Here is a 288,358-nt window from a genome sequence, read left to right as displayed (position 1 = left end):
CGTCATTCGAAATTGGATGGCTCTAGGTACCGTTGTTGTATCACAATGCGAGAAACATACATACATACATTTAATGCAGACTCTTCATTATTTAATTTTTTTAAATATAATACAGGGCGATAATATTTGGTGGCAACAATTTTAAAAGTGAAACAACGCTAGTAGTGAATCAACGCAAAATTCCAAAACGAAATTAATAGTCCTTCTGGGCAAATTGACCCTTTGGACTAATAAAAAATCTGAAAGGGTTTAGATTTTAGTGGTCGCCCGAAAGAGCTCTTGCAAAGTTTAATATGGTGTATCAGAAGATATTATCGATAAAAATGGCTTAAGTGGAATAGCGACACCTTTTTTAAGATTCCAAAGGAATATATATTTAAACTAGCATAGAAACGTTTTATATGTCTTCTGTATATTTGAAAAGTGAAAAAGTATGTTACATAAATATAGCAACTGTAACTTAGCATTTACAAAGTATAACTTAGCATTAAAAGTACTTATTGTTTGTAATTAGAAAAAAAAGTGTCACAGTACCCTATATTTCCCGTTCTATATATCCCTGGACCGATTGACGAAATTCAACTTGCGTTTTTCATATCTCGAAAGCGCGACTCAGGATATGTATTAGATTTATATATCATTTTTCTAATATAGGTATTTTGACACAAAATCGGTCTTTTTCTGAAATGGCATGCCAATGTTTTCCCATATTTAGATTCTAAAATTCAAATTATGCCAAACTGCTTCAAAAAAACTTAAAAAAAAACAAAAAGTTTTGTAAATATCGCAAGAGTGTTTTTAAAAAAATTAGCTCTCAAAATTTTAGCTCCTCAATGCTAATAGAATTTTATATATATTTATTAACATCTCCTTTTTTATTAAACTTATTCGATTCTTCTTTTCATATTTCGAAATTTAGGTTCATTCCAAATAAAACTCGCCTATTTTAATGATTTATTTTTAAAATTTGTATTTTAAAATAATTTTTATAAATTTTTCGAAAAATAACATTGAATTAAACCTATAAAAGTTTTGCCATCATCTTAAAGTTATGTATTTCTAAGCATACCTGCAAATCCAAAATTTCCTAAGAAATACGTGAATTTACATTTTGGTGCGTTTTGAAATTTGGCGTATTTACTATAAGCGATAGTAACGAAAATGTGGTTTACGCACTTTGTTAAAATTATTTGAAAGTAAGAACGATGACATTTTTTCCGCTCAATGACAATGAAGAAAAAGGGAAAGTAAAATTAGGTTGCTATAAATTAAGAAGTTCGCCAAGTGAATTATTCTTGGTGCAAACTGAAAAAAAAAAAATTTCCCAAGATAAATTTTTTAATTTATCCATAAATTTCTCACTAAAAATTACAAAATTTAATATTTAGGCATAAATTGAGTCGTAGATTCGAAACATGAAAAAAAAAAAAAAATGGTATGTTATTTCAGTAAAAAGTCTGATTTTGTGTCAAAATATCTATGTTAAGACAATGCTATATAAAAATCTAATACATATCCTAAGTCGCGCTTTCGAGACATAGAAAACACAATTTGAATTCCGTCAATCGCCACAGTAGAACGAGAGATATAGAACTGTCCCCCCCCCCCTTTTTTTTTTTTTTTTTTTTTTTTGCGCAGTGTACTGACATCTTTTCAAAGTTATACTTCGTTCGCCGAGACGCAAGGATTCCGTGCCGTCCAGTGCTAAAAATGACCAGTACTTCTGAGGACCATGAACGCCCTTACTAAACATCTTCACTCTAAGAAGACCATTTGGCAAGATGGCCATATCTGTGACCCGTACTTCTGAGAACATAAATGAAAACATGCTTGTTGAACATCTTCTGCTTAAGAAGACCATTTCGTCAGATGACCATATCTGAAAAGACCCGTACTTCTGAAAACATGAATAAATATCGTTACTGAACATCTTCCTTATAAGAAGACAATTTCGTAAGATGACCTTATTTGAAAATGAGAATTATTTGAAAATGAGAACCTTATTTGAAAAGAACTGTGGGTCAGATGTTTAGAGAACATACTGCCCCATTCACAAAGCAATCCCGGCATTTTACTGTGTAAACTTGATCTTACCCAAATAACACAACATGTGATAGATCCTGCTTTTTTCTTACCTTGGTATTATGCCATTTTTTTTCTTTCTTTCCTTTCAGTTTTATTACTTTTCTTCTTTATAAATTAAAAGGCGAAAAGGAAAGGTTAAAAAAGAAACAAAGATCAATGTTTATTACTGCATAAAAAATGCTCGAACCGTGAAAAAACTTGCTCAGCAACTTTTTACTTCTTAAGTTTTAAAAGGTATTATTATTTACTTCTCTAGTCTCTATTAATACCCATTGTGATAATCAATAAAAGTAATGATGATCATTATCTTAATAATAATACAGGAAATCATTTAAAACTATTTAGTAGAGCAGAAAAAAAAATTAAGTACTCTACGGGTGCGCTTTAGTAGTTACTCTACGGGTTATAGATGTGACTGAGAATTTGAACAGATGTATCTGAAAATAATTAATGTAATGCCGTGAAGTAGTAACATAATATTGCTTTATTTAGTACTTTTGCAAAATAAATAAATGCTAATAACTTATTTTGTTGAAATAACCAGTAAATTAATGTTTACATCCTGCCATTATCTGAGAAATTAGGCGGCAGACCATCCTCAAAAGGTAAAAACTCCAGAAATGTTTGGATCATATATGAAAATGCTTGAGACAATAGATTGTCGAAAGGTGAGAGAGATCTGCGTTCCATTTATATATTTTACTGTAAATCTCAGTACAGGCATCTTTGGAAAATTACAAACAAAACCTTAAAAATGACAATCTACAGTAAAACCTCTCGTGGCGACCACCTATGAAAATGACCAGTAATTCTGAGAATCTAAATACACATTAGTTTTGAACTTGCACAAAAGGCGTTCATTTCTTTAAGACGGTCATCTCTGAAAGCGACCAGTATTTCTAGGAAAATCAATATCACCTCTCTAAGGCGACCATCTTCAGAGAAGATGAAAATCAACAAGAGCGTTCTCCTTAGCGAAAGTTTGTTATAGTCTTATTTTAGCTTCCAATCGTAATTTCTTTTCAGTGAAACGCATAAATAACATCCTGACTGACACACCGAATCTCTCCAAAACGAATAACTTTTCTTATAGGCTATATCCCATAAATGATAACTTCAGAAGCTGTATTAAATGGACATCAGTATTGAACATCATTTTCTAACACGGCTGCCACCACGGAGAATCATCGTGTTCTAATTCTGGAACCATGTATAATTGTTTAACTGGCAAAGTTTTTGAACTTCTCGAAGACAGACGGGCATGAAAATTTCAGAAATAATGAAGCAAGCATGTGAATAAAATAACAGGTATAAAGTGAATCTTTTGCAATCGCTCCTAATCCCCCATAACATGGCATATAAGATGTCGCGCGCGATCGCAAATAGTTTGGCAAACGTAACATTGTACAGACATTAGGTTATTTAGAAGCAAGGAGACATGAAAAATAAGCAGTGCCCTCACCGGTACTCGAACCAGGACTTCTCGAATACGCGTCGAGCGTGCTGACCACTAAACCACAAAGGCAAGCTAAGAAAGCGGGAGAAATACCTTATAACATATCTGAAGTTTTATCGTCAGTCAGTCTCATGTCATATACCTTCCGGAGAATGATGTACATATGATGGTGAATTCAAGCTACTTCGTGTTCTCAAGGGCCGTGAGTATTTGCCATACTTTATTTCGTGCTGCCTTGCATTTTCGAACAATCACTGCTAAGAAAAATTTGTCACTTCCATGGAATAAGCAACTCCAGCTCAAATTTCTTGTCAATAAACTCTGGAAACATGTTTCTGTCGGGTACATCTATTTCACTTCCGTCCCCATGGACGGATGGGGATGATTTGACAGGCGCTGCAATTTACATAAAAGTGCTGGCACTTTCTTCAAATTCACCTTCAAATCACAAAGGTGTTTCAGCATCAAGACACAAAAAGTGCCCGGCTCCTTTTTGAAGTTCATTACTTACCATGAAGAGTAAACGCTTCACCAGGATTCCAGGACATAACTGAGTAGTCTTCAACTTCCAGAAAAGTACCGGTACCTTTCGCAAGTTGGTAACTGTTCATCAAGACATAAATAAGAGGTTCCGGCTCGCTCATGAAGTTCAGGTTACATTATGAAGAATGAAACCATCATCAAGATACCAGAACGCCCATGGCCGAATTTCTGTTTTAGTTAATAGTCGCCGACGTGGATAAAGATGCCAGGAACCTTATGAATAGTTTAGAACTTGAAAAAAAGCAACTTCCATCAAAACCAACGTCCGTGCAATACCTTTATGAGGGTTTCTATCTTGGCAAAATTTTCATAATAAAGGTACTGACACCTTTATACGCGTGGGCCTATATTCGCCCAACATGCCAATGCACAGAGATACTCGCGCCCTTATAAAGCAAGCAGTCATTAAGTCAGTTTATGACTTAAAGAAAGCATCTTGAGTCGATGTGTTGGTATCTTTACACAGAATTTCTTGCACAGAACAGAAGGAAGTATTGCCAAATTCCCTCATAAATGTACCGGCACCACTATAGAATTAGTTGAATTTATAATGCGGAAAAAGCACTTTTCGTGGATGTGCAGGTATCTTTATGCTGTCTTCTGTCTTCACCGAGTTGCATAAAGGTGCCAGCATCTTTAGTAACCAGGCGGACCTATAACCATCGCTAATTCTGAAAATGCTCCCAAATCTGGAATTTTTCGCCTCTCTCCATCACTAATATTTGTGCTACTACATGAGGGTTACAAACCATTTCGCTAAATGTGCAACATACTTAGTATTTCTGAACACTAATTTGTTAGGGTCAAACACGCTCATGTTGTTTCATCCACGTGCTAAGCCTCTGGAAATTTCTTAGTGACTGTCATGAAGAATCTCCCTTGTTAAAGAAGAAGTATTTATTAAACACATTGCCAGAGTGACATAAACGTAAAGTATGCCAAAGAAGGTATCTCTTTTGTTTGAGATGCAAATAAATAATTATCGCAGCTAAAGTTCCAGCTCACATACATTCATAAAACTAATGAGACTCTAACATGATTACAATTAAGGAAATATATTCGGAAATTCTAATAATAAATATTAAAATTTAATGAATACAATTAAAAACTATCATAATATGCTCATTTTAGTACCCATACTAGAAAATACGAGGCGAATTTTAATTTTCTAAATAAAATTATTCATTTTATATTCATCAGTTCCTTCATTAACTTGCAAATGAATAATATAAACGATCATTCTAAAGCAGCGGAGTGCAGATAGTAATCCGAATATGAGTCACGACAAATATATTTAAAGAAGACAAAAATTCTTAATATTTATCAGAAGTATTCAAATTCGCACTCATACATGCATCTTGAAGAATGTAAGCATACAGGAAATGACCACGCCTGTCTTTATGGCCATTACGTTCTAGTCTGTTGGTATTGCCAACATAAAGGAAATTATTTTATTTTTCTTCTTTCTATACTCGAAGCTCAACGGCTTTTTCTTAAACATGCGTTATACTATTTTTTTTTTGCCTCTAAAAGCTCTTAATTACTACAGATTTTCCGTTGTACTTTTCGTGTTAAGGCCTAATAAGGAAACACTATTATTTTTATGAAACTGAATTTAAATTTTTTTAATGAAATTTGTAAACCATCCAGGGTTACTCCAGACTATGTGATTAATTATTTACTGCTGCGAAGAATTAAAGAACAGCGGAGGATGAGGGTGATCTGACCAGCGTTGCCAATTTGCATCAGTGTGCCGGTACGTTTATCCAAGTTGGCTATTGTTAACCAAAGTATAGAGGTGCCTTAGAATTAAGACACAGACCTTCCAAGCAAGGTACTGAACTTGTAGAACTTTCAGTAGTACTGAAACTTAAATAATTTCTGTACTTATAGTACTGAAACTTCAGTACATACCATAAACAAAGCAACCTCCATCAAGACTCCGGAATGTTCCTTGACGCCGGAAACATCAAGACGCCGAGAAGATCTTGCCGTAGTCGAGTTTTCGCCGACTCCAATAAACATCCCGGCACCTTTTGCAAGTTCAGGAACACATAAGCTGTGCCTTTATGAAGTTCAGTTTGCACTACGAAGAATGCAACCGTCATCAAAATATCCCGACGCCCATGATGGGGTCTTTATTTTATCGAATAGGCACTAACGAGGCATGACCCCCTATGAATTTCAACTCATAAGGGCCACCCTCATGAACCCTTTCAATTAATAAGGCTCCACTTCATGAATTTCAATTTGGAACTTGAAGAAGAAAACCACTTCCATCAAAATATCATACTTTTATGATGGTTTCTATCTTGGCAAAATTTTCACCATAAAACTTCCACCTTTATACACATGGGTGGCTATTTAGTGAGGATGCTCTGGCATAATCTTAAGCTTATAAAGAACCGAAACTTTATAAAGGCGGCACTATTATTAAGTTCAGTTTTATGACTTAAAAAAGCGACTTTTTCCGAGGCCCTGCTACATTTATATCACAGCATCTTTATAAGAAGTCTGCAATTTATAAGTGGATTTTGCCAATATTTAAGACCCCGATTCTAAAAGGGATTTAAATAGTAACGGCACCATTGTAAAGTTCAGTTTACAGTAGGGGAAAGCATATTTCGTCGAGGTGTCGACAGTATTATGCTGCCTTGCGAACAATCGCTGAATAGTATAAAGGTGCTTGTATTTTTAGTAAACAGGCGAAACTATAGCCATCGGCGCATCGGAAGTTTTCCCAGATTCCCGAAAGCTCCATCCGCCTCTGTTGCAGAGGTCTCACTTTCATTCTTCAACTAGTATCTTTTAGCTAAACAAAAATTTTAGTGTTTCATGGAATGAAAAATGTATAACATTGCTTTGAGATTGAAATAAAAAGTATTAAACAATGCCATGGCATAATGCCGGATAAAACATACAGTGCACTAGATTTGCTTAAGATAAGATACTACAGAGCATTAATAAACTCATTTTTATACTTATTTCATTATTTTTATTATTGTTTACTTTAAAAACTAAAAAGTGATAGAGAATTGACCTTTAGATATAAACAGATATAATATGCATCTTATAAATTTACGGAAACTGATATACTCTTACAGACTCTTCAAGATGGCCTTCATGTTAGTGCTCTGTGATAAATGTGTCGCCACTTTTATTACAAGTTGACCGTTATTCAGAAAAACACACCCTTTGAAAGCAGGGCAGAAGGGGATATCGGAAATTCAGGAAATTTCCCGAGGCACCGATGGTTTGTGCCAGCACCTAGACGAAGGGTGCTTTCTTCCGGTTATAAATGGAATTTCATCATGGCACTGCAAACAGCGGCATACGGAATGCCGAAGTTCATATGCCGAAGTTCATATGCGTTCTCTTTGAAGTTTGGGCCCGTTTGTTTCTTGAAGCTGAGGCAGCCTTGTACCTTGGCGAACAATGCTCAACTTGCATGAAGGTGTCGAAAGAAATATGCAAATTGGTCATGCCGATCAGATTACAGGGACCAACTCTTATTCATAAGAGTGCATTTCCTTTGTAATTGCAAAATTATTTTCCACTTAACCTTTTTCGTTTGCAAAAATTTTAGGCGTTATTAAAGGCTTAAAATTAAAGAGGCGTTAGCCCAGAAGGGCTATTAGTCTCGAAAACGGCATTAAATAACTTAAATAATGAAGAATCTGCTTGAATGTATGTATATTTCTCGCATTGTGAAAAAACATCGATACCTGGAGCTATCAAGTTTTGAATAACGTAGTCTTCCACCCGAATACGGGCACCTGAAAGCCCGAATTTTGAATTTTGAATTTGTTTTGTTATCTATTTCATATTTTTGAAGCTTTAATGAATTTTTGATTTAAAAAAAAAAAAAAAAAAAAACTCAACGATTTTGAAGCGACCATTGGCAACACAGTGTACGGAATAAACCATTTTTAATCCAGCGCGCGGGGCTGTCTATCGGAAATTCTAAAGATATGATGCTGTTTTTAAATATTTTATAAGGTATTTCTCCAGCCTTCCTAGCGTGCCTTCGTGGTGTAGTGGTTCTACACGCTGGGTCGGTATTTCAGATGTCCGTGGTTCGATTCCCAGCGAAGGCGTTTGCTCATTTTTTATCTTTCCTGCTTCCAAAAGGCCTAATGTCTCTACAATTTTGAGCTCAAATGCTCTCGAAGCGTGTATGTATGTATGTGTAAATGAAAAACAAAGGGGAAAAATATTGCTCCTTTTTGTGTAATATATAATCTGAACTATTGGGCGTAATATAAAAGCATTCAAATTTTTTTTTAGATTGCTTTTACGAGTAAAAAACGTTTACAGGCATATTTAAAAAGAAGGGAGGGGAAAGAAATGAAAATAAAATTCAACAGAAGTTAAAAAAAAAAAAAAAAAAAAAAAAAAAAAAGGTCAAAAATCAAATAAAATTTAAAACAGAACTATTGTTCGCTTGAAAATTAATACCCTAAGTTTCTTCGTATCCACTTAACTTGCTTCAAAGTCATCGCACAGCTACCATTCAGTTTAAATTTTACCAGTTTATTGTGAATTCGTGTAACTTCGCAAGAGCGTCGTAACGCTAAAGAGTTTATTCCCGCCTTTTTCGTCATTGCTATTTTTGCAATTGATTTTTTTAACTAGAACAGAGATGTACATTATTCACTTTGATCGAAATGCTCTTAAAACATTCTAATGTAGATAGAAACATACCGGATATTTTTATACTTTAGGGTTTTGTAACAAGTTTGTATATTTCTATAATTTTTATTCAGTTATTCATTTATTATGAATTCTAATATTTTGGCTTGAAATATTTTGAAAATCAATTTATTCTCTAAAATATTTGTTCAATTTATATCTCATACTGTTAAGATCCATAAAATGCTTCAAGATTGTATAATAAGTACAAGATGTAGAAATTGCTGATTTTTTTTTTTTTTTTTTTTTTTTTTTTTTTAGTCCAAAGGGGCTTTGTCCCTGAAGGACTATTGTTTTCGTTTTGCGATTTTGCGTCGGACTCATAAACGTCGGTTCACTTTTCAAACTGTTGCCACAAAATGTTAGAGTCCTGCATTATATTTGAAGAAATTAAATAATGAAAAATCTGCATAAATGATTGTCTATTTCTCGCATTGTGATAAAACAATGGTACATAGAGCCATCGAATTTTGAATGACGAAATCCTACTGCGAATATGGGCATCTGAAATCCCAAATTTGGAATTTGTTTTATTATAGATTTTATATTTTGTAAAACATTAACGAATTTTTGATTTACAAACTCAATGCTTTAAAAGCGAGAAATGGCAACGTTATATAGAAAAAAAATACTTTTATCTCCAGCTCGCGAGACTGTGTATATCGGAAATTCTAAAGATATGCTTAATTTAACATTATTTTGCGATATTGCTCTTGAACTGAATTTTATGGTTTAAGTGCAAAGAACATGATATTTAATAAATAAAGGTAACACTCAAAACGTTAAAAAAACGCCCCTTTGGACGTAATTTAAAATCTGAAACATTTCAGTTTTTTTTTTTTTTTTTGAAAGCTTTAAACTAGCCGAATAGGCTTTTGGAAGAGGAAAGTTGCCTTTAATATTACGTTTCGCACCTGCGAATTCACAGTCTGACTATAAGCAATTTAAAGCATATTTTTACAGGTGATCGCTTTTGTAGTATTTATAGGCAAGGTACACGCTAAAACCGGAATTTTTAAAGTAAACACATAATGCAGCTATACATTTAAAATTAAATTCGTGTAAAATCGAAAACAGTTCTTGCCTTTTAATCTTCAATTAACATACAATACTTGATTCCTTCATCTAATTGATCTTTTGGAAGAGTGATAAGTCTTCCGAAGTCTGGTCGTGGTCTTCTGACTCTCTTCAGTCATGCTGAAATAATAATCTTTGAAGTCACACTTCACTTGGGAAACAGATAATAGTCTGCAGATGGTAAATTTGATGAATAAAGGTATACAGTCATTAGGTTCTTTTTAAGCAGAAGACGTGGAAAACGCGCAGTTCCCTCACCGGGCCCCGAGCTCTGACCTCTAATACACGCGAAGTGTGCTACCGTTACACCACGAAGGCAGGCTAGAAGGAGGGATAAAATACCTTATATACTCTTCCTTCAAGGGGCGACAGTGCATTAGGGGACCCAGTCGCTAAATCCTAGTGGTGATAAATTATTATTCACCACCTTTTAGTTCGGGCGCCAATTGTAGAGTCATTAAGTTGTTTTAATGTTGGAGACGTGAAAAATGTGCAATGCCCTCGCCTGAAGACTCGAACCTTGGACCTGTCGAGCATGCTTCCAATTACACTACGAAGGCATGCGGATAGAAGGGAGAAAATACCCTATATAAATTTCTCCTTTTAAAGGGAGACTGGGGATGATGGGACCCAACTGCCAAAACCCGGCGGTGACAAATTACGGTCTATAACCGTTTTTTTTTTTTTTTTTTTTTTTTTTTTTAGTTCGGGCGCCATTGTAGAGTCATTACTGTAGAGTTTTTTTTAAGCAAAAGAGGCAAAAAATGTGCAATGCGACACCAGGACTCGAACCCTGGACGTCTCGAATACGCGTCGAGTATGCTTCCAATTACACCACGAAGGCATGCAGAAAGGAGGGGGAAACACCTTATATACTGCCCCTTTTAAGCGGCATTGTAAAGTCGTTAAGTTTCTTTTAAAGCAGGAGACTTGAAAAATGGGCATTGTCCTCGTCGGAACTCGAACCTGGACCTCTCGAGTGTAACGGTAGTGGACTTTTGTGGTGTCACGGTAGCACACTCGGCGGGTGTGCTACCGTTACACCACGAAGGCATGCCAGAAGGAGGGAGAAAATGCCTTATATTGTTATATATTAATGAAGTGTCATACGCATGCATTACAAATAAGGTCACCTGAGAAATGAACATGGCGCTTTTTTAAATGTAAAACGGAAGACGCGCAAAGAATGCATCCGCCACTAAAAGAAAGTTCTATGGAGAAAATAACAAACAAGTTGCCTGCTTGTTTCCTGTACATGAAATTAGGCAAAAAGGGAATATGCAAAAAAATTATAACTTTTCAAGCAAACTTTCAGCACAGAAGCAAATTCAATCAACGCATTAGTTATTTACTGCAAATATGCACAAGCATACATAGCAAGCATGCAATATGAGAATGCAACAAGGATTTGTTATATTGGATTGAAACATAAGTATTGACCTTTTTTTTTAATTTAAAATTTTTTATCTGAACAAAACAAAAAACAATAAATTAGTCAATCATATCCGAGTTTTTGGACTTTACCCATAGACCCAAGATGTCGAACTATAGTCATTTGGCTACAAACTGAATTTGGCAAAGCAATTTCTTGCAGTTCGTTTAGGCATTGCACTTTCTTCATACACTTCACGAATCTCTCGGGCAGCAGCATAGGCGCCGCGATTAAACGCAAAAAGTAGAAGGTGTCGAAAATGCTTATTTTTGTCGACTTGGCACTCCATTTTAATGATCTGAAAAATCACAAAAATTAGCTCAGAAAAACAATCAAATACGCCGTCTTGTAAAAGAAAAGCTTCTCTTTGGAATAACACAAAACATTATGCCAATACATTTTATTTTTACCATGCAATTTTAAACACAACATTAACGGCCATTACTTACTATGTTTCATGCGCTCAAAAACTTTTCCGTAAGCATTTTAAAACACACCTTTTATATTTTACTTTAAGAATATGTATTTATCAGAATAAAGGCCTCGACATTGGAAGGTGGTAAGAGGGTGATGCCTACGTAGAACAGGTTGGTGCAATATCGCTTCGCAAAAGATAGTTAGTTAGCTGTCCATTTGTATTTATAGTTGCTTGTTGGATAAAGCTCGCGGCATCCTAGAGGAAGTTTTAGATGAACTTTTCACCTTTCGTTAACCAGTTACAGCTTTTGCAGCTCTTTTGATGAGGAATTTATACAGTAGAATTCCAACAAACTTACTTCGTGATTCTTCTAGCAAAAGGTCAGTAATCTTCTCTGATTCATAATCTGCCCTACAGGCACTGAATTAAAACCGTCAGTGTTAAGAATAGTACATATATTCTGGAATGCACAGCACTCCTGGAGGGAGGGGATACGATGGATAAAATTTCCTCAGTAGGTGCCGACACACTGTGGGATCTATAAAAATGTGAGAACTGACATTTCAACAAAAACTGATGTCATGATCTCTAGAAAAACGTCAAGAAAGGGTTTCAAACTCCTCCAGAAACCGTCAAGGCCAGCGGTTCTCAACCTTTTGACTAAGGCGTACTATCTAAACAAAACTTGAAAAACTTTAGTACCACCAAAGCATTTTACAATGATTATTTTTCAATTTGTTAATAGAAATATTTAAAAAAATATACTTTGCCATTTGCACAACCCGTTGGCTCTTTGTATTAAATATGCACATATTAAAAATATTAGATTAAAAATGGGTAACCATTTTAATTATGAAGTTTGAAGTTATAATATTTTAATTCTAAAATTTAATGCAAAATTTGGGCCTGTTTAAGAGAGATCAATTTCTTTTACGTCTGGTCTTATTTCGCTTAGCTTTAAATTAGGATCCACTTTTAATTTTATTCTGCATTTATTTTTCAATATGACACGGAAGAAAATCCTTGTTCACGCAAATAGGTTGTGCAGAAAAGTAACAAAATATAATAACTTTATTTGAAATGCCTTTATATTCTTTTTTTCGGTTCAGCCAAAAGTTAACAAGTGTTTTATTTTTGAAATCTTCAGTTAGAGTTGGATCACAGGAAATTTCTATCAATCGTTCTTTTCCTTCACGAGGTTTTTGAATTTAATTGTTAAAAATACTTTGCTTCTTTGCGTACCACGTACCACTGGTTGAGAATCCCTGATCAAGGCCAATGTCCGCTCATTCAAGTTTAGGGTAATAAGGATACCAAAGAAAATTTAGGGGCTGATAGAGGTACCGGAAATTCAGAAAATTTCCCAAGAAGTCCATGGCTACAGGCACACATTTTCACTAAAGATGTAAGCACGCTTGTGCAGATACCATAATTCTTATAACATTTCTAATCATAACTCTTGTAAGGATTATGTTAATTTTATGAACAGTTAAATTTTAAGTTAATCATCCTTTTCTATCGCTTCTTAATTTCAACTTACCACTTCCGGTCAGAACGTAGTTTTAGAATCCCGTCTGTATGCTAATGGGGAAGAGGGGTATTTAACCGCGAAGTTCCACTGTCTTAGGCAGAGAGATACTAGATATTCTGGCTAGCACGCGTCCACCTTTTTAGGCTACTCTCTCTTAAGCTATTGTTACGCTCGGCCGTACTTTAGGTCCTTGATAGCTTCGCAATCAGTTAGCGTTAAGAGACCAACATTGTTAGAATCTTGATAGCTTCGACTATATATTAAGATTAGTTTAGTTTGATTATTAGTCTCTTAAGCTCAAGCCCAAGTGTCGGCTTTATTGTACGACTCCAAGACGGAATTCTGTTAAATATTATTTGAATAATAAAGGTTTTTTTAACTCTTTCTAAGTTTATTTATTATCTCACGAACTCAGCGGTTATTCGCTTACTAATTCTTAAGATTCTTCACTTTCAACTGTAACTTAGAATTACACAGTGGGGAATCCTACACCCTTATAATATTTTCAGTCATAAAGTTGTGCGTTTAGAAAGATAATACACATTGTAATTTATCAATTTTAAATGATAGCCCTAAAGTACTTCTTAGATAAATAACAAACAACACTAAAATGATAATATAGTACCATAATTAGCACAAAAAGGCTTACATTTATACTCAAGATTATTTTGCAATATTTTTCAGTTTAAATTTTCTTGTTTTTAATGAAATGAAATACATAAAAAGGGAGGGGGGAGTCTGAAAGCTTTCAGATTTTATATTACGCCCAAAGGAGCTTTTGTTTAACGGTTTGTGTGTTACCTTTATTTATTAAATAGCATATTCTTCGCTCTTAAACAACATACAATTCAACAGAAATACCATAAAATATTTATAAACCGCATATCTCTAGAATTTCCTATGGACAGTAGTCTCGCCCGCTGAAGAAAAAAATGTTCTTTTTTTTTTTTTTTTTTTTTTTTTTTTTTTTTACAGTGTTGCCATTGCTCACTTTGAAATCCTTGACTTTGTTAATCAGAAAGTTTTTCAAAATATGAAATAGTTAATAAAACAAATTCGAATTTCAAAATTCTGGCTTAGGTGCCCATATTCGAGTGGAGAACTACGTAATTCAAAATTGGATGTTTATAGGTACCGTTATTTTTACACAGTGTGAGAAACATGCATAGTTTCATGCAGATTCTTCATTATTTATTTTTTTAATATAATGCAGGGCTCTAATATTTGATGGCAACAATTTGAAAAGTGTGAAGAGACATTAGGTATTTTTTGGAAGCAGAAGAGATGAAAAATTAGCAACGCCTTCGCCGGGAATCGAACCGCGGACCTCTGGAATACGCGCCCAGCGTGCAGACCACCACACCACGAAGACATGCCAAGAAGAAATACCTTATAAGTGAAACGTCGTTTATAGTGAACTAACGCAAAATGCCAAAACGAAATTAATAGCCCTTCTGGGCAAATTGCTCCTTTGGGGGAATAATCTTTACATTTCAAGTATTAATTAAACGGCCCCGAAATCATCCTACGTATCTAAGATGAAATGTTTTTTGAAGGGAAATAACGCACATTTTTTAAGTCACATCCGATGGAAAACAAAATGCCCATCTTTACAGTAAGCACGCCATAAACATCAAGCTCATCTTTGCGCGAAGATTACAATAATGGCGAGCAAAGAAGAAACAGAGAACGAGCCACAAAACCACAGCATTCTCAGACAACATTCTTGAAATAAAAATAACAGAAGAAAGGTAACTGAAGTTTAATAAATATGTTTGACAGAAACTAGATGAAATAATTTTAAACCTCTACTATCAAAAAGAACATAATTACACCATGAAAAATTAATTAAAAAAAAACGGTACTATACTACAAACCAGAAAAATAGATAAAGAAACCACTAGGAACTAATAGCAACAGCTGTTTTCATCTTTTCTTTGTCCTTTCCTCCCCCCCCCCAATTGCCCCTTTTCATTCAAGTCTTTCAACTTCACTCGAAACGTTGCCGCTTGATTGCATATTACGACATCTTTATGACAGTTTTACGGCGGGTGTAAGCTGCAAAAAGCAATTTAAAAAAAATTACATCTGCAAATCCTTCATTCATTCTCGCATCTCACCAGAAGCTCGTTTAACCCCTCCCTCTGAAGCTGATTTCTTTCTTTTCTAGACCAGGATGGGAATATGAATCTTTTGCGGTTTTTGTTTCGTCTGCAGCTTAATTTCCGCACATCTTTGTAAGCTGGGGAAGAGTAGAGTTGAGTTGAGTTGCGGAATGTGGTGAAATCACGACCGACACCCGCGTGCTTACGTTCTGGTGTATTTAATTATGGCAAAGCACACTAGTGCTATCTGCCTAAAGGGGAGGGATGCCTTCGTGGAGGACTTTCTAAGTGTGTTTACGTTCTATCTCTGTGAGATGATTGAATGCCGGTGTATGTTTTCTTATTCATCATTGATGAATGGGCGTTTGCCTCTTGATGTGTAACATGCTTGTCGATGAATGCGTCATGGTAATTAACGCTAATTGGAAAATAATTTATAAGTTGATGATTCGTGAGCAAAAGCCCAATCATAGATTGGTAAGTAACTTCTGTTATGAATTAATGTTTCCAGCCGTCAGATGGCGCTTCTAGTATAACTGATTTCTTGAAATACCTCTTGATTTTTGCACTCAGGCAGGTAGGCGCTCAGCAACATGCGGCCCCGAAGCAATTTTATGCGGCCGGCGAAAACATTCCATTTACGTAGCTTGTAAAAACGATGCTGCAAAGATTTGAAGATTTTAGCTATTTTAAGTCTGATTTTTACATTATTTTACATTTAACCATTAGAAACGAACATGACAATGCGCCAGGAAGTCTATAACTGAAGCTAATTAATTTGCAATGTGATATAAATCTTATTCAAAGATTTGAAGATACAGATTTTACCAATTTCTAAACGTACTTGTTAAAAAATAAATAAATTCGGTTACGAAGTTTTTCACTAATAACAACTGTTTTGCTTGGGAACACATTTATATGTAATAGCCAATTTTTCAATGGTTTAAAATTAATTTAAAAAAATTAAAGAACCCGCGGCTGACAGATAGATGAGCATCTACAATCCGTTATGAATATAATTTCTAGTAATTCAGTTCCAAGGCTAAAAACATTATCCAAATCGAAACGTCATCAATTGTCAAGCGGTACTAATAAATAAAGAAGTATTGTTGACACCAAATATTAGAGCCGTGTGTTATGTTTAAAGAAATTAAATAATGAAGAATCTGCATAAATGTATGTATGTTTCTCGCATTGTGATAAAGCAACGGTACCTAGAGACATCCAATTTTGAATAACGTAGTCCTCCACTCTAATATGGGCATCTGGAAGCCCAAAATGTGGAATTTGTTTTATTACCTATTTCAAATTTTGTAAAACTTTAACGAATTTTTGATTAAAAAAGCTCGAGAATTTCAAAGCGAGCAGTGGCAACCCTGTACAAAAAAAAAAAAAAAAAATTATCTGCAGCGCGCGAGACTGCGTATCCGAAATTCTAAAGATATGCTCTTTTTAAATGATTTTGTGATATTGCTGTTGAACCGAATTTTAAGATTTAATTGTTAAGAACATGATATTCAATAAATAAAAGTAACAAACAAAAGGAAAAAATAAAAAAAATGCCCTTTTGGGCGTAATATAATTTGAAAACTTTCATTCCCTCGCCTCTCAAGTTTTCTTTTCGAATTTTTATATTGACTCACGGAACCCTGAAGTTTGACTCTTTGAACCTTGAGATTCTGAGGAACACGGTTTGAAGACCACTCCCCTAAAATATAAATTTCATAACTCGGAATTTCAAAATCCCGGTAAAAATCATAGCCGCAAAACTTCCAACTCGTCATAAAAGTGTAGCAAGGACTTTTACAACTGTTTGTTATCTGTTACGGATAAATGTTGATATAAATCTGAAGTGATAAAGTCGCTGCAAAATGCACCGGAAATGGGTGGAGGAAGTGCAACAGGAAACCGCATTTAATTTGGAAAGATTGTGGCGGCGCCAGCGCATCGAAAATATCTCCCAATTCTTAACATCCTGATAATAAAAACCGTTAATTTTGCGGCATTTGAAGTAGCAGTTAACAAATGATAAATAAATGCTTAATTATCCGTATTATCTTCTATTGGAAACATTCTTCCATAATAAAAGACACATTTTAGCAATTCGTAAAAAAAGTAAATTGCAGCTGAAGCTAACAATCTTTTATTCTGCTTTTCAAATAAATAGAAATTACTATCATCTTCGGAAAAAAAATGATTTGCAAATCACAGTTCATTAAATGTAGTTCAAAAAAAGTGGAAGGAAAAATAAAAATAAAGGGAGGTAGGAAAAAGGGGAATTAAGAAAGGAAATCTGAAAGGCTTCAGATTTTAATGCTGCACCACAGGAGTAGTTAAGGTTTTTTATGCTCTTGCTAAGTACCAATTTCCTGTTGCACTCATTCCTTTTAACGCAATTTTTTGTCTTCTTTTTGGCTCTATTATTAAGCATCTCTTGCTTCGCATTTATCCCGCATAAAATTCAATCACAAAATATTTAAAAACAGCATATCTTTAGCATTCCTGATAGAGTGTTAGGGACTGCCATACATTTCTCTTAAAGTTGAGGCACGTTTGTACCCTGGCGAACAATGATAACTTAAACAAAGGTGCCGGAACACTTACCCGAATTGGCAGCACTGATGAGATCCCCACATCCCCCCAATCACGTAATTTACATTAGTTTATCATCACCTGCACATAGAAAATGATATTTTCATTATACAGTAAAAAGAATTTCATCATAAATTTTTCTTTAGCTTAATTACACTCGGGGCATGGGGGGGTTAAAATTTCAACGGAGCCATATATCACACGGAATAGTGAGTTTTAACTGTCATTCAATGAGCATAACTCTATGAATCAAGAATTTCTGTAGTGATTCAGCTGAAGCAGATTCCTGTTATATATAGTTTGAAAAAATTTCTGATTTAAAATTTGGAAGCATACGTAGTGTTATGAATTTTGCATGTATGTAAACACTTTTAGTGAAGTTTGCTTCAAATTGTAGTAGCTCTTGTATAATGTAACATGAAAGGCCTCAACATTGAAGATTCCCGTATAAAAATAATGTTGCAGGTTTCAAGTTTATTTAACATCGAGGTAAATGAGTATTATGCCAAATTTGCGAGATAACGCAAAGCTGGCCTTGGTTTTGGCGACTAATTTTTGTTGGCAGGCTTGGCGACCATCTGATAACATTTTGGTTCAGTCCTTGTGTAACTGTAATTGCTCCCTATATGTTACTGTAACCGTAACCTCGCAATCATATGTATATGTCTTCCAGTTATTTCGAGAAATGGAAGGTCCTGGAAATTTCTCGGTGGCCGAAGAAAACTATATAAGACCGGAGAGAGTATCAGTTCTCAGTTTTTAGTTCAGAGTTTAAAGGTATTTCTCCTACCTTCTTGGCATGGCTTCGTGGTGTGGTGGTCTGCACGCTCGGCGCGTATTCCAGATGTCCGTGGTTCAGTTCTTGACGAAGGCATGGCTCATTTTTCATCTTGCCTGCTTTCAAATATACCTAATGTCCCTACAACTGGCGCCCGAACTAAAAAAAAAAAAAAAGTGGTGAATGATAATTCTTCCCAGCCAGTATTTGGCGATTGGGTCCTCTAAAAACACCAGTTGTCCTTTAAAAGGGGAAGTATATAAGGTATTTCTCCCAACTTCGTGGCATGTCTTCGAGGTGAAGTGGTCTGCACGCTGAGCGCGTATTCCAGAATTCCGTGGTTCGATTCCCGGCGAAGGCATTGCTAATTTTTCATCTCTCCTGCTTCCAAAAAAATAACCTAATGTCCCTCCCTACACGTTGTCTTCGGCGTATTGAGAGATCTCAATGCGAGCTTCGCTCTTAGCTGCGTTTGCGTTATGTTTAACATTACTTTGAAGTGGTAACTACTGTCTGTCTATGAGAAGAACAGCATCCACCACAATGTCTGGCGGGTGGCGGTCGCTATAGCAACAGGGATAGTATATTTCAGATAGGGCCGAATCAAGGGTTGCTTTATTGTTATTTTGTTTTTCGCGAATGTTTGCAGAGGTTAGAGTTTATCATTCGTCTTCAAGACACGTCTAAGGAAAATGGGTCAAGACTCTACGTCAAGTTCTACAGCAACAGACAGCTGCAGTCTAACTGGCTAGAGCTTTTCTTATGATAGACAAACTCTGTACTGATTGTGCTGTATTATACTCAGCTGTACGAGTATTTTTCTGAAAAGTTCCTGAACTGTAAAAGGTTTCTTTAGGGAAAATAAGTTTTATCAAGCTATGAGCGGTTCTGTGTGTATTCAGTGTATTACCCGTAAGCACGCAACGATAGATTGTGACCAAGTTTGAAGGCTACATTTCCTGCTCGTTGATCTGGCGATTTTTAAATGGACTGTAACTCTCAATTAAACTAATTAACAAACTACTCTGTAACATATCTTTATCTTTATTATACTAATTTTTGGAAGACGCTCAGGCTCCCACAATCACTCTCTGCTTCGCCATTGAAGCCAACTCTAAAGTAATTAACATTCTTTTTGTAAACAGTAACGATGGCAGCGCCATCTGGCTTCAGAGGGACTTAACACTCCCCCGGATTGAAATTACAAAATTTCAAGAAATTATACAAACATTCTTAACAAAGTTAATATACTTATAAACAACATAATATACTATTACTATAACTACAGCTATTACAATACTATAACAATACAATACATATGCAAAAATATCATTTCAGTTTTCTATTTCAGTTCAGGAAGAACGGCGATCTTTGTTATCGCTCTTTTTAATTCTCCTGATTTTGTTTTGATTTTAACCGTTCTTACTTTATTGTCAGATCCATGATAGACTTTAATAACCCGACCTAATATCCATTTGCAAATTGGTAGATAATCCTCCTTGACGAGTACCATAGTACCAACAGAAATATTGTCCTTCTCTATCATCCACTTGTTTCTCTGCTGCAGTGTTCCTAAATAGTCATTTGACCATTTCTTCCAAATAATTTGAACTACTTTCGTTGTTCTCTGCCACCGGCTTAACCGATTTTCATTTACGTCTATTATCATTGGCTCCGGAATCGTCTGTATTGATCTCCCTATTAAAAAATGACCTGGGGTCAAAACGTCATAACAATCAAAATCATTGGAAATAGGTGTCAGAGGTCTCGAATTTAGTATTCCTTCTACCTGCACAATTATGGTTTCAAACTCCTCATATGTAAAACGCAAATTTCCTATCGTTCTCTTTAAATGATACTTTACGGACTTTACACCGGCTTCCCATAGCCCTCCGAAATGAGGGGACTTGGGAGGTATAAAGTTCCAGTCTATTCTTTCGGACGCGAAATATGAGGCCAAAGTTTTATCAGGAAAATTAATTACATTGTAAAATTTCTTCAACAGAGAATTTGCTCCTACAAAATTAGAGGCATTATCAGTGAATATTTTCGCACATTTGCCACATCTGGCCATGAAACGCTTAAGAGTGGCAATTAAAGCACTAGAAGTTAAATCTGACAAAGGCTCAAGATGAATAGCTCGTGTCACAAAACATATACATACACAAATGTAAATTTTATTTAGCACGCCCTTTCTCTGATGCTTGTAAGTCACATAAAAGGGACCGCATAGATCCAAACCTGAAACACTAAATGGGGGTGATCTATTAACTCTCTCGTATGGCAAATTGCCCATAATCTGTGAAGACAAAATCGGTTTGCATTTAAAGCATGTCACACAAAGATGTACTGTTTTTCGCGCCAAATCTCTACCACCTAATGGCCAAAATTTTAAACGTACTGCATTCAATAATCCTTGGGGGCCAACATGCAATAATCTTCTGTGCACACTAGAAAAATAAATCTTACTTAGCTTAGAATTTTTTGGTAGGATTGCAGGATATTTCTGAGAAAAGGTAAAGAAGCTTTTTCAAGACGGCCACCAACGCGAATTATTCCTTTACGATCAACAAAGGGATGTAAATTTTTTAAGTTACCTGTTATGTCCTTTTTACAAAATAGAACTTTCTGCTCATGCTTAATAAGCATTTCCTCAGCTATTCTTACCTCCTCTAGTTGAAGAGGGCCTACCTTTCTTGATTCACCTTTCCTGCAATTACAAATAAACCTAAAAATATAAGAAAGAACATTAATTATTCTATAATAATTGTTACTAATATTCAAGAGTTCGTCTAAAACGTTAGAGTTCATGTCAATCAACATAGTTCTCTCAGAAATGTCATTAATGTCACTAGAACTTTTGCTTTCTTGCACAAAGGACTCCCTTTCATTTGGTGTTAGGTTCTCAACCTCTGGAACTATTGGTTGTAAGCACTTGTAGGGAGGATGCGGCTCTGTAAAAAATTCTGCACAAGTCCACCACTTAGAATTGTTCACTAGAGAATAGGCACTAACTCCACGCGTTAGAAGATTGGCTGGATTGTCTTTGGTTGAACAATAAAACCATGAATCTGGATTAGTCAACTTCTGAATCTCGTCGACGCGATTTTGAACGAAAGACTTCCATCTCCTGCTTGATCCTTTGATCCAATACAGTGTAACTTTAGAATCACTCCAAAAAAAGATATTAGATGAACCTTTACGATCTAGAACTTTTTTAACTTCCGTTCCCAATCTTGCAGCAATCAGTGCACCCAGCAATTCAAGTCGAGGCAAGGAAACTTTTTTGACAGGTGAAACTCTGCTCTTGGAAGCCAGCAAATTCACAGAAATTTTTTCTTGATTCTGTACCTTTACGTAAACGGCTGCACCATACAACTTTTGACTTGCGTCAGAAAAAACATGGATCTCTATATTTTCATGACATGAATCCAAAGCAAATCTTGGAACACTAATGTTACTAAGTTCTGAAAGCTCGCTACACCACTCAGACCACTCGACGTTCAAATCAGAAGGAAGCTCTTCATCCCATGGTAATTTACGTAACCATAGCTTTTGTAGTAAAAGTTTTATTCTAACAGTGAATGGTGTGATGTGTCCAAGAGGATCATATATTTTTCCAGCTGTTTGGAGGATGAAGCGTTTGGTACTTTTCTTTCTCCTCGAAATTTTCGTCAAACAAGAAGTCTCTATACTCAAACTATCTTCCTGAATGTTCCATTGAATTTCTAATACCTTCAGTATCCTTTCATTTGAGCTTAGGGGATGAATATCAAAATTTTCTTCTTCCCATTTTTTAGCTAAATGATAATCATTCGTCACCCATTTGCGTAGATTCATCCCAGCTCCACGCATAATTTCCTTTGCTTCACTTGAAGTTTTTAAGGCTTCTGATACATCATCTGCTCCTGTAACAAGATCATCAACATACATACATGTATCAAGAATTTGAAAGGTATCGGGATACACATTTCTGTACTTTTGGATATGCAGCTTTATAGTTGCCGCTAACAAAAAAGGACTGGAATTAACACCAAAGAGCACACGCTTAAATCTATACACTTCTAGCTGATCGTCGGTATTCTGCAAAGGTGTATCAATATTCTTAACAAATAAAAATCTAACTGCATCTCGATCTTTCTCAGCTATCTGTAAAAATGCCTTTTCGATATCTCCTAAGATTGCAACTCTATTAAGTCTAAAATATATCAGCAAGTGAAATATATTTTCATTCAGATTAATACCTGGCCACAAACAATCATTCAGGGACAGACTACCTATTTCATGTGAGCTCGCATCAAATATTACGCATTTTTGTTGTAATGCTTTCTTCTCTATAAACTGCCTGATGCGGCATATAAAAAACTGGCTTGTTTACTGGTTTTGTAGAATCTAATACTCTTTCTATTATCCCTTGATTTAGGTACACTTCTAAAGTTTCTCTATATTTCAGGTATAATGTATTATCATGCTGCATTTTTCTCATCAGGATTTTTATTCTTTTTTCTGCGACACCAAAATTGTCGCCTAAATGTTCCCAACGTTTCTTCCAAGGCAAACTAACAATATAACGACCATCTTTGAAACTAACAGTTTTGTTGAATATCTCTAATGCTTTATCTTCATCGTAAGAATTGGAATCATCTCTGATACCAATTGATTCCAAATCAAAAAACTTCTTCAACTGTGCTTCGACATTGTCATAAATTAACCCACAATGCATTAATTGTTTCTCATGTGGTAAATCTTCAATGCTACCGCTTACCAAATACCCAAATGCTGAGTTTTGTAACACTAAATTTGTATTTGGTACATAAACTTGCCCGGATCTTATCAAATCGAAAAATATTTCAGATCCTAAAAGTAACTGAATTTTACCCGGTTTGTGAAAGTCTGGATCAGCTAACGTAACTCCTTGTGGAATCTCAATATTACAGACATCAATTTGTCTAGAAGGCATCAAATGAGTAATTCTCGGAATTACGAAAAAATCTAGTTTACGACTGTATGTGTTTCCTTTATTTAAAATAACCGCACTTATTTTTGATTTCACCGTTGTTGAAATCCCAGATAAACATCCTACTGATAGGTTTACATTTTCTCTTTGCAAATGAAGCTTCTCAGCTAATTCCGATGAACAAAGATGAATCATACTTCCACTGTCAAGCAAAGTTCTGGCTGGAAATATTTCTCCTCCATTTCCCTTAATATAAACAATCGCTGTCGATAGTAGGACTCTATTAACTGCATTACAATTTTTATTTACATTAGCTGTCATAAAACACTCGCTATCCTTACTTATAAATGGCTTTGCGTGAGCGTTCAGTTTCGCTACTTCTGTAGACGAACTGGCGTCTGACTTTTGATCCGACAGAGAGGCGATTTCGCAACTCTCTCTATTTTGGGAAATAAGAAATTTTTTCTCGCTGATAACACAGTAACGAATTGTGCTTTTTTCTGCATAGCCTACAAGAGTAATTTGAAGGGCAATTTCTCACTCCATGATTTCCAAAACAGCAGAAACATAAGTTGTGCTTTTTAACATACTCGACACTATCCTTTAAGCTGAATTTTTGAAATTTAGGGCATTTAAATAATTTATGTTCCACATTACACAGTTTACAAATTAAAGCACGTTTTTCAGTCACACATGAAACCATTGAAGAAACCTTTGATTGACTTACTGAAGCTTTTGATTTAGACATTACTGGAATTCTAGAAGCGTTTAATGTCCTCGCGTGATCCTTTAGAAATTCTAATAACTCTGTAATGTTCGGTATTTTTTCTTTCTTTAAATTCCTTTCCCACCATAACTTAGTATTCTGATCAAGTTTCTGGCTAAGAATAAAGGCAAATATAGCGGATGAAACCCCATCTAACTTTTGTTCTAAACATTCTAACGATCTTACAACTTCACTTGTAACATCAATTAAATTTAGAATCTCAGAAGCTGACTCGTTTTGAATAACGGGGATACTCGTACATCTTTTAAGATGAGCATACACTTGTTCTCTAGGATTCGAGTATCTTTCTTCAAGAAGAGACCACGCTAACTTATAATTATTATCCGTTATAGCTATCGTTTGGATAATTCTAAAAGCATCTCCTTTCAGTGCTGATTTCAAATATTGCAATTTTACAGCATCTGATAAATTTGGGTTTTGATCAATACTCGCTTTAAAAATGTCCTTAAAGGAAAGCCAAGAATGCATTTCTCCTGAAAATGTCGGTAACGAAATCTTAGGTAAACGCACAACAGTATTTTCAGAAATTACTGCATTTTCTACTTTATTTCCTTTAACAACGTTCGACAATCTATTATTTATTTCAAATTCTATATCAATAATACTACTATTGATTTCATCTTGCTCAAGATTTTTTCGATATTTTCTTCACTAGTTAAATTGATAATAGAATCAAAAATATTATCGAATTCATTTTGCAGATTGTTAAATTTAGTTTTTAACAATTCTAAATCACTAACACTTAAATCTGGCTCACAAAGTTTCTTTTGCAACTTCGATAAGATAGTTTTTTGAGTTCTCTTTTTAGTGAGAACATCTTTCAGTTTCGTAGCCATTTTCGCTTCACTTATCAATAACAAATTATCACACAAACTTAATTCAGAATTTACTAAATGCAACAGTTAATAATGAATAGAGTGTCAAGGGTTTTTTACTTACCCCTTTCTTTCAGCAACTGGCTATAATCCACAAACACGAATTCCATTGAAACAAAATGGCAAACTCACTGTTTTACACTAGATTGATTATTTATTTAGCTGATATCTCTGCGGCTCTACTGGACCACTCAAATGGTCCGGCGATTTTTAAATGGACAGTAACTCTCAATTAAACTAATTAACAAACTACTCTGTAACATACCTTTATCTTTATTATACTAATTTTTGGAAGACGCTCAGGCTCCCACAATCACTCTCTGCTTCGCCATTGAAGCCAACTCTAAAGTAATTAACATTCTTTTTGTAAACAGTAACGATGGCAGCGCCATCTGGCTTCAGAGGGACTTAACACTCGTAGAAAATTACATAACAGAAAAATAAGTGGTTGTACCAGGAAAGGGGACTACTTCAATTTAGACTGTCAACATCAGTCACTGCAGAGGAAGAATACCAACCTTCCACACAGGATTACAGACAATAAATAATATATATATTAAAAAAATGAATGTAAAAATTTGAAAGCTTTCAGATTTTACATTACTTCCAATGTTGTTTTTTTTTTTTTTTTTTTCGTTTTGTGCATTACCTTTATTTATTAAATATCATGTTCTTCGCACTTAAATCATAAAATTCAATTCAACAGCAATATTGCAAAATAATTTTTAAATGAGCATATTTTTAGAATTTCCGATACGCAGTCTCGCCCGCTGCAGATAAAAATTATTTTTTTTTTTTCGTACAGTATTGCCATTGGTCGCTTTGAAATCGTTGAATTTGTTAATCAAAAATTCGTTAAATATTTACAAAATAGGGAATAGATAATAAAGCAGATTCCAAATTTGGATTTCCAGATGCCCATATTCGAGTGGAGGATTATGTTATTCAAAATTGGATGTGTCTAGGTACTGTTGTTTTTCCACAGTGCAAGAAACATGCATACATTCATGCAGATTCTTCATTATTTCATTTCTTTAACTATAATACAGAGAGATAATATTTGGTGGCAACAATTTGAAAAGTGAAACGCCGTTTTTAGTGAATCAACGCAAATGCGAAAACGAAACTAATAGCCTTTCTAGGCAAATTCCCTCTTTCGGCTAACAATAATGACCAAAGTGTTTTAAATTGTAGTCTTTAAGGTTTATAGACATTAGACTCTTCTAAGTTAAAGATACGAGTGATCTAACTGTTCTGAAGAACTTGAACGATGATAAAATGTTAATAATGTCCTATGTTTGTGTTCTTGTCTTATGTATGTATTATCAGCTTCTGAATGCTTTGTCACTTTATGTAATTTTTATCACATTACGCCATTACATCACAGGCTATTACTTCATTTTAGTTTACGTAAGTTTTTTAAGAATCTTTTATGTTTTCATAGCGGGAAAAAAAACTTACATAAAGTGAGAAAAGTAAGGACTATTCTGCCGTAAAAAGCATTTTTACATTTATAAGTTAAGCCGAAGAAGATAAAAGTATTTTTTTCGGAAACGAAAGAAGGAACAATGTATTCTGAGACAACTTAAAATCTAAAACAGTAGATTGTATTCTAAGACATGCATTCTAAAACATTTGTTCTCTACATGAAAAAATCATCTAGAACAGGAAGAGAAAATCTTAGAATTTGCTGTAATTACATAAATTCCAATAAAAATGAAGATTTATTGCTGAAGTTACTTTTCCTTTCTCAACATATCACTATTATTAGATTGTGAAGAATATGTATGTATGTATGATTCTGTATGTATGAAAGTATGTATATTCCTCACATTGTGGCAAAGCAAACGCATCTAAAGCCACCAAATTTTCAAAAAATAGCCCTCCGGAACATGTGCCTCCTAAATTTTCTAATGTTTTGTGAAAATTTAATCAAATTTGGATTAGGAAGTTCAACGACTTAAAAGCAGTCCCTCTCCACTAAGCATATAGAGTCATTAGGTTATTTCGAAGCAGGTGACGTGAAAAATGTACAATGCCCTCGCTGGGAATCGAACCACGACCTCTCGAATATGCGCCGAGTTTGCTGACCACTACACTACGAAGGCATGCAAAGAAGGTGGGAGAAATACCTAATTACTTCCCCTTTTAAAGGGCAACTGGGTTTTTAGGAGAAACAATCGCCAAGTCCTAGTGTTGAAGAATCGTCATTCACCACCTTTTAGTTCGGGCGCCACTGTAGAGTCATTATGTTATTTCGAAACAGGAGACGTGAAAAATGAGCAATGCTCTCACCAAGAATCAAACCACGGACCTCTTGAATACGCGTCGAGCGTGCTGACCACTACACTACGAAGGCACGTTAAGAAGGCGAGAGAAATATCTTATAAGCAAAGCTATGAGCTATATTTATATATCTTTCAAATTTAAACAATAAAAACGGCTATATTGCAGCTGTCCTGAATAAAATATTTTTATTTACCACGCGGCAGTGTTTTGCCATTCGGCAAATAGCAAAATTTAGTTTTACTTTGAAATTTAAACGGTCTGATATTGATTAACAAGAAAAGCGATTTAAAAGCAGTAAACATAGGTCTTTATCTAAATTATAATTAATTGCTAGCAGGACATTGTAAAGTTATTACATACCTATTTTCTTTTATAATTCTACGAGCATTTTAGGCGCTGGCCACGCAAGTGACAAAGTTTTAAAAAATTTAGTCTACTACTAAGCAACTGTTTCGAGCAATACAGAGTATGTCTAGGATTTATTGAACTTAAATATTTAATATGTCTTCGAAAACGCACGCAGTGAAAAAGCAAGAGTTCCTTTCAAACTTTGATAGTTACTGCTTTATGTGTAAATACGAAAGAAACAATATATTTCATCATGAATAAAATATATAAGAAAACAATCGTAATAAAATAATAATAGATTGACGTGCAACTGGTTAGAAGTTATTTCGAAAGCAGGAAAAAGCGGTTTAAAATGTCCATTTAGTTTCCATTTTTCTTCTACAAATCTAGAACAGAAAGAGATACGATTGCATATGAAAACGATTTGAGGAATTTTTTTTTTTTTTTTTTATTCGTCCAATATCGTTGCCAGCAATACGGAATTTAAATAATCATTCTGAAAAAAGTATACGGAAATGATAGCACCAGAAACATCATAAAACTGAATATTTTTGAAATGTTAACTTCTGAACCTTTCGGACATTTACCGTATGTCTTCGAATATTTTCTCATTTTTTTTGGCCCAAAGCAGCGTTAGGCCAGAAGAGCGATTAATCTCATAGCGGGGTTTTCCGTTGAGTCACTATAAAAGTCCGAATCACTTTTCAAATTGTTGCCACCAAATATTATCTCCCTGTATTATATTTAAAGAAATTAAATAATGAAGAATTTCGCATTGTGAAAAAGAAAGGTACCTAGAGTCATCAAATTTTGAATTCAACAGTCTTCCACCCAAAAACGAGCAACTGGAACCCCGAATTTTTAATTTCGAATTTGTTTTATTACATATTTCATATTTTGTGAAACTTTGACGAGTTTTTGATTAACAAACTCAACGATTTCGAAGCGAGCAGTGGCTATACCGTACGGAATGGAACATTTTTATTTTTACCCCCCCCCCCCGAGACCGTCTATAAGATATCCTAAAGGTTTGCTGTTCTTAAATATTTTATGATTTTGTGGTTCAATCGAATTTTACGTTGCGCAAACGCCAAGAATGTGATATTTAATAGATAAAGAAAACACAAACGTTTATAATAAAAAGACGCAAAAATGTTTTGTAATGTCATTTTAGTAAGAAAACTGAACATTGATGTGATAAACTAAAAATAAAACAAAATTAAATAAATAAATAAATAATAAATCAGATTTTAAATTACGTCCAAAGAAGGCGTTTTTTTAACATTTTGTCTGTTACCTTTATTTATTAAATATCAAGTTCTTCGCACTAAAACCATAAAATTCAGTTCAACGGCAATATCGCAAAATAGTTTTAAAATGAACATATCTTTAAATTTCCGATACATAGACTCACGCGTTGGAGATTAAAATGTTTTTTCTGTACAATGCTGCCATGGCTGGCTTTGAAATCCTTGAGTATGTTAATCAAAAATTCGTTTAAGTTTTACAAAAGAAAAAAAAAATCAAAAAAATCAAAAATTTTTCAGATTTTAAATTACGTCCAAAGGGGCGTTTTTTTAACGTTTTGAGTGTTACCTTTATTTATTAAATAACATGTTCTTTGCACTTAAACCATAAAATTCAGTTCAAGAGCAATATCGCAAAATAATGTTAAATTAAGCATATCTTTAGAATTTCCGATATACACAGTCTCGCGAGCTGGAGATAAAAGTATTTTTTTTTTTTTTTTTTCTATATAACGTTGCCATTTCTCGCTTTTAAAGCATTGAGTTTGTAAATCAAAAATTCGTTAAAGTTTTACAAAATATAAAATCTATAATAAAACAAATTCCAAATTTGGGATTTCAGATGCCCATATTCGCAGTAGGATTTCGTCATTCAAAATTCGATGGCTCTATGTACCATTGTTTTATCACAATGCGAGAAATAGACAATCATTTATGCAGATTTTTCATTATTTAATTTCTTCAAATATAATGCAGGACTCTAACATTTTGTGGCAACAGTTTGAAAAGTGAACCGACGTTTATGAGTCCGACGCAAAATGCCAAAACGAAAGCAATAGTCCTTCGGGACTGAAATCCCTTTGGACTAAAAAAAAAGAAACCGATAATAAAACAAATTTCAAATTTCAAATTTGGGCTTCCACATGCCCATATTCATAAGAGGATTACGTCATTCAAAATTCGATAGCTCTAGGTACCTAATATTGTTTTATCACAATGCGAGAAATAGACATACATTTATGCAGATTTTCCATTATTTAATATCTTCAAATATAATGCAGGACTTTAACATTCAGTGGCAACAGTTGGAAAAGTGAAACGTACATTTATAGTGAACCAACGCAAATCGCAAAGCGAAAACAATAGTCCTTCAGGAACAAAGCCGCTTTGGACTAAAAAAAAAAAAAAAAGTATGCTAATGCTTAGCGCTGCATCAGAAATTCTAAACGCATGCTGCTATGCTGCTTTTAAAATTTTTGTAATTTTCCTGCTGAACTGCGAAAAAAATGATGCTTGATAATAAAGCTAAAAGACAAAAAAGTAATGGAGTAGTTAGAGTGAGTGTAATAGCAGACTGGTAAACTGCAAGGTCAGCGAGAACGTAAAAAAACCTTAACAAACTTCTTTTGGGTTACCGTTTATGTCTGAAACTCTTCAGAGTTTTTTTTTAATGGCGGGCACTAGCTATTTTAGGCTTGGGCCACTACAAAGGCCACCGTTGCCTCCTACGAAGGAACAGAATGGAAACCTAAATACTGTTATTGAGCTGTAAATCATCTGGAGCCGTAGATGGTCGTCTTAGAGAGCGTTCGCGGTATTCACTTTTAAGTTATGATATGTGAAGTAACAGAATTCATAAGGAGTCGAAATTCTAGGTAATCTGAAGTCTTTTGAGATTGCTATTTTTTTCCTTCCGTCTTTTTCTTCTTTATGAAGTTCTTAATCTACAATTCGGGCAATTCTATTCTATTTCTTTCTAACGAACCACTCCTTTCTTCCTTCCTGGAGTGCTTTGCCTATCTTCGTGTCTCTTTGTTCGAGTATTCGGATCAGTTCTACGACAGTTCCTGTTGCCAAGCGCAAAATGAAATACCAAACTTTGCTTTCCAAAAAAAATTAATAGTAGCTTGTGCTCCTTTTCTCGCTATCTCCACTTTAAAAGGTCGTGTAATCGAATGTTGACAAATAAATATCTGATAAAAAAGTTACAAAATTACTCTTTTATTATTTTTTTTCTTTGTTCCTGTAAACAAGCAATAAATTTGATTTGAGGAGTGATACTTATTTTTACGACGAACATTTTGCAATTTTCACCTTTATCAGGCAACTAGCTCCAGCTTTCTTTTTTTTTTTTTTTTTTTTTTTTTTTTTTAACTTCGTTGTTTCTCGCTTGCCATTTTTTCAGTATCCATCGCAATTATTCCCTACATAATATTCTGATCCTAGTCCTACAAATCGATCCTTATGATTTATCATATTAGCAGAACATTTCCAGAGCCAAAAGATTATCTTCTTCGCGTAGAAAACCTATTAAAAAGAAATGCTTATTAAGAATTAGAGACAAATGGTAAGTAACATAAAAATCACTAAAAGGATCAAGAAGAAAACTTTTAAATCTTTGCGATTTTCTACAACTCAAACTGCATGCGAAATCATTAAATGCACAATCTGAAAACAGCGTATGGGCCAGAATTTTTTTTTTAACATAATGAAAGTTTTTATTAACAAAATAAAATTTATTTGTCATAAATTTTCAGTTTCGTTTACTAAATAATACACAAACAACAATAATAATATTGCAAAGGAAAAAATTATAATTTATGTTTATAATTCTGTTTGAAATCTTAAATTTGATACCTATGAGAAATTTTCGTTGGTTACACTTTTTAATTCTTAGGTAACTTACTTTAATTTAAACCAAAAATAAACATATTATGAAAACTTTTTCAGTTTTTGAAGGAAATTTAAAAAAGGGGGATTAAACTTGAGAATAAGTAATAATAGCTTAGTATCTTTCTTTTATTCATTAAATTTTTCTTCGATGCACAAGTAAAAACATATATGTTTGTATTTAAATAAATATAAGCTTCTTTAATTGTTTACTACATCTTGAAACTTGATTTCATTTCGATTCTGATAAAGTTTACAGGACTTACTTGTAGAAAAATTAATAGCCCAAAGGAGCGTTAGCTCAGAAGGGCTATTAGTCTCGAAACTCTCGCCGGTTCACTATAAATGGCGTATCATTTTTTTTTAATTGTTTCCATCAAATATTATCGCCCTGTATTACGTTTAAAGAAATTAAATAATGAAGAATCTGCATTTAATGTGTGTATATTTCCCGCATTGTGAAAAAAACGACGGTACCTAGACCAACAAATTTTGAATAACGCAATCCTCCACTTTAACATGGTCACCTGCGGAAAGCCCGAATTTTGAATTTTCGGATTTTCCCATAGAACGGGACAAAAAGAAAGCATGCATGTGAATCCTGTAATTACTTAATTTTTATATATTAAATTTACAGTGAAACTACAGTTATCCAAGTTCCTATAGATGTTCTATGCGTGTCCCTTCGGTGACACGGCAAATGTCTATGTGGTATTCCAGTTCCTGTCCCCCTCCTGATGGAATATCCTTTGTTAATGATTCGAGCACTATTATTCGCTGCTTCAGTTGCTGTAAGTTCTGGTCAAATGCAAGCACGAACACTTTGTCCTTAACGAAGCCCAAACAAAAAAAATCTCAAGGTGTTAAATCTGGGGACCTCGGTGGCCAACAAAGCAATTTGACTCAGAACGGTCAATCCAGCGATGCGGTAGAGTATCGTTTAGGTACTGGTCCATACTTTTTTTATGCCAATGCACCGTTCTGCAGAATGAAACCGGGAACCACTTCCTCCAGCAGAGGGTATAACCATTCAGATAGCCTATTTTTGGTAAATGCACTCGTTAATCGATTTTTTCCAAAACAATAAAAGGACCCAAAACACAACTGTTGGAAATAGCGCAGAAAGCATTTATCTTTCGACAATCACCTCACGAAACCATATGCCTCCAGCTTATCTGATAAATTCTAACAAAAAACTTTTCGCAACGGTTTGTCGGAAGGTTTAACGCCTGCCCCATTTGAAAGGTGTATTGCCGGAATTGTAAATGTTTCCGTAACACACGCCACACCGTTACGTGAGACATAGCGAGTTCGGAACTCGTACGACTCGCACGTTTTGTGGACTTCGTTAAACCATTTCACGAATTTCTTCGACCACTTCGGACTTCGGTTAGCGTACTGGGCTGGAGTAGCAAGTCCGTGTTCTGAAAACTGCTTCACACAGCATTCGAAGTTGTGACGATGCGGTCGGTGGTTCTTTACCAAATTTCTCGCAAAAATGTCTTTGATCGACGATAAACGGTGATGTTTTGCCGTATTCCAAAAACACAATGCGCTTTCTCCTACATGGATGGAGCCATTTTGGTTAACTTTGCCTCTAACGGCTATTTAGTAATCGAAAGATTTTCCTTTGTTTCCAGCTAAATCTTGCATAATTGTAGTTCCAGAATTAAGTTTCGGCTTAATAAGTCAATAATAGAATTCGTACTATGCTATTCCTCTCGTCCCATTCAATTTGAAACAACTTTCCCATGTTTCACGTCGTGAAATAAAAAGCAAGATCAGAAATATTTCCGTTTGGACATTTGTCCAAAAATTACGAAATTTCAAGTAAAGTAAGGTTAAGAGACTTTTTTTATTCCAATTTTCACTTCAGTATTTTTCATGGTAACAGAAATTATATAACAAACAACAGACAGTAGGAAAAGATCTATTAAATTTATTGAAGTCTGAGTCTAGTCTAGTCTGTACGGCTATTGCCGAAATGTCGCGCTACTGCACAACTTATCCGGCTCTTGAAAATAAGCCCGAAGGGCGCATGACGTTGATCATTCATGACAATTTGGAGAGGTCAAAGGTGGTTACAGGGGGCGACCATGAGTCGCAAAGCCATTGAGAGGCGAGCGCAGCGAGAAATTCACGAAACAGGAGCCGTGAGGAATCTGTGTGACATGTTTGTGTTGTATCATAAAAGAAGACACAGACAAAATCCGACAATTTCTATCATGACATGTGAAGTAATACATAACATAATAAAATAAACATAATCGTGCAATATTGTCAATAATACTACAAAAAAACTAAAATTAAAAGATACAAAATATTGATGCAAAAACAATTGAGAACCTAAAATAAAATTATATACACTATATACACTATGTACAAGAACTGTGCATAATTTTCATGAAAGATTACGTGGGGAAATTTAAGTCACGGGCGAGGTGGGCCGCGAGTGGTCGTAACGATGCATCCTCCTCAAGAATTCCATAGTTCAAAACTTTAAGATCAGACATAGGATTACATTCTTGAGCCTTTTCAAAGAATTTAACATTGGCCTTATGCAGATACGTTTCAATGGACTCCATTTTAAGGTCACGATGCAGGGTCTGATTGGAGACATAATAATGCGCGTTAGTAATCATTCTTAAAACTTTATTTTGAATAATTTGAAGCTTGCATAACTCCTTTTTCTGAACTGCAGCCCAGGCGGGAGATGCGTACGCAAAAATAGTGAAGTCTCAGAGATACTCATATTTAGTCTTATGCATGATCACGCGAGAACATTAATGTGCTATCTGATGTCTGAATCATTTGTCTGAAACTGAATCAAAGCTATCTGAAACAAAGCACAAAAGTAATATTGAATTGAAAGCTAAACTCGCAGCTGATTCTCAGTGGGAAATTTTTTACTCTTTTCTCATTGCAGATGTTTTAACTTAAATAAGCAATTAAATTTGACTGCACGTTTAGGGCGTTGGCATTTGACATTTATTGAAGAAATTTTAGTCATGTTGTTAAGCGATTCTGGTAAACTGTCATTTTCTTCGAAAAAATTACACATGGAATATTCCAATCCTGAACATTCGTGATTCATTAATTCGAATTTTCACTCTTTTTTACGGCATCTAAATCAAGGTTTGATTATTAAAATTTGAAGTACCTCTGGAAGGCTGTTAAGAAGGATGAAGAATTGTATTTAATCACATACTTCACTTGCTAAATTTTATTTTCATATTCTTAATCTTTTTAATAATAAAGATGCATTTCAAAAAGCTGTTCTTAAATTTGTTTTACATGAAACTCAGATTTCAAATTTTGCTCTGTTTAAAAGTTACGTGAAAGTTGGGCTGTTTTTTAATCGATTGCAGTGCCTCACATAATGGTATCTGCCAATGGGAGGATGTCTCGTGCAAGGGAACTGTCTCGTATACAAATAACACACGGCGTTCTACAGCTACTCGATTTTGAGTTATGCGAGATATATGTATACATACATGTATGTACGTACGTACCGACGTAGGAAAAAAAAATCTCTTCTGAATCCATTTTAAAGCCCTTATATATATATATATATATTATTTTTTTAAAAAAAAAGAATCCTTATTCTATGCGTCACGCAAAATAATTGTTCAAATGTAATCGAAAGCGGTCAAAATGGGTATTTTCGTTCAAATATGATATCCGAAACTTTTCGCAATTACAATACTTGACTTCGCACAATGAAGTAAAATGTGTGTATTAAAACACAATATTGTCAATTGAAGATGGCCGATAAAGAACTGGAAGTATTGCCGACTAGAAGTATTGCCAACCGGAGGTTTGTGTTCACAGCGTTCCAGACTGAACTTTCAGTAGAATCGGAGGGCCTAACAGAATAATGGAAGTCGACGAAAACGTTTTTGTGATGCGCTTAAAAGTAGTAAATACTAATTATTAAACATCCTTCAGAATCCCGCACGAAACATTGGTGCAACTTTGGTGGTAACTCCACCATCTTTCTTGGTTCGATGGTAGCCAGCTTTCATGCTTACGAGATAGCACGCAAGTACGCATCATTTTTTTCCCTTCTATAAAAAATTGCCAGCCCAGCAACGGCCCAGGCGTAAAGTCGATGAACACTGGTAGTTCGGTCTGATGTTCGAATCCCACCGAATGGTTTCGCTGCATGGGCGTTTTCGTGGCTTTCCCCATGTGTAACGTGTATACGAGCCAGTTTGCCTTAGAAAGTCCTCCCCGAAGGCCTCCATCACCTTAGGCAGATAGCCCTCGAGGCTTTGCCGCAATCACATAAACCTAACCAAACCTAGTTCTAGAATATCTAGAATCTAGAGCTAGAATATCTGCGGGGTACGGACACATTTATTCTTTTAATTATAGGTTGATATATTTAATAATATACATAACATGCAAAAAATTATTCTAAATATACTATTTGAAGATATAAATTTAGTGATGGTATTCTTAGGTAAAATAAATAATTTCTAAATAGTACAGATAAAAGTTTACAAAATCTTTGGTTTATAATTCGTTCGTAAAATATTTGTTTATAAAACTATAACGCGTGAAGTCAATGTGATATTTGCCATTGCATTTCATAGGCCATTGCTTCATACGTAATTAGACGAGTATGATGATATTCTGTTCGTAAGCAAACATCAAGATATTCATCTGTAAATCGAGAACTGTTCTTTGATTTTGTGATATACATTCTTGAGAACAAAGTTATTTGCCTTTTTTTAATTTTTAAAAATAATCGGGTCAAAATGACAAACTAGCCGGGATGCCAATATTATACCTTCAGACTGAGGCAATCCCGATCAAACCAGGATGTCTGGTCAACCCATTTAAAATTATAAAGAAAAGAAATTTTTTAAACCAAAAAAAAAAAAAAAAAAAAAAAAAAAAAAAAAAAAAGAGAAAATTTCAAAGCTTTTTCGGATATGCTATTACAAAAAGCGCCTTTTTTTAACGTTTTCTGTGTTACCTTTATTAAATATCATGTTCTTCTCACTTCAACAGCAATATTACAAAATAATTTTAAAATGAGCGTATCTTTAGAATTTCCGGTACGCAGTCTCGCGCGCTGGAGATAAAAAAGTTTTTTCTTCGTACAGTTTTGCCGTTGCTCGCTTTGAAATCGTTGAGTTTGTTAATCAAAAATTAGTTAATTACAAAATTTGAAATAGGTAATAAAAAGAATTCGAAATTCAAAATTCGGGCTTCCAAGTGCCCATGTTTGCTTGGAGGACTACGTTATTCAAAATTGGATGGCTCTAGGTACCGTTGTTTTTTCACAATGCGAGAAACATACACTATTTATGCAGATTCTTCATTATTTAATTTCTTTAAATATAACACAGGGCGATAATATTGGATGACAACAATTTGAAAAGTGAAACGAATATTTAAAGTTTTCGACACAAAATGCGAAAACGAAATTGCTAACGTCCTTTGGGAACATTCATGCGTTCATTCTTTACTATTCAGTTTCTTTAAATATAATACATGGCGATAATACTGTTTGGTGGCAACAGTTTGAAAGGTGAATCAACGCAGAAAGTGAAACGACGCAAAATGCTGTTTTGGACTAATAGTCCTTTGGGGTTAACGCCCTTTGTTTTAATACATACGCCTATGTTTCTCTAATTATTTACTAACTGTTATAAACTTTAAATATCATATTATTGAAATTTTTTATAATTTTTCATCGTTGTTGCACAGCAGCGAGCTTACGTTAAACAGTTGCAGGCACAGATTTTTCCCCCCACTTATTACTTAAGAATTACATGGAAAGGAAGGGATGTCCCCAGGAGGTCTTTTTTAGGGAAACTAGTTCGTATCCACGTTAAACATGAGGAAAACCACGAAAACGCCCATGCCCGCCAGACCGTTCGCCGGAACTCGAACCCCGAAACGAACTACCAATGTTCAGCGACTTTTACCGCTCGTTCACTGGTGGGAGGGAGCATAAGATTCGGAACTGCTCTAATGCGTAAGCAACCAGTAAAAAATACACTTCGTTTATTAACAATAAATCTTGATTCGGACTGTAAATATTTCTTGTCTAATACCTTTGATTGCATGCTTTGAGTACAGTAATTTTCTCATAGCTAAGTTCTTCACGATAATTAAAGATTTAGGTGGGAATTGTTTCAAATAATGAAGAGGAAGAAAATTAAGAAATCCACGAAACTGAAACTGAATTGCGTAGCATTTCACCGAATTTAACAAACAAAAAAAAAAAAAAAAAAAAGCAAAGAAATTTTGCTAATATTTCCTCATTCGACGCCAAAATGTCTGACGCAGGTTTTCAGTTTTCAGTAATTTTGCAAGTGGATGTTCTAAACTGGCGACATCTTTCTTTGTAATTAGTTTGTCTAAGCAAAGTAAACTGTCTTCCTTTTATTTCGAAGAGCAGAATATGAAAGAAGGAATTAAGTAAAGCTACAGTTGAAAAATAAATTCACTTCCTGATAACTTTCATGAAGCTATAAACAAATTTCGCAATATTTTTATGATTCGGCTTCGCGTTTTTTGGTACAGCAAGCGAAATAATTAAGGAACAATTGCCACGGTAAATATTCTGAGCTTGGAGATTTAAGTATTTATAAATAATGAAAATAATTCGTAATCTTGTGTTGTTATGGCTAATCTCATTTGCCTAACCTAATCAGAAGAATTGTCTAATCTAAGCAGCCCACGAATTTTATCGTGACAAGGAATACAAGACTACATCTGTCCCTGGCATGAGCCTTGAGGACCATGTAGGTGACAATAAACGACTTTCCCCAGTCCCGCTTCGGTTATAAAGAAGAGCACCTTGGGGAATACGTCCGATGGTCTCTCAATCCTCTTTCCACCAAACAGCTCGAGAGGAGCTTCGGCTCGCGCCACATATTTTGGATATTCCCTTGCCGCACAGACACTATACAAACATCACTACTACATCTATACACTACACTTACAAAAATCTAGGCCTTCTCCAAAATTCGAACCCGCGCCTTTCAGCACGGTAATCAGCGTCAGTAACCATTATCCATCTGAGCGGCTGAAAATAGTTTTCTGCTTTTATTGGATCATTCTATGAATAATGCGGTTTCTTTAACACTAATATTAAAAATCGAAGAGGGATGTGCTAAATTACCTGCATCACCGTACAATAAAAGCAGCATTTTCTCTTACTTTTGTTTTTAATGCAAGTTTTGAAGAGCGCAGTTTAGTATGAAAGTGATTTTTTCCAACGCTAAATGGAAGTGACAAAGAAGCATATTTGGCACATTTTGCTTTATAAATTCAGAAATATAAATAAATAGTGTTACGAATTTTGTATTCAGACAGATAATTTTAGTGGAATTATAAGTAAAATTGTTGTATTTCTTTTGTATAATGTAGTATGAAAAATAAAGAGACGAACTATTCCGGAATACTAAGAATACAGAGGCAAGTCCATTTAACATAGACTAAATGGGTATCTCGGTAATTTAACGAGATATCGCCAAGCTGGCAACGGTTTTGGCGACTTATTTTGCCACCAAACTTAAAGAAAAATCGCCAAAAGTCACCAAACTTGGCAACCATTTGATGGCATTGAATAAAGGCAATTCATCACTATATTAGCTGTAACCGTAACTCGACCCTCATATTGCCTTGCAGTATTTTCGAGAAGCAAAAAGTACTAGAAATATCTCGGCGGCCGGGTGAAAACTATATAAAGCCAGAGAGAGCATCTGCTTTCAGCTGTTGTTGTTATTGTTGCGAGTTGTTAGTTCAACGGGAGATTGGATTACTGAGATATCTCTGTGTTAGCTTTCTCTTTAGATGCCCTTTGCATTGTGTTGTGTTTAACATTCTTAGTAGTTTGAAGTGTAACTACTGATTGCATTCTGTGAAACTGTGAACACTAATATTTCTGTGAAAAATTCCAGAACTCTGAACTATTTCTTTCGATAAAAATAAATTTTATTAATCTGAAATCGGACCTGTGCGCATTCAGTCTATTACGCACGCAATATTATTAACAGAGATATGGATTGATAACTGGATCTAAAAAAAATAACAAGACTTGTTATCCTGTTCAGAAGGAAACCTTACGAAAATGGCTTATATAATTTTATAAAAAAATCCAATGTTAAATTTCTTTAGACTCCTTTAAAATCATGGCTGAATTTTCTATCAATTAGGTCAGAATAGTATTATTAAATTCTGTAGAATTTTAGATTCCGTTTCTATGATGTTATATGTAGAAATTCTGGAGAAATATGTGTCTATGGAGATTGCTGTAGAGGTTCCATAATAATTTGTATTCTAAAAGTCTCAAGGATGGAATCATATCTAATGAGTACAGAATCAACTAACTGAATTCTACTGAAAATGTAATAGATCAAATTTAAGATAAATTGGGCTTAATTCTAAAGAATTCTAAACAAGTTTCTTTGCTTTAATTTTCTATAAAAGATGCTGTACATTATTATGAATATTTAAAGGCATTATAAAATCAACAAAATTTTCTTTTCAGATTAAAAAGAATGAATTAAATTTTCATTTTTAATAGAATTTTTCAATCTAAATTTTGATATGATCTTTGAAATGGATAGGATGTGGAATAAAGGTGATGCAGGTACTTTTAGAACAGATGTGAATTTTTTCCCCAGAAAAATTTTATTATCGCTTTGATTTAAAAAAAATAAATACATTTTAAAAAATAGGTAATGGTAATATTAAAATTTTAAAACTAAAAAAACAATTTCTGTTATCCTACATATATATAAAATAATTAAAAACATGTGAATTAAACTTTGTTGTAAACATTTTGAGTTGTGAATTTAACTCACTTTATGATTTAAATTGATGTTATGCTTTTACAAAGTTTACAAAGTACTTTGCAAAAATTGCTTTTACAAAGTACTTTGCAAAAATTGTTGCATACAATTTAATATACAAGCTAATCTAGATAGAGAAAGGCAAAAAATTCCATTCGAAAATGCTTCAGCACTTCCGAATATAGCGTGTATATTCTTACTCTTCTATATCTCGTATAGTATATAAGAAACTAAAAATGTGTCTTTATTACACACTGCACACTTTGCAGATTTGTATGGAATCCTATTCTATGAATGCTGTATAAAATTTCTATACCATGTGGAAAGCAACATTTTTAAAGAATTTCTGCAGTAAAAGCTTTATAAAATTTCTATAGAATTTTATAAAGAAGCATCTGCGAATCTAGAATTTTATAGAAATTTACAGGGTTACCTGTAAATTTCTATAAAAGTCTCTATACGGTTTTATCCCACTCTGCAAAAAAATCTTTTGCAAGGTTTGCAATTAATTTGCAATTAACAGAGGCTAATGGGCTATCCGGCACTCAGGAAATTTCCCGAGGCGCCGATGGCTGTAGGTTCGCTTTGTCACTAAAGATGCCAACACCTTTATGCAATTCGGGAATTGTTCGCCAAGATAGAAGTCACCACAAAGTTACCTGCACCTCGACGAAACATGCTTACTTCATGTTATAAATTGAACTCCGTAATAGTGCCGGGAATTTTATGAGAGAAATTTGTCAAGACTTTTAATAATGATGTTCTGATATAAAGGTACCAGTACCTCCACGAAAGTTGCTTTCTTCAAGTCATAAATCGTACTTAATAACAGTACCGGATTCATAAGGAAGCTGGCACTTTTCTGTCAGATCATTCTTGGCAAACAGAGTTTGCGTGTGTAAAGGTGGCGTTTCCTTTACGATGAAAATTTCGCCGACAGAAATCATGATAAAGGTACGTCCTTTTAATGCAAGTTCCTTTCTCCCCGCTCTAAACTGAACTTCATAAGGGTACCGCAACTTTTATGCGAGTATTCGCTGACGTCTTCTATAGTTTCCCATGGGTTTCCTGGAATTTGATGAAGGCTGCATGCTTCATGGTGGGAACTGATCTTCATAAAAGTGCTTACATCTCTATGTTTAATGCCGAGTCATTCTTGTACCTTGGTGAAAAATGCTCAGCTTCCACAAAGGTGCCGGAAAATTTGAGCAAACTTGGCCGCGAAGATCGCATCTGCACCTCGCTATTAAGTTAGCTAAAGGAAAGAAGAATGCTGCAACAAATATACAAGGTACATGCATTTTGTATATTTGGTATCTACGTATGTGAACTACAACTCTTTAATCGGTGGGGGGGGGAGTTAAGCGCTTATTCCTTTTCTAATGAGCGAAACGGAGATGTTTACTCTCGAATGGAGCACCTGCTGGGATCCGAAATCTTTGACGCGGCATCCTTGGGCGATGAAAATTAATGGCAGAAATTTATGTTTGCTAACACCTAGGAATGTTCTTTCTTCTCTCGGTAGCGGAGCTTTAAATTTACGCATCGCTTTCCTTTACTACGGATCTCAAGGACAAGACAACAACTTCTCATATTATCCACCTCCAGCAGGTTTCGGTAATTTTTCAGAACATAAAGCCTCTTGAAGGGCGAGATTTTACCATGGGTGTTCTTGGTGTTCGCTTTGCAGGCACATTAATTTATCTCTTTTAAAATTGAAGCTGAACTTCACTAAGTTACACCCTTGCAACAAAATATCGCAATGTATGAAAAAAAAGCTGAGAAAGTAAAACGACAAAATTACCTTTTAATTCCACAATGCACTCATCTCAATCTCATATTTACGAAGGTGAACTGGCAGACATCTTCACCAGGTCCCTAAGGTCGAACTAAGCTTTGAACAATAAATTATTTGCACATTTGGAAATACACATAGCAAGATTTATAGGCTAATTAAAAATTCTGCTTGTAACAAATTTTCAATTTTCGGCGAACTTCTGCAGCAAAATCTTACCTTTCTTATTTTCCCCCTTTTTTTACTAATTTTATCGCCTGAAAAATCGATAGGGAAAAATTATGCGACTCATTTATTTTCCGAAGGACAGAGTCGTAGCTAGGGTTTTCAGCGCCCAGGGACAACTGAAGATTTCGCGCCCCCTACTGCTTGCCAAGGATGGAAAACATTTAATTCTAAAATGTCGTAACATCAGTTTGGCGCCCCTTGGATTCTGCGCCCGGGGACAGATACCCCTCTTGCTACGCCCCTGCCGAAGGATGCAGTTACAGTAAGATTGGTTTGGTTTGGTTTAATAGCAAAACACTTGGGCTATCTGCCTATGCGGAGGGATGTCTTCGTGGAGAACTTTTCAAGGGAAAGTGGCTCATATACTCGTTACACACGGGGAAAACCACGAAAACGCGCATGCAGCTAGCCCGTTTGCCGGGATTCAAACTTTGAACCAAACTACCAGTGTTTAGCGATTTTACCGCTAGGCCACTGATCAGCCACGATTGCAGTAAGCACATAACAAATTAAAGCCACTCATGGATAAATTAGAGGTCAGAATCATAATATTATTTCTTTAAAAGAAACCTAAATTCCAATAACAATAGATAGTATGTAATATTAACATTACAGTATCTAATAAGATGTCGCATTTTCATTTCTGCTTCCCTTTAAGTTGAATCTCGTCCTTCTTATTGTTATCTCTGCTATTCCTTAGGCCTTAAGCCATCAATAAATAATTAGAGATGGTGAATATGTAAGTTGACGAAATCGTAGACTGAATGTTAGTTCGTATTTGCTTGTGATGGGTTGGATCTTGTATTAGGCTAGCATCAAGTTCAAACAGTTAGAAGGGAAACGTTCGCTGTGACCTTCGCAGGTACTTTGGGAGGATTTGTCTTTGTTAATCAAATGAAAATAATCATTACGTGAACGAATCCATTTTAAAATTTAAGGGAGCTGGTTCTCTAAGCGCATCGAGGAAGGAGGAAAATTATGTGAATATTTTTAAGATTTTTCAGAACGTGGCGCTAAAACGATAGGGGGGAATGCACGAGGAAATAAGGTGTACCTGAATCAGCTTATATTTGGAAATAATCAGTACTTTAATTTCAACGTTTTGTTCAAAACTTATCCTATCTGTCTTCTATGGAAGACAGGGATAAAATTTGAATCATTAAGGGGGGAATAAAGGTGATCTGTACAATGCGGCCAGTTAGCAGAGTGTACCGGAACTTTATACAAGTTGGCCAGCCTTCGCTAAGTTGGCCATTGTTCCAAGTTGACCACTATGACCAAGTTCACTATTGTTCAAGAATGCCTCAGCATTAAGACATGCTTGTTATCTATATCTTATTAAATTCAGCATATACCATGAAAAATGTAATCTTCGTCAAGATTCCTGGACGTTCCCTTGAAGATCTAAGTGAGTAGTCACCGGCTTCAAGAAAGGTTCTGCCACCTTTTGCAAGTTATCTGTTGTTCGTCAAGACATAGAAAGTGCTTTGCACGCTTACGAAGTTAAGTTTACAACGTAAAGAGTGCATTCTTCATAGAGATGTTGGAACGCTCCCCAGTCAAATCTTTATTTTCGTGAATAATCATCGACATAAAAAAATGATGCCTGCACTCTTACGAACTTCAGTATAGAACTTAGAGAAAGCAAACTTCCATCAAAGTGCCGTACCTTTATGATGACTTCTGTCCTGACGAAATCTTCATCAGGGGTGCCAGAACATTTATGCGCGTGTTTGCCGAGATGGCCAGGTCGGCCTGCACCCTTGTAAATCTGGGATTATTATTAAATTCAGTTTGTCACTTAAAGAAAGTGCATTTCATGAAGGTGCTGGTACTTTTATATCCGAGCATCTTTATTAGGAGTTTGGTAAAATCCCACCGTAAAAGTATTAGCGCCAATATGAAGCTCAATTTATAACGCGGAGAAAACACCTTTCATCTAGATGCCGGCATCTTTGTGGTAGCTTCTGTCCTGTGAATAATCGCCGAATTGCATAAAGGTGCTGGCATCTTTAATCATATTGCCATGACTCGCCTCGGGAAATTTCCCGAATTGCTAATAGTCCCATTCGCTCCTGCCCACAATAAGTTCAATACATTTATTGTCCTTAAACCTGGATGTAGCCATAACATAAAGTACTCTAATGCCATGTAGATCTTTCGATTTTTTACTCATAAATTTTCATTACTTCTATCTGCTAACTCGTATAAACTTTAGATCAGATTTCTTGCTTTATGGCGTTCAAGATCTTTTGTGTCCATGCGCTGAGGCAATAAGTATTTCGTAACATCTCTTTGGGGTATCACGGATGGTTGATCTGAAATAACAAACTCGGGTTAAATGATGCACGTCACGGCAGCTCACGCCGCTCAAAGAGGGTCTGGTCTGTCCAGTCATCCCATGAGAACTATGCCTCACTTGAGTGCTCTGTATCAGTTGGTCTACTGAAGTAACTGTTGCAGAAAAAAGTTTCTGGGGGAATCTGTATCAGACGGTGAAACTTTTTTTTGTTCACATACTAATCATTTGAAGATGGTTAAACCTGTTTTTCCGTTTTAGAAGTATGTGAAATTTGTTGGTAAGAAGTGAAGAGTTTTTTCGTGCGATACGCCAAATATTTAGATCCGGAATTCCACATGTCATGGTAATTTGCAAAGTTACAAAAGAAATGTATTCTTTAGGGATGTTTCGAACAAAAAAACTATTTGATTAAAACATCGCGATGGGGCTTTAATTATCCGTAACAACTGGAGGTGTAACTAGTCTTAATAACCTGAATAGAAAGAAAATTCTGAAAGGGCTTAGATTTTAACACTAGTCCAAAAGGGTTTGTTAAGGTTTTTTTTACGCCCTCGACTAATCATTATACAATTAATCGCCCTATACAATTCAACAACAAAATTACAAACATTTTAAAAGCTGCATAAATGCATATGTTTAGAATTCCCGATGCAGCATTAAGTGTTGGCTACACATTTATATATTTTTTTCAGTCTTTACTCAGTTCATCACACCAATCTCAGTTTTCTTATTAAGCTAGCTTGCAAAAAAAATTTTTTTTTATTCTTGCTGGAAATAAAAATGTTTTATTCCATACAATATTGTCACTACTCCCTTTCAGATATCTTATCTGAGTATCTTAATCAAAAATTCATTAAAATTTTACAAAAGATGAAATTTAAAATTCGGGCTTCCAGGTGCCCATGTTCGGGTAAAGGACTACGTTATTCAAAATTTGATCGCCCTATGTACCGTCGTTTTTTTGACAGTGTGAGAGACATGCATACATACATACAGATTTTTCATTATTTAATTTCTTTAAGCGGTAAAAATTCTGATTAAGTGCATATTTTCTTATTAATAAAATATAATTTAATAAGTTTTTATATAATATGCTTTATTTAAAATGGGTTTGATAATTAATGCACTAAATCGCGAAAAATAATTTATCATATAGTTGAATGCGAATAATAAGTAAGTCTCTTTACAAAATTCATCTACAATTTTATATTGGAAATAATAAAAACCTGAAGCGCCTAGATAATAAAATCTATAAATTTAGTTGTAATGTCAAATGCATAAGTCATAATCTTTTTTAATTTATCATGGAAGCTCCCGCTTTCATTATTCGCGATATAAAATTGTAGATGAATTCTGTAAATATGTTTATTAATGTATTATTCCCATTAAATTATATATTAAATTATTTTCCCCCTTTTAGTGCATCATTAATTATCATATCCATTTTAGAAAAAGCTCATTGAAAGAGGAAAAGCTTATTGTATAAAAACGTTTTTCAACTATATTCTATTTTCTGTTTCCTAGTTTCAGTTATACTTTCTCAATGATGAAATTTTTCGTCATTATTAAAAGACAAGCAATAAATTAAAAGGAAATTGTGAAATAAAGAAAAATAACCGAAGGCCGTTCAGGGAATGAAGAAATCGCTTTAAATATTCAGTTTGGGAAATCGGATGTAATAACAAAAAGCATTTTACTTGGAGTTAAAATGTAAAGAAGAATATCAATACTTTGTCATTAAGCGAGCCACGATGGCAAACTTCGTCATTAGGTGCACCAAAAGATGGCAAACAGAAAACGCTTTTTCCTACTTCTGCTTCAAATTGCAACACATTATGTGGAAAATCGCTCAGATAAAAAAATATAAAAAATCACTCAAAATATATGTTTTCTCATCCATGTTTTAAAAGAGAACGAAAAGTTTGTTTTATGATCTTCGAAAATTTCAGTTTTATATCCATTACATTTTTAGATGTTGAAAGTTTAAGTCCTAAATATCAAACAGTCTAAAAAAAATCAAGCAATATTAAAAAAATTGCCAAAAGTACAGGAATTGAGCTATAACTTTCGTACAAGTTTCAATGATTTTTTTTTCCTCTTATTCGACGATACAAACAGTAAAATTCTCATATGCATAGTTACGTTTATAAGGTATCCTTCTTAGCATGCCTTCGTGGTGTAGTGGTTAGCACGCTCGACGCGTATTCGAGAGGTCCGTGGCTCGAGTTCTGGCGAGGGCGTTGCTCATTTTTCACCTCTCCTCCTTCAAAATAACCTAGTGACTCTACAGTGACGCCCGAACTAGAAAGGTGGCGAATGATGATTCTTCACCACCAGGATTTGATGATTGGGTCCCCTAATTCCCATTCGCCCTTCAAAAGTATATAAGGAGTATATAAGGTGCCTTCTTAGAATGCATTCGGTTTGTAGTGGTCAGCACTCTCGCTGCGTATTCGAGAGGTCAGTGGTTCGAGTCCCGGCGAAGGCATTGCTCATTTTTCACCTCTCCTGCTTCGAAATAACCTAATGACTCTACACGTCCATTAAACGAAGGTACGTGCTAATTTTTTTTTTTAAATTAATTCTAATTTGAATTTTGAAATAATCGCTTCACTACATTGCAATGTCGTCGATCAAAAGTGTATGTACAAAATTTGAACTCGATAGTTCAAATAGTTTATCAGGAAAGAAGTTAAAAATATAGTTTATTTTTAACAGGAAGATAGTTAGGAAAGAACTTTAACACGAAAGAAGATAAAAATAGGTGACAAAATTCCACTCAGTGAAACACCCTGCGTGTACTAAATAAAATTTTATAAATTTAGTTGAATGTATGCATAATCTTATGCTAGTTATTAATGTAATGCAATTGCAATTAAGTAATATCACAAACATTTGAAATATTGCATTTTGAACTAAATGAAAAAAGTCACACTTTAACCTCAGACCTGATTATAACTTTCATTGGCATCCAGTAATAATCCGATGTTAAAGCGATAAGCGTATAAGCGATGTTAAAGGAAGGTAGAGGTGAATCAGGTTCTCGCACAAAATCGTCTGACATGCTGCAAAAAGCTGTCAAGGACAACACTTTATAAATTAGAAAAGTTGTTTTTGATGTTGTAGAGACATTAGGTATTTTTTGGAAGCAGGAGAAGTGAAAAATGAGAAACGCCTTTGCCGGGAATCGAACCACGGACCTCCGAAATACGCGCCCAGCATGCAGACCACTACACCACGAAGGCACGCTAAGAAGGTGGGAGAAATACCTTATAATGTGACTAATCTCGCTTGTCTGACATCAGAACATGACTTTTCGCCAGTGATACAAGCTTCCGACATAAGGTAATTGTGAGAATTGCCAAACGGAATTAGTGCCTGGTCAATGGAAATATTCAACCTCTCCATCAGCGTACCCCACTTACCAGCGGCATTTAAATTCAAAATTCAAGAGTTATAGAGTCACAACAACTTGAAGTACACATAATCATCTGTGCCAATAGTTACGAATACATTCATTAATTGTATACATTAAATATAATAGCATATTGTATCCACACAAGATTCACATCAACTTCAACCATCTTTGCAAAGAGTATATAATGTGAAGGCGTAATAGGAATGAAAGGCAGGCGGGGTCTCTTTAAAATAATAACAAGATGATATAATAGTTTAAGTACAGAAAAATAGTTTGATCTAATATTTTTACATGACGAAAGGTACTGTGTTATTTACAGTTTATAGATCATTCATATTTAGTGTGCAAGATATATACATTAACAAAAATAAGTATAACCAATAGATTTTAAACAGTAATGGAAGGAAATTGCAATAGAGATGCAGCAAGTACAATAAAGTAAGGACATAACAGGACGTACCTAGGCAAAGATAGATCACAAATATGACAGTGATTTACAAATTGCCGTCACAGTATACATTGATTTGCTTACTGGGGTAGTAAAATAAGAACTATATATTGTATTATCAGAATAGTCAAGGGATACAAAACTATATATTAGACTGTCAAGATCATCAGAGAATACTAAACAATCTTTAATCGAATTTGATTTAACTGGTCATACTTATAAATGTGCTTACCTAGTTACTACAGAGATTTATCGTGCAATAAAACATGGTAATATTAAGTGTGCGAGAGTCGTTAATGCATAACACCCCCATACCTCAAGATATCATAAGTAAGACAGCATAAGAAGTTTAGTACAATATAAATATACACATTTTAAGTATTATAAGGATATCAATACAAAATTAATAAAAAATATAATGTAATAAAGTTAAGTAAAAACAATAAAGCAATTGAGCTGCAGTGTTATCCTAGATTATTTACAATTAGGCTACATAAATAGTTACGCAATTCAAAGAATTGGGAGATGATTACAAATACTGCAGTGCAGTGTAAGACAAATAATGAAACTGCATTTAAATAAGTCGGCCCCTAATGTAGTTCTGTGCCTCCAGAGAGCTTAAATGAAGCGTGTGGTCTGAGCACCACTGTAAAATGTTATTAAACGTATTTAAGTTACCAGAGTGTCCCATCAGGCGTTTGAACCAGGCAGTTCTGTGAGCATCTGCAGGTCTTGCAAGGTGGAGCTGAGCTGTCATGGGACGAGAGTGTACATAATGATCAGGTGAACCAAGTTCACCACATTCACATGTATCGTTTTCAATTCTAGCGAATCTCTTGAGATAAGTTCGAAAGGGCCCATGGCCAGTCAAGAAGGTAGTCAGTACTGGTACTGGTAGGCTACGTGAAAGATTAATTGCTTTCCGGATTGCTATAAGTCATGACACATGTCAGAACATAACTCGAAATTCATCGCGCCAAGGAGTACGCGATTACGTATGTCGTTGGCAACACCCTATGGCAGCATATAGGTGATAGTATGATTTTGCTTAGCTCAACCGCAATTTTAAGGAAGAGCATGCCGGAGCGGAGGTCCGAGAGTCTCCCACCAGTCCACACGAGATCTTTTCCCCTGCCACGAATCCACACGAGAGGACTTTCGGTTAGTCATACATATGGAGTGCCCTCATGCCGCAAAAGACACTATACATTTATGGTATCCATGCCTCCTCCGCGATTCGAAGCCAAGCCTAACTTTATTGATAACCAACAGTTAAAACACTGTAAAAAATCATGCGGCGCATTGAGGTGAATATAAAAATTTATTACTTCTTCCCTACTTTGTAATATGTTCTATAAATTTAACAATTTCATTTGAAGTTTCAGCTGCCTTACATCATGTTACCTTCCTCCTCCTCACTCTTCTCTTTTGACACTTGTGGAGTTTTTCTATAACTGGGACTAATTACTAGTTATCTAATTTCGTTTCGAAAATTTCGTCTCCAGAGAGGTATGGCTAGAAAACTTTTCAAAGAAACCCTTTGATCTGAGTTCAGTAGTTTAGAATAATTAATCTCAGGACTATCCATATTTAGTTTTCTACAACAGAATCTTGCTGTTTCAATAAGCGCCGATGGCTATAGGTAGGACTTGCAATTCGCCGCACCTTTATAAAATTCGTGCGATTCGGTGTTTGTTTGCCAAAACACCATGAAAGTGCTTTCCCTACGCCATAAATTGAACCTCATAATGGTGCCGGTATCTTTGCGACGGGATTTTGCCGAGATTCCTAATAAATGTGCTTTGATTTAAAGGTACCAGCACCTCCCCAAAAGTTACTTCCTTCAAGTCATAAACTGAATAACAGTGGCTGTGTCACAAGAGTGCTGACACCTTTATGCCAGGGTATCATCGATAAAGATCAACTCACATGTGTAAACGTGCCAGCACCTTCTTGATGAAGAATGCGCCAAGACAGAAACCATCATAAAGGTACGGCACTGGAAAGCTGGAAATTGCTTTCTCTAAGTTTTACGTTGAACTTTATAAGGGTACATGCATCTTTATTTACATCGGCGACATTGATGACTGTTCATTAAAATACACTAAAATACGTACATCATACACCGGTGAATATTCACTAAAATATAAACTCGAGCACGACAGTCGCGGCATTTTTATAAAGGTGCCGGCACACTTGTGCAAATTAGCAGCACTTGGCTATGGCCCCTAGTTCTGCCCCAAAGCAAATGCTGAAAGCTTCCGATTATTTCCGAATGACACATTCGTAGCCTCTTGTTTCGGATACACGTGCGTCGTTTATTGAACTCATACTACATTAAAAGTTAAGATTATTAATAAATATGCTTATTTCACATATTTAATGAATACCAAACTGTTATCTACACAGTTGAAGAAAAAAATTGCTTTACAATTTGTATAACACTAAACGTGTTTTACTTTCAGAATTACTATTTAAATTTATTCATCTGCGAATAGCAATAGAAACACTGGAAAGCGTAAATAAAACTGTAAAATATTTTTAAATTTTTATTTCTTCTTCATTTTTACCATTGTTTTGGTGGCTATTTCAAAGTTTATTTAAATGGGGTATTCATTTTTGCCTCCATTGTGTTTCCATTTTATATTAATTTAAAGTGATTACTTAGCCTTGGTACTTCAGCCTTTTTATCCAAAAGGAAAATATATGAAATCTGCTTCATAATTTTTGATTTGTGCTCATGAGGAAAAATGATTGTCAAGAAAATTTTATTAAGGAAAAAAGTTTTTTCTTAGTATAGATTTTTATGTTTTTAATATCTTCTTTCTTATGTTCAATATATGCACCACTGAGGAAGAATTACTATTTTTGTCAGTGTATGTTTTTTCTTTTCTTGATATATTTTGAAAGCTTGCTTCGTCCATGACCCTTGACGATTTCATTTCGGTTAAGGTTACAGAAAAGTAAGCAGAAATTTTTTCTTACATAAATGATATTAAATTATTGAGAAAAATGGTTACCTTTATTGCCCATTCAAATAAGAAAGACAATAAATTTCAAAATATTTGTATATTTAGAATAAGTCAAGATTGATATTCCTTAATCTTAAGCTTTTTACTGTTTGTGGGCCTTGAAAGATTTTAGCTTTGCTGTTAGTATACTTCTTCCACATATTTGTTGAGTATTTTGTAAACTATTTTATTTATTAAGCTTTATAAATTTAACTTTGTATCTTTGTAAATTTCAATTACAAATAGAATTTTCATGCAGAGTCTTTCGGATTGCAGCCAGGGGCAGATAAGGCTGGTCTGCTCGGTGCGGCTGGCTTGCATAAAAGTGCTTGCAACTTTTTGCAAGTTGGCTATTGTTCTTCAAGACACAAGGTATACCAGGCAAACTTGCGAAGTTCAGTTGATACCATATAGAATGCAGCCTCCGTGAAGATACCGGGACGCCCATTTCAAGAGGTAAGTGAACAGTGGGAACTTGCATAAAAGTGCCGGAACCCTTTTGCTAGTTTGCCGTTGTTCGCCAAAACACAAGGGATGCTTGGCAGCCTTATGAAGTTCAGTTTATACAATAAAGACTGCAACTTTGATCAAGATGTCTGGCTCCCATGTTAAGATCTAGGTGCATTCCATAAAGACTTCCATAAAGGTGCCGGCATCGTTATGAAATCATCGGGATAGAGTCATATGAAAATTCTCCACTTTTATGCTATGGAATAAAGAATGATATCCATTAGTTGTGAATCTGAGACGAGCTTGGGTTAAGGCGACGAGGTTAATACGTTTACCATTAACTTATCTTTAAAATTTTTCATTTATCTTAGTTCATAGCATTTTTAATGGCATTAAATTATTTTATTCCATGAGTTTATTGGTTTTTGTGGAATGAATCCTGTCTTTTGAACAAATCCATTTGTTTTTCAGAATTCTCCAGGACATGATGACTCTTTAAACCCGTAATGGTACTTGTTCAATTTTTAGCTATGCTTTCTCTGAATCATTTCATTTTTCTTAACGATGATGTGGAGGTATTGCTTATTTAAGCAAAGGTACTCCATAAGCCAACGCCTTGGTCTTTGGTCCAGGACATGGTGCTCCTGCAAGCTTCAGACTTGCGGTCTATCTATGACGATAGACCGCAAATCTGATGACGGCCATCACTGGCTATAGGTTTTCTTCACCAGTTTAAACTCGTCGATTCGAAGAGTGCTGGCTGCTAATGGTTCGTTCTGAGTTCGAGTCTGGGTGAACGGGTTAGGTGCTGTAAGAACAGAAGCCAAGAAAGAGAACTTTGAGAACTGTGGGCTCAGGCGGGGAGGTTCCAGTGGAGATCTTCGCCAAAAAGAACAGCTGAATCGGTGCGGATATATGCACATCATTGCCGATAGATTATTCTGCCCATATTCTAATACATTAAAAACAATTGTAATACTTTTGTGGGTGTGTGTATATACAATAAAAATACGTTATCGTCAAGCTAGTATTTTCATTGATCGACCCTTATTTTACGAACTAACTATTCAGCTTTCTGCATGGCCAACGTAGTCGGCAAAACCGAAAGTGAACGTTAACGCATGGTTCTTCAAAATATATAGTAAGCATCATCACGTCCCTACCCTTATTGCTGCATAAGTGGTTGTCTTCATGTGTAACGCCAATACGAGCCAATTTCTCTTAGAAAGTTCTTCACGAAGGCACCCATCCTCTTACGTAGGTTACATTTTCTTGGCAGAACATAACTATGATGTCGAAAACTACCGCGTAGCCAGAAGTTTAATGATCTAGCATTTCAAATGACTGGTATTTGTAAAATGAAAACTAACAATTAAAAAATTATCTTCGTGAAACAATTTAAAAATTATCTTCGTATCAGTTTAATTAGCAGGATTTAATGTTAATTAACCAATTATTATGATCCGAATGTTATATTAACTTCTTCTTTCTGTAGTCTTCAAAAGAATATAAATGAGTTGTTGTGCGCTTAAGCCGAGGGTTCGAATCTTTTGAGTTAAAGCTTCTGACAGTTTGGCCTTGTTGTTACATATTATCGACAGCTTTGACAAAATTATCCCGCCTTTAGCATTTAGCCGACGTTTTAAATAGGCGTCGTTAAGTATTTTGAGCCAGCTTAGTAGTCTATTGTGCGTGTGTAGTCTTGCACTACGTTACCTACATTTGAATTTAATAAATTTTTCATATTAATTTAAATACCCGCAAGTAGCGGAGGCTCAGTTATAGCACAAGCAAAGTGTCTTCTTTCCTTTAAGACTTAAATACAAAGTTTATTTTAATTTTTTATAAGACTTCTAGCCTGGCTTGGGCTTTTGTTTGTGTTTTTACGTTTTCTTTTTCATTCGCAATCAAACAGATTTAAATTATTCATTAAGAACTATTCATTCAGATTAAATGATTAAAAAATTAATGAAATGTAATTAAGGCACACATTTGTAGAATGTACATTAATTGTATCTGTGGTCTGCATCGATCTTGTTATGCAACTACATAGTGTTTCTTTCCTAACCAGGCTAGATATCTACAGTTTAATCTTAGAGTGTTTTATTTTATTTTATTTTTTTTTAGCAGTTATTAGGCTGGAATCCAATATCTACGTTTCGCAATCTGATTGGGCGTTTACTATCCTTGCAGCTGAATACACGTTACCTAAGTAAAGCGTATTAAGCATCCGTACAGCCACCCATTGAGTTATCATTAGCACCACTTTTGATTTTTTATATAATTAACTGCTTAAAATAGTTATTATGGAAAAACAAAGGAATCTGATAGGTTTCAGATTTTACCGGTCGCCTAAAATAGTTTGTTAAGTTTTTTACTCTCTCGCTGAGCTCTACCAGTGTGCTGTTATACTCACTCTTACTAACCCATTTTGTTATTGTTGTTGTTTTTTTAGCTTTATTATTAAGCATCATTTTCTTCGCACTTACACCACAAACAGCAAAATTACAAATATTTTAAAAGCAGCATAGCAGTATATACGTTTAGAACTGCTGATGTAGCGTCAAATGTTAGCATACTTTTTTTTTTTTTTTTTTTCTTTTCAATCTTTTTTCAGTTTATCATATCTATGTTCAGTTTTATTACTAAGACGGCTTTACAAAACATTTTGCGTCTTTTTATTGTTATCGTTTTGTGTTTTTACTTTATTTTATAAATATCACGGTCTTGGCGCTTACGCTGCACAAAATTTGATTCAACAGCAAAATCACAAAATATTTAAAAACAACATATCTTTAAAATTTCCGATAAACAGTCTCGCGCGCTGGAGATAAAACATGTTTTATTCCGTACAGAATTGCCACGGTTCGCTTTGAAATCGTTGAGTTTGTTCATAAAAAATTAGTTAAAGTTTTAGAAAATATGAAATAGACAACAAAAAAAAAAAAAGTTCCATCGACAGCGTATGGGATGTTATCAGGATCTGAAGTTCTACTTACCACATTCTCAAAACATTCCAGAATATCCCACTAACCTCCTAAACATATCCCATTATATCCTCAGAACATCCTATCTAGGTCCCATCGACAGCGTATCGGATGTCATTAGGATTTAAAGTCCTACTTATATATATATATGTATATTTATTTATCTCCAATATGCAACATACAACGTAATCATAATGTAAATAATTGCATATAAATAACTTTAAGATAACCATTAGACTTAGAACGTGACTGAAAGATTTGAAAAAAATGGTATACTGGATTTGTTGTATTATTATTATTATTATTAATTTTATTAATATAAAACAGTTTGCAGAAACAAAAATCACAGATTCTAATTGCACAAAAGTTCGATTTTGATTAACGTAATAGTTGCGCTTAAAATGATGCAATATTTTTTAATATTTGGCTTAAAACTGCTTAACTTAATTCTTAAAATCATCTTGTTCAAAAATATTCAACCTGTTTCTTGTTTTCGGTATTAAATTATTGATTTGAATAAAATCTCTTTCCACTAGAGTAAGAAGAGATAAAAGTCAATAATGCTGGTTCGGTAACAAATTTTATTTTGGGATAATTCCCTCGGATGACTTAAATTCTAAAACTTAGCGTATCAATGCGTCTTAAATAAGACTCATGCTTGAAATCTTTTTCAGCGACTCCAGCCTGTTAATTATATACTAGACTCACGTTTAAAATGTTTCAATAGTTCTAATGGCATTATAGTATCAAGATTAGATATATCACATTTCAGCAATTTTGTTAACCTATCTAGAAAATTCAGATTTTCAGTGTTATGGAGGTGAACATTAAATTCTTCTTTTATATTTTGCAAGTGGCTTGTATATAATAATATATCTTCTGGGGAAGTTTTACGTTTTCCGTATCTTTTTCGCCGTGTTTTGTATTTCTGCGTTTTGCTTTTCTTATGTTGCATTTTTATTGCATAAAAAGGGAATATATATATATTTTTAAATATTACTGGTATTAAAAATCTAACAACTTTTGTAAATTTTCCATTATGTTTATTTTATATGTTTTCCTATTTCGTACAGCTTTATGGCAATAAACAATTAAATGCCAATTTTATTAATAATTCTATTTAGTAATTATTAGGACCTTGATTATGCCAATCATTTACCGTGCTATCGACCCCTTGATCATCATTCACCCACTGAAGTCAGGAATCGGTGGGGTTGTTGGGTATTCTGGAAATTTCCCGAGGCGTCGATGGATGTAGGTGTCCTTTATCAATAAAGATGCTGGCACCTTTATGAAATTCGGCTATTATTCCCCAAAGGTAGAACCTCCACCAAAGCTTCTTCACCAGATCATAAATTAAGCTTCATAAAGGTACCGGTACCTTTAAGAGGGGATTTTGCCAAGACTTTTAATAAAAATACTCTGATATAAAGGTACCGTCACCAGGGTCGTAGCTAGAAGGGGGCAAGGGGGCATTTGTCCCCGGGCGCAGAATCCAAGGGGCGCCAAACTGATGTTACGACATTTTAGAATTAAATGTTTTCCATCCTTGGCAAGCAGTAGGGGGCGCGAAATCTTCAGTTGTCCCTGGACTCTGAAAACCCAAGCTACGACTCTGACCGTCACCTGTATGAAAGCTGCTTTCTTCGAGTCATAAACTAAAATTGATAATAAATTCAATTCCTTAGGTGTACCGGTACTTTTACGAAGTTCGGCTATTATTTGCCTAGGTAGAAGCCACCGTGCAGATGCCGGCACCTTGACGAAAACTTCTTCACCACATCATAAATTAAACTTTGTAATGGTATCGGTACTTTTAAGAGGGGATTTTGCCTAGAGTTTTAATAAAGATACTCTGATATAAAGGTGCCGTAACTGTATGAAGGCTGCTTTCTTCGAGTCATAAACTGAAATTGATAATAAATCCAATTTCATAAGTGTGCCGGCACCCTTATGAAGAACATTCAGAATAGAAACCATCATAAAGGCGAGGCACTTTCATGGAAGTTGCTTGCTCCGAGTTCTAAACTGAACTTCGGTAAGCGTGCAGACACATTTATGCACGTCGGTGTCTATTCAGGAAAATAAAGAGCCCACCAACAGCGTTCCGGCATCTCGACAAAAGTTGCATTCTTCGTGATGTAAACTGCAAACGAAGTCTGTCACTGATCGCTTAGATCTTCAGAGGAGCATCCTAAAATCTTGATGAAGGACAGAACTTCACAACTTGATACTGAAACACACTTGTACCTTGGCAAACAAATTGCAGTTAGTGCGGGCACACTTGTGCAAATTGGCCGCTTCGGTGAAATCACGTCCATCCGTCCTTGCAGTTGGGAAGTCCTGCCCTATACGATAAGCAATATTTTGTATGTTTTTAGTTCAGTATTTCTTTAATATAGTCCGAAATGATTTCTTTAATAAGATCTTTCTCGGTACTTTAGAAATGGCTGGACGATGGCTTTCCTTTCATGAGCCAAGGATAGTTCTTTCTGAGAAAAAGTTATTCTCATCAACGTATAACCTCGCCCCGCCTTTATAATAACGGAAAAAGGTTCTAGGTACTCGGAAGCGGAAATGAATAAAAGAGGCCATCTTTTACTCATTGTCATGCCACGAGATAAAACTGAAAGAAAAAAGGCAGCAGATAAAAAGGAAGTAAAATTTACATGTTAGACTACTTGCAAGGGGCTGCTGAGTTAGTTCTTCGTGAACTTCACCCACGAATTGTTTTCTTTTTTCCAGTTAACCTTAATTACCGGTTTTTGCTTTCCCCTTCCTCCTCCCCAGACATAACGTCATTGAATTATGCGGCTTTTCCGGACACACCGCTTTTGATATTTCAGATATAAATTTCACGTTCTACGTAAAAAAAGGCTGCCGTAACTGTCTGGATCATAGTATATACTTAACAGGCTGGAGTCGCTGAAAAAGATTTTTTCTTCTTTCTTTCTCTTTTTAAATCTAGACCAAGGGTAGCAAAACTTCATGACAGCACGAATCGCACTTTAGAATTCACGAAATCAACTGAGTCGCTGCTAGATTTACCAAGAACTGCAACTAGATATTTGTAGTATCATTTGAAGGCAATGAAACAGTTTTCGAATAGAAGAAAAAGTTTCGTGTTATTTAAAAATTGTTAGTGTAGGTACTTAGCGTAAATATAAACAAATTATTCTCGTTTTTCGTGCACTACATGCGAAAATTTCGTACAATCCCCAAATTTTAAATTTATGTGCGAGGTACTGACATAAATTAAAAAATTTTCTCTTTTCAGTCACAAAACCAAATTTTTTCTTCTTGTTTCAAAAAATGTTTTCTTTCTAATTATAATTGGCAGTAGAAGCCGCACATACAGTATCGTTAGGGTTATTTACCTCCATAATAAAATGATCACCACTTCTGGCCTTAGTAGTGCTAAAAGCCAAAAAATGGCTAGTGCCCGTAATAAAATTTAAAAAAAAAAAAAAACAAAATTTGGCAGTAGCCAATTGGTTAAGACCGTGCTGGCGAACGTGCTGGGTGCAGGGTTCGTTTTAGTGTTTTTCCGCATGAGTGGCATGAATACTAGCGAATTTCCCTTAGAAGGTCCTACATGAAGGCATCCTTTTCCTTAAGCAGATAGCCTTTGTGTGCTTTGCCATATTCGAATAACCTAAACCTAATTATAACTGTTAACTGATTTTAATCGGGTTAGCAAGGAATAAATAGTAAATAATAAAAATAAAACAAAATATAAATAAATATGTAAATAAAAAATTCATAAATAAAAAGGTCTTTACAATAATGTGAAAAACATTTAATTCGAATGAAGAATGACATAGTAATTTGAGAAACAGATTCAGTTTAGATAAATTTTTCTTATTTTTGAAATGCGTGAGAAAGAATAAATAATTGTGCAAAGAAACTGGAAGCCGATATATGAAGGTTATTTCAAATGAGCGACTAATTTAGCAGGTTTTTTTCGTAAAATTTAATAAATAAAAAAGCAATATATCGACGAATTGAAATAACGGGAATTTCTTGGTTTTACTTATGTGTGACTCTTATACGAGTTAATTTTTCTTAGAAAGTGCCTCATAAAGGCATTCCTCCTCTTAGGTGTGCTTTACCTTCATAGTAAATCACAGAAGGTAATTAATGAAGTCTCTTAATCAATTGCTTTAACGATTAATTAAAGAAAAGCAATTTGTTTATTAAATAATTCATTTAATTGGTCAATTAATTAATTCATTTTTAGAGTTTAGAGAATTTTTAGAATTTAGAGCAGCAATACTGAAGGAGGGCAAAATTTTTAGACTTTAAAGAAACAGAGCAACAATACTGAAAGACTGCAAAATTTTTCGAATTTAGAGAAACAGTACCATGAGATGGCAAAATATTTGTAACATGCGAAAGGCACTGGGGAGCAGAATCAAGGGGCGGAATTTTTTTTAATTTAGAAAAATTACCGAACAACAAAATTTACGGGTGACAGTTTTTCTAATTTGGAAAAAGGACTGGGCTAGAAAATAAAACAAAATCTTTTTAGAGATGGTAAAATGTTTAGAACTTAGGAGGCAGAGGACAAACAGAATTTAGGACTTGCAGAAATTGCACTATAAAATGTTTTCACTACAATGAAAAGTCAATGGAGAAAAAATGTTTCTTTTCAATAACGGCAAGGTATCTTCATAAGCAAATGGAAACTAACCTCCCACTGGGCAAATGTTATCAAGAAGTTGGGAAAACCGGAAAATGGTACTAAGATGATAAAACAGTCAATAATGTTAACGGGTGTATACCAATTCCACTTCCCTAAAATTAGTCGGGAAATCTTATCACCATCCTAACTTATCGGGACTGAGAGGAGTGCCGGCATGTTATCCTCTTCTACTAACAGATGGAAGTTATCTTCAAGCGCTTAAAATATTTACAAATCTACTAGCTGTATAGCTTTACTCACTTTTTTCCTCTTTCCGAAATTTATTTCCTAAATGACATAAGCTGTTCAAGCCAGAAATTTCGAGTCTTTTTCTTATAAAAGAATCTTTAGAAAGATTTACGGTCAGGGGTCGATGAGACTATCGAAATTTCGGAAAATTTTCCGATGCGCCAATGCCTGTACGTCGACATTATCGTTAAAGATAACAGTACATTTATGCAATTCGGCGATTCTTCGCTGAGATAGAAGACACCATAGCGGTGCCAGCACCTCCACGAAAGATGCTTCCTCAACATTATAGGCCCACCAATGGCGAGGGGTAAAGTCGCTGAACACTGGTCGAATCCCGGGAATGGGCTGGCTGTATGGGCGTTTTCCTGATTTTTCCCTATGTGTAACATGTATACGAGTCAGTTTGCCTTAGAACCTCCTCCACGATGGCACACCTCCCATTAGACAGATAGATAGCCCTCGAGGCTTTGCCTGTACTTAACCAAGCCCCAAAAAATCCTCCACGTTATAAATGGAACTTCATAATGATGCCAGTATCTTCATCAGGGATTTTGCCCAGACTCTTGAAAAAAATGCTATGTTATAGATTTTGTTAAAGATACCGGCACCTCCACGTAAGCTGTTTTCTTCAAATCGTAAAATGAACTTAATTACAGCTCCAGCTCCGTACGGTGCTGGCACCTTTTCTGCCATGTTTTCACCAGCGGATAGCTACCCTTATATTTAAAGGTGCCGACAATTTTATAATGGAGAATTTCCCAAGACAAAAATCATCATAAATGTACGCCACTTTGATGGAAGTTGCTTTCTCCAATTTGTAAACTAAACGTTATAAGAAGGTGCAGGTACCTTTATTTACGTCGGTAACTATTCACTAAAGTAAAGACTGAACCATGGATCTATATTCTTCCTGGTGTAAATTGGACTTCATAAGAGTTCACCCCTTATGTCTTGTTGAACAATGGCTAATTTACAAAAGGTACCGGCACCTTTTTTGAAGTCAGCAACTACTCATTTAAATCTTCAAAAGAACGTCCCGGAATCTTGATAAAGGTTACATTCTTCACACTGAACTTCTTAAGGGTGCCGGACACCTTTCTGTCTTAATGCTGAAGCATCTTTATTCCTTGGTGAATAACGATCAACTCGCATAAAAGTGTGCCGGCACATTTATGCGAATTGGCCCCACCGGTCAGATCATCCCTACTTTTATTATTTACGGTTAACTCCTAATAAAACTTTACGCGGAACTCATAACAACACCGTCGTTCACAGTTATCTCAAAACGGAAGACAGAAGAGGAATCTGAATAATATAAGACTTTAACGGTCGCACAGAAAGATTTGTTACTTTTTTTTTTTTCCTCTTTTTTTGGGTTCACAGTTTACCAGTTACACTCACGCCCATTCAGAACCCCCCCCCCTTTTTTTTTTTTTTTTTTTCTTTTTAGCTTTATTTTTAACCATCATTTTCTTCACACTTACGCCATAGAAAATTCAACAACAAAATTACAAAGATTTTAAAAGCAGCAGAGCAGTATACATTTAGAATTCCCGATGCAACGTTAAGTGTTTGCAGGCATTTTCTGTTATTTTGTCTTTTCTCACTTCATCATATTAATGTTCCTTTTTATTACTAAGATGGCTTACAGAAAATTTTTTCTCTTTTTCTTACTAACGTTTTGTGTGTTTATTTTATTTATTAAATATCACATTCCTGCCGTTTATGCCACATAAAATTAAATTCAATAGCAAAATCATAAAATATTTAAAAACAGCATACGCTTAGAATTTCCGATAGACAGTCTATGTAAGACAAAAAAAAAAAGGTGCAAATCAAAATTATAATATTTTTTTTTTTTTTTTCCGTACAGTTTTGCCACATCTAGTTTGTTGATCGTTGAGTTTGTTGATCAAAATTCGTTAAAGTGTTCCAAAATATGAAAAAGTTAATAAAACAAATTCGAAATTAAGTTTCGAGTTTCCGTGTGCCAATATTTGGGTGGAAGACTACGTTACTCAAAATTGGATAGCTCTAGGTCCCGTTTATTTTTACACGAGAAAAATGCATACATTCATATAGATTCTTCATTATTTAATTTCTTTACATATAATACAGGGCGACAGTATTTCGTGTCAACAACTAACACGCCGTTTATACTGATTCAACGCAAAATGCCCTCTGGAGACTAATATCCCATTTGGGACTATCCCTTTTGAGCTAAAAAGAAAGAATAAAAAAGAAAAGGTAACCATAAAGAGAATTAATGGGAAAACATTGTTAATATAAAACTGAAAAAAAACATTGCTAACAATTTATCCGTATTTCCAGATAGAATCAGGATCATAACATTGCCATTCTGGTAGACAACTACGATTAGCCAGATCGGTTTAAGTTTGCCAAATACCTTTTGCGTATGTGAAGAAAAGAAGGTGCTCATTTGCGCCTAACGCCCGCAAGTGAGAAAAAGTTCATGACCGAAGTCAATAGTTTGATGGTCGGGAAAAAGGTAAGTCAAAGAAAGCGTCCAAACACAAGCCGCAGTTAGTGAATGAACCAGTATTTGGTAACTGGGCCCCCTCATCCCCAGTCGCTCTTTAAAAGGAGGAGTGTATAAGGTATGTTCACAAATGTGGACATACACAGAGCCTTAAACGTTGAAGATTTAAAAACCTATATAGGGAGGATCAATAACAACTTTTACTGCAAGGCAATTAATACTGATATCGTAAACTAAGCAGATTATTCAAAATTTGGGTTTTTAGAAACGGATTTCAACTATATCCGATGATAGGCATCTAATGACTTACGATATTTAATACTTAATTTTTGCTTCTCTCCAATACGGAGCTGCCTTTATCAAGCAGCACTCACGGCGATCAGGACTTGGGTGGGTGACACCCACATGACTGACGCCGGCGAATAAACAGTCGCTGTCCTCTCTGCTTCCCGATTCGTTGGCCGGAGTTTTCCATTTGTAGTTTGATCTCAAAGACCACAAGCACATTTTGTCGCACTGATGACATGAATCACACCATTTTACATTAAAGTGTGTAATTTACTGTACATTATTTCTCATAAGCTACGGCCTTTTCGTTATATATCTGCAAGTCACGCACTAGCGGTTTTACTTCAGGTTGTACATGTGAGGTTTCCTCTAACCGGGGTCACCTGAGGTGCTGGTAATAGCGTGATCTAATTCTCGCTAACACCAGCCGAAAGATCAATATAAAAGTATTAAAGTACTTTTCACCTTCCTTTCCGCGGGCCTTCGTGATGTAACGGGAAGCACTTCCGGCGCGTAATCGGGAGGTTCGGAGTTCGAATCCCGGCAAGATCATTGCCCATTTTTCACTTTCTTGCACCGAATGAAGCTAATGACTCTCCAGTGGCTCTTTAATTTATCACTTCACATAAGCAAAAAGAAATTGACAATTTATTATAAAATTTAATGACAAACAGCAAAATAAATAACTCAAAGGTAAGTGACAATTAAGAGTTCTTCCTTAGAGAGAAATATCGTCATTTCTCCAGATCGCTTCTCGACTTCTAATTACAATAACTGTAAATATCGCAGCTGATTAAGAGTCTTTTTCGTATAATGCAGCACCAGCTTCTAGGAGCTTCGAGAAAAATCGGTCGTATGACTTTGAAAATGAATTTTTCTGAATCTCGCAGAAAGTCGCATAAAGTTGGCGAGAAATCGCCAAACGTTGCTAGCTTAGCTATCAAAATCGTCGCTAAGGTTTGTCATGAGCGTATTTGCTCTATCTCGCATTCTAATTGGACTGTTTTTAGAATTTAAGCGTTGTTGGACTTCGAATTCGTAGATATCAGTCCATATAAGAAATCAATATTTACATGTAAAACATGTTACTATCAATTCCCTCAAAATAAACCCCAAAAACTATCATCCTAAAAACAACAAATAAATAAATAAAATAACACACACTATTACAACAGTATAAAAAAACAACAATGTTATCATTTTTATATAAATATTTAATGGCAACTGCTAACATTCTATCGAGAATTCTAAAGATATGCTGTTTCTAAAAATTTTGTGATTTTGCACTTGAATTTTATGCGGCGTAAGTGCAAAGACAGCGATGCTTAAGAATAAAGCTAAATGGGGAAAAAAAAAATGTGGGAACAGGAGTGTGTCTAAGAGCAGATTGGTAATCCGAGATGCCCTGCGAGAGCATAAAAAGACCTTAGCAAATTCTCTGGTACAACATTAAAAACTCAATTTTTTTAAATTTTTTTTTTTTTTTTTTTTTTTTTTTTTATGTTTTTAAAAATACTGGTCAGTTAAAGAGAGAGTCTCATTGGAGAGATAATTTCCGTGTATTTTCGTTCTTTTATAATTTTACGTATATATGCTAAAACGCACTTGCTTTCAGTGCATATTAGTCCAAAGGGCCAATTTGCCATGAAGGACTATTAATTTCATTTTGGCATTTTGGGTTGAAAACTATAAACGACGAATCACTTTTCAAATTGTTGCTACCAAATATTATGGCCTTGTATTATACTTAAAGAAATTAAATAATGAAGAAGCTGCATGAATGTATGTAAGTTTCTAACATTGTGATAAAACAACGGTACCTAGAGCCATCAAAATTTCAATAACGTAATCTTTCATAGTAGGGGGTTCTCAACCGGTGGTACGCGTACCGCTGGTGGTACGCAAGTAGGTGGTACGCAAAGAAAAAGTATTTTTAACTATTAAATTTAAAAGTCTCGTAAAGAAAATGCAAAATTGATAGAAATTTCCTGTGATCGAACTCGAACTGAAGATTTCAAAAATTATACACTAACTTTTGTCTGAACCGAAAAATAACTTAAAAGGCATTTCAAATAAAGCTATTAAATTTTATTGCCTTTTCGCACAACCTATTTGAGTGAGCAAGGATTTTCTTCCATGTTATGTTTAAAAATTAAATGCAGAACAAAATTAAAAGTGGATCCTAATTTCCTGTTAAAACTAAGTGAGATAAGACCAGACACAAAGAAATTTTGTCTCTCTTAAACGGGCTCAAATTTCGCACTAAATTTTAGAATTAAAGTATTATAACTTAAATTTTGATAATAAAAATGGCAACCCATTTTTAATCTTAAATATTTTTTATGTATGCATATTTAATACAAATAGCCAGTAGGTTGTGCAAATGGCAAAATATATTTATTTTTAATATTTCTATTGAGGAATTGAAAAATAATCATTGTAAAGTGTAGCGGTGGTACTTTTCAGTTTTTATTTAGATAGTACGCGTTAGTCGAAAAATTGAGAACCTCTGTTCCATAGAATATGGGCATGTGGAAGCCCTAATTTGAATTTGAAATTTGTTTTATTATGGATTTCATGTTTTGTAACACTTCAATGAATTTTTGATTAAAAAATTAAACGATTCCCAATCTATTAATGGCAATGCTGTACCCCCCCCAAAAAAACATTTTCATCTCTATCGCTCGAAACTCTGTATCGGAAATTCTAAAGCTATATGCTCATTTTAAAATTATTTTGCGATATTGCTGTTGAATTGAATTTTATGGTTTGAGTACGAAGAACATGATATTTAATAAATAAAGATAACACACAAAACGTTAAAAAAAAAACTTGATTGGACGTCCTTTTGGAAATTAAACGTCCCTTTGGACGTAATTTAAAATCTGAAACATTTCAGATTTTTTTTTTTAATTTTAATTTTGAAATAGCTTGATTTGTTAACTCTGCAATCTGAAATTCCCATATTGCAAGCTTTTTTTTTTTTTTTTTTTTTCTCCTATCAATTAAACACGCTTGTGAAAAATATTTAAACAGGATGATTTTATACATTAAACCTTATAATTAAGCGAATAATATTTTTATATATATTTTCTTTTGCTGGCTCTTGCAGCTGAACTGCATATGACAGTTAGACTATTCGTTGATGCTACTATTTAAATGCATTACGTAACTAAAAATGATTTTCAAGACATTTCTATGCAAGTCATCATGTATGTTTTATGAATAATTCATTCTTGTAATGGTATGAAACATAAAGATTAAAAAATATTTCACACATACTTCGTAATTTCCCTTCGTATATGAGAAGCGGAAAAAAAAAAGTCATTGTTGAATCAAGACGCATCCGAGTCTTGTTGTAAGCAATATATTATGTACACAATCTCACCATCGAACGAAGCAGAAATACATATGTAGTAGTATTGCAACATTTTTAAAGCAGAGTTAATCGGCATAGTTTTCGTTATTTGTATTCCTTTAATATAATCTTTTTAAAGTTTTTTTTTTTTTTTTTTTTTTTTCCATATTCTGTACCCGTTGATTCAGGTCAACTGAAGTATCATGGATTGTCATGAATGTTTTTTATGCAGATGTCCTTCAGTCTGATGTGTGTGCGGAAAGTAAATGCAGCGGCACAAATTAATGCGCTACCAGACATAGGGATAGCGTAGGAAAAATGTTGGTTATAATCAGCTTCCGATTAACCGCTGTAATACCACGGACGACGGTCGCGGTTAATTCGAAATTACGGTTAATCCGAAGATGGTATAAAAAACATAGGAAAGAGGAATAACACATATTATAATCAGCAGCGAATGAGACTATCCGGAATTCGGGTAATTTCTCAGGTGCCGATGGCCTCTTCACCAAAGACGCTGGCAATTTTGAGCAATTTGGCAATTGTTCGACAAGACAGAAGCCACCATTCCCGGCTTCTAGTCAAAAAGGTGTTTTCTCTACGTCGTAAATTAAATTTCATGACGGTGCCGGTACATTTATGAGGGGTCTTACCGAGACTCCCAAGAAAGGTAACGTGATATAAATGTGCCAGCACCTCGATGAAAGATACTTTCTTCAAGTCATAAACTGAACTTAATAACAGTGCCCGCACTGTTATGCAAGGCAGCCTTGGGAAACAGATATCCACTTGTATAAAGGTATTTGTATAAAGGTATTGTATGACGGAGAATTCGCCAAGACAGAAACCGTTATAAAGGTACGGTACTCTGATGGAAGTTTCTTTCTATATGTTCTAAAGTGAGCTTCATAAGTGTGCTGGCACCGTTTTGAATGTCAGTGACTATTCACTAAAATAAAAACCTGACCATGGGCGTCTCGGTGTTTTGATGTAGTCTGCATTCTTCATGATGCAGATTGAACTTCATAAGGGTTCCGGCATCTCTTATGTCTTGAAGAACAATAGCTAACTTGCAAAAAGTGACGGCATATTTGCTGAATTGGGCGACTATTCACTTAGGTCTTCAAAGGAACGTTCCGAAATGTTGATGAAGGTTATATTTTTCATATTATGTACTGCACTTCATAAAGGTACCGAACACATCTTTGTCTTAATGCTGAGGCACTCTTGTACCTCGGAGAATAATAGTTAACTTGCATCAAGGTGCCAACACTCCCAATTACGCGAACTGGCCGCTCCGGTCGGATCTTCCCCATCTGCCTCTATGACCAATTTTTACATTATTAGTACATATAATGAGGTAACAGTACTCCCTTTCTTATGCTGGATCACTATGTTTATTCTAAGAAATGAAAGGACGAAAATTCTGAGCACTTCACAGTTGATGAGATGTTTAAAGAGATGTAAACAAACAGCTTTAGCTGTGCTTCACTCTCTTTGATGCTCATCACAAGTAGGTGACCCGTTTTTGTACATATGGAAGGACAGTTCAAGATGTGAGCTAGCTTTGGAAGGTAGCACAATATGCTTTGTTTTGCCAATATTTAAGAGATTTTTTTTTTTTTTTTTTTTTTTTTTTAAGATAGTTATTTTGGAGCATCTAACATTGTATGTACTTCAAATTAACTTTGCCTCACCAGTAGCCGAGTGGTTTGAATGTAGGGAGTTCGACCTGGGTTTGATTCCAGGGAAACGGGCTGGTTGGTTTTCGTGGCTTCTCCCCATGGAGGTAGGAAAGGGAGGATGGCCATTCCGTGCTAGAAGTGAAGTACTGCTTTGAAGCTTGGGTCACCAGACGGGGTGTTCTTTCTTTACATTCAGAAGCTCGCTTGACAAGATTCTGATAGTATTTCGACACATGACAGTTCCATAGAAATCGAAAAAGGGACACTCTCGCATGAAAGAAACATTCATAGTGTGATGGATAATAGCAATTTGTATAGTTTACTGACATTTACGCAAAAATCACGTCTTGGTTATTTTTCGATAACTAACAACAGCGATTTTGATTATGAATTTGTTTCATAAAATTCTAAGCAGTTGCACTACAAAAATATAGATTTTAAGAAAATTGCTAAAAGAGATCTGCCAAAATTTATTTTCTAGAAGATTTGAAAAGTTTGAAGCTTGATGGCTAAATGTAAATATAATATTATGTATGTTAAAATATTTGTAATTAGGCACATAGGTCAGATAAAGTTTTTATTAAATAGAGTAACGCATGCAAGGGCTATCTGCCTAAAGACAGAGATGCCATCGTGGAGGAATTTTAAAGAAAAACTGACCTTTGAGTGGGTATTAAAAATAATACTTATAATTTTCATTCAAATTATATTCATATATATTATGTAAAACTTTCGGGTGTATGCTAAATTAGTGTAAATTACTTTACACGAAAAATATAGTGAATGCACAGAAATTAAAGATTTGCACATGCCGGAAATGATAAATAGGAAATATGTATGGGTATTTATGCATGTGCTTGCAAAAAGCATTTGACAAAATACTTAAATATTCATAAAATTATTTATAAATGTATTTGAAATGAAGAATTTATTCACTTATAAACAACTGTGAAAGTACTGTGAAGAAATCTAATGATTAAATGTATCTAATTTATAATGATTATAAATGTTATCTAAATATATAATAACCTTAATATTGAATTGTAAACATAAATTGAAATCCTGTTGACAAATACGTTATAAAACTATTTAAGCAAGAATTGTTCGTATTGGAAAGCAATCTGTTAAAAGGTATTGTAAAGCAAATGCTATGAGATGCGCACTTAAGAACGTAATAAAGAGTTTTGGAATATGTATTGTTGAAATGAAGGGTAAAAAAAAAAAATCTGATAAGTATAATTAAAAGAATTATTCCCTTTACATTTTATAATAACTCAGTTACAAGTTTTAAATAATACTTAAAAAAAAAAAAAAAAAAAAAAAAAAAAAACACTTTTTTTATTCTCTTTCAGAAATGTTCAGAGAAAGTCAAATACAATTTAATACCTATTTAATTATTAGGAATTAGCGAAATACTTATTTAAAGTATTTCGCTAATTCCTAATAATTCTCTAATTTAAAATGAACCGAATAGAGCATTAATTATAAATTGACTTACATTTTTAGATTTAAAAGAAGCCAAAAAATCATGTCATATTTAAGAAAGTATTTTAGGAAGAAGCTCTATAAATTGAAAAGAAATAATGCATAATTTTAATATTAATAATACAATAAACTTTGATCTTAATTTTTGTACCTTAACCGAATAAAATCGAATTACCTTAATTTTTTTTCTAATGTAATTAACGAAAACTTGTGAAAATATTTCATTCAAATTAAACCATTCTGAGAAAACTGTCCTGTGAAAAGAATAGCATTTAATTCCGTTCAGAATGAAATGTTGTTTAAAAATATGTTGTTTTCACATACTTAGGACTCTGAAGTGTTGTAGAAAAGAAAATATATACATTTATATGCATATTTGCGACGTAATTACAAAATATTTACACCCGAACGCGTCAAATCCCATAGAACTCAATGGTAAATGACCCAATGTTTTGGTCACCACGTAGAGATCGCCGGTGCTTCAGAGCAGGGTACGGAGAAACTTGTTTAGGGCGACTCCATCTTACTTCCTACCTCCATGCTTCTCCCGGTGTAACATGAAAACGAGACAGATCCCTTAGAAAGTTCTCAACGAGGGCAGTCATCCTTCTAGGCAGATAGCTGTCTTGTACTTTGCCATATTCAAATAACCTAACCTAACCTAACCTTTAAATTATCTTCAGAACTATTTTGCAACTATAACAACACCATGATCAAATGTAAGATTACACACCAAAGAAATTGAATTCGTTTTCCTTTTGAAAGCATTTCCCTGTAAAATATTATTGTTCTAAAATTTCAAATAACAAAAATGTAATATGAGTTAAGGATACCGTCATCCGTACTCATATAAAGTAAAGAATTGACCGAAAATTTCAGCTCCATACCTGATATGAAATCGTCCCTTGCACAAGCTCACCAGCTGGCGAGTGGTAAAATAAGTGAACATTGGTAGTTGTATCCGAATTCGCATGGCAGCGAATCTGCTAGCTGTATGGGAGTTTTCGCGGTGTTGCGCAAGCGTAACGTAAATACGAGCCAGTTTCCCTTGCAACGTCCTCCACGAAGGCATCCCTCTCTATTCTCAAGAAGTCCTCTAGTCGTTTTGCTTTAATTAATTAACCTTCTATCTTTTTAATACTCTAGCTATACCCCACATTGGTTTGCTTGTTTTAATCAAATTAAAGCGCGCAGGGACTGCCTAAATGAAGGAGTATGCATTCGTGCAGAAACTGACTGTTATTCAAGTTACATAAGAGCAAAACCACGGAAACTGTTATTTAAGTTATATAAGGGCAAAACCACGAAATGCATGTAGCCAGATGACGATCAGTTTTTAGTACCACCTGCTCAAAAACAGAGACACTTTAAGTTATAACAAACTTTATGGCCAGAGTGAGATTTTGTCATCTCACCAAAAGGTATTAGGAGATAACAAATTAGAGAGGACTCAACCAGCTTCCGCAGTGGTCGTTACCATGAGCACGGGGCAAGTCAAAAAGATGAAATGGCCTTGACGTGCCTATTCTAACGGGTTTAACCGCTTGGAAACTAGTTTCGCGCTGTGGATTGGACATAATCAAATGAAAGCGTGCCTATATCAGGAAGCGTGTAATCAATAATATTTTGAATCATTTTCTCTACGGAGCAACATGAAGCAAACAATTTTCTGCAGAAATGGATAAACCCTGACGTTGCCTACTGGCTACTGTTAAATTAAATACCATGTTTTCTTATAACGATATAGTTAAATTAAATGTCTTCTATAACACCCTGATATATATTTTAGAAAAATCTTACTATAGTCAAGACGAAGTTTTGAAAGACGTATATTTCCTCTACGTATATTGCAAATATTCAGTTGGCGAATGCAACTTCCAGGAGAAAATTCTTCGTTGTTCCGTGCTGTCCAATAACGGGAAAGATCGAACATTGCAAAGGCTTTCGACCGTGTACGGCTGAATGCTCTCATATACAAATTACACAACCTGGCTGTCCTGGTTACATCACTAACTTAATTAAATCCTACCTAACAGGTAGATACTTCGTTGTTCAGGTTTCTGGTACACATTCTACCCGCCGAGCTATATTAGCATGCGTCTTCCACTTAATTGCTCGAAACAATGTTCTTTCTATAGACAACACGTTACTCATTTATAAATCCATATTGCGTTTGTTTGTGTGGTGCTTGACCGTTTTAGGCTTACTCATGCCGTTTCAGTCGTAACAAATTACAAACTGCACAGAACTGGGTTTTGAGGCAAATAAGGAACTCACCTTGGTACGTGAGGAACAGCAGAATTCACAAAGAGTTGCATATAGAACAGCTGAGAACATATTACTGTAGCTTGACTAGGAAATTTTTTGAAAAACAAAAACTCTCTGACAACACGGCAATTATCAATTGACTCACTGACAATTATCAATATTTTTAATTACGATGTAAATGATCCCAGTTATTGTCAAAGACCTATGCCCATTTTAAATGAACAAATAGATTAGATCTTGTAGTCCCAGTATATTGTTGTGTTTTACGGTTTCGTGGATTTGGAGTCATTGACGACAACTCTTGATGAAGAATCAAAACACAATTTATTCGTCAGTATTTCACAGGACAGTTCCGAAGAAGCGTTACAGTAGTCGAAAAACTATCCTAAACACGCTGAAAACATCAGCGACACAGCCTTCAGGCTATAACGGTGAAGACAGCTTCATAACAAAGCATTAAAGTTACAGTTCCCGCCTCTGCTCGGTCGCTCCCACTGCTACTGAACTGAACACACTCAAGATACTCTTCACGATAAAATTCAGGATACACTGCTACTCCGCGTACTAGCAAGGTTTATATAGCTTTTGACCTGCCTTCGAGAATATTCTGGGAAAAACCGGTAAGAATTGTTCTAGAATGTTCTTGCTCCGTCTGTTCACTTCCACACCTATCGAATTAATTTCCACCTTTTCGTTGCCCTGCGTTGGCAACACGCTTTTGAGATTTGTCGTTCGTAGAATTCGGTCGCTGAAAGCGTAGCTGCTTGTAACTGTTGTAATTCTTATTTTAAAGCTTATCTGTATCGCTGAATTATTACTAAATGTTTACGTATAATGTTTTATTACTAAATGTATTCAGTTTGGTTTAAATAGACCGAGAATGGCTGAATTTATTATAGGATATTTAAAATCGAAACTACATCATCCATTTTTATATGCATATTCTGCATTTATGTATCTATTTTTGTAATTGTATCTATAGCCGTAATGCACCAAAAATTCGCACTTCATTATTAGCTCTTTACTTACCAGTGTTTTCAGAACCGTCACCAATTCGATTAGGTTCTTTGGCATTTTCTGCTGTCTGAAATGAATCAGTAAACAGTTACGCAGAAATATTCATTTTTTGTTGATAATAGACAATTATTTAAACAGAGTTTTGAATCACCTAAAATAATTTTGCATAAGATTTAATCAATCGTGTTTAAACAAAATATATATATATATATATATATATAATAGCTATAATACCATAAATTTACCAAATTATTTTATTACCATATTTTGTCTGGTCATTTTGGCAGTATTTATTCGAAATTCATACTTCATTCGACTGGGGGTAAGGTCTTTGACCTACTCAACTCGCGCTGCCTGGAAAGATCCAGCAACTGCAATAATAAATGTTATTAACTTTACTAAGGTCTACGAAAAAGCTCCGGTAATGACATTAATAAATGCTATTAACTTTACGAAGGGTCACAGAGCAGCTGCTTTAGAAATTATTCCATAAGGCATGATTTTTCAAAAAGAAAAATAAATAACAATTGTTTTTTGCTTCCGCAAAATGTAAACAACCGCTTACATAACAAAAGACAATTCATTTCCTCTAATATTTGTAGAGTCATACACTTCAAAAGACCGCTCTCTGAGTGTCATCCTACTTCCTTTCATTCCTCTGAACCTTCGAAAAGAAACTACATTCACAGGCGGCTGATACTGTTGTCAGACTTCAAACAGAAAGTAAAACTAAAACACCAAAAAAAGAAAACACCTGCTTTACAATTTATGCAGTGGTGCTGAGGGGGTGAATTTCCCCTAAAAAATACCTTCTGGCAACCTTGTCTTGAATTCGCCCATAAAGGGCCCTAGGCGTCTTGCCCCCACACGATGCGTTCCTCACCAGCTAACCACCTGCAGATATCTACAGGGTTGCTCTTAGGTCTATGTCTTCGCCGCAAGTGTTAGGCCCTGGCGAAGAAAATACTTTTACCACAATCATTTTTATTGGCGTTATATTTCTTTCGCTATCTTGCAAGTTCCAACAGGTGCAGGGGAAATTCGCGCTCAGCATCTATCTTTATTTGCTTTGAGAGAAATTGATGGTTTAAGCGTCATCATAAGCTCACTTATCCGAAGAGAGAAATATCCGTCATTATCTCACCGATACTGGAAATATCCGTCATAATCTCACGAGTATTATCCGAAGATAGAAATATCTTTGACTACGATAGAGTAGGCATGATATTTTTTGATGACGTCTTATTGTGGACTTTAGTGGGGGATAGATATACATAATACGTCAACAAAGTTTTCCGACTTCAGCTCGTATAAAAATAATCTACGCAACAAGTGGCATGTGTCATGCAGCTGTTCGTTTCTTTTGTAGAACTCATCTTCTGAAATTCTGTATTAATTTCTGGTTACTTTCCTGAATCTGAATCATTACTGAAATCATTCAAACTTGAAGGTATCAGTAGTTGAATTCCAAAAAAGTCCTAAAGCTTTAGAACTCAAATTAGGAGATATCTGGAAATCGGAATTCAGTGAACAATGTTCCTTAAATGCGGTTAAGAATTCTACAGAATTGGAATTCCCCTCCCTCAAATCAAAACCACGTGCATGTAAAATTGAAGATACTTTCTTACAGACTGATTATCGCATCATTTACCCCTGCATCATCACTGTATATATGTCATGTACACGACAATATGTCGTCCTTGCAATATACGTGATACATCTGATTCCTCCTTAGAATCTCCTCAGGCTCTTTTCCGTTCCTTATTTTTCGGTGCCCTTCTTTCCGTTTCCTTTTTTTGCAGGTGACTTTTTATCCGCGTACCAAAGGTGAGGGAAGATAATGTGGTTTACGTTTGCCAAATCTGGCGTTTAACAGTGTTGAGTGAATAACATTTTTCTTTGGTTGACGATAATGTAGTTGTTTGACTGCGCACGGCAGTAAAAAACAGTTATTTGACTGAGCTTTTTCAAGCATATCGTGCGACATTCTCTTCAGAAGTCTGTAAGTCACTGTCATACAACTACTCGATAGACGTGTGAAAATGGTCCATTTCCACGACGAATTTTGACGACCTCATAAAGCACGAAGAAGGTTTCCCTTCAACTTCATACTTTCTAAAAGAGATATCTAAGCAAATTCCCCCTTTAAAAAAAAGGCAGAGGTTGCTACCAAATTCAACTTTTTGAAATTAATTAATAGCCCAACTACATAACAGGAAAAGAAAAACACAGACAGAGAATTATAAAATAAAGCACAATAACTAGAAAGCTGCTAGTAGACCAAAAAGTTTGGATTAGAAATATCTTTCATTAATTACAATAATAAGGTAAGTGTTTATGGTAGAGTACCAAGTTTAAAATCTGGACTTCCAACAACCAGAATTCTGATTTATAATTCTTTTAGCTATTTTAGAAGTAAAACATAAGCGTTAATGTAATTAATTTTTACTTTTTAGCGCATACGAAATTTCTATTACTTCTTTAAAAGTTTCTGACTAATTGTTATGGCGACTAATTTTTGTCCCCAAATTTGGCGACCATTTTGACAAGATTCTGGTCTAGTCCCTGTATAACTATAATGGGTAATGAATAACCACATCAACTTAAAAGATCCTCTATGTAACTGTAACTGTATTCGACCCTCATATGCCTTCTAGTAATTTCGAGAAGTGAAAGGTACTGGAGATTTTACGGCGGACGAGGGAAATCAATATAAAACCCGAGAGCAGTTTTTGAGCAGTATAGTTCAACGTGAATTCGGATATACATAATACGTCAACAAAGTTTTCCGACTTCAGCTCGTACATGATAGATCTCCGTAGGAGCGTCGCCCTTTTTAGGTGCGCTTTGCATTACGCTGTGTTTAACGTTCTTAGTAGTCTGAAGTGTAACTACTGATTGCATTCTGTGTTACTGAGAAGAGCTCTACGAGTATTCCTGCGGAAAGTTCCAAGACTGTAAAGGACTGTTTCAACATTAAATTTAAAAAATATATATATAAAACATTAAATTTGAAACAATCGCTTCACCACATTGTACTGTTATCCAAAAACAGTGTGTGTACAAAATCTGAACTCAGTCACTTATAAGAAAGTAGCTTAAAAATCGATGACAAACTTTTGATTGTAGCGACAAACACCAAGAGTTAAATAAATAAAAGGGTATAATAAAAACGGAAGACAAACTTTGCATTTTTATAAGGGCTGGGAAACGAAGGCTGAGTTGTGATTGAATTGGATTATGACAAAACACGAAAGGTGTATATCTATCAGCCTAGGGTAGTTTGGATTATTGCTAAGCACACGAAGGTTATTTGTCTAAGGGAAGGTATACTTTCATGGAAAAGGTTTTAAGAAAAACTGGCTCCCATTCACGTTACGCCTGCGCAAAATTGCGATGCGGCACAAGCATCCAGGCTGCTTTTCCAGAATTTGAATTTGGGTCGAAATACCCGTGTTCAGCGATTTTACCGCAATAGGCAAGGTTGATTTGGAAGTGATAATTAAAATATATTTCTGATTTATATTTTAGGTGATGAATATTATCTTTTGAATATTTTCTACGTATTCTGACACGTTGAAAAATCAGCTGCAAAGTTTTTAAACATATCTGCAGCAACAATAAATAAAATAATAAACGAATATTTACAATTTAAAATAGTTAAAAAATAAAATGCTCACCAACTTTTGCCAAAACTTGTGGCTTAAACACTTGTAACTTACGACACTTGTCGCTTAACGCAGAAGAATTTGCCCGGTATGAAAACTATTGAGATTAGTGTGGGAAATGTTATGTCATGATATTCCCTAATCCCCTACTGTGTGACGTATGCATTGCGTCAGCATGTGTTTCCCGCCTTCGGGAGAAGACGAGGATTAGCTGGCGACGGAGCAGACGTCGCTCGATCACTCGTATACCATTTTCATTAATTGTAATATAGTTGAAGACGGTAAACTTTTTCCTTCCCCTTCGAAAACAAAATCTGTAATTAACTACCCCGAACCTAAGAGTACGAAAGACGTCCAACGCTTTCTCGGTCTCACGGGATATTTTAGGAGATTCATTCCCTCATATTCTACCATTGCAAAACCCCTTAGTGATCTCCTTCGTAAGGACACCCCCTTTCAATTTCATGCTGATCAGAAAGTCGCATTTCACAGATTAAAATATTTGCTTTCTCAACAACCAGTTTTAAGTATTTTTAATCAAAAGAGTCCTATCGAAATTCATACCGACGCATCCATTAATGGCTTGGGGGCAGTCCTACTACAAAAATCTATGAACGATAACAGCTTTCACCCTGTCTACTACATGTCAAAGAAAACATCTTACAACGAGCGTAAATACACCAGTTATGAACTCGAAGTCCTTGCAATTGTTGAAGCTTTAAAAAAGTTCCGTATTTACGTCCTTGGTTCACATTTTAAAATTACCACTGACTGCAACGCTTTTGTGCAAACTTTAAATAAAAAGGAACTGAATTCGAGAATAGCCCGATGGGTTTTATACTTCCAAGATTTTGACTACGAAATTGAGCACCATACCGGCTCAAAGATGGCTCACGTGGATGCTCTCAGTCGCAGTCCATGTTGCATGACTATCCAAGACAGTGGCCTTCTCCAATTTCGCAAAGCACAAGAAACCGACGAGCATATTACGGCTATTAAAGCACTCCTTCAAACAACGCCTTCGTATGATAACTTTCTCGTTAAGAACAATCTCATGTACAAAAACGTCAATGGCATTGAATTACTTGTGGTGCCTGAGGATATGCAGGCAAATGTCGTTAAAACAGTTCACGAACGAGGCCACTTCGCCGTAATCCGCACTCAAGAACTTTTAAACAACGAATATTTTATCCCAAATCTGAAAGAAAAAATTGAGCGGTGTATCCATAACTGCATCCCATGCATCCTCAATAATCGAAAGCGTGGCAAACGAAAGCGTGGACTTCTGCACCCCATTGACAAAGACGACGCACCCTTGCACACGTACCATATCGACCACTTAGGTTCCCTTGCCACCACATCAAAGAAATACAAACATATTTTGGCAGTTATAGACTCGTTTACTAAATTCGTGTGGCTTTATCCGACAAAGTCTACAGACGCAGATGAAGTTATCAGTCGGCTGGAATCTCAAAGATCAGTCTTCGGAAATCCTTCACGGATTATCTCTGATCGAGGCTCTGCATTCAAATCCACTGCATTTGCAAACTATTGTGACACACAGAGAATAAAGCACGTTCTTATTACAGCTGGCCTCCCACGATCGAACGGTCAAGTTGAGCGTTTGAACTCCATTATTATTGCTGTCCTTTCTAAACTCTCCATAACCAACCCTGAGCAATGGTACCGCCATGTTCCCGCCGTGCAACAAATTATTAATTCAACTTTTCAACGTAGCATCAATTCCACTTCCTTTGAACTTCTCTTTGGGACTAAAATGAAATCGCTAAACGACATAAACATCGCTGCTCTAATCGACGAGGAGATCAAATCTGCATTCATTCAGCAACGTGACGATCTCCGTAAGGACGCAAAACAGCAAATCTTTAAAGTGCAAGACGAAAATCGCCGTACTTATAATTTGCGACGAAAACAGGCACAAAAATTTCAACTTCATGACCTCGCGGCTATCAAACGAACTCAGTTTGGCCTTGGTCTAAAACTCAAACAGAAATTTCTCGGACCTTATAAAGTCACCAGGCTCAAACAAAATGACACATATGATGTGGAAAAGTGTGCATTTTTCGACGGACCATCCAAAACATCCACTTGTGCTAAATACATGAAGCCCTGGTCCAACATATCACTTGATTTTTATACAACTATCAGCATTATAGGTCCTCCTGAGTTTGGACAGATGACACCTGAGAACTTTCTAATATTTTTTTCTACCTCATATCAACTTTTTAATTCATTTTGTTATACTAATGTTCTTTTTATTTTTAGTTAACTGCTGTGGTGTGTTTAATCTATTTTTTTGCTCCATTTGTGTAAGTATCCTCAGCTTTGTATCTACAGATTATTTTTTTCATACCTATGTTACTATATTTATAATAATTTTTTTTAATTTGATGATATACTATGTTGCTTCAGGCGAGGTCGCCTGTCCGGTCATGATGGCCGAATGTGGGAAATGTTATGTCATGATATTCCCTAATCCCCTACTGTGTGACGTATGCATTGTGTCAGCATGTGTTTCCCGCCTTCGGGAGAAGACGAGGATTAGCTGGAGAGCGGAGCAGACGTCGCTCGATCGCTCGTATACCATTTTCATTAATTGTAATCCTAATGTAATCTATATTTGTAAATAGTAATAAATGTGTGTTATCAACTATGGTTGTTGCCTTTCTCCACATTAGTAATAAGAAGAGCAGGAAAAAGCGTTAAAATCAACTCAGCAAGGGAAAGTTATGCGACACTTACAGAAGAAGTGCATTTCTATATCCCAATGACTTTAAAGACTGAAACTTCATCGAGACAAAACAATAAGTCATACCTCGAAAAGCACCACCGCATTTCTTGAAAAAAATGAAGACTGATACAGGTATTGCATATTTACTTCTTCAACATATTCCTGCAACTTTCCCTGACGTTTCACATATGAACTATTGTGTCTTTGGTCTTTTGAAAACAGCTCTTTCTAAGCGCAAACTCACAACGGTGGATGGACACTGGAAAGTAGTTGAAGAGCAATGGAAATCAGTACTGCTGGAAATTTTACGAAAAGCTCTTCTATCGTGGAAATGATGATGCAGACTTATAGTTCAGAAAAAAGGCTATCATATCAAATATATAAAAAATACTCTTTACATTTTTAACATTATAAAAATGGTTCCGAAAACGTTCTAAAAATGTGTAAACTTTCTGTAGCATATTGAAAGTAATTTTTTTATAATGACAAAATCTTGAATATATTGAAGATGATAGATAGTAAGCATCTGTAATTTCTCTATACGGCTATTTATTTATTTTCCGTAAAATATTACAGTATCATTATGCATAATAACATTTAAACTGGTCTGTTCTAACATGGAATTAGACCTCTCAATTTGAGCGGCCGTTTAAGCACAAAAGCGAAAATTAAACTACATCCATCAGTTTAAAAAATCACATTAATTATAGCAATCTCTTAACAAAGAACGTGGTTTAGAAGCTCAAGGCAATTTAGGTCTACTCGAGCCTCGAATGGATTAAGGAAGGCGCAGCAAGCGTGGCACGAAAGGCATAAATACCAATTAAAACAAGAAATAGAAAACTAAAATAGCAGAGGGAAGAAAAAAGAGATAACGACAAATTAACTTCCGATTTTTTTAACTTTAAAATTATACAAAATTTCTCAGGTTAATTACGTTTTGGCATTGAAATGTCCAGGGGCTGATGTTGAACGGTGCGGCCAATTTGAGTAAGTGTGTCGGCACCTTTGCGAAATTGTTTTCCAAAGGGTACATCAGCATAAAACACAAAGCTGCCGGCACCTTTTTGAAATGCAGCATCTAATGTGAAGAATGCAACCTTCATTAAGACTCCGGGACGTCTCTTTAAAGATCTAAGTGAGTAGTCGCCCACTTCAGTAAAGGTGCTGGCACTTTTTGCATTGTGCCAGCACCTTTATTGTTCAATTTATTGTAAAATTGAGCTTTATTGCTCAGTTCCTGCACTGAACAATGGTATCAAGATATAAAAGAATGAAGCACTGGCACTCTAATGAAGCTCTGTTTACACCACGAAAAATGCAATCTTCATCAAAATGCCGGAACGTCCATGGTCGGGTCTTTGTTGTCCTGAATAGTCACTGACGTGAAAAAGCTTAACTGCTTTAATGGTGGGCGATGGAGGCTTTTGTCCATCCGATGATGAAAGTCCGTTCGTCCGCGCACAGCTCTTTCCTGTTTCCATATATTTTAATAAGACTTTGCCACTTCTGTTAGGTGTTGCTCTGTGATTCTAAAGCGCATAATCGGATTATCACATCTTTAAGAAAGTGTGAGGCTAGCATACATTTTTCCAAGCAAAGAACTTCTCTTTTTCCTACCACTGAAGGTTTCCTAGTCGAAACAGTTTCGCTGGAACTGATGTCCCGGCTAGCTACGGGAGACATAAATTTTCTGTCTCTTACAAATACAAGAAATTTTTTTTTAAAAAAAGGATAAATTTAGCTATATATATTTGTACTGAGTCTCCACTCAAAAAATTACTTTGCATTTATGCTAAACTAAGTTATTGCGAAACCGATGGGCGGTAAGGTAATTTTACTACCAGCAGAGTGGGCGGTAGGTATAAAATGGTTAACTACCCCTGGTTTAGAACTTCTAGAAAGCAGCTTCCGCCAAAGTGCTGTACTTTTATTATGGTTTCTGTCTAGGGTAAATCTTCATTGTAAAGGTGCCGGCACCTTTATACGCGTGGGCCGCGTTCTGCCAAGGCTACTCTGGCATAAATGAACCCGCCCCTTATGAAGTCGACATATTTATTCAGTTTATGACTTAATGAAAGCAACTTTTGTGGCAGTGCTTATTAGAGCACTTTTATTAGGAATTTTGGCAAAAATCCCCTTATAAGGATATCCGCACCAGGCTGGGGGTTTGACGTTTAATTTATAAAGCTACAATAATTAACTATTGATGAGCTTCAGTTTATATGGTGGTGAAAGCATCTTTCGACGAGGTGCCATCATCTTTTTGGTGACTTTTGTAATAGCGAACAGTCGCAGAATTGTATAAAGATGCCGGCATATTTAGTGACAAGGCAGACTTATGGCCGCCTCGCAAAATTTCTCGAATTCTAGGTAGCCGACCTGTGGCCCAACTTCGACATTTTTATGAGCGTTGTCTTTGTCGTTTTCGAAGTGAAAGTAGTTTTCATAAACAAATCGTGATATTTTTTCTGCCTTAAATGAAATTTTAAAATATGCGCTTGTAGAATTTACCTAGAGTGAAAGAAACTACAGCAACATTTCTGCGGGAATACACAGCATCGTTCAAGCGAACAACTGCTACGAATTCTCAAAGCGATCATCACGATTTTTCCCACAAAGGAAAAGCTCATAATTAGATTTACTGAATAATTTTCGGAATAAATAAGTACCCAATTAAAACATAAAACATACTTCACACAGATAAAAATGCTTGTAATAACATAAATGTATGTAACAAAGACATTTTGCTGTTTTAAGTTGTCATTTCTTTTTTAATTTTCCCTCCGAGAAATCGTCAAATGGGATTATAAATTCTTTGGTTCGGTATTATGTTGTCAGGTATTGTAGTCATTTTAAGAGAAGCGATTGCCCAATTCCAATTTAAAAGATAGTAGAAGCTACAATGGCCAGCAGGCCAGTAGATAAGGCTGTAATGAGCTGGAACGTAAATAACAGAAGTAAGGTGAAGGCATATGTTTGGAAAATTTCTTTGTGTAATTACACTAGCCGCATCAAGGTAGCTTAACGAAGAATCTGCACAAAAGTTTCAAATAATAGTGCAAGAGAAAATAAAATGGATGAAATGCTTATACAAAATTGCAAATACAAATTGAATAAAATCAATAAAAATAAAAATAATCAAGGAAATAAATGCAATTAACCAATAAACTAGCCCTCGGAGAGAAAAACTATGTTGTTGTTGTTGTTGTTGTTGTTACAAATCTCACTTGTCTGACAAATGTCAGAATAACCCACGACATTCATCGTGGCAACGGATAAAATTCGTCTGCCGTTGGCGAAAGCCTTGAGTAACATATTGGGAATAGCCGGACTTTAGCTCATCCCCCCCCCCGATTTTGAGAGACAGCACCCCGAGGGAACGAATCCGAGGGTCTCCCATTCCCTCTTCCCCTACCACCAACCTGTCGAGAATTTTCGGTTAGCCCCATATTTAAAGTGCTTCCACCCCGCACAAACACTAAACATTTACGAACATCCATGTCTTCTTCGTGATTCGAACCCGGCTCCTTCGGTACGGCAGTCAGCGTCGCTAACCACAGTATCTTAGAGATTCTTTGCTATAGTCTCGGTTGGGCGGCGAAAAACTAGGTACAACAGAAGAAGGGAAGAATTATAGGAATATTTTTTAAAATTTCAAAACTAACTGAAAAGCTAGAGAGAGGAAAAAAAAAAAAAAAAAAAAACGCGAGGAAATACGGTTGTACAGTCGTTAGGTTATTTTGAAGCAGGAGACGTGAAAAATGAGCAATGCTCTCCCCGGGACTCGAACCTCGACCTCTCGAATACGCGCCGAGTGTGCTACCATTACACCACGAAGGCATGCAGAGAGCACGGAGAAAATACCTTATACGGTATCTCCAGTAGCATCCCAAAAGTTATTTCTTCTGTTATACGCTTCCTGTTATATTTCGCCTAATGAAACTTCAAGAGGTCTTTAAATAGTATTAAATGTAATAAAAAAGTTTGACAGGTTATGTAGAGCAGTAGGTTAGGTTGAAAACCTTTGATTAAACCCTGTCACCATCTGAAGAACAAGCAAAGAAACAGAATTCGAAACTAGTCTACTTCGATGACGACAGCAAATACGTCCTTCCGTCTTTATCGAAAAAGAATAAATATCAAACAAAACAAAACAATTTCATGGCCGGATAAAAGCATTTTGGTGAAAGCAGACTTCTTTCAATTTCGCCATAAATTCAATTTTCTGGTGTTCGAAAACAAAAGAAAAAAAAAAAAATATTATTTTAGATGTAAACAATGATTACAGACAAGAAAGTTTTGTTCTTATTATTTTTAGGCGGTGATAACATAGCTATGAATGTAAGCGCAATTAAAGATTTCCCATGCTTTTTTAACGTGGAAAAAAATTGATAACGCACGGGCAAAGTTTGTGTGATTTATTAATGACGGCCTTTTCAACATTATCACCAAACTTTCTATTTAATCTGCGTTATCTTGCTTGTGTAGTATACTCGTGTCATATCTGTGCTTTGGGAGCACGTAATAGACAAGGAAGCAGATAAAATACATTCTCAGTGACACGATTCTGGATGAGTACCTCAAAATAATCCCTTTATTACATAACTGGCACGGATATAACATCTTGTTTTTCTTGTAAAATGCATTACTTGTCTAAGTCTTGTCTATTAATGTTACAAAGTGCATCTGCAAAAATTTCGGATTACTTATTTTTTTTAAAAAAACAAATTCCAGTAAACCTACCAAACGACAGTCGACAGCATACGACATCTCAACTTGCTTTTCCTACAGTATCGTCTGCTTTGAATGATTCTTCCCGATTCAGGCTTTCTTAAGTTGGCTATATCATGCCATTTCAGGCTTTTTTCTCTCCTTCTATAAGTGGGAGATGAAAACATCAAAAATCGTACCATTTCAGCCTGCCTATTTTTAACCTTTCATTATAGTTGTTTAGAGATTAAGCTGCATAAAAGATACTTATTTCAGCTGAAAAGGAAGGTACATTTTTTGACTGGATAGTGTTCTAGATGAGAATATCAAAAATTATGTCATCTCAGGCTTTCTGTTTTTTACTTTTCATTATAGTTATGGAAAGATTAAACAACACATATTTCAGCCGAAAAGGAAAATGTATTATTTGATTGAATTGCGGTCTGGATGACATAACTTCATACATATCACCCTCACGTGATCTATCGCGCTTTCGGATTTGACTTGACGTTAAATGAAAAGGCTGAAATGGGAATAATTTTTACCCATATCATCTGGAGAAGGATCCTCAAACCCACCAAACGATAATCAACAGCAAATGAAAGGGAGTGAGAAACGAAGCCTGAATGGGAATAATGTTCAAGGAACATTTCCGGTTCGGACCGAAGTAGGAATAAAATAATCATATCTGTTTTGGGATGATGACCAACCGAGGCATCAGTTCTTTGCCATAGGAAAATAAACGAACTTTCTACAGAAACTGCTTGCTGCCTATTTCCCTATAACCGAAAAGATCCAACACCTCTCTTCATCAAAAAGATGTATATCTTAAAGAATTAAAAATCCTTCGCAAAGCGGTGACAGATTCTATGCCACCTCAATGGTAGAAAATAGTGTCAAAATCTCTTTACCAAATACCACTCCAAAATTTCTGTCAGCAGCATGACACATAAATACCTAACAAATAAAGCAAAGAAGGATTCTGAGAATTGTTAGAACTACGTTTTGAGTCAACATGTCCGTTTCTTCCTTCCCACATAGCCTCTGGTTATTTAAATCCGAACAAAAAAACAAACAACCTGCAGTTTTCGGGCGGTTCAGGAATCAAAAGGTTCCGCAACCCCAGGTGACGGGGGGTGGCAATTTGAGTTCATACATCAATCCTGGTACCGGGAGGAGGGGTGTGTTGAGTTCTTTGTTACCCTGCCCTCAGCAGGGAAAAGCCAATTCTACCTTTCATTGCCGATGCCCATTTTGTGGATCGAAATGGAAAAGAGAGTGTGTTTTGCCTTGAATTCCAAATACACAGGTGTAAAATTAAACTCAGCTTCTTGTTCACACTCTTTATTGTTGCACGCTGAGAGTCAACAAACAATAAGTGGAATGAGTTAAGAGTATTACGGTAATGGTTGTATCCTTTATGATACTGAAGAACTTGTAAAGATATCTGACATTCTTCAGTAAGTCTTCTATTAAGCATGCGTAAGCGTACAGTGAAACTAATTTTTATTGCATATGCACTGGCAAATTAGTTAATATCCCTGTGAGACAAATATTGACGATCAATATAATGGCATTGTGCATATCGAGGAACATAAAAACGTATTATAATAAGACAAGTTAATAAATCGTTGAACTTTGTCATTTTAAACTAGGGGGTCGCGTGAAAATTTCTCAATTTCGCAGATGCATTTTGAAATTTTGAATTTGATGAATAATTTAGATCAGGGATGGGCAATCTGCGGCACGGTGTGGCACGCGAAGATTTATTGAAAAATTAAAAGATTTGAGATGAGCTAATATCATCTGTATCAACTTCATATTCTCTCTGACTATATAAAAATTTTGCTGACCATTCATTAATTAATTCTAGGCAATAGTTGTCAAAATTCTAAGTTTCATCCTGATTTCATTGGTTTATTTTTATTTTATATATTTAAAAAAATCTTTTGATGTCTAAATTCTTACACTTTTAACTACATTTATCTGTATAATTTTTTAAATGTCTTTGTACACATTCTCTAATGTAAAACTGTAAATCATTATTCATGCAAAAACTTACGTAAAAATCTCAATAAATGCCCGCTGACCACCAAGCCACCTCCTTGCTTTATGTAGCAGATAGTAGATAGTATCCATCGATGGAGGATCTGTTGGCCGAAAGTTGTAATGATGGTGCGGCTGCTCCATTGATGGTCTTCTGTCTTCTGTATCAACCTCGTCGATAGATACACACATAAGCACATTAGAATAAATATAATAATTCGATTTCTCTGCAAGACATTCATTGTTACCCAACTGAAATCCAAATCGAAAGTATTGACCTACAGCAGCATACTACACTGAAAAGCAAATATAAAGAACTATTTCAACTACAAGTGATCCAAATTATGTTGAATGTTGAAAATTTGTATGAACAAGCAATTTTCCAAATTTTCATGATTTAGCTGTCAGATACTGTTGTAGGTTTGGATGAACATACGTTTGTGAACAAATATTTTCTATTTTGAACATAATAAAATCAAAATATCGTTCAAGATTAACTGATATGCAACTAAAACACCTAATTTTGTTAGCATCTTCAAGAAGTAATCCTAATATAGATGACTTAGTAAAAAAAACTGCATATTCAAAAACCACGTTAGTTAAGTCCTGTCTGTTAAATAGCTATTTTAAATTAAATGTTTCAAATTATTCATTTTTTATTTTGTAAGTAACTTAACTGACTGACCCTTTAAAAATGTTTTATCAACAATAAAACCCTAGTTTGTATGTTTGTTTTATTTATTATATTATTTTTTAAGTACCTACTACTCAGATCTACATCAAAAAATGTACTGTTTGTTAAAAAATCCCATAATCAGGCCTATAAAAAACATTTCTTTCGCCTTTGGTATTTTTTAGTGTGTTGGAAGAATTCGAAGTGGCACGCATGACTTTATTTTCCAGATAGTGGCACTCTTTCCCGAAAGGTTGGCCGCCCCTGATTTAGATATGTAGAACTCTGCTTAAATAACTGGTACTTACGTATTAACGCAACCAACTTAGTAGAAATCGCCAAATTTTCGGAATGGGCCAAACTCTGGCAACCAAGCATATAACCTTCTTATATCATTCCATCAAGCATCCTCATAACAGTCAAGTGCCCACCAGCGGCCAAGCGGTAAAGTCGCTGAACACTGGTAGTTCGGTCCGAGGTTCGAATCCCGCGAACGGGCTGGCTGCATGGGCGTTTTCGTGGTTTTCCCCATGTGTACCGTGTATACGAGCCAGTTTCCCTTAGAAAGTCCTCCACGAAGGCATCCCTCCTCTTAGGCAGATAGCCCTCGAGGCTTTGCCATAATCACACACACACATAACAGTCAAGTAACGCCGCCATTTTCGTATATGTTCTTTTTTGTTGTATTCCAAGTTCCAGCGGGTTTTATAAACAAATCGTAATATTTTTTGCGTAAAACTTAGTTTTAAAATTTGAAATAAATTACAGAATTTGCCAGCAAAGGCTAATCACAAAGGCTAATTTTTATGTTTCAGAAAGTTTTTTTAGACTACGGCGTTTCTCAAAGAATATTAAATACCGATTAACCCTTTGCGGCACAGTGTGTCCGGTCTGGACGCACCTAAAAATTTCCTTCTGTACGCACAGAAAAATTGAATGAAAAAGGATTTATAGGTTACTAATAGGTTACTCTGAAACTTCTTTATTTATAGTAGATGGCAGCTCAACAAAAACCAGTCCATATATTTTAACCATGTTTTTTAGTTTTTTAAGACCCTCATTTTTCAACGAAATCTTCCAGATTTTTTTTTAGGGTATAAAAAGAAATTGTTTGAAAAGAAATTTCTATGTTATTTTTTTGGCTGTATGCTAATCTCCTTATTCTATATTAGTTTTAATTTTTTACCTTGAAATCTTTCCTAAAATCAAACGGCGAACCCTAGGTGTGCCCAGACCGGGCTCACCGATAATCTAGGACAACTGAGAGTCTGTATTCTTTGTTTCTCCGCATCTCATCAGTCAGCTCATTGACAACAAGGCTCGTTTCAACTCTTTTCGAAGCTCTATTCAATCAGTGTGCCATGTGCCACTTTGGGCACACGCATAGAATTAAAACGATAAGTGCTATCTTCACAACATTTTACTCATGTATCGTGTACTCCTCTAGGCCTAATTAGATTGCCTACCTCTTTTTTTTTTTTTTAATCAAAACTCCAACTTTAAAAAGTAGCGTGCCGGAAAGGGTTAAAGGAAAAATCTTTTGTTTCGTCAAAATTCGGACATGTGAATTTATCTTTGTCCACCGAGACAATTTGAGAAAAAATTTTAAATTGAGACATTTGGGACTGATAACTTGTTTGCATTTAAAATTTTGGTAAAATTAATAAATCTATGAGGTATTTTCTCCCACCTTTCTGCATGTTTATGTGGTGCAACGGCAACACGCTCTGCATGTATTCGAGAGCTCTATGTTCGAGTCCCGAAAAGGGCATTGCACAGTTTTCATATCTCCTGCTTTAAACAAAAAAAACCTAATGACTGCAAATTATTTGCGTAAAAATAAAAAACACCATTAAAACATTATTCATAAAACATTAAAATTACTTCACTTTTTGAATAAACTTAAAAAAAGGATGATCACACTGAAAACAACTAGTTGATGCTTTTCAACTTACTTAGGCGGAGTACATAACTTCTTTCACTTTTTATTACTGAATGAACTTTCATTTCTCAAATTAATATACGGAACAACAACGAAACAGATCGCTTTTAGCAGACACACTTCAGTTTTGCAACAGTTTTGCAACGCACATCTGAAAACTTTCGCGCACCGACCTTGACCCAGTTTCCTTTTGAAACACTAACTCAAAATCGCTGATAATGCACTGAAATTAACCCAACTTTGGATGACAAACTTTCGAGATAACTCTCTACTCGTTTACTTGTAAACTTGCGGATACTTTTTCAGTGGAGTCAGCCTTTATAGGTTTTATCCTACCAGCTCTCTGTGAAGCTGTGGTTTATCCGGAAGATGAAACCAATTCTCTCTTTAGTCGTGGCCCAGAAAACTGTAGCTTACATGCCCACTGATGCAAAAATCATAACTGGCTTAATGGTTAAAACATTTTTTTTTTCACATGAACAATCATTTAGAAATAATACATTGTTGCTTAAAACTGGTACAATACTAGGGGTGTTAAACGCGCACCACAATTTCCATATACAGTGATCCCTCGTTTTTCGCGGTTAATGGGGACCAGAACCTTCCGCGAAAGCTGAAAAACCGCGAAGTAGGATTTGCCTTTAGGAATTTTCGTGTATGCGGGTATGAGAATGTTTTAAATATGTAAGCAGTATTTATACTTTACGCATTTAAGACAAAAATTACAACAGTATATGTATTTGCTTAAACGTGTCAGTGCTAAATAATAAGGTTAATTACAAAACCTTATACAGTAATAAACATTAATCAACATTGCTTTCTGAGAGAGGCGAAGAGTCTTGTGTTGGTAGCGAAGGAGAGGCTCTCATTTCATCGTAGAAGCTTTAAGCGCCGTTTCCACTGGGGTTTATCTGAGCTAACGGGGACAACTAACATAGCCGATCCATCTCCAAAACCAGTTTTTTACCGTAGGGCAGCAAGTTGAAAAATCTGAACTGCAGGCATAGCGGAGCTAAGCGACACATGGAACTGACTCCGTCAGCTCAAATAAACCCCAGAGGGAACAGCCCTTTACGCTCACTCGGAGACTGTTCTACTGGAGGCGCTGACGGTAGAGCCGGGAGCTATATCTTCGAGAGAAACATGGTGACGGGTAGTTATTGTCTTTGATGTTTTCTTTTCCTTCAAAATTTCCCTGTACAAGGACATAACCCCGTTAACGCGATTACTGAACTCGACAGCTCCAACCATATTGTCGTTAATGTCGTGTGGAAATTGTTGTATTGCTCTTGCCATGTCGCACAATTGTTGCAGATTCTCCAGGGTTAAGGCCACGCTTTTCAGTTTCTTCTTCGTCTTCGTCTTCTTTTTTTTTTCCTCACTTGCAGACTTTGTCATCTCAAGGAGGTCTTCATCGGTCTTTGGGTCCGAGGGGCAATCGATAAGGGCGCTGATGTCTTCTTTTGTCATGTCGACAAATCTTCATTCTTTATGATGTGAGCCAACCTCACTGCCATCTCCACCGCTGAGTGATGAACTGCTTCAGAAGTGAAGCCTGGATAGTCGTGCATCACGTTCGGACATAATTTCTTCCAGCTAGAATTTATGGTCCCACTCTTCATGTCCTTTAATGCTCGCTGAATATTAGACAAACTTGAGGTAATGTAGTAACTGCGCCAGTATGCTTTCAAGATGAATTCGTCATTGACATTGTCAACTGCCGAGATTAGACCCTCCATCGTGGAGCGAGTGTTGAGTGCCTTAAAGATACGAATGACACCTTCATCCATCGGCTGAATTAGAGATATAGTGTTCGGGAGTAGAAACTATCTACACACCATCATATTGCAGGTCCCTTGCATGGCCTCCTGCACAGTCCATCAGGAGGACCTTAAAAGGGAGGCCCTTCTCAGCCAGATACAGCTTCACCTGGGGAATGATACAATGGAGGAACAATTCAAGGGTCAGAGCTTTCGTTATCCAGGCCTTGGAGTTATGCACGGGCAAGAGAACCGTATTTTTGTTTTTTGCTTTTATAAATAAGGCCTGGCTTAAGCATAGAACCTGCAGCATTGACAGCCATGATGACAGTCACACGGTCTTTGTGAGCCTTGAAGCCTGGCCTCTTCACTTCGTCCTTGAAGAGAAATGTACTCGAAGGCATCCTCTTCCGAAAAAGGCATGTTTCATCCATGTTGAAAACGTGTACAGAGAGGTAGCCTCCCTTACTGATGAGGTTAGGAAACTCTTCCTCCACGTAACGACAAGCAGCATCGTTATCAGCAGAGGAAGTCTCACAATACTGAAGCACGTTTCTGAGGCCGTATCTTTTTGAAATTTTTCGAACCAGCCTTTGCTGGCTGAAAAGCCTCGCCCTCGAGGAGGCGAATCACTCCTGGCAGCGCCATTACTGGCTTGGAAGTTCATCAGCACCTTCTTCAGCCGCTTCATTGACGTCATCGGGCAAGATTTGGTCGTAGAGAGCTTTGGCCTTTGTCCTGATCATAGTAGCGTCTAAACTTACTGTCTTTTTCCACAATGCCAGTGCAGCTTCCATTTTCACAATTCTGTTATTACGCGGAGTTACCACACGTTTCGCTTCTTTATTGAAGGTTTTTTAAGGGGGCTCATACACCTTAAGCCCCTCATGAACTTCAAATATGTGACTTTTGCAAGAATTGGGATATTTTATTTATTTTAAAAGCACTTACTTCCAACCTTTTACAACTGACTACATAATATAGCTTCGTTGGAAACTAGTAACCAGAAAGTTTGTGTTGCCACAAATATTTTTGTAATTTAATTTTCTTTGTGACAAAATATTTCGCCATGTTTCCACCTTGCGCGCATGATATTTTAAAAATGGCTAATGGTACATACTTGAAATTGGATGGAATTCTTTATATGGGCACTATGTTCTAACTGAACCAAAAGTATGATAAATATTTTAATACTGAAAAATTTTATGGACGAAAACATTACAAATTTTTTTAATAAAATACATTTTATAACAACTCCAAATAAAATAAAAATTTAACAAGACATTTATAGAATTTTAGGTTCACAGTAGTTTCCAAATGTTATAAAAGCTATATATTAAATATGGAATTAAATTATGCAACAGAATATTTTAAACTGTGCGCGCAAGGTGGAAACATGACGAAAAATGTTGTCACAAAGCGGATTAAATTATAAAAATATTTGTGGCAACACAAACTTTCTGATGACTATTTCAGAAATCAGCTATATTATGTAGTCAGCTGTAAAAAGTTGGAAGTAATTGCTTTTAAAATAAATAAGTTATTCCAATTCTTGCAACAGTCACCTATTCGAAGATCTTATGGGTTTTAAGGTGTATGAGTCCCCTTAAGCAGTTTTGCGGATGTTTGCTTCCTCTTTCTTGATGTACCGCACTGTAGATTCCTTCACCCCGTAATGGCGTGCCACAGATGCATAACTTCTGCCCTCTTTGATCATATCTAAAAGTTTCACTTTTTCGCTGATGGTCATCATTGTCTTTCTCTTGGGCGCCCCGGAGAAAGCTTTCGCAGGGGCGCAGCGCTTAGGCGGCATTATAAGGGCTTAATTAATAAAAAAAGTTAACGCTTGAACAAAAACGCTATCGCCAACACAGCACTAAAATACAGTATGTGAGACACTCAACATCATGGACAAGACTGGCGAGATACAACAAGAGAATATGCTAGCTGAGGCTGCGAAGATGCGCAGGGATAAATCCACTCGTACTCGTATTGGTCCATGTCGCACAGGAAACCAATCACGCGCCTTTATGAGAGCCCGTGGTATGTACTCTGAGTCAACTCATCTCTTTGTTTGGTTTATGTTTTCATTTTTATTTTTTGATGAATATTTTGGGAAAACCCGCGAAGCACTGAAGCCGCAAAACATGAAGCACGAAGTGGCGAGGGAACACTGTACGACGTTTACATTCCAGATGATATGGAAAGAAGGATAAACCAGAAACGCGGTTCATTCAAGCAGCAGCAGGAGAGAAAAAGCAGTGCGCATTAAATTCGGTGGTATTTATAGCCGGAAGGTCTTTTTGTTAATCCTGAGCAGCGACTGAGCTAAAGATTTCGCAGTGCAGAAAAATTGCAGGGAAAGAGTGATGTAACATGTTGAAGAGTAAACTTGTGCTTAGTGTATCCGTTAAAGAGGGAATGTGCTTTATTAAAATTTCTGAATTTGATGGTCTATTGCCAGTTGGTTCTAATTAAGTTTAATAATTTTGTTTCATATTTTACATTTTACAATTATATACAATATATCACGTAATTAAAAGCTCTTTATATATAGCTTTAAATTACATGTATTGCATTTACTTTTAAAATGCGCTTAAATGCTTAATAGTAGCTAAGTCTCATTCAAAATGCGCACTAAGTTTTTAATTGAGTCAAACATTTTTCTAAAAATTTTCTTCCATTTGGAAAACATGTAAAAAAACTGTAAGTAGGCCATTACGAGATGTTACTTTCAATTATTCTTTTCGAGTCATTTTGTTAATCACATACAGGGATATCTGGCATGGTCTGGGTAAAGTTACGTTAGCTTTCTGCCTGCGGAAAGAGATGCCTTCGTGGAAGGCCTTTCTAAGGGGAAATGGCTAGTATTTACGAGTATGTTAGACATGGGGAAAACTACGAAAACCAACATACAACCAGCCTGTTCACCTAGCATCAAACTCAAGTCGAACTCGCAGTATTTAGCATTCGGCCTAAGCACTCGGCCACAGTGGAAAGCCTGAAATTGAAGGAATTAAATACCGGCAAAAAAATAATTATTTAAAAAAAAATCCCCCTTTCCTAATAAATAAAGTGCAGTCAACAAATCCAAGTGTCTTTCTTGAAACAGTTTTTAAAAATGCACGTTTTTCGTAAAATTTAAAAAAAAAAAAAAAAAAAAAAAAAAATCTAAAAAATGCTGTATGTCTGCACATTTTCTCTCTTCAGCTTTTTTTTTTTTTTTTTTTTTCCCCCTTCACACCATTCTTCGTAGCAATAAATTGCGATAGTTATTGCAATCAACTTCTATAACATACAGTAACAAAATTTCAAAGATTCTGATAGTTTTTAATTGTTGTTGGGCAGTTTATTCTGGTGCAGACACTTCAGAAGAATCTTCGTCATTAGTGTTGTTCTGCAACTTTTTATAAGCCCCTGGTTCACCAAAATTAGTACATGTTCACCTATATTTAGTTCATCTGTGCTAGGTATGATTGCAGAGCGAAAATTTGATATTTGAATGAAAATTTGAGCGAATTTTTGATAAAGACCGGTTCCTGTACTTATATTTGGGAAAGTCTTATACTCGTTATGAGAAAATACGATTAGAAGTTTCATTCCCGTACGACAAAAATTGACCGGGATATTTAATGTCAAAATTTGCAATTTTTTATATCATTTTCAACTTACTTTGAGGGACTGGTAAATTAAATTATAATGATTCGAAGAAATAAATTTGAATGAAATTAAGCAAAACGTATATAATTTAATACGTTGTACAAGGAAGACATGAAGTGTTTGTTCACATCAGATTTAAAAAAATAAAATTAGATGCGGTCTTAAAAAGGCTTAAGTTCATGAACCTTAGACTACAATTGTACTTGGATATACATCATTAATCCGTTCCAAATCCTTGGACGGATAACCAAACGAACTTTTCCAATAAGAAATTATAAGGTATTTCTCCTGCCTTCGTGGTGTGGTGATCTGCACGCTGGGCTCGTATTCTAGAGGTCTGCGGTTCGATTCCCGGCGAAGGCATTGCTAATTTTTCAATCTCTCTTGCTTTAAAAAATATCCTAATGTCTCTGCAAGATAAAGAGTAACCAATTCATATAAAAAAATTCTTATGCCTTTTATAACACTGTTTAATACCAAAATACAGGTGCAAGTAGAGAAATGTATGCTGCACAGAAATGTTTTTCTGATATCCAGATTAAAATCATCATCATCAGTTTGGTCATCAGTTTTACCATCTTCGCAAAGTTAGCGTCTTTGTTCTTCACAGTCGTAGACACCATCATATTCGACATACGTCATGCAATAGATAAGTCTCCGATACACAAGCAATTATCATGCTTTTCCACGATCTCTTTTTTCACTTCCATTGTGATCCTAACAATATTCTTCGTTGCTCGTTTCTTCTGATTAACATTCTTAAAAAGATTGTTAATGAATTTACAAAAAATAACTACGCGAAAAACACAAGTTTACTTGAAATTCAAATATACAACGCGGGCTATTTACCGAAGAGTCGCAACAGGCGTACTGACGCTTATAAGCAGTCTTATCAATGTCTAGAAATAGGTGAACACGTTGTAAAGTCATTAGGCTGTTTCTTAAGCAGGAGATGTGCAAAATGAACAACGCCTTCCCGGGACTCGAACCTGGATCTCTCGAGTACGCGCCGAGTGTGCTAACCGTTGCACCACGAAGGCATGCTGGAAGGAGGGAGAGAATGCCTTACAAAGTATAATGAGTGCAGTCGTGACTCATTGAACTCGATGTGTATTCTAAACAAATGTTTTTTGTCAAACAAAATTTTCATTTCCAGACAGGGCGGATACCAAGTTTTACATATTTCAAAACGGATGTATACTGTACCACTGTATCTCCTTGTAAGGTTTATCTTAATTTTTCTAACAGTTAATTTTTAGTTAAAAGCTACTTTCTTGTCTTTCCTGAATTTCAGCTTACAACTTCCGGCCAGAACGTATTTTCAGAATCGTGGTTGAATGCAAATGAGGAGAAGCAGTATTTAACGGTGAAGTTCTACTGGCTTCGTTAGAGAACCAGCAACTCTGATCAGCACGCGTTAGCCTTTTGGCGATACTCTCTCGCAAGCTATTATTACACTCGACCGTACTTTAGACCCTTGATAGCTTCGCCCTCAGTTAGCGTTAAGGGGCCAACTCTGTTAGAATCTTCATAGCTTCGGCTATATCTTTTTAGTTAAGATTATTTAAGTTTTATTTTTTAGTTTCCTGAGTTCAAGCCGGAGTGGAGGGTTTATTTTAAAACTGCAAGAAGGAGTCGTTTGTGAACTTTATTTGGAATAATAAAGGGTTTTTAACCCTTCTCGAGTTCTGTTCTCTGTCTACTGAAATAAAGAGATTATTCGCTTTCCTGTTCTTAAGATTCCCCAACTTTAGCTGTAAATTAAAAGACAGGAATCTTACATACTTTAATGTTAATTCGTATTTGCATTATTTTTGCAAATTTACTAAGTGAAATCTTATGACAATATTTTTGCTGTAAAGGCTCATTTCCTTTCTTCAAGCAGTGCCTGAATATCTCGGAAAATACTTCAATATTAATACGATTTTCATTTTTTCATGTATTTATTAACTCTTCGTTAAAATAAAGGGAAGTCAAACTCACGGATTGGATATTTTACCTTGCTAATAATAACGATTTGCTCTTAACTTCTCTAAAAAATGCTTCGTTATATAAAAATTATATAGCAGATGAAAAGTTCACCAATTCCCAGTAAGACTCACACATACAGCTAAGCCTGTACGTAAATTTCATTGGATTAAAAGCAGTTTACAGCATTCTCGCATGTTACATCAAACAACATTCCATTGTCGCTATTTAGTAACACTTCTGCTACGCTGGTAAATTATAAGAATTCGGTTCCTTGTGAACCGGTTGGCTGCAAGCAGGTTTTTTTCCATTTGTGACTTGAATGAGAAACAGTTTCTTTTAAAAGAACAATCGTGAAAGTATCCTTGCTTGCTTTTCCATAATTAGACAAACCAGATTTTCTGAGTGGTTTTATAAAGCATTTGAATGCATGGTAAATAATGTCTAGATTATTTACCCCGAAATCTGAATTCCAAAAATTTCATTTTGAGTTATAACGTATTTTCTTCCCTTTTTCCGCATACCTTCCGTTGTGTAACTGCATGGTACTCTAGGTCTGAGTTCAGTATATATACCTAGAATATGTTCAGTATGTGTATGGTGTAATATGTGTGTATAGTGTAATATGGAGGCTATGTGTATGGTGAGCAAGAATTATTTTCCATTGAAGAAGTTCCAAATAAGGAAACAACGCTTCGATTTGTTGTAACAGCTCAAAGTTGTGGTACTGGAAAAGGATCTAAAAGATGATCGTGCAGTGATGCTGTGTGATAATAAAAAGTGTGAAATGTTTCAGAAATGATATTTAATGAAATTCCAAGTGTCATTACAGCTATCTTTGGTCTAATAAACAATGAGAAATAAAGTGAAGGTCTTTCATAAACTTGAAGTTAATATGCTCTGTCATTCTTATTTTGAAAAAAGTTAATGCAATGTTTTTATTAGGCAGCATAATTTTCCCCCCAAATGTAATTGCTTAATAATATTTAGAATTATATATATATTTCCAATGGCAGATTGTCAACAATTACACATGTAACCTAGTTCATTAATCTATACAAGGCCAGATGTGGTGGTCTCTTTATTATGGAGGCACCTAATAGGTGGATAACTCTCACCTTTCCTATGAAGGGACGGGCAGTTGCAACCATGCCTTCTCCGGGACTCGAACCCAGGCCCTTCGGTATCGCAGTCAGCTTCCCTGACTACTATATCAACTACGCGGCATTATTATTATTATATTATTTGTATTATAAGCAATATTTACATATTTTGCGTTTTGGATTAAATTTTTATAATACCTTTTTAAACGGTGTACATTTCCCCCCCCCCAACAAGACTAAGCAGCCTAATGCATCAATTGTAAAAATTTAAATATAACTATTCCTCCACTATATCCTGTTATTTTTTTCTTTTTTTTTTTTTACTGTATAGAAACATTAGGTTATTTTTTAAGCAGAAGAAGTGAAAAATGAATAATGTCCTCGCCGGGGCTCGAACCTGGATCTCTCGAATACCGTTACACCACTAAGGCATACTAGAAGAAGGGATAAAATTCCCCCCCCCTTGAAGGGCAACTGGGGATTAGGGGACTCAAACGCCAAATTCTGGTGATGAGGAATCATCATGCACCACCTTTTAATTCGGGCGCCACTGCAGCGTCATTAGGTTATTTTGAAGCAGGAGACATGAAAATTGAGCAATGCCTTCGCCGGGGCTGGAACTTTGACCTCTCGAGTACGCGCCGAGTGTGCTAACCGTTACACCACGAAGGCATGCAAAAAGGAGGGAGAAAATACATTAATCTAGCAATAATATTGTATTACATATTCTGTTACGACTAATCTCGCTTGTCTGACTTCACCAGAACAAGCGCACGAAATTTTGGCAAGGAGTACAAGATTATGCTTGTCGTTCGCAAGATTATGCCTGTCATTACAAGATTATGCCTGTCGTTTGTGCCTTATTGTGGCAAGGAGTACAATATTATGCCTTGGGCATTATATAGGGGACAGTACGAGTTCGCCCAGTTCCGCCCAATTTTAACAAGTGACAAGTGACGGTGGACGTGGGCACTGTCCCTTTACCGTAGCGGTTAATCAATACAGCACCACGTCCACCCTTATCTAGAGCGTACCCTTATCTAGAGCGTCCGTATCATTCCCGCTGCGTGTGTACGCGCTGTTTTACATACTGATATATACTCTATTGGTTTCCATTTGACTTTGCATACGATTGTATAGGTATTACTTACTACGTTACATTTTCAACGTTACGGCTACTGCGTTACATTTTCAAATATGAAGCCTATACAGATACATATAAATGCTTATTCTTGACATTATTTTGCTTACATAGTATGCTGTAGGGCGTATAGTGGCATGCATGCAATAACATACCTGAGCTATACCACGTAGGCCCATACAATTACGAGACATTTACTGCGTTATACGAACAATTATATAAAGTGCATACAAAACGTACATAGCATTGCACATACTGATATATTACAAAAATCAGCATTAGGGAAACAACTCTGGCCGGGGGTGGATCCAAGGGTTTTCTATCCCTTTTCCCTTACCATCAAACCACACAAGAGGACTTTCGGCTTGCCATATATTTGGAGTGCCCCTATGCGGCGAAGACACTATACATTTACAATCCTTCTCCGAGATTCGAGCGAGCCTGGGCTTTTCAGTACGGTAGTCAGAGTCACTAACCACTATCCCCATTGGACGGCTATATATGTTCTGTTCTTTTATTACTTATCGATTAATCTACCCGCAATATGAAATACATTTTTCGAAAGGCGAACAAATTAGCATCACTTAATTTATTAAACATTCGACTTATTTCAATATAAAATTGTTTATTTTTCACTTTAATTGTCTATCATCAGTTAATTTATAGAATAACTAAGTAAAGCGCGAAATTATTAATTTATTACACACTTCAAGCGACTTGACCAGTTCTTTCATGAATCGCCACGTCATTCTATGAAATAACGGAATTATTCGCTGTAACGGTAATACGTACATGAAAATAACTGTAAAATCTCGTTTTAGAATGGAGCTCGAACATGGAGCATTTTTATCTGTGGATGGACGAATTCGCTGCACCATCCAATCCCGTAGCCAGTTTGTGACCATTTTATGTTAGATACCAAAACACGACTTCATCTTGATTTGACATTTCTACAGGGCTGTCTTATCGGCATTGTGGGCCACCAGAGAAACCACTGTGCTTCAGGCCCTATCACAACCACTCATAAAAATGAAATGTAAGTGAAATATAAATGGATTATCATGCGGCCCCTATGCTATTCCCTGTTGGCCCATGCGTTGAGAAGCTCCTGCCCTTCTGATCGCATTTCGGTATTCACAAATTAAAAAAATATATTAAATCAATCCTGAATAATTCTTAAAGAATAAATTGTTCAGGAAAGTTCATTTAAATATATTACTGTTGAAATTTTAAACGACTGCTTCAAATAAAACTGAATGTTTAGCAGACAGCCCCTTAGGATTTCCACACATTCTTCAATGAACGCCTTACGTCTTTTTCAAAAATCCGGAACTGTAGTATTTATTGTATTCGTTCTTGGAAAAAAAAAAGCGTTACCGCGGGAAGTCCAGTTCCTAAAATCGCCTTAAAAGGGGGGGGGGGAATTATGTGAATTTTTCTGGGGACTGGAGAAAAGTATGCAGGGATGCCTCTCTCCCTTCGTTTTTCTCAAGGTCATACCTCACGAGGAATATGCTTCAAAGAACGTGTTGGCGCCAGAGAATACAGAGCTATGTACTTAGATGAAAGGGTTTTTTTTTTTTTTTTTTCCCTGTCATCTTGTACGGTATTATTCAAAAGTGATCTCAAAATAGCGGCCGTGAATACAGTTGATCAGAATGATCAGAATTTAAGATTATCAGAATAGTATGATCAGAATTTAAGATTTTAATTATTTCGAGACCTATTTTATATTATTTTCATTACCCCCCCCCCAAAAAAAAAAATGAACGTGAATCACACCGCCAAAGAATCTACAAATACGGCTGATTCATTTACACTGTGATATAAATTTTATTCGAAGATTTGAAGATACAGATTTGATTAGACCTTTCAGAGCTTAAATTGCGCCGGAGCCCGGCTACTTCTCAGTTTGTGGGATAAATCGTAATTCTAGCCGGAGCCGTAAATAGACGACTCCACTTATTTTATGTAATTACGGAACAACAATTTCAGTAGAAATTTGATCTCAAAAATTTTATTTTTAGCAGCAATAAAACTATATTAAAAATCGCTTATTAAAATTTAATTTACCTCTTTACATTTTATTTCATTTTAATCACTTTAATTATTTAATTAATTTAATAAATAATAACCAGTCATTAATTAATTAATGATTATATAATAGTTAATAAATATTAATTTTTAATAATAATTAAAAATTATTTATTAATTTGATAATAATTAACTATTTAATTTTTAAATTATTAATAATTCTAATAGTAATTTTTATTTATTTATTTACTCTTGCTCCTCTTTCCTGACGATCTTCCGTAGGGCTCCGGCACTTCTAATTTTAGAAATTAAGCCCTGGCACCTTTTTCGTACCTATTGTGACTTTTTTCCCGCACCTTCAATTACGAATTTTTGGAATGTGAATATTCACTACGTTTGGGAATACATTTACATGTGAACAGTTTTTCCCGTCGATTAAAACTGAGCTAAGAAAAGAAGCAGATTGTCGATGAATATTTAGAGCAGGTATGGCCGACCCGTAGCACGCGTGCCACACTGTGGCACGGCGGAAATTTAACTGTGGTACGCGAAGACTTACTGAATTAAAAGATTTGAAATTATAATAATATCGTCTGCATCAACTCCATCGATAGAAGCACACATAATCACATTAGAATAAATATAATAATTCAGTTTTTCTGCAGGACGTTAATTATTACCCAACTGAAATCCAAATCAAAAGTATTGACCTACAGCAACCTATTACACTGAAAAACAAATATAAAAAACTTATTTCAACTGCAAAATGATGTACCAACAAGCAAATTTCCAAATTTTTACGATATGGCTATCAGATATTGTTATAGGTTTGGATCGACATATTTTTATGAACAAATGCTTTCTTTTATGAACGTAATAAAATCAAATATTGTTCAAGATTAATTGAAATGCTCTCAAAACACTTAATTTTGTTAGCATCATTAAGAATTAATCCTAATATAAAAGAATTGGTAAAAGAATTGCATATTAAAAAAAACCGCATTAATTAGTAACAGTTATTTAGAATTAAATGTTTCAAATTATTCATTTTTGTTTTGTACATAATATGACTGAACCTTTAAAAATGTTTATTATCAAAAAAACTCTAGATTGTACGTTTGTTTTATTTATTATATTATCTTTTAAAGGTCCACTACTCAGACTTACATAAAAAAATGTGCTATTTGGGTAAAAAGGGGGGGGATTCAGTAATTTAACTCCCATTTAAGTCCTATTCTACGGTGCATTCCTTTTCCCGCGATTTCTGTTTCCGCGGTTGTCAAAATCATTCCTGTTTCCGCGAAATCATCAGTCTTCATTACGTCCTTCCCAAAGGGGTTAAGCCCACCAGCGGCCGAGCGGTAAAGACACTGAACACTGGTAGTTCGGTCCGAGGTTCGAATCCCGCGAACGGGCTGGCTACATGGGCGTTTTCGTGGTTTTCTCCATGTGTAACGTGCATACTAGCCACTTTCGCTTAGAAAGTCCTCCACGAAGACATCCCTCCCTTTAGGCAGATAGCCCTCGTGTGCTTTGCCATAAATGAATAATCCAATCCAATCCCAAAGGGGTTACATAGATGGGGGGGGCAAGAGGAACTTGGCCTCTCCCGAAAGGTAGGAAAAAAAAATTTAATTTAAAAAAAGAATTTAAAAAAAAAATAATCGATAAATATTTACGATCTCATATCTTTGCATGAATGAAGATAATACTGCATTTAAAAGGAGAGAGAGGTGTTCAAACTCTGCGATGATTTTGGTAATGAACTAAAAGATTGTTTCCTAGAGTAAAAAACAGTATTCTTCCAAAACTCTGCATAAAGGTGAGTTATAATAAAATCTTTCAGAATAAATATTCGTTCTAAAACGACGTTCTTTTTCTAAAACAACAACTTTGGTATTAGTTGCGCTTTTGCAGCTTTTAATTCTTTCATTTATGCAAATCCAATAAACAACATTTTCATTATTTTTATTCTGAATTCAATAATGATAACCTTCATAAAAGGCTAAAGGCTTTTTCCTTTTAGTTCTAATAATGTCTAAAACATCCATATTGATTAACATAAGATGTGAAAAAAATTACAACTAATAGTGTAGCAGAATTACAAATGGAATGAAACTTAAGATTTCAAGAAAAGCCTAAACTAAGAAGAAGTCAGAAAGAGTCAGAAAGTCAGTAAGAATTTATTCACAAACTGCCCAGCTCTTCTTAATGACTCATCATGACATCTCCTGAGGAGCTGTGGGAGGGGTACTGTACTTTCCGATTTCGCGGGAACAGGAAGAATTTTGAAAAACGCGGAAAGAGGAATCGTGAAAACAAAACTAATTCCTATTCTACTTCCTTTCTATAAATAAAAGAACATTTAAGTCAGTGTTTTCCATGGTATAACACTTCTTTATTTTGTATCATTTTAGGAAAACATTTTAACTACGTTTTATACATTTCTAAGATATGCCACAAGGAAGCTAGCTATCGTTTCTTGGTAAGTCTAAGATTTGATAACTTTCATTCTTACTTGTCAAAAAATAAATACGCTCAGTTATTAAATTTTGCACCAAGTATAATTATATTATCTCGGTGGAAACACAGATATATATGAACAGCCTCTTTTTCCCCCCTCACAGCTTAATATGAACAAGAGAACCCAACTGACCGACGAGCATCTACAATCTGTGAAGAAGATCATTTCTTGTCATTTTTCTCGAAGGCCACAAGTTTTATCAAAACCGAAACGCCATCAAACGTCAAATGGTAGCAAGAAGCAAAGAAGCTTATTATTACTTCTAAGCATATGTATTTTTATTTATGTGCCCAAGAAAATTTTAATAAATAAGAGAAAGACACTAAGTTGCCATTATTTATTCTCACGTTTTGCCCCATTTTTGACGTTTTCTCCGAAAACTAAAAGCTTCTGTAATTTGTTATTTTAAGTTTAAATTAAAATAGGTTATTTAATGTTTATTTAAGCATATTAGAATTATTTTATGCAAATTCCAGTCCGAAAATTTAATATTTGTCTGTCAGTATGTTTAAATAACACGTATAATCAACACAAACGTCAAATAGAAAATAAATATTAATTTGAATTGTTTCTTTTGCGTTATTATTATCGTTTGGCAAATATTTAGTAATCGAAATTTAAAACTCAATTAAAATATTTTTAATTTTGTCAGGGAGAAAAATTTCCTTTTGTAAAAAAAAAAAAAAAAAAAAAAAAAAATCTGAAAGTTTTCAGATTTTATATTGCAATCAAAGGGACTTTTTTTAAAATTTATTGTGCGTTTCTTTTATTTATTAAATGTCATGTTTTTCGCAACTAAACCGTAACATTCAATTCAGCAGCAATATAACAAAATAATATAAAAAGATCGTATCTTTAGAATTTCCCATACACAGTTTATACACAGTTATTTTCCCATACGCTGGAGATAAGAATGTTTTTTCTTCCGTGCAGTGTTGCCATTACACGCTTTAAAATCGTTGAATTCGTTAATCAAAAATTCGTTAAAGTTTTATAAAATATGAAATAGATAATAAAACAAATTCCAAATTTGGGCTTTCAGATTCCCTTATTCGAGTGGAGGACTACGTTATTCAGAATTTGATGTCTCTAGGTGCCGTTGTTTTTTCACAGTGCTGGAAACATACACGCATTTATGCAGATTCTTCATTATTTAATTTTTTAACTATAACGCAGGGCTCTAATATTTGGTGGCAATAATATGTAACGTGATTCAGACTTTTATAGTGAACCAACGCAAAATGCCAAAACGAAATTAATAGTCCTTCCAGCCAAATTGCTTTTTTGGGCTAAAATTATGGCCCGTCAGTTGTTTTCAGATTGTGCATTCGATTCACATGCTATCTGAGTTGGAGACGGCTGCCATGTATAATAAATGTAATGAGATAAATAACCAAACAGTAGTCAAACACCTTAAAAAAAAAAAAAAAAAAAAAAAAAAAAAAAACATTTAAATTAAAAAAAAAAAAAAATTGTCCTCATCCAGAAACAGGTGCAGCTATATTACATTTATTTACATAGTGAAACCGCAGGTGCCATAGAGAAAGAATTCACTTTCATTGAAGAGGGCAGCTGCAATAGCGTTATTTATTTCCTGACCTCTGAACTGACGCTAGTAACATTTCACGTCTTATATCGCCTTTTTCGCTTTTGAATGAAATCGATAAAACGTCTTTAAGAGCGAAACTACTCTTAAATCGGAATTCTTATCATCTGATTCCGCCAGTTGTAACGCAAATAAGATAAGGAACAGACCTCGCGAGGGAAGCTCAGTTCCGCTGAGGTAAGCGAAGTAGGGGCGCATTGTCACTGGCGAGTGTGTACCTAACGTCTTGGATGAATATCTGCCTCTTCAACCAACAAGGTCAAAGTCGTATTTAACAGGAAAGTTTTATCTTTGAAGAGACTCACCGGCGTCAAATGAGGTACGTTGCTGCCCCTCCCAAAATTCTACCCCCCTTTGAGGAATGACGTTTTATCATACCTTAAGGAGGAGGGTGGTTATCTATAATTGCCCTTTAAATCTACAAGAAGTCAGCCAGTCCATACACGATCGGATTTCCTTCCTGCTGGAAATAGGCATTCCAAATTCAAACATTTGCAGTCTTGCTGTGAAGTTCCGTCAAACTGATCTTGCAGGGATTAATTTCATATCGGGCTAACCGAATAGGAGCCACTGGACGAAAGCGCGCAAGACGATAAAAATAACCCCCAGGTGATATTTGTCCTCGCGAAAAATACTCATATGGATGCACCTGGATAAAAAAAAAAACCCGCACAGAAAAAAGCCCCTATTGATAAAAACCTTCACCGATATAAGCATATATTGTTAAAAGCCCATTGACCAAAGCCGATACGAATATATATGTCACGCAGAAAATAATAATTTTCCCATTATTTTCAGTTGATATAAAGCAAATTCACGAAAAATGTAAACAAAAAAATAAATGAATTAAATATCTAACGAATTATTTAATAATAAATTAAAAGACCGGAACACATTTCAGTGCAAAGTAGCAAATAATAAATAGTTATAAAGCAAAGTCATGAAAAAAATAAATGAATTAAATATCTTACGAATTATTCAGTAATAAATTAAAAGACCGGAAAACATTTTAAAGCAAAATAGCAAATAATAAATAGTTATAAAGCAAATTAAAGAAAAAGATCAACAAAAACAAAAATACATGAATTAAATATCTAAGGAATTAAACTAAAGACCGGAACACATTTTATTTTGGGCTTCGGCTGAATTTAAACCCTGTGTTTATAACCTCAGTATATATCTTTAAACCGTTCCAGATCCTTGGACTTTACCAGACTGGACGCAAACAAAATAACTTTTCCAATAAGAAATAAAGGAAAAATAATTAATTGGTTCTTAGAAAAATGCTATTTTTATCATTACAACACTCTTTAATACTAAGACAAAAATGCAGCGGGTAAAATATAACACTGCGCATAAATGGAGCACTGCACCTGACACTGTACATATAAATGCTTTTATACTATTCATATGAAAAGCAATTTTTCAATACTTTCTAACACCTCTGACCTTTGTTTGGTCATCGATTTCATCCTCCCCGCAACGTTAACCGATTTAATTCAGTCTTTGTTTTTCACAATCGCAGACACCATCGTACTCCGCATATGCATGAACCAAGTCCCGGATACGCATGCCATCTTCATACTTTCCAATCACCTCTTTTTTTCACCTGCATGGTGATCCTAACAATTTTCTTCGTTTGTGACTGTTCTCATTAACGTTTCTAAAACTAAATATTAATAAATTTACAAAGAAATTACACGAAAAAAAAAAAAAAAAAACACAAAATCAGTTGAAAACTCAAAGTTATAGCGCGGGTAGTTTACTGAGTAGTAAGTAGCAACAGACATCCTGACATTTGAGGGTAGTCGTAACATTATTTCGAAAGAGGCGAACAAGAAAGAGGGAGCGCAGTCGTATTCTAAACAAATCCGGTACGCAAAGCAAAAATTTTCGCGCCCATACAGGACGCATACCAAGTTGGACGTATTTCAAAGCAGTTGTATGATAATACAAAAATAAATGTTATAAGCCTTATTAGGCCAAAACGGCATTTTGCATTGAATCACTTCAAATTTTTTAATCACTTTTTAGATAGTTGCCACCAAATAATTATCCTCCTGTATTATATTGTTGCATGCGTACGGGTTCGTAGTAAATTGTATGCACAAGTCCGATGAAAAGTGAATCAAATTTATTCTTTCACAACAAATAAAAACAAAATGCTTAAATTTCCTTAGAGATATTCGTACAATATCGCAAAATCTCGCAGTAGTTATCTTTTAAACTACTAAAACGTTCAATGGAAAATTCAAAACATAGAAAGCTAATCCGATTTGACCACTACGGTAAACGACAGAAGTTTTCTAAACAAACTGAATTGAGAGGTTTTGATCCATTAAAAGTTGATCAAAATAAAAATTTTTTAAATGCAGGAGAAGCTTTTCTTAATTTCCCGAGCTTTCTGGAAACCAATTTCAAAAAAACCTTTAGAATTTCCGATACGCAATTCCGCGCGCTGAAGATAAAAAGTCCCCCCCCCCCCGCAGAGTGTTGCTATTGGTCACTTTGAAATCGTTGCGTTTGTTACTCAAAAATTCGTAAAAAGTTTTATAAAGTATGAAATAGATCATAAAACAAATTTCAAATATGGACTGGACTTCCCAGATGCCCATATTCATAGGAGGATTACGTCATTCAAAATTCCATGGCTCTACCGTTGTTTTATCACAATATACGAGAAGTATACATACCTTTATGCAGATTTTTCATTATTTAATTTCTTCAAATACTATAATACAGGACTCAAACATTTGGTGGCAACAGTTTGAAATGTGATTCGTCGTTTATAGTGATTCAACGCAAAATCGCAAAAACAATAGTGCTTCAGGAACCAAGCCTCTTTGGACTAAAAAAAAAAAAAAAAAAAAAAAAAAAAAGGCGCAATATAAAAATCTGATTATAAATATAAAATTTATTATTATTATTATTTATTTTGATATAATTTTATGATTTCTATTCTACGAACTGTTTTACTATTAGTTTAAAGTTGAGATAATTAGCTTTAAAGCATGATTACTCCAGTGAGATCATTTATTATTGTTAGTTATTGGTAGGTTAGTTATTATCATTCACTACATTTTAATTCTGTCATTCTCATTTCCATCCAATTCTTACCGTAGTTTATTCGATTCGTAAGAGTATTGGAAGCTTACTAACATACACTAAATCGAAAGCACAAAAAATATATATAGTTATGAAAAATAAGAATAATAAAAATAAATAGAAACTAAATCTGAAATCCATCCTGAAAATAGAGTTTTACAAATAATATTAAAATTTAAAAAAATCATAGCGAAATGCTATGAAAAATATGAGAATTCATAATGAATGAAATATGTTACTCATTTATATGAGGTCACTAATGCTTTACTTTTATAGTATTAAATTTATGGAAATGTGTATGTACTTGGCACGGAGAAATACCCCGGCTGACTGGGTTAATGATACATTTACCATTTTAGGAAGAAGAGGTGGAGCTAATATAAACCGAAATTGGGTTAATTATTTTCTACACGAATAGACTACGTTAAGGGATTTTTAGGTCAGATATTGCTTTTATTATATTTTATTTTTACTTTTGTTTTTAGTTTAGTCTTTAACAGTCCACCTGTTCTAGTAAATTTTCAGTTTTTACGTTAATAATATGTGATAAAAAATACTCAAAGAATTTATATTTTACAGCAAACGACGCTCAGTATTATTATTCGGATATTACTATCAAATTGCTGAAGTTATCTTCGTTTGTATACGGGAAAGATGGAAAATGCATCGTTTGTTGTGATCAACATTTCAGTTAAAAGGATCAAAATATTAAAGAATGCATTTTTACTTCTATAAGGTATTTTCTCGATCCTTTCTGCATGCTTTCGTGATATAACGGTAGCACCGAATTCCGGCAAGGGCACTGCTCATTTTTCCTGTCTCTTGCTTCAAAATATTCTAATAACTCTACAGTGGCGACCGAACTAAAAGATGGTGGATTTTGATTCTTCACCACTAGGATTTGGCGATCAGTCGCCCTTTAAAAGGGGGAGTATATAAGGTATTTTCTCCCTCTTTTCTGTATGCCTTTGTGGTGTAACTCTAACACACTCGGCACGTATTCGAGAGGTCCAGGTTCGAGTCCCAGCGAGGGCATTGCTCGTTTTTCATGTCTTCCGCTTTAAAAAATCCTAATGACTCTACACTTCCTTGTGCGAAATAAAAGAAGTATTGCAATTACGAAAAATTCCGGGTATCATATTTCAATGAAAATATCCATTTTGACCGCTATCGAATGCAATTTAATGAGGTTTTTGCGTGACATCTGTAGGTAAGCACAGAATAAAGGACTCCTTTTCTCCAAACGGATTTTAAATTGACTTAAAATGGTTTCAGGAGGAATTTTTTTTTTTTTTTTGTGATGTCTGTGCGTACGAACCTCGCATAACTCAAAACGAGTAGCCTCAGAACGTTGAAATAATAAGTAGTTGTGCACCTCCCTTTTGGGTTGCAATCGGTCACACCAAATATTTATATAACTAAAATTTTATATAAAGTTTTATATAAAGACACCAAATATATTTATATAATACACCAAATATTTATATAAAGTTGAAAATAAATTGGAATCAAAGCAAGGCAATTCCTCAACAATATTAATAATTGCAACCGGGGGTAAGAGGCTGAACACTGTATCTAAACATATCAAAATTCAAATAAAAAAAAAGAATTCATCAGTAGAACAAACTCAGAAAATAAAAAATGCAAAAAGGAAATCAACTTTCTTTTCCAAGGAACACAGTTTGGAAAAAGATCATCGTCTTAAGAATTCAGTAAGTTTACGTTTTGTTCAATTTTTGTTTCAAATAGGTTTTCAGTTCAAGGCTCAGATTAGATTTTATATTACTTACAGAAATCTCTACTGAAAAGTTTTTCGTTTTCTTGGCATTAAAAGCTTAGGATCGCACAATCGGGGACCACCCAATTTGTGAGTGTTGTTTAAATGACAATTAAATTTAAAGTATATTTGTTTTGTTCTGTAATTTGTAATTGTTTTTGAATGCCGGATTTGCATATAATGTTATTTGACCAATTTGTTCTTCTGAATGGTCAATTTGCATAATGGTATATATATATGTAGTAGGGGAGTTGAAAATGCTAAATAACAGTTCCAACTTTGTTTTCCACACCACAGAACATTTAATAAAGATAATCAGAAAAGGTACAAATTAGATTAAATACAAGTGCCGTTTGATACAAAGAGGATTATGATAGCTTTTACCAGTCTTATCACATAACCGATTAGTGCCTACTCGCATTTGCTGATGTATTAAACAGTACAGTCCAATTTACCACCTTCGCGTGGAAAACTACAGTTCCTTATTCTACACCTTCACGTGCAGCTCACCACCTTCGCGTGGGATAGCACAAGAGTCTCTCTGTCTATGTCATACTCATCTTTCACCTCGCTGCTGGCGCATCGGTGAGGCCCTCTGGTGGTTGTGTCGCACTTACGGATACTACATATATATATATATATATATATATATATATATATTTTTTTTTAGTAGTTAGTTTCGCACAATGCAATGATTTATTCTTTTTTTCCAAATGTTTCGGAAACGTGTAGGGAAAATTCTGGATACATTTGAGATTCAATTTTTCGTTTTTAAATGAATTTGAATGAGTTTTGATTTTTTTTAACAGAACGTGGGTAATTCACGTAGAATTTATATCTCAAGGACAGACGGTGACCTCTGTTTTAGTATAAAGACGTAATACAGAGATTTTCGAACAGAGACTTCATCACGTTAGACACGAGAAAACTTAATCGAATAATTAGTTTCTGCTATACGATAATGCGCTGATTTAAAGTTGATCAAAATAAAAAAAAAACATGATGTTTATCACCTAACGCCGAAACATGTTTCTCGGCGAAGACTATCTGCAGACTGCTGCATGAAAATTATTTGGCAGGTTAAGAATGGAAATATATAGTTACAATTGATGAGGCTTGGATATACTTATCTGATTGCAATAGAAAAAATCGATTTACTACCCAAAAATTAGAGAAAAATACTTAATATGTCGGTTCAGAGGAAAAAAGGAAAGTTTTTCTAGAGGTTTTTATGATTATTACTGGATTTTCTTACAACGGAAAAAATAAGGAAAGTAGAAAAAAATGTCAAAATTAATTCGGATTACTATCAGAAATATGTTTTCAAAGAAGAAATTCCCTCTCCTCATCCAAACAATCTTCACAGTGTTAAGTTCCATCAGGATAAGGCTCCAAACCATAGCTCTAAATCTACTGCTCTGTTTTTTGAAAGAAAAATGAGAAATGAAACCGGAATTGAAGCTATTCCTTTTAAATGTATCCCACCCAAGTCTCCTAATGCGCCTTCTATGGCTTACTGTGCATCTGGACTTTTAAAACAAGCTCTTTAATGCGGCATCCCAAAACATTGGATGGACTCTGGAAGATTGTGAAGGAGGAGTGGAATAAAATCAACATTGATGTTTTAGGAAAAGGACTTTTATTTTGGAAATCAAAAAACAATAGGATAGTTCAACAAAAGGGCTTACAAATTGAACATATTAGAAAATAAAACTCTAAGGTTTGCTTATATATAAATGTCTGCAAAACCGTCTCAAAAATACGTGAACACCCTCCGCATATCTTCTATATATTAAAAAGTGAAAAAATATAGAACGTAATTCTGTAAAAATACTAAATATTTATAAGGTATTTCTCCCGCCTTCTTAGCATGCCTTCGTAGTGTGGTGGTCTGCACGCTGTGTGCGTATTGCAGAGGTCCGTGGTTCAATTCCCGGCGAAGGCGTTTCTCATTTTTCAAGTCTCCTGCTTCCAAAAAATACCTACTGTCTTTACAGTGGCGCCCGAACCAAAAGACTAGTGGATGATGATTCTCCACACTCAGGATTTGGCGATTGGGTGCCTTAAAATCCCAGTCGTCCTTTAAAAGGGGGAGTATATAAGGTATTTCTCTCGCCTTCTTAGCATGCCTTCTTCCAGTAGAACGGTGCTTCGGTGCACCAGGGTACCTGGGCCAAAGGCCCTACCCCTTGTAGAACAATTTAGGAAGTTCTAAAGTTGATGCAAAAAGAACCTGGTGATGGTCTTGAATGAGATTTGAAGAGTAGAGTAATAACATGTGACACATTAAGCATCGAAGATGGATTATGGAATGGGAAAGCTGTATATGACACAAATTTAAGATAGGCAATAAACAGTAACTGCAGGTCAGTAAACCAACGAGCTGGTGAGCAATAATAATAAACAACAGGCGACAGTTGGAAAAATCATGAAAGTAAGGAAGAATGTGACTTACTCAGAACGCTGTTCAATTTTCTTCCTCCGCAATTCTCATAAGGTACGTAACAGCTTTAAAACCTGAAGAAAGTTTATCAGCAACAGTCCTAGTTTTGCGGATTCTTTCAATAAGCATGATAATGATTTTCAGAAAATCGTGCGCCTTATCATCAAATAATAGCATGCCTTCCTAGTGTGATGGTCTGCACGCTGGGCGCGTATTCCAGAGGTCAGTGGTTCGATTCCCGGCGAAGGCGTTGCTCATTTTTCACCTCTCCTGCTTCCAAAAAATAACCTAAATTCTCTACATGTTTTTTTAAGAAATAGTGTTAATCGCTTTTAAATAGTTAATATTTAAAATCAATTACTTTTAAAAAGTTTATTTTGTTAATTAATAAGGACTAATAACTTATACTTTTGTCGAATGGCAATAGACTCGAATAAAAAGTGAAACAAAAATTCACAGTGAGCCACGCGAAACAGCACATCAAGACTAGAAAATGTGCAACGTAATTCATTAAAAATATTGAAAATTTTAATTAGGTGTCTTCTGAATTAAATGTATTTTTATTAACAATCAATCAGATTAAAAAAAATAATAATATTCTTAAGAACTGTATCTATTTCTTTTAAATAATTTAGTTTATTAATTAATAACAGACAGATTAAATATGAAAGAACATATCTCAGTTTTTCCGAATGGCAATAGACTCGAACGAAAAGTGAATATATGCAAAATCACATTTTGAGATTAATAGCCCTTTTGGGCTGAAAACTAATATAAACTCGTGCTTCAAATATCTAAAATCTTGAAATCTTTGCAACAGCGTATTTACAGCAAATGCAGAACTGAAATGCATTCGCGGTCCGCATAAAATTGATTCGAAGGCCGTATGCGGCTCGTGGGCTGCCAGTTTAAGGCCCCTAACATATATTACGAATTTTGATTTATATTTTCAGAAACACTATCCACTTTTAAAGGCGGTTGTCTTAAGGATGTGGTCGCCACGATACGTTTCAGTATAGTAAGTACATCATGATTAAATAATATAATTCCAGCAAATCCGTTATTTCTTAAAATTCAATTCATTATACAGTGCTATTGTGTCTGCAAGGCGCACCTTCCATTCTTTCGCTTTTGAGTTGGCATGTAACCTAATTATCAGTTTCGACCCAATTTATTTTTCTTTTCTCACAATGCAAAGTGTTTATTATGCAGACATATTCTTAATTAAAACTAGAATTATCATTAGATACGCTTTAGGGATTTTGTTTGATACGACTGTAAGTTATCGTTAATTGAAACCTTGACAATTTTTCAGCTTTGCCAATTGCGAACTAGAAATATTTCTGTTAGTGTCATGAAACACAAAATAGTGAAAGGAGTCAATAAGTTTACAAATCAGGTTACACAAGTGTTTTATTTGCCTCAAACTCAAGCTTAAATTCAGTATCGATAAGACAAAAATGATCACCTTTCCAAAGGGTAATAAACTTGTAAATAGCCCACCCCGTATTAAATGGCAGGGCCGTGCACTAAAAAATGAAGTTACTTTAAAATACCTAGGATTCTTACTTGATAGTGAAACGAAAGGTTCTAGCTCAAAGTCGAATCACTCATAATCCAAAAATGAGATGCATGGCCTGGAGGGTTTTCCATAAATTTTAATTAAACTTAATATTTACATATATACAATGTAGGCTAAAATGCCTGAATCGAATATTTAAGGCTCAAAAGGCAAGAACTGAATAGTTCCATCTAAGAATGTAAATCGAATTTTATTGCGTAGTGCATCGAAATCTACCTTCAAGAAGAAGAATATTTTTTCAAGTCACGTGTTCAGAAGGGGAAAGGTTAAGTAAGCCAATAGATGGACTCCTAACGCCATCTCTTGGCGATATCAAAGAATATTCCTTAACACACTCCCCACCTGAACTCTGACAAGAGTTCATCTAACTCAGTTATACATACAATCAAGTACATAAATCACTATTCTATAAAAATATTTAAAAATACTAAGTAGTCAAGCACTTCAATTCCAAAAAAGGTTATACACTTCATGTATCAAATAATAAATGTCATAACTAATAAATGAACTAAATTTTAAAATATTTTCCGCTTAACTGAACAAACTTAACTAACGATATTCAATTTAATCATTAATAGGCAAAAAAGAAAAAATGCATAACTAAATCGTTAAAGTTCAAAATATCTAAAGTTCAAGAGGATATAGATGTTGAACAGTACGTTTTAAAGTCCCATTATCAGTTTTTAATTCGAATGATCGGACTTTACCATCACGTCCAGGAATAGTTTTTATGATTCTACCAAGTTTCCACGATAGTTTATTTTTTATTATCTCCTTCAACTAAAACAACATCTCCTACTTTTAGTTCTGGTTGAAGTTTCAGATTCTTCAAGAAATGGGCAGTTCTAAGATCTAATAAATATTGTTGCTTTCATTTCCACCACAACGGTTTTAACAGCAATTCTTGATAACGCTTTCTTTTTAACAGCGTTTTTCTTGTCGTTTCGCTACCGATGATTCTAGCAAAAGTCAAAGGATACTTCAAATCAGTTTGTCCAATGTTTAGGAAGTGCATTGGATGCAGCGGTTGTGGCTCGTCATTGTCGTTGTAAACGTAACTTAGAGGTCGTGAATTAAGAACTGACTCCACTTCGACAAGTAGTGTAGACATTTCTTCGAAAGTCAACAAAGCTTTTCCTACGATTTTTCTTAAACATTCTTTAACAGATCGAACAAGTCTCTCATAAAACCCTCCCCACCATGGGGCTCGCTCGATTATAAATTTCCAATGGATTCTTCCTTTGGCAAAGAAATTCTTGAATTTGTCATCTTTTAAAACTTTTGAAAATTTCTCAAGTTCTTTCTTTGTCCTCTTAAAGGTCTTGGCGTTGTCAGAGTAGATGATTACGCAGTTTCCTCTTCTGCTCAAAAATCTACGAAATGCAAGTAAAAAGGATTCTGTTGACATATCTGATACAAGTTCTAAGTGTACAACTCGTTTCACTGCACAAATGAACAAAACAATGTAGGATTTTCGAGTGTCTTTAGAATTCTTTACGTAAACTGGTCGGGCGAAATCAATTCCACAGACTGCAAATGGAGGCGATTCTTGGATTCTATCCTTTGGTAAGGGTGCTGTCATCTGGTCTGCTGGTTTAGCTAAATATTTTTGGCAAATCATACAACCTTTTAATGCTTTTTTGACTAACTGTCGTCCTTTAGGAATCCAGAAGCGTGATCTGACTTTAGCTATTGCAGCAATTCCTCCATGCATTATCTTCTCATGTTCTTTGCATACAATTAGAATCGTTAGTCCAGAATTTTTAGGTAAGATTATTGGATGTTTATTATCTAGTGAGAAGTCAGAAAATTCCAGTCTTCCTCTCAACCTCATGATTTCCTTTTCATCAATGTAAGGAAGAAAATTGTACAAAGGAGAATTTTTTCCAACCGAATTACCTTCTTTGAGGGATTTATATTCTTCGGCAAAAAACTTCTTTTGCTCTGATCTTATCTAGAAATTTTCTGCTTCTTGTAACTCTTCAGCTGTGAGAGTTCCTTGAATGTCGCTAGTTTTTCCTAATTTTTTAATGAAACGTGTTGTTCAAGCAGTGACTCTCAACACCTTCTCTAATTTGCTATATTTTGATACGTCAAAAAGATCATCTGAACTTTTTTCGATTGTACATTCAAGTTGATGTAGTATATTACCGGATCCCTTTCGGTATTCCAATTTGTTTTCATCTATTGTTTCTTTAATATCTAATCTTAGCCAAAGTTCGTGAGGGAGTTGAAGCCACTGGGGACCTTGCGTCCAAATGGTCTCGTTATTAACTTGGAAATCTTCGTTCCCCGAGATACGAGATCTGCAGGATTGTCGACACCTGGGCAATAATGCCAATTTTGAGATGAACTCAATTTTTGTATTTCTTCGACACGATTCCTGACAAAGGGTTTGAAGGCTTCAGGTTGTTTTTGGGTCCAAAAATAAGTAATTGTTGAATCTGTCCAAAAATAGCACGGAATTTTCAATTTCAGTGCTTTCAGAATATTGCTGACTAACTTAACTGATAACAATGCCCCCATTAATTCTAACCTCGGTAAAGTAAGGGATTTTAGTGAGGCTACCCTATTTTTAGAAGAGACAAAGGCCGTTTTGATTTCTTTATTTTCTGTCGTGAAACGTAAATATGCGACTGTACCATAGGCTTTGACACTTGCATCTGAAAAGCAATGTAGTTCGAGATTTTCGACATTAATGTTTGAGGGCATGAAAAAGTAACGAGAGATGGAGAATTCAGTCATTTGAGGTAGCTCTTAACACCACTTTCTCCATTCAGAGGAAAAATCTTTAGGCAACGGTTCATTCCAATCTATTTGTGACAACCAAATCTTCTGTATTAAGCACTTTATTCTAACAGTGAAAGGTCCTAAAATTCCAATCGGATCGAATATCCGACCCAACACTTGTAAAAGAAATCGTTTTGTTTCTATTGGTTTGAAAGACAATAAGTTCCAAACATCAAAATAGAGTAAGTCCTTTGAATTATTCCACGCCATACCTAAGACCTTAAATGGGAAATTTTCTCTATTAAAATCTTCAGGATTTTCATCTGGAACGATACCCTGTTTTACCCACAATTCATGTAATTGTCTTGAGCTACTATGCCAATTGTGAAGCTGCATGCTTGCTTCCTTAAATATTTGGACCGATTCTAGACTCGTAGTTAATGCTTCATTGATCGTTGGTTGGCTTCCAATCACATCATCTACATATACGTTCTCATTCAAAAAGTCAACCGTTGTAGGATAAAGTTTATTATATTTTTTCAGATGATGTTTAACGGTAGCGGCTAATAGAAATGGACTACTATTTATTCCGAATAAAACTCTAGTGAACCTATATATGTCAGGAGAAATGGTTTCATCATTAGGGAATTCGGAAAACAGAAACCTGGTTGCGTCTCGATCTTTTTCATGTATGAGAATCCGTAAAAAGGGTTGTTTTATATCTGCGGTAAAGGCTATTGGATTATACCGAAATCTTAACAATATTTCGAATATTTCAGCGTGCAAATCTGGCCCAACATGTAGACAGTCATTTAAAGAAATGGATCCTGGGGCATGCGATGATGCATCATAAACAATACGTAATTTACTTGTAGCTCGATCCTCGCGTATAACTTCCCTATGTGGTAAGTAAAACACGACAACCTCTCCATTTGAAATTTCTGTAACTGGTTCGATAATACTTTGTTTTAACTGATCTCTTAATACGTTCCTGTATTCGGAAAATAGATTAGGATTTTTTTAAAATCATCTTCTAAGTAGATAAGATCTTTGTTCTCCGATTTCCCTATTATTGTTTTGATTTGATGTGTCATGTTTCCAAGGTAATCTAACTTTATAGCGAGAATTTTCATATGTTATATTTGATTCGAAATATTCGACGACTTCATTTTCAGTTGAATCGAAGTTTTCCCTCTTATCAATAAGTCCTGGGTTTTCCAAGTCCCAAAATTTTGTTATTTGTTTGGAAATCAAATCTTCTCCTACAACTACATTGAAAGCTAAAGAGACATCATCATCACCTTTTCGTCCATGTAGGCACCAGCCGAAAATAGTTTCCACTGCAACAAGATTTTTGCTTAAGTATTTAACGTGTCCCATTACTATGTTGTAATAATAATCTGCACCAATTAGAATGGCAATGGGTTTTTTACAATCTGGAAAATCTGCAAGCATCAAATTTTTTAATTGTCTGTTTTGCTTAATTTCTTCTGATTTAGGAGGAGGAATATCTGTACCTGATATATGATTAGTTACTAATAATTCAACTTCTATTCTAGAATCGGGAGAACTTCTATGTTCTAAAGTTAATTTAACTACGTCATAATTTTTTTGGATGGGTGAGGTATTCCCAAAAGTGTAGACAGACAATTTTTACATACTTCCACTATCCAAGAGAAGTCTGGCAAACACCTTTTCCTTAGCTGTTTTAACGTTTATCGTGCAAGTCTGTAAAAGAATTGTGTTATTTGCACTATGTGAAACGGCCAAAACAATTTCTTCTTTCTGTTCCTTAGTTTGTGTATCATTATACTATCCTTTTTATCACTTGGTGTATTTTTAACTATCGAACTGGATTTAAAACATATGGCTTCCGAATGTTTACTTTTGCAAATTTTACAAACTTTAGTTTGACGTTGCCAGCATTGTGAGATTTTGTGCTTAGGGGCCAGGCAAAGAAAACTACGCGCTTGGTTCTTCAAAATATCTCTCTTCTCATTAACAGTAAGGCTTAAACAAGACTCTGAGTCATGGTTTTGAAAACAAAAAATGCAGTTTCGATCATGGACCTTATAAGAAATAGACTAACCCAAACGAATTTTCTCCCTCGTCTGAGGCGTTGCCGGCTGTCACCTTGATCACATCCGGAGGAGTAGGGACAACTTTCAGAAATTTAACATTGGTTGCCTATTGCAGCGTGTATAATTGTCAAGAAAAAGTTGGTTGTAGCGCCTCATTTCACAAATTAGAATTTCTACATACTTTTATTTTTGAAATTGAGATTGATTTTTAAAAATTTAGCATATTTATCAAGCATAATTAACGTTCCAAATAATTATGAAGCTATTGCATGCTTTCAGGGCAGGATATTTTTTTAGCTTTTCCTATGCCGTAAGGAAATTTGTAACTACTTCTTTTAGAAAATAATATTTTAAATCTGAACTAATAGAAAATTTCAATGCGCGAAATGCAATGCGCAAAAATGCGCGAAAATGCAGTAAAAAGTGCTTTAATGAGATATATTAAATTCTATTTGGAAAAAACTGTGGCTTTCATAATCTCATCACTATACAATGTATCACATTTAATAATTAAAAAGATTTATGTGATACAAACGCCATAGGTTTCAGTGTTAAAGTAAACCAGATCGTCCCTACTCTTTCTTGCCGACATGTCGGTGACGCGCGCCCCGCCCACTGGGTTAGTCTATCTCTGATAAGGTCCATGGTTTCGATTTGATGACGCGGCTGCCATAAATTCATGTGTGGTGATAGTTTGTTTATGTTTCGGCGTCGGTGGATATCTGTTAATACCTTTCATTTCTGGTTTTAACTTGCGTGGACTTGCGTAGTTATTTCGTCTAATTTTTTTTTAAATGAACCGGTCAGTCAATGCTTTTATTTATTTATTTATTTATTTTTATACCCTGCATCGAGCTTGAAAGATATAAGAACGGAATTTTCATTTGGTAGATTCACTCATGTGTGAAAGTCTCTGTTAGTTTTTCTTCATGCCATTTATTCAGAAGGGAAATAATAAAAAAGAGAAATAATCTTCAGACTATAAGACAATAAAAGACATTGTGATCTCTGATTATTTCTAAATATTTATTTGAACTCAAGTTCAAAATTATAGAACTAAAACGCATAATAAAATTAATTTCCGTTATTTATGGCTTGAATATACAAACTTACAAATGATATATAACTGATACACCAGGTGATCCAGAAGCCCGTTAACATTTGAAAATTCAATAATTCACTGAATAATGTAGGTATAGAGGTGGAATACTGGCACACATGCTTGAAATGTCATGGTTTTTTTTAAAGCCAAAAAGTGCTTAAAGCGGCCAACAGATGGCGCTTCATATGATAACAAAAGCAATAATTAGCATAACAATTGATTTTTAGCAAAGACTCTGTTCTTTAAAACAAATGTTCAACATGTCCGCTGTTATTCATCAACAATACATGTTGTCGAAGGACAATGTTGTGGACAGCACTGTGCAGCATATCTGTAGGTATGGTGAGAAATTGCTGTCCGGTGTTGTCTTTTAACGTCCCTAATGAGGTCGGAAGATCGTGGTAGACTTGCGATTTAATGTAACCCCACAACCAATAAGCACACGGATTGAGATCTGGGGACCCGAGAGGCGAAACATAAAGGAAGATGCACGCGATCCTCACCAAACGATGTGTGCAAGAGATCTTTCACACGTGTAAGCAATATGGGGTAGAGCACCATCCTGCAATAAAGTCGTACCTTCCAACGGGTGAGCCAGACTAGGGATGATGCGATTCTGTAACATATCAGCCTACCTCGCACCCATCACACTGACAGACTGAATATCAGAATCTCGCACTTCCTCTAAGGAAAAGTGTCCGATCACGATTAACGTTATAAATCCGCATCACAATGTGACTACCGCCCGGAGGCAAAGCTAGACAAGCGACAAAGTCATGAAGGGATTAATTCCCTCTCTCATCACAGATAATTTCCTGCAGGATTCTCAGGCGGCGTCACTAACATTTTGCTGCCTAGCACCATACGGTTTTTTTTTTTTTCCTTTGCTTTGCTTTCCTGAAAACCTCACGTCATTTCAAGCATGTGTATCAATTTTTACGTCCCTACATACATTATTCCGTGAATCATTGAATTTTCAAATGTTAATAGACTTTTGGGTCATCCGGTACAACAATATATAAATAGCGTTTGAAGCTTGTCGCAGTGATAGCGCCATTTTGAAATCTCCGTTGGTTAGGGTAAAATGTGAGTAAAATCTTAAATTAATTTTGGCCTATTAATATGTAAAAATTTAATGTTTATTTGTTTATTTCTTTCATTTAATTTGCATCTTGATTTTATTTCTTTTTTTCCTATATTTTTCATTTCTTCTTGCTTTTTAATTTAAGTATTGTTGTATATGAATATTATATTTAATTTTTTAAATAATTATAATTAATTGTCTATCCGCTTGTCGGGGAATTATTTCCCATTTCTGAATTTCTTGTACATTTAAACTCGAATTTTATAAAATTTCAGTAGAAACTACAAAAAATGGAATTGAAATTTTGTTCAGAAATGCGAACTGACGAAACGCGTTCTTAATGAATTGGTCGTAGTATTTGTATGGAGAGGTTCCATTTCCTCTATTAAGAGGATATGGAACCTCTTGATATTTAACAAATAAAAATGATATTTAATAAACCTCTTGATATTTAACACATAAAAAGGGTATTTAATAAACATCTTGATGTTTAATAAATAAGGTAAACACACGAAACTTTAAGAATAAAAAGAAAAAAGTTTTGTAAAGTAAGAAAGCTGAACATTGAATAGGCTGAACTGAGAAAAGACTGAAAAAAGCAGAAAAATGTTATGCCAACACTTAACGCTGCATTGGGAATTCTTAAACGTGTACTGCTATGCTGCTTTTGAAATTCTTGTAATTTTGCTGTTAAATTGTATATCGCGTAAGTGGAAAGAAAATTATGCTTAGTAATAAAGCTTTTTTTTAAAAAAAAAAAAAGTTAGTAGGTGTGAGTGTAACAGCAGACTGGTAGACTGTGAACTAAACGAGAGCGTAAAAAACCTTAACAAACCCTTTTGGGAGACCGTTAAAATCTGAAAACTTTCAGATTGATTTTTTTTAATTACACTATTTAAATAATTAATAGATCATATTTTTATATAGAACTTTATGTGCATTCTTTTTCATATTTATTTTCTGTACATGCAATTGATGGTTTACTTTATTTATTTATTTTTTGAATCTTGCGTCGAATGGCACGTAGTAGGAAGGACTTACGAAGAAATTTCATTTTTAAGATTACCCGATGTAATAGTAAAAGATCATTATTATTATTTATCCTTAACATTTTTGACTCTTTTTTATAAAAACTATAGAGAAGGATGTATTAATAGCAAGAAATGGCAAAATGCCATGTTACGAGCTATGCATGTTTTCCTTTTAAAACCCATTTATATTTGGTATTAATAAAATATTAAATTTAAATATTATAAAATAAAATAAATCTCTTACAGAAGTAATTGCGCTATCAGAGAAATTTTAAAAAGTAAAGGTTCCACCGAGATTTGAACTCGGATCGCTGGATTCAGAGTCCAGAGTACTAACCGTTACACCATGGAACCTCCAACTTTCCACGCCGGGAAACGAACCCGGGAAACTAACCACTAGGTTTTAAGAGGACTCGCTTTTAAGAGGACGGTGGACTTTAAAATATCCAAGAAACAACGAAAATATTGATTTTTTTCCCCTCTCGTATTATTCCATATATGTAACTACATCGTATGTAAAAAAAAACGAGTTCAAATATTCTAATTTTTAAAGAAGTTACAAGCATTTAAAATGTGTAAACAACGCAAACTTTGCCCTTCAAATTTTGGAAAAAATGTAAAAAAAAAAAAAAAAAAATGTATTTCAGCAGTTATTTACTCATGTTATAATTTATATATTTTTCCAAAAGAAGTGTTTATTTCTAAAAAAAAGGCTAGAAATGTCGGTATCGACAACTATTAGTGCATTTAACTTCGGTTCTACAAATGCTACACGCGTAGAAGAGGAGGAAACAAACTCGTTTTCCCTACTTGTTTGCAAAAACGCGTGAACAATGTCGCTTGAGCCAAAGCAAAAAGAGAAGTTTACCTGCTTGGAAAAAAACAGAAGTAGTAAAATATATTTTAAAGCATTAAAAGATAATGTAAATGTAACAAAGGAAGGTAAAAAGGGTACTATTCGGTTTTGAGGGTCGTAAAAAATTGCAGCTAATATGTATGCGCAAAAGCGCCAAATCTAGCAAACGCGCCCATTTAAACAGCGCGCCAAATCTAGCGTACGCGTTGATTTCTGATTGCGTAAGTTTATATAGTTCTATATTTCTTAAGACGCCATTGACATACTAGATTAATTTTTAAATCCTTTTTTGATTTTAAATCCTTTTTTGATATCCTATGGATTTAACAATTTGGGAATTGCCCATGACGAAAATTCGGCAATAGAATTTTGGGTTAAGTGCAGAATCACCCACTGCTTAACGCATTTTTAAGATTGCGCATACTCGGTATCCATGTGCACATCGACCTATTTTCACTTAATAAAAAATCATAGAATTGCACAAAAATGGCACTGCGCCCACCCTTGACTTTATCTACGTACACATCGACCTATTTTCACTTAAAAAGTAAAAGAAAATTGACAAAAATTCAGTTGTTTTTACCCTTGTAAAAAGCGGCAAACAAATACGTGAGCGAATCTGCACTTTACCGAGAATATTTTCCAAAAAAAAAAAAAAAGAGGCATCATTCATTATAGAAAATTACGTTTGAACAACCAACGAGATGAAAATATGCTTTAGCGATAAGTCGGTAGCGAAATAGCGATGCAGGCATCCATTCAGTTATGTTTAGCAATTTTTATATAAATTATAATAATGATCTGAAATAATTATTCACTCTTATGCTTCCATTCAGTCATGTTTAGCCTTTTTCATATAAATTATAATAATAAAAAAGTATTATATAAAATTAACCTTTCATCTAAATAAAAACATCAATCTTAGATAGTTATTTACTATTATACTTCCTTTCTTGCCGCAATTATTAAGGTTGCCGCAATTATTTTTGGCAGCATTGGCATCAACAATAGTTTGGCGATTTTTTACGGCCCTCGAAACCGAATAGTATCGATAAAACATATGATGCGAGTAAATTTTAAAAGTTTCTTTGGACATAATGCATAAATTGTTTCTACCACTAACTTCAAATCACATACCAAGTTGCGATATGTTGATTTTTCTCGTATTTAATATTATGAGATTAAAAATAGTTAAATGGTACGAAAATGTTATCTAGTGTCTATATATTCATATTTAAAGTTAATTTTCTGTTTCACATGACCATGTTTTAAAGGTAAGTTTGAAGAAAAACTTTAAATTCGGTTTTCTCAAAACAAATTTGTTCGCAGTTCGTTATGTCTTGAAAATGCTCCATGCGTCTCATTTTTAGTTAAACATGAATGATATTTGGAAGAAACCATCTTGTTAGATGTTACAGTAGATCTGTGTATGCATTTTTGGATATGAGGTTATTAAGAAGTTTAAACTTGTGATAATGTTTAACAAAAGGTGACATTTTTCCGAAAAATTGGGTTTAAGTTCATAAAATTATTTTTAAAATTTTATGATCCATCATATTCAATAGCGGATACTTAAAATCTTTTGTCAAGTCTTTAAAATTAACTTAAAGGAAAAATTAGGAAAAAATATTGAAAATTATCGCGCAAGGAGCATTTTAAATCTTTAATTAAAATAATTAATTATTTGTTTAAAAAAATTTAATTTAAAATAAATTGAAATTTTGAGCATATATTTTATAAACTGATGTTATAATACGTATATGTATAAAATTTCTTGTTGAAAACACTAACTTAAAAAACTCATTTTTAAAGTTCCACCGTCCCCTTAACTAGAGATAATAAACTACAGCTTAAAAAATCTGTATAATTTGGAAATATGGATTCCTTCCGCCCCCTTCCCTGTAAAGAGGGCCGGATTATGACATCTAGAGACCCTAAGCACTACATATATATAGTTACCCTCCTCCCAAATTCCTTCACTCTCAGTCTTGTTTACTGCACTGTACATTCCATGATAAAGCCCGCAAAGAGACATTTTCGTGGCCCTTTCCTGATACGCTTTTTTTCTTGATGCCCTAAGCGTGTGATTATTTTGCTTAATTGTTCATCCCGATCTGCCTGTAAATCAAAGTCGGTTTTTTTTTTTTTTTTTTTTTTTTTTTTTGACCTAGGCAGAGTGCTTTAAATTCTCTTACTCTTCAGATTTGCCTCATTTAGAGAAACGTTCTTTCCGAATATTATATATGTATATGTAAGGCTTTAAAAAATGGGATTCTCCACAAAACTGGTAGGGGTAAATTATCACTTGCTGAAAGCCAGTCTACGTGAAAGGTATGAAAGTATCAAAGCCTGTAAACCAAATGTTTTTTTTTTTCCTCTTATTACGTGCTCCGGAAGGGGTGGAATGCCCCGCGGAGGTCTTTTTAAGGGAAGCTGGCTCGTATCCACGTTACACACAGGGAAAACCACGAAAATGGCCATGGAGCCAGCCCGTCAGCCAGGACTCGAACCCCGGACCGAACTACCAGTGTTTAGCGGCTTTTAACGCTCGGCCGCTTGTGGGCCAACCAAATGGGTTAGAGTTGACTTTAGGGTACCCCCTTGTATTACCGCGAAGTTGTTGTTTCATTTATCGCCAAGCTAACCTGAGTAGCTGGAAAAAAATGGAAACCCTATTATGACGTAATTGGTTGCGGTGAATTTGAATCACGGGAAAAAATTTGGAAAGTGTGTATCGGATTTTGGGTAAGGACTTGTGTGTATTGGATAAGTACGTTGTTATTTTGTGGTTTACACGGTAAATTGGCTGAATGTGGTAAGATGAATTTGAAGTTTCTGTAGGATTTGGAATGAAAGGGAAAAAAAGCATTAATTGACTGGTAAGTAAATGAAGGTTTACTTAGCCATTATAAAGTGTCCTGTTTGGAGGAAGGAAATGAGTATGGTTGAACATCAGATATTTTCGAACGGAGGATATTTTTTACTCTTATTTTTGTGAATTTATGTAGCGACACAAGGATACAGATTCTAGTTCAGATAATTTTAGGAAATGTTTGGATGCTGTTAAGAAATTTTGTTTGACTGAAGACGCGTAAATAAGGTAAGTGGATGTTTCCTTCGTGTAGTGCTAAGATGAATTTCCTTTTTTTTATCTTATTTCATTGTTTGACTTAAAATGTAGTTTATTTCGATTATATATTTTTTGTTGGGAATGCGCAAATCCATTTTTGTGCAATTCTGGGAATTTTTTTTTATGTGAAAATAGGTCGGTGTGTACACGAATAAAGTCAAGGGAGTGCGCAATGCCATTTTTGTGAAATTCTGGGATTTTGTTTAAGTGAAAATAGGTCGATGTGTACATGGATACCGAGTTTGTGCAATTCTTTCTCTAGTTATCTTGGCTTTGTAGAGCGGCGATTTTTTACACAAGCTAAAATAACAAGTCAAAGAATTGCACAAACTCGGTACCCATGTACCGCCAAAAATCGCCAAGGGGTACGCTAAAATATACTTTTACCACCAAATGCTCATGACCAACCACATATTCACCAAAGCCTACATACCTTTTCGTCTACTCTTGCTCTCACTGTATGAAACATCTATTCGGCGGTCATGCCAAGGAAATATTGTCGTGACATTCAACTCAAAATTACAAATAAAATATTAATCATGTATAGGGGTGTTTTTATATATTTTCCTGCAGAAGGCAGCAGTGTTATGAAATTACGAGATACTTTATTAACCAATTATTAATTTTATTAACCAATTATTATGATTTAAACCTTGTCTACAGCTTCTCCTTTCCGTAGTCTGCGACAGAATACAAAATAGATGTTTCAATATTTAAGTCGAGAGTTTTTAATGTTTTAGTGTCACAGCTTTTGGCAGCCTTACTTACAGTTTACGTCCTGTCTCCATCTCTGTGAGAGATTATTCCGACTTTAGCCATTTTGCTAGCCGATGTTTAAAATGTGCCATTAAAATATTTGGGTCCGCTTAAATAGACCATTGCGTAATCTCCGACTGTATCACTCGAACTGGAATTTCAACCTACGTTATTTTAAATATCTGCAAGTGGCGTGAGTTTTGTAAACACAAGTGGTTCCTTCTGTTAAATTTAAAGAGTTAGTAGAAAGTTTATTTAACTTTCTTCATATTAAGGGAAACTAGAGTGACAATTCAGTTGTCTATCTAGCGAGGTCTGAAGGACATTGATTCTACACAACGGAAGGTAGACAACACAATATTCTTCTGCATTCTGAAGACATCCTTCTACATTTTGATGCAACATACTTCTGGATTCTGAATGACTTCTACGCAACAAAGTCACTACAGATTTAATTTGGGCATTTCTTTCGACGCTAAATTTTTTTGTTTGTCTAAAATTTTTATGTTTGCTAAATTCTTCTGTTTGGTGCTGTAAATTTTTAATTGAATCCTTATTGATTGTTGATCGGTGATCACGGCGGTTACAAAGCCTGTAAAAACATGAATATAGAACTATAACTTGCCATTCTATGTATGAGCACGAAAGATACGTTACATCCACTCAGAGCAAATCGCAGGAAGAAAAAAAAAAAAAAAAGTTTATAGGCTTTGTGAATATGCGGCCGGCAATGATGTAGTTTGTAATGCCGTTTCAAGGTCAAATATTCTCTTTCTGATGCTCAAGACAGTGACGTCACTTGACTTAGAAAAAATCTTGCTTTGGTGCAGGACGTTGGTTGACCTTGGTCAAGAAGAATAAACTTTGTAGTATACTAACCTCGCGCGAAATAAATACGTTATCCAAATTATCGAGATATTTCGAGCTGTACTGTACTTTTCTAGCTGTATTTTACGCCACTAACCAGGCTTTCGTCAGTCATACACAACAGGAATAATGCCTGATTAGCGGAAAGAAATTCTACAACCAGCAACTACTACAATCAGAGTAGACTGCCATATTATCTTCAGTTATGACTGCCATATTATCGGTTATGACTGCCATATTATCCGAGTCGAGTCCCATGTGGTCTAGTGGTTAGGATACATGGCTTCGATTCCCGGCATGGAAAGTTGGAGGTTCCATGGTGTAACGGTTAGCACTCTGGACTCTGAATCCAGCGATCCGAGTTCAAATCTCGGTGGAACCTTTTCTTTTTGCTTTCTCTCTGATAACGCATTTACTTTTGAAAGAGCTATTTTGATTAAAAAAATTGATTAAAAAGAAATTGAACGGGTTTGAAAAGCACATGTTATGGAATGATTCCTTTTCATACTAATCCAGCTTATAAAACTGAATTTATAGCAATTACTTACAGTTAGTTTTATTTATAGTAATTATTTACATTTAAGGGAGAAAAATAGAAAATTTAAGGGAGAAAAATAGAAAAATAGAAGGATAATAAAAAAGTTTTAATTGGCCAAAAGCACAAACATAAGCGACCTTATCCTTCAATATTTAAACGAAAAAAAAAAAAAAAGCCTTAAGTAGAATGCTTAACAAATAAAAATGAAAAGAAAATACCGGGAAAGACCTACATAAAAATGTAATTTATTAATTATGTAAACAGCATAATTTAAAATATAATACAGAATTTTAAACTGAGTGCCAGAATAAAGTAATTGAAAACATTTTTGTTAAAAAAAGTTTTTAAATTTGCTTAAATCTGGTCTTTCGTTCAGCAATTATTTTTTTATATAAGTTTTAAAATAATAATTTTGTAATTTTTGTAAATTAAGGTTTTAAAAAAATGTGAAAGGTTTTAAGATTTTAACGGTGGCCCAAAAGATTTTTTACGCTTTCACAGAGCTCGCAGTCTACCAGTCTCATGTTACACTCACTTCTACTTTTTTTTTTTTTTTTTTTGTCTTTTCAGCTTTATTCTCAATCATCATTTTCTTCGCACTTACGTCGTACACAGTTCAACAGCAAAATTACAAAAATTTCAAAAGCAGCGTAGCAGTATGCGCTTAGAATTCCCGATACAGCGTTAAGTGTTCGCATACATTTTTATCTTCTTTTCAGTCTTTTCTCAATTCACCATATCACTGTTCGTTTTTTTAGTAAGATGGCTTTACAAAACTTTTTTTTTTGTCTTTTTATTATTAACGTTTTGTGTGTGTACTTTATTTATTAAATATCACACTCTAGGCACTTACACCACATAAAACTCGATTCAACAATAAAATCATAAAATATTTAAAAATAGCTTATCTTCAGAATATCCTATGGGCAGTCTCGTGCGCTAGAGATAAAGATGTTTAATTCCATACAGTGTTGCCACTGCTAGCGTTCAAATCGTTGAGTTTATTAATGAAAAATTCGTTAAAATTTCACAAAATATGAACTATAAAATTCGAAATTCAAAATTCAGACTTCCAGGTGCCTATGTTCGGATGGAGGGCTACGTTATTCGGAATTTGATGGCTATAAGTACCGTTGTTTTTTCACATCGCGAGAAACATACGTACATTTATGCAAATTCTGCAATATATAATTTCTTTAAATATAGTACAGGGCGCTAATAATATATAATTTCTTTAAATATAGTACAGGGCGATAATAATATATAATTTCTTTAAATATAGTACAGGGCGATAATTTTGGAAGCAACAATTTGAAATGTAATAAAACGCCTTTAAGTGCTTCAACACAAAATGCCGTTTCCAAACTAATATCCTATCTTGGCCTTTTGTGCTAAAATTCTATTCCTTCGCTTCCTTTTACAAAACTAAATGAAAGCAAGATACAATAATTGTATGTATAGGTCAATTTTGCCACGCTGTATGAATATATGGGTTACACAGTCGGTACAGCCGGCAGTACAAATACGTATACTGCAATGAAAATGGGGGAATTCCATTTTATTTCGTGTATCATGTTTTATTTGAATAAATTTATACAGTTAAAAAACGTAAAGTTTTTGGTCCCGTAAAATATTTAGCATAATTAAGTAATGAAGTTTTCTGAAACCCACAACATCTCTACTCGAGTTAAAATAAAAACAATGAAATTAATTTTTATTTGAGCTGATTCTAAAGCAATGCGAGTATATTTATTTATTTTAGCAGAGGTACTCTCAGTCTGAATCCTCACTTTTTCCTCCGTACCGTTTTTCAAATAAAAGGAAATTGCCACCAAATGTCTTTGCCATGTATTTTTTTAAAGAAATAATGCGGCAAACACAAAGAAATGGCAACACTTAACATTGTATTGAAAATTCTAAATATATGCTGCTTTTGAAAATTTTGTGATTTCACCGTTGAATTTAATGTGGCGTAAGTGTAAAGAATGTTAATGTTTAATAAGAAAGTTAAAAAGGGGGGAAGTTACGTAGATCGTCTTGTTAACAAAACTGAGTATTGGTGCGATGAACTGGGAAAAAAAAAAAAAAAAAAAAAAAAAGAAGAAGAAAATTGTATGGCAACATTTTAACTCTCGATCTTGAATTCTAAATATATGCTGCTTTTTAAAAAAATTATGATTTCACTTATTCACAAATTATGATTTTAAAAAAAACTATGATTTCACTGTTGAATTTAATGGGGCGTAAGTGGGAAGAAAACGAATTCTATTAATTACATTAAAAAGAATAAAAAAAGTTTTGTTAGCAGGAGTGAGTCCAAGAGCAAAGTGGTAAACTGCAAGTTCAGAAAAAGCATAAAAGCCTTTAAAAAACCCTCTGGTGAAAAGTTAAAATGTGACTCCTTTTTTTTTTTTTTAACACAAAAATTAAAAAAAAAAAAAGGAATTACTATTTATCAGCGCAAAATAAAATGCTTAACTTATTTTGGTATTTGTGCATTAACCAGCATAATCATTTTTTTCATGGTGTACGAAATCAAAAATGTTTGGAGATTGCTGACTTAGAAGGATGAAACAAAACGATCCGCTTAAATCCAACAGCACACGTCTTGAGCGTGGATAATATGTGTTTTACTGTACGTCCAACAGACATTATTTCTCTGAATTGAGGTCTCAAATTGAGGTCAGGGTTTCCTTTAGTCTGCATAATAAAGTATTTTAAGTTGTAGAGACATTGGGTTAATTGGAATCAGGAAGGATGAAAAATTAGCTAACACCTTCGCCGAGAATCGAACTGCGGACCTCTGGAATACGCGCCCATCGTGCAGACCACCACACCACGAAAGCGAGCCAAGAAGGTGAGAGAAATACCTTAAATACTCCCCCTTTTAAAGGGCAAATGGGGTTTCTAGGGGACTCAATCCCCAAATCCTGGGTTTGGAGAGTCATCATCCACCACTCTTTTAGTTCGGGCGCCATTTGTAGAGACATTAGGTTGATTAAAAGCAGGAAGTATGAAAAATTAGCAAACGCCTTCGCCGGGAATCTAACCGTGGGCTTCTGGAATACGCGCCCAGCGTGCACCACATCACGAAGGCACGCAAAGAAGGTGGGAGAAATACCTTATAAAGTTTGATATCTTTTCTCAACCTCTTAATTTTTCCCTCGCATTTCCTCGCCAGGATGCAAATTTAAAGTTATGTGAAGGGAATATAAAAACAGACAAAGCTAGTAGTTTATTCAGAGCGCTATTTCGCTGACCAGCGCACGTTACTATTTTGTCCCTGCTGTTGTTACGCAGAGTTGCTGATACGCCTTGTGGCCATAAGTATATCGCCAGGTAAGTTGTTAAGACAGCCTATTTAGCCTTAAACTAAATTGTTAGTCCAGCCCTACTATTTATCTTTGAATTTATAGTTAAATTATTCTGAAGTTCCACCGCAAGTCGTTGGTGTTATTGTGAGCACGAAGTACGTGCATTTGTTTAAGAGTTTGACGAATAAGAAAGGGTTTATTTTACTCTTCTTCTGTGCTGGTGTTATTCATGCCTGTGCGAGAAGTCGAAAGGTTTTCTAGTAAGATCATTTTACTTTGACATTGAAGAGAACAAGATCTTACAGGCCGAGCCGGTTGGATCATTCCTATTTGCCCTGCCCTGCCTGCATGACAGTTAGTTACGCCAAGTTAACGAGAACTAGATTAAACCCACAAAGTTTTAACTAATTGCTCTGTTTTTGAGATGAAGTTTATCTTTCAGATATACCTTTATGTCTATTAAATTTCGCTTGTGCACCGTTCCAAGTGCAATTATGTTATTGATCACCAATAAGATCTCATATCGATAGTTCACTTAGCTCTTGCTTAATCTCTAAATGGAAACTTTTATGATTGAAACTTTTCATAGTAACCGTTTCTTGTAGCAGGCATCTCTTAAAGTAAGCAGTATTTTTGAGTGCACAAATAAGCACTAGTGTTGAACATCATTGATAGTTGTGTTCTACAAACCGATAATGTCCACAAATTGCATCTCTTGGTGGCCAACTTCATAGATTATCTCTTCTGAAAGTGGACTTGTTACGAAGAACATAAACCTTATATCGATTTTGAACATTACCTATATTCATGTTTTCTAAAGCTCCATCTACAAAAAGAAACATATTTCCGAACAAGTTTCTCCTGAATGTCTACGACGCCTGCACCAGTCCTTCCGGCGTCTGCTGGCAACTTAATTGACAACAGCCAGTGAATTTACGTATATAGTAAATCACAAGATAAACAAGCTTCATTATGGCCCGAGCTTCATTTTGCACTTCTATTTATTTTATTATTTCATTTAATTTTCGTATTTTAATTTTTTATATCATTAAGTAATCTTGATTCATTAACTGCTGCATGTTGTTCATCAGATGAATCTCTTCCGATACTCTGATATTTTATACTCACAGATCGCGTCGATTTCACCGCACCAGTATTTCGTGGTAAATAATAATTCAGTGTAGTTGACGTGGCATACTCTTTTAGTTCTGAATTGTGTGTTATTTTTGTGCAGATAAATATATATATTTTTTTCGAATTATGTCGAACTATTCTTATTCGAAATTGTGCATAATTCTTCGTTGTAGTCTCCATTTATACTACTTTTGTGAGGAAACGATAATTACTACTTCCTATGCATTCTGTTAGGAATCCAGCTAAAGTATTTCTTTCCTTCACTAGATGGTGCTAGGGCCTCGAGAAATGAAAGGAGTTTTTTTTTAGCCCAAAGGGGCAATTTGCACAGAAGGGGTATTAGTTTCGTTTTGGCATTTTGCAACGTCCGCTATAAAACGGCGTTTCACTTTTCAAATGCTTATCACTAAACGTTAAGAGTCCTGCATTGTATTTAAAGAAATTAACTAATGAAGAATCTGCATGAATGTATGTATGTTTCGCGCATTGTGGGAAAACGACGTACCTAAAGACATCAAATTTTGAATAACGTAGTCCTTCACTAGAATATGGGCATCCAGGGCTAAAGAAAGAGAAGGGCTGGGTCATCCGTTTGAGAATAACGATGCCGACACGAACCCTCTTGGGGGAGCATACCCGATGTTATGTGACGTCACTGGGTTCGTCCGTGGCCTTCGAGATAACATGGCCTGGTTAGCTACGAATGACGTCACGAAAGGCGTCCGATTCTTCCGTGACTTTCTTTGCTTCAGATTTGAATGCGAGCGTTTCGTTCGATGTTTAGAGTGTTTTGTTTTTAATAATGCATAATAATTAAATTTCCAGAGACTTGAAAACGTATATAAAAGGTCGTATATTCATTTGCAGTTAAGATTAATAACTTAATAAATATTATTTTTTAAGAAATATTCACGAAATATTCTATGCCATGTTTTAGGTTATCTTGTGCATTTTTTTTTTACAATGTATTGTAATAATTTGTTAGAATACACTCAAAAAAGAAAGTATTGAAATAAGTAAATAAAAAGGCTGTTATTTATTAACATAAAAATGTCTTTACAGTTTGAGAAGGAGAGGAATGAAAGGAATGAAAAGATTTAGAAATATAAATAATTCACTAACAAAAGTAAATATAATTTAGCAAATTAAAAGACATAAAAAATAATTTTTCCTTAAAACTATAAATATTTCAGAGCTTCCAAACATTATGCAAATGTATTTTTAATTCATTTAAATTACTATCTAATAAAATGAACAGAAAAGCCACAGAAAAAATTTAAATCTCAAACCTTTGTAAATTAAATAAATTACAATTTTGCTGCAACATTACAGAAAACGAATAATTTTCACATATTTATGTTATTTATAGCAATAATTATAAGGATATTTACATCATTTAATAATATTTACATTATTAGTTATATGTAGATGCATAATAAATAATATATTTACAAATAAAAGCCATCCATATAATGTTTCACAGCGTAAAATCAATAAATTTGCCAACGAAAACCTCAAAACAACTATACATAGAACAAACCATGATTTCTGTCTAATTAGGAAATACTGTGCAAGTTGTACTAGTATACTGAAGCAATAATTAATCGCGATTGATAATTTATTTTGAAAAATTATGAAGTATTATCAAATAATAAGGAAACAGCAAAAGGATTAATAAATTTAAATTTAAAAGATACATTATTGAAAATATATTTGAACTGCATCATATTTAGTACACTATTTTTAAAAAATAAAACAATGTCATTTACATACTCATATCTTTTCATCACGTATTCTTGATTCTTTTAAGTTTCCTTTCATCGATTTTTGTATGCATATTATTTTGAAGAACTTTAGTATAATTGTTTAAACAAATATTTGAAACGGTGCTCATTATTTTTTTTTAATCTGCTAAAAAAGGGAATTCCACACATTAAACAAGTTTCATGAACATCAAACATGTTAATGTTTTGAACATATATCTCGGTAAGTTTGACCAGTAAAGAATGCTGTTCAACTTCTTTACTGGTTCTTTACTTTCAACTGGAACAACTTTATCTCCTAGATAAACTGCTATATCTATATGAAGCGATACAAAGATACTTTTTCAATTTTAGGATATGGATGAAAACTGAGCAATAAAATATAAATACCAGCAACAGATTTGTGTAAAATAATATTTGAAGTATCTGAAATATTTAATTTATTTGGTAACATAGAAGAAAAATCCTCAAATGATGCTATTTTGTTCTTTCTCAAAAATTCATTAAAAATATGCTTCTCCATCTTAGCTCTTTTTTCCTCCCTGCTCATCCTCTGAGGGGTTGGACTTTCAAATAAGTATTTTGGACAACGAGAAAAAATGCATGGGTAAGAATCGTTATTTAATTTAGGATGCCCTCTACACATCTGAATAAAAGTACCTTCGTTTGCTGGTAAATAATCATAGCGAATAATATCATCTTTTCGAAATGTTTTTCACATTGAATAATGTTTTTCACTTGAATTCATCTGCGATCACTTGAAATAAAATTTTTCCTTGGAATTTTTTTGATCCATAAATCCCGTTTTTACTGTATCTTTTGGAAATTTGAATACTGATACATATTCATTAGTGCCATCGTAATTGGATTTGCATGTTGGAACGCAACATCGTGCAGGCACGATGAAGACAGCTCTACCTAGAACGTCGATCGTCATTCTTGTTAATAAATAAGTTAACTAGTAATCTCAATTTAAAAACGAAAATACCCTTAACAACATTACTTAAATTTAGCAATAAAAAAGACATGAATAATAAAAATATACAGCACGCAATCAACGTAATAAGAAGTCTTCGCTTGCAGTGCGAAGGGTGAAAGTTCAGACGCCTTACGTGACGTCAAATCACGTGATTCTGCAGCTGACCAGGCCATCTAATCTCGAAGGCCACGGTTCGTCCCGTCGTCGACTGACCAGAGCATCAAGTGCGAAAGATTGAATCTTTAGTTCTTAGATTCTCTTTCTTTAGCCCTGTTAGTTTCAGAGAAAGAGGTGGTTTTTTTATTTATTTTTTTATTTTTTTATTTTATTTTACTTATTATTATTATTATTATTATTTTTTACTTGAAAGTTATAACTGATGATACTTTTAAAGGGATTTTGTATTTAGAAAGTTCTTGTAATGAGAAATCATTGAAAAAATAGTATCGTGTGCCGTTGCTACCTGTAGTAATATATATCATAATACGAAAGAAACTAACGTGGTATTTCATAGATTTTCGTACAAAAATATTCGGTTAACGAAAGAATGGTTGCATAGTTGTCGAAGAGCGAATATTGTCAACACAAAGAGTGCTCGAACATGCAGCAATCACTTCACTGAATCTGATTATGAGGATGATATGAACAATAGCTGGGATTGCTGACAAAAAAGTTACTGAAGTCAACTGCTATTCCAACTGTTTGTATTCTTGACTTGGTTATTTATCAGAATACACCAAGGCAGCAAAGGCAACAAAAAAGAAAAAATTTACAAAGTGCATTTGAAAGAAAGAATTTAAGTCCTAAAAAGGCATGTCTGGAATTTCAAAACTATAACAATAATAGCTATGAGAAGCTCACTGAAAATAATATTACTCAGCAATGTTGCAACTGTTCCAACCTCCAGAAAAATGTGAATAATTTAATCACAAAACTATTTTACAGACTGAGAGAAAGCAGCATTTAAAAGCTATCTTCCAGCAAAGAAAAAGATTTAAAAGGAACAGAAAACTAATATTAGAAAAAGTTCAGAAACTGAGGAAAGAAATTAAAAAAGTGAATCAATAAAATGAAAAACTAAGAAAAATGAAAACATATGTTCAAAACATATTTACCGAAACTCAAAAATAAATGCATTAATGAAAAAATGAGCGAATTAAATGGTCTCCAGACGACATTTCAAAAAGCATAGCAATCAGGTCATTATCCTTAAAGTCTTATGACTTCTAGAAAGAAAAAATGGGTATTCCGCTTTCAAGTGCAAGTACACTGAAAAGATGGTGCTCAAGGTTCAATTGCATTCCTGGCATTTTAAATTATGTACTGTTATTAATAAAAAAATTTGCCAAAATGCAACTGACGAAGAAAGATTATGCGTATTAAGTTTCGATGAAATTCATATAGATTCAAGATTCTGTTATGATTCAAAATTAGATCAGATATTAGGTCCTTTTAAAAAGACTCAATTTGTATTGGTTCGAGGACTCATTTTGCAATGGAAACAGCCCATTTATTTTGATTTTGATCGTCAAATGAAGGAAAATCTTCTGTCTTCCATTTTGTTTGCACTTGTATCGTCTGGGCTTCGAGTCAAAGCAAGTGTATCTGACATGGGAGGTAGTCAGACCCTTTGGAAAGAATTACAAATTTCAACAGTTCAATCTTTCTTTTACATTCCCAAGTTCAGTACCAAAATATGGGTTTTCGCTGATATGCCGCATTGCATAAAACTTTTGAGAAACCATTTTCTTGATAAAGGTTTTATTCTCGGAAATGGTACAATTATAAATAAAGACGTTATATATGAAGTACTAATAAAAATATCGGAGAAATTAAACTGTGCTATAAACTGAAACCTCAATTTTTATCTGTAAAAGGAAACGAGAGACAGAAAGTAGCACCAGCAAAAGCATTATTTTCCTCCACAACGGCTAAAGCAATTATGCATTTGACTGGTAATGCTGCAACAAGTAATTTTTTTTTTTCAGTAGTTGATGGTATTTTTTGATATTATGAATTGTAGTGTACCATTACCCCTAGCAATAAGCCTTTAAAAGCTGTTTTCTGCCTAGAAAGCTATTATGAAGTACAAAAAGAAAAAGTAAATGCGATCAAGCAAATGATTTTTGATCTCAGAGTATGCGGAAAGAAGACAATTTCCAGAAAAGTATTATCATATCGATAAATTCGCTTTTCGGTTTATTTGATGACGTAAAATCTATAAATGTGAAATATATTTTAAGATATTTTAAGACTGACTCAAGATGTATTAGAAAGCTTGTTTAGCCAGATACGGTGTCTAGGGCGTTTTAATGACCATCCGTCTCCACCAGACGTAATAATTCGCCTGAAAAGGTTGCTATTGGGAAAACAAATTGTCTAAATTGACTGTGAAGATGTGAAGAAAGTTGAAGCATATTTGACAAAAGAGCTGTTAGAAATAGCTTTTTCTTCAAATGAAAAAACACAAATGTTTGAGTCTTCCTTATACGAAGATTATTTAATTAATTACGAAGATATCTATGATGAATGTACGTCACTTCCTTGGGAAACCGAAATTTATGATTCAACGAGAGATATATCTGCATATGAACAAGAATCGCTCACTTATTTGGCAGGTTATATTGCATCTTACTTTGGGTGAAATATCAAAAAAATTCGTAGATATTCCTAACGATTCAAATTGGATATTTTTATTATCTAAAGGAGAATTAACTGTACCATCACCAGTTTGGATGGAAACGATGATGAAAATAGAAAATGTTTTCCGTTCTTTTCATGGCAGTTCTTTCTGAAAAGGTAGAGGTGTAATTCAGAATCTTATTTCTGAACTTGAGAAACGTTTTCCCTCCATGAATAAGAGTGCAATTCGTTTATTTTGCCGTTTACGAACATTTATAAGGGTTCGGCACTTGAATAGGAATGCAACCCGTGTATCGGCAAGAAAAGCTGACCAGAAAGCAAATAAATGGATGAAAACTAACAGAGGATTATCGAACTAAACTATATAGGAAAACAAAATCATGTAAGTTGATTCATATTATTCCTATCAAAAATAATAATTTGAATCATTACTTGGTTTATTATTCATTTAATTTGTCACCTAATTTATGCACGTTTCAGCTAATTATTTGGACTACTATATAAAATATTATATATTATTATATACTAATTTAAACTGCTAAATTTTACTATATAAAATAAACCATGAAATTCTGCATAAACATAAATTAGTATCAGAGCATATACTTTTAAAATGTAAGAATATATGCTATTATTACAAAATATATAAATACTACTTAAAAATATTTAAATTATTTTTTGAGTAATTGACGTTAAATAATAATGCTGATGTTCCATAATTATGCTTTCATAATAGTCATTGCAAAAGCTTACAAAATTCTACTTCTCATTATCAACGTTAATTGATAATCAAAAATGAAAGAAGTGAAATTTGTTTCGTTTTAATGTGTTATGAAATCTATTATTAGCATTAAGTAATTTTTAATCAGATAGATGTGTAAAGTCTTTAGCATGTATTCTCATTTGAGACTAACTGATATTTTAACGCAAAAAAAAATTCTTCGTAAATGTAGAAATTTACGTGTTATCGGTGGGTTACTATTTACATATATTTAAAAATATGATTACGAAAAAGAGTTACTATATTTAGGGTATACTCGACCTAAAAATTAGTTATTTTACGCATATGCGTTAATTAAAAAATTAGTTATGTTTATGCATGTTTTACTTATGTTTTACGCATATTAGAGTTTAATTTAGTATGACGTAAATACATTACTAGTTCATAAATAGATGCATGTGTATATTGCAATTTCATGAGCTAAAATCTCGGCTCATATTGGTTATTAAACTATTCTTCAAAGCGTTTTGACTCTCGTGCAATTGCTTAAGAAACTGAACAGCAGAACTGAGCAAGCGAACCCAACTACGTCATCAGTCTCTTCTTTCGGTTTCAGCCGCGAGAAGCTGATGAACTAGCCCTTTAGCCCTGATGGGCATCTGGAAGCCCAAATTTCGAATTTGGAATTTCTTTTATTATCAGTTTCGTATTTTAACGAATTTTTCATTAACAAACTCAACGATTTTAAAGCGAGCAATGGCAACACTGCACGGGAAAAAAAAAAAATTATCTCCAGCACGCGAGACTTTGTATCCGAAATTCTAAAGATGTGCTCTTTTTAAATATCTTGTGATATTACTGTTGATTTGACTTTTATGGTTTATGTGCAAAGAACATGATATTTAAGAAATAAAGGTGATACACAAAACGTTAAAAAAAACTCTCCTTTGAATCTAAAAATCTGAAACAAATAAAATCTGAAAACTTTCGGAATGTTTTTTTAACTCCGCCCCCCCGTACTTACCTAGAGGTGTGTTTTTAGTTGTAGGGTTATTGTTTTAAATTAACCAGTTATTATGATTTCAGTATTTACCATACCTTCTCCTTTCCGTATTCTATACCAGAATGCAAATGAGTAGCCAGTGAGCAATACATCTCTAATGAATTTTGAGGAAAAAAGTTTAAATGAAATGCTGCAAAAAATGCATATAATTTATTATTCCTTACAAGGAAGTCATGTAGTGTCCGCATCGGATTTGTTTTAATTATGAAATTGCTAATTTTTTTCGCAATTTTACCCTATTATAATGTTTTACGCTTCTTAAATTATGTCAAGAAAGTATTTGTCGCCATTTTGTTAGCCATCTTGTACTTTCTCATTGCTTTATTGTAAATATCAGGTTGTCCGGAAAATAATGCAGGTTTTTGCAATTCTTTACCTTTCCTGTACATTTTTAGCAATAAAAATATTTTGGATTACATTGGTTTATATATCTTTTTGAAGCTGTATTTTCGCTCTATATATCTATACTAATCATTTTGTTCCAAAACTACTTTCAAAAATATTTACTACGTGTTTTTGTTTAGATGTCAAAACGAGATTTTCTGCAAATTTACTTTCACGAGTACAAGCTAGGCCACAGCGCAGCACAAACGGCCCGAAATGTCAACGAAGTATGGAGTGAGAAACGTGTTAATGAATCTACAGTTCAGCGGTGATAGCAAAAGTTTCGTCGTGGAGAATTTGACCTGGAAGATCAAGAGCATAGTGGACGCTCTTCAGCTGTTGATGACGATGATTTGAAGACTTTAGTTGAAACAAACCCGTGCATAACTGTTCGAGAGCTTGGCGTAAGCAAAACAATGATTTCTGATCACTTGAATCGCGTAGGAAAGTCAAAGAAGCTCGATAAGTGGGTGCCTCACGAACTGAAGCGAAAACGAAAAAAATCGCCGTTTTGAAGTGTCGTCTGCTCTTCTTCTTCGCAACAAAAACGACCTTTTTCTTGATCCAATTGTTACGTGCGATGAAAAGTGGATTCTCTCCAACAACTGGCGACATTCAGTTCAGTGGTTGGACAGCGGATTATGGCGACTATTTGGTGGTCTGCGGACGGTCTCCTCCACCACAAATCCATCATCCTAAATCTGGGCGAAACGATTACGGCAGATAAATACAGTCGCAAATCAACGAAATGCACCACAAATTGCAACGCATGTGTTCGGCATCGGTCAACAGAAAGCGACCAGTTCTTCTCCATGACGAAGGTCGGCCGCACGTCGTGCAATTGACCCTACAGAAATTGAACAAATTGGGATACGAGACTCTTCCTCTTCCCCCATATTCGCCTGACCTCTCGCCGACCGATTATCATTTTTTTTTTTTTTTTTTTTTTTTTTTTTTTTTTTTTTTTTTTTTTTTTTACCCCAAATATCTGGATAACATTCTGCAGAAGAAATGCTTCAGAAACCCAGACGACGTCAAAAACTCATTTGACAACTTTATCGAGTCCAGAACTCCAGAATTTTATTCTACCGGCATAAATAAACTTCTATCTCGTTGGCAAAAATTCGTTGATTCGGCTGGTGCTTATTTTGATTAATAAAATTGTTTTTAACTGAGTTATGATATTTTAAAGATATAAGTTTAAAACCTGCATTATTTTCCGGACAACCTAATATTAAGATGCATGTTTTGCTTCATTACGCTTGCCCTACAGTTGTGTTACCATACTATATAAGATGAAATATGCATATAGCAATGTTCAAACAAATGTTTATAATCTTATTCTAATGTATGGATGTTGCGCCTTCGCTTCTGTTTCAGTATGATCAGTGTGATGGAAAAATTGATTTCTTAATAATTGAAATTAATTTTTCCTTAACTTTTTTTTATTTGCAATTATTTCATTAAATTTTGCATAGATTGCTTTTTAATTTCAATTTCCTTTACCCCTCCCTTTTTAAATTTCCTTTTATTTCAGATCTTACTTAATAGAAACTCTACTTCTGGCCCTACCCTTCCTAAATTTTTAGCCCCCTCCGAATTTAATCTTCTTCCAAATAATTTTTCCCTTTTTCAAATATTAAATATTCATTTATTGTATAATAATTATGAATTAAAATTAATTATTGTATAATGAAAATTCATTAATTGTTTAATGATTTTTGCAGCAAAGCTTACATCATTGCAGTGAAACCGAAATGCAGTGATCTTAAAATTTTCACCATATTTCTGTAAATCTGTTGAAAAGAGAAAAGAAGCAGTTAACGAGGTAAGAAGTAAGTACGATTGTACTAAAAGTAAAAAAATTAGCGCAAATTGCTACTAAATTTAAATGAAGTTCAAAGGTAATGTGTGCTCCAACTCATCAGTAAGAAGACATGAATTCTACCAATCTTCTACCAATCAATAGTCTTAACTTCTAGACTGCCGGACAAATTCTCGTCTCGCTTTTACCTTTCAATTAAAGGAAACATTAAGTTAGTACGACAATGTAAAATAATTAAATAATTTCTTAGAATTTCAGCTCAACGTCGCAGAAATAAAACAATGAACAAAAGTTACTTCAGATTTTTGCATTGTTGGACAGCTAACAATGTTTCAAATACATTGGTGTACAAAAATTAAGGACGAAGTCGAAAAATTAGCATATCAGCTGAACGAAGAGGCAGAGCGGACAGAAACACCAATCAGGAGATTAAGTAAGGTGATGTACGGTAGCACATGCGCAGATATGCAGGTAGAGGTAATGGGGGAGTGTCTGAGTAGTATAAAGCATGTTGTCGGTGTAAGATCAGTATTTCTGGCAAAGAGATTGCACGCCGTATAGCAGTTAAAATCACACCGAGTTGCTGCCTCAGCGAGAAATGGCGAATAATCAATCTGTTAGACGACATCTGGATGCTTTTACCCGAGGTCGAATCATTGGGAAGTTGGAGGAAGGCCGCAGTGTGACAAGTGTGGTTGCAGAGTTCGGAATTGCTCACAGCATCGTTTCACGACTTTGGAGACAATTTCAAACTATAGGAACAGCTATCCGGGGGTTTAGTAGTGGTCGTCCACGAGGAACCACACCCGCAGATGACCGGTATATTGCCTTACAGGCCAGAAGAAACAGGCGGCAGACAGCGGGAGAAATCGCTAGACACACGACACAGGCGACTGGACGACCAATGTCGCGTTTTACCGTGGACAGAAGACTGCACGGTGGTGGTCTGTTTGCACGACGCCCTGTACGGTGTGTACCTCTAAAGGCCCGTCCACACGAGGACGCTCCCGACGCAGTTGACATAACTTTTTTGACGCCGGCGTAAATTCGCGTGACGCAGAAGACGTAAAACTGAGAACGCTCCTGTTCAGCTTTTTCGCCCGCGACGCGCGCGTATAGCCAATAGCCGACCGAGTTCTTATCACTGTTGTTTCTGTCATAATCAGAAAATCTTCTCGCTTACCCGTTTCAATATGGCGTCAGGATCACACAAAGATGAGTTTTTGCTTAGAAATATCATAACTATATATAGCAATAAAATAATCAGCATTGTTCACGCCATCTTCAGATTTCTCAAACCGTACATATTGGTATACATTTAAAATTCTCATTAAAGGGAAAAACTACATTTATAAAGCAATGATCCGACCAGTATATCCATATGCTTCACCTATTTATAACACCGTAAGTAATAAGAACCTAAATAAATTACAGTTTCTACGAAATCAAAGTTTCTGCCTTACAAAATTCTCCTTAATTATTATAAATATTGGCTATATCATGTGTAATAAAAAGCTCTATAAATATCTCAATATTAAATACACCAAAAACTAACTTCAGCAATATAACAACTTCTAAAATAAAGCAGTTGACTGTGAAAGAGTATTCAATAAAATAAAATTACGAAATTTTGGAGGAAAGTTACAACTTGTGTCATACAGCAATCATTTATTGAAATTTAATTAAATTACCTTTGCAGCGACTTCTACTTGTTACATTATTTTTCACAAGCACTTCTATCACAGATAGCTGAGTGGTCAGCGCGCTGCTTTGGTGGCGGAGGAATTGAAAGGTGGCGAGTTCGATTCTCACCCGTAAACGGATATATAATACAGTTAGCTATTCTCATTTTTAAACGTGTTTCTTATATTTAATCATGAATCATTATATTCTTATTTTACCTATTATTATTGTTTTCATTTCTTATTTTATTCATTATTATTATTGTTTTTAATTTAGTTTAAAAATGTGCAGTGCAAATAAAAATCCTTATGTTATAATATATCTGCATCTCTTTATCATATATCATCTATAAATTCTCTCTTTATTTTTACTTTATTGCATATTTTATCATGCACATAATTTCTCATAAACTGTCCAAAGTTTGAACCTCATTCTAAATTCAAAAATAAATAAAAAGAAAAATAAAAGGCCAAGGGAGGGGGAGTTAAAAAAATATGAAGTTGGTTTTATTATATGGTGGATGGTGTATATAAAGAGAAATAAGTAATTTAATTCTCTTTATATACTGTATTCCAAACCAATTTTATAAATCCTAATTTTCATACAATATAGAATCTGCAAGTCTGTCAAACCGGTCGATACTCATCATGAAGTAATTAAAAAACAAGTAATATACCAAAAAAAAAAAAAAAAAAAAAAAAATAAGTCAATTCCTACTTAGGTCCACAAAGAAAAATTTAAAAAATACAAAAATAAATAAATAAATAAATAAAAATTCAAACAGAATATTTTTTAAATTAAAAATTTAAAAAAATTAATATGTGAAAAAGCTGTATTAACATTAAGTGTCATTCACTACAAGTTTAAAAAATTGTATTTGAACTTGAGTGGATGAATAAAAAGCATTTTATGTACTGAAAATTTCAACAAGATATAGGGAGAGTGTGAGCTAATAGTAGGAATTTAATAATTCCGGATATTCTTTTCGCAAACAAGGCAGTAAAAAAAAAAAAAAAATCTCTTTGAACAGGTCGCTCTAAATAAATCTTTCGGACCCATTCTTGCCATTTTTTGCGGTTTTGCCTCTGCTTAATAATATCACTTAATAGTTAAGTTTCAGCTATTAAAAAAAAAAAAAAAAAAAAAAAAAAAATCATCTGATTCGGACAACTTGCCGCAAAAAACATACAGAAGCACAGCGAAGTAATAAGATACAGCTCTGTTGACGCTATATTACAGCTTCACGTGATTTTTGCGCAAAATAATTCTATTGGTTAAACGCACTCTTCGCAAGCGTACTCGTTTGGACGCTTTTACGCTGGTAACGTAAAAGCGCGTTCGTCAGCTATCTTTTGAGCGTACTCGTGTGGACGGGCCTTAACGCCTGCCCATCGGAGAAGGCGTTCACTGTGGTGCCGGGAACACCGGAATTTGAGAGACAATGAAGGGGGACGAGTACTCTTTACAGATGAGAGCAGATTCAGTCTGAGTAGCGATTCTCATTACATACTCATCTGGAGAGAGCGGGGAAGCCGCAATCATCCCTCGAACATCATTGAAAGAGACAGGTATGGAGGTGGCGGTGTTCTCGTTTGGGGAAGCATCATGCTTGGTAGTCGTACAGACCTTCACATCTTCGACGCAGCTTCAGTCAACGGGACCCGTTATTGTAACGAGATTCTTCTTCCATATGTGCGTCTTTTTAGAGGCGCTATGGGTCCGCAGTTCCTTTTCATGGACGACAATGCATCATGTCATCGCACAGTAGCTGCCGAACAGCTCTTAGAGAGTGAGGATATGAACGTATGGATTGGCCGGCCCGATCTCCCGATCTTAATCCCATCGAGCATGTATGGGATTTTCTAGGCAGACGCTTGGCAGCTCGTACCTTACCACCAGTAACGATTCCGGATCTTCGATTGGCGCTGCAAAACGAATGGGCAGCAATGCCTCAACAACTCATTGACACCCTCATTCTCAGCATGGGCAGACGCTGTGAAACCTGCCTAGCAGTCAGGGGAGATCATATCCCCTATTAAAGACCGGATGTTTCTTGCTGGACACCCATCACAGGGATGTTTCGGCCTTCAGTCGCATTGCGCTCCATGCTACTTTTTCAATAAAGCTTCCTTTTATCCTTCTGATTTCTCTTTTAGTAAGTGTTGCTTACATTACTAATGTTCTTACGTATTGGGGATCTTACGGTATTAAATGTGTTAATTTGGAAACCTTTTGTACAAAGTTATATTGAAAAAACCGTTTCGTTCTTAATTTTTGCACACCAGTGTAACTTACAGATAAAAAATAAAATAAAGAATTTTAATGTGAAGCCTAACAACCTGGTTCAGCTATTTCACGTCTAACGCAGTTTCATTCATAATCACTAAGCAAGCTTTAGCAGTGGCACTTAAAAGCAGATAATAAGAGAGGAGTTTCACCACATCGGGAACCCACCCGGATTCCCAACCATCTTCCTAACTTAAAATTCAAGCTTTGATTTATAGCTGTTTTTATTTACATCTCCGGTGGAGTAAGCAAAACAATAGAAGTACACGAAAAAACCTTATTATTATAATATAACATAACTCTTCCCTTAATTATTCTTTCAAAGACAAATTTTATTCGTCCAGTTTGAGTTTTGTATCGGTAATCTTTAATTTTCACTCTGTTATTTCACATCTTATTTCCTCCTAGATGAACGTGTAAATTTACATATGTAAAGAAGAAGATAAGAAAGAATACAGCAGGCTTCCATTTCTACGAACTTCCCACTTACAAACTGTTCATTCTTAAGAACGACAGCATAGGTCTTGGTTATGTCAAGTGATTTGAATATGGCAAATCTATGAGGGCTATCTGCTTAAGAAGACTGATACCTTCATGAAGGACTTTCCAGGGAAATTGGCTCTTATTCACGTTGCAAATGGGAAAAACTAACCATACAGGTAGCCCGTTAGCCTGTGTTCGAGCCCAAAGCAGGTCAAACTACCAGTTTTCAGAGGTCTTAACTACTCGGCCATTCGTGTGGCACTTTGTTCTTGAAACGTAGCATACAGAACTTGTCGTGTTTCATATCGCTGGACTCTTCTCTTCACCGAGAACGTTGCCAAGATGTACCACAGCAGGCGACTGGTTTTACATCCGCGAGAACGAGGAATTTTTGTCCCAGGTTTTATTGAAAACACCCAGGACACAGATCCAAAATTCGGTCCCAGTTTTTTTTTTTAAAACGTTCTGGAGACAGATCCATGCAGATCCAAGGATCTACCTCTCTCTGGCTGCACAACAACACCACTCGAGAAGACTTTCGGCTCGCCTTGTGTATTAAGTGCCTCCACACCACACATATCTACAGATATCCTTTTTTCGCGATTCGAACCTTTTTCAGTATTAGCAGTACTAACTATTATAGTGATCAGAGAGGTTACAAGTGACGTTAATTTTTGATGTGATTTACGAATTTGAAATTGCACCTTCATCCTTTTTAATGAACGCAAGTTCTTTATCTTTCCGTTCATTATTTCCCTTCTAAAATGTAAAATTTGGACAGAAAGTTTCAAATTTTCCGGAACTGACTGGAAAATAACGAAATATTTCACCATTCACTCTCCCAAGTTTATAAGAAAGGGTGCTTTGTCGTCTGCGGAAGAAATTTTCCTCTGCAGTCATAACTAATGAGGTGCTTTGTAGATATCGAGGTAGTTGCAACAGACAGAGGTACCCATAACAATGAAACAAAGGAAGAGAATGCGTTTGTCTGCGAGCGATAGTACAAATACTTCAAAGAACGTTCGTGTCTTGATTAGCAACGTAGGGTATAACCTCGAACTCACCGATTTCACACAAATCGCGTATAATTACTATTAAAAGTAAAGTGAATAACTTAGCCGAAGCTTAGATCGCTCTGTCTGGACATTAGCGAGAAAATCGGGCCTAAATTTTTTTAAACAATATTCATATTACAAAGGGTATTTCTACATTTTACAACGATTTCGATAAAGAAGAAAAAGCAAATGCTTTGGAATAAAAATTTGAGGCAACAGCTTATTATCTGAAATCAGAAATTTCTTTTGCTACTTTTAAATTCATTCTTCTTTCAAAATATCGCAACTACACAAGCTGTGAATGAAGGATAGGATTTTCCACTTTCCGAAGAGATTGGTTACTTTAATTTAATTTAATTATAGCAACACTCGAAGGCTATCTGACTAAGGGAAGGGATACCTTCGTGGAGAACTTTCTAAGCGAAACCGGCTTGTATACACGTTACATATGGGGAAAGCAAACCAAAAAGCCCAATGAGCGGGATTCCCAGAACGAATTACCAGTGTTTAGCGACTTTACTGCTCGGCCGCTGAAGGGTCGATGACTGAAGAACGGAGGATATTACAACATCAGCTGACAGTGAAAGTTTAAGATCTAACATTTATAGCTATCATGCAATGGGTTAAATTTCAGTGTCTAACCTGGCGACTTGTTGCACAGGCATGAAGATGAACACAACAAGGTGTAGTATCATGTGGCCCCAACTTGTCAGCAACTGTGGTAGTGACTGCTACGAAGTGTAAATTTACACAGACACGTAAGAAGTGTTTAAAGTCCTTTTTATTCAACTTTAAAAATAACAGTTGCGTCCACTTGACACTCACAAACTGCGCTGACCCGGCGGTTTAACAGAAACAGAATGTAAAACTGAAAAATAATGACTGGATGAATAAATAGCTAGATCACTCACTACACACGAGGCTCTGAGATCTTAACTAACCTAACCGCGTTCTAAAATACAGCTGAGATTCAGCGAGCTTACTAATTAAGCAGTTGAAGGATTCAGCAAAAACTGCCGAGATAGGCACACAGGCCGAAACGCGCGGGCGCGGTTCTTAAATTTCTACCTAGCATCCTTCACGTTCGCGATTCAAGAAGCACACGTACAAACTCGTTTTCCTTCTATTTAAACTCAACTTACTTCTGCTAAATTTGAATATACTGTGCGCTCTACTACAATTTACATACTCTAGCATTGGCAATTCTAGGGGCAAGTAAAGGCTTGACCGGAAAAATAGCTTAAACTTAAAATAAATGTTAGTTAAAACCCTAAAGGGAAAGGGTGTAAAAGACACTTTTTATTAGTCGCAACTGTTTAACAGAAAGGCACGGACTTCTTGCTTACTATAGCACCGAATACTTGCGGTGAGAACTTAATAATTAAGATAATTTAATAGTAAATTCAAAAGTTAAGAAGTAGGGCTAGATTACACTATTTAATTTAATCTAACAGGATGACTCAGAAACCTACACCGGCGATGTACTAAGTAGACAGCCAGAATGCGTAGTCGCTACAAAGATTAACAGCTGGAGGCAAAGATAGCAAACGTGCGTTACACTAGCGAAATCACGCTCTCTCTAACCTTCTCGTTTCAGCCGATTAAATACTCTCGCTCACCTACTTAATTTGTATCTTGGCAAGAAAATGCGAGGGGAAATTCAGAAAATACACCTAAATTCAGAAAATACATCTAAATACTAACTGTTTAATGAAGTAAGATTGTAGAGACATTACGTTAATTGGAAGCAGGAGTGATGAAAAATGAGCAACGCCTTCGCCGGGAATCCAACCACGGACCTCTGGAATACGCGCCCAGCGTGCAGACCACTACACTACGAAGGCATGCTAAGAAGGCGGGAGAAATACCTTATAAGATAAAACCTACAAAAGCAGTAATAATAAAGAAGAAGGAAAGGTCTTTTTACTTACAATAAGTTAAACCAATTACTGAAAAAAAAATGCAGGTTTTAAGAGATTCATCCAAATAAAGCAAAAGAGGAGGAGAGACAATAAAAACTTTTTACTGCGAAACGTTTAATGAGTTGGATCAGATCACCGAGCAAAAATCACCAGCTATTTAAAAAAATAATTGTATCATGTACCTCCTTATGAAGAAATAATAGAAATCCTTTCAACTAACATTTTTTTTTTTTTTTTTTCGTTTTTTTCTTATAATTACAACAACATTTAGGTTTCTTTAAATAATAAATATTTCTTAATTTCAATTATACCTAAAACACTTTTTCCATGGAATATTAACCTTGTCAAACGTCGTTTTGCTGCACGCCCAGTGTATTAATAATATAAAACCCATTTTTTTAATCCAAAGGAGAAACAGCCCAGAAGGACTATTAATTTCGTTTTGGCATTTTGCGTTGATTCACTACAAGTGTTGTTTCACCTGCCTAATACTTCAAATTGTTGCCACTTAATACTTCAAATTGTTGCCACTTAATGCTTCAAATTGTTGCCACCAAATATTATCGTCCGAAATTTATCTAAAGATATTCAATAATGAAGAATCTGCATAAATGTATGTATGTTTCTCGCATTGTGATAAAACAACGGTACCAAGAGCCATCCAATTTTGAATAACGTAATCCTCCTGCGAATATGGGCATCTGGAAGCCGTAATTTGGAATTTGTTTTATTATCGATTTCATATATTGTAAAATTCAACGAATTTTCGTTTAACAAGCTCATCGGTTTCTAAATGAGAAATGGCAACACTATGCGGAATAAAACATTTTTATCTCCCTCTGCCTATCGCAAATTCTAAAGATTTGCTGCTTTTAATTGTTTCGCGATTTTACTGATGAATTTAATTTTATGTGGCGTAACTGCAAAGAAAAGCCATCTTAGTTAAAAAAAAAAAAAAAAAAAAAAAATGATGAACTAAGAAAAAAACTGAAGAAAAAAAAAAATATAAAAATAAATGCCAACACTGAACGCTGCATCAGGAATTCTAAACGTACACTGCTATGCTCCTTTTAGAATTTTGGTAATTTTTTTCTGTTGACCTATACCTGGCGTTCAATTAACTAAAAGTTCGGGGAAAAAAAAAAAAAAAATTTCTGAAAACTTTCAGATTTTATATTACGCGCAAAGGCGCATTTCTTTCATTTACATATACCTACACGTTTCGAGAAGATTTGGGCTAACGCCCCTTCTGGGTAAACATATTTGGAAACAGCATATCTTTAGAATTTCCGATAAACAGTCTCGCGCGGAAGATAAAAATATTTTATTCCGCACAGTGTGATGCCATTGCTCGTTTTGAAATCGTTGAGTGTGTTAATCAAAAATTCGTTAAAGTTTAAAAAATATGAAGTACATTATGAAAAAAATTCGAAATTCCACATTCGGGCTCCCAGGTGCCCATGTTCGGGTGGAGGAATACGTTATTCAGAATTTGATAACTCCATGTATCGTTATTTTTCACAACGCGAGAAACATATATGCATTCATGCAACTTCTTTATTATTTAATTTCTTTAAAATATAATACAGGGCGATAATATTTGGTGGCAAGAATCTGAAAAGTGATGTAGCCGTTTATAGTGATTCCATGCAAAATGCCGTTTATTATTTCAAATATATATGAGAAAATGCTTATAAATTTATGTGCTGTATCTTACAGTATATTTTACACATACGCAGATTGCTCAAACCTAATATTTTGAAAGCATGTTTACTGTTATTTTAATGTATAAAAATAAATAAATAAATAAATAAATAAAAATTAAAATTAAAAAAAGAAAAAAAAGAAAAGGGAAAAATTGTGTATTAGAAATCTTGGGCATATTTTTAGTTTGCATTCTGTTCGAACTAGCATATTTTTGATTAGGTGTAGGGTCCTTTGACCCAGCCACCACGGTGGTACGCCATCACTCGTTGTGTACTTGTTATTTTAAGGATACTCTCAGATAAGAACAAGGACAACAAAAGAATGAATTCCGAGAATTTTTACCTCTTTATTCAGGGCTGCTTTGATAAAATATGGGTTCTGATACTCTTCTTGTGTTGATTTGAGTTACGTAAGCAAGGAGAACAATTCAAAATTTGTGGGCAAAGCGGACATTGACCTTTTACAGACCGTTTCCTCACCTTCGTTCTTAACAAAGCATTTCAATAGGAATTCCCAATGAAATTCTTTGCTTGTTTAATACTAGGAAGTATAAAAGATTAGGAATCACAAACCACTGCTCAAAACCATTGTCACGATTAGTGAGTCATTCAGGGCAATCAAATCAAATTCTGAAGACAGATGAACTTACATTTAATACACTTTTTTTTAATTTGAAAGTGATTTAAATCATAGCTGCCTTTTCGCTTAATGCAAGCTCTCCGTAACTCATGAGGAAACCTGCTGAACTGTTATAAGCTATAAATCGAAAACAGTTTAATAATTGACATTTTATATGATCAGTAAGGGGGAAAAATGGAATGTGAAGAGGAATTTGCAGTGTAAAATCATGAGTAAACCTTTCCTTTGTACTCAATATTGCAGACTAGGCTGGCTGCGTGTAACAAGTACACGAGCCAATTTTTCTTAGGAAAGCCTTCCACAAAGGCCGCCTTCCTTTGGACAGATAGCCATCGAGATCTTTGCGATAATAAAATACACCCGTACACCAGCAGTTTGACCTGGCTTCAAGTTCAGGCTAACCCACTGGCAGCTTGTTGGTTTTCGTGGTTTGTCCCATATGTAACTTAAATACAGCCAGTTGCCTTAGAAAGCCCTCCAGGAAGACATCCCTGCATCCATATTTTCCTTGTGTGCTTTGCCATATTCATTACCTTAACCTAACTTGTCTCATTATAAATCCTATTTATTTTAATAACCTATGATTTTAACTTTATTTGAAGATTTATTTTAACGATTATTTTTTTTATTTCTCAGAAATTATATAACCAAAAGAAAAATTATTCTTGTAAAATCACTGATTTATTTTTATTGTAAATATATTAAATAAAAATAAATTCATAAAAAATATTAAAATAATTCAAATAAAAATTCTCCAGTCGAAAAAATTCAATTTCAATATCTTATTCCTGCTTTTAATAATATATTTTTTTAAATAAAATTCTTTACAAAAAATGCCTAAAATTTTATTTTTTAAATACTCTATCGAGATTAGAAACCTTCTTGAAAATATGGCATGTGCCCGATTTGCACTCGTCGAAATAGTGCACTCGTCGCACTTTGTAGAAGAATAAGTTCATTCGGTTACATAAGTTAAATCAGCATTCAAAACAAGAGCAAACAAATTTTAGAAAGGAGGAACTTTATTTTATATTGCTCTTTTACGGCCCACACGTTACACATCGGCAAAACCATGAAAACGACCACAAAGCCAGCCCGTTCGACTGGAATCGAACACCGAACAGAAATAACAGTGCTCGGCGGTTTTACCGCTCGGCCGCTGGTGAACCAAAAATTTGGTAGGAATCAACGAGATAAGGGTTTTACGATTAGCAATTTATTAATAAAAGATGATTTAACATTATTTATATATTATTGTTCTAGAGTTAAGCTACGTGCCGTTGGGAACAAATAAATATATTTAAACATATATATATATATATATATAAATACAGCAGTCTTCTATGGTGACCGCTTCCATAGAACTCCAAAATCATCATAAACCGCAAATACATAAAGCATATAATAATTATAAAACAAAGACTGAAAGAAACCTTTAGTTATTAAATGTCATGTTCTTCACACGTAAACGATAAAATTCAGTTCAACAACAATATCACAAAATATTTAAAAACAGCATAGCTTTAGAATTTCCAATACATAGTCTCGCGCGCTGGAAGTAAAAATGTTTGCTTGTCCCTTTTTTTCCCTTTCGTACAGTGTTGCCCTATTCGTTTTGAAATTGTTGAGTTTCTTAACAAAGAATTCGTTAAATTTTACAAAATTGAAATAGATAAAAAAAAAATATTCCAAATTAAGGCTTCTAGATGCCCATATTCGGGTAGAGGTTTACGTTATTCAGAATTTGATGGTTCTAAGTAGCTTTGATTTATCCCACTGCGAGAAACATGCATGTATTTCCTTAAGCAACTCTTTAAATTAGCACAAGGCGATAATATTTGGTGGCAACAATTTGAAAAGCGATACAACCTTTTAAAGTTTTCAGCGCAAAATGCCCAAAGCGAAATTAATAGCCCTTCTGAGTTAACGCCCTTTTGAACTAAAAAAAAATAAATAAATAAATAAATAAATGAAAAATGCTCATGCATAGGGTGAACCTTCTCTAACCTAAACAAATAATTGCCATTTCTGTGTCAGTTACTAAAGTTCATTCTCTAGTCTCAATTTGTTTAAAAAATCAGGATTAATGCCTACCATTTGGATCAAATCAAAACAGGCAGGAATTTCATATTATGCGCAAAGACGCATTTTTTTAACTCTTTTGTGTTACCATTATTTCTTAAATATGTTCTTCGTATCGTGCTCTTATCAACTTAAACCATGAAATTCAATTCAACAGTAATATATAGGATTTAAGATCATACAACATTTATATATATATATATATATATATATATATATATATATATATATATAATAATTTATTTCCTAAACAATATTGATTAATTGATTATATTATCTCCTAAGTTTAATTAAAGTAGAATTATTTTAAAAGAGTGAATCCATACTGGTAAGTTATATTTTGAAAGATGTTTTGAAGTAATTCGAAAGCAAAATGTTAATAATGTTTTAACGGGGACTGGAGTTAAATCATCATGAAGAACAAAATTTCAATTGTAAAAGGAAAAATTAAAAACATGTAATCATTGTCATTGATCGGAAATTAGTTGACTTTTCAAGGAACCAATTCCCGTTCAATGAACAATAATTGATAAAAATACGCAAATACGAAGGTGTTTCGTCTTTACTCGAGTTATAAGGTAAAGCCAAACCAGCAGTTCTAGTCAGGCCAAATATTTCCGCGAATAGAAGGGATTACGAAACAATGCTGATACTCAAAGAACTTATTCTTATGAAGCATTTTAATCAATTCAATTTGGAGTAAAAAGCAATTTCTGTAGAGAAATCCGAAAAAACTCGAGTAATCGTCCCCGACACCTTCATGTTTATGCATTTGAGTTCTATATTATTTGTAAAAATTAAACATTGGAAATTGTCATTATGAAATAGTATTCAAAGTAAAGTTGAAATAAACATATAAGATTATAAAAAAGATAAATAATGCAAACTTTGTAAAAACAAATCAAAGAGAACATAAAAATAATATAAAAATAAAATAGAAAATAATATAAATAAGATCAGTGAATGTACATGAAGATATAAAGGCCAGAAAGGTATTAAGTAATTTACATTCTTTCTAGTGGGAAGTTGGCAAAGTGTTCTCTTCGTGTCTGACTCATAAGTGTAGGGTGTCCGAAAATTCTTAGCGGCAGTGGGGTCTTTGAATAATATCAGTCGGTAAGACTTAGGTGAAGTAATTTATGGTAGTGGGTGGGACTCGGAATTCTTGAGGGATGTATTATGTGGAGTTCTTATTTGAGTGAAACTGTCTGTTAAGATTTTTTTTTTTTAAATACTAGTGAATGGAAATTAATTAATTTCTGGCTAATTGTTGTGTTGCAATTATTAAGAATTTAAGAAAGGAAAAAAGGAATTTTCACTGTCCAAGAGCTATTAGACAGACTAAAGTCATGAAATAGGCCCATTTTTTCAGTAACAGCATAAGTCTGAAGACAATTAGCTTTTTACAATATGTACAACTGAGTAATTACACTATATACAAATCCTTCAACTGATAGTCATCCAACTTATACCGCCTTCTCAGATTTAGGAACAAATTATCATATCCCTATCAGTTAAATGATTTAGAGTGAGTATTTAACGCCTGCTCTTTTAAGGCAATGGTTGATAAATTGAAAGGGAATTAGATTATTTTTGAGAATTTTAATAAGGAGCAAAATTTCGCGTTGTAAATGTATTGTATCTGTGCATATAATTTTAATTCGTTGTATTTGATTAATTATTGTATTGTTAATTACTTTTTTGGATATGTTGGAGTTCCAATTTATTAATTTGTTAGTATTGAAATTGAAGTTTCTTGTTTTGTCAAAAAGTAAAATTTTTTTGTAGTTAATGATTTGAAGATCTAGAAAGTCTATGCTATTTTGTGAATTATTAGTTTTATTAAGTGTAAGACAATTCGGATAAATCTCGGAGTGTTCAATTTTACCAAAATTATTAAGTGTAATAAAGTCATCAATATATCTGTAGGTGTGTTTGTAGTAATTTAACTCTTGTGGTTGTAGATGTTTTTGGAAGTTAAATTCTTTGACAAATAAAAAGATATTACAGATCGAGGAGCTGGAATGTAAGCCCATTGGCAATACTCTGACTTGTTTAAAAAGTTGATTTTGAAACTTGATGTAGTTATGAAAAACTGTGCATTTTTCCATTTGTCAAAAGTCATGATATTGAGCATATCAGGGAAGAGTTTAGGCAGATCAAGTAGACTGGTATAGATTTCTTCTAGAGGAAGTGAGGTATATAAGTTTTTAAAGTAATAGCAGTTAATGTTTTGGATGTTAATTGTTTGAATGGTATTAATGACAGGAGTGTTATTATGGATGATCTAGCAATAGTTATGATTAGTGTTACAATCATTGAAAATAAATTTACAGATTTCATTAAGTTGAATTGTAAAATAATAGCCTACATTTTTCTTGTAATTATTAGTTCCATTAGCTATAAATCTGAATTTTAATGGTCTAAACTCTTCCCTGATATGCTCAATATCATGACTCTTGACAAATGGAAAACCTACCTTGTGGTTTCTTTTAAACTTACCACAATGAATTTTTATCACTGAGGCATGAGATCAAGTCTAATTATAATGTGTAAATTTCTAAAATAATAATCAATGAATAAATTAAAAATGAAAATAAAGTTTTTTATTTTAATTTATCCAAATATGACTAAGATTTTATACCTTAATTCTGAATATTAAATATAGCCAATTCTATCTAACAAAGCCTCCCCCCCCCCGGGTTCGAAACGGCATTCATTCGTGAAGGTTTTTTTTTTTTTTTTTTTTTTTTTCCCCTTTCTTTTGATGTTAATGCTATTAAAGGAAAAAAATTAAAGAAAAGGTGTCTTTTATTAATAAATTTATGCTACGAATTTAAAAAAAATGTACAAATTTTTGTAAATGACAGGTAGACTAATAACCGACACGTGTATATCTTGCGCGATACTTGTTTTGAACTTTTCCGACTCCCCTACTCACAACAACTTTTACGTCATCGCCTTCGGCGAACACAGCGCCACCTATGTTACACTGTGAAAATGCCTTCGATGTCTCTCCTGTGGTCCGACACGTGCAGAATCTCTCTATGGATTATTATTTTCAAAATATGAAAGAAGTATTTATACGGAATCATTTCGATCTCCTCGAAAAATACCAGAAATCGGATATGCTTTTAACCAAGTAAGTAATTATTTATGTTCTTATTAAGGAAAAAAAACGAAATGGAAAGGAAAACTAACATTTCTGGGTGTTTTCTCATTAGTGTTCGCAGTCAACACGTGGTGACAGAAAATGAAAAGTTTTAATATGATTTTTAATAATTATGTTTAGTTACGTGTTGCAAAGAGTTATAGATCTTCATTGATTCCTATTTAATGAATTTTAGATAATTTTTGAGAAATTAAATTTTTGACAAATTAATTATCATTGATATGTTTCTCATACCGATTTCGATTCCCACTTTTTAAGAAATTTTTATGAACCTGCGTATTTTATTTATTTTTTTTCTTATACAGCTTTCCCTGTTTTGCATTTCTGACGTATATATAGTTTTTAAAAGCTTTAACGATTTTGAAAAAAAAAAAAAAAATATAAAAATACCCATCGGAGAGCATATGGACCTCGTAGATCTGTTTTTCATATTTCCTCCAACCTATCAGTTCTTTGGTTTTTCTCTACAGCAATTATATATGCCCTCGTTTTATATTAAAGGGAAAAAAGAATAAAGAACATTGCTATATTGTTGGGTGTTTTCTTATTAGGGTTGACTTAGCACGTGGTGAGAGAAAAATGTATATAAATCTTTTTTTAATAACTGCGTTTAACAAATTATCATTGATCTCTGATTTTACAGTCCAGTTCCCATTTTTTGAATTCACATTTTTTATATATTTTTATTAACACCCAGGGCCGGCTTCAGAAATTGTGCGACCGCACCGGGCGGCGAAATTTACAGGCGACAAAATTTTTAAAATTTAAACAACCGGGTAGCAGAATTTTGAGTTTGCACTTGAGTTACAATAAAGACTAGCGCCGCCCCCGTTAGTACCTCGCATTTTGTTATTCTCATCCTTAGTGAGTTTTTTTTTTTTTTTTTCCTCATTTGTAATATATATGTAGAGAGAGTATCAAAAAAATTTTTTTTTTATTCTTTAGCAAAATTATCCAAATATTATATCTGCGCAATATGCTGCTGAAAATTAATCAATTATAGATAAGAAATTTAGAATCAGATCCACAACAGTATTATATTTCGTTCATATTATAATTCATAATGCACAAAATTTATATCATTTAAAGAATAGAATTATCTAATCGTTGCCACATGTTCTAATCAAATACTATAATAAAGCTAGAATGATGGATGAAAAAAATTAAGCAAACAAAACAAAAAAGAAACAGTTTTTCACAGACGACTGAGTATTTCTCATTCAATTAATTCAGTTCTCACTTCGCGAGAAGACAAAAATACATAAAAACTCAAAATACCTGTATTAAAAATTACGAAGTAAATCTTAAACACTTATTTCCTCGAAAAAATTCCAGAAAGGATTAAACATGATTTAATTCGCTATAATAAATGAAGGCGTTATTTTTGTTAAAGCTAAGTTCCTCTAGATTGGCAACAAATTCACTATCCTGCTGTTTCAAATGTAAACGAGCAATGGCCGCCATCAAAAACATTATTAGGCTTAGCGGCACTTAAACAACTTTAAAATTGTTGATAATTCTAAAAATATTGCATACAGATTTACTAAAGGCATGAAAACCTTAACCGGAAGATAAGAACAACATAATTCAGTCATTTTTAAAGCAAAAAATGTACAATTTACAAACATATAAGAGTAAAGAACCTGAGATTACTGAGCCGGGTAACAGAGTGGATATATATATATAAATATATTTATATATGTTTGTTGCGGCCGATTGCAACCAAAATACGAGGTGCACATCTACATGTTATAGCAGTCTTATATACAAAATTTCAACGTTCTGAGGCTACTCGTTTTTGAGTTATGCGAGATACATACGTTCGTACAGACGTCACGAAATATTCTCTTCAGAATTCATTTTAAAGCAGTTTTATAATTTTTTTGGAGGAAAAGAGTCTTTTATTCTGTCCTTACGTACAGATATCACGCAAAAACATCGTTAAATTGCATTCGATAGCGGTCAAAATGGATATTTTCGTTGGAATGTGCTGCCTGAAACTTTTCGCGATTACAATACATGCTTTTTTCGTACAAGGAAGTAAAAAGGGGGTTACTTTCGAATAAATATGTAAAACATTTTCACATTACATCAGCATATTTTAGAAATAATTAGCAACATATTGTGTAGTTTATATCACATCGAATTCTGTTAAATTATTAATAAGGGTAGATGTAACATCTTTGGTAAGAGAATTTATTTACAGTCGTAACATTAAACAATTTTATTATTAAGAGTGCACCATTCAAATCTTCAAATGTTTCTGATTTTGATAAAGATCTGAAAACTCGGAATTTTCAAGCTTTTTTCATCATTGGAATCTTTCTAAATCAGAACCTAAAAAAATTGTAACTCAAAACTTTAGGTAAGTTACATTCATTGAAATTTGACAAAAGCCTTTATAAAAAAAAATGTGCAATATTTCAGTGAGACATGCAATACTAATCAATTTTATAGTCATCCTAGAGCTTATGCCTTTTATTTTATTACACCAAATAATGGTTTTTGGATGTGTATGTATATACTGCGTGGTTGCGCAGTAAATACATACACATCCAAAAACCATTATTGCAGTTTTAATGATATATATATAACCAGTATCACCTTGTGGCTTGAAAGGTATGCTGTTTTGAAATTTTAAAATAAATAAGTTTTTGATTTTTCTTAATTTAATTTAACTCTCATGATTTCCTGGAGGGAATTCAGCAGTTTATATGTAGTGTTTATTTGCACTCATACTTGAAATAGCCTTGTTCTTTCCTTACTTTCTTAAAATTTGCAGAGGGGGGAGGAAAAAAACATTAAAAAGAGAATTGAAAATCCGGGAAAAAAATGAGCTGTTAGTCATTCCCCAAAGTTATATATATATATATATATATATATATGTGATTCTTGCAATTTTAGTGATAGCATCAGTATCAGTTTAAAAGTATTCAGCATCAGTGGTTTTCATCAATTCTTAAAATAAGCAAGTTTTGATTTTTTTTCCCCCTATTTCATGGAAAGAATTTAGTGTTTCCTGTGTAGTATTTATCTATATTGGTTCTTGAAATAATCCTTTTCTATATTTCCTTTGATTAAAAAAAATTGCTGCATTTCATTTAAATTTAATTCCTTAAATTTCATTAGAGATATATTTCTCATTGAATCAATTCAATTCTCATTTCCCGGCAAGGAAAAAATACATAAAAACTCAAAACATCTAAAATTCTAAAACATAGAAAAACCTAAAACACCAAGTCAGTCAAAACCGTTAAAAAATTGATAGTTAAAATTTAAGTTTAAATTAATTAAAATGAGGCAGAAAGACAGATTTTTCTGTGCACAAAACTTTTGGCCCCCACTCGGCAAAAAGACTCTGCGCTTAGTGCAGAAACTGACTTAAATCAGCATGCTGTTGAGTTTCAAACGTAAACAAATGGCCGCGTCGTTAGGCTTAGTGGAACTTAAAAATTTTTAAATTATTGATAATTCTATTGCATGCAGATTAACTAAAGGCATAAAAATCTTAACCGGAACATAACCATATAATTCAAACAATTTACTAATATTTTAAGAATAAAAAACTTAGGTCACCGACCGGGTAACAGAGTGGGTATATATAAACATATATTTATATACCCTTATATACCTTACAAACTTTATCAGCGTCTAAAAGCCATAAGTCTCACGTTATATAAAAAAAAAAGAAGTTTTGCATACTAAAAATACAGAATAAAGTTGTTATTTATTCTCATGTGTTTTTTTTTTCCCCCCGATTTGGTCAATGTTTTCTGAAGATTTAGGATGTTTTCATAATTTGTTTATATTTAGTTTAAGTTAAAGTAATTATTGAATAATTAATTAAATATGTTGGAAATCTTAAGAAATGTCATTTGAGAAATTTAATGTTTAGTTGTGAATATACTTGAATTGCAAAGTTTAACCAATAGACAACTTATTGATACTAAACTTTTCAGATTTCAGCCAGAAAATATATTTAAATTTGAATTTTTTCCCCTTAGCTTTATTATTATTGTTTATGTTTTTTATTTATTTTTAAAGCTTTGATACATGTCGAGTTGGCTGGAGAGTAATTTCGATTTTTTAGTGTGAAATAAAAGTCAATTTTTTTTTTCTGTACAAAAAATTAACTCTAATCAGTCAAATCTTATCTTCCATTCTGTTCGATGACCTTTTGCCATCTTTCTGGTAACTTAATGATTCCACGCTCATAAAACTTCTTGCCTTTATCAACAAAAAACTCAACCAAATGCGATCTGAGGTCATCACTATTACGGAAAGTTTTACCATTTAAGACCTGATGGTACAAAATCGGGGCTATACGGGGGATGCGACATCACATCCAACCCAGCTCCAGTAATTTTGTATGTGTTGCTAAATATATGTGAGGCCTGTCCTTAACGTGGGGAAACACGATTCCTTTGCGATTTGCCAAATCTGGATTTTTTTCTTTGATTGCTTCCTCTAGTTCCGTAAGTTATTGCCAATAAATATCTCAGTTGATCGTTTGGTTGCTTGGAAGCAGCTCAAAATACGTAACCATTTTGTAACCCAACAAATTGATAGCATAATCTTTTTCTGATGCAAGTTAATTTTCGATGTTTTCTGCTGATTTATCATGCTTGGACCATGATCTCGTTCGATTAATGTTATTGTAGGTGATCATTTTTTGATTGAAAGTCATACTTCGCCTCAAAAAAGGGTCGATTGCATTACGTTTGAAATGCGTACGGCAAATACTGATTCGTTAAGTGAATTTTTTTCAGTTCATGCGGAACACAAATATCGAGCTTGTTAAGGAGTGACATCTTATGTGATTTTCAGTTATTGTGTGTGATTGATTACATTTATCCTTTTGGAATCTTTCGCGTAATTAGGTGAGAATTTGATTCAGTTGTGACTTAATTTTTGTCATCATCAACTTAGGAGGTCGGCAAAAACGTTGGCCATCTTCAAGTGAAAAATCTCCGGAGCGAAATTTGTTAAACCAATTGTGACACATGCGCTGTGTTAAATAATGAACACCCTAATCAGGGCTTAATTTCTAAAAGTAGAAGTGCCGGAGCCCTATGATAGACCATCACGAAAGAGGAACAAGAGTAAATAAATAAACAAAATGACTATTAAAATCATTAATAATTTAAAAATTAAATAGTTAATGAGTATCAAATTAATCAATTATTATTTAATTTGTAATTATTGTTGAACTAATTCACAATTTATTATTAATTTATTATTTATTAAATATAATTATTAATTAAATAATTAAAATTAAATAAAATGTAAAGAGATAAATAAAAATGTAATAAGTGATTTTTTATATAATTTTATTGCTAAAAATAAAATTTTCTAGATCAAATTTCTACTAAAATAATTGTTCTGTTACATAGAAAAGTGCCGGAGCCTTCTTATTTAGGGCTCTGATGTGCTCCGACTAGAATTAGAATATATCCCCAAAACTAAGAAGTACCGGAGCCGCACTCCGGTGGGCTCCGGCGCAATTTTATTCTCTAACCGTAATATTTACATATCTCTTTGTAAGCCTCACCTTTCTTGCCTTTATGAAAAAAAAAAAAAAGTAAAATATATAAAAAATGTTAATTTTTTCACCCCATGTAAAAACTGACCGTTGACTAAGAGTTATAAATAAAAATACACGAAATTTCTTTCTATTGCGACCTAAAAATGTCAGCTACCATATCTCAAAAATAAATAAATAAATAAATAAAATAAAATAAAAAATAAAATAAGGTTGACAGATGAAGAACAAAACAAGCATAACGCTAACTATTTGAGCAAACTTGAAGTTACTTCTTGCCGACCCAATATTTAGTAAGAGAAAAGTAAAATTTATTTTAAATATTTTTCATTTTATTAATTAAATCTTTAATTTTGTTGAGAAAAGTTTGCTCATTAGTCTTTTTTTTCCCCCTCCTCGATTGTGCATTACACATTTCTTTATATATCTTCCAAATGTGGTTTGATTCTTAACCATATTTTCAGTTTTGTTTATCAATATTCAGGAGTTCTTTCCGTTCCTATCTATGTGCAGAAAAGCGCCCGGATTGAACTTTTCAGGGGCTCCTCAGCTACTGCAGGAATTTAAAGTAAACAGAAACTAAATATAAGTGAAGAAACAAAAAAGTACAAAGTAGAGTAAAAACACAAAAATCTAAAAGCTTTCAGATTTTATATTACGCCCAAACGGACTTTTTTTTTTTTTTTTTTCATTTACACACACATACACGTATTGCGAGCATTTGGGCTAACGACACGTTCGGCTAAAAATATTTAAAAATGGCATATCTTTAGAATTTTTGGTAGACAGTCTAGCGGGCTAGACATAAAAATGCGCTGTAGGGATATGTAGGGAATAGATAATTATTCCCTACAGTGTTGCCACAGTGCTCGCTTTGAAATCGTTGAGTAGTTTTATTAAAAAATTCGTTAAAGTTTTGCAAAATATGAAATAGATAATACAACAAATTCTGTCTTACAGGTGCGCATGTTCAGGTGGAGGACTATGTTATTCAAAATTTGATGACGCTAGTTACCGCCGTTTTTTCACAGTGCGAGGAACATACATGGAGATTCTTCATCATTTAGTTTCTTTAAATATAATACAGGGTGATAATATTTGGGAGAGAACCGACGCAAAATGCCGTTTAGAGACTGGGCTAACGTCCATTTGGGTAAAGGAATAATGCAGGAACTTAATTTGGCTTAAATTAAGAATAAAACTCTATATTTGATCATAAAAGTTGATAATTTTGCAAATTTGATAATGCATGCAGCTAAAAATTCATAAAAATATGCAGCTGTATTAAATAACTTTTATAAATGTTGCCATGTGTAGTTTAAAGAAAACATTTTTACTGCTATTTATTCCGCATTCAGCTGCAAAATACTGAAAAACCCGGCCTTAGTAACATTTTTCTCTCTATAACTTTGGGGATTGTTCACATCACAAGATATTTTTGTTGATTGCACTTTGTAATTCAAACATGTTTGATAGCTAAATTATATCTGCATGATTATAAATTCATGAAATAGATAAAAAAATGTAAAAAAGTGCGTTAATTATTATAATCTTTACTTCTTACTACAACTTTCAGCTACAAAAACCTGACGCCGTTTCGATTTTGGTAACCCTGAAGAAAAATTTCGACAAACTATGTTCATCACAAGGGGTGCAATGTAGGTCTATCTACCTGCTAGGGTTGCAGCCGGTAACGTAGAAATACCGTTAAGTAATCTGCCAACTCGGCGTGTGTCGCCTGCAGACTTCTTCTCTACGGGTTTTCCAGTGGAATGCAGGTGGTTTTTTTTTCAGGGCTGTGGAGTTGGTAGAGAAAATGACCGACTCCTACTCCCTCACATGTGTAAACATTCACACATATACATATATGTAAACATATACACATGGGTTACAGCTTATTTTTTAATATAAAAGAAGTAATAGATGCTACAGAAAAAAATTGATGTCATAGCAAATTATTTATATTAATTACCATTTATTGTGAAATGGAAAAACTGGCATTAGTTATTTCTAAGAAACTTTGGCAAGATCTTTGCTGGTGAGCCATAGATTCAATTTGATAAACTTCAGAGCTGAGAAGAGTCTTTCCACACTAACTTGAGTAGGAGGAAGAGCTCTTACTGTTAGGGCTACTTCTTTTAACTTTTCAGGGTAGATTTTTTATAAGTTCTAAAAGAGGTCTTGCAAGCGCAATCATTTCTCTATTTCTTCAAAGGCCGTGTAGAAATCTTGTTTGTATTTTTTCATTTTTATATCTAAAGGCTCTTGGTTCTTTAATTTAATTCGCTTAGCCTTTTCAATATTATCGAAAAATATTTCTAAGAATCTAATTCATCTTTGGAAGAGGATGGTAGAGGCTCAATTGCAATCCCTGCAGTTTGACTGTCCTGATTCGAACTCTCCAATTGTTCTGAGAATAATTTAATTCTTAATGAAAGTTCATAGATGTCTTTCTTTGTCTTTTTAATTTGTTCGTCATCCAAGAAAATTCGGTGTTTCGGATCTACATTTATTGAACCCTGCAAGATCTCATTGTCTAGCAAACAATTTTTCTTCATTGAAGAAATGATTCCTTCAGCAAGAAACCCTCCATTTCAGAAGGAACAAACATCTCATTCATCCATTCTCGCCTCCTGTCAATTCTTCAGATTGCAGCTTTTTTATGGCTATGTACGGTGTAGAAAGAAGTTTACAATTCTGCAAGATCATTCCACAGTCTTTCTGTTAATGAAATATTAGGGTTATCTACATCTTCTTAAAAGAAGTTCTTAATTCTAACAACATCTTTATCTCTTCCTTATCGCGTTTCTTGATCAATAACTGCTCCTTTTCTTGCTCGCTTCCTAAGAATGGCATCAATTTTGGGAGTTCTTTGCTGCTATTGCTGCTTACCTAAATTTACCAGTGAGATTCATAACTAAATGAATCAGTTTCATCACTAACAGCAAATATTACATCCATCCTCCTCCCTTATATTTATTTATTAATGTGTCAATAAAATAGAAAATAACTATTTATTTATTAATGAATATAGTCCATTAATAAAAATAATAACTCAGTTTGTCATTAATATTTTTTTTAATTCATTTAAATTTCATTTCAAGTTCAAACTGACCAACAAAAACTGGAGTCGGAGTCGACCTGTTTTTTAGCGACTCCTCTTTTTACCCCAAAATCTGTCCGACTCCGACTCGAACTCCACAGCCCTGATTTTTTTCAGAGTAAGAGGAATAATGCTGGATCACTCTGGAAGAGATATTAGGAGGCGAGAGACAAATTAGATTTGTAGATTATACTGTGGACTCTGTTTAGTTTTGATGTTTTTTCTTTGCTTGTTTTGTCTGCATCTGTTTAGTTTTGATGTTTTTTCTTTGCTTGTTTTGTCTGCATCTGTCTTTATAATCTGTTATTAGAAATTAAAAATAATAAGAAAAACATTCATCACAATTTGTAAATGTCCGTCGGTCTAGCTAGTTCTTTTCTTAGAAATGTTAATTTTCAACCGCAGGAAACTCTGTTCACATGTCAATGTGAATGCAAAACTATTGCTTTTATTGGAAAAATTTGTAACGGAGGGTATTTATCTTTTGACAAGTACAAGAAAAAGCTAATTAAATCTGCATCTTTAAATCTTTTAATAGCATTTGTATCACAGTATAAATTAACTATCTTTATACATTTGAGACGTTACTTATATTCGTTGTTGTATTGTCTATGTATTTCATGGAAGAATGGTTACCAGAGTCTGAAGGAGGTTGGTTTTGAGAGAAAGCACCCCGGAAAGCGTAATGGCAAACCGCACATTTAGTTGATCAATGTTACCGAATTTTGCTTACTGCGCATGCTCAATAGTATACCGCTGGCGTGGGAGGAAATCCTGGCGATTAAGCATAAGCAACCCTACAGAAGGCTGTTTGTTAGCTTTGTTGGAGGGGGTACCTTTTTTTTACAATTGCATTACTATAGAAATTTGTTATCAGCTTATTGATGTGCTTCTGTTTCATTTAATTTTGGCTTATTTTGTTCAGAAATATTACAATTAATATCAGCTATTTGACTTTAATTCGGCAATTTGAACTGAATTTATTCCTTAAATTAATAACGTATATACGAATGGAAAATATGGTAAATACTCAATTGCTTTTATTCCTCAGAAGTATAATCAATAAGCATTCAGCTAATATATCTTGTAATGTTTCCCGTTTTGTTATCCTTCTTAAACGAAAATTTGCGTAGTTTACAATCGATAGTTACAATCTAAATAATGAAGAAACTTACAGCCTAACAAGTTTTTAAAACCCTGAACGGTTTACGCCCAGATAACACAATATCAATCATATATCGTATTTATCTTCTTTTAAAATAGTTGTCGTTGCGCCAAATTCTATTCTGAGCATGCGCAGTAAGCGAAATTCATATAACATTGATCAACTCAATGTGCGGTTTTCCATTACGCCCCCGGGGTCTCCCACCTCTCTCCCCTACCATCAAAGCACACAAGAAGACTTTCGGCTCGCCATATATTTAGTGTACCCATGCTGCAAAGACTATACATTTACAACATCCATGCCTTCTCCGGGATTCGAACCCGGGCCTTCGGTACCGCAGTAAGCTCCCCTAACAATTGTACTGTCTGAGCGGCACTTAATTCGTTTTAAATGGTAATGAAAATAAAGCAAAATTAGACTCCAAATCATAAGCCCACCAGCGGCCGAGCGGTAAAGACGCTGAACACTGGTAGTTCGGTCCGAGGGTCGAATCCCGCGAACGGGCTGGCTGCATGGGTATTTTTGGGGGTTTTCCCCATTCATAACGTGTATACGAGCCAGTTTCCCTTAGAAAGTCCTCCACGAAAGCCATCCCTACCTTTAGGCAAAAAGCACTCGTGTGCTTTGCCATAACTGATAATCAATCCAATCCAATTCATCCAAATCATTAAAATTTTAAAGATTTTCCTCAAATCCATGTCTTACTGGAAATGTATTCGTGGACCGCGCAAAATTACTTCAGAGGCCGCGGGCCATCACCTTGAAACCACCGTATATTACACATACTGCACATAAGCAAAAATAAAAAAATGTGTATCGCGAATTCATCATTAAATGCGCCAAGATGGCCAAGTTAAATATATTTCTTCTGAAAGTCATACGAAAAATGGCTTAGAGTTCGTTTCTATGGCAACAGACGCCTGCAGGTTTTCTGTAGGGAGGTGTGCTTATGGTAAGGTAGACAATAGGGAAATTTTTTTTTTAAGTGGGCTAGACAAGTTCGAGACGGTGTCTTCTCCCGTCGCGAAAGTATCTTCATGGAGACATTCCTATGGAGCATCATCTCCTAGCTTTCTGCTGAATTATTTCACGCTGTCAGCATAAAAAAATCACGGAAATGACCATTCGATGTTACACAATGCGTAATTGTTGATTCTTCCGGTTTTTAAAATTTTTAGCCTTTGCTAAGGAAAATATTTCCGAAATTTATTGCTGGGAAATAAAGAAATAAAAATGAATTAAAACAACTAATTTTCCATACTCAAACCTCGGGGGATTTTCAGAATAATTTTTTCTTATTAAATTCGATTTAATCTGTATTGAATTTTTTATTACCTTTTATTTAGCGTATTAAATAGTTGATCTGAAATGTCGTGATCTACTGCAGACATTTGTAGATTTTTATATGAAAATTCAAGCAATGGTTAATCGGTTAATATATTTATTTAATATTATTTTGCTTCAGTATCATTAGCCTTCATTATTTACCTTAACCACACGAAAACCTATGCAATTACTATTTTTCCTTGCGTATTTTCCATCTAGGGTTTTAGTACTAGACACTGAAAAATTAAAAAAAAATATTCGCATTATTATCTCTTTCCTCAATGCGTTCAGAGAATGAACACCCTTAGATTTTAAAATGGATTCGTCTATGTAGCGATTGTTTTCGTCTTACTCACAAAGGCAAATCCACACAGACTGCCAGCGAAGATCACGCCGAACCTTTCCCTTCTAACTGTTAAACTTTACGCCGGCAAGAAGACATGAAAGTAAAACTGAGAACGATAAGATAACTGAATTACTTAATTATAAAAGCTTATAGTATCATGTGACTTCGTAGTTTCTTTCTTCTTTTCAGCTTTTCGATTATTATTATCTATACTATTAAAATATGTGCGCGTGTGTCTGTCTGTTTGGGCATTAGTTTCTTTCTTCTTTTCAACTTTTCGATTAGTATTATCTATACTAATAAAATATGTACGCATCTGTCTGTTTCTTTGTGTCATTATCTCCTCCAGAACGGCGGAAAGTGCAGTTTCGAGAGATGTACCCCCCCCCCCCCGCCTGGGATTCCAAAAATTCGTAGGAAGCCATTTCGACCCGTCTCATCCTCGTACGACTTTAATCAGCCGAGATATTAATTAAAAACTCCGAAAACCCTAATTTTTGCACTCATTTTTCCGAGTGGTAGCAATCTCGGTAGTCGCAGAAGATAAAAATGCTTTATTTCGAAAAGTGTTGCCACTGTTCGCTTCCAAACGTAGAGTTTCTTAACGAAAAATATCTTAAGTTTTACAAAATATGAATACAAATAGCATTGCCAAACATTAAATATGTTATTATTATATAAGATCATGCTCTGACATTGAAGAAAGCACGCATTTCATGTGACGTCATTGTATGTTCAAAATGTTTCGTTAATGTCAGCATCTTAAATAAATAACTGCTGTTTGACACTTTTTTTGTTTCAGGTTAAGATATTTGACACGATATATTATTGCCACTTCAATTTTTTAGTACTGATATTGAGAAAAGTTATTAGATTAAATTTAAATCACGACGCCATACATATTAACCGGAAGTGTCAAAAGTTTGTTTCCTTGTTGGATAGCAAAATATTATTTATGAATTCATTGGTGCTTGGAAAGAATGAACTCATTTCATTCTTAACGAAATGATTTTATGCATTTTCTTTTCAGGTGTACATAGAACTTATAAATTTCATTTTGGCTGCAGCCCTCTAGTAACAATATAAAATTTCATAAGAATTTTGATAAGGCAATATCGTAGGCATCAAGTGAAGTAAAAACTATGCATCAGAAAAATCATAATTTCAAAAGCATTTTTTTGGCTTGGCTTAATTTTCAATAATTGTATAAAAGTCTATAAATGACTTACATACAATTATTATAATACGTTTATTTAAAATAAAAATGCACTTGTATCTTTTATCAAAAAACGAAGAAAATGCATTTAAATTAAAACGGGAAAAGTGTAATCCTTTATTTTTTTGACGTGTTGTTGACTTTATTGGTTAGTATGAGCGAATATCTGCATCGATGTATTATTAATAAAGTGCTTCATATTCTAAAATGCTAGGCAAATTCGATGTCAAGTGTGATATGTGCCAAAATTAATACTGGGATAACAAATAAGTCTCCACCGTTTGACAAAAAATGACGTCACAAGTAAGTTATAATAAAAAATATCTGATGTACGAGCAAAATGTCATATCATAAGAAACATCTCTTTATGTCATATCTGTTAACTATATAACCGGGAAATAAGGGTTTTGTGTCAGCATCATATACTTTTTCGTGCGAAATATTTATTTCTTTAATTTGAAGAAAGGCGCACCAATTGCTTGAAGAAGCATATAGTAAGGTTGTCGTGAGTGGTTTCAAAAGTTTAAGAATGGTGAATTTGACATCCAAGGCAACGTAAAGGAAAGACGAAAGTGTACGGGAAGCATTATTGGATGAAGATTCGTGCGAGACGTTATTGAACTTGCACAATGGATCCACTACGTTTTTTTATCCTGAGAAGAAATCATAGGGACCACCTGGTCGTGCTTCAACATCGACAGCCAAGCCGAGCGAATCCGTTCCTGGGGCTTTCTACCGAACAGTACTGATGAGAGAAAAATACACCCACAACTACTCCAGTTATGACAAAAGTATTCTTCTGGCATGATAAGCGCTTAGTTTATCCACATGTTGCGGCGCCGGTCAAAATTTACTCGGAAACACTCAGACGAGAAGTTTTTCCTCCCACCCCTTGTATTCACGAACATTGTTTCTTCTGATTATTACTTGTTCCGACTGATAACGCATGGTCTGTCTAAGCAGCGTTTCTCATCATATGAAAATACCAAAAATTGGGTTGATTGTGGATTGCCTCGAAAGATGAAGCGTTTCTCTGACGCGGGCTGTCAGAAATATTGGAAAAAGTAATCGCTACAGAGGACAGTATTTTGAATAAAACATAACGTATCGTTTTTTCACACTGAATGGCCAAGTTTTTATAAAGTAACGGCGGAAACTTATTTGTACTTCCGATATGTCTGAATTATTACGAATTGTTTACATATGTGAATTAGTAAACATTTTTATTACATTATTGCATATCTAATTTTGATTATTAATAATAATTTGATTATAAAATTTCGTTATCAGTGATCCTCCTGCTTCTCCAGATCCTTCTGCTTCTTCAAACTTCGTGCTTTGCTTGACCTTCCGCCCTCCCACGACTCATAACGCGCTTGGGAAAATGTGTGCACGTCAACACCAGATAATTGTGTGACTTTTTTTGTACCTTCGGCACCTGGGAAAAAGTACTGTGGATAATCAATTCAGCCGGTGGCTCCTCGAGACAACCATCTTCTTCAATCTGCAGCAGAAAAGACTCATGGTGGCTTCCCATAGCTTTTCGTATTAGTGAACAGCCTGCTCATAGGTCGAGAATTAATGCACAGATGGTGTTTACACATTTTTAAAACGAATTCGGGGCTGTTTAATTAATGTTCTGAAAATTTAAAAAATATTCATGTAATTTTCCCCTTTCTGAATGCGTTTAGATAAAATGATTTGTCCACGTAGTGTTTATTTTCGCCTTACTAACAAAGACACCTCTCTCAAACTATCTTCTAAGACCAAGCCGAACCTTTTCCTTCTAATTTTTGCATTCTATTCTGTCAGAGCAAACACGAACTAATATTCAGTAATAATAATTCTACGATATCGCATAGTCGCACATTCGCCTTCTCTAATTATTTATGGATAATTTTGAGACCTTACAGATTACGTACTGTGTGTCTACGAGAAGAACACGTCCCGCCACGGTCGCTATAGCAACACGGCTAGTACATTTCAAATGGAGGCCAACCAAGGGTTGCCAATTCATCTTTAAATGCGCCAAGATGGCAAAGTGAAAAGTAAATCTTCAAAACACCCCTATGGAAAATGGGTCCAGGCTCGTTTCCATGGCAACAGACAGCTGCAGACTAACTGGCGAGAGTTTTTCTTATGATAGACAGACTGTAAACGTTACTGAACACCGAAATTAAGTACTTTTAAAGATCATCAACGAAAAAAATTAAGGACCTATGAGCGCTTTTGTAATACCATCCTAAAAATAAAATAGATCCATAAGTAGGCTGTATTATTATTAAACATAAATTAATTAACGTAATTATTAATAAGTTTGAGAATAAATAAACTTATGAAATGTATCAAATAGATTTACATGTTTTACACTTATGTTGGAAATATTTGAAAGAAGATAAGTGACATTTTATTTTCGTTTTACTAACAGCTTTATGTTAATTTTATTTTATGTCTCATTTTGTCACATACTTTCTCAGTCTAGAGATTTAATAAATAACAGGTAGATTTTATGTCAAGCGGCATAGTTTAAAATGAGATATAAAATCAAAATGAGCATGATTCTTAACAAAAGACTGGCTACTGTCACCACTGCTGCTTGCCTAGAGATCTGAAAGGCTACTTCAGGCCTTTCAGAACAAATCTGAAAGGCCTGAAGTAGGTTGGGAAGTTTTGAAAGTTAGTTGGGGTTTGTCTGACGCAGTTAGTGTCGTAGCTTTGTGTAAAGTTCCAGGGCTTGTAATCCAGTTAATAAACTTTAAGGTTACAATAAGCAACTAAAGCATCGGAGGTGATGAAATGTTTTGCATTATTTTAAGTCTCACTAAATAAGAATAAGTTTTACATGAATTCTTACAATTATGTGTTTTATCTTGTGACCACGATAAGGATTAATGAAAGGCAATAACTCGCTTTAATATGCATAGATGATTTTTAAGGGTAAGTAGTTAGTTATAAGTAATTAAATTAGGTAGTTAGATAATCTTAGTCATTATGGATTTACATATTATCCACTATTAAGTTTTATTTATTTTTTAAGAATGTTTGTTAAAAAAGCACTATTAAAATCACTAGCTAATAAAATTTCGCAGTTTAAAATACATGTAATTTATGATATTGATTCCTAAACGATATTAGGATAATTACACATTTTAAAAGCTACAAACATTTATGTTTTCTAACAACAACACTTGACAAAATATTTCGCGTCTTTTTAATTTGAAGCCTTCTCAGACATTTTGTCTTATTTATATCTATTTCCTTTCCTTTAAGCACCTATTCTAACAATTAGATATTGGTCTCAATATGCAAACCAATATTCTCACTAGTTTCTGCGTGCTTTATCTCCTAACTTGTCGATCTCTCCACAATGTACTTACTTGACTTTGAGGGTTTACTTGATCTGGTAAAAGTCCAAAACTCCCCGACAGACGCGAAGCAAATTATCGCATGCCTGAAAGTAACTACAAAATCTAAGATTTAAATAAATTTATTTAAAAAGAACTTAGAATATAAAGGCATGTTCCGATGCTAACAAAATCAATTACAGTTCGTGGTGATGTAATATTAAATAAGAACAGTCAAATTCAAACTAAAAATGTAGACTATTGGTCAAAGACTGTACAATTTAATTTTAATTTAAGCTGGTTTAGTAACTATCGTCATAACAAATTCTAATGTCGGCATCGAATAATTATAAATTATCAGAGCTGGCAGGAACTAACGCAGCGAGCAAGCGAAGGTCAGAAACACACTCTGTCTTACACTCCAAAAACCTCGGTTTAAAAACTGTTTAAGTGATTTGCATTCTGGTGAGGAAGTAGAAATGGGAAACTATAGTAAAGGCTGAAATTATAAACAACTGCGTAATTTACATAATAATAACTGTTCGTATCTTTGAAGAATAATTTTGTTTCTCTTCACAAATTTAGTTTCTTTCTTCAACACGTTTTCATTTTAGAATTTTCGTATTTAATTAAAGATTTCTGTTATTTTAAAAAATTAGTAATTCTAATAAATAAGTAGCCAAATGCCTTTAAACTGCATAGAAAAAGCTGCTAATTTTATTTCTTTAGTCATATGAACATGCAGAAGAAATATGAAATATAGATGGTAAGGGCCGGTTACAGAGCTTGTGTTGCAGAATTTTTTTAATTTAGTCACACATTGAGTAACAAAATCGAGAATTGGGAAAACCTTTAGAATTTTGAGCAGGCATTGGAAGCAGAATTTAGAATCCACACAGATTGCATCCTTTTGTAAAATGTTAGGCTCCTATGTATGATGCATTAAAACATATTAGATAAATCTTTTAAATTGTGAGTTTTCAATTTCTTTATTAATAAAAAAATTCCTTTCTATAAAATTCCTGTCCATGTGATAAGTTTAGAAGCATTCTTGACATTTTCCATGCTTGTGTCTGGTGAAAAGTAGAGAAAATAAAGGGAAGATAAGCATGTTAAAAAGAAGATTCTAGTATCAGAACATTCAAATATTATGTTCTCATTATTCTTCCAGGCGTTCTCCAAAAAGTAAGAAATTCATCACAAACTTTCTGTAAAATACATCCATTACATGTTAATATCATGGAGACATTTTTTTATTTTGTCACATTTTTCTGGAATCTTCTAGAATTGTGGGTCTATAAATCTTGCCTTCAAATTCTACTAAACTTTCCAAGCTGCAATGCCTAAAATCCTAAAGAAAAATTACCCCTACCAATTCTGTAAGAGCAAAAAGATAGAAATATTTTGCAGGAAAAAACAGAGGGGAAAAGTAAAATTAATTTTACAGAGAAAAATTATGCATATTCTCAGAATTCTGAATATTCTGAGACAATTACATGGGAAAAACTCTTACTTTGAATAAATTTAAAAAAAGACATTTTAAATTAATTACGTACCTATTTTCTATTTGCTAAGAACTGTTTCGTAAATTGTGCATAGCATTATACCTTGTTTATTTGCGGATTCAAAATATTATATAATAAGTGGCCAAAATGGAACTTTATAGTAAGAGCGAAAAATAAAAATGTTTTATTTTGATCGGATTTTTTAAATATAATTTCAATATATTACCATTATTTTAAAGAAATTTATCAAAGCTACAATGTTTAAAAAAAATCGTCGAAAAATTCCCAGATCTCGGAATTAAAATTTTTCTATAGAAACTGATCTTAAAATCGCCAAAATGTTCATAAGTCATTAAATTTAGAACCGTTTAATAAAGGAATTCACATCCCTAAAAGTTGTTTAAGAGCTCTCATTAGAAAAAATGAAATAATTTCGAAATGCTTTATGTTTTACTTCTTGCTCAGAAACTCGAGTACCCCACCATTTATATTAGAAATAGGAACAAATAAAAGGGGGGCTAATGCGGTCAGCCTCTTTTTTACCTGCTAAGAATTTAATTTATTAATATAAAAAATACCTTTATTTACGTTTTGATATTTATCAACATTTTCTACACTTTTTCTTGTTTAATTTATATAAAAAAATGTTAAAAATCATCTAAATATAGATAAATATCTCGGGCTAATGCTGAAAAACGCGAATAATCCATACTATTAGTTTTTATGCATATTAGATGAGTTTATTTCTTTTACAAAAAAATCTGATATGGACATCAAATGACTTCCTTATATGACCTATTATATTTTAACCAGTGTTCAGCGACTTTACCACTAGGCCAATGATGAGCCCGGTAAAAAAGGATTCTGTACTGGACACTGAGTTATTTCACGTAATTTATGAAACTCATTTAGCTGTTGCACTCTGAGGCCATGACAGAATGTTGAAAGAACTGTCAACCAAATACAAACACTTTACAAATTGAACTGTACATTGCATTACTATACTATGGAACTGTACATCCACTTTTGTGAGCCCTACCAGAAAAAAAGGTACCTATAAATTTTTCTGACTTTAATTCCCGTGGTTAAATCTTATTGATTTCCAGTCTGAGCCAGAGAGAGAGAGAATACACATGTATTATGGTGTACCAAGAGCATATAATTTTTTAACGCATTTTGAATAAAAGTTTTTTAATGACAGTCTTTCATTATTTTTCCAAAATAACGTTTGCAGTTTTGAGGCATGAACTACGCTTATCATGACCTTTTTTTCACCTTTGCCGGTGTTTCATAGTTTACCAGTAACATACAGCCTTACATGGTGAAATTTCCCACTCGTACTTGGTCACCAGATCTGTCATAACAGATCTGTCCATCTCTAAGGAAGTCAGGTGGCTTTGGGATCTTTTTTTGACTCAGTTTTTGGCAACCACCGGCAATAATATGCTTCTGTCACACTTTTTCATCCTGGATGTCATATCTTTGATTCCTTGGTAATTCTAATCAGGCATTATTTACTTCATATACGAGTTCGTTAAAAAAAAAGACCAAGGAGGTTATTGACCAATGGCCAACAGTAGATCGGCCAAGTAAGTTCTGGCATAACGTCACTAGCTCCGTCAGAACTCGACCCTTCCATCCGGACGCTCGAACTTTGTAGCGTAAAACTGCCTTCTTACTTAACATTTAAACAGCTTTATATAGATCCTAATGTGTGGTAAAGTTATCAGGACTTGTATTCCTCTTTACTTGCTTTGGAAACATGAACTGTCCTGACTCGGAACAGGGAGCTTACTCAAGCTATGTTCAATAAATTGTGAAGTAGACAATACACACAGGAAGGGTATACAAAACCCTTTATTTTTCTATCTTTACAGCGATTTCCGGAACTTCGGAATACAGAGACCAACCACTTGTGGTCTGAACGTAAGAATATAAAAATACTAACTAAAACTAACTTTGGATTAATATACAAGTGCCTAACTTCAAGATTGGCCGTTATTTAACAAAATCCGTATGTAGTGCAGAGAGCTGCTAAAACTACGATACGTTTGAAATTATCAAGAGGACTAAACCTCTGGCCTTGAAGGCAACCAGCAACCGAGTAAAACTACTATGGCAAGCGGCCTGCTTCTAATAACTCCTTCCTCTCTCTTGCTTGGCAAAAAGCCACAACTTAAGTACTTGGCGTTAGCAAGACAAATTTGCATAAATAAGTTAAAGCTTTTAATTCTGGCCGGAAGTAGAAAATAAGAAGTGATAGTAAAGATTTAAAACAAAATAAACGTAAGTAAAACTTAGGATCCTTACAAAGTACATGTTTATTGACTTTCTTTAACATATTGTCATTAAGTATCAAACACTCCTTTTTATGCTTTCATCACCCATAAATGTATTTTCGAAACTTTAAATATCTAAAAGTTGGTTAAAAACTGTTTATAACAAGATGTTCTTGAATGATTTTTGCAAAACTTACTGAGAAATATTCCTTTCATAAAGTAAGAAAATTAAACAAATTTATAAAACACAAATCAAAAACAAATTTTAAATGTTCACTAAAAAACAATTATTTGAAGGAAAATTTTATATAGTAATTTATCAGTTAAAAAATAAGCAGATAAAAGAACTGAGAAACAAGTTTTAATTTAGTAATAAAGGAAAATGTATAATAAATTACAGGAGAGTGAAAAAAGTTATCTTGCTGTTTCATATGCATGGATTTTATCAGAATATGTTTTTTACTTGATTTTTCAGTTACAACACACTATTATTACATTAGTAATAACTAGATCTTCATGGTAACAAATAAACAAGCAATCAATTTCCTAGTTTCATTTTTGAATAAACTGATTTAAACCAAACATCTGAATGTTAGACACATAGTTTGAAAAGATTCTCATGCCTCTAACATGTAACCATAACTTTATTTTTTAACGTTACCAAAGCACAAAATATAAATATCATAACTAGTTATAAATTTCATCTATATAATAAGTCAAATATTTCAATGCTAAACTGAGGTTTACAGCGTTCTTATAATTTACACGAGTAACACCAAAATTGTTTTTAAAGTTTTAAATTGTTTCAAAGCAAAAGCTTCAACATCTAACTTTTACCATAAACATTCATTTTTTCATGTCATTTTCAGGCGTTTATTTTCAATTTGAGATTACATTCACATAAATATTTCATCTGAACATGGCACTTACAATTTGAAAAGAACCTTACTGATTTGAAAGAACCTTACCAATTTGAAAATAACCACAGCATTGTTTGAAACACTGTAAGGGCCTTTATTCAGATTTTACCAGAATCATAAAACATTTTTTTAAAAATAATTCTATTTACATCCCCCCCCCAGGAGCCGAGCGGTAGTGCTCAGCGGTTCAAAAATTTCAGTTTGAGGTTCGAATTCCGCGATCGGGCTGGCTGCATGGGCGCTTTCGTGGTTTTTCCTATTTGTAACGTGTGTACGAGCCAGTTTCGATTAGAAAGTCCTCCACGAAGGTATCCCTTCCCATAGGTAGACAGCTCTGGAGGCTTTGCCGTAATCAAATAAACAAACAAAATGTATATACGTCGGAAGTTTATATCTAATTTATTAGAAACTACTAGATACTACTGTAAAATATATCATTATCATAAGAAGGATATTAGTTTTTTCATTTCATTTTCTGAAACATAATGTGCATGAAAGGTTTTAGATAGTTTTAAAGCAAAAGCTTCAAACATCCAACTTTTACCACAAACGCTAAAGCACTTTTTACATTAGCTCTTCATACATTTATAACATAATATAATTATATAGGTTAGATATATACCTTCATGAAAATAAATTAGCAGGTATTTCATTTTCTTATGTCATTTTCGTAAATCATACATTGGAACATGGCATATGCAATTTGAAAAAAACCTTATTGATTTAAGCCAGTGGTTTCAAACTATGGGGCTCGAAAATTTGTAGCGTGGTCGTAAGGTGGATAATAATAAAAATCCTAAAATATCTGAATTGATGGTATATAACTAAGGGTCGACGCTGCCGTGAAGTTTGAATACCATTGAATTAAGCTAATAATAGCATTTGCTTTAAACGCTTTAAAAACCTTCAATATCCAAATTTTACCAGAATCATAAAAGGAGGACATTAGTTTTCTTATTTTATTTGCAAAAACATAATGCGCATGAATAGATTCATAGAAATCAAATCTTAACAATAAACACAATAGCAGAAAGATCTTACGGGATGTTGGAAGTCAAAAAATTTTCAGAAAATGGTGATTTGGGATTTTTGCATTTCCAAATTCTCTACACTTTTAGCTTTCTAAAAATACCACACTTTAATCTTATGAAAATTAGAACTGCTATAAATCTAGTTTTAATTTATCATCGAATGCTTTGATAAATGAGGATTTTTACATTAAAAGTGCTTTTTTCTCCAAATGTGATTTTTTTTTTATACTCGATATACCTTTTCTCAGGAACTATTGCAGGTAACTTTACAGGTATGTATATTTTTTAGGACTTACTTAACAATGTTTCCTAATATTTACTGAAATGAGCTTTTTGTGATAAACTAAGAAAAAAAAAATGACTTTTTTTTTCCAGTATAATCAGATAGGTGTACTTAATTTACACAAAAAATTTCAGACATATTAATCTAATTATTAATTTCAAACGTAAAATCTATAACAGATTTTGAGAAAAGATACATCGAAAATAGCCAATTTAACATTGTCGGTATAGAAGGTTCAGACTCCCCTTAATACCATTATTTTCCAAAACATTTTTTTAAAAACACAGCAAAAACTATGAAACACTGAGACAACTCAGAATGAAATTTCTGATTAAAAGACAATTTATTTTTGAACTCTACAAAGGCCTTAGATATCCGAATTTTACCAGAATCAAACATTTTTATAATAACTTATTTACATCCAAAGTCTCTTATTACTTATATCCTATATTAGAAATACATCATCGTTCTCATAGATAAGGAAAGTATTAGTTTTCTTATTTCATTTTCAGAAACATAACGTGCATTTGTAGATTCGCACGTGCATTTATAGATTTGCATAAACTAAGTCTTCACAATAAACGTACTATTTGGGCGTCATATAAAATCTGAAAGTTTTTCAATTTTATATTATGTTCAAAGAGGCTTTTTTTAACGTTTTGTGTGTTACTTTTTTTTTATTAAATATGTTCTTCGCACGTAAACCATAAAATTCAATTCAATATCGCAAAATAATTTTTAAAGCGCATATCTTTAGAATTTACAATAGTCTCCGTTGGAGATAAAAGTGGTTTTTCTTTCCTACAGTGTTGCCATTGCTCGCTTTGAAATCGTTGAGTCTGTTAACCAAAATTCGTTAAAGTTTTACAAAATATAAAACAGATAATAAAACAAATTTCAAATTTGAGCTTACTAGTTCCCATATTCGGGTGGAGGGTTACGTTATGCAAAATTTGATGGCTCTAGGTACCTGTGTTTTATCACAATGCGAGAAACATACATATATTTATGCAGATTCTTCCTTATTTAATTTCTTTAAACGTGGCGGTAATATTTCGTGGCAACAGTTTGAAAAGTGAAACAGCCTTCTTCTTTAGCTTTCTTAAATTCTTTTTTAGCATTTCGCTGTAGCTGATACTGTAAAATTTGGAATTGTGATAAAAATTTTCTTTAGTCTTATTAGAGGTAGTTCCCCCCCCCCTTTTCTTCAGATTTTTGGTTTTTAACGAATCTCTTGATACATAGAACTTCTGTAGGAACTGATGGTTGGTTTTTCGCCTGGGTCTAGATTACATTGAGAAGTCCTGTTATTTTTACCACATTTGCAACATTTTTTTTTATCACTAAAACATTTATGCTGGGTGTGTCTGAACCACTGACATTTATAGCACTGGATGTGACATTTGTTTTTCTTATTGAGCACCTCAATATGTACATTAAAAATAAAGATATCGTTTAAGTTGTTAATGGCCTTTCCTTTTTAAGATTGCGACAGTTGAATGAAATGCATTAGCAGCTTCATTATGGACTGTTCTATTTTCCTTGTAAATTTCTTTACTTTAATTACGGGAAATTTCTATCGGTGTTTGGAAGAGTGCTTCTTCTGAAATGGATTTCAGTTGATTTTTCGCTGTCGGGCTGGTGCGTGTGGAAATTTCATCTTTTTCTTCTCCAGGAAATCTACGATATTAAGATACCGTATATACCCGCGTATAAGTCGACCCCCCCCACTTCGACATAAAATATTCGCAGAAAATAAGAAACCCGCGTATAAGTCGACCCCCCACTTCCGAAATCTATCGAGAAACTTCGAAACATTTTTTCTAAGTACTGCATTTATTCAAAATCATCTGAGAAAAAAGCAAATGTACGATAAAAAATACTTTGGTAAATAAAGAAAATCAAAATCCTTCAACGTCCGATTCATGATCAGATTCGCCTAACATTTCATAGAACTCTTGTGTCGTCATTGACTCGCCATCATACCTATTTTCAGTCTCGAACTCTGTATTGTTACAATCACTACTAGACCCTTCGTCGTCATTTTCACTTTCAAAAACAGCATCATCTTCCGTGCAGTCTAGTTCATGGCTAATACTGTAAGGATCTTAAGTTTTACTAACGTTTATTTTATTTTAAATCTTTACTATCACTTCTTATTTTCTACTTCCGTCCAGAATTAAAAGCTTTAAATTATTTATGCAAATTTGTCTTGCGAACGCCAAGTACTTAAGTTGTGGCTTTTTGCCAAGCAAGAGAGAGAGGAAGGAGTTAGTAGAAGCAGGCCGCTTGCCTTAGCAGTTTTACTCGGTTGCTGGTTGCCTTCAAGGCCAGAGGTTTAATCCTCTTGATAATTTGAAACGTATCGTAGTGTTAACAGTTCTCTGTACTACATACAGCCTTTCTGTTAATATACGGCCAATCTTCAAGTAGACCCTTGTTTATTAATCCAAAGTTAGTTTAGTTAGAATTTAGTTAATATTTTTATATTCTTACGTTCGGACCACAAGTGGTTGGTCTCTGTATTCCGAAGTCCGGAAATTATTGTAAAGAGAGAAAAATAAAGGGTTTCGTATACCCTTCCTGTGTATCTTGTCTACTTCCCACATTTATTGAACATAGCTTTAGTAAGCTCCCTGTTCCGAGTCAGGTCATTGAATGTTCCGCAAGCAAGTAAGGAGGAACACTGAACCTGATAGTGGCGCCCGACGAAGAAGAATAACCATGGCCGAGTTTCAAGAAGAACCTGTGCTGCCTGCAGAAGCGGCTCAGAATCCAGAAATGCCAGCTGCCGCCCTGGAAGGATTTGGTTACATCGTCCAGACCATGCGCGCATCAATGAAACCAGAAGCAACATTTAATGGAAACTCACAGGTAACCAGTTTTTTGGAAAAATTGGAGGACCCGTGATGTATCCCGTGCAGGAGTTCCAGAAAGTCCCCTTAGCTACCAGCGCTTTGAGGGGCCAAGCGCTTAATTGGTTCAAATGTATAGGCAGAAGTCTCTTGGGTCAAGCGGGAAGTCCCACCTATACTTACGAAAATTTCAAGACTTCCCTAGTAAAAGCCTTCCCTGTCGTAAGGGATCGTGCAAAATTAGAAACGGAACTTTTCAGCATATACCAGAAACGAATTTAAAATCTCTCAAGCTTTATTTTAAGAAAAATTCATGTCATGTAGTGTTAACAGTTCTCTGTACTACATACGGCCTTTTTGTTAATATGCGGCCAATCTTCAAGTAGACCCTTGTTTATTAATCCAAAGTTAGTTTAGTTAGAATTTAGTTAATATTTTTATATTCTTACGTTCAGACCACAAGTGGTTGGTCCCTGTATTCCGAAGTCCGGAAATTATTGTAAAGAGAGAAAAATAAAGGGTTTCGTATACCCTTCCTGTGTATCTTGTCTACTTCCCACATTTATTGAACATAGCTTTAGTAAGCTCCCTGTTCCGAGTCAGGTCATTGAATGTTCCCCAAGCAAGTAAGGAGGAACACTGAACCTGATAATACAACATTTTTTAAATGATTTTATAATCATTTCAGAGAGTATTTCGTTCCAAGCATCTTTAACCCACTGAACAATTAATGTAATATCGGGCTTTTTATTGTTCGGGGGCCGAAAATTCTTTGGTTTAATCGAAACTTACTCTAGTTAAAGTATGAAACTCTGTGATTAGTTCGCCAGATAATTTAAGTCATGAAATTACTTCAAGTAAGTGACTTATTTGATAAGTCGTCCGATTTGAGTGCGGGAAGAAAACAACTGCATTATATAAAGAAATTTTTGAACTTCCGATTCTTTTAATTTTTTATGGCCCCGCGTATAAGTCAACCCCCCACACACACTTTGAAGTTTTTTTTTTTTTTTTTTTTTTTGTCCAAAATATCTCGACTTATACGCGGGTATATACGGTAATCATCTATTACTTTGGTTTAGAAAAAAAAAAAAAAATTTTTTTTTTTTTTTTTTTTTTTTTTTGTTTCTCATCTGAGCTTCGTATTCATGTTTGCGCATTCCTTTTAAAGTGTTATTGAAGTGATAGCAAGTCTTCCTTTGAAATTACTATAAGGCCACTAAACTGGCTGGTCCGATATCGCCGTGAATACTGCACAAAAGTGCAGTTTGTTCGGCTCAGTTTGATGATCCAAAAGGTGACATGAAGCTATCTGCATCGTGAAACCTCAGGGGGATGCAGAAAAAGGAGAGTAAGGGGCGGGCATGAATAAATCATGTCGCGAGACTTGAATAAATCAAGTTGCATCCTAATGATCATGGGCAGGTAAATCTACAAGTAAATTGGAACCTAAGTCTGTAATTGTCGCCAATGTAGTACTCTGTACACCAGGCATGTCAAACTCATAGGTACACTTGGGCCAAACAAACAAGGTTTAACTTTACGCGGGCCGACAAAAAAAAAAAAAAAAAAAAAAATCAATATTTATAGAAACGTAGATTTATTTCGAATAATACAATAATAAACATATATATATATTTATATAGAAAAGAACAAGAAAAATTTAATGTTTACGTCCTAATACTTGACATCTCTTCTCTGCTATTATCTTTCCTATTTCGGGAGAAATTTTGTTTGCAATGATAACTTTCAACGCTGACCCAAGGTGAGCATCATTAATACGGTTTCTAATAGGAGACTTATTACTTTTCATGACTGAAAATAACTGCTCGCACCGATAAGTGCTACCAAACATGGAAATAATTTCATATGCGAATTTTCGAGTATTTTTAAACCTGGCTGGTAAATATTTGTAAAATTCAGGCACGCCCTCTTCAATGAATTTTGCTTTCAAATTTGAGTTGCATTGAATCTCGATCACCTCCATTTGCATATGGCTGGGTACTGAGTCAATACTTATTGAGAAAATCGAAGAAAACAAACAAACAAAAAAAATGTCTTCGAGGGAACTAAAATCATTAAACCTCGTTTCAAATTCAGTTGTTAAATTTGCAATTTTTTCTGCGTATTTTTGATACGAACAAGTATCATCTAAACTTGATTTGTTCATGCTCCACGTCGGGAAGTGCGTCAAATCTTCATTTTTAAGTTGTTGTTCCCAAAGAACTAGTTGACATTTGAATGCTTTAATTATGTCAAACATGTTTGTAATGATATGATCATTTCCTTGTAACGATAAATTTAAATCGGTTAAGTGTTTGGTTATATCAACCAAGAAAGATAAATCTTGTATCCATATTGGATCGTAAAACAAACTTACGTCTTGATTTTTCGTTTTTAAAAACTGACATATTTCTTCTTTCAAATCCCAGAATTGTTTGAGAATCTTGGAGCAAGATAACCAACGTACCTCGGTATAGTAGGACAAACCCGAATATTCACTATCTAACTCACTTAAAGAAGTGAATTGACGAAAAGCAGTGAATAAAGAAAGCAGTGAATTGACGCTGATTTAAACCTCGAGATCTTATAAAATTTATCACTTTTTTATATATGACAAAACATTCTCCATATTTATTACTTTCGTGCATAGAACTTCTTGATGTATAATACAATGCATATGATGAATGTTTGAACCGTGAATTTCACTAAGTTTTTTTCTTAGTAATGCTACGAAGCCCTTGTTTTTCCCGGTCATTGATGGTGCGCCATCTGTAGCTACAGAATTTAATTTTGCCAAAGGTAGATTGTATTTCTGCAGAAGTCCAAAAACACAAGTAAATATATCTTCTCCTCTGGTAGTACCAGGCATCGGTATTAGTTCCAGTAACTCCTCAAAAATGTTAAAATTCTTGTCACAAGAACGAAGAAACACTGCTAATTGAGCTTTGCCACTAATGTCCGTGCTCTCGTCACAGGCAATGGAGAAACTTTCTAAACTAGATGATTTTGCTTTGATCTGATCACTTAAATTCGCGGCTAAATCAGTAATTCTTTCCGCAACTGTATTTCGAGACAATGAAATTGATTGAAAAGCCTTCACATTTCCAGAACAAACAATTTCTCCAGCTTTCATTAGGCATTCCTTGATGAAATCACCGTCAGTAAAAGGCTTCGAATGTTTAGCTATAAACTCGGACAAGACGTAGCTTGCATGTACCGCTGCTTCACTTTCTTGCAATACTTTACTAAACATGGACTGTTGCTTTTTCACTCCTAACTTGAGCCCTTTCAACTTTTCCTCTCTCATTAATCCTTCGTAATTGTTATATTTCGATTTGTGTTGTTCGTAATGACGTTTAATATTATATAACTTTGGTACATTAATAGTATTATTACATATCAAGCAGATTATTTTATCTTTTATTTCACAGCAAAAATATTCTAATTCCCATTTTACTTGGGATATTCTATGTTCGTCAGCGATTTTTCGTTTAATTTTACTACCACTAATGTACTACCACATGTCTATATCAAAACGATTTTTCGTTTTGATATAGAGATACTGAATACAAAGGGCTGGAATAAACACGGTTAACGTTAAAAAGTTAACAAAAATTTATTCTTTCCACAAGAGATAAATCAAAATGCTGAAATATTTCTTCAAAAATATTCTAACAATATCACAAAATGTCAAACGTTTAGCAAAAATCAATTCAAAACAGAGAAACTAATTCTATCTCACAGCGAAATCGCTACAAATCAATCACAGCATTAAGTAAACAAACAGTTCGCTAGAACTACAGCTACTACTAGATGAGTTGTTTGTTCTCGGCTTTTATAAGCTTTATAATTAATTTCTCGAATATACTGGAAACATCTATAAATATCTGGATTTTTGTGGATGGCAACAGCAATTACGAGATATTTATTTATTAGGTATTAAATGCACGCGCTGTTCTATTTTTAAACTTCCAACGCAGCTGTGTTTTCAAAAATCGTCTGCGTTGCTAAGGCAACATGAAGCAAATCTAATTACAATTCTAAATAAAAAAACTGACTAAATAAATAACTATGAAATCCGTAACAATATGAATTAAGTAATAATTAATAATAAAGCAAAGTGCATGCACATGCATGCACCAATATATCGTACAAAACTATGATTGGAAAACTAGCGGCTCGACAAATCAGAAATTTCTTGAAGCCACGTGTTAAATTATTTCGGACCAAACCAGATAGATACACAGCTTGTAATTGACGCCAAACCATGTTGATGCAGATTACTCGCCCTTCCTCGTGGTAAATATTCTTCGTCTTGTAGATTGTTGCAAATTACCCACCACTCCTCGTGGTAAATATTCTTCTGTTGTAGTTCATTGAAATATTGGTTGATCGATGTGCGTTTATTTTTATAGTAGTCTTGTATAGTAGAGCAAATATACAAGACTACTATAATAGGAGAAACAGACTTGTTGAAGGTACGTTTAATCTTTTTATAGTTGTCTTTTCCATATTAATTTTTAGTTAAAAATTATCTGTTATTTTGCTTTTTTACAATGCGTAATTTAAACCTAATGGATTTTAATTTATTAAAGCTTTTATCTTTCGATTGGTATTATTGTATTTACTCATTATTTTATCTTAGTTATATCAATATGCTAAGTTTTTTGCTTTTGCTCCTGGAGCGTTACACGTGCTACAAACTTAAGTTTTAACCGAAAAAAAAAAAAAAAATCGCAATCATCTTTACATTTCAGTGGAATTTTTTAAAATTTTTATATTATTTATTGTGCGTGTATTCTTATTTAATTTCTTTGCCATGACTTCTCATGGTAAATATTCTTCGTATTGTAGTTCATTGAAATATTGGTTAATCGATGTACGCTTATTTTTACAGCAGTCTTATATAGTAGACTGCTATAGTAGGAGAAACAGAAGACTACCATAGCGGATTTGTTTCAAGGTACGTTTTGTCTTCTTATAGGTGCCTTAGTTGTCTTTTCCATATTCATTTTTAGTTTAAAATTATCGCTGTTATTTTGCTATTTTACAATGCGTAATTTAAACTTCATGAATTTTAATTTACTAAAGATTTATCTTTTTATCTCGACTAGTATTATTGTATTTACTCATTATTTCATCTTAGTTCTATCAATGTAGTCAGTTTTTTGCTTTTGCTCCAAATTTAAGTTTTAACCGAAGCAAAAATCACAATCTTATTTACATTTCAGTGGAATTTTTTTTATTTTATTTATTTATTGTGCTTGAATTCTTATTTAATTTCTTTTTAAAATTTCTATGGAGTATTTTTTAGTGTAATGTAATAAATTTTCATTGTTCAGCATGTATCATAGTCGATCTTTTGATTAATTAATTAGATTAATTAATGAAATGATTTGCAAAAGGATAACTACTGTTGATTTATTTTATTTAATTGGCATTGCTTCTTTATGGAAAGTTCAGTCATTTTATTTTTTACCGTTGGACTTCAGCCACGTGTTTCGCCATTTTGCTTTATTGCTAGGTTTATGCAAAAGTTCTAGAACACATCTTAGAAACATGTATTTTGAAAATAAATCATATTTTCAAAATTAATTTCAATTCATAACTTAATACACCATTTTAGATATAATTTTATACAGAATTCAAAATCTTTTACTATTTTAAAATTAGAGCATGAATTCAAAAAGGAAAAGCTCCTAAAAAGGCCAATTTTAAAATTGCAACTGCTGTTTCAAATCACTTTTGTGCCCTTTGGTTTGCTTGTTTAACTGATTTAATTGTTAATACACTACTCATATGGTGTATTTCATAAATTCAAAAATTGTATTTTTAGTTGGGCATTAGCCATAGGTTTTGACATTTTGCTTTAGTATTAGCTTCGTGCAACAACTACTTTCTTTTAGTGCATTATTTAGTTCGTTTTATTTGAAGTCTTATTATGAACTGATCTAGTTAATTAATTAATCAAAAGATCGACTATGAGCAATGAAAATTTACTACATTACAATAAAAAATTATTCGTAGAAATTTTAAAAAGAAATTAAATAAGAATACGCGCACAATAAATAAATAAAATTTTCAAAAAAAAATTTTAATTCCACTGAAAATATAAAAATGATTGCGATTTTTTTTTTTTTTTTTTTTTTTTTTCCCTTCGTTTAAAATTTTCGAGTACGTGTAACGCTTTAGTATATATAAATATTTACACAACGCTGAGAAATTTCAAATTAAGATGATTTATATTATTAAAGTCGTGCAATATACTGCAAAATGAATTAATCAGGAGATAATAGTAAATCAAAATTAAATAAATTCAGTTATTCTGAAAAAAGATGTTTCTATATAATTTTGACGTTTATTTATTTAATAACAGTTGCTTTTGATTTGAAACGTTTTTAGCAGTTCTGCTTATAACCACGATACCACGATGTACCCAAAGATTAAAAAATGTACGGTAATCATCAAGTTATAATCTGTTCCGGCGGGACCCTAAACCAAAAAAATACTTTTAAAATTCACGGTATAAAATAACAATTATCGAAATAAAAAACCAATAAAAAGAAAGGAAAAAAAAAAAAAACACTGGGTAAATTAAAAAAAAAAAAAAAAAGAATAAATATTTAATGCAACTGGAAACTTTTATACATAAATGATCATTAAACTTTCTTATTTATAATATTACTTTTAAGTAAATTTCCCTCTAAAATAAAAAACATTTCCTCAGAGTTTTAACTTTAGAATGTATTTACTTACGTTTGAGTCGCAATAGTTGCTTTTGATTTTAAAAATATTTAATTATTTATTCCCTGTAGTTGCTTTTGATTTACTGCCTTTATTAGTAAATGTGCGTTTTCTTCGGCTAAACCTTTTATTAGTCCAAATGGGCAAATTTACCCAGAAGGGCTGTTAATTTCGTTTTGGCATGTTGCGTCGTTCACTATAAAAAACGGCATTCTGACAATTTATTAGTATCTTCCAAGCTCGAAACCATTTTGAAATTAGATTGATTGCTTTTTGCAATCTTTCTTTTGCGTGTTGAAGTTTAAATGAATTGCATAAGATAACTGTGTTGTCTGCGTAGCATGCCTGTAATGTGTACGGTAAGTGAAGGCATATCGTTAATATACAGACTAAGAAGGGAAAAAGCAACACTCTGTGTAGTTAATGTTTTTGGTTTAAGTTGAACCACGTTTCTTCTTTTAGCTCGATAGAGCTAAGCTACGTTAATAATTTACTTCATTTTGCTTTAATTGTAAGAATATGTTGACTTGTAAATTGTTTTGGCTTAGTTACATTGCTCATTTGGTGCATCAGTCTGAATAGTTGTATTACGAGATATGTAATTTTCATTTAATTTAAAAATTCTTTTGGATTATTTGTTTAATTCTCCTCTCAATTTCTTACTTTACAACATTAAGTACTTACTATTCCGAAAAGATTTTAAATTTATTCTTTTTATTTATTATTATACAGTATGAAGCATAAAAAATTAGAAAAATTACGATGGCTACACGATGCCAACATAATTCCTTTAGCACCACGAGGTGTTACGAGAAACTGTAATACTTATTTTTGCCTTTGAATTATTTTCCTTTGTTTCTTTTTCGATGTCTAATTTTACAGTATTAAGATTTAGTTGTTCCAAAGAGATTACGAAATTATTAATTAAATTAGTATTATTACTAGGTGGTATAGCGGCTTTCGCTCAGAGAGTTGATGTGAGCTTGTGTGGTAGTTGGAGTAAAAGGAAGAGGTAAATTTTCTTTTTTAATTGAAAACATATTCTAACTATCTGCAATGAGATAGATACATTCCAGTGACGTCGGAGGTTACGTGATGTAAGAAATGCTAATGTAAACAAACAAGCTTGTGCTGCGGTAGATGTTGAAAATTCGGAAACTTTCTTTATTTTTAATTAGGGATAAGGTGCAGAATCGCCAACTTATTATTATTATTATTATTATTATTATTATTTGTGCTTTTTGCAAGAGTAAGAAGACTTGGATTTTTATCAATTTTCTTCGACGTTTTAAGTGAAAATAGGTCGGTGTGTACATAGATAAATACAAGGGAGTGCGCAATACCATTTTTGTGCAATTCTGAGATTTTTTTCAAGTGAAAATAGGTCGATGTGTACATGGATACCGAGTATGTGCAATTCTTAAAAACACGCCAAGCAGAGGGTGATTCTTCCCCTTCCCCTTAAAGTTATGAAATTTGCATTTCATCTTTTAATTATTATTTCATCCATTAATTAACTGTTCATTCATTTCGTTAGGATAATTTTGGTAACTCTTATATGTTATTGTTATCTTCACGATATACTCTTTTGTTCGCTGCCTTACCATGTTTTAATGGTTAATATTTATTTTTGAACTCTTTCCTTGATCTGATAATTAATTCATTTATAAAAAATGAACACATGAAATCATATTTACATATATTGCTCTTCTACACTGAAAAGAAAGTTACTATAAATATTTTTAAGTCATAATTTTATCAGCTTAACAAGCAGAGTAGTAAATATAAATAGCTGGTTTCTGAAAATCGTAATAGCCAAATTTCCGAAGCACTGTAAATGCAGTTGACCCTTAAATCATGTAAGGATAACGATGCCAATGTTCTGCGCAGTTCAAAATTAATATATAATTTTATGCAACTTAAAATTTAATTTTTAGCAACTGACTATTATCCTGTTGATAGTATAAACTGCAAATGAACACATTTTGTATAGTATAATATAAATGTCAAAAAGGAAAATCTCCCATGAAAATTTAGAAGTATAAAATCTTATAAAAGCATCCTTTTATATTAAAGCGTTTCAGTATTACTGATGTTTCTAATATTACAGCTGTTGGTATCCTTAATATCTACAATAGAAGGTATTAAAAAATTAACATTCCGATATTTATGTGTATTCATTAAAATTGATTACAACAGCTAAATTATTATAACATATCCTGATGAAATTAATAAAATTTTAGCTACATAAAATATTCTATGACACTAATTAATATTAATAAGAGAAAATTGGCTTTGTATTTATGTTCTTGCAGATAAACAGACTTTTCACGAATTCGGCTATTTCAGTAATTTAGAACAACTATTCATGAACTATGAATATACTATTATTACATTTACATTTAAAAGTTTGGAAAATGTTATTCAGGGTCTCGGGAATAGTTATCAATTAACTGATATACACTTAATATTCTTAATGAAAACATTATTTATACTGGTAAGCATCATGCATAAGAAAAAATTATAAATCTTACATCGTTTTCTGCAGAAATTTGCACTGATGTTTCATAATTAATTGATTTCTTCATTTCGGTCTTAACTTAGCTTGTTATAAGTACTGTGTTATCCGGCATTACTCTGAAACAAACATTGTTCACATGTTTTTCGTAGAATAACAAAAGACCCTTTTTGTTGACATCAAGGAAAGAAAAATCCTTTACAAGCATATTTTTTAACTTCTCGCAATAGCCATAAATTTGTAAATTCGGAAAATCAATTAATTTCAGCGGAATATCTGCTATCGACTCCACTGTAAACATAGCACATGCGGATGTTGTTTTTAAAACACGTGACCACATTTTTCTTATTACGTGCTTCGCCCTTAGGCACTACACGGAAAGGGAGGGATGCCCTGTGGAGGTCTTTTTAAGGGAAACTGGCTTGTATCCACGTTAAACATGGGGAAAACCATGAAAACGGCCATGCAGACAGCCCGTTCGCCGGGATTCGAACCCCTGATCGAACTACTAGTGTTCAGTGGCTTTTACCGCTTGGCCGCTGGTGGGCCAGTCTTTGAGGTTGACGCCGCAATTTTTTTATGTTGGTCCTTGCGCTTTATTAATTGTAAAACTATAGGCTAATTTGATTGGAATTTGCAGTTTTTTAAATTCGAATAGCAGGTCAGTAGATATCAGTGGTATTCTGGGGAATAAGTACTGTGACTCTCCCCGTCACAAGTTCGGCTTCGATGATGTTATTCGATAGCTGTTTGACGACCATCCTTGTTCCATTACGTAGTTTCGGTGAGTTGAGATTTCTGAGTAGTATCATCGGAGATCCATTTTTCAGTCGAAGGTAGTTTAATGACATTCCTGGTACTTGCAAAGAATTTTAAAATTGTGTAGGGAAGTTAACACTTTCTTCAACGTTCACCATAGTGTCAATCGATTTGTATATTCTCTCTTCGCGGGAATTTTCTTTTGACTATTAAAAGTTGATATCATCGACAATATTATTTTTAATTGCCTAAATTGCTGTTTGAAATAGCCACTTCAGATTGGTGTGTTTGTGTTTCGTTGGGTTCGTAGCGGAATGCTTCCTTTGTTAGGTTGTATTGTTTACATGGCCTCGTCAGCGCTTCTCCTAAGGTGAGATTTTCATGGGTGACTTGCGTTTGCAGTCTTTATTATCAGATTGTGTCGCACTTCTTGATTCTTCATTTCATTGTTCTTCGGTTTCTCTGCTTCTCATGGTGCTCAGTAACGTAGTCCTCTACTCGAACATGGGCATCTGGAAGCCACAATTTGGAATTTGTTTTATTATCTGTTACATATTTTCTCAAACATTAAAGAAATTAACAAACTCAGTGATTTTATAGCAAGCAGTGCAAAAACTGTACGGGAAGGGGGGACATTTTTTATCTCCAGCGTGCGAGACTGTGTATCGAAAATTCTAGATATGCTCTTTTAAATGTTTTGTGATATTGTTGTTGAATTGAACTTTATAGTTTAAGTTATATATGGTAAGAAATTTAAAAAACCGGTTTCACACAAAGACCAAAAATTGAAATTCATAATTAATAAATTTCAAGAAAATCCTATAAATGTATAAAAGAATTTAATAAATGTTAAAACTAAAATACTTGAAACAAGTAAAACCCTAATTCAAAAAATTAATTAACAAAAAAACTTTGTAAAACTGGTTGTAAATTTATTACTTTATGTCTTTACTGATAATTTTTTAGTAGTTTAATACGCGAAAATACTACGCATGATTATATAATTTAAATTTTTTGTAATTATATATAATGTTTTGTACTGCCGATTAAAAAAAAATCGGAGGTGCAGAACTAGACGTTATAGTTTTCTCATATACAATTTCAACATTCTTTGGCTAATCGTTTCTTCGAGATACTTACATATAAGCGTCATGGTAAAGTCCCTTTTGAAACCCATTTTACAATCTGTTTTGGGAAAAAGCAGATTTAATATGTCCGTAATCAGACATCACGCAAAAGAGCTATCCAAATGTATTATTCAGAAATGTCGAAATGGATATTTCCTTTGAAATATGATACCCGAAATTTTTCGCGATTATAGTACTTTTTAGTTCGTACGAGGAATTAAAAGTGAGAAAACAGGAAAGATTCCCTCGTGAGGGATATTAGATGAGGGGGATGGATGATAGCAGCGGATAAATCAGCAGCACGGTTAAATTAGGATGAAGCGAAATTTCACCACAAATTTCATTTGATATCTCAGCATCAGAGTCATTGTCGGGCAACAAAATTTTTAGAATTTATAAAGCACCGAGCAAAACAATTTACGGATGGTAAAATTTTGAGAATTTAGCAGTGGAAAAATGTTTTATATTTAGAGATGCACCAAGTGAAAAGATTTAAGGAGGGTGAATTTTTGAGAACTTAGGAAAGACACGGGGCTGAAAAAATTTAGGGGCAACAAAATTTTTAGAATTTAGAGTAGCTCCAAGAAACAAAATTTAGAGATGGCACACTTTGTAGAATTTAAAGGAACGACAGAGCAGCAGAATTTAAGAGTGGCAACATTTTTTTAATTTAGAGAAGCACCAAGCAGCAAAATTTAGTCATGATAAAATTTTTAGAATTTAGTGGAGCCACGGTGAAAGTAATTAAGGGGAAGCACAATTTCTAAAATTTAGGAAAGACATCGAGCAGCAGAATCTATGACCTGCAGAGATTGCACTGGAAGGCCAAACCCCGAGCAGAAATATAAAACGGCGGAAATACGAACTAAATGCCATAATTATACGGTAATATAACGAGAATGATAATTCGATGAAGGAAGGTTGGCAGACGATGAACGGAGAGGATTATGAGAAGGGAAAACATTGGGTTAAAGATGTGTGTTTTTAAAAAACGAGCTATTTCGTGAGCTTTTCCTGATGGTGGTGGGAGGAGGAGGAAGCAATGCGATACTTGGAACTGTGTCTCCAGGAGCTTCAGTTTTAGAAACATTTCTCATTTTGCTTTGTAAACTTACTCCCGAATCCTTCTACAAAACGCCTCCTTTACTAAGACTTGAACAATTGCATTACTCAAATTCTTCGAATGTTTTTGTCAGAGGACCCTCTTTTTTTTTTTTAATCTTTTGGAATAATTCAGCTCGTCATGTATTACCCTTAATTACTTTCATTGAAGCTCAGATCGCCGAAAACCGTTTGCATGAATTGTGATGATGCTGCTTAATTTATTCAGAGCGTTTTCTAAAAATAGTTTTGTTCGTACGGCTGTGTCTTTTTTTCTTTTCCCTTTTCATGTCTGCTGGCAACCGCTTTGCAGACGTCATCTCTGGAAGTTACAACAACCCTATCGGGAGACAAGTTCGTTGTGCTGACTTCCTTGTTACACTTTTCTCTTTTTTTTTTCTCTTTTTTCTTGACGATGAGATTTCCCTAACCGGGGGATCTCTTTCTCGAGAGCATGAACTGCCATGCCCCGTTATTTGTTTGTTTATTTATTTTATAAATGTCTATTGTTTTCTTGCGGGAATGCTCACAGGCGAAAAAATACGACCCAGCCTTTACGTTGGTGAAATTTTAATTGAGTTTGTCCATTCTTGTTAAGGTGTAGGTAATAATAAAGAATTCCGATCTCAATATATTTGGCAAATCTCCACCTCTAAAAGCCAGGTGTGCTGAAAACCTAATTCGATATACTGTACATATGTAAAAGCGCAATAATCGCCGTGTAAATCGATTTTGGAGTGATTCCATTTTCTCAGTAAATTTATTTCATTATCATATTCAAGAGTGCTTCTATTTATTCAAGATTTTTATTGATGTAATATGGCCTGCCTAATTGAGTATCTATGCTTTATGATATATTCGAGTCTTTTTTTTAAGCATTCGCAAACAATTAGGAATTTATATCTTTCTCCACTTTGGATACTAACAAATAAAATTCAGTTTTCCGTTGATGTCAAAAAACTAAATAATGGGACCCATCCGGGTACTGCAAGGTGGTTTAAGAGGGCCGAATCTGGACAGGATTAAATCTTTTATTTCTGCCTTGCCACGTATGAAATAGTAATGTGCCATCAGTGTATGGCTGGATTTGGGGGGGGGGGCTGAAGGAGCTGCAGCCTCCCGAAAGTTTTAGTTTATAAATTGAATGTAGTTGCTACTTTGAAAAATTAAACCTCTTCTTTCCTAACTGACGATTTTCTCAGTTTAAAATACAAGAAAATTAACCAAAGAACACAAAATTTAGAATATCTAATTAAATATTAATATATTTTACATTAGAATCATTAATAACAACCTATATCAGAAATCTATATCTGTATCACCTGAATATATATACAATATCTATATAACCTGAATAACCTATATCATGCAGTGTAAAGCTAATTCAAATCAATTTCGAATTCTTTGGAAGTGATGCCACCGTAAAGTACGGGGGAAAAACTTCTCATTTTTCATATTTAATGGTTGGCAACTATGTAAAGGAGATGGTTTTCTTTTAAAAAAACTTTTGGCTCCTTTAGCGGCCGAGGGGATGAGAACGCTGAACACTCGTAGTTTGACCTGATTTTAACTCCCTATGAATGGGATAAATGGGATACCAACTAAACGCCACAGGTATGGGAGTTTTCGTGGTCTTTTTTCGTTAATAAAAACCAGTTCTCTAAAAAGTCCTCCATGAAGGCACCCCTAAAAATAAACAGATGACGCTAGTTTGCTTTGCAATAATCTTAATACGATAACCGGATAACTTGTTATCGTTTTCATTTATATCTAATGACTTCGCATTTAGTATAATCGTTTGACATATGTTTAGTCAATTGACGAGTAAGAAAAACGAGGAAAATGATCTATCTATCAAGGCCTTTGGGAAATCTATATATGCTTATCTTCCGAAGAAGGCTGTCCTTTTATAATAAGTTAATATTATCATTCTTAAGTGTTCTTTATTTTTTAGTGAAACATTAAGTATCAGCTTGAAAGTCTGTTATTTATATGCATTTTTTTTATTTATTCATTTTTTATAGATAAGCTAGCAATAGAATGCTTCAAATTACGTGTAGATGTTAGCAACGTTTAATGTCGCGTGATAAAATCACATTAGTGAATGTGTGAAATGACTAAAAATATACTTATCATATCTGCAAAAAAGAAGGCAAAATACTGATACTTATTAAAGATGCTTTTAACAAGAGGAATGGGTAGGATGATCGTAAGCTTCCAAGTAAAGACAGTAGCGTAGTTAGAGGATTGAAGTACAACCCTGGGTGGCATTTTTTTATAGAGAAAAATTTAAAAATAAAATAAAATAAATCCTGAAAGGGTTCTGATTTCAAAGTTTGCAGAAAAAGGGGCTCTTTTAAAATTTAATTTATCAGCAGAATTATGAACAGAGATGGCTCTGGAATATTTAATAGTATATCAGCGAAACATTTTATAGTAAATTAGATGAGTATGCTAACAAGAGAGCGTTATGTATATTCTCTATATTTAAAAAGTGAAAAAATGTTATGCAATTCTATAAAAATATTAAATATATGTCATAAATTAAATGCCTTTTATTTAAATCAATCAGATTAAAAAGTAAAAAAATAATATTAAGAACTGCATATATTGCTTTTAAATAACTTCATTTGTTAATTAGTAACAGATAGATTAAAGAATAATATCTTGCGTTTTTCTGAATGGCAACAGACTCGAATGAAAAGTGAAACAACGGAAAATCGTATTTCGAGGCTATTGGCCTAATAAAGTTAATCATAGTTTGTTAGTTCCAAAATTTCGATTTTGGCTTTGTATCCACAAAGTTCTTTAGATGACTTAAGTAGTCTTTAACTTCCATAAAAATATACCGTCATTAGTTAATGAAATTGATGTAATCTTCCAGAATTTTTTCAAAATTCTAGCATCTAGTTTTTCATTAGATTATCTTCGATAGATGGCGTTACGTTAGCTTATAAATAGGATTGATTTCTTTATAAATATGATTGTTTTTCCTTCTGTCTTTGCAAACAATTTTTTGTCTCTGAAAAGGGACCTATACGGGATTCTACCTTAAAATTGATTAAGTTTTATTCAAAATCTAAGCCAATCTAAGGTTGCCTTTTTTACTTACTTTTAAAAGTAGAAATTAATTCCAGAGACATTACGCATTTTTAAACGAGAGATTATAAAATGTCTCGTTTAAAAATGGCATGTATTTATTCAGCTTTTTGGTACAGAAAGAATGAATAATAATCATTGAAGAGCTACAAAAATAACTATAATCTTAAAAATACATAATAAAAGTAAATAGAGTTATTTTCTCTTTATTGTCTCTTAAATCATTAACCGAAAACTATTTGAATAAGATCCGTGACCGTAAGCTGATTTGAATTAGATACGTCATACAAGTAAGTCATTTAAAAGAGGATGTTTGAAAGTTTAAGCGTTGTTTTCTCTTTCGTTTCCGCCGATGATTATCCTTGCAACTCGCCGCTTTCATTTCTTGAGATAAGTGATTCAGTAGGAAATAGTGGTTATTTCGATTTATAAAAAAACGTAGAACACAGATTCAATGGGTAATAGTTATTATTTCGATTTATAATAAAACATGAATTCGTTTGTCATGTATCGCGGTGATATGCTCATTATCACGATGATATGTATTATAATTTGAAAATAAAAAAAAGTAGAAACATTTTTCATTAATGAACTTTGCGCTATTGCTGCAAAGATAAAAATTTAATTTAATAGGAAGTATACAAGTGTGTACTATTGTGAAAATTAATAATTTGAATATGCGAATAGTTAAATTGCTGAACTAAAGAATAAAAAAGTAGGATTATTGCTGATTCGATAGAAAGATCCCGACTTATCAAGGGGAACTGATACCTTTCTAACGAGAAACGCGTTTCGTTATTTCGCATTTCTGAACAAAATTCCAATGCTAATTTAAAATTTTCTATTCAGTTTTATAAAATTCGAATATAACTCTTAAAGTAGTTCAAGAATGTGAAATAATTCTCCTACGCACGAAGAGACAGTTAATTTCAATTAATTTTTAAAATAGATACAGTATTCATACAGAAAATACTTAAAATAATAATAAATGAAAATATATTTAAAAAAGCAAATAAAAATCAAGATGCAAATGAAGTGAAAAAAATAAACATGTAATTTTTACATATTAAGAGCACAGAATTAATTAAAATTTTACTTACATTTTACCGTAGCAAAAGATGATTTCTAAATGGCGCCATAGCAACAAGCTTTAGACGCTAAGGGTTGCCAAAAGTAAAGTTTGGGAGAGTCTCGGATATATATATATATATATAATTTAGTTTCCTGCAGTAATTTGATATGTTTGACAAGGGAAGCAATTATTTTGCAGTCGCGAGTAGATTGAGGTTGATGAATGAAAATATCATTTACCGAGTGGAAGAATTTTTGAAGAATCATAAAGCATAAGCGGCTAAGCAAGAGAGGTTCTCAAGCTAGCAATCGCAGGCAAGAGGGAAGGTAGCTCAAGTGCCGCTATTAGCATGCGATTAAGCTAGGAGAAGGGGTGTGATCAAGTCACGCGGGCACGACTTGACATCTGATTGGCTGCTTACATTCGACCTGAAAATTAAACTAAAGTAAAAATACAAGAGAAAGTAATATAAAATTGTAAAAAAGAAACACATGCAAGATAATCTTCTCGATTACATGTTCGATATTTACTCGTATAGAATGTTTCTGGAAAGCTAGTATTTTCAGGAAAAATAGCAGAACGTCTGTAATGTAGCGGTCACGTGGCAGATCACCCTCCCAAGTGCAGCCTCAGAGGATACTGCTTCGTTTGTACAAGAGTTCGTACAATCAAGCAGTAATGAAATAATACATAGCAATTAAGTGGGAAAGTTCTAGTTGCTGTTCAAAATGAATGCAGCAAAAGGACGGAGATGTATGCCTTCATCCAATATTTTGTAACGAAATAACTTCAACAAATTCATATGTTCACAGTCTTTAGCTTTCCTGGAGAATTTGTCATTTGTTTTATGGATGAAGATATCCAGTGGCTAAATTCTCAAGTCCTTATGAAGCAGTCCTTCGTTCTGAACAAAATACTGAGCGTTGGTAATCAAGAGGGAGGGTAGTTGGATTGCAGCAGTATTTATATTAAATTTTTCGTTAATCTTATTAGCTAAAACTTAATAGGCAGTGCAGGAAATTAAGATGACGCAATGCGGAATTAGTTTTCAGATATGACGCAGTTTCGAGAAAATTATTTCTAGAGAGGAAGCACCCAATTAAAAAAGAGCAATTAAGATAATTTTAAGTTATAATTTTGATTTGCATATTTATTATTTTACATATTCCAAAAAATATGTAAACCAGCTTTATAGTCTAATTTAATAATAGCCTTAATTCCTCATTTTTAATTTTATTTTCTCCTTATTATAAAAATAATAATAACGTTTCTGGACTGCGTCATTTCTGGATTAAACAATGCCACAAAGCTTGCGTAACACTTATGATATAGTTATTTCGGAACCTAAATTCTTGAGAACTAAAACCTTCGTAAACCATAACCTTCCTTTTTGGTGAGCTGCCATGTTGGATTAATGCTTACTTCGATTGTAACTGTTGCTGCTTAGACGTAATTTCGCTGTGTTCTGTTCATGTCGCAATTGTATTCAAATATGTAAATGTTCTGAAAATAGGCAAGATTAGAGTTGCAAGTGAACGAAATTGATAGTCCTTCGGAACAAATTGTCCCTTTGGACTAAAAATCAGCATACGAATATAAAATTTCGAATATCTAATTGAATGGTAATATATATTACATCAGAATTATATTACAAACAGTTCGACAACCTTAATCGTGCAATATAAAGTGAATTAAAGTCAATTTGGAGTTAATTTGAAATGGTGTCGCTGCTCAGCGTAAAAAAAAAAAAAAAAAAAAAACCTTCCAACTTCTCCCCTCCCCTTTTTTTTTTCTCGCAGAAACATCAAGTTTTTTAAGATTTGAAGGTTGGCAGCAATGCAAATGAAATAGAGGCATGGAAATGCCAAAAGGAATTTTTTCGTCGGAGTTGTTCTGCATCTAAATCAAAAGGCTTACATAAACCATACTAATGTATTTAACACAATCTTTGTTATTTGAGTTATTTTCCTCTTTCAATATAAATCTGCTGTCTTAATATCCTTGCCAATTTTGTTTTTCCTACATATTCTTTTGAAACAGTTACATAACGAAAGATGCAGTGTCCTTGACTATATTTTCTGAAAGTCCTAAAATAGACGCCAACGCATGACCCTAAAAAACTTGGGAGTTCTGGTGTCTGAAGACCTTGTCGAATAGACACAATATTCTGTTTAAAATAGTAAGCGAGTGTATTCCCCATTTTGATTATTTGTAACAGTTTCTTCCTAGAACGGTGCCAAAACTGTCTTAAATGGCCTTCCAATTGATTTGTTGTGCAGTTTTCGCTTCATTAGATTCACTGAGGTGTTAAAAGTTACACCCCAGAAATGAAGAGACATTTTTAGGACTTCCGCGACGGGAAAAGAACCTCGTTCTGTGTTAGCGTTCTAAATTATTATATCATTTAAGACATTCTTTTATGTAATATTTTTCCCACATGAATGATTACTACACAGAGGGTAAGATGATTAGCTAAGAGCTACCATACCAATAAACCTTGGCTTGAATCCTAGCTGTCTGTTTTCGAGCCCTCTTGACTCTATGATAGAGGCAGGTCCTTGAAAATATGTGATTAAAGAGAATGCCGCACAGTATCTGCGTGGCGTAGACTCAATTGGCACATGCTATCAAAACAACAATTTCAATCCTCTGTACGTACTCTAAAAATTAATGATATAATCAAACACTTTTGCCCTTAATAATGTGCTGTTGCTAATGGTGAGCCTTATCTGCGTTATGAGAATGTCCATTGTATGTCGATCTACCCAGTGGCCATTGTGATCTCTTGTTTCTAATTGTAAGCCTAATCTACGTTTTGAAAGTGTCGGTTGTATGCCGGTTTCAATCGTGTCTCTGTGTGGGCTGTGCATGTGATAAATGAGATTTCGTCTATATTTATATAAGGGAAAATGTGGATTGTATGCCTATTTCGATCTTAACCACTGTCAGTGGTGGTATGTTGTTAATTATAAGTCTTGTCTACGTTGTGGAAATGTCGACTGTATGCCGGTTGCTGCTACCCAGTATCGATCGAGCCCCTTTGCGAAATATGCAGGAAATAAATGTGCTTTGTCTATACTATAGGAGAGAACACATGTCGATTATATGCCGATGTTGACTCTGTGCAGTTCATAAATGTGTTTTGTCCTATATTATAGGAGGAAACATGCTCTTGCAAAAATAATAAAACTATTTAAGTTTAAATAGTGACAGTAGAAGAGATACTGCGAACATCGAAGATCCAAAGTCACTATATAAGGTATTTTATCTTAACTAATTTTTTTATGATCTGCATCTTACTATAATTTTAAATTTCGGTTAGGCCTCATCAGGATGCAGATGAGTTTAAAAGTTTTTTAATGTTTTAAACATAGATCTTATAGCCGCGGCTCTTGCATCTTTATTTTCTACAGCCCAGCTCTGCTAGTTAAAATTCCGGCAAGAGCCATTTGCTATTAAAAATTAATAACAAATGGCTATTGCCTTTAATGGCGTTAAATCGCGCCATTAAAGTTTGAGCCAGCTTAGTTAGGCCAGATTTGCGTAGTCTGCGGCTGTGATGTCTTTTAAATTGTAAATTCAACTTCTTATTGCTTTAATACACGCAAACGGCGGAATTTTGATTGTACGCATAAGTTGTGTCTTCTGTTCAGTTCATACATAAATATACTTATTCAAAACTTTCATAAGACTGTCGTACATTTTAAGAGAACGATTAAATCGCGTGGCAATCTAATAGGGTCTGAAAAACTTGAGTTAATATTAAGAACTTTATCTTCCTAATTTCTTTTTATCATTTCTCATGTGTTGGTCACTAGGTGACTACTATCGTGGCTAGGCAGTGTCAGTTCTACGCAATGTCAATCCTATGTCAATAACTGTTCTACACGCTACTGTGCAGTGTCGGTTCCATGGAGCGTAGATCCTGTGTTATGTTGGTTGTACGCAATGTGAATGCGTCAACGTCGGCACCCTGTACCGTCTGTTCTACGCAATGTGAATGTCAGTGTCATTCCTGTGCATCTTTGGGTTCTACAATGTCGGTTCTACTCAGTGTGAACGTCAGTGTCATAGAGTTGGGTTCTACGCAGTGTGAATGTGTCAGTATTGATCTTGTACAACAGGATTTCTTAAACTGGGGGTCGCGGGACCTGCGGCAGGGAGTCGCCAAAAATTTTAAGTTTTGATATTTCTTTAACTTATTATAATAATTTTACAATTACCAAATATTTTTATACAAGGTATCTAAAAATAAATAAAGATAAGACAATACAGACGAAGAAAAAAACGAAAACGTTTCGACGCACTCTTTTAATCTAAGCGTTCATTTTCCTTGCTTTGCACGTGACGCTGCCATTTCGTCTGTTACTTATTTAAAATTTTCACATTGTTCCATGTCTTAAAAATAGATATTAAAGTTAATCACCTAAAACTGCAATAGTATATTACAGTACAAGTGAAAAAATGGACAGTTTCACTCACGCGTGTTTCGGATTTGTGCAATATTTATGGGATAACACAGAATTTTTGTAAATATTATGGAGTCCTCGGGGTCGCGAAAAAAATTTCAGTGATAAAAAGGGGTCGCGACTGAAAAAAGTTTAAGAAACCCTGCTGTACAGTGACGTTTCTACACAGCGTTGATCTTGTGCAGTGTCGGTTTTACGGAGCGTCGATCGTGCACGGTGTGGGTTCTATGCAATGTGAATGTGTCAGTGTCGATCCTGTATCATGTCAGTTTTATAATGTGCTGATTTTTTGCAGTTTCGGTTCTACGCAGGGTGGATATGCCAGTATCAGCTTCAGTTTTAACGCACTGTCGATCCTGTATCAGTTTCAATTCCACCCAATGTCGATCTATGAATGTAAATCGATCTGGTTCCCCGGTACAAGATCTATAATAGAAACATGTATTAACTGGATATTTAAATTATTTCTGAGATATTCAACGACCTTCCCCAGAGTGTAAAAGGAAAGTGAAGTCCTGATAGTGAGTAAGTGTGATGTAGGCCTTATCATGTTTGAGAATAAGATAATGAACACTATGAGGAATTTTATTATCAGAATGCATATTTACTTTTATAATTACATTTAGAATTAAAATGCTGTTTTAACAAATAATAGAACAAATAAATTAGAATTGAAAGCGAAAATTTCCTTGATTGGTTATATTTCACTATAAAAGCAAACTTTATAGTGCATAAATAGTTTTCCTACTCCGCTAGTTTAATTATTTTTTTAACTCGTGAAATTTAAGCATAAAAAATTGACTCCTGACACTTGCAATTTCACTTGGGGGGGGGGAAGAATCCGAAGCTTTTAAAGAAATAACCCCAGTTGTTTTACCAGCTGGCTTTTCCCGCTTAATAATAATTTAATAAAATTTAACAATTATAAGCAAAAAAATTAAACTGCTAAATTTAAAATTGAAATTTAACGATTGAAGCAAAATCACCATAATAGCAGATTTAACGATTTATGACACATCAGCGCGTCACGTGATTCCTTAAATCCCGCTTAAAGCTGTCATTAAAAGTAACATGATTTGAACAATAGCTCCCATACATTTCCTCAGTCGTCATTTCATTGGGAAAATATGTAAGGAGGGCCTTCGTGCGCAATGTAGTGATGTAAGTCGTTAGGACCTTCAGCTATCAATTGGAAGGTATTTTTTCGCATATTCACCCCCAGATTTTTACCGCCAGATTATGAAAATTTCAAAAGCAGTCGCGTAATTTTTCAAAGAAAAAGCTTCCCCAAATTTTAAAGCAGATTCGTCTACATAGGAATTATTTTATTCTCACTAATAAAGACAAATCCTCGCAAACTACCTGCAAAGGTCGGCCTAACTTTCCCTCCTAACTGTTGACCTTTATCCTAGCCTAGAACCGACCCATTGCAACGAAGCAAACACGAGTTCATGTTAGTCTACAGTTAAGGCCTAAAGAGTAGCAGAGATAAGAAAAAGGACTAGCGAGATTCAAGTTATAGGGAAAGGGAAATGAAGATATCTTAGATAATATTACCATTACTTTTATTATATGTAGGTTTCTTTTAAAGAAATAATATTGTGGTAGTTACTGTAGTTTGTCGATGATTACTCGTTATATTCCTAACGAAATCGCTTCCTTTAAGAGATTAAGTTATTCGTACAATTTTCCTCTCTCGATTTTCGGACGATGAAATTAGTAAAAAAAAAAAAAAAATTGGAATCGGTAATTACTGTACCTTTTTCAAATGTTCCCAGAATTTTAAAATTTTAAGTTCATTGTTTTGTGTTGATGTATCCTAAATAAAACAGTCGTTAAGTAAACTTATTAATTACCTACTTAGTTCTACTTAGTTTATCTTTTAGAATTAAATTGAATAATTTTTTAGTAAGTTTCCGCTCAAAAATATTCCGGATTCAAAAAAAAAAAAAAAAAAAAAGAAAAAGAAAAAGAAACCGAGAACTCTCCAGAAAAGATAATTTTAGCAATAAAAAGATTTATGGCGAAGGGAAGAAACTTTTTGGCAACCTTTTGTTCTTTTATTCTCCGCATTTAGTCAACCGAGACCTTGACAACCCTGAATATAGAAGGGTGGCGTAAAATATACGTACGTCACACACACAGAGAGAGAGAGAGGACCAGATATAACTAGTTGTCAATTTTGATTCGGTCGTGGCCATTTAACAGCGGCAATTGAATAGAAGTAGATGCGTTTTAATAGAATTTCATCACCGGTCGTTGACATTTTGAAGCTTAAGTTTCATTGTCGAGAGTTTCCTTTTTGTCTTTAAAAAAAAAGACTTGTAGCTTTTAACTGCGTTTTCTGAACCTGATTACGCGTACCATAAGACTATTGGGTCGCATTTTAAGATGTGTATTTGGTCATACTGTAATGTTACTTTAATAAAAACGTTTGATAATATACCTGTTATAAAGATTGGTATTTCAACCGAGAATAAGCCATAAAATTGACAATTGAGCTAAAATATTAGTGCAGTGTCCCCAGCCGGTACAGTGTTTAGTGAAGCTGACTGTCGTACGGATGATCCCGGATTCGAATCCTGGAGAAGATATGGATGTTTGTTAGCGTATAGTGCCTGTGCTACAAGAGGGCACTGAAAATATACGGCGAGCCGGATGTTCTCTCAGGTGGTTGATAGTATGGAGAGCGGAGTAGAAACCATTGGAACGCTTCCCCCGGGATGTTTTTCCTCAAAATTTGAGCATAGATACACAGTTAGTGTATTGAGACTATGCCATTAGAACCTATGGTAAATTCTGGTGTCCCCCCCCCACTTACACCTGTACTTGATACTCTTTTCCTCTTGATTATGAATCATTGCTAATCATAAGCCTTGGCTACGCTATGAAAATATCGATTATACACTGTCGATCCGGTACTGTTTCGGAGTCGTTTCGCAAGAGTGTCACGTCATAAAAGTTCACGCAACTTTATGCAAGTCGGCAGCTCTTCGAAAAGATTTAAAAAAAAAAAAACCTTCATAAGGGAGCCCCAGCATAAAGGTGTGTGCATATCTTTTGAAGATCAGTTTATCACTAGGGGAGAAAAGCAACATTTAATAAAGGTGCTGGCACTGTTAATGCAAGCCTAGTCCCGTTTGAATTACTAATTCATAGCCGCCAACTCTACCGGTTTTACCGGGATACTCTCGGTTTGGGGTTGAATTCTCTACAGTTTTATATGTGATGTCGTATTTCAGGCTTTCTGTAGGTGGCAATAAAAGTTGTGCCTTTTCAAGTTTTTTAATTAATTAATTACCTGTTAATTTTAATTTATGGATATAAAAACTATTTTTATTTAAAATTTAGTATTTATCGACATTTTCTATATCTTTATAAAAAAAAATTTAAAATAATCTAAATAGTAACAAGTGTTATAGTTATTTTTCGAGTTTGAGAAAGGAGATGCGAATGATCTTCTATTAATGGCGAAAGAGGTGCATGAAGCAAAAAAAAAAAAAAAGGATGAGAACCACCAAGATACGGATATAATCTTTAATCTTTGTTTTAGTAACCATATACATATTAACTCCGTTCGACAGATAGTTGTAAAAAATCTATTTTCTATATATGGCTTAATATTCTCCTCTATGATGAAAGTCACATTTTTAATAATCTGTAATGATTAATAAGTAATGATTATATTATTTTATTAAAAACTTAAAAACAGTAAAACTATATTACTGTCAACAGTAACAGTATTATTAGTATTAAAAACAGTATTACTGTCAATTTTCACGATTCTTCGGCGCATTGTATTTCTTATACAGATTTAATGATAGCCGAATCCTCAAAAGTTTCAATTTTCAAGATGTAGAATTCTCAAAATATTTTAACCGCAGTTATTCATTAAAAGTGATACCGTCCTATATTGTAATCAAATTTAAAAATCATCTTTTTTTGAGTGTGATCACCGAGGTCTACTAGCTTATCTAAAGCAATGCCTAAACTAAATTTAGAAGATGAAACATTCATGGACCTTATAAGAAATAGACTAACCCAGTGGGCGGGGCGTGCGTCACACACATGTCGGGAAGAGAGAGTAGAGACGATTTAGTTTATCGTAACATTGAAACATATGGCGTTTGTATCACATAACTCTTTTTAATTATTAAATGTGATACGTTGTATAAATGATGAGGTAATAAAAATCACAGGTTTTGCTAATAAGATTTTATATATCTCATAAAACCACTTTTTAGGGCATTTTGAGTATTTTTTTTTTACTGCATTTTGAGCATAAGCGTAATTCTTGTCTAAACATCATTACTTTGATAAAACGGTAAAAACTCTAAACAAAAAATTTATGAATTTACTTTTGCCTACAAATAAAGTAAAATTAAGTAAGATTGATAGTACATGATGCTATGAAACAAATAAGGTAAAATTAAACAAGATTTGGTAATTTTTTTTTTTTAATTTTATGAACTTTTTCAGGCAGTAGTAGCATATATTTATCATTTCAAATGTTTATAGAAACCAAGGATTGTTTTATTTATTTTTTCTGTTTTCAAAATTATTATGGTATTAAAAGATGATCATTTATGACAATATTAATAACTCATAAAATTCGAAGCATAAACTTTTTTGAGTGTAATGAAAAATTTTAAAAAAAAATTCGCAGTAAATAAAAAAATCTTATGCGGGACTAGAAATAAATTAAAAAAAATAATTACTATAAAATACAAGATATTATATGTCCAATCTTAAATTTTTATTAATGCGCCTAAAGTAACCTTGTAATTTTATATACCTGTAAATACTTTAAGCAGAATGACTATACATCCATAAATACATATGTATGAAAGTAAGCAATTTAGGATATTTGTTGCATTGAAAAATTCGCTTACTCCACTTTTTATTTCAAATTTTTGTGAAAACAAGATCTATTAATGTAAATACACTTATATATATATATTTATAGAGAGAGAGGAAGAGACACACACCTATATATATATATATATATATATATATTTAGAGAGAGAGAGGAAGAGAAACAGATAATATGATTTATTGATGCTTAAATAAAATTAATTTAGTAAATCTGCTTCGAATATTTTCTCTCTGTTTAGATTCATTGTAACATGCAACTGCATGATGCATTCTGATTTTTAAATATTGAAATATCACTGCTTTAATTAATTTAATCAGGTGGTTTTTATCTGGCTCGTCATCATAAATATGGTCTTGAAGAGAAGGAAATATATGTGTTCCTACGCTTTTTAAGACTTTTAGAGTCATGAAATTTATAATATTTTTTTTTATTCAATTTAAACTCCTTTTCAGTCTGGCTAAAAATTATTTCTGCATTTTTGCAGATCATTCGGACGTCACTGGAAGGAGAAGTCAAACCTTTACATCCAGATTTATAATATTTGAAACCTAGCAAACCATCATATGGTTCTGTTGAAACTAAAGCTGAGAAACAGATATTACATTTTACTTTATAAGCTAAGCTTTTAACAACAAAACCAGCTATATAAGATGTATACTTTTCGTTCTTAAATATTCTTATTTTTGATTAGTTATAATGCTAGGAATTAAAATTTACCTATAATTTAAAAAAGCAGCAAAAAATTATAAATTTTAAAGAAAAACTTTCAAAAATTCATTTTTAGGCATTTTAGTATTTAGCTATAATTTAGTATTAGTTATAGTTTTAGTAATTGTAAGAGAAAATTACTTGGTTGAATTTTTCTGTTAGTTCAGATTTAAAATATTATTTTCTAAAAGAAGAAGTTACAAATTCGCTTACATCATAGGAAAAGGTAAAAATATATACAAGCCTGAAAGCATGCAACAGCTTTATAATTATTTAGAACGTTAATTATGCTTGAAAAGTATGCTAAGTATTTAAAAAGCAATCTCAGTGTCAAAAATAAAAATATTTAAAAATTCTTACTTGTGAAATGAGGCACTACCACCAGCTTTTTCGTGACAATTGTACGCGCTGCAATAGCCAACCATTGCTAATTTCTGGAAGTCGTCCCTACTCCTCCGGATGTGATCAAGGTGACAGCCGGGAACGCGCCAGAAAAGGGAGAAACGCAATTGGGTTAGTCTATTTCTTATAAGGTGCATGGAAACATTCTTCTGACGTCACTTTATATACATTTCATAGTCAGGTGAGCTTTCGGATTTCACGTTGACTCTGAATAAAAAAAAAAAAAGGCTGACAGGGGGAATCATTCTTACCTTATTAGGAGAGGCTGAAATGGTACGATTTTTTAAAAAGTTTCAACTGAGAAAGTGTAAAAGGGCACGTATAAATTTATACTAAATTAAGCAATTAAGCACAAATTTTAGAATAAAGTTGCTGTATATAAAATTATAATTATAGAATATGAATGATTTATCGGGAAGTACAACTGAACAGAAGCTCAGTTGTACAATATTTTAATAAAAAAAATTGATGTTAAGACTACTCTAACTTTTATTTTACAGCGATATAATTCGGCGACTTCCTACACATTTATAAAATAGTTTTTTCCTTTGATAAATTAAATTTCAAAATTCTAAGATGTGCATCCCCGAGAACTTCGTTATGATATGTATTTTCATCTATTATAAAATGATTCAAATACAAACAGAAAAGAATGAAATTTAAACTGCATCTATATTGAAAAATAATTTAAAAGTTACCTAGAAAAAAGTAATAAAAACGAAACGTCAAAACAAAGAAAAGTAATCGGAGATGCAAGATTCCAGTATCTTGCGTGTGATTTAACGATAACAATTCAGTTCATGGAAAAGCCTTTCTTAACACACTTAAGTAACACAGACAACAATTTACATTAATGTTGGAATTAGATATATATTAAGATATTAATTTATTTTAAGTAATAGAATAAAAGAGAAATAAATGCAATTTACATTGCTACTGTAAAAACTTCCTGCATTGTGCAATGTGTGTAAAAACTTCAATTCTAAAACTGCATTGTGTAAAAACTACCAGTTTACTCAAAAAAAAATAAATTTATCGCATCGGGATTAGTATAAAATTTAATTTATATTGATAATTATTAAATTTTTAGTAAAGTACATAAAAGAGAAAAAAGAAATTTGGATAACTTTATATGAAGTCACAAAGTGATGCTATTTATTTATAATAATTTTTATCGTACAAACTAATAAAATCACTAGTAATAAGGTTTAGGATGAAATACTTGTTCTCAGTGAAAAAAATAAAAGTTAAGTGCTCCTCGATTTGAACTGACAGCTTGAAGTTCCGCACAGAACCGAGCTCTTTAGCTGTCACGTGGAGCGATTTAAAGGGTTGCTCGGGAAAAGTTTTAGTGTCTAGCAATAGATGGCGCTAGCTTCCCAGTCAAGCAGTTAATCCATTTCGACTGTTCCCGAACTCATTCGGACGATTCCCCCCCCCCCGTGACGTTTATACGTACGGACAGAGTAACGGATTTTAAACTGGATTCGAAAGGGCTTATGTGACTGCTTACTTGCGAACAATGCAATTTTGGGACTATAGATTTCCTTTTTTTTTAAAGAGGTAGTTACATTGTTCAACAGATGACGCTACAATTATTACTTATTATGTTTATTTCTTATTTTTGATGACGAAGTTTCGACGAAATAGCACAGAATAATTTTTACCTTGAAGAGAATAGAACAGCATGGTTCGTCTTTTATCAAAATAACGCCAGAGTTTTTTTCCTGACGTCTGTACGTACGTATGTATGTATCTCTGATAACTCGAGTAGCCGTAGAACGCTGAAAGTTTGTATATGGCACTGCTATAACATGTAATTTGTATTTTTTGCTTTAAAAGTGGTTGCCTTATGTTGTTGTTATGCTCCTGTTAAGGTTTTTGTGCATTTAGTTTATCTGCAAGCAATAGTTACAGAATGATAGCAATTTAAAGGTTTAAATAGCGCCAGGCTAACGAAGCCGTCATTTTTAAAATTTGAAACTCTTAGTTGAACAGTGAATTAAATCACTTGGTGCACCAACGTCAGTGTCCTTTTGTACAATGGGACCAAAAGTTAACTTTCAGTTTTGTGCACCGAAAATTTGGTCTTTCTGACTCGTTTTGCGTAGAAACTTTAATTTTAATTGTTAAAAAAAAAATTTTAAACTCTTTTTAACAATATTTGGTGTTTTATGTTTTTCTGTATTATGCAATTTTTAATGAATATGTTTTCAGTTTTTATGTATTTTTGCCTTGCCGCGAAGTGAGAACTGAACCGATTGAATGAGAACTATATCTGTAATGAAATTTGAGGAAATAAGTTTAAATGAAGTGCAGCAAAAAGTGTATATAATTTAATAGGCCGTATAAGGAAGTCATGTGGTGTGCACATCAGAATTTTTTTCTTTTCCTTTTCTGTAATTTACGTAGATAGTTTATTGTACGCTAATGCTTAATAATGATTTTTTCATTGTGCCGCAATGAACATTTCAGTAATACTATTTACTACTATTAATTAGTTACTTATACCCACAGATTCTCTTTTGAATCGGGTACGCAAATGCGTGAAGCTCTGTCAAGATGATGATGTTACCAAAATCATTGCCAACTTCGCGATTATCGCCAATTTAGCGAGATAGCCATTTACTCAATGTTAAATAGGCATGCCCCTTTTTTTCCCGGTAGAGCATCGTCTCTTTCAAGCATTTGATGTTACATTATAAACCCCCCCCCCCCCCCGAAAAAAAAAACTACAATTTCACATGTAATGTCACTAAAGTTATTTACATATATACAAAATCCGTAATATTTTTTAAAGTGTAGAGCGGCGAAAAAAGGATTAAGAATCATTGATGTAGGAGGTTCCCTGCTGGACACCTTATAATTAATTATTCAAGGTGTATATTTCTAAATGCACTGAAAACTGAAGATAAAAGGCTTGAATATTAGGTTTCGAAGTTGGTTTCCTGTGTAATCGGTTTTCTTTACGTTCTGCAGACGAGACGCTCTTCGTAGTTTATTTTCTTATATAAGAAAACAATGATAATTTTTTTTTATTTAATGATAATGTTCAAAAAGTGATTTGTTGTAACAATAATTGCCCAATTCTGTTTAGTCTGACACCCCAGGCGACTCGCACGTGAATCGCTTATTAAAAGTATTGTCACGTGTCTGTTTGTTGCATGCCGCGTTACGCAATACAACGCATCACTGCTCTCGAAAAATAAAAATGGCTACAACAGTTTGTCCGATCTGAAAATAGCCAGGAAGCAAGCAATCTGCGAAATATGTGAAGGAACAGCAGCACGGAATGGAACATAACCAAAGTATTTTATACGTAATTGGACTTTTCAGGCTCCATTTGATGACCCACTTCTGGTATTTTGTTCAACTTGAGGAACAGGGATGGTCACATGTTTGGTATCGAAACCTTTCCGTCTTTTCTTTTCCTTTTATGATGGCCTCGATGGGCGTTGGCTGCAAATATTTGCTCATATGGCCTGTATATTTAATTTCCTGGTTTAGTATTCGGGTTATTGGCATCGGCGGTCAGCTGTTAAATCGCGGCGCTGAAAGAATAACCGCCGCCGTAAACATTGCTGATCGATTGGATGTATCAATTGATGAACAGTCAACTCCTCATTAGCCCGGCCCTGTCCTCTTTTTATTTATTTATATTTATGGGATTTTCCATTGAATCAGTCTAAATGCGTTGTTTCACTTTTCGTTCATATGTTGCCATTCGGTAAAACATAAGATACTTATAAATTAACAAACTAAGTTGTTTGAAAGGAAGAGACGCAGTTCTGAACAGTATTCGTTTCTTTAGAATCCGTTAATTGAAATAATAAAAATACATTTAATTCTCGATCTATCTAATTAACAATTTTCATTACTTTCATAGATATAATTTTATGTTATTTATTTTATATTTTGTAAAACTTTAATGACTTTTTGATAAAGAAACTCAACGATTTGAAAGCGAATAGTTGGCAGGGAACTGTGGGGAATAAAACATTTTTATCTCCAGAGCACGAGACTGTCTGTCGGAAATTCTAAAGATATCCTGTTTTTTAATTTTTTTTTCCCTGTCGAATTTAATTTTATGTGCCATAAGTGCGAAGAACAAGATATGTAATAAATGAAGTTAACATACAATACATTAATAATGAAAAAAAAAGTTATCTTTTAAAGAAAAATGATATGATTTTTATGATAAACTGAGAAAAGAGTGAAAAATCAGGGAAAGTATATGCCAACACTTAAAACTGTACTGGGAATTCTAAATGTATGATGCTTTTAAAATTTTTGTGATTTTGCTGTAGAATTATATGTGGCGTAAGCGCGAAGGAAATGATATTTAGTAATAAAGCTAAAAAGGGGGCAATTGTTGAACAGGAGTGATTGCAACAATTGACTGGTAGACTGGGAGCTCAGCAAGACCGTAACAAACCCTTCTGAGTGATCGTTCATTTCCCCCCCCCCTTTTTTTAAAGTTTATTGCTTAAAGATGGCAACATTAATTTCACAAAACATCAGCATAAAACTCTCTATGCAAAATGTGCAAGATAACAAGTGATAAGAAATAATGAGAAAAGAAATATTTGAGATTTGTTTTTACCGGCAACTGTGCAGAATTTATTATACGTAACGCTCAATTTATAAACATCGTATTGACTTTAAATTGTGTTTTTTGCGTCATGTTTTGTTACTTTAATATCCTCTTTATTGCATCAACATTCAACTTTTGGCCACAAAATTTTTTAACTTTATAAAACGACACGTTCTAAATAAATTTTAAAATAAGTAATAAAATCTTTCAAATAAAATCTTGCTAAGGTCGATTCGCCTAATAAACATTCTTGCCGCAAGAGAGCGCTACAGTGCAGCTATCCTGAAAATCCTTGGCAATTTTTTTCTTTCATTCATCTAAAAACTACTTCTCCTCTGCCACAAGAGGGCGCTGCGATGGAACGATCTAATTAATAATCATGGATATGCATGAATTTTTAGGTGGCTGAAGTATAACTAAAGATATTAACTGGCGAAACTACAAGAGAAATTCCGGACACGTCCGGGACGTATAATTTCTAATTCCAGTAATATGGTAACCTTTCCTCCTCGAAGTACTCCAGGAAAGCATGCCTTTCTTCAGTAAACAGCCTTTGTGTGCTCTGTTATAATCCATTAATCAAATAATTTGTCAGTTACAAGCGGTTTAAGGCGTGATACTCTGTTACTTTGAATTAGGTACCTCAAGTCTTAAGCAGTCCTCCCCATTTGCGACTATAAAGCTGCGTTCACACTGATCCCGTTGGCATATTTCACAAGTGCACATCAGCGTAGCCACCGAGGGAGGGGTTTCGAAAATAGACCAATGAACTTCTATTGCTCTTGTGACGCTAAATCTTCGTGTGCATGTGAGCGTATGTTGTTTACATTTTAATTTGCATTTGTTTCGCAGTTATAAATGTATGGCGTGAAAGTAGAAAATCTCGTAGTGCTTTCGTTTTATGAGTTTAATTAATCGCTGACATTTTACTTTCGCGATTTTGATCACGCTTTGATATTTGGATTGATATTCACGGCATATTATCGCTCTTTACACCGAGAAAATGACTCAAGCTACAATAAGCTTCAAATATTATGCATTTACTAACAAATGTGGATTAAGAGAATTCATGTATATAGATTTTATTATTATTATTATTATTGAGCTAAAAAGTTTTGGAAGTGCTACAATGAATGTAGTGTTTTCTTATTTCAGTGCTTGCATTCATTTGGTTTTGAAAGTGCTTGATTTCATTTGATTCAGAATACATATTGTGTATGATCTGATTATATCCATTGTTAACATTAAAAGTTATATGTGAATAAATTGAATATATTCGTTGCGAATAGATAAATTTATTCTGTTTGATGAGTACTTCTTGTGTAGACAGTATATTTATGAGTGAGCAGTTATTAAATGTGAAATTTAACACACTAATTGCAAATTAGTAAATTACAAATGCAAATTAATGAAGTTCAATTTGAATAAAATTCTGCATTGGCTATTATTATAACATCTTTTTCACATAGACTGAACTAAAAAGTGCTGACTTCTATTTACATATATAACTAACTGGTGTAAATATTTTTCTCATATGCATAGTTTTATGTAGAGATAGCATTTGGGCTCAGATGTTCATCACATATTTCTTTCGCCTTATTTATCACTTATTAAGTAATATTTCGCAGGAATATTTTCGTGGAGTATCCAACATATGCTTGTATTTATTTCAAATTTTTTCAACCAGGTAGTGAAATCTTTTTATCACTTATTAATTAATATTTCGCATGAATATTTTTGCGGAGTATCCAACATGTGTTTGTATTTTGTTTCAAATTCTTTCAACCAGGTAGTGAAATCTTCATAATTGCTTATATTTGATCTAACTTCGCAATGAAAATTTTCAGAAGAAATAGACGATGTACAGAAATTTGTACAGAAAATTGCGTGACAAAGTATTTTCAACCCGCTTGCTTAAATCTTAAAACGTGCAAAAGGTCATGTGACATGACAGAAATATTACTGGATGCTCATTGGTCCATCCTAGAAGCCACTCCCTCGGTGGCTACAGAGATGTGTACTTGTGAAATATGCGTCCCGTTGGGGCGAAAAGCGTCAACGCGGAAAAACGCTTTCCGCATACGTCAGTTCACATCAGCGCGGCAACTTTCGCTTTAAAAGTTGTCATATACTCGCACTAGATGGCGCTTCACATCGGAAACTTGGGGGGGGGGAACGGGAAACGTTTTTTGTGTGGTATTTTGACTTTTTACAATTATATTTTTAATTAAAATCGATTTAATTTTGCTCTATTAAAACTTATTTTACTTCTTGCTTTGTGTGAGAGAAGCAGAATGCAGTGGTTTGTATTAATATGCGAGAGATGACTGCAGCAAAGAGAAGCAAATAATTTAATTGAAGAAATGCGCGTGAAAGAAACGAAATTTCTTTTAATTACTTTCGCATGACACATCATCAATTCAATGAATTTCTAGCGCTCATTGAACTATTTAGTCAAAAGCAGAACAGTAGTTTTTGTCAGAATATCGCAGAAAAGAATCGTTTGGACGATAGGAATAGGATATCCCAGAAAAGGATCGTTGTATATATCGAAAGCTGTGTATATCTAATTTAATTTATGTATGAATTTTGTTGAATGATACTTAAAAAATCCTAATTGCATGATTCTATGTTGGAGTGTAAATTTTTCATGGTGTAGAATACCATAAATGTTTTTGCATGATGCTCGTATGAACTTCCCTTAAATAAATATCCCTTAATCGCTTTAAATAATGCAATAAAAAAGCATATTTTGTTTTAATATATGTAGGATTTACTACAGCATTACTAAATTAAATATCACACTTAAAAAAAGCAGTTATTTTTAAGGTAATAAACAGCAATTTTTTAAAAAAATATTTTAGTTTCTGTCTTATGTACATATTTTTTACCTTAAATGTAACAGTAATTACTTCAATTAGTCATTCATATATTAATGAACAGCCACTATCTAAAGGCTTATTTTATAAGGTCACTTTTATCTAAAACTCATTGAAGTAACTGCATTTTATAATATATACTTCTTTTCCTGCGTTCAAAATTGAATTCCATAATTAGCAAATTTGCTAATGCTCATGCAAAAATTCTTTAAATTAATGAAAAATTATCATCAAGATTAAACCTGTCGAAAAGTGGTCATGCATGTTAAGAAAAACAAACAAGAAGCCATTAAAATGCACGGTAGTATTCGATAAAATCAGCAACATATGAGCGAGCTTCTTTTCCGTATAAATAACAGTTTTCTTTTAAACAAATGGTTTACTCGTCAACACTCGTTATCATCAAAGGTAGGAAAAAGCAAGGCCCGAACCCGCAATACAACTTCTTAATAAAAACGTTTTATCCACTAGGCAACAAGGAGCAATCTTAAATTGATGTAGATATATTTTTTTTTAAAATTCAAAATCTGGGATTTCGAAATCGATCACTATTTTCTCGCAACAATCTATTGCTTTAGATTATTCTGTAAGAATTATCAACCATATATTATTCATGGTTGATTATTAAGGTTTATTACTTCTAATAAACTTGAGAATTTTTAAATAATTTATAAAGCTATTTATTCTATTAGCATATGCATTTTTTTTATTATTATCTGAAATTTTTATTAAGATTAGTCCATTTGACTATTTTTATAGTCATGACAATTTGAAAAAGAGCATCTTTCTAATTTTGTGTTACTTACTTTGCGTACAATTTCCGCATAATTTTTCATGCTATTTAATTTAAACAAAGATGGCGGAAACCTTCCACGAAAGTGTCCCTTCATTTAAATAAATGACTTTTGAGTGCTCTGCCCTTATATTAACTATCTCGACTTTTAAAAAACTTCGAATTTATCTCTAACCGATGAAAGTTCCGATTTCATAAAATCTTGATTAATCGATTTGAAATCAGCAGAGTAACTTTTCTTTCTTTCTTTATATTTTATCCATAAATTAATTCTTGGAAAGATTCATTCCTAAAATATACAACATACTAAACATATATATATAGCCTTTAAATCGTATTGTGAACCAGCTTATTTAGGTGGTCGAGCAGCAAAAGACGCTGAATAGTGGTAGTTCGTCCCGGGCGAACGAGCAGGCTACATGGTCCGTTTTCGTGATTTTTCCTATATGTAACATTAAAATCAGCCGAATTTCCTTAGAAAGTTCTCCACGAAAGACAGTCCTTCCTGTCAGCTAGGTAGACTTATTATATACTTATACACGATTCAAAATCTTCATCGCTCAATTATCCAATTACCTGTATTCAGTGGTCTTAACTACTCGATCATTGTTAGGGCGTAATAGTCACATGGAAAGAAATCTGTTAGAGCTTTCAGTTTACATAATGTTTATATATTCCACATTACATACAATTAAATTATTAAGCTTACGGATAAACTGGTAGCTCGACCTGAGTTCGAATCCCGGCGAATTGGCCCGATTGGATGAGCGTTTTCGTGGTTTTCCCTATGCTTAACGAGATACCAGCCAGTTTTCCATAGAAAATCCTCCACGAAGGCATCGCTTCTGTTACGCAGATAGCTCTTGCATGCTTTCCTGTAACCAAATAAACCAAAGTTAGAGACAAAAGTCACTCCGAAAAATACAGTTAACATAATCTGCTAATACTGATTCCGTTCATTGCCCTTCCGTTTATTTTTAATTTCCTAAGATGAGTTTCTTTTACTTTGATCGTTATGATAGTAAATTTAATATTTTTGCTCATTTTCTTATAACTTTTTATTCTTAAGATTTCACTATTCCATGAAAGCTATCTTGTCATTTTATTACTTTAATTTGGGCTCGTAAGAGGCTATTAAAATTCTCCCAGGAAGCGCGCGCGTAACATAAATTCCTCAGCTTAGGAAAGATGGAACTTTCTCACCGAAACATACATCTTACCTTGACCTGCGTGTAAGCGCGCGGACTTTTTTCTGCTTTTTTTCACCTACTTACCTGATAGAAATATGTTAATAAAAAGTTCCCGCCAAAACTGTACTCTTTTATCCGAGAGCTATTTTATCGGGACCCCAGAATTCGGGTTTTTTTTTTTTTTTTTTTTTTTAAGGGGGGAATTGACATCTGGGATTCGGGGCGTAACTGTGGCGGAAGCATTTTCGGGAGGTTATGCCTATATATGTGCATTCCTATCTTTGTACACTCGAAGAAATTATTAGTGATCACCCTGTAATAGTTAATTAATGACCCATTATTTTTTACGGAAAAGTCTGGCATCGCTGTGCAAATTTTAATTTATATCTACTGGGGCTTGCTTTCGATTATTAAAAGTGCCAGGACCCTATGGAAGGCTATTAGAAATAGAGAACGTAAATAATTAAAATAGGAATTAATTAAACAATAAATAAGAGTAATTAAAATTAAATTAGATGTAAAAAAGAGAGAAAGAAAATCTGAAAGGATTCTTCGCACAAGAAGGTTTGTTCAGTTTTTTTTTTTTTTTTTTTTTTTTTTTTTTCCCCTCCACTCACTGGTTAATAATCTGTTCTTGAACTCACTCCGGTTCACACTTTTTTTTCCCTTCTTTTAGCTTTATTATTACAAATCACCAAATATTTAAAAGCAGCATATCTTTTACAATTTCCCAAAGAATATTAGGGGTTGCCATATTCGCTACATCATTTCTTTAAAAACTAGGTGCTCGCGCTGCTAGCCGGCTAAAATAATTATCATAAAAACGAAAATGTATATCATAATTTTAATGAATCTAGCTAGTGTAATTTTATGATAATGTTGAATATTTCTAATAAGACATTCCATTATTTTAATACATGTTTATTTAAATCCATCATGTTAAAAAGTAGCGAAATTTTTTTTTAAGAACTGTGTTTATCGCTTTTAAATCGCTTAATTTCTTATTCAGTAACCTTTCAGATTAAATTTGAAATTGTGTAAGGCTTTACTGAATGGCATAAGTTATTTAATTTTTCTTTTATACATAATTTGTCTGTTATTGATTAGCAAGTTAGCGACTTAAAAGCAATAACTGCAGACCTATTTTTTGATTATATAAACCTTATTAAAAAACCTATACTAAAATTAACAAAAAAATGATGGAATTCATTTGATTGCGTTAATTGAAATTAAACATTAAAAAAATTAAATAATGGAAGAATAAATCTTAAAAGCCTATTCCATTTCTACCAATTTTGACGATTTTTCAAGGAATATTAACTAACTTTACTTATGCAGAATTTTTTTTGCACATGTTGCAATTTCATGCTAAGAGATGGCGCTGCTGTATTGATTTTTTACTATCTAACTAAAACAGTTGGGTTACAGTGTTTTAGTTCGGTTTTTTCTTCTAGAAAGCGAATTCATGCATCGCCAGTTATCAACATTTGGCGAATTATCAACGATTTGGTCATTTTTAATCTCTCATGAATTTCATTACAATTTTTCTAAATTGATAACATTGCTGCGATGTGGTTAAAATAATATACCGTATGTATTCGAAAATAAGATTTTTTTTTTTTTAAGGCTGTTACATCTGGGCTTGGCAGGGTCTTGAATATGGATATTTTTTTTCAATGAAATTGCAGGTAGAAGTTGCTTTGATTTTCATACTATACAAAATAAATACATTATTTAAATGCTACAACTACATAGATAAATATTTAGCATGTAAACAATATAGTAATAATAGCCATAGTAGAGCATTGTGTTTAATTATTTTTGTCATTAAAGGGTAATGTAATTTTTGCTTTATGAATATCTTTAAAAATATTTCGCATTTACAAAAACTGTGCTCAGGTTTTTAAACTATGCATCTGTTTTTCAATAAACTTAAATTAGAAGTGAAAAATCTAAGAATCATCAAAACATTTAAAGCATCTAAAATAGTCATTTTTGAACATCTGTGTCATCTTGTCTTACTAGGGACAAATTAACAAACGTGTGGGTAAACTATATCTTGCCTGATAGGAAAAGTTAAATATGTTTGTTGCGAAATGATAGACAAACTGCCGTTGCCATACCATTAGTATAAAATAGAAACATTTTAATTACCCAGCGAATTAAATCCCAATGTCATTATTAATGTTTTCTTGTTGATATTATTTTTAATGCTACTTATAACTTAATTCTTCATTTTCAGTGATTCGTGTTTTACATTTTTTTTTTTTTTTAAAATTTAAATGCTAAGTTTGCGAAAGTAATAAAAGAAATTATCTTCCAACCCAAAATCGTTTTTAAAAATACAAGAAAAGGACTAATAGCGAATAGTTTTACCATCCGGTATTTTATTTAGTAAAACATAGACATTGCATTATTACCACATTTTATGATTATTTACAAAAAATCTCGCAATTTCTTGTTAATAGATGGCACTTGCTGTGTTGACTTGTCTATCGGGTTTGCCAGACTTTCGAGTTAACATAAGAGTATGTTTCTTTCGTCTTGACATATGTATTTTTTTTCGCCATTTTTGGCGATTTATCAACATTTTAGTGATTTTAAAAGCAATTTCTTTACAGGATATTTTCATCCACTAATTTGTGAATTAATTCCATTAAAATTTTTTAAAAAATCAGTAACATATTATGATATTATTGAGATTATGATACATTAAAATCGTTAAAAATTAAAAATACGTTATAAATAATAATAAATACGTTAAATATATATAGCGAATCATTTTTATTTCCTTGTTTTATGTTTTAAAACGTTGCTCTTCATTTGATTGGTTTTTTAAGATCTTGATTCTCAAATAACTAATAATAATAAATTAAACTGAATAATAAGATAAATGTTCTGAAGAAAAGTTACCGAGTTTCTTCTTACCATGAAACTTGTGAAAACTAATTTCATTTATGTATATTTTTATTTTCAGACGGTTAATATGAACCAGTTGTCTTTCAAACGCCTTCCACAAAGGCATATCTCCCCGAGGGTAATTGGACCTCGAATACTGTGTTATAATTAGTCGGAATTCATGATCTTGTTACCATATTTTTTTTAAATAACGGTGTATTAAAATGACATATTTTGTGTAATTAATATTAAAACGAGACACTCCCTACACAGGATTTAAAATATTACCCTTCATTTTGGTGGCTTTTGAATACCTTCATTCTGAATTAAACGATATCAATGAATGTTTTAAAAAGCAATTTTCGAATTTTTTTTTTTTCGTACGGGGACCTTTTTCCATGTAACTGTTTCAAAATATTCAAAGTTTATCTGCACGTTTTCTTTATTATTATTATTATTATTATTAGTTCAAAGGGGCAGTTTGCCCACAAGGACTATTACTTTCGTTTTGGCATTTTGAGTTGATTCACCACAAGCGTGGTTTCACTTTTAACATTGTTGCCACCAAATATTGTCGCCCTGTAATTGTATTTAAAGAAATTAAATAATGAAAAATGTGCATAACTGTATGTATGTTTCTCGCATTATGATAAAACAACGGTACCTAGAGCCATCCAATTTTCAATAACCTTATCCTCCTGCGAATGCGAACATCTGGAAACTCTAATTTGGAATATGTTTTATTATCAATTTCATATTTTGTAAAACTTTAACGAATTTTTGATTAACAAACTCAAGGATTTCAAAGCGAGCCATGGCAACGTTGTACAGAAAAAACATTTTTATCTCCAACGCGCGAGACTGTGTATCGGAAATTCTAAAGATATGCTCATTTTAAAATTGTTTTGCGATATTGCACTTGAACTGAATTTTATGGTTTATGTGCGAAGAAAGCATGATCTTTAATAAATAAAGCTAACACACAAAATGTTTAAAAAGCGCCCCTTTAACGTAATTTAAAATTTGAAACCTTTCGGATGTTTATTTGTTTATTTATTTGTTTATTTTTAATTTTCTGACTTTTACCCACACGAAATTGATAGATGTGTACTGTTGAATATTGTTCTTTAAGCGTGACTCAAAACTTTTATTTCTTTGTCAAAGACTCTGCTATTTTGATGGGTATTATGTACCTAAACAATACCAGTAACCACTACCAATAACGAATTATTGCTGGTTTATGACAACGTTACCAGCTCTGCTAAAATAGTGCCAGGAGAACGGCAATTGAGTTTGTAATCTACATGAAGGGTATTGTGTCCATGGGACGGTGACTTGGGTCCGGAAGAAGAAGGAGGTTTCGATGTATGTACCTAACCGCCAACGGTCAGTGCTTAAAATCAGGATGATTTCTGCACCCCTATAATGTATTGCAATCTAAAGAATTTCTTGTGTTTCTGTTGTATGGAGGTATTCTTTGTCACTATACCCTTAGGATCAAAGAGTGAAATGTGCTGAAACATTTTTTTTTTTTTTTTTCCAGGCATCTTTCCCCTAAGGTTATAATACAAAAGGCTATTTTCCATAGTAGGCATTGCAATGGGTCAATGGTCGTTTTCGAACTCCAAAAGAATTAAAATTTACCTGCGATTCATCAATGATGGAATTGAAACAACAACAAACTGGTTTTTTTTTTTTTTTTTTTTTTTTTTTTAGACAACTTAAGCAAAACTAGTAGTTAGCAACATTTTTAATTTTCACTATTGCTTCAAGGCTTATTTAAATTGAAATAATTCCTCTTGTATATTAAAAAAATATCTGAAAGGTTTCATATTTAATGGTCCCCTGAAAAGGGTTTGTTAAGGTTTTTTTACGCTCTCGCTGAGCTCGCAGGTTACCAGTCTGTTTTTACACTTATATGGTATTTCTCCCGCCTTCCTAGCGTGCCTACGTGGTCAGCACACTGAGCCGGTATTTCAGAAGTCCGTGGTTCGATTCCCGGCGAAGGCGGTTGTAAACTTTTCATCTCTCTTGCTTTAAAAAATCCTAACGTCTGTACAGTCGCGCCCGAACTAAAAGTGTTAGATGATGATTTTCCTCACCCAGGATTTGGTGATTGGGTACCCTAAAAACACCAGTCGTCCTTTAAAAGAGGGAGTATAGTGTATAAGGTATTTTTCCCGCCTTCCTAGCGTGCCTTCGTGGTGTAGTGGTCAGCATACTGAGCCGGTATTTCAGAGGTCTGTGGTTCGATTCCCGGCGAAGGCGGTTGCTAATTTTTCATCTCTCTTGCTTTCAAAAAATCCTAATGTGTCTACACACTCACTCCTACTAATGCATTTTCCCCCCCTTATACTTCTTTTTTTTTACTTCTTTTATTATTAAGCATAATTATTTTCGCACTTATGCCATATACGATTAAACAGCAAACTTATAACAATTGTAAAAGTAGCATAACAATAAACTTTTAGAATTGGGATGTAATCTAAGGAATCCCATTTATTAAATTTTTTTAATTAAACTAAATTAAAATTTATCAGTGATCGTCATTAAGATAAAAACTAGTTACAGAAAATCCTGGGCAAATTTCTGATGCTATATTTAAACGAAAAAGTTACATTTCACACTTTTATGCGTTTTGTTTTTATTGTTTCAGTTTAGTTACGTATTGTATAAAATGCAAACACTTAAGTTTTAACCAAGCTCTTGTTTTTGCAATAAATAAATAAATAAATAAATGGGGAAGAATGTAAAGAATTCGTCTTGATTTACGGCAGTCCTTAAGTAAGTTATACAAATGTGACTAAATAGATAAGCAGTTAAGTTGCTTATCTATTCAGTAATTAAGTGTATGAATTAAATTTATATTTAAATTCAAATTCTTTGTATTTATATCCTGACAAACTTAAAATTTAATTTTCCAACTGTTTAAAAAAAATCATATCATCTTGCTCTTTCTAAACCGCAATTTAAAGTCTGTAATTTTAAATGGGGAGGGGGGGATCTGAAAGGTTTCAGATTTTAAATTACGTCCAAAGGGGGGTTTTTTTAACATTTTGTGTGTTACCTTTATTTATTAAATATCAAGTTCTTTGCACTTAAACCATAAAATTCAGTTCAATAGCAATGTCACAAAATACTTTTAAAATGAGCCTATGTTTAGAATTTCCGATACACAATTCCCCGCGCTGGAGATAAAAAGATTCCTCCCCCCGTAGAGTGTTTCCATTGCTCGCTTTGAAATCCTTCAGTTTGTTAATCATTTAATCAAAAATTCGTTAAAGTTTTACAAAATATGAAATAGATCATAAAACAAATTTCAAATTTGGTCTTCCAGATGCCCATATTCATAGGAGGATTACGCCATTCAAAATTCCATGTCATGTCTAACATTCGGTGTCAACAGTTTGAAAAGTGAAAAGGACATTTATAGTGATTCAACGCAAAGTCGCAAAACGAAACAATAGTCCTTCAAGAACAAAGCCCCTTTAGACTAAAAATAATGAATCTCTTTGAATATGATATTACTAATAAAAAAATAAAACAAAATTAAACAAGCATTCCTGCTTCTAATTTTATATTATAAAAAGTAGAAAAAAAAAATTCAGTATGCTATTACACATTTTTAATGTCGAAAAATTCTTTCATAAAAAGTTAAGAATTCGTTTATCTATATAGTTATAGACAGAGATATTACCAGGCTTCTGGGATTGGTCCAAACTGTCCCCGGCTCCTAAATTATTTCAGGACCACGTCGTGGATAAGAACCTACAATTTTTTATTAAGTAGTTATAAAATTTGAAGAAAAAGAAATTATTATTATTTTACAGAAAGGAAGAAATAGCCTAAACATCAGCAGTGTTTTTACATGGTTACAAATTTTATAGGACAAAATCAACTCATTTTTGTAGTAATTTCATGAACACATCTTCTAAAAATCGTTCTCTCTAAGTAATTCTTTTGATCGAATTCTAATCCTTCATTACTTATTTTTAAATTTTCGTTAATTGTCCTGGTTTTCTTACTATATGGTAAACCTAGATAACCTCGCAAATCCTTAAAACCCCCAAGACTGTTATCCTTTGTGTTCCATTCAAAACGTATCTCCTCAAATATAATGGGTCTTGCTTTGTTTCCAGCAGTGATGTTTGTATTTCACACCAGACACTTGGAACAGTATATCAAAGTATAGTAACCCAAAATTCAAGAGCATTCATTTAGAACCTACATTTCAAAACCTTGAATTTTCCTGAAGCTATTCTTGACAAAATCTAAAAGGTTCTTTTGTATCTAAAAGGTGACAGCCACCAAAGCTGTGACCTCAACAACAGAACTGTCCGTTATCAAAGTACATAACTGGTCACCTTCTGAAAGGTTGCTTGCTGTTCTTGCCATGGAAATTCACTTGAACAAAGAAAGCAACTAAAAGATTGTTCTGCACCGGAAATGACAGCTGAATTCCAAATGTACGCATCTGTTGAGATCACGAAAATAGATCTAGATATTTTGAAATTTGAGATATTATCTATCTGTGGTAAATTCCTAATAATGGGTGTACTCCAACTGTGCTAATTAAAATCCCCCCCCCTCGTCCTGATATAGTCCAACTGCGCCAATCAAAGTTTCTTCCCACTTTTGCCTACAGGGTTACAGTTTTACTTTTCAAAGCCAATTGTAGCCAAGAGGAAAATAAAAATAAAGAAATACAATTACATATCACAATCACAAGAACAAGTAAAGAATATCTAACAAGCAGGCTAACTTGAATAACAGTAATAAATGCGAGAGCTAACAAAGAAAATGAAAGGTATTGATAAACATACATATTAGCATTACAAACATCCATTAATTACAATATTGGAGGAAAGAGTATTACAATAATATCGAATCAAATAATTGTAAAGCTATACTTTTTATAAATTACATATATTATAGTCAAGATGTCTGAATTAAACTGGAAAATTTAGTATAGCTCAGTGGCGTGCAAAAGATTTTTCCGTATCAAAGTGTGCTAGAGATATTTTTGTTAATTAAAGTAATCATGTAAATATTTGCAGAAATTAATAGTTAAGTTAAAAAAAGCTTATCATGAAATCTATTATAACAAATTATATTATTATTATAAATCTATTATAACAAATTATATTATTATTATAAATCTATTATAACAACATTACTATGCGTTTGAACACTGACTTATAAATTGTAAATAAATTTAAATTATTATGCTAAGAACTTTTTTCTAAAATTTATCTAGAAGAAAAGGATTAAGTAAACAGTACTGCAAATTAATATAATCAATCAGGCCCCTCAATAAATAAAAGCTTATTTTTTTAACCAAAAATTAAAAATTAGGATGCAAAAGTTTGTGTAATATACTTGGAAATATCTGAACACATAATTAATTAGAAACGTATAATTAAATTAATAACAAGCTAATTAACAGCAAAATCAAGCTTAATTTCATTCAATCTAAAACAAGCAATCGATCAGGAGCTCCGAAAAAGTGAAGTTTTATTGCTATCTTACGTAGATTTGCGTATAAAATGAATATCTGCATTTGTGAAACAAATGAATAATGTACTGATAGTCAACAGGAATTAAAATAAGATTGGTTAAAAATAGGACTACTTGTCAGAAGGTATGCAAAGTTGCCATAACTAGAGAAATTGAATGATTATAGAAAACTCGTAAAGCGCTACAGTGTGAAAAGAAAATTTGGAATAAACATGTTAAGAAAATTAGATGGAGAAATAATCGCTAATTTATTGATATCCAATATAAACTCTATGCTTTTAGAAAAGGTTACATATAATTTGCACCGAGATATCAATCACCGAAACCGAGTTAATTTCTTTCCTTATTTTTACTTCCTTGTACGAAGTAAAAGGAAGTATTGTAATCGCGAAAAGTTTCAGGCAACATATTTCAACGAAAATATCCATTTTGACCGCTATCGAATGGAATTTAACGATATTTTTGCGTGATATCTGTACGTAAGGACAGAATAAAAGACTCGTTTCCTCCAAAAAAATTATAAAACTGCTTTAAAATTAATTCTGAAGAGAAATTTTCGTGGCGTCTGTACGAACGTATGTACGTACGAACGTATCTCGCATAACTCAAAAACGAGTAGCCTCAAAACATTGAAATTTTGTATATAGGACTGCTATAACATGTAGATGTGCACCTCGTATTTTGGTTGCAATCGGCCGCACCAAACGTATATAAATATATTTATATATATATCCACTCTGTTACCCGGCTCAGTGATCTCAGTTTCTTTACTCTTATATGTTTGTAAATTGTACATTTTTTTGCTTTAAAAATGATTGAATTATGTTGTTTTTATCTTCCGGTTAAGGTTTTTATGCCTTTCGTAATTCTGGAAGCAATATTTGTACAATTATCAACAATTTAAAAGCTGTTTAAGTGCGGTTAAGTTTTAAATAACATGGCGGACATATTTGTTTACATTTGAAACAGCAGAATTGTAGATTTGTTGCCAATCTAGAGAGACTAAGCTTCGCAACACAAAAATAACGCCTTCATTTATTATTGCGAATTAAATCATGCTTAATCCTTTCTGAAATTTTTTCGAGAAAATAAGTGTTTAAGATTTAATTCGTAATTTTTAACGCAGATATTTTTAGTTTTTATGTATTTTTGCCTTGTCGCGAAGTGAGGACTGAATTAATTTCTTTCATACATCGTTTTAGCTTTATTATAGTATTTGAATAGAACATGTGGCAACGATAATTCTTCAAATGATATAAATTTTGTGCATTCAGAGTGTCGTTATAGTAAGCATATATAGTGAATTTTAAAGAGTGCATTTATTCTATTGTGGTTTATGCGCTGTCGACGAACTAGATTTAATTCAATCCAATCAATTTAAATGAAATTCAACAAAAAAATCCGTATAATTTAATATTCCGTACAAGGAAGTCATGTGGTGTACACACCAGATTTTTTCTTATTAGAGGGATTTGTAAAAAGATATGCTAAGGTAAAGGTGAAAAGTTTTTGCAATATTTTTAAAGAATAAATTTAAAAAAGTATTCTTACTTCATGAACTGAAATTTTTACGCTACATTTTTATACAATAAATAAGTGCAAAAAAAAGAAAGAGCTGGAGGATAAATTTAAAAAAGTATTCTTACTTCATGAACTGAAATTTTTACGCTACATTTTTATACAATAAATAAGTGCAAAAAAAAGAAAGAGCTGGAGGATCATTCGGACTAGAAACTCGAATCGAACTACCAATGTTTAGTGACTTTTCCACAAGACCTTTTGAAATAAGGCTGAACAATATATTAAAGAAAATAGAAGACATGTTTGGTGAATGAGTTAAACTTACCTGTATGCCATTATGAAATATTAGGAATGTAGCATAAAAGCGTGAGTGAAGAAAGCAATGGCAATCTAAATCATTGTAATGTAAATGTATATCATTATGAGTATCTGCTATTAATTTCAATACTGCTGAAAAAATTATAAATGAATTGCATTATAAATCACAAGAACTCGTTGCATTATAAATTACAACAGTTAGAAATATTTGAGCGTGAGTTAGCGTGATTTAGCGACCATCTTTGTTAACAAATAATTTCAAGTAATTAATTTTACAAATAATTAAGCCTGAAACTAGGTTAGACAATAAACTACATGCTGAAGACTAAGCTTTGCCAAGGTGTTAGAAACATCTTCTATTAACTAGAGTTGTGATGCAAGAATTTGTAAAAATTATCATTTAAATATAAATTGGCATAAATACAATACAAAGTATCTAAATTCTACATATATGCAAACTTGAGTACAGTGCAACAATATGTGAAAAAGGAATGGATTAAAAGGGAACTGAAAATCCCAGGATATGAATATAAGGTGTTTTTTATTTATTTATTTTTTTATTATTATTATGAAAATTCTGCTGATGCTCATAATTATCAATTTATTAATTAAATGTGAATTAGAAATTAAATGTATGCCAAAGTACATCAGGTGAAAAACAGAATAAATATTTAAACGTTTCTAGTATTAAAATATGAAATTTGTAACAAAGTTAAATAACCTTAAAATAACTTCAATGATTAAAAATGGAAATCTTAATACGGGAATATATTGCAATAATATTAGTGTGAATTTAGAACGACTTAAGAAGTCCAATTTTTAGATTTAATAAAGAGAATTTTTTAAATTAAATTAGAACTGTTTACCTAAAATGGTAAATTTGAAAGTTAAAACCATTCTGCTATCTAAGAAGATTTGTTAATATTAATCTAGACAAGAAACTTATTTAAGGTGAGCTACAAATCCGAAATTTTATAAGTTGATTATGTATCAGTTTTGTTATGCCATTAATCTATCAGTTTTATTATTGAAAACTGATATATATATATATATATATATATATATATATCTGCGACTAAAATCTACAACTTGGAAAGTTTTCAATTCTGGCAGAGAATAAAAGAGATCTGGCTCCTCATTCCTTTAAGCATCATGAAACTTTAAAATGAGTGTAAAAGAAACTTATTTTTACTTTAGCACACGTCAGACTTTAAAGTAATATTTATTTTGCATGCACAATTTTTACAATGTTGATAAACGAAAATAATAGCTTGCAGTCTCAATAGAATGTCCCATTAATGGCGATAAATGACTTTTTGTAGGACCCAATATTCTTGGGAAAGAAATAGGGGACAGGAAACGTTGCGCAGTTCGTGGATTAGATAAGAGGGGGACGAATATCTTCGATCAAATTTGGCGCAGTTCGTACCCTACCCTAATAATTGGAATATCGTTATTATTGTTAATCATCTAAAACACTATAGATCTGCTAGTCTATTGCTTCCAGGACTGCATTAATCATTAGGCCAAATTAGCTTATATTTAGGGCATCAAGAGAAAGGGGCATCACAAAAAGATCATTATGTATTGAGGAAAAAAAAGGACGCACCAAAAATTTTCCGTTGCCGGTTTTACCATGGAAGGCACGGTGCAGCTAAACTAAAACCGAAAGAGAGAGGGAAGGGAGGAGAAAAAGAGTGGAACAACACCAATATGGCACCAAAAATTTTTGTAAGTACTACGTCGTCTAAAATTCTTAATACGGCCCTTATTACCTCTCAATCCATTTTGCTGCATGCCTCTGTTTCACCATTGCTAAAAAATTATCCTCCCCACTTGAAAAATTCCAAAACTCGAAAAAAATGCATATACATTTATGTAAGTTAAGAGTTTTTAACGTGTTTTATAAACTAAAAAAATATTGTTAAATAAAAAGTCTCGATAGGCGTAGTTTTTCATATTGATAAATTAAGTAAGTGTTAAACAGTTAAATAAAAATCTCACCGCATTCCCCCTTCCCTGAAATTATAAAATCCCCCCTCCAGTTGAGAAGCCCTGCTGTAGACGTTGTTTAAATATGATTAGATTTATGCAGCGTTAGACACAGTAATAATATTAAACAATTAAGAAAAAAAGTAACGTCAATATCCTAGAAATATATTTACATACATTACGTAGCTCAATAAATGCATATTCTTATGTAATAGTAATTAGAAATTAAAGCTAAAAAATCGTTAAAAAGCTTTTTTTAGCTATGCAAAATTTTCGTTCATAAACGTGTCATTTTTACGTTTCTGGAAATTGAACAAGTACGTGATCAGATTGTGTCCTTTCCAGTTTAACAACAGTAAGAAAATCTACACCAGTTTCATCAAAGAGATATTTAATTATTCAATCATTCAAGGGCATTCTGTTCCTGATATGTGTAGAGATATTCTGTATTTAACCTGTGTGTTTGGTTTGGTTTGGTTTATTTAATTACCCAAAGCACTCTAGGGCTGTCTGCCTAAGGAGAGCGATGCCTTCGTGGATAACTTCCTAAGCGATACCACCTTCTGTACGCGTTACACATCTGTGGAAGAAAGGACGAAAACATCCATGCAGCCAGCCCATTCACGGAATTCGAACCCTGAACCGAAATCCATTAAGTATTCGTACAAATGAAAAGGCCAAAAGACAAAGTCAAAAAGTAAAAGAATAAATGCATGTTTAGAAAGAAGGACATGTCAACTCTTAAGGTAGTTTAAACTGGTTAGTTTGTCGTTTATATAATAAAAGCATGGTGCTCAAAAGTCATTTTCATTTACTGAGAAGACAACTTATAAAAAAATACCAAAGTATAATCATGCTGTGAAGATTTGCTGACTACTGTGAGACAAAAAAAAAAAAAAAAAAAAAAAAAAAAAAACTTCTTAAAAGTACATCCTAGCATGAAAAATGAGACCTGGTGTTTAGAATACGACCTAGGAACACAAATAGCTCAAAGTGAAAAGTACACAGTGGATACCGTCTTCTCTCTGTAGAACGGTGTTTGAGACACCAAGGTGTCTGAGCCAAAGCTCTACCCCTTCTAGAACAGTATGATCATTTCGACAGGTAGTATACAATAACCGAAAGATAAGTCGAATAGCTTTATATATATATAATTTTGTTAAGGTAAGATAGGAATACTTGTTAACGTATTAATAACAATGGAGTTGTCTAAATTAGTGAGAACAGAAAAGCCGAGAAACTAGTGACTGTGACAAAAATGAGGTAGTGCAAACATAGGCAAATTGAATCCATTAAAAGTTATCAAGTACACAAAAGTGAGAATGCAGACTAGGGTTCGTACACATTTCTGCACACGGAAATTAAGGACTTTTAAGGACCATTAATGAAAAAAATTAAGGACCTATGAGCAAATGGAAACTGAATAAATTTAATTAAAAATATTATTCTATGCTTGAATTCCACTTTTGTAATACCATCCTAAACATAAAATAGATCCCTAAGTAGTATGCATTATTACTAAACATGAATTAACTAACATAATTATTAATAAGTTTGAGAATAAAATAAATTTCATGCAGTTTATCATTAATAAACCCTAAATATTTTACACTTATAATAAATAGTTGGGCATATTTAAAAAAAGTTAAGTGACATTTACGTTTTACTAATAGTTTTTTTTTTTTTTTTTTTTTTTAAAGTCTAATTTTGTCACATACTTGGTCAGTCTAGAGATTTAGCAAATAGTAGGGAGATTTTATGTCAAATGGCATACGTTAAAATGAGAAGCTAGATCATAATCAGCATGATTCATAACAAACGACTGAATGTTCTCCCTCTGCTGCTTGTCTATAGAGAGACCTGCTGATTGGAACAATCCTGAAAGGCCTGATGTAGGCAAAGTTGGCAAGTGTTGAAGCTAGCCAAGCTCTGCTTAATGCAGTTAATGTCATAGCTTTGTGTAGAGTTCCAGGGGTTGTAACCCAGTTAATATACTTTAAGGTTCCAATAAGCCATTAAAGCGCCAGAGGTGATAAGTTGTTTTATATATAAGTCTCAGTACATGCAAAGAATAAGTTTTACTTGATGGTGTTGATGGTTATTTGATGGGTTCTCCACACAAAGGATTTGGCGATTGGATTCCCTAAAAACCCCAGTCGCCATTTAAAAGGGGGAGTATATAAGGTATTTCTCCCATCTTCTTGGCGACCCTTCGTGGTGTAGTGGTTTGCACACTGGTAGCGGTATTCCAGAGGTCCGCGGTTCGATTCCCGGCGAAGGCGTTGTTAATTTTTTATCTTTTCTGCTTTCATGTCTCTACAAGCCCCAAACATTTTGGCTAGTTTATATTGATTTTCTAATCTTTAATCATCGATATTTTCTCACGATAATTAGAAATTTGTCTCAATATGCAAACCAATGTTCTCGCTAGTTTCTGTGTGCTTTATCTCCTAACTTGTAAACCTCTCCACAATGTACCTATGAGGATTTACTTGAGCTGGTAAAAGTTAAATAGCCCCCCCCCCCGATAGACGTGAAGCAAATTATCACTGTATCTGAAAGTAATTACAATATCAGACAAAGAACTTGCATGAACTTTAAAGGCATGTTCTGATGCTAACAAAGTCAGCTACAGCTCACGGTGACGTAATTAAACAAGAACAGTCAAATTCAAACTAAAAATGTGGACTAGTGGTCAAAAATAATACAATTTAATTTCAATTTAATCTGGCTCAGTAACTGTATCATATGAGGAAACAGAAATGGGAAATTATAGTAAAGGCTGAAATGATAAACAATTAGGTAATTTACATAATAATAACTGCACATATCTTTGAAGAATAATTTTCTTTGTGTATTCGGTTTCTTTCTTCAACGTGTTTCCTTTTAATTTTAGAATTTTTGGATTTAATTAAGGATTTCTGTTATTCTAAAAAAGACTAAATGCATTTAGAATGTACAGAAAAAGCAGCTAATTTAATTTTTTAGTAATACGAACATTCAGAAGAAATATGAAATATATATGGTAAAAGCCGGTTACAAAGCAGGTGTGGCAGAATTTTTAGAATTTAGTGACACACAGAACAACAAAATCTAGAAATGGCAAAACTTTTAGAATTTAGAGCAGGCATTGGAAGCAGAATTTAGATAGGCACTAGGCAGCAGAATTTAGGATACATAGAGATTGCATCAGGTGGGAAAATGTGTATGGTGTATAGCTCTGTGTATGATGCATTAAAACATATTAGATGGATCTTTGAAATTGTAAGTTTTCAATTTTTGTATTAATAAAAAAATCCCTTTCTATAATGCCTGCCCAAGTGATACGATTAGAAGCATTTTTGATATTTTCCGTGCATATTTCATGTAAAGGGAAGATAAACATATTAAGAAAAGAATTCTAGTATCAGGAATAAAACACTCAAATATTACTCATGTCTTCATTGTTCTTCCAGATGTTCTCCAAAAAGTAAGAAATTCATCGCAAACATTCTGTAAAATACGCGTTGATACCATGAAGGCATTTTTCACTTTGTCACATATTTCTTTAATCTTCTAGAATCGTGGGTATAAAGGGAAAAGTGTAAAATTACTTTTATAGATGAAACTGATGCATATTCTGAAAATTTTGAATATTCCGAGACAATTACATGGGAAAAACGCTTACTATGAAAAAATTAAAAAGAAGATATTTTTAATTAATTACATAGAATTTTGCTTTTGCTAAGAGTTGTTTCGGAAATTGTGCTTTATAGCATTATACCTCATATTTTTCAGATTCAAAATATTGTATAATAAGTTGCCAAAATAAAACTATAATATGACAGCAGAAAATAAAAATGTTTTATTTTAATGTTATTTATCAAAGTTATGATGTTTAAAAAAAAAAGTCGAAAAATTCTGATTTCAGAATTAAAAATTTTCATTAAAACATATTAGATGAATATTTTAAATTGTAAGTTTTCAATTTCTTTATTAATAAAAAAATCTCTTTCTGTAATGCCTGCCCAAGTGATAAGATTTTTGATATTTTCCATGCTTTTGTCTAGTGAAAAGTAGAGAAGATAAAGGGAAGATAAACATGTTAAGAAAAAAGATTCTAGTATCAGCAGTAAAACATTCAAATATTATGTTTCCATTGTTCTTGCAGACGTTCTCCAAAAAATAAGAAATTCATCGCAAACGTTCTGTAAAATGCATCCATTATGTGTTGATATGTTGATACCATGGAGACATTTTTCACTTTGTCACATATTTCTCGAATCTTCTAGAATCGTGAGTCCATAAATCTTGCCTTAAAATTCTTCTAAATTTTCCAAGCTGCAGTGTCAAAAATACTAAAGAAAAATTATCCCAACCAATTCTGTAACAGCAAAAAGCCAGAAATATTTTGGAATAAAAAAGGAGGGGAAAAAATGTAAAATTACTTTTACTAAGAGCTGTTTCGTAAATTATGCTTTATAGCTATATACCTTGTTTTTTTTTTTTTTTTTTTTTTTTTTTCCCAGATTTAAAATATTGTAGAATAAGTTGCCAAAATGAAACTTAATAATATGACAGCGAAAAATAAAAATGTTTTATTTGAATGTTATTTATTAAATATAATTCTAATACATTACCATTATTTTAATGAAATTTATCAATGTTATGATGTTTTAAAAAAATCGCCGAAAAATTCTCAGATCTCGGAATTAAAAATTTTCTATAGAAACTGATCTTAAAATCACCAAAATGTTGACAAGTTGTCAAATTTAGAACCATTTAATAAAAGAAATCACAACCCCAAAAGCGAAAAGTTGTTTAAGAGCTCTTTATTAGAAAAAATGAATTTCGAAATGCTTATGTTCACTTCTTGCTTAGAAATTTGAGTGTCCCATCATTTATGTTAGAAATAGAAACAAATTATAACCCAAGAACCCATTCAAAAGATAACCATATACGTCAGTGAATTGCCAAAAATATTTCTCCAAAATGCTAATTCACACTCAAAATGGCAGTCTTAAAAACAGAAAGAAATTTCAGATGATTAAAATTAAGGACCTTCTACTGATTTTGGCCAAAATTAAGGACTTTTAAGGACCAAAAATCGATTTAAAAAATTTTAAGGACTCTTAAGGACCGTACGAACCCTGCAGACATAAAATTCGAAGTGTAGCAGATAAAAGAAATGAAAATAAATACATATGTCAAATTATTAGAGTTGCATATTACATGACCATAGATTTAATTGGGCCATAGGCCTATTCATATTTTCCAAACTGTTATAGTCGTTGTCCAACATCATTTGGAAATGGGAGTGGACTGATATAGGAGACAGCTCGGCGAAAGATTCCATCTGAAGTTCTGACGTCTACGACTCGTACTAGTCCGTCTGGACCAGGAAAGGTTTCCTCGATGCGAGCTAGTGTCCACTTCATGGGTGTCTTGTTTTTATCCTTTAACAAGACTAGTTGTCCTGCCTTGAGATTGGATCTCACTTGATTCCATTTTGAGCGGTTCTGCAAATGATTAAGATATTCCATGCTCCAACGGTTCCAGAAATTAGCTCTAAGTTTTTGAATTAAGGTCCATCTAGAAGACAAGGTCAAAGAATCTACAGAATCATTCGGTTCTGGTATCGACAAAAGTGGAGCTCCTATTAGGAAATGACCTGAAGTCAAAGGCTGAAGATCTGTTGGATCAGCCGAAATTGGTGATAGAGGTCGAGAGTTCAAGCAGGCTTCTATTTGTGTAATTAATGTATACAGCTCTTCAAAGTTCAAAATTGTCGTTTTCGCGACCTTTGTCAAAATTCTCTTCATTAATTTTATATTAGCCTCCCATAACCCGCCAAAATGCGGGGAGGAAGGAGGAATAAATCTCCATGTTATACCTTCTTCGGAACTAAAGCGCTGAATAGGATCCGATCTACAAATTCTAAAGAGTTTATCAAGAACATTCTTCGTTCCCTTGAAGTTCGTAGCTTTATCACTCCAAACAATGGATGGTTTAGATGGTCTGGCGATAAACCTTCTAAGACATGCTACAAATGCTTCAGTAGACAAATCCGATACTACTTCTAGATGAATAGCCTTTGTACTAAAGCAAACAAATATCGCGATGTATGATTTTAACGTAACTGTAGATCTTTTCAAATTAGGCTTGGTGATAACTGGACCTGCACTAGTTATTACAACTCTATCTCTAGGTAAGTCTCGCATCATTTGGTTTATGGTTTGGTTCCTTGTTCGAAAGCACGTCATGCATTTACTTATAACGCGTCTAACTCTATCTTGTCCGGAAGGTATCCAGTATAATTGTTTAATAAGAGAAAGTGTTGTTTGAAAGCCCGAATGAAGAGATTTTTTATGATAATAATCTATGAGTAATTCAGTGAAATGATGTCTTTTGGGTAAAAGAAGTTGATGTTTGTGGTCTTCTGAAAGATTGGAGTAACGTAGTCTCCCACCAACTCGTAAAAGTTCATCTTCATCTAGAAATACATTTAAGGATAAACCTTACTATTACTCGGAACTGATCGTTTCGACTGCAGGCACTTAATTTCAAGTTGAAATTCAGAATGTTGTACACATTTGACTAGCACCTTTGTTGCATTCTGTAGTTCAGAAGCACTCAAAAAACTTTCTTTTCTTAATGGTGGATTGGTTCTACAGTTGTTCACAAACCTTAAACACCACGCAGTAGTTCTAATCAATTTGCTGAATGACGAATACCTTTTAATGAATTCGTTTTCAATGGAATTTTCACCTGTGACTGTTGAGTTCACTACAGCTCCCCTTCGAAGTTCAAGCTCTTCATGATCCTTGAAATCTCTTACTGATTCTGCAAGTTTAGGCCACGAATCGATGCTATGTAATAGCCACTTAGGTCCATACCACCACATGTCACTATTTCGTAGTTCAGATAACGAACGTTATTCATTTCGTGGAATTTGTCTTTGTTCCTCTGGTCAGCATATCAGCCGGATTTTCATCTCCAGGGCAATAATTCCAGGACTCAGGTGATGTTTTCTCTCGTATTTCCATTACTCGATGTTGGATGAATGGCTTCCATTTATTTAAATCGTCCTTTATCCAATGTAACGTAACAGAAGAGTCTGACCAAAAATATACATTCATCTGGAGTCTTTTCTCTAACTGTTCTTGACATTCGAGGCTAATCGTGCTCCGATGAGCGCCCCCATCAGCTCTAATCTTGGAAGGGACAGCTTCTTCAGTGGAGCTACTCTGGTTTTGGAAATGACAAAACTACTTCCTATTTTACTGTCCGTCGTGACGTATCGCAGGTATATCACAGTTCCATATGTCTTCTGACTTGCGTCGGTAAAGCAATGCATTTGAATGTCTCTCAATTCAGACTTGTTAGTCTTTCGGAAGTAATGTCGCGGAATGCTTACATCCTGAATCGCTGACAGTTCATTAATCCATTTTTTCATTTTGTTTTCAAAGTCTAATGGTAACGGATCATCCCAATCTACTCTAAGTTGCCAAATTTCCTGCATTAGTATTTTTGCCCTAATAGTGAATGGACTTATAAATCCAATGGGATCGTAAAGCTTTCCAATGGTTTTAAGAACTTCTCTTTTTGTCATTAACTTTGTTTTCCCTTTATTAGTTAGATTTTGTGATTCTATCTTCAGAAGGTCTTCCTTGTAATTCCACTTATATCCCAATACCTTCTGTTCCAGAATTTTCTGGATTTCACCATTTTCGTATTCGTCAAAAACTTCCTGCAGATTCCCACAATTTGTTTTCCATTTTCGCATGTTGAAACCAGCAGCCTTCAAAATATATCTAATATCTTCATATATGAGTTTAGCTTCGTTTTCGTCTTCATCCCCACTTATCAAATCGTCTACGTATAAACTTTCGTTCAATAGTTTAACTGCTTTCTGATTTGTTTCTTTAAAGGTATTTATGTGATGTTTGATAGTAGCGGCAAGCAAAAATGGGCTGGATGTAGCTCCAAACAAAACGCGAGTCATCCTAAGTATTTTCGTGTTAGGTTTCCCATCCTTATCTGTAAGGTTATTTGCCCACAAAAATCTTACAGCATCCCTATCTTCAGGTGACAGAGAAATCTGGAGAAAGGCTTGTTCAATATCGGCAGTAAATGCTATGCTATGTGTACGAAATTGTATTAATATCTCTAACAATGGTGGATTTAAATCAGGACCGGAATAGAGACAATCGTTTAAAGAGTATTCGTTTTTCGAATGGCTGGATGCATCAAATACAACTCTCACGAGTTTGTCAGGTCGGATAACTGGCTGATGAGGCATGTAATAAATTCTTCCTGTTTCTTCAGAACTTGGATCAATTTCCTCAGCTATACCCATTTTTAAATGCTGTTCTATAACTGAGTGATACTGCTGATGAAGCAGTGGATCATTTCTTAACCTTTTGACCAGTTTATTAAAGCGAACTTCTGCATTTACGTAATTCGTTTTTAATTCAGACGAATGTTCATTCCAAGTGAGTTTAACCTCATATAGCTTTTCTTTAAATTTGATAGTTCTGTTAAAATTCTCTAAAATGTCATTATCTATTTTACTAATTTCCTTCCCTTGTTCAATTCCCAATGTTTCTAATTCCCAAAACTGCTTTAACTGTGTTGAGACCAATTTATCGTCAACAATAATGTCCATGTTTAACAATTTACCGTTAGAATCAGTCTGGCCTTGAAGGCACCATCCGAATACTATTTCGGAAGCTATAAGTTTAAGTCTACCAGTTATTACTTCATGATAGTAATCTGCTCCGATCAAAACAGCAACATTTTTGTCACTGAATTCACAAGAATCAGCTAATTGGAGTCCTATTAACTTTTTGTTAATTTTGGAAACTTGGATATAAGGGAAAGGCAAATTAGTTGCACATACTTGGTTAGTTTCTAAAGCTTCAATTTCTATATTTAGGGATGGTTCACTTCTGTTTTCTAGTTTGACTTTAATAACATTGTGAGTTTGTTCTGTTGCCTGGTTAACCCCAAAGGCAAATACGTACAAAGTCTCCTTTCGAATAACAGGTAATTTACACTTCTCTGAAATGTCCCGAATTATAAAACTCATCGATCCATTGTCTAATAGAATACGAACTGGTTCTAAATTATCCTTATCCGACAATGGACGTATCATCACAGTACACGTTTGTAGCAATGCACTGCGGAAAGTTTCGGTTTTTAATTGACTAATCTGAACATCTTCTTTACTGGATGGAATTGTCGACACGACCTTGTTTTTCTCCGATTTGGTTTCGAGTTGGAAACAAATAGACCTATTGTGTTTTTTATTACATATTTCGCACATTTTTCTTTCCTTACACTGCTTAATTTTATGCTGAGATTTTAGGCACAAAAAACATCGGGCTTGAGATTTTAAAATATTTCTTTTCTCCTCCACGGTTTTAATTTCGCAGCGCTCCGAATCGTGTAGTTCGTCACAATATATGCATTTACTGCTAGCTACTGGAGCAACATATTCATACGTTTTAGGCGAACTTCTTTCAAACTGTTTACTGCGCTTGTTGTTTACATTATCGTGAGTGGAGTGGAGACGATCGTTTGATTTATGCCTCCAGTTATGAATCATTTCCGCTCGGTGTTTTGTTTCTCTACTTTCATTTAACTGCGTAGCTCTTTCGCGGCTTTCTATTTCTTTACGAATAAATTCCATTAATTCGTTAACGTTCCATGTTTTGTCACTGTTTCTACTGCGACTGTATTCTAATGTTATCTCTAATGGAATTAATTTTAACAATATTGGGCAAAGTAAACTACCGTAAGTTTCTGATACGACGTTCATTGACTTTAAGCATCTAATTAGAGTTTCACACTGATCATATAAATTCCTAAGATTTTCTATATCCCTTACATTTCTAACAGGGGAAAGATTTAACAGTTTATTCATGTGAGCATTTATTACCAAATCTTTTCTCCCAAACCTGCTAATTAACAGTTCTATAGCTGAATCGTAGTTGTCATTTGTAAGCGAGAGCCCGGAAACGTGCTTATTTATTTACTTTTGATAATGAGTCATTGTTATGGGATAGCTGCCTCGAATTGACTCCCAAAATTCCTGCCAATCGCTAGAATCACCAAAAAATTTAGCGATAGTCAATTTCCGAAGGCGAATAATTTTATTATTTTCAAGTTTGGAATCTATAGCGGTTTCATTAGGATCCGAATTTTCGAGTTTGTGTAATTCCCTCAATTTTTTTCTTGCTCTAAATTGCCACAGTTGGATTTTTTCTTCATATTCTAGAGCGGATGAAACTTCAAGTTCAAATTCATCCTCTGGGACCTTCAAATCTTGTTCTATTTGAGTGTTTAAATCACTCAGAGTTTTTGCCTTTTCGTTTAATATGTCTAAAGTTTCTTCTATTACATTTATACTAAAGTCATCTTTGCTTAATTCTGTCTCAATTTTCTTTAGTACCTTGAACACTGCTGTCCTTAATACTTTGCGTTTCGATTTAAGCTTAGCCACACGATCTTCCATAATTACTTTAAAATAGAAAACTTATCCTACCTGTTTTTTGCAGGCTTCGCACACTTCACACCGTGCTAATCCATATTTTCGAATATTAGCCGACTTCCCGGCATATAGCACCAAAAAAATGTTTATGTACGCACTAATGTACACTATTCGAATCACGAATGTCGCTGCCCACGCATCTAACTATCTAACGACGTATCTAAATGCCACATCTAAAAATTTCTGCAAGCGGTGGTTCAGCTATAATTCTATGATCAAATACTTATCTAGTTTTAAAGGGATTTATTAAAATACTAAAATTAATCTAATCTATAATCGAATCTAATGTTACATCTCAGGAGCAGCGTTCAAGCTGCGTCATAACAAATCTAAAGTCAAGTTCTCGCTGTTGCCATTCTGAGGCAGAGAAAAGTTTGTTTCTAATCAAACCGGAACATCGGCATAGTGAAAGTTTCTAGTCAAACCGGAACAGTCGTAATCACAGATTTTAATACTGGGATTATCGATATTTTGCTGCCTTTCATGAAATTTTTTGGCCAACTTATAATAATGAGTGCGCAGTAACTCCTAACTCTTCATGTATTGTATTATTCCTTACATACCATTCAGCATGTCATTTCAGAAAAAGTCCGATTTTTGTCAAAATAACTATATTAGAGAAACGCTATATATAAATCTAATACGTATCCTAAGTCATGCTTTCGAGACATAAAAAACGCAAGTTGAATTTCGTCAATATGACCAGTAGAACTGGAGATACTATAAAACTGTCTCGTTCTCTATTTCCCCCACCCCTCGCAATGTACTCCAAATTCCAAAATTTGTGTTGGAAGTTTCGAGCGTTGTCGTATCTTGACATTTAGATTGCGCCCACCAGCGGTCGAGCGGTAAAGTCGCTGAACATTGGTAGTTCGGTCCGAGGTTCGAATTCCGCGAACGGGCTGGCTGCATGAGCGTTTTCGTGGTTTTCCCCATGTGTAACGTGTATACGAGCCAGTTTCCCTTAGAAAGTCCTCAACGAAGGCACCCCTCCCCTTAGGCGCATAGCCCTCGAGGCTTTGCCATAATTACACACACACACACATTTAGATTGCAGTAGGCACTTCTTATTAGTCCGCAAATGTTTGGCTGAATCGTAACGAATTAAACGAAATTTTCTACAGAAGTATAAAAATACTAGAAATATATACATACGAAATACATATTTCAATACTACAACAAGCACATATTTTAACATCGGTGCTGATTAGAAATGAAAAATTTTTTAACTGTATATCTCGAATGAAATTCGAGGAAGTAAGTTTAAATGAAATGCCAAAAAAAATTGTGTTTAATTTAATAGGTCATACAAGGAAGTCGTGGTGGCGACATCAGATTTTTTTAAATAAATGCAACAATGCAAATTAATTTTTTCTTGCCCATTTGATAATCGCTTTCTTTCATCTTTTTTTAAATATATTTAAATTTATAAATTCTTTATTCCCAAATTGATCTGCCGTGCTCATAAACACATTAATTATTGACATTAATTTCATCATGAACAAAATCATGCTATAAAAAGGATAGCAATTTTTTCCACTCCCTAACTCGCATTTTACTCATTTATAATTATCGTAAAAGAACTGAATAATGAGATAAAATTATCAAAAATTGTGTCAAATCGTAAACAGTAATAAAAAAAAATCTGAAAGCTTTTATATTTTATACATATAAGTGCGAATGCTTACATGTTCTTCGCACTTAACCATAATATTCAACAGCAGTATCACAAAATAATTTAAAAAGAGCATATCTTTAAAATTTCCCATACACAATTTCACGCACTGGAGGTAATTTCATCCCCCCCGTACAGTGTTGACGTTGCTCCGTTTGAAATCGGTGAGTTTGTTAATAAAAAATTAGCTGGTTTTATAAAATATGAAACAGATAAACCAAATTTCAAATTTGGGCTTTCCAGATGCCCATATTCGAGTGAAGGACTACGTTATTCAAAATTTGATTCCTCTATGTACCGTTGTTTTTTAACATTGCGGGAAACATATTCATGCAGATTTTTCACCATTTAATTTCTTTAGGTATAATGCAGGGCTGTAACATTTGGTGGCGACACTTTGAAAAGAGAAACGCCATTTTATAGTGCTCGACGCAAAACGTCAAAACGAAATTAATAGCCCTTCTGGACAAATTGTGGCTTTGGGCTAGAAATAAAATGAAATTTAGAATAATAAATTAAATATTAAATTAATATATTTTACATATAAATATTATAATTAGTTTAGTAACCCGAATTTTCCATTTAGAATTCATTTTAATTTTTCTCTTGAACCCTTTACTTCGCGTCGCCATGCTGCCCTGATTTTCATATTTGGAGATTATTTTTATTAAAATTATTACTACTATTATTCTGTTAATTTATCAGTGAAGAACTATTATATTTAAGATCAGTTTTTAGCCGATTGTGACAACTTTTATTATAATACCCTTTTAGAAATTTTTTAAAATGGTAACCTTACAAGCTGCATGTTACTGTTTACCCGCGAAACTTTCTCCCTTAGAGATAAGAAATTCCTTTCTAATTGTGAAGCGAATTCTGTTTCGTATTGTCCTTCCAAACCGCAGATCCAACAGGGTGAGCTGTCTATTAACGTATGAATGCCATTAGGGCTCTTTGTTCAAACAAGAAACCCCACACCTCTGCAGGTGTTTTGCGACCTTGTTTATGCACCCCTTCCCTATATTTTCCAAGAAACGGAAATTCTTGTGAATGAAATCCTTCCAAATGTTCCAACGTCCATTGTCAGGGTGTTCTCAGTTTGGACTTAACAACAAAGTGGATATAGCATTTCACAATTCTGTGCCTAGAGGTTGTACCTGGGCACAGAATGTTCCAGTCGAGTAATCCACCATTTTGCTGGTATCCTAAACAAATTCAAGTAAAAATTATTCCTACCTAAGACCATAAGTGTACCAAATAAAAAATACGGTTCTTAAGAGTCTTTAAAAGTCCTTAGATTTTTTGGACCTTAAAAGTCCTTAATTTTGGCCAAAATCAGTAGAAGGTCCTTAATTTTAATCATCTGAAATTTCTCTCTGTTTTTACGACTTCCATTTTGAGTGTGAATTAGCATTTTGGAGGAATATTTCTGGCAATTCACTGACGTATATGGTTATCTTTTGAATGGGTTCATGGGTTATAATTTGTTTCTATTTTTAATATAAATGACGGGATACTCGAGTTTCTAAGTAAGAAGTGAAACATAAGCATTTCGAAATTCATTTATTGTAATAAAAAGCTCTTAAATAATTTTCGCTTTTGGGAATGTGAATTCTTTTATTAAACGGTTCTAAATTTGAGGACTTGTCAACATTTTGGCGATTTTCAGACCAGTTTCTATAGAAAATTTTTAATTCTGAAATCAGAATTTTTCGACGGTTTTTTTTTTTTTTTAACATCATAACTTTGATAAATAACATTAAAATAAAACATTTTTATTTTCTGCTGTCATATTATAAAGTTTTATTTTGGCAACTTATTATACAATATTTTGAATCTGAAAAATATACGAGGTATAATGCTATAAAGCACAATTTCCGAAACAACTCTTAGCAAAAGCAAAATTCTATGTAATTAATTAAAAATATCTTCTTTTTAATTTTTTCATAGTAAGCGTTTTTCCCATGTAATTGTCTCGGAATATTCAAAATTCTCAGAATATGCATCAGTTTCATCTATAAAAGTAATTTTACACTTTTCCCTACCCTCTTTTTTTGACATTGCAACTTAGAAAATTTAGAAGGATTTGAAAGCAAGATTTATAAACCCACGATTCTACTAGAAGATTAAAGAAATATGTGACAAAGTGAAAAATGCCTTCATGGTATCAACGCGTATTTTACAGAATGTTTGCGATGAATTTCTTACTTTTTGGAGAACATCTGGAAGAACAATGAAGACATGAGTAATATTTGAGTGTTTTATTCCTGATACTAGAATCTTTTTCTTAATATGTTTATCTTCCCTTTACATGAAATATGCAAGGAAAATATCAAAAATGCTTCTAATCGTATCACTTGGGCAGGCATTATAGAAAGGGATTTTTTTATTAATACAAAAATTGAAAACTTACAATTTCAAAGATCCATCTAATATGTTTTAATGCATCATACACAGAGCTATACATCATACACATTTTCCCATTTGATGCAATCTCTGTGGATCCTAAATTCGACTGCATAGTGCCTTTCTAAATTCTGCTTCCAATGCCTATCTAAATTCTAAAAATTCTGCCACATGAGCTCTGTAACCGGCCTTAACCATATATATATTTCATATTTCTTCTGAATTCCATATTACTAAAGAAATTAAATTATTCACTTTTTCTATACATTCTAAATGCATTTAGTGATTTTAGAAAAACAGAAATCCTTAATTAAATCCAAAAATTCTAAAATGAAAAAGAAACATACTGAAGAAACTGAATGCATTATAAATTATTCTTCAAAGATATGTGCAGTTATTATTATGTAAATTACGCAATTGTTTATGATTTCAGCCTTTACTATAATTTTCCATTTCTGTTTCCTCATATGATTACGAGTTACTGAGCCAGATTAAATTTAAATTAAATTGTATAATTTTTGACCACTAGTCCACGTATTTAGTTTGAATTTGACTGTTCTTGTTTAATTACGTCACCGTGAGATATAATTGATTTTGTTAGCATCAGAACATGCGTTTATGTTTGTTCTAAGTTCTTTTCAAATAAGACGCTTATTTAAACCGTTGTCCTATATTGTAGTTACTTTCAGACATAGTGATAATTTGCTTCACGTCTATCGGGGGTTTTGGACTATTTAACTTTTACCAGATCAGTTAAACCCTCATAGGTACATTGTGGAGAGGTTGACAAGATAAAGACGCAAAAACTAGCAAGAGTATTGGTTTGCACACAGAGACAAATCTCTAATTATTGTTAGAAAATATGCTTAAAGAGAAGGAAATCGGTATAAACTAGCCAAAATGTTTGGGAAGGCTTCAAATTAAATTGACGGATAAATTTTTTGTAGAGTGTTGTTGTTGCAAAACATAAATGTTTTGTAGCTTTTAATGTGTAATTATTCTAATATCGTTTAAGTATCAGTGTCATAAATAACATGTATTTTCAACTGTGAAATTTTATTAGATTTTGATTTCAATAGGGACAAAATTTAATAGTGGCCATGTAAATCCATGACTGAGGTTACCTATTTACCTAATTTAATTATTTATAACTAATTGCTTACCCTTAAAAATTATCTCTATATATTAAAGCGAGTTATTGCCTATCATTAATACTCACTGTGGTCACAAGATAAAACACAAAAATGTAGAAATTCAAGTAAAGCTTCTTCTTTGCATCTAGTGAGACTTAATACAAAACAGCTTCTCACGTCTGGTGGCTTATTGGAACCTGAAAGTATATTAACTGGGTTACAACCCCTGGAACTCTACACGAAGCTATGACACTTACTGTATCAGAGCCTGACTAACTTTTAACACTTACCAACCGTGCCTATATCATGCCTTTCAGGTTTGTTCTAATCAGCAGGTCTCTCTCTAGACAAGCAGCAGCGGTGATAACATTCAGTCTTTTATTATGAATAATGCTGATTATGAGACTTCTCATTTTAACCTATGCCGTTTGACATAAAATCTACCTGCTATTTACTAAACCTCTAGACAATCGGTTCTCAACCTTTTGACTAATGTGGACCATCTAAATAAAAATTGAAAACCTTTAGTACCACCAAAGTACTACTACCACCACCACTCGTGAACAAAGCTCAGATCGCATCAATTTACGAGTGTTAGAGAAAAAACTCGATCAGGATGTTGGGGTTTTAATTTTTGAAATAAATAGTTAAAAATACTTTGCTTCTTTGTGTACCACCTATTTTTTCTTGCCTACCACCGGTTGAGAACCTCTGCTTTAGACTGACCAAGTATGTGACAAAATAAGACAAAAAAAAAAATCAACATTAAGCTAACTATTAGTAAAATGTAAACGTCACTTATTTTCTTTCAAATATGTCCAACTTATTATAAATGCTACTTGTAAAATATTTAATGCTACTTGATAAACTGCATGAAGTTTATTTTATTCTCAAACTTATTAATAATTATGTTAATTTACGTTTAGTTATAATGCATACTACTTATGGATCTATTTTATTTTTAGGATGGTATTAGAAAAGTGAAATTCAGGCATAAAATAATATTTTTAATTGAATTTAATCAGTTCCCATCTGCTCATAGGTCCTTAATTTTTTTCATTAATGGTCCTTAAAAGTACTTAATTTCCGTGTGCAGAAATGTGTACGAAGCCTGTATAAATTAAAAAAAAAAAAAAAAGTGCAGTGTTAAAAGTAGAGGAGGGATTGGTTATCTTACCTTTAGATTATCTAAAAATAATATATTGATCTTATCTGATTATCTTACGAATTATAATCCTGATTATCTTACCAGAGTTGATTATCTTCGGCATTTACATTTGAGACGTTCACTGCACAAATCGATTAGCTCCATAAAAGTGGAGAAATGCGACGAAATAATGTACATTGTTTTTTTTTTTTTTTTTTTTTTTTTTTTTTTTTTTTTTTTTTTTTAAGTTCCCTTTATAATATATATTTAAAAAAATACTGTAGTATACAGATGTAGCTTTCCTTTAACGGTATATAAAATGAATAAGAAAGAATAGTCAAAAAGCAACCGCCAGAAATGTTACAATTTTTATATGATTGGAGAAGTCTATCAATTTGGCAAGTGACAAAAGTAACAAAGTTAAATCCAGTGTTGAATTTTTTATTACGGGAAAAGTTTATTATGCTATATTTATCTTACATATTTTTCGCAAAAATGAATATTATAAGTTCTGTTATAATATATTATTTGTGATTTGTTCATCAGGAATATAAATATCTTTTTCATCAGCAGTATGTGAGGTTTCGTAATTTCAGTTTGTTCTGAAGTTTTTATAGTACTCGCGTCTCTTTCTTCCCTTGTCACAGGTCTACCTTTAGGATATAATAACTCACTATAGCTATGTACCTAGAGGAAGGGATGCCTTCATGGGGTACTTTCTAAGGGAAACTGGCTCGTATACACGCTACACATGGGGAAACCACGAAGACGCCCGTACGTCTGGAATCGACCCCAGGTTTGAACTACCAATATTCAGGGATTTTACACTTCGGCCGCTGGTGGGGGCCAAACTAAACTAGGCTAACAGCGGCAGAGCTGTACAATCAGTAAACACCGGTAGTTTGACTCGTCCCATTGATTTTCCGTATGTATAACGTAAATCCGTTCATATCTTCAATAATGAAGCATTTTACTTGCTGAATTAAAAAATGCATCAAACAATGCTTTTATAGGGTCATTCTGAGTGTTTTATGCCTTGAATTTTAAAAATAAATTTTGGATTTGTTTATAATATGTTATCTTGCTTAATATGAATTTAAATAAAAAATACTGCAGTTCTTTCTTAAAGTTTTTAAATTATTATTTTTTCGGACTTAATATATGATTTTTAAAGGCATTTAAAGACAAAACAAAACAAAAAATTCTACTTCTAATCTTATATTTTTAAAAATCTCAAATTGAAAATAAAACATGTTTTGTGTATTTTTAATACTGTAGGAGGATTTGGAGTTATTTGAAAAGTGGAGTCTCCTTGGCGAGAGAGGAAGTCAACTTGAAATCGGGGTGAAGTTCCAAAAAGACTTTAAATACTTTTTTAATAACATTTTAAAATCTTAATCTTTAATCAAATATAAAATCTTAATATTAATCTTTAAATATTTCTTCTTTCTTTTAATATATATGTTGAGTTCTTAATCATACCTTTAAAAGCATTAATTTTCAAAGTTTATGTATTAAAATGTTTAACGGTGTTGCATAGTTGAATGTTCCAATCATATTCTTTATTTGTAGTATAAAACCCCTTGCATCGACCTGCGGGAAAGAATTTGTGAAGATCGTGATAGATTTTTAAATTAAAATATGTATGAGAATAAAGTGTGTAAAAGGTCGGTGCTAGGCATCTGGCTTCCCTGTGTTGCTGTACCGGGTGCACCGACTCTGGGGTACGACACTGACTATGTCTTTCTTATTGAACAAAGGTTTAGTAAAAACACTGTTCAGTAGTAGAAATAAAATGAAAATTTCACTGTATTTATGACACCTACTAAGCAGATACTTATACTTACCAGTACAAAAACGTAGTTCTTTTTAAATTCGTGCTTTATAAACTAAATCCTAAGAATATAAATAAAAAGCTGACCACATACCTCCCCCCGCCCGGGCCCCGGAAAAAAACTTCTCTGGTTGAGAACATCTCTCTAGATGTGAGAGACATTGGTTTATCGAAGTAAATTTGTAGAAATTAAATTGTAGATTTAATACAAATAAAGGGCAAACTGAAATTTAAAATTAACCATTTAAATCACAAATAAAAATTCAGAAAGTAGTGGCCCCCGTAAGTGTTTTTTTATATATATATATATATATTAATTCGACTTCTTTTAACCTCTTTCTTTAACTCAAAGCTGTAGCGAATATATTCTGGTGTGTTCATATTTACGAGGAATCGTTAAGTAAATACTTCAAGATAAATACTATGCTATAAATGTAATATTTACTCCTGTGCACAGGAATTATTGATTTCGAGTTAATACGGTGGAATGCAGTCGTTTGTGGAGTTAAATTGTAGGCTGGCAAACTCGGAAAAATAAAATTCTGTTATCAGTAATCGCTCTATTGGAACTTGTTGCCATGGTAGTAAGGGAGTCAGAACCTAGCCTTGGGCCAGGGTTGGTGGCTGGTGGTAAAGCAAAGGGGTTAAGTAGAAGAATCTGAAATCTGCCCCCCCTTCCCCGCTGTGCTGTCCGCCAAATGTGGTCCGGAAGTGGACAAACTTGTGCTGTCATTGATGCGGAATGTTTAAGCAAAGAATACTAACAGGAGAAAACGGCAACTCTCGTAGACATTAATGTAGATTTTAAATGTAGTCTACTACATTTAAAATAGACTACTCAAGCTAGATGAGATAATTAACGGCGCGTATTCCAAAATTCTGCTAGCAAGACGCTAGAGTACTAATTAAGCAAGAGCAAGTAACAACAAAAGGCAGTTGTCTGCTTTTATCTAAATATACCAAAAAAAAAAAAAAAAACTCATTTGTATTAAGATGAGGACTACATTAGTTAACATAAAATATCATTTTTCAGCTATTAAATGCATTTATAGCGTTATTTATGTAGAACTTTAAAAACGGAATTTTTAGTTTCGAAGAATTTTCTCCGCATTATGTTGATAAATCTCATAATTTGACGTAATGGAAAATTATTCGAATTATGAAACTTTTACTGTTTTAGAACTGTCTCTTCATCGACTCTCAGAGAAAATATATTTTGAAAGAATTTTCCATTAATTAAAAATGCAAAATTCAAACAAGATTAGTGGCAGTGTTGTTGCTATTGCTCACTTGTTTGACCTATAGTCTCAGCTAAAGCTCACGAAACTATACATTTGCAAACATTCATGTCTTCTTCGGGATTCGAGCACGGCTATACCGGTTTGTGAAACTAATATAATTTAATATAAGTCGTTGTAACATTGTACATTACTTATATAGTAGAAAATTTTAACTTACTTTAGGCTATTATAATTTGAAGTAATATGTAAGTACTGTTATAATCTTATGAGAAAATATTTTATATTTAGTTACAAATTTTCAATCTTTTCGAATGCCACCTTAGCGTAACATTTCTCTGAAGATTCGATCAGGTTTGGTTATTTGGATATGGTAAAGGACACATACATATTCATATTACACATACTCGTTCAACATGGTGAAAAACGATAGAAACCAACCATGTAACATGGTATCGAATTCAGGTCTCCCAGTGTTTAGGGTTCTGGACCATTCGGCCATTGATGGGGTCATAAAGTTGGGTAAAACAGTTATCTGCCAATTAATTAGACGATAGAGGGCACAACAATCTACGGTTAATCCATAATTAAAAAATATAGGAAAGAAGAAAAATTACTAGAAAAATAGTTTCGATACATCAAAGTGTCGGGACCACATCAGCATATTGTTGGTCCGGCCATTTGGTCATTTTATCCTGGTTATTTAATAAAATTTTGAAAGTGCCGGTTACATATAATTAATATCAGCTTAATTCTACAAGGGTTTACAGCAATTTAGAACAGATGTTATTCTCACACTTGTAGAGGAATTAGGAATTATTTTTATACTGGAGACGTGAAAAATGTGCAATTGCCATTGCCGGGACTCGAACCTGGACCTCTCGAATACGCGGCGAGTGTGCTACCGACGAGACGAGGGAGAAAATACGTTATACACTGATATAGGAAAAGGGGTTTAGTGGAGAAAAATCTTTTATTTAAATTGAAATTGTTTTTGAAAAAATAATGAAACTTGCAAATAATACAATAAGCGAGGCTCAACTTTTTGTGAATGAAGTATTGAATCCTGTGCGCGGGAATTATTCAGTTAATTCGGTGGAATGCAGTGGTTTATGGAGTTAAATTGTAGAATCACAAACTCAGAAAAATAAAATTCTGTTTCCAGTAATTTTTCGTTTAGTTCAGATATCGCCGGCGATGTATTCGGCACAGTAACCCATAGGCCGATGACGTAGAGTAGTCTGGCGAAGGGGCAGAAAGGTCAAAGATGAGAAGAGGGGGTGACCCTGCATCACAAAGGCTCTAAGAGCCAATCAAGATAGAAGGCGAACAATGGAGATGCAAGATAGTGAATCTAACAGTTGACCTAGTGTGCTGTGAGGGTACAGTGAGAATTTGAAGTGAAAATTCAAACTTGAAAATTAATGCGTAAACATAAGTAAAAATACAAAATAAGAAAACATATAAATACATAAGATACTTGAGAATACATAAAAACTAAGTAACTTATTTTACTACTAACATTTACAATGTACAATCAAATAATAAGTAACATTTGCAATGTACAGTCAATATTTTCATCAATGTATGTATTTTTTTCACATTGTGATAAACAATAGTACCTAGAGCCATCAAAATTTAAATACCGTAATCCTCCGCAGAATATGGGCATGTGGAAGCCCTAATTTGAAATTTTTTTTATTGTCGATTTCATATTTTGTAATGAACGAATTTTTGATTTAAAAACTAAGCGATTTCAAAGCGAGCAATGGCAACACCGTACGGGCGGGGGAAAAATTTTCTTCAGCGCGCGAGACTGTGTATCGGAAGTTCTAAAGATATGATCATTTAAAAATTATTTTGCGATATTGCTGTTGAACTGAATTTTATGCTTTGATTACATAGAACATGATATTTAATAAATAAAGGTAACACACAAAACGTTAAAAAAACGCCCCTGTTGACGTAATTTAAAATCTCAAAACTTTCATATTTATTTATTAATTATTATTTTGGGTATTAATTTTAGTTACTTTCTTACCAGATAAGTTCAAAATTCATCCAGTATTTGGTATTTTTAGATCGCCTGATATTAAACTCAGGCATTGAGTAGATAGATTCAAGTTTGAAACGGAAATGATAGCGGCGGTTTCTGTATCTCAAGATACGAATTTTTCCCTATACTATCAGAATTTCAAGTAACGTTCTATTTTTATTGTTAAATGAATACTCCAATGTATATTAACTACAAATTCGTTTAATTATATCAATTTTTTAACGTGCGTGAAATATGGTGAAGAAAAAAATTCAGAGTAATTAATGTATCTGTAGATTTGGAAAGGTCAAAAACCTGACCTTGACTTACTTTCCTTTTCCCGACTTCCTATCTGTAAGCGATAAGGGGTTTTAGCTCATTCAAGTTTTTGAGGGGATGACCTTGGATGCCCGAAGGTAGTTTCCGGGCTTCGAAATTCCTCTTATCTCTATGTGGTACCTTTACCAATTCTAAAGTTAAGAAGAAAACGCGTCTTTGCGAAAAAAATTGCATTGAGATTGAAGGGATTTAATGAAGATAACTACAATAATGGCGTCCTATCCGCGGGAATAGCAAATGCTACATAAAATAAGATATTCATATAACATAAATCACGATTAATTTACAAATTATGCAGAGCCGGGTTTAGACTTGATAAGGTCCTAAGCTATTTGAGATATTGGGGGCCCTTGATAAGTCGGTTGTACTACATTTTAATTTTTTTTAGGGGGGGGGCCAGCTATAGCTTGTGTAGCTTATAAATCCTTCGCTGAAATTATGCATCATTAATAAAGTATTTTGCCCATTATAGGACATCATAAAGGGAACACAAACTTTATGTCAGGAGCTGCAGCTATAGATATTTATATCATTTGAAAGCAGTGAAACAGTTTTTGAATAGGGAAAATTATTTCATGCTATTTAACGTAATATTACATTTTATAATTTATATGAAGTACATACATATGTATACATATAAATAATTCTCGTTGCTGTTTTGCCATGTTCAGGAAAGTGTTTCTAAAATTCTCAAATTTTAAACTTCTGTATGGTTTACCGAAAATTCATTTTTCCTGGTTTCGAATTTTTTTTCTAATTATAATTTTATAATAGGTTATAAAATAATAATTATTTTATAATATGTGTAAATAGAAAAACACAGTAGACCGCCCTACTTTCAGTGCTACTGTGTGAAATAATTTGTGTGATATAATTTTGGGGGGTAGTATTTTTTGTGTAAAACATAATTTTATAAGGTTTAGTCATTAGAAAAGAAAGATTGGGTTTTATTGAATTATAGTCCTTCTTTTCGTAGCAAAGCTCAGAAAGAATGTTATTGCCTTCGTGGAGGATTAAAGCGACAAGAATGTGTGAATACTGTGTTATAATACATACTTAGGGGGATTTAGATAAACTTAGGGGACTTGTGTTATCCAACAAATTGAAATGTGCGAATTGTTTTGACAGAGTATTCTAGGAAACTGCACAGAGAATGTAACAGCTTTATAATGTTGCTTCGCTGACACTTTTGAATGAAAAATACGAATGTAAATTAAATTAGGATCAGAATGACATAAATATTTCAAAATTTTATTTCTATTATTGTTTAGAAAAACAAAATTTTAATAGATAGTAACTTTCTAGTTTATTCTAAAATACAGTTTAGAAGGCAGTTTTACATATTACAATACTTCTGACAATTTTCCTCCTAATTACTGCAAATATATTTTTATTTTGAGAGGAATTTTTCTGAATTCAAATCGGTAAAAGAAGCACACAAAGACCTAAAAACGAGTCCTTGCATTTAAGAAACAGGGTTCGTACGGTCCTTAAGAGACCTTAAAAGTCCTTAGATTTTTTTGAATCGATTTTTGGTCCTTAAAAGTCCTTAATTTTGGCCAAAATCAGCTAAAGGTCCTTAATTTTAATCATCTGAAATTTCTGTCTGTTTTTACGACTGTCATTTTGAGTGTGAATTAGCATTTTGAGGAACATTTTTGGCGATTCACTGCCGCATATATGGTTATCTTTTGAATGGGTTCATGGGTTATAATTTGTTTCTATTTTTAATATAAATGACGGGATACTCGAGTTTCTAAGCAAGAAATGAAACATAAGCATTTCGAAATTCATTTATTGTAATAAAGAGCTCTTAAACAATTTTCGCTTTTGAGAATGTAAATTCTTTTATTAAACGGTTCTAAATTTGAGGACTTGTCAACATTTTGGCGATTTTCAGACCAGTTTCTATAGAAAATTTTTAATTCTGAAATCAGAATTTTTCGACGGTTTTTTTTTTTTTTTAAACATCATAACTTTGATAAATAACATTAAAATAAAACATTTTTATTTTCTGCTGTCATATTATAAAGTTTTATTTTGGCAACTTATTATACAATATTTTGAATCTGAAAAATATACGAGGTATAATGCTATAAAGCACAATTTCCGAAACAACTCTTAGTAAAAGCAAAATTCTATGTAATTAATTAAAAATATCTTCTTTTTAATTTTTTTCATAGTAAGCGTTTTTCAAATGTAATTGTCTCGGAATATTCAAAATTTTCAGAATATGCATCAGTTTCATCTATAAAAGTAATTTTACACTTTTCCCTTTATACCCACGATTCTAGAAGATTAAAGAAATATGTGACAAAGTGAAAAATGCCTTCATGGTATCAACGCGTATTTTACACAATGTTTGCGATGAATTTCTTACTTTTTGGAGAACATCTGGAAGAACAATGAAGACATGAGTAATATTTGAGTGTTTTATTCCTGATACTAGAATCTTTTTCTTAATATGTTTATCTTCCCTTTACATGAAATATGCACGGAAAATATCAAAAATGCTTCTAATCGTATCACTTGGGCAGACATTATAGAAAGGGATTTTTTTATTAATACAAAAATTGAAAACTTACAATTTCAAAGATCCATCTAATATGTTTTAATGCATCATACACAGAGCTATACATCATACACATTTTCCCATTTGATGCAATCTCTATGTATCCTAAATTCTGCTGCCTAGTGCCTATCTAAATTCTGCTTCCAATGCCTGCTCTAAATTCTAAAAGTTTTGCCATTTCTAGCTTTTGTTGTTTGGTGTGTCGCTAAATTCTAAAAAATCTGCCACATCAGCTCTGTAACCGGCCTTTACCATATATATATTTCATATTTCTTCTGAATTCCATATTACTAAAGAAATTAAATTATTCACTTTTTCTATACATTCTAAATGCATTTAGTGATTTTAGAAAAACAGAAATCCTTAATTAAATCCAAAAATTCTAAAATGAAAAAGAAACATACTGAAGAAACTGAATGCATTATAAATTATTCTTCAAAGATATGTGCAGTTATTATTATGTAAATTACGCAATTGTTTATGATTTCAGCCTTTACTATAATTTTCCATTTCTGTTTCCTCATATGATAGAGTTACTGAGCCAGATTGAATTTAAATTAAATTGTATAATTTTTGACCACTAGTCCACCTATTTAGTTTGAATTTGACTGTTCTTGTTTAATTACGTCACCGTGAGATATAATTGATTTTGTTAGCATCAGAACATGCGTTTATGTTTGTTCTAAGTTCTTTTCAAATAAGATGCTTATTTAAACCTTTGTCCTATATTGTAGTTACTTTCAGACATAGTGATAATTTGCTTCACGTCTATCGGGGGTTTTGGACTATTTAACTTTTACCAGATCAATTAAACCCTCATAGGTACATTGTGGAGAGGTTGACAAGATGAAGACGCAGAAACTAGCAAGAGCATTGGTTTGCACATTGAGACAAATCTCTAATTATTGTTAGAAAATATGCTTAAAGAGAAGGAAATCGGTATAAACTAGCCAAAATGTTTGGGAAGGCTTCAAATTAAAATGACGGATAAATATTTTGTAGATAGTTGTTGTTACAAAACATAAATGTTTTGTAGCTTTTAATGTGTAATTATTCTAATATCGTTTAAGAATCAGTGTCATAAATAACATGTATTTTCAACTGTGAAATTTTATTAGATTTTGATTTTAATAGGGACAAAATTTAATAGTGGCCATGTAAATCCATGACTAAGGTTACCTATTTACCTAATTTAATTATTTATATCTAACTGCTTACCCTTAAAAATTATCTCTACATATTAAAGCGAGTTATCGCCTTTCATTAATACTCACTGTGGTCACAAAATAAATTATAAAAATGTAAAAATTCAAGTAAAACATATTCTATGCATCTACTTAAAATAATACAAAACAACTTATCACGTCTGGTTTTTAATGGCTTATTGAAACCCTAAAGTATGTTAACTGGGTTATAACCTCTGGAACTGTACACGAAGCTACGACACTAACTTCATCAAACAGAACCTGACTAACTTTCAACACTTGCCTACATCAAGCCTTTCAGGTTTGTTCTAATCAGCAGGTTTCTCTATAGACAAGCAGCAGCGGTGACAACATTCAATCTTCTGTTATGAATCATGCTGATTATGATCTTACTTCTCATTTTAACCTATGTAGTTTGACATAAGATCTACCTGATTATTTACTAAATCTCTAGACTGACCAAGTATGTGACAAAAAGAGACATAAAAAAAAATCAACATAAAGCTAACTTTTAGTAAAACGTAAATGTCACTTATCTTCTTTCAAATATGACCTACAATTATAAGTGTAAAATATTTAATGCTACTTGATAAATTGCATAAAGTTTATTTTATTCTCAAACAATTATCTTAATTATCTTAACAATTATCTTAATTAATTCATGTTTAGCAATAATGCGTTCTACTTAGGGATCTATTTTATTTTTAGGATGGTATTGCAAAAAAGGTATTCAGGCATAGATAATATCTTCAATTGAATTTATTCAGTTCCCATTTGCTCATAGGTCCTTAATTTTTTTCATTAATGGTCCTTAAAAGTACTTAATTTCCGTGTGCAGAAATGTGTGCGAACCCTGACAAATCTTGTATATTGTGTATAATAGAGCAACTGAAGTAATGATAAAAATCTCCCAGAATGTCAGCACAATTTTGCTAATAGAAAAACAAGACAAAATAGCACTTTAGAGTGTTGAAATGAAATTTTATTTCGAAAATAAACACAACACTTTTATTCATTTCCTTGTGTATCGTTTTGCCCTATTTTACAGATTTTGGAGCGACACCTCTGACTACTCTACTCATCTGGGCCCGCCAGCGGCCGAGCGGTAAAGTTGCTGAACGCTGGTAGTTCGGTCCGAGGTTCGAATCCCGCGAACGGGCTGTCTGCATGGGTGTTTTTCCCCCATGTGTAACGTGTATACGAGCCAGTTCTCTTAGAAAGTCCTCCACGAAGGCATCCCTCTCTTTAGGCAGATAGCCCTTGAGGCTTTACCGTAATTAAATAACCTAACCTACTGATGTGCATTTAGAGCGCCGGTAAAGGTCGAATTGGCCGTATTCACTCTTCTTATTTGCATGTGTCTCGTTTTGCTGTTTTATAGATTTTTTTTTTGGGGGGGGGACAGCCGACTCCAACACCCGGGTTCGAATCCCGGAGAAGGCAGGGTTGTAACTGTCCGTCCCTTCGTAGGCGACAACGGTGGCCGCTTATTAGGAGCGCTAATAAAATGGACCTTAGGAATGGCCATTGTTGAATAGTGCCCGCGATTAGAATAAAAAATAAACCACTATCTCGCCAAATTGGTTAAATATTGCCAAGCTAGCAATGGCTTCCTAATTTTGGTCACCATATTTTGCAAAAAAGTCGCCATGCTTGACCAGCCTCTTATTAGGTTCCTTCATAATAAAGTGACAAACACTTCTGGCCTTTGTTGTGGCCAAGCCGAAGACGGTTGAGGGCCGGCCATTTTGGGGGGAGGGAGGTTTTTTGGACAACAACTCTGACACTGTGAAAAACTCATGCAACTTCACAGGAAACAACTGGAGTAATAAAACGAATTTTTGAAATGCCATCGACTGTTTTTCTAATAGGGAATGTTGCTACAGTTCAAAATGATGAAATTTTAAAGTTTTATTTCAAAAATAAACGCATGATTTTTATTTACTCTTTGAATAGAATTAGGTTAGAAGATTTTTAGCATCTTTTGTTGCTAGAAATCGGCTCTTTATATCAATTTTTTAAATGCTATCAAATTTTACTGGATTATTACAGTTATCTAGTTGACATCTTTTTCAATTTTCTAATGAAACCAGCAAAACAGAAATAAATGCAGAAGAAATTTTCTGATAGGCGAATCTTAGTTGGGTTTTGTTGTTACCCTTAGTTTAGTATCTTTTAGAAAAGAAAATATATCATCTTCCCATCTTAAGCCTCTTTTATACGTAATCAAGAACTTTTCGCCTCAACAAAAGAGTGTGAAAGTGGCATCTAATATCTAATAGGTAAAACTCTAATAGAGGCTTGTAGATAACATTTTTTAGAATTTTTTCGATGTCAGTAGTAAACTGAAGAAATCCGCAGGGCCGTCGCCGGAATTCAAACCCCGGACCTCCCGAATACGCGTTGGTCGTGCTACCCAGTTACAGTACGCAGGCAGAAAAGCTGGAAAAAATACTTTATAAGCTTCAAATTGCATTTAATGTTTAATAAAATTTGTAGACCCGCTTATAAGGAAGTGTTTCCCCCCCCCCCCATCAAGACGCAGACGCATCGGGAAGATAAGCAGAAACTCATGCCAATTTGTAAATTATTTTGAACGGTGAAGTATAAGGAATTTCATCGTAAAACACTTTTCTGTTAGCTGCATTTAAGGTTCCTAATTTTAACTGCAAAATGGTAATTCTACAGCTAAGCAGTTGTTTAGGGGAAAATTTTAAAAATAAAAATTCATGCATTTATGGATAAAAAAAACATCTAAAGTCAAAAATACATTAGAATTGATATCAAATAAAATAGGAAATATACTTAATATATAAAAAAATTCTAAACTAAATTTTTATTCCAATTTTTGGAAAAATGCTATTGTTGCCAAATGGCTACATTATGCCAAAAACAATATAGGCAAATGTGTAATAACAATTTCAAACAATGTTCTTGTTCAAACAATTTTAAAATTTTGAATACATCAAAATAACAACAAACACAAATGATGTCTATACTCTACACATCAACACGCAATAATGTATAGTGGTTAGGGGAGCCTACTACGGTTCGAATCCCGGAGAAGATATGAATGTTTCTAGGTTAGGTTATTTAATTACAGCAAAGTCAAGGGCTATCTGCCTAAGAGGAGGGATGCATTCATGGAGGACTTTCTAAGGGAGACTGTCTCGTATACACGTTACACATGGGGAAAACCACGAAAACACCCATGCTGCCAGCTCGTTCACGGACGAATTCATGATTCGAACCTCGGACTAAACTAGCAGTGTTCAGCGTCTTTACCGCTCGGTCGCTGGTGAGTGAATGTTTCTAAATGTAGTGTCGGTGCGGCATGGCGGCACTCTAAATATGTGGTGAGCCGAAAGTCCTCTCGTGTGGATTGGTGGGAATGTCCAGCCTCTCTTCGGAGTACGCTCTGGCAACCATTGTTCCATGTAATATGGATTTCCAATAATGACCGTTACACCCTTAGTGGTGCCACCACACTGAAACTTTCTAAAACTATATAAGGTAAACAGTATGTATCCAATTCGTTACACTAAGTTTGGATTTGATTTACATGACTAAAAATTTCTGGGGTTTAAGATAATGCACCAGTTTTCCTTAGAAAGTCTCCTCACGGAGGTATTCCTTCTCTTTGCCATAATCCAATTCAGTTAATAATTTGATTAAACCCTTACATTCTACTAAGATTAGGTTGTTTAATTTTCGCCAAAAAAAACGTGTAATAACTAAAAAATATAAAGATACATTACTAGAAAGTAAATTACATTAATTACATTAATTTTATATTAAATGTTTTAATAAAAAAAGTGCAGTACTGTTCTTTACATAAAATACCTGTAACATACGAATCGACTTTAAATATTAAGATATATTTTTCTAAGACTGAGGCGGAGTTCTTCGAAAGAATAACTTGCTAAAAGGTTTCCTTAAGTTGACAGAGTTTTAGCAATCATATATAATATCCTCATTAGTTAATTAGCTTTACATGTTTATCAGTTAGCCCAAATTAATATTTCCTCTTTATTGACAATTGACCCGATACTTGCTTCCAAATGATTAGTCAGAAATTGCGAAATCTAATTGCGGCATTATATCCAGACTGTAACACTGTTAGTGTTGCACGTAACGCACACGGAGGGATGAGTGGGTATACACAAATTTTACATGGGTTTCGAATCCGCAACCTCCGTATAGCAGTCGCGTGTGCTAACCACAATACCATCCAAGGCGATGTTTGATATAGAACACTGCTTTGTTCGGATGCAGTAGCCTCAAACTCAGATTGCAGACGGGGCGGAAATTTCATTTTCATTTTTTAACAAAAGTGGAGGGTTTCCCCCCCACCTCAAAAAAAAACTAAATTTTAAATTTATCACTCAGAAAGAAGTTTCAATTTACATTTATTTCCTGTTTGAAGTTTTGTAATTCAAACCTATTTATATTTATAGCTAAATATTAATTTTTTTGACTGGCACATTACATAATCATGACACTGAATTAATCAATAAACAATGCTCATCGGTCAATTATGTAAATGTATCTTCAAGTCTAAGGTTATATTTTGATGCTAATAAAAATAATATAAAATTTGGACTTAAAATTATTAAAATCTTAAACCTTTCTTCTAATTCTTGCCATGAAAATTAATAATAATAATTAATTTACGGGAAATTACCAGTAATTTTGATCTACCTAAGATGATGAGACCACTGAATATAGTCGGCATGCATCACTCATGAAGTGGTATATTAAAAGAACGCAGCTAATCAGTTATCAAATTTATTGTTTTCTTTTCTTAGTATTTAAACTCTCTTATCTGTGCAGTAAAACTCAACTTCACCAACAAGAGCGCTGCAGAAAATTTTACTAATATTACCATAGCACTGAATTAATTCCGCCAACCATCCAGGTCTCATTTACTTTTCATATTTTTACTGACACTTCTAACTAATTATGTGCATTTTAAAATGTGCCGCAACAATTAAGAATGTTTATCAGAAGAATCTGTCTATCCTGTCTGGGGCACAGAAGTTATACACAAACAACCAAGCTTACGCCTGCATAAAAGCAGCCCTTCTCGATAACCCTGGGTTAAGTTCTAGGGAGTGTTGATAAAAGTGACCGAGCCTTCCCCCCCTCCCAAGTTAGAAACTGATTTTCCTGGAGCACTCTTATGAAGGCTGATCTTTATGAAAATGCCGAAGCCATTATGGAAGAGTCACATCATTAGATACAATTATTTGTTTTTTACAAAATATGCATTAATATCATTACTGAGAAAAAATACCATATTTGCAAAAAATAACAAAATCTTTTTATGAAGGTTAATCTTTCTGAAAATTGGAATTGAATGGCAGCGTCTCATCATTATGTAAAATTTTTATTTATTTTTTACGAAATGTGTATTAATGTCATTACTTAGAAAAAAATACCGTGTTTACAGAAAATGTTTATGACTTCTTATTATTTTTTTTTCTTTATTATATAAAAATCCCCTCCTTTCTCTTCTAACACATTATTTATTAGCTGTACCTAAATCTACAGATTAAGAAATTCGTCTCTGAGTTGTTGCGCCTACCAGTTTCCCTAGGAAAGTCCTTCACAAAGTTATCCCTTCTCTTAGGCAGTGCCCTTGTGTGTTTTGCCGTACTTAGCTCGTGCGTCATTATTCGTGACAGCTTACCTTAATAATAATTTTAAAAAAAAAACTTTTGATCCCGTTATGTACAATTCGAAATTTGTTTTCTGAGAAGGCCTCCACGCCAGTGGCCAGCTGATTAGTACTGTTGATTCATGTTAATTTAAATTCGGGAGGCCTGCTGTAGAGGTGGGTTTTTTTTCCCCCTCCCAAGTCTAATATGGATATGAGCTAGTTTCTCTTAGAAAGTCCTCCACAAAAGCATCGTTTTTCTTATGCAGTGCCTTTATATGTGTTTTGTCATGTTCAAATAGTATAACCTAACTCTTAGGTTCTTAAGTAGATAGCTTACGTACACTTTTCCGCGTTCAGACAACCTAACCTTTTCAAAAATGGGAGGGAGGAAGGAAACATAAAGCTATTATAGTATGCGTAAAAAAAATTTTAAAAAAAAAAAATTTAAAAAAAAGACTTTTATTTATTTTTGTGCTTATATTATTTATTTGAATTTTTAGGTTAGCAGCCAGGGTCAGATTTTTCAAGCAGGGTCCTCTGGAAAGCTGGACCTCTAAAGTAAGGAATGCTAGACCTTCAAAAATGCAATAGAAGTGTAGAGTTTCCCACTTGTAAATGCTACGTTACAGTTGAACGTCAAGAATCTTAAGAACTGATAAGCGAGTAATCGCTTGGGTTCGTGTGACAAGAAACAACAAGCTGGAAGGGTAAATAGCCCTTTATTATTCAAATAAGATTTAACAGAACTCCGTCTTGGAGTGTACAATGAAAGCCGACACTTGGGCTTGAACTTAAGAGGCTAAGAAGTAAACTAATCTAAACTAAAGAGATATAGCCGAAGCTATCAAGATTCTAACCGAGTTGGCCCCTTAACGCTAATTGACTGCGAAGCTATCGAGGGCCTAAGTACGGCCCAGCGTACGAGAGGGTAGCCTAAAAAAAAAAAAGGGCGGACGCGTACAGACAGAATACCTGGTAACCCGAAATACCCTTATATGCGGTCAGGTCGTAAATTTAGAACCCCTTTTTTCACAGGGGGGCTGAAAAGTAGGGAGGAATCTTGCTCGGGGTCTTGGGGGTCGTTTAAACATCTAACTTCTCTACATTCAGTTTTATACAGAGGAAAATACAAATTGAATTCTTCGAATGAATGCAATTTTGTACAATGAAAATGTATTACTTAATGATAAACTGTAAGATAAATAACATCTTTTTTTAAAGCCATAGGTGTAGAAAGACAGATATTTGTTACACGAATGAATTTGTAGTAAATATTGAGTTTTTCATTTCGAATGCTATGTTCCATGTATGCGAAGTAGCTCAGTATGTGAGATAATAGTCATAACCGAATGGCTTTCAACCTTTTCACGGCTAAGGACTGTTTCTCAATTACATTGTGGTCGCTGCTTTTTGGTTAATTTTCTAATAACATATAAACAATAGTTGTTTTTATTTGAGACTTAGAATAAAATAACGCAAACTATAATGCAGAAAATTCTTAAGAAGGAAGTTAAATAATACAGAAAGATACATTATTGATGCACTTTTGTGTTTTATATGTAGTAGTATTAACTACTACTATAATCCTTAAATTATATATATCTATGTATAGGTATATATAAATGGAACCAAATATAGAACAAGGTATAAAATATCTTTATTATACAATGTTCGTTACCATACGTATATTTACGTAATATCAATATAAATGGTTAGTTAGGTTTCGTACATATATAATTTATTTTTATATTTTGTATTTTTTGTATTAGATTCAGTATTGTATACGTATCTGAAGTTTAATTTTACTTGTTCTCTTTTTGGGTTACGACTTTAAGTGAGAAAGAATTGTTAGGGCCTTCATAGGGATTACATTATATACAATCAGTTAGGATCCTACTTTTCCTTTCTTTTAATCATTATATATATTGAAATATTACTTGATAAGTATACGTAAAATATAGCAGTTTTTAAGCTACTTATATCTATTGTTTGGTCTGGTTTTTTTGATTTTACAGCTCAGCCGCTAGTGAGCTACACACACACACATCCACACATATACATTAAATAGTATTTACATGTCGTTTATAAAGTATAATTGAGTGCAATTTAATCATAAAGAGAAAATATTCTACGGAATTACTTCACTTCGTAGACTTTCTGCTAAGCTTCACCATATTTCTTAAAGAGAATCTCAATGCTAGTTCCATTTCCAAGCTGTTTATGTACCTTATTTTTCATGCTTTGAATTATATTTAGAAAATTATTTCACTTGGTTATAGCTGAAAATGCAGTTTTTTTATTGAAGAATTTAAGGGTAAGAAGAGAGTTATGCCCTTTTCTAATTATTCTTGAAACATTTAAATTTTTTTAAAAAAAAGCGCACATTAATACGGATCACTGAACTAAAGTGCTCGATACAGGACAGATTAATTAGCTACTAAATTTGGATTTTCATTGAGTAGAAATGAATTTATCTGCATTCTATAAGAAAGTAAATATTCAAAAAATGTTTTTTTTTTTTTCCTATTCTCGCAGTCATAATATTTTTCTTAAATATTCAGCTAATTCATATTCAAATATTCCAATCCATTAGAATTAATAATAAATCGATACAGTAAATAAATAATTAAAATCAATTAAATGGAATTTTAATTTATTTTAATTGCCATTTTCCCTCTGATAAACCCCTCTTTAGAGTTTAATAGCAGTCGATCAGCTTTTGTTGGGGTTCATTTTTCTTTATGGTATGCTTACGTTATATATGTATGTATTATGCATTGCTCATACTCGTCAATTGCAGCTTTTAATATCTTTTGAAAAAAAATCAATATGAGAATCCAGAAAATGATTCTTAGTGATGCTAAAACTATTATTACTAGGCACTGTCATGCCACAGTGTTTAAAAAAAAATCCCATTGTTTAAAGGTAGATTCTATGCTCATATCCTAGTCTAAAATTAAAAGCTGCGAGTCAAAATTAAGGGGATTGCTCTTAGAAAGCCTCAATTAAAAGTAGTTATATGAAATGTTAATCAATACTTATAATCTTACGGATTAAACACTTATTCCCTATTTGATCACGTGTATGGCAAACAGATATTCGTCATTCATAAAGAAAAGAAAGGTGAATCAAAATTAGTTTTCAAGCCCTATCGCATACATTAGCAATACTCATTCTCGTAATAACAGATACGTATGTGTTATTCTCTTCGTAATTTTCAGTACATATATTTATATTTATAATTAAGAAATGAAAGCAGCGTCAAACAGCTGTGAAAATTATATTTTAAAATTATTATTTAGAAATGCGCTTATAATGGTTTTTATATTTACGAAAGATACTTCCCGTTTACTCAGGCTCACTGTATTCAAGTCGATAGGACCAATTGAATGGACAGATCGATTTGTTAATTCATTTCCAAGTTTCAAATCGGATAAATGGACTCGCGAATAAAATGGCACATTAAAATACGGTCACTGAACTACAGTGAGCTATGAAAATTTTAACAAAGGTTTCGTACTTTATCTTATGAAAACAAAATATCAGAATTTTATTAAATGTTTCACTTATTAGAAAAATAGAAAATATAAATATTTGTGAATAAAAAGAAATTATCTTTAAAAAAATAAAATTTAAATGAAAAAAATAAAAGAATTACAAAATATTGCAGAAATTACATAAAATAGCGAATAAACTTATTCGGCACAAGCTCGCTAAATGTAAAACAGATTGTACAGTCAGAAAGCTCGCCTTGTCACACAAATGTACTGTTCATCGGGTTTAAAGGTTATTCAGATTAATGTGCGAAGTTCAGTGAGTAACTTGTATTTTCCTTTGAATGTATAAACTAGCCAAAAAACACTTTTTAAAAAAAAAATATATCTCCCCTTATGATCCCTGACACAGCCGTTTACTTTCCCCTTCCGTAATTAACGTCAGTCTCCTGCTCTTGACCGCATTTGCCACGCCACCGGTAACCCTCTCGCCAAGACCGAAGAACTTAATAATTTAATACCGCTCCTCATTATGTATTCAGACGTGATTCTAAACTACGTTCTGGCCGGAAGTAGTAAGTTGAAGTTAAGAATTTGACTGGAAAGAAGTTGAACTCGAAATTTAACTGATAATAAAATTAACCGTTTGAGTCCGGCGAAGCGCTATCGCGCTTCACTTGTCCCGTATGCCAAAAATACGGCGCAGCGCGATAGCGCTTCTTTTGTATCGAGGGAAATGCGAAGACGCTGCTGTTGGTTAGTATACTTTACGCAATTATTGAGAGCAGTTGAAGTGATATCAGTAGCAGTTGTTTTATAGGAATTGAAAATTGTTTTCATTTTTTTACCAAGTGTTATACTGATCATTACGAAGTAGCTCATGTCAAGTTCTGATTCATTTGAAAGTGACAATGATTTTTTTTTTTTTTTTTTTTTTTTCAAGTATACTAACTAACAGCAGCGTCTTCGCATTCTCGATACAAAACATAAAAAGCGCTATCCAGCTGCGCCGTATTTTTGGCATACGACAAGTGAAGCGCGCGCCGGACTCAAACGGTTAACATTATCCTTACAGAAGGAAAGCCTGCATTTTCGAACACAGTCTCCCTAAGGGTTTTAAAAAAATTGCCATATTGATGGCTTTTCATCAGTAAACACTGTAATAATGCTTCTCAGAGCTTAATTTCTGATATTAGAAGTGTCGGAGCCCTAACAAAGTTAAGTAAATAAAATTGTAACCAGTGAATGATTAAAATCTAAAAAATGAAAAGGTAAAAAGAAATATTAGAAAATAAGTTAATAATCGCTGTCAAAATCAAATTACCATAAATAAAAAAATTAAAAATGGGTTATTGAATATAAACAAAACATGATCCCGAGGATTTCTTTTTAAAGGTAAATATTTTGAAAAACAGTTGTAAGTAAAACAAATATCATATGAGGAAGTTTTTAGTAACCAATTAATGTACCAAAGATTTAATTTTTTTTTTTTTTTTTTTTTTTTTTTTTTTTTTTGTGTGTGTGTGTGTGTGTGTGTGTCAGGCAAAAGTGCTTAATCCGTTTAAAGCCTCGATCACATAACAATACAGGCTATCTTGACCAGATAACCAAAATCTATTGAAGCTATAAGCTATATATACCTTTTTCTGAAACTATACGCATTTCGACGAGAATTTTTGTTCTCGGCTGTTCAAGCTATCATGAAAGTCAAACATGTTTGAGTTCAAATATCAGTTTTTAACTGCTAAATGAAGTGCTACAATAATAGCAGAATATTAGGGTGATATTTAAATGAATTACCGAAGAAAATACCGGAGCTTGCCGTATTTGGGATCCGGAATTCGTTATCCGGCGCACTACGATTGGAATTAGAATTTCACGCAAAAAGTGAAAAACACCAGAGCCTAACTCTGGTGAGTTCCGACTGAATAATAAGTTCTGGTGTTTTTAGTAGCAATTTTATATTTTGTAAATCTGTCTTCTCTAGATTTGTAATGTAATTTAAAATAGCTATATCTGTGTGCTTATGTTGTGATGTTCTGAGCAGCGTACAGTGGAGGAGCGTACACGCTTAGCCTTCAAATTTTGGTTTATTTTTCAGAATTATTATTTTGTTTCTGGTTAGAAAGCTCTGTTTAAAAACTTCAGCTCTTTCACAGTTTGTTGCTAGTGAAAATAATTTATTTTATCGGGCTAATATGCCCAGAATTGAAGTCTGTACTAATTGGCTATAGTTTAATCCTCCATAATTTGAAGAACCGCACAAAAAACTTTGCATTTTGCTGTTATGAACAATGTTAGAGAAAATATTACCCTGGCCTGCAGTGAGGCCTCTACTGTAACTCTCTTATTATCCCCAGACAAATTAAGAAAAATTTATATCTGACGGAAATCGTCTCAACAATATTAACTACTTGGCATCCTAGTAGTTTAACTTGTATTGTTGATACGTGTGTTGAATACACACGTATCAACAATACAAGTTAATTTATTAAATTCAAGATAGCTGAAAGACAAGCAAGAAAGGGTTAGAAAGAAAAATTTAACTTAATACGACTCCCTTTAGAAGTTTAAAAAATACTTATGTGTAACAAGCCCATGCAACGGACATTGAAATGATGGCCTGGTATATGAAGAATCCGATTCTGATTTTATCAATCATATGAACAATTCAACTAATGACTACATCTGTATTTTCATAGCAGATAACACATATGACTTCATATCTGCAGGCGAATTCAAGAGTTCATCAAGAGTATGAGCATGAAAAAGGCACCAGTCTAGGCACTGATGATTACAAAAAATATGCTGCTGAATTTGTCACCAAGATAATGAGGATTTTTTAAATCTGAATAAATTTGTATTTTTATAGTCATGGAAGATGATAAATCTTCTTTTCCTAAACTTCAAAAATGTCACATGAAATTGATGGCTACCCAATTGGCAGTGGCGTGGCAAGGGGGGACATCTTTCCCCGGGCGCAGCATCCAAGGGTTACGAATTTTTTTATTGAAATGTTTTCCGTTCTTGGCACACAGAAAGGGGCGCAAATTCTTCAGTTGTCCCCGGGCGCTGGAAACTCTAGAGCTTACGCCCCTGCCAATTGGTAGACCATATTATAGGATGGCAAATTGCTGAAGGTACTGTACCGTAAAAGACTAAATATCCCTGTCTTATACCTTGTATAGCTTTAAGAGAGAGCTAAACGCTACCAAGCAATTAATTCGGATTACGGAATTCCTGCTCCCAATCTTCGTAATAAAAGATGCTATACTCTGCTTATGTTAAAACATGACAAAAATGTTTCACCGTTTCGTCTGAGAGAATATTTATTTAGCAGGGAAATTTTTCTTATAATCAAGTCTTTCCTGGAGGAACCTATATTACTGTTAAATAGTTAAAACGATGTTCATTTTTCCTACTAATAGAAGCTTTTATGCTGATACACGGAAGCCTTCTTCCTTAAAACTTGTCTTGCATTGATACATCAGATTTCCATAAACCAGGAATTGATCACAGCTGGCTTCTTGCCCGCTGTGCTTGCGATATATCAAAAATTTTCAGCCAAGCTGTAAGTTATAATTCTTGAAATCGAAGACTGGTTCCACAAATGGAAAATTTCTATCGATAACAACAAGTCGAATCAACAAGTATCTTGACAGTTCGAAAACTCAAGCCTGTACATTATGTTTTGTTGCCCAGGTTCGAATTCCGTCCCTTCATAGGAGGCAGCGGTGGTTACCTATTAGGTGCTTCCATAATGAAACGGCCAGCACTTCCGCACTTGTAGTGGCGAAGGCTAATGGCTATTTAATAAAGCGTCTGGCCATTTAAAAAACATATATTAATATTTTAAAATATATATAGATATATCGGATAACCGTTATCTGCTTAGCGAGAAGTCCCAAGAAAAATATCTAGTATTAAGTATTTGGGGATTATTTCAATCTCGAATGAGACTCTCACGTGAGGCAAACTTACGCTTGCAGTTGGTTTTAGATCCAACTGGCCCACAGGTTTTAGATCCTCTGATGCCTGGGTGGCTGCTGCTTATGCTGACATTGAAAGAGTCCAGACCATCAGGAACAATGTCCTTTGGATAATTAACTAATGTTTGCATGTATATGAAGAATTCTACGCTACGCAGAGATTTAAAAATGTCTGTGACTTGCAGAAAACCAGTAAAAACTTCTTTACCTGGATTAAGTTGTTCTATTAAGAATTATTCCACGATCATTAATTACAAGCTATAATCGCTACTTGACTGTATATTCGTAATTTTGTATCCTTCAGATTTAGCAATCTAGCCCCCGTCATATTTCCTTCTAAGGTAGGCAGATCCAAAAGTTTCCGGCAGCGACTTTCAAATGCGCTGCCGTAGAAATCGTATACTTTCTTTCTTGATCGTTTATTGAGTGCATTGATGTGCTAATTAGTACTGAAATATTTAAAGTTGAATATCTTCCTGTGATTAGATTTTTGACTGGAAAAGGTCTTAAATGCCAAAATAAATAAATAAATAAATAAATAAATAAATAAAAATAAATAAAAATAAAATTAGACAGTATCTGTATAGTGATTCTGTAATGAACAAATGAGGAAAGCAATTTTCCGAGGGCCGAGAATATGTAGAAGTTTATTTTTTTGTGTAGGTTTTCCTTCGGAGACATTTACACCAGAAAATACTTGCATCCAGGAAGAAATGTTGAATGACGAGAGATTAGAGCAGGGTTATATCTATCGAAAACCGACTGTTTTGCGCCTTCTACATCAACGTCTTGACGTGAAAAAAAGTCTCTGCAAGATGGGTACCCTGATTTCTTTCAGTAATTTAAAATCAGCAACATGGATTTAAGGAGTTTGGAGGAGATCTAGGTCCGAGTGATTATTATCCGTTCTCTAAACTGAAATCTGACCTTCGCTGAAAGATAGTTAATGATGATGTCAGAAGAGATGTTAATATTTGAACTCATGAATATAATGAAAGAAATTGAAAATATATTCGGATGTAATTTAAGCAAAATAATTAGTGTGTATAAAAGTAAGCTGCCTGAACTCAGGAAATGCTTGCACATCCTGGATAAGATCCAGGTCCTGCATATTATGCTTGAAGAAATACACGGGCTCGCAGAAAATGAGTGATCATGAATAATGACCTTATAATTGTAACATGGAACGCAAACGGATTGTACCATAAATTAGATGAGTTACGCATTTTTGTAAATGAGCACTGTCCTGATATTTTACTCCTACAGGAACACAAGCTTAGTCCACACACGAATGTCCAGATCGCCAACTACTGTGTCTACAGGCTCGACCGGGAAAGGACCAACAGCCACCCAGGAGGTGGACTTTTAATCCTCGTTAAGCGCTCCATCACACAACACTGCCACAGCTTTTAGGCCTAGAAGCCATAGCTATTACAGTCACTACACTCACCTCACATCCACTCACTGTTATCTCTGCCTATATACCCAGCAACAAAAGATCACAAGCAAATATTGCGCAGGATTTTGAAGCGCTATTCCAACTCAACAGGAAAACAATCATAGGCGGAGACTTCAACGCACACCACCGCGCATGGAACTGCAGTAGATCAAACTACCTAGGCTCTGTACTTCACCGATTTGCCACTGAGGCCGGTGTTACCATTGCAGCTCCAGACACACCAACACGCTACAGTGCCAGATCAGCGAATGTTCTGGATTTCTTCCTTCTAAAAGGTTGTTATCACAGATCCATTCAAACCCTCACCGAGTTATCCTCTGACCATAATCCGGTCATGATACAGGTGAGAACTGCTGTTTGTAGCACACCACACAAAAAGGCCTTTATTACTAACTGGGCAGGATATGCCAAAGCCTTAAACAACACCACATTACACATTCCAACAGCCACCACGGGTGATGAGTTAGATGCTTTAGTCCAAGATTTTACTGCTAACTTAACAACTGCCTTGGATGCAAACAGCATACCAGTTACTCACCGGCACAAAGCAACTGATCCAGAGCTCAAGAAACTCATACAAGAAAGAAACGCTGCCAGAAAGATCTGGCAAAGGCATCGATTCCCGGCAGATAAAACCATACTCAATAGACTGAATCATCTGGTCAGGACTCGAACCTACAAACATACACAACGAGACTGGACCAACTATCTCACGTCCCTTTCAGCAGATCCTAGCTCTGTCTGGAAGGTGACTGCTAAACTCAAGAGATGCTACACAAACATTCCGCCCCTTAACGGCCAACAAAATATTGCCCTCACAGATATTGAGAAAGCTGAGTCACTAGCTGATCACTATGCTTCTCAATTCTGCGCAAACAACATTTCTCACCCTCAAACAGAACATCTTGTTAACACCACACTCACAGAATTCCTTTCAAAACCATGCACGAACAACATCACTCCGGTCAGACCCTCGGAGGTCTATGGCTACATTGAAAAACTGCTCATCAAGAAAAGCCCTGGCATTGACAGGATCTCAAACAAGATGATCAGAAACATGGGAACTCTCATGCTACTGAAGCTTACTTCTATCATCAATGCCATCCTAAGACTTGGACACTACCCAATGCCATGGAAGATTGCTATTATAGTACCCATCCTTAAGCCTGGAAAGACTCCTACAGAACCAGCCTCCTACAGACCAATCAGTCTTCTGTCCTCGCTCAGCAAGGTGGCAGAGCATATCATCCTGACAAGAATCCATGCCTACATGGATCTTAAAAATCTAATTATCCCTCAACAACATGGTTTCAGGAAGAAACATTCCTCTGTCCACCAGCTGTACCGGGTGACAGATTACATCTCCAAAGGACTGCAGGAGCGGCAGACCACAGGTGCCATCTTCCTTGATGTAGCTAAGGCCTTCGATCGTGTTTGGCTGGAGGGCCTCATGCACAAAATCATCACTCTGGGTTTCCCAGACTACATCACAGCCATCACCTACTCCTATCTTAAGGATAGACACTTTGTCGTTCGTGTAAACAACACATACTCAACCACACGGGCTATCAGGGCTGGGGTCCCACAAGGGAGCCTCCTTGGGCCCATATACTACAATATTTACACGAACGATATCCCACAAACACCACACACCACCCTGGCTATGTACGCTGATGACACGGCAATACTCTCAAAAAATGCATCTCCTGGTCCAGTTATACAAGCACTTCAATCTCACATCCACACACTCGAGTCCTGGCTTACTGCCTGGAAATTTAAAATCAACGTAGACAAGTCGGAGGCGATCTGGTTTACAAAAAAAGTACATATCGACTTGGAGGACATCCTCATGTATAATACCCCTATTCAGTGGACTAGGCAAGCCCGATACCTAGGCATCACTTTAGATAGGCGGCTCACATGGACCCCACACATTACACAACTTATTGCCAAGTTCCGTGTTCGTAAACGAACACTTACCCCCTTAATTAGCCGGAACTCCGTTCTCTCTATTGATAATAAGTTGCTCATTTACAAGACCCTTTTGCGTCCCATACTTTCTTATGCCTGCCCTGTTTGGGGATATACCAGCAACACTAATATCAACAAACTGCAAGTCTTGCAGAATGTCACCCTTAGGCAAATTTCTAGAAGCCGATGGTTCATCAGAAACACGGTAATCCATGAGGAGTTGGAAATTCCAACAATCCCAAATTATTTTGCACTCCTCGCTGAAAAATTTTATGAAAATATTCCTAATGTAAACAACAATACAATTACTGTACCTCAATATGACCATACACTTGCTGCTAATAGCAAGCGCCCGCTTGCGATTCTCAGACATTTAAATTAACCCCTTTTTCTGGCAACCAATTATGTAACACCCTTCCTTACTTCAGCTTTGTTTTTGTTTTTTAAGTATAGATTTGTACTGCTGCCTGACTCTTATTTTTGTAAATAATGTACATAATTCCTATTTTATATTTTATTTATGTTTTCCTACTATGTATTATTTAAGTATCTCTGGATTTATTTTGTATTTAAGTATCTATGTGTGTTATTATAAATTACCCAAATGTGTTACTACGAGTGGTCACACGGACGCTTGTTCGGACTAGCAATAGGGAATTTCTTCTACATGCCATTGCACACTTACCTTCGTCTAAAGGCTTATCAGTTTCACTGGTTGTTTCTTCTGGACTCTGTCATCGGTTCGTGTATGAACTTTCATTGTGTTCGAATCTTCATGTCAATTGTTCGAAGTCTCATGGAATCGAAAGTCGCACATATTATCCCGGGATAGCGTTGTCACGCGGGCACCCACTTTGCGATAACTCATCGAGTTTGCCTGAGCCGAAGAGATGTTATGGAACGTTTTGTGAGGAGGGAGAAAAACAAAAATATTTCTTCTCCGATAATTTTTTATTTTTTTTATTTGTTAGTTTTTAGTCTATGTTATGTGTATTTTAATCTGTCAGTAGATATTATATGTTTATGTTCATTGAATCTTTAGCTGTTTCCCTGGACTTTCCCGTCTTTTGGAGCGTCTTTGGAGGCAAGCAAACCGTTTCCTGTTCTGCCTGCGCTGCCTGACTTCCGCACTGAGGATTCATCCTATAAGCTAGAGGTAGCTGGACTTCACGACGGCGACTGTTCCGCAGATGACTGAATGAACTTTTAATTTTAATTGAAAACTAAAGATAAATATAATAATGATCTTTATAATAATGTAAAACTTTATTATTACACTGAAGAATAAAAGCAGTGGTTTAAAAAATAAAACTATGTTCTTTTTTTTATTCTAAACCCACACACGCACACTCCTGAAAAAGATTAAAACAAATGACAGAGGATGGCGCGGTCTGCAAAGAAATTGTTGTTTGAGATATGAATATTATTGTTAGATAAACTACAAGCTTACCAGAACTTTTACATAAGAAGTAATAATCTACTTCTCCTAACATATGGAGATCAAACGTATGTTTGCATCATTGAAGTCTTTCTTGACAATTGCTAGGGAACCGAGTAATTTTGTATTAGTATTATTGACCCTGGGCATTACTTTAAGAAATTAAATATATCAAATAATAGTATATTTATTAAACTTTATTGCACAGTTTTCTGGATCAAGATAACGAAATAATAACGAAGTGGATAACGAAAGATGTAGAGGCCCTATGCAGCACTGTCAAATAATCAGAGAAAATGCACTTTTCCATGGGATAACCTACAGACATTTACAGTCTCGACGGGCAGTATCCATTCTTTGAATTCCAGTACTCTATCTATCTCTTCTGATATATAGTTTAAGAGCGTTGTCTATGCATTTTTTCATTCTTCTTGAAAGACAGTTTAACTTTCTCGTAAGTACTGAAATGCCGAACGTCTGCAGGGACTATTACTCTTTTGTATTGCAAATTATATTTTATAATGACGGAAAATTGCCAATGTTCGATAAAGGTTAATAGTAATTGTCCGATAATATTGAAATGCTTAATATCTGTAAGAGATTATAACTGTACTGTATTGCAAATTATATTTTATAAGGATAGATGAAACAGTATAAGCACATGCTTAGGGCATCAAGAAAAAGGGGACTAAAAAACTTAAGAATTATCTAATCTATAATAATAAATCTAAAACGATGTATAAAAGAAATTAAGCAAAGAGCAACAACAAAAAAGAAACAGTTTTTCACAGACGATTCAGTATTTCTCATTCAATTAATTCAGATCTCACTTCGCTACAAGGTAAAAATACATAAAAACTCAAATTGTCTGTATTGAAAATTAGGAAGTAAATCTTAAACACTTATTTCCTCGAATAAATTCCAGAATGGATTAAGCATGATTTAACTCGCAATGATAAAAGGAGGCGTTATATTTGTTACTGAGAAGCTTACTTTCTCTAGATTGGCAACAAATCTACTATTCTGCTGTTTTAAATATAAACAAGCAATGGCCGCCATGGCAAATTATTAGGCTTAACGGTACACAACTTTTAAATTGTTGATAATTCTAAAAGTATTGCATACAGATTTACTAAAGGCATAAAAACCTTAACTGGAAGATAAAAACAACATAGTTCAATCATTTTTAAAGCAAAAAATGCACAATTTACAAACATGTAAGAATAAAGAAACTGAGATCACTCTTTAAGAAACGTTTAAGTGTAAGAAAACATCATGGAATGCATAGCGCAGCAGAGCGAGAGAGAAAGAATAACAAAAAAAAAAAAAAAAAAAAACTGTTGTAAATACATGTGTGGGGCACCAAAATCTTTGTCTTTAATGACTAATTTTTAAATATCTTTAAATCCATCTTAAGTCTTAATACGGCCCTGGACTGAACTATAAATGTGTGAGAAGCTTATGTAGCAAAGAAATCATCTCAACCAGCAGTATCAAGTTACCTGAGGTCCTGAATTCAAAAGAAATATCTACAGGATCTCTTAAGTTTGTTAAACTAAAAATCGCAAAGATTTGGTAACTTTAATACCCAAGACACTTTCCTTTGGAAGTTTACAAAGTTGAAATTTGTGCCAGCTGTTTGGAGAATCCATTTACCCCTAACTTACCCCGACCAATCCTTACTTCATCAATTAAGCGATCAATTCAATTAATGAATGCCTCACGGCAAATAACAGAATTGATTTCACGTCCAGACAAAGTTAAATATTTCATCAAGGAACAGAACATAAAAAAACGCACTATGCAATGAAGATTATCAAAAAAATGCTGCTTAACTTCTCTGTCACCAAGTTAATATAGATTTCACACAGGGTTTGAGGATGAAATATTTCTGACTGTCTTTTTAGGAAGTTTCGGGACATCTAGCTGATAGACGCCATTAGTATATTTGGAGCAGAAGGCGGGGAAAATGTGCAATGACCTGGCCAGGCCCCGAATTCCGGACCTTACGATTGTCACCACGAAGCGACGCAGTAACGAGGGGGTGAGACTTTACTAGCTTACATTTGTAAGCATTGTATTTCGAATGATGAACATTTTTCTGCTAAAACTCGAAAATAATCTCACGAAGCCTGGTTGGTGGCTACCAGCCGATAAGGCTGCGGCTTTTGCAGAATTAGGAATTGACAAATTGCTGAAAAGATTGATCCTGAGAAGTCTGGTATTGTATTTCTCTTATCTTCCTGATGAACCTCCTATCTTCAGATAAATTCCTAGTTTCTACTAATCACAATAAAAGATGTGAGCTTCTGGTGCTATACATGGAAAAGCTATCGCTTGTAAGGGACTTTTTAATGTGTTATTGATTTATCTTTTCATTTTAATAGAAAGCCTACATTGATGATCAGGTCTCTACTAGAGGAACAAACCTTTACGGTCAAACATGATAAAGTTAGTTCTACGATTCTAAACTTTAATAATGCAACGTTCTTGCTTACGATATGTGTTGTATTTTATATAGCGGATTTCTTTAAGCCACAACTAGCTTCTTGCTGTCTATGTGAATGTTATTGCTATTACAGGTTGTATCAGAAACTCGCAACCAGGCTTGGCCAATATTGCCAGAAACCTAGAAGTTGTAATTTTAATAAACGTTATTAGTTTAATGAAGACATTCCTTTATTAGGGAGGTTCGAATTCCGCGAACGGGCTGGCTGCATTGCCGTTTTCGGGGCTTTTCTTCATGCTCCTCTTAGTCCTCCACGAAGGCGTCCCTCCTCTTAGGCAGATAGCCCTTGAGGCTTTGCCGTAATCATGTAAACCAAACCTTCAGAATGAACCTCAAATAGATTTTCATGTTCGACATGTCAAAAAGTCAAACTCATTATTTCACCAACTTATGTCTGTAATTGGTTTTAGATACATCTTGGTGCTCATGTGGAAAACCGCTTACAGTTTTTAATTGTTGGGCCAATTTCATGCTATGCCTTTGACGCTTGGTTAAGCTGCTTCTTTCGCTGACATAGCATGGTTCCAAATAAGCGGAAACAATGTTCTTCGGATTAAATTATGCTTTGCATGTACATGAGGAATTCTATGTTACGTAAAGATTAAAAAATTGCCAGAATATTTACTGAAATGCAACCAGATTTCTTTACCAAGGCTATAAGTTGCTCTGGGAATTATGCGTCAGTCATTAATTGCAAGGTACTGGACGATGATCGCTGTACATGACCATTTGTTGTGTATTCAAGTCTATTCGTTCGTACATCTGAGTTTGAATCTGAGTTTCTAGCACTTTTCATATTTCATTCCAAAGCAGATTCATCTAAAGTTTTAAGACCTCACTATAAAAAACTATTTGGCAATAAATTTCCAGAACACTTGCTGAAATGCGATCAGATTTCTTTTACAAGACTGTAAGTTGCTCTATGAAGTATGCCTGTCATTATTTACAGGGTACTGGACAATGATCGATGTGCAAGACCATTTGCCATACACTTGTTAGGTGACTAGAATTTTATAACACAACTTTGTACTTTTGTACTTTTCTCTTTATTGCTGGCACTTTTCATATTTTATTCTAAAGCTGGTTCATCGAAAGTTTTCGGTTCCCAAACAATCTTTATGTTTCTTGAAATTGAAATCTTAATTTCGCGAAGAGATATTTAATGATGATGTAAGAAGGGCAGTTATGGACCATTTTGTTCAAAGACCTTAAAATTACATTCAGAAATATTATATTGCTCATCTAACGATATGAAAGTATATCGAAATACAATGAGATGTTGTAAAATAAACCATTAAATTTCTTTCTATTTATTTAAACTGTCTCAGGCTGGAATTTTTGCATTTATTTTTCTATTATAGAATTAGAATCGTCTACCCAATTTTGGATTCAATATATTTATTTATTAAGTAGTTGTCCCTTTAGCTCAGAGACATTATATGTAATGTTCGTTTTCGTTTAATCTGTAGCTGTTTCCTTGGACTTTGCCGTTTTGGAGTCTGCATCTCCGCAGATAGTCTTCTGCAGAGGATTAAGATTTATCTCATGAGTCTTCACGACATCAGAAGCCGAAAAAAAAACTGAAGAATTAAAAAATATTTATAATGCCTTTTTTTAGGGGGGGAGAAATCTATTTTTACTTCCTTGTACAAAGTAAAGGAAGTATTTTAATCGCAAAAATTTCAAATATCTTATTTACAATCGGCGGTACGAATAAATTTAATTGGAACCAGAAATAAGTTAAAATGAAGTGCAGCAAAAAAATGTGCATAATTTAATAGGTCGTACAAGGAACTCATGTGGTGTCCACACCAGACCTTTTTTATCGCATTGAGTGTATGTAACGTAACAAAAATTGGGCCCCTTAAAGATCTTTATAAGCAGGGTTTATACGTGGATCAAACATTAGAATAAAAATTTACTAAAAGCTATTAAAGGCTGCAAGATGTTAAGAATAAAATAAATAAATAAATGAAGTATGTGTGACAGTCCTTGAACCTAAAGCTGGGTTTACGTGTTAATGATCAATGTAAAAAAACATCCTTCATGTTTTATACGCATCTAATACTTTAACCATCAAAAAGAGATGTTTCATTTTATTCAATGAAACGCCTCCAATTAACCACGGGAGGTACCGGCACCTGTTACTTCAATTATGGATAGCATTTGTGGACCATGTCAACTTCCTGGTATTCCAAGACATAGTTTGTTGCCACTTCCGGTCGCCGGAAAGAAGGGAGAAGAGGCGGATCAAGATCAGTAGTTCAAGGTTACGTTCTCTTGTCTTATTTTCACTGTAACCGCCGTTTATCGCATAGACCGCATCAGTCATTACGTCATTGGAGGACAGCACTGGCCACGTTTTTACATTTGAAATGGAAGGATAAGAATATTCTAATTATTTAACGCACTTTCGCCCGGTGCTAGTCATTTTGCCTCTCGATCCAATATATACTCATTCTAAATTCTGAAAATTTTGCTGTTGCTCTGTGCCTTCTCTTAAAGTCAAAACCTTTTTAGTATTTATTTTCTTATTGTTAGCCCAGAAGGGCTATTTGGCATTTTGCGTCGATTCACTTTTCAAACTGTTGCCACCAAATGTTACAGCCCTGTATTATTATTAAATAAATAAAATAATGAGTTATTTTCAGAAATTTGCTAAATCAAATTTGTTTTTGCGTGACCTCGCATCAGAGGCGCCAATAATAAATCTGTTTTAGCATTAATATTTAAAAAATTCCAATAATTAACTTCTTGCTGATGTGAATGAATGATTTTTACTCTACTAATTAGTATCTTAGATTATTCTAATAGCTTGCAAGACTTTTTATTCCTTAAGATTGCATGTGTATTTTATTCTTCTGTGTCAGAAAATATATAGAGAATATTTATCGAATCAGATATTCCTTCTTTCATAAGTTTTTTATAGCATGTTCGTTGATGTTCATTACATTGTCACGATCTTTGTATATTTTATGTTGAAAAATCTTTATGAGAACAAGCAAAAAAATAACTCCTTTTGACTCAGTAGTATTTCATATAAAAACAGAATTATAAAGCAATATTTTATTTTATTAATAAGTTGATATTAATTTTGATATAAAATACCAGATATGTATTTTTAATATCTATATAACTTAAGCAATATATACATCAGCCTTACAGTTCAACTTTTTTTTTTTTCAGGAAAATAACTACCAAATATAAATAATTATATATGCATGTATAATTGAATGTATTTAAATGAGCATCGCTGAATTTACACTCATCTCACTAAATTTACGTTCATAATTATCAATCATCTTATTTTTATCTTTTGTTTGGTAAATATGACAGACCTAGAGTTACCGAGGGCCGGGAGGAAATCTGTTTTGGCCCCTCTTAATTGAAATGATCAATTACTAACACAAATATGTAGTGTATTTGCCGGCGTATAAGACAAACATTTTGAAACAGCTGGATGCAGTCTTCTTTGTTGTATGAGGACTCAGATGTTTGATTTAGAAGAGGTTTCAAGTGACTCTTCATTTAGCTCTGGTGATGAGTGTCTCGGTTTTGACGAAGAAGATTCAAAGGTGTGTTGTTGTTGTTACTTATGCTCACTTGTCTGACAATAACATCAGCCTAAGCCCACGAAATTCCTGGTGGCAGGGAGCGCAAGATATGAGCACCTTACAGATAGATGACAGAGCGATTTAGCTCAGTTCCGCCCCCAACTTTGACGGAGAGCACCCTGGGGGGACGGGTCCGGGAGCTTTCGGCTCGTCGCATATTTAGAGCGCCGCTATGCCAAAGAATCTCTAAGGAGAAGAATGAAAGCTTCCATAGACGCATTCCAAAGATTCTTTGGCTATGCCGCGCCAACAGAATACATTTACAACAACATTACTTCTCCGGGATTCAAACCCGGGCCCTTCGGCAAGGCACTCAGCGACCACTATACAGGTTGGGCGGCTTAAAAGGTGTTCTTTTAACAGATAGTTTGGTTCTTCAGATAGTTTGGGTATTTGAAGAAAGTATTGCTTTGTATTCGTATTACTTTATACATAAAATACTGTAAATTCATATAATGATTAGTAATAAGGTTTATCCTTCAAAAATGTGTATAAAGAGGGGGGCACGTCTTATACGCCGGCAAATACGGTAATTAATGTTTATTAGTTCGTTGCACGAAGTAAAGGAAGTATTGTAATCGCGAAAAATTTCGGATATCATATTTCAACGAAAATATCCATTTTATCATTTGATTCTTTTTAAGCAGAAACTCTAATTTTAATTAGAAAAATTATTTTTTCTTAACTGTTTAACTGTATTTGGTGTTTTATGTTTTTCTGTATTTTACAATTTTTAACGAAGATATTTGGAGTTTTTATGCATTTTTGCTTACCGCGAAGTACCGTGTTTACCGCGAAGTGAGAACTGAATTAATTCAATGAGAAATGTATCTGTAATTAAATTCGAGGAAATAAGTTTAAATGAAATGCAGCAAAAAAAAAAATGTCTATAATTTAATAGGCCAAAAGGAAGCCGTATCCTGTCCACATCACATTTTTTCGTAAATATTAAATAGAAATAAAATGAATCTCCTGAAAATCTAAGTGGACATTTGATCAAAATCAATCCCCGCAATCTCTTAGCTGGTATTTGATCTTTGCTCTTATGTAGAATTAATTAACAATTCTGCTAATTTTATGAAGAGTGGGAGAGTGAGTGTTTAGGACAGGAATGGGCAAATTACGGTCCGCGGGCCAACTTCGGCCCGCCGGAAGATTCTATCTGGCCCGCGGATGCAATTTTAATTTGCCAATCTGAGGCAAATTAAAAGAAATATATATTTATATATTATATATCCAATTCCTTTTCTACTTTGTTTAAATATTTTTTTTCCCTTCCTTTTTTTCAAAGGACTGATGATCTTTTTACTTTCTCTGTTTTTGTTCTACAAAACATAAATCGACAGAAATAGCAAGCACAGACAGCTTTCAATCGGTAAAGTGAATTATTCGTGAATTTCAGGAAGGGTTTTTAACTTTGAAAGTGCCTATAACAAATATATGTAATATTACGACTGATGGAGAACCAAATATGACAGGAAAAAATCTGGATTTCTTGGATTCTTTCATCAAAACTATCCCGGGAACAAAGTTGTTTTTTCACATTGTGTTAAGATGCTCTGTGTAAATCTACATTGAATATGAAACCTGAGCTTGATGCAGTCGTGAAGCTTGTAAATACTACTATTCGATCTCGTGGGCTTACTCACAGGCAATTTAGAGATTTTTTTCAGTCCGTGCAATCTCTTTACTCTGGTGTACTGTATTACGCGAAAGTAAGGTGGCTTAGTGCAGGATGTGTTCTTGAGCGAGTTTTGACAGTTGAAAGACGACATTGCGTCGTTTTTCCGTGTGAAACAGTGTTCTGCGGATTGCAAAGTGTTAGAAGATACAGAATGGCTTTCGGACTTTGCATTTGTCACAGATCTTCTTTGTCATATGAGCAACTTGAATATCAAGATTCAAGGGGAAAATCAATTTATCGACGATATCTGGGCCCATTTCAAAGCTTTTAAACTAAAACTTAATCTGTTTGGTGGGCAGCTAGCTAAGAACAACTTCTCGCATTTCCGGAGGTTAAATTCAATACCCTCAGTAAATGAAGAGAAGCTTAAGAATTATGAAGATGGCTTAATGAAACTGCATTTTGAGTTCGAACGCAGATTTCAGTGCATTTCAAACAGAATTGGATATTTTTACCATATCTTTCAACGTAAATTGTGAAGCAGTGAGGTCAAATTTGCAGCTTGAATTAAATGAGTTGCAATCCAACAACCATCTCAAGCAGTTGTTTCTAAATATGCCAAAGTTAAATTTTACAAATCGTTATCGAAAGTAGATTTCTCAAATTTAATACCTCACGCGCAGAAAATCAGTGCTTTGTTTGCTTCATATTATATATGTGAACAAGTGTTTTCAACTATGAACCTTAGAAAGAATTATTTTAGAAGTAGAATGATAAATGAGCATTTAGCCTCGTTCCTTAGAATCAGTACATCTCACTACGAACCTAAATATAAGGAACTTTTAAAAATGAAATCGCAATTTCAATTATCTCATTAACATATTCAAGTTATAGTACTTGTCTATTGTTTTTAATGAAAAATTTATCTTGGCCAGCTAAACGTTTTTTTTTTTTTTTTTTTTTTTCTTGGGGGGGGGGACGACCAAAAAGGTTTGCCCATCCCTGCTTCCTTTGTTAGATCCTTTGTTAGAACAGCCTTTCAAATTTTATATTACGCCCAAAGAATTTTTTTTTTTTTTTTTAAGGCTTATAAGGTATTTCTTCCGTCTACTTCGCATGCCTTCGCGGTGTGGTGGTCTGCACGCTCAGGGCGTAATTGAGAGGTCCGTGGTCCGATTCCCGGCAAAGGAGTTGCAAATTTTTCATTTCTCCTGCTTCCCCCCCCCCCGAAAAAAAAAGAAAAACCTAATATCTCTATACGCTTTGTGTATTACCTTTCTTTATTAAATATCACGTTCTTCGCACTTAACCCATAAAATTTAATTCACAAAATAATTTAAAAAGAGCATATGTTTAGAATTTCCGACGCAGAGTCTAGTGCGCTGCAGTTTTTTTTTTTTTTTTTTTTTTTTTTTTCATACAATGTTGCCATTGCTCGCTTTGAAATCGTCGAGTTTCTTAATCAAAAATTCATAAATGCCTCACAAAATATGAAATAGATAATAAAAGAAATTCCAAATTTCAGATTTGGGCTTCCAGATGCCCATATTCGAGTGAAGGACTTCGTTATTCAAAATTTGATGTCTCTAGGTACGTTGTTTTATTACAACGTGAGAAATATGCATACATTTATTCAGATTCTTCATTATTTGATTTCTTTAAATATAATACAGCACGATAATATTTGGTGGCAACAATTTTAAAAGTGAACCGACATTTATAGTGAACCAACGCAAAATGCCAAAACGAAATTACCAGACCTTCTGGGCTGACGCCCTTTAGGCTAAAAATGCCTAAATGTCTAAAATGATGCCTAAATTCACGATATATCTAATAAAACTATTAAATATTTTTTTTAGAATTACACTACATATTTTCAAAAAAAACATCTTCCAGATTTTATATTACACTCAAAGGAATTTCTTTTAACGTTTTGTGCGTTATTTTTACTTATTAAATATCACGTTCTTCGCATTTAAACCATAAAATTCAAATTAACAGCAATGCCACAAAAAATTTTTAAAAGAGCACATCTTTAGAATTTCCGATGCACAATCTCGCACGCTGGAGATTTTTTTTTTTTTTTCCCTCCCCCGTACAGTGTTGCCTTTGCTCGCTTTGAAATCGTTGAATTTGTTAATCAAAAATTCATTAAGTTTTCAGAATATGAAATAGGTATTAAAACAGATCCTAAATCCCAAATTTGGACTTCCAGATACCCATATTCGAATCGGAGATTACGTTATTCAAAATTTGATGTCTCTATGCTAGAAAAGCAAGTGCTCACCGTAAAAAGAAAAAAAAAAAACTTTAGGTACCGTTGTTTTTTTTTCAGTGCGAGAAACATACATACAAACGTTGTTGGACCAACGCAAAATGCCAAAACGAAATTAGTAGCCCTTCTGGGCAAAGTGGCCGTTTAGCTAAAAATTTTATCTTTGAAAAAAATTGCCCGAGTATTAGAAAGTCTCTTAGGTTTTATGCGCAACAGAAATTGAAACTGTGTAAATATATTTTTCTTATCATAAATGTGTTTTACTAGTATTACGAGTGCAAACTGTAAATTGTTTCTATCAATTCTGTCTGTGCTATCATCAGCACAAAAGTTAAAGATTTAGTTCCTAAATATTCTGGATATTCAGGCAGTTGTGAAGGTAAAGACTCCTTTCGAAAACTTGGACGAACCAAATTAATTTTCAGAAGTTCCTTTTTTCCTCATAAATATTCTAGATTACTTTTTGAATGTTTGGTTTGAAGGCAGTATTTTTCCCAAATAACAAATTCAATGCTGACTACTCAATAGAATCGCAAAATCTTAAATTCAGTGTAAAATGAAAATGCAGCCATCATGCAAGGCGTTAGGTTTCCATTGAGGAATAAATTTACGGAACTAGAACACGCTATATAGCTGAATTCAAGGCTATATACTCATCATCTTGATATTATGAAAAGCTTACGAGTATTCGTGAAAGATTTAGAAGTTCCTTCTTATATTATTAACCAAAATGTTGTACTTTAATTAAGAGGATGCGGTAACTTTTGAATGACCTTTTTCTTATTTAAGAACTTTCATCATTACGAATATTATTAAACGGTTTTGTAAAACAAAATGATTTTAAGCTGAATTGCTTTTTTCAGTAATCTTTTGAAATTAAAATTTTTTGATGAAAAATTTAACAATTAAAATATTTTTCATCTTCTACAATTTTCAATATCCTCCCCCAATTTTTTTTATTATATTTATTAGAGTGTTCTTAATAACTTAAAGAATTTTAATTTTGCAATTAATGAATTATTAGGTTGTTCGGAAAGTAATTTCGTTTTTACTCAACAGAGGGTTTAATTATATTTTTTCACAGCTAATTCTATTTACCTACAATACTCGTGTGAAGCGATTTCTAATTCGGAATGTGAAGAACATTCTCCGACTTTTTTCGAACTCAACGTCTCACTTTCACTTATTTGTTAGAAAAATAAAATTAAATTAAAATAATAATAATAATTAAAAAAATAAAGAATTCAATAAATAATAAAACACATAAAAAGTAGGGTGGAATTTTGCTTGAAAATTTAGTTTTATGAGCTGAAGGCATCAGATATTAAGATTTAATAACCTTTTTAAGTTTTGAAATTAAAAATAGTTTTAAAAGTTAACTCATTTTCGAGATATTGATATAAAATTCTCAGGTTGCAAGATAATTTTTAGTTAGCCCAGAAGACTATTAATTTCGTTTTGGCATTTTGCGTCGAAAACTTTAAAAGTCTGAATCACTTATCCAAGTGTTACCACCAAATATTATCGCGTTGTATTATATTTAAAGAAATTAAATAATGAAGAACCTGCATAAATGTATGTATGTTTCTCGCATTGTGATAAAACAACGGTACCTATAGCCATCAATTTTTGAATAACGTAATCCTCCTGCGAGTATCAGCATCTAGAAGCCCAAATTTGGAATATGTTTTATTATCGATTTCATAATTTGTAAAACTTTAACGAATTTTTGATTAACAAACTGAAGATTTCAAAGCGAGCAATGGAAACACTCTAAAAAACCTTTTCCCCCCGTATAATAATTTCTTTTTCTTCAAATTTTATAACCACTCAATAAAAAATTTTAGGTGTTTTTTTTTTTTTTTTTTTTTTTTTTTAAATTAGAAGCAGGAATGCTTGTTTTATTTATTTATTAATAATATCATATTCAAAGAGATTAATTATTTTTAGTCCAAAGGGGCTTTGTCCTTGTAGGACTATTGTTTTCGTTTTGCGATTTTGCGTTGAATCACTATAAATGTCCTTTTCACTTTTCAAACTGTTGACACCGAATGTTAGAGTCCTGCATTATATTTGAAGAAATTAAATAATGAAAAATCTGCATAAATGTATGCAGATTTCTCGCACTGTGATTAAACAACGGTACATAGAGCCATCGAATTTTGATTGACGTGATCCTCCTACGAATATGGGCATGTGGAAGCCCAAATTTGGAATTTGTTTTATTATCGATTTCATATTTTGTAAATCTTTAACGAATTTTTGATTAAGAAAATGAGATGATTCCAAAGCGAGCAATGGCAATGTTGTACAGGAAAAAAAAAAAAAAAAAACATTTTTACCTCCAGCGTTGCGATGAATGTATATCGGAAATTCTAAAGATATGCTATTATATAGATAAAAGATATGCTCATTTAAAAATTATTCTACGATATTGCTCTTGAACTGAATTTTATGGTTTATGTGCGAAGACCTTGATATTTAATAAATAAAGATGAGCCGTACCCGAGCCGGCTCCGGCGCAATTTAAGCTCTGTATATGGTATTAAAACATATGATTGCCGGTGTCGAAAGTCAAATTCGTCAAGAATTCTGTGATACCATTTTTTTTACTCGAATTTCCCATACAATTACAATACACATTTTTTTCATTTTTAAATGCCCGATAATCAACTTTAAAAGAGTGTTTCTGATATATGTTTTTCTCCTATTGTGAAAAAACAAGAGCATCTAGAGACATCAAATCTTGAATGACGTAGTCCTCCACTCGAATATGGGCATCGGGAAGCCCAACTCTGGGATATGTTTTTTTAGCTATTTCATATTTTGTAAAATTGCAACGAGTTTTTAATTAACAAACTCAACGCTTTCAAAGCGAGCAATGACAAAGCTGTACGGGGGGGGGGAATTATGTCCAGCGCGGGAGACTGTATATCGGAAATTCTAAAGATATGCTCATTTTTATTTATTTATTCATTTCTTATTTTATTTATTTTTAACATTCTTTTATTTATTATTACTAATTAATTATCATCTATGTATCATTATTTTGCAACATTGCTGTTGAATTGAATTTTATGGTTTAAGTGCAGAGAGCATTTAATAATTAAATGTAACACACAAGTGGTTAAAAAAAAAGTCCCCCTGGGTGTAATGTAAAATCTGAAAGCTTTCAGTATTTAGTTTCTAAGCTCAGTCAAATCTGTATCATTTCTACTGTTATGAATAATTGAGTTGGATGATATCTAATCGAATGGACGAAAAACGCGCCTGGTGTGCTCTATAATAATTAGTGCTAATAAATTAATATGCTAAATTTGGGAAACTGTCGCCAAACGTAAGTCAGAAAAAGTTTACGTCCGAATAACTCAAGCAAAGTTGCGAAATTTTGGATGAATGTGAAGTTTGTCTTTTGTGGGGAAGGGAAGAAATTGAGTCGTGATTCGTCTGTCCGGGGTGCTTAATGGCAAACCGCACATTGAGTTGATCAATGTTAACGAATTTCGCTTACTGGGCATGCTCAATGGTGTACCGCTGGCGTGGGAGAAAATACTGGCGACTAAGCATAAGCAACCCTACACAAGCCTGTTCGTCATGTAGGTCTTATCGACTGTTTGCAATTGCAACAGGCTATTTCATTTACTAACATTAATTTTTTGACCTTTAATTCAATAATTTAAACTAGATTTAATCCTTAATTTTTTAAAGTATACATGAAAGGAACGTATGTTAAATACTCAATTGTTTTTATTCCTTAGAAGTATAATCAGCTAATATATCTTGTATTGTTTCCTGTTTTAAAACCCTTTTTAAAAGAAAATTTGGATAGTTTACAATCGATATTTACACTCCAAGTAATAAAGCAGCTTAGAACCTGACACGTTTTAAAACCTCGAACTGTTTACGCCCAAGATAACACAATACAACCATATAGCGTATTTATCTTCTTTTAAAATTGCGCCAAAGTCCTAACTGCGCCAAATTCTCTTTTGGGCATGCGCAGTAAGCGAAATTCGTTTAACATGGATCAACTCAGGTGCGGTTTGCCATTAGGCTTCCGGGGTCATTCGTCTGTCCGGGGTCATAAAAACCGTTTAGATGGATTTGAATGGGTTTGTAGGAAGAAAGGTTCGATCAGAAGGAGTTACCTGGTTTGAAAAAAGTCATTTGTGCATGATTGTTTTTTGATTTTTGCGTGGCTCTGGGTGTACGAAGCGAACTCGAAAATCATGGTAAGTCAATATTTGCTTTTGGTAGTGCTTAAATGTATAACATGTTTTTCCTTTTTAATGTTATTTTATTGTTT

General features: G+C 33.7%; 1 protein-coding gene and 2 non-coding genes across 6 annotated transcripts; 2 read left to right on the top strand and 1 right to left on the bottom strand.

Annotated features, from left to right (window-relative positions):
* Positions 1–121,684: 121,684 nt before the first annotated feature.
* Positions 121,685–121,756, bottom strand: TRNAQ-CUG (transfer RNA glutamine (anticodon CUG)). The gene has a single exon. It is a non-coding gene; the product is annotated as a tRNA-Gln (tRNA).
* A 5,565-nt stretch (positions 121,757–127,321) lies between these two features.
* Positions 127,322–127,393, top strand: TRNAQ-CUG (transfer RNA glutamine (anticodon CUG)). Its single transcript has one exon. It is a non-coding gene; the product is annotated as a tRNA-Gln (tRNA).
* Positions 127,394–156,118: 28,725 nt separating this feature from the next.
* LOC118182592 (uncharacterized) lies at positions 156,119–273,903 on the top strand. 4 transcript variants are annotated; one of them, XM_035351965.2, is made up of 4 exons: positions 156,210–156,374; positions 248,073–248,138; positions 262,180–262,237; positions 273,635–273,903. In XM_035351965.2, the coding sequence occupies exons 1-4, from the start codon at positions 156,217–156,219 to the stop codon at positions 273,788–273,790; spliced, it is 438 nt and encodes a 145-aa protein (XP_035207856.2). In that variant the 5' UTR covers positions 156,210–156,216; the 3' UTR covers positions 273,791–273,903. The 4 variants fall into 4 exon arrangements, 2 of the variants coding, with proteins under 2 accessions (XP_035207857.2, XP_035207856.2); XM_035351966.2 differs by lacking the exon at positions 248,073–248,138 and having other exon boundaries at positions 156,208–156,374; XR_015040360.1 differs by lacking the exon at positions 262,180–262,237 and having other exon boundaries at positions 156,215–156,374; positions 273,635–273,773.
* The last annotated feature ends 14,455 nt before the right edge of the window (positions 273,904–288,358 follow it).

Source organism: Stegodyphus dumicola, chromosome 3 (genome assembly GCF_044657685.1).
Source record: "Stegodyphus dumicola isolate Sdum_Otavi_A_Nest chromosome 3, ASM4465768v1".
In the NCBI taxonomy this organism is placed as follows: domain Eukaryota; kingdom Metazoa; phylum Arthropoda; class Arachnida; order Araneae; family Eresidae; genus Stegodyphus; species Stegodyphus dumicola.
The sequence above is the reverse complement of the archived record's forward strand: the minus strand, read 5'-3'. Positions and strand labels throughout refer to the sequence as shown.

Coding starts and splice junctions, on each gene's coding strand:
- LOC118182592 (XM_035351965.2), top strand. CDS start 156,217: ATGTTACACTGTGAAAATGCCTTCGATGTCTCTCCTGTGGTCCGACAC. Junction 156,375..248,072: donor TCGGATATGCTTTTAACCAA/GTAAGTAATTAT, acceptor TTAATACTGTAG/GAGGATTTGGAGTTATTTGA. Junction 262,238..273,634: donor TGGAAAGCTGGACCTCTAAA/GTAAGGAATGCT, acceptor TTGAATCTTTAG/CTGTTTCCCTGGACTTTCCC.